This window comes from Sebastes fasciatus, chromosome 20, assembly GCF_043250625.1.
Source record: "Sebastes fasciatus isolate fSebFas1 chromosome 20, fSebFas1.pri, whole genome shotgun sequence".
Classification (NCBI taxonomy): domain Eukaryota; kingdom Metazoa; phylum Chordata; class Actinopteri; order Perciformes; family Sebastidae; genus Sebastes; species Sebastes fasciatus.
In genome coordinates, this window is record NC_133814.1 from 16466193 (window position 1) to 16746220 (window position 280028).

General features: G+C 39.9%; 10 protein-coding genes and 9 long non-coding RNA genes across 28 annotated transcripts; 2 read left to right on the plus strand and 17 right to left on the minus strand.

The window, feature by feature from the left end:
- Nucleotides 1-1776: 1776 nt before the first annotated feature.
- On the minus strand, nt 1777-5778 carry LOC141758782 (uncharacterized). Of its 2 annotated transcripts, none has more exons than XR_012591940.1 (4): nt 5725-5778; nt 2440-2514; nt 2108-2206; nt 1777-1987 (listed from the first exon to the last, which is right to left on the minus strand). It is a non-coding gene; the product is annotated as an uncharacterized LOC141758782 (long non-coding RNA). The 2 variants fall into 2 exon arrangements; XR_012591941.1 differs by lacking the exon at nt 5725-5778 and adding an exon at nt 2617-2687.
- On the minus strand, nt 4855-5546 carry LOC141758783 (uncharacterized). The gene is made up of 2 exons (XR_012591942.1): nt 5212-5546; nt 4855-5067 (listed from the first exon to the last, which is right to left on the minus strand). It is a non-coding gene; the product is annotated as an uncharacterized LOC141758783 (long non-coding RNA).
- Nucleotides 5779-7991: 2213 nt separating the features above from the next.
- LOC141758261 (uncharacterized) lies at nt 7992-9010 on the minus strand. 2 transcript variants are annotated; one of them, XR_012591846.1, is made up of 4 exons: nt 8864-9010; nt 8692-8766; nt 8350-8463; nt 7992-8206 (listed from the first exon to the last, which is right to left on the minus strand). It is a non-coding gene; the product is annotated as an uncharacterized LOC141758261 (long non-coding RNA). The 2 variants fall into 2 exon arrangements; XR_012591847.1 differs by lacking the exons at nt 8692-8766; nt 8864-9010 and adding an exon at nt 8813-8838.
- Nucleotides 9011-10417: 1407 nt separating this feature from the next.
- Nucleotides 10418-28045, minus strand: LOC141758260 (uncharacterized). Of its 3 annotated transcripts, none has more exons than XR_012591843.1 (8): nt 27985-28045; nt 22311-22385; nt 21969-22082; nt 20712-21825; nt 19507-19660; nt 16783-16857; nt 10749-10847; nt 10418-10628 (listed from the first exon to the last, which is right to left on the minus strand). It is a non-coding gene; the product is annotated as an uncharacterized LOC141758260 (long non-coding RNA). The 3 variants fall into 3 exon arrangements; XR_012591845.1 differs by lacking the exon at nt 27985-28045 and adding an exon at nt 22483-22639; XR_012591844.1 differs by lacking the exons at nt 10418-10628; nt 10749-10847; nt 16783-16857 and adding exons at nt 18757-18872; nt 18998-19096; nt 19330-19404.
- Nucleotides 13351-14100, minus strand: LOC141758263 (uncharacterized). Its single transcript, XR_012591849.1, has 3 exons — nt 13844-14100; nt 13667-13741; nt 13351-13434 (listed from the first exon to the last, which is right to left on the minus strand). It is a non-coding gene; the product is annotated as an uncharacterized LOC141758263 (long non-coding RNA).
- Nucleotides 24037-25041, minus strand: LOC141758262 (uncharacterized). The gene is made up of 4 exons (XR_012591848.1): nt 24877-25041; nt 24700-24774; nt 24368-24466; nt 24037-24247 (listed from the first exon to the last, which is right to left on the minus strand). It is a non-coding gene; the product is annotated as an uncharacterized LOC141758262 (long non-coding RNA).
- LOC141758265 (uncharacterized) lies at nt 27115-27574 on the minus strand. Its single transcript, XR_012591851.1, has 2 exons — nt 27472-27574; nt 27115-27327 (listed from the first exon to the last, which is right to left on the minus strand). It is a non-coding gene; the product is annotated as an uncharacterized LOC141758265 (long non-coding RNA).
- A 2206-nt stretch (nt 28046-30251) lies between the features above and the next one.
- LOC141758259 (uncharacterized) lies at nt 30252-31278 on the minus strand. Its single transcript, XR_012591842.1, has 4 exons — nt 31124-31278; nt 30952-31026; nt 30610-30723; nt 30252-30466 (listed from the first exon to the last, which is right to left on the minus strand). It is a non-coding gene; the product is annotated as an uncharacterized LOC141758259 (long non-coding RNA).
- Nucleotides 31279-42744: 11466 nt separating this feature from the next.
- On the minus strand, nt 42745-44478 carry LOC141758264 (uncharacterized). Its single transcript, XR_012591850.1, has 3 exons — nt 44368-44478; nt 44199-44273; nt 42745-42803 (listed from the first exon to the last, which is right to left on the minus strand). It is a non-coding gene; the product is annotated as an uncharacterized LOC141758264 (long non-coding RNA).
- Nucleotides 44479-48559: 4081 nt separating this feature from the next.
- Nucleotides 48560-96855, minus strand: LOC141758117 (voltage-gated delayed rectifier potassium channel KCNH4-like). Of its 2 annotated transcripts, none has more exons than XM_074619231.1 (16): nt 96176-96855; nt 85675-85908; nt 82049-82180; nt 81523-81656; nt 70894-71134; nt 69507-69664; nt 68981-69182; nt 66571-66765; nt 65462-65661; nt 64922-65171; nt 64629-64843; nt 57690-57728; nt 55812-56191; nt 54083-54174; nt 51719-51795; nt 48560-50770 (listed from the first exon to the last, which is right to left on the minus strand). In XM_074619231.1, exons 1-16 carry the CDS (start codon nt 96249-96251, stop codon nt 49754-49756), a joined length of 3642 nt encoding a protein of 1213 aa, XP_074475332.1. In that variant the 5' UTR covers nt 96252-96855; the 3' UTR covers nt 48560-49753. The 2 variants fall into 2 exon arrangements, with proteins under 2 accessions (XP_074475332.1, XP_074475333.1); XM_074619232.1 differs by having other exon boundaries at nt 49524-50770; nt 81538-81656; nt 96176-96389.
- A 5037-nt stretch (nt 96856-101892) lies between these two features.
- ghdc (GH3 domain containing) lies at nt 101893-110488 on the minus strand. The gene is made up of 11 exons (XM_074619233.1): nt 110287-110488; nt 108397-108702; nt 106992-107188; nt 106705-106899; nt 106473-106592; nt 105262-105559; nt 103996-104185; nt 103444-103515; nt 103218-103351; nt 103011-103099; nt 101893-102913 (listed from the first exon to the last, which is right to left on the minus strand). The coding sequence occupies exons 1-11, from the start codon at nt 110360-110362 to the stop codon at nt 102692-102694; spliced, it is 1899 nt and encodes a 632-aa protein (XP_074475334.1). The 5' UTR covers nt 110363-110488; the 3' UTR covers nt 101893-102691.
- Nucleotides 110489-111449: 961 nt separating this feature from the next.
- On the minus strand, nt 111450-116604 carry LOC141758119 (FERM domain-containing protein 6-like). Of its 3 annotated transcripts, XM_074619235.1 has the most exons (14): nt 116473-116604; nt 115611-115701; nt 115347-115426; nt 115082-115140; nt 114123-114342; nt 113888-114043; nt 113653-113718; nt 113481-113549; nt 113213-113387; nt 112814-112957; nt 112043-112162; nt 111927-111949; nt 111671-111843; nt 111450-111579 (listed from the first exon to the last, which is right to left on the minus strand). In XM_074619235.1, the coding sequence occupies exons 1-13, from the start codon at nt 116542-116544 to the stop codon at nt 111799-111801; spliced, it is 1320 nt and encodes a 439-aa protein (XP_074475336.1). In that variant the 5' UTR covers nt 116545-116604; the 3' UTR covers nt 111450-111579; nt 111671-111798. The 3 variants fall into 3 exon arrangements, with proteins under 3 accessions (XP_074475336.1, XP_074475335.1, XP_074475337.1); XM_074619234.1 differs by having other exon boundaries at nt 111671-111949; XM_074619236.1 differs by lacking the exons at nt 115611-115701; nt 116473-116604 and adding an exon at nt 114840-114946 and having other exon boundaries at nt 111671-111949; nt 115347-115428.
- A 684-nt stretch (nt 116605-117288) lies between these two features.
- Nucleotides 117289-139513, minus strand: gpam (glycerol-3-phosphate acyltransferase, mitochondrial). Its single transcript, XM_074621078.1, has 21 exons — nt 139307-139513; nt 133699-133835; nt 133448-133567; nt 132604-132677; nt 131485-131598; nt 131186-131335; nt 131003-131102; nt 130626-130762; nt 129342-129441; nt 126923-127135; nt 126653-126766; nt 125856-125941; nt 124359-124462; nt 123201-123271; nt 122449-122716; nt 122149-122306; nt 121706-121783; nt 121391-121528; nt 121068-121257; nt 120882-120940; nt 117289-120727 (listed from the first exon to the last, which is right to left on the minus strand). The coding sequence occupies exons 2-21, from the start codon at nt 133780-133782 to the stop codon at nt 120611-120613; spliced, it is 2475 nt and encodes an 824-aa protein (XP_074477179.1). The 5' UTR covers nt 133783-133835; nt 139307-139513; the 3' UTR covers nt 117289-120610.
- Nucleotides 139514-140621: 1108 nt separating this feature from the next.
- On the plus strand, nt 140622-143477 carry LOC141758275 (large ribosomal subunit protein eL19). The gene is made up of 6 exons (XM_074619498.1): nt 140622-140755; nt 142243-142340; nt 142427-142549; nt 142796-142916; nt 143030-143140; nt 143282-143477. The coding sequence occupies exons 1-6, from the start codon at nt 140751-140753 to the stop codon at nt 143406-143408; spliced, it is 585 nt and encodes a 194-aa protein (XP_074475599.1). The 5' UTR covers nt 140622-140750; the 3' UTR covers nt 143409-143477.
- A 15156-nt stretch (nt 143478-158633) lies between these two features.
- Nucleotides 158634-186513, minus strand: LOC141758594 (SH3 and cysteine-rich domain-containing protein 2-like). Of its 3 annotated transcripts, XM_074620169.1 has the most exons (13): nt 186060-186513; nt 180954-181082; nt 180087-180222; nt 172159-172513; nt 170531-170625; nt 165228-165312; nt 164915-165027; nt 164737-164806; nt 163882-163937; nt 163617-163705; nt 162836-162887; nt 160871-161008; nt 158634-160629 (listed from the first exon to the last, which is right to left on the minus strand). In XM_074620169.1, the coding sequence occupies exons 4-13, from the start codon at nt 172472-172474 to the stop codon at nt 160531-160533; spliced, it is 1113 nt and encodes a 370-aa protein (XP_074476270.1). In that variant the 5' UTR covers nt 172475-172513; nt 180087-180222; nt 180954-181082; nt 186060-186513; the 3' UTR covers nt 158634-160530. The 3 variants fall into 3 exon arrangements, with proteins under 3 accessions (XP_074476270.1, XP_074476271.1, XP_074476268.1); XM_074620170.1 differs by lacking the exon at nt 180954-181082; XM_074620167.1 differs by lacking the exons at nt 180087-180222; nt 180954-181082 and having other exon boundaries at nt 186060-186511.
- An 18689-nt stretch (nt 186514-205202) lies between these two features.
- Nucleotides 205203-216723, minus strand: med1 (mediator complex subunit 1). The gene is made up of 16 exons (XM_074621129.1): nt 216502-216723; nt 214847-214953; nt 213852-213930; nt 213550-213604; nt 213271-213403; nt 213065-213093; nt 212862-212933; nt 212643-212717; nt 211717-211880; nt 211468-211579; nt 211162-211286; nt 210939-211066; nt 210255-210456; nt 210038-210133; nt 209809-209914; nt 205203-209716 (listed from the first exon to the last, which is right to left on the minus strand). The coding sequence occupies exons 1-16, from the start codon at nt 216620-216622 to the stop codon at nt 205843-205845; spliced, it is 5478 nt and encodes a 1825-aa protein (XP_074477230.1). The 5' UTR covers nt 216623-216723; the 3' UTR covers nt 205203-205842.
- Nucleotides 216724-241877: 25154 nt separating this feature from the next.
- On the minus strand, nt 241878-244807 carry LOC141759128 (neurogenic differentiation factor 2-like). Its single transcript, XM_074621131.1, has one exon. It carries the CDS (start codon nt 244759-244761, stop codon nt 243679-243681), a length of 1083 nt encoding a protein of 360 aa, XP_074477232.1. The 5' UTR covers nt 244762-244807; the 3' UTR covers nt 241878-243678.
- A 9068-nt stretch (nt 244808-253875) lies between these two features.
- LOC141758711 (protein phosphatase 1 regulatory subunit 1B-like) lies at nt 253876-268147 on the plus strand. Its single transcript, XM_074620337.1, has 5 exons — nt 253876-254269; nt 264281-264364; nt 265538-265613; nt 267311-267445; nt 267547-268147. Exons 1-5 carry the CDS (start codon nt 254150-254152, stop codon nt 267678-267680), a joined length of 549 nt encoding a protein of 182 aa, XP_074476438.1. The 5' UTR covers nt 253876-254149; the 3' UTR covers nt 267681-268147.
- Nucleotides 268148-270579: 2432 nt separating this feature from the next.
- pnmt (phenylethanolamine N-methyltransferase) lies at nt 270580-273570 on the minus strand. The gene is made up of 3 exons (XM_074619546.1): nt 273341-273570; nt 271793-272003; nt 270580-271637 (listed from the first exon to the last, which is right to left on the minus strand). Exons 1-3 carry the CDS (start codon nt 273510-273512, stop codon nt 271199-271201), a joined length of 822 nt encoding a protein of 273 aa, XP_074475647.1. The 5' UTR covers nt 273513-273570; the 3' UTR covers nt 270580-271198.
- Nucleotides 273571-280028: the final 6458 nt, after the last annotated feature.

Consider the following 280028-nt stretch of genomic DNA (forward strand, 5'->3'; position numbering starts at 1 on the left):
GATAAAAAAGGTTAATAAGCAGTACTAAGTATATTAACTCAAGTACTGTGTGTATTTTGAGGAATTTTAATTTATTTTTCTTATATATATATATATATATATATATATATATATATATATATATATATATATATGGGTTATCTGGGTCATCTGGGTTTTTCATCTGGGTTTCACTCACAAACAGAGTGACTTATCAAGGCCAGACATGAATGCAGGAGAAAATAGAAATATTTTCAATTGTCATATTGTAAAAATCAGCCGACTCAATGCTAATGTTAGCTTTAAATAGTTTGAGTAATTAAAGTGTAAAAATATTTTTCCTGCATGAAGACAAAGCTCAAGACCGCTCAAGTTGAACGTACACCTAGAGATCATTTCCCAACAAGTGAAATTTGCACTCCACATATCATTTGGAAAGCAGCATGCAATGTTGAAATAGCACCATTATTTTATCATAAAAACAACAACACATCACACAAAAATCTGTAAAAAACTTCCAATATGAGAAAAGTTTAGCTTGAAGGTTCATTATAAACCTTTATAGTTAATAATGAAAATTGTAGTTTGACAATAATTTTTTGGCGCAAAGTATTGTTACTGGGATTTTCTCCAAGAGGTGTGGCCGAAAGCTCCTGAAAATTTCCAGTAAGTGGACCTTGTGATAGGATTGGTTTTGCCAAAACCAGAGAAGCTGTTTTGCAACAAACACAAACTTGGCTGAAAATGATCAGACAAACAAAGTTAAAGTCTAATGGAAAGTGATAAATTGAAGCAAAACAATAGAAAACAGAGGGTTGGAAATTAAGTCATTCAAATCAGGATCTTATAAAACACTAAAGTCTTCGCGTTCCTCACCTGGAAATTGGTGAATATTGATATCATGAATAGACCCTAATGTCATTTTCCAAAGCATACAGTAGATGTTGACACGTTCCAAGTAAACAGACAAAGTATCAACGCCTCAGCTGGTGTTTTCAATTAAAGAAAATCAGATGAAATGTAATTTGTTTAAACTGAAGCTTTTGTCAACATTATCCCTTTCCCCTGTATGGTATGTATAAAATTATTTGATCAATTAATCAATGTATTTATTTGCTGCTCGGACTATTTACTGCATATTTTATACAGATGCAAAGAGGATGCAATGCCAATGTTTTTGAACTGTTAATTAGAAAAGAAGAAAGGGAAACTGGGGAGGAAAAAAATCCTTAAATGGATTATGATTAACATATTATCACTACGTGATAAAGTGAAAGCTACTGAACAGTGAAATACACACACTGGGTTTCCTTTCCTAACACTTTTTGCAGCATCTCATCTCCCACAAGGTGGTGCAATGTGACAGAGAAAGAGAAAACTGAGCAGAGCCTGTGTGTGATCTGCAGTCCTGAGATTCTTCCTCAGTGATAAACTGAAAGAAGCTGAGATATGTGCCTCACAATCGTTTCAAGTGGTATTCCTGTCTGAGTCTCCCCTGTGAAACTGTCTAACGAAGGCAAATATGCCAAAAATATACATAAAAAAGGATGGTAAACATGTCATTTGTCCCACCCTAACAGGTGCAATAGAGCTAAGAGGAGAGTCAGGGAGATGTCAATCAAGTACAGTCTGTTCTGAAAAAAGCTCTAATCAGCCAAATGATTAAAAGCCATGTATGTGCAAGGCCTTTAATGGTTTTAATATGAAGTTGTATCTCAAGTCTGTAACAACACCAAACAACGATTAGACTCATGTTGCTTTGGAAAATGATGTAAACAAATTGAAAAAGGAAAACAGTTGCAACTGATTGATCTTTATTTTGACAATTCAGAAATATACAACACATGACAGAAGATTAATATTGGAAGATGTGTTGCATGATTCATTTTTCACGTTCATTTTACCACTGCGTTGCAGAGATCCTGGTTGCAGCAAGTGCCACGTGTTGCCGTTGAACGCAAGATACTGCAGGAACCAGCATCCAAGCAACCCACAATGGAGGTGACTTCTGTGGAAACATGGAAAAAGACAGGATGGATCAATAAGTAATGACTCTGAACTGATCCAGGTAATGTTTTCCTTATTGTTTTTTAGTTGAACAGTACACTGAAGGACGGCCTATACTTACTGAATCCATTTACAAAGATGAGGTGGGCACAGACTTCATTTGATCTGCGGCAGGTCTCCCTACATGAGGTGCCTTTACAGATACACCTCAAGGCTTCACCTGGAAAAGAAAAATAGATCATGTTCAACTGTTGTATACAAACTAGTGCTGCATTTTCACTGCCACAAATGATTGTTCTTAGGCTCTAAAATCAGCTTAAACCAGACACATTAAAAACATAATGTTATTTTACATGTATTAATAATCAGCTGCAGATTCTTGTGGAGGATATCATTTCATTTCTGGTGAAAAAGGGTGCAGGTGTTTATTGTGTTTCCTGAACATTAACTCACCCTGGCTGACAACCACCAACACCAGAAGAGCGAGAATCACAGTCTTCATGTTTTCACGTGTCTGCACACCGATCTCTGCATGAACAAAGCAAAAGAAAAGTGTGAGAAATCAAATGCCATATTTAGCTGGAAGCACATTCATCATGCACAAATGAGAAAAACTTAAAGATATCCCACCTGGTTAACTGTCCTACTGGAGTGTTGATACCTCAGATGCCTACTGCCAGGCTGCCAGCTTCCTTTTTATTGGGACTTGTTGCACAATCGATGTGAATCCAGTGTATCATTAACTCTGAAACTGTCATCTGGGTTTCACTCACACTCAGAGTGACTTATCAAGGCCAGACATGGATGCAGGAGAAAATACAAATATTTTCAATTGTCATATTGTAAAAATCAGTCCACTCAATGCTAATGTTAGCTTTAAATAGTCTGAGTAATTAAAGTGTAAAAATATTTTTCCTGCATGAAAACATTTGTGAGGCTCAAGTTGAACTTACACCTAGAGATCATTACCCAACAAGTGAAATTAGCCCTCCACCTATCATTTGGAAAGCAGCATGCAATGTTGAAATAGCACCATTATTTTATTATAAAAACAACACATCACACAAAAATCTGTAGAAATCTTCAAATATTAGAAGTTTAGCTTGAAGGTTCATTATAAACCTTGGAAATTGTAGTTTGACAATCATTTTTTTGGCGCAAAGTCTTATTACTGGGATCTTCTCCAAGAGGTGTGGCCGAAAGCTCCAGAACATTTCCAGTAAGTGGACCTTGTGATGGGATTGGTTTTGCCAAAATCAGAGAAGCTGTTTTGCAACAAACACAAACTTGGCTGAAAATGATCAGACAAACAAAGTTAAAGTCTAATGGAAAGTGATAAATTGAAGCAAAACAATAGAAAACAGAGGGGTGGAAATTATGTCATTCAAATAAGAATCTTATAAAACATTAAAGTCTTCGCGTTCTTCACCTGGAAACTGGTGAATATTGATATCATGAATAGACCCTAATGTCATTTTCCAAAGCATGCAGTAGATGTTGACACTTTCCAAGTAAACAGACAACGTATCAACGGCTCAGCTGGTGTTTTCAATAAAAGAAAATCAGATGAAAAGTAATTTGTGTAAACTAAAGCTTTTGGCAACATTATCCCTTTCCCCTGCATGCTCTGTATAACATCTTTTTTAACTGTTTTTATCAATAAATCAATGTATTTTTTTGCTGCTCGGACTATTTACATATGCATATTTTATTTTATTTTTGGACACTCTTAAAAATAGAAGATATTTGTGTACAAAAACAAGAGAATACAATTCTACATTTTGAATTGTAATTTAGTTGAAAAACAAAAAGCTGATTCAAAAAAGTTAATATACCTGTAACATGCGGAATTAGCCTTTAATACGAAGTTGTAAGTATCTCCAGTCTGTTTTTTTTCCCCAAAATAAAAGTTTTCTATATAATACACAATAATTGTAAGAAAATTAGTTTAAAATGACTTATTGGGGAAGTGAGAACAGGTGAGCAGGAGGTGAGGTGAGCACAGCACTAAAGAGGAACAGGTGAAACTGACCAGGTGGGTCAGACAATAAAAATGGCGGGAAAACACCCAAAGACAGGAATTAAAACCAAACATGAGGAGCGAACAATATAAATAAAATAGGCCAAACAAACACCCAAGACCATGAAAAGCGGCTGGAAAAACAACTCAATGCTAACTTTTGAATAGTCTGAGTAACTGATCTGTGAACATGTGTGTATTTATTGTAATAATAGATCACAAAAAAATTAAAAAAAGATTAGAAATGCTTAGCTTGAAGGTCCATCATATCGGCAATGGAATTTGTTTTGTTTGTCAACAAATATTTAGCACAAAGTGTACTTCCTTCCAAGGGTTGTGGCTGAAAGCTAAAAAAAAAATTTGTTTTATATAAGTTTTTCTTTCTTTAAAAAAAAAAAATAAATTAAAATCAGAGAAGCTATTTTGCAACAAAAACAAACTTGAATGAAAATGATCAGATGAAGAAAAATTATAATTGGAAATGAGAAGCTGAAGCACTGCAATAGAAAACAGAGGGGTTGAAAATCTGCTGTTTAAATCAGGATCTTATAAAACCATAAGAAAGTTTTCAGGGAGTTTTAAGAAATGTAAAATACTGATTTTGATTCAACCAGCCTGAGGAACTGAGAAAGATCTAAAGCTGAGGAATGTAGACCAAAGAAGCTCTATAGTGACCCTCTGTAAGAAACAAAACACTACATCTCCACTTCTTCTACCAACCAGAACAAAAATCTCCTTTTTCAAAGAATAAAAGTTTTCTATTTATGTAAATAACACATCAACAATAAGACCCATGTTGTTTTGGAATACCATTAGCAAAACAATTAAAAAGTGAAAAAGGCCAAAAGTTGAAACTGATTGATCTTTATTAGGACAATGCTACACCACACAACACATGACAGTCTATTATTATTACTGGGAGATGTGCTGCATGATTCATTTTGGACATTCTTTATTGTTGCACTGATCTTCATCATTGCAGCAACAGCCAGATACATTGGGCTGAGCAGTCATTTCTGCGCATGTTTCTGGAAACAGGCAACCCTGCAAGCCACCTTCAGCTGTGAAAACATGGAAAAAGACAGGATAGATTATTTGACTTTTACAAGTTTTCAATGAAAGCAACTACTCTGAACTGATCCAGGTGATGTATTTTTTCCCCCTATTATGTTTTTTAGTACACCGAGTGAACGGCCTTTACTTACGGGGTCCAGCTTGAATGATGAATCTGCCACAGAGTTGAGTTGATCCGCAAGTCTCCACAGAGTCCAAACATACCCTGTTGCCTCCACAGACACACTGCAAGGCTTCACCTGGGGAAAAAAAGAAAAATCATGTTCAACTGTTGTGTACAAACTAGTGCTGCATTTGCACTGCCACAAATTATTGTTATTTAGCTCTGAAAACAGCTCAAAACAGACACAGTGGAAACTTAATATTATTTTACAGGTATTATTAATCAGCTGCAGATTCTTGTGGAGGATGTCATTTAATTTCTGGTGAAATAGGCTGCAGGTGTTTGTTATGTTTCCTGTACATTAACTCATCCTGGCTGAAAACCACCAACACCAGAAGAGCGAGAATCACAGTCTTCATGTTTTCACGTGTCTGCACACCAACCTCTGCATGAATGAAGCAAAAGTGTGAGAAATCAAATGCCATATTTAGCTGGAAGCACCTTCATCATTGACATATGAAAAAACTTAAAGATATCCCACCTGGTTAATTGTCCTACTGGAGTGTTGATACCTCAGATGCCTGTCAGCCGGCCAGCTTCCTTTCTATTGGGACTTGTTGAGCAATTGATGACATACCAGTGTATCATTAACTCTAAAACTGTCATGTGGGTTTCACTCACAAACAGAGTGACTTATCAAGGCCAGACATGGATGCTGCAAAACCCACTATGACCCCACTGATTCACCAGGAGAAAATACAAATATTTTCAATTGTCATATTGTTAAAATCAGTCTGAGTAATTAAAGTGTAAAAGTATCTTTCCTGCATGAAGACAAAGCTCAAGTTGAACTTACACCTAGAGATAATTTCCCAACAAGTGAAATGTGTCCTCCACCTATCATTTGGAAAGCAGCATGCAATGTTGAAATTGCACCATTATTTTATCGTAAAAACAACACATCACACAAAAATCAGTACAAATCTTCAAATATGAGAAAAGTTTAGCTTGAAGGTTCATTATAAACCTTGGAAATAGTAGTTTGACAATTGTTTGTCGCAAAGTATTGTTACTGGGATTTTCTCCAAGAGGTGTGGCCGAAAGCGCCAGAACATTTCCAGTAAGTGGACCTTGTGATGGGATTGGTTTTGCCAAATTCAGAGAAGCTGTTTTGCAACAAACACAAACTTGGCTGAAAATGATCAGACAAACAAAGTTAAAGTCTAATGGAAAGTGAGAAACTGAAGCAACAGAGTTGTGGAAATTATGTCATTCAAATCAGGATCTTATAAAACATTAAAGTCTTCGCCTTCTTCACCTGGAAATTGGTGATTATTGATATCATGAATAGACCCTAATGTCATTTTCGAAAGCATACAGTAGATGTTGACACTTTCCAAGTAAACAGACAACGTATCAACGGCTGAGCTGGTGTTTTCAATTAAAGAAAATCAGATGAAAAGTCATTTGTGTAAACTGAAGCTTTTGGCAACATTATCCCTTTCCCCTGCATGCTCTGTATAACATCTTTTTTAATTGTTTTTATCAATAAATCAATGTATTTTTTTGCTGCTCGGAATATTTACATATGCATATTTTATTTTATTTGTGGACACTCTTAAAAATAGAAGATATTTGTGTACAAAAACAAGAGGATCAAATTCTACATTTTGAATTGTAATTTAGTTGAAAAACACAAAAAGGTGATTCAAAAAAGTTAATATACCTGAAACATGCGGAATTACCCTTTAATAAGAAGTTGTAAATATCCACAGTCTTTTTTTTCCATAATAAAAATTATCTATATTATACACAATAACTGTAAGAAAATGAGTCAAAAATTTGTGGTATAAATGGTGAATGACTTACTGGGGAAGTGAGAACAGATGAGCAGGAGGTGAGGTGAGCACAGCACTAAAGAGGAACAGGTGAAACTGACCAGAGCAGGTCAGACAATAAAAATGGCGGGAAAACACCCAAAGACAGGAATTAAAACCAAACATGAGTGAACAATATAAATAAAATAGGCCAAACAAACACCCAAGACTGTGAAAAGTGGCTGGAAAAACAAATCTGTATTATTGTCATAATTGTAGAATAAATAAATAACCAACTCAATGCTACCGTTTAAATAGTCTGAGTAACTAATCTGTGAACATGTGTTTATTGTAATAACAGATCACACAAAAAATGAGAAAAGATGAGAAAAGCTTAGCTTGAAGGTCCATCATACCGGCAATGGAATTTGTTTTGTTTGTCAACAAATATTTAGCACAAAGTGTACTTCCTTCCAAGGGTTGTGGCTGAAAGCTAAAAAAAAATTCCAGTAAGTCGACCTTTTGATAAGTTTTTCTTTCTTTAAAAAAAAAAAAAATTAAAATCAGAGAAGCTATTTTGCAACAAAAACAAACTTGAATGAAAATGATCAGACGAAGAAAAATTATAATTGGAAATGAGAAGCTGAAGCACAACAATAGAAAACAGAGGGGTGAAAAATCTGCTATTTAAATCAGGATCTTATGAAACATTAAGAAAGTCTTCAGGGAGTTTTAAGAAATGTAAAATACTGATTTTGATTCAGCCAGCCTGAGGAACTGAGAAAGATCTAAAGCTGAGGAATGTAGACCAAAGAAGCTCTATAGTGACCCTCTATAAGAAACAAAACACTACCTCTCCACTTCTTCTTCTACCAACCAGAACAAACGTCTTTCTATTTATGTAAATAACACATCAACAATAAGACTCATGTCATGAATACCATTAGCAAAACAATGAAAAAGTGATGTATAAAGTGAAAAAGGCCAAAAGTTGAAACTGATTGATCTTTATTAGGACAATGCTACACCACACAACACATGACAGTCGTTTATTATTATGACTGGGAGATCTGTTGCATGATTAATTTTGCACATTCATTTATCTGTTGCACATATCAGTCCTGCAGCACCTGCCAGATGCTACGTTTGAATTAGTCAGCAGTGCACAGTTATGTGCAGTCATGCAACCCTGAATGTAGCTGACATCTGTGAAAAACATGGAAAAAGACAGGATAGATTATTAGACTTTGACAAGTTTTCAATGAAAGTAACAATTCTGAACTGATCCAGGTGATTCTTTTTCCCCCCATTATGTTTTTTAGTACACCGAGTGAACAGCCTTTACTTACGGGGTCCAGCTTGAATGATGATGCTGGCACAGACGTTATTTGATCCGGCACAGGTCTCCACAGGGCCTGAACATATCTTTGAGGTGCCTCCACAGCGACACTGCAAGGCTTCACCTGAAAAAGAAAAATCATGTTCAACTGTTGTATACAAACTAGAGCTGCATTTTGACTGCCACAAATGATTGTTCTTTAGCTCTGAAAACATCTCAAAACAGACACAGTGGAAACTTAATATTAATTGACAGGTATTCATAATCAGCTGCAGATTATTGTGGAGGATGTCATTAAATTTCTGGTGAAATAGGCTGCAGGTGTTGTTGCGTTTCCTGAACATTAACTCACCCTGACTGACAACCACCAACACCAGAAGAGCGAGAAGCACAGTCTTCATGTTTTCACGTGTCTGCACAACGATCTCTGCATGAATGAGGCAAAAGTGTGAGAAATCAAATGCCATATTTACCTGGAAGCACCTTCATCATCGACATATGAAAACAACTTAAAGATATCCCACCTGGTTAATTGTCCTACTGGAGTGTTAATACCTCAGATGCCTACTGCCAGGCTGCCAGCTTCCTTTATATTGGGACTTGTTGCGCAATAGAGGAAATTCCAGTGTATCAATAACTCTGACGCTGTCGTTTGGGTTTCCCTCACAAACAGAGTGACCTATCAAGGCCAGACATGGATGCAGCAAACCCACTATGACCCCACTGATTCACCAGGAGAAAATACAAATATTTTCAATTGTCATATTGTAAAAATCAGCCTACTCAATGCTTGTTAGCTTTAAATAGTCTTAAAGTGTAAAAGTATTTTCCTGCATGAAAACATTTGTGAAGTACAAGGTGAACTTACACCTAAAGATCATTTCCCAACAAGTGAAATTACTGGGATTTTCCCAAGAGGTGTGGACAAAAGCTCCTGAACATTTCTAGTAAGTGGACCTTGTGATGGGATTGGTTTTGCCAAAATCAGAGAAACTGTTTTGCAACAAACATCAAACTTGGCTGAAAATGATCAGACAAACAAAGTTAAAGTCTAATGGAAAGTGATAAATTGAATTAAAACAATAGAAAACAGAGGGGTGGAAATGATGTCATTCAAATCAGGATCTTATAAAACATTAAAGTCTTCACATTCCTCACCTGGAAATTGGTTACTATTGATATCATGAATAGACCCTAATGTCATTTTCCAAAGCATACAGTAGATGTTGACACTTTCCAAGTAAACAGACAAAGTATCAACGGCTCAGCTGGTGTTTTTAATTAAAGAAAATCAGATGAAATGTAATTTGTGTAAACTGAAGCTTTTGTCAACATTATCCCTTTCCCCTGTATGGTATGTATAACATTATTTGATCAATTAATCAATGTATTTATTTTCTGCTCGAACTATTTACTGCATATTTTATACAGATGCAAAGAGGATGCAATGCCAATGTTTTTGAACTGTTAATTGGAAAAGAAAAAAGGGAAACTGGGGAGGAAAAAATCCTTAAATGGATTATGATTAACATATTATCACTACGTGATAAAGTGAAAGCTACTGAACAGTGAAATACACACACTGGGTTTCCTTTTCTAACACTTTTTGCAGCATCTCATCTCCCACAAGGTGGTGCAATGTGACAGAGAAAGAGAAAACTGAGCAGAGCCTGTGTGTGATCTGCAGTCCTGAGATTCTTCCTCAGTGATAAACTGAAAGACGCTGAGATATATGCCTCACAATCGTTTCAAGAGGTATCCCTGTCTGAGTCTCCCCTGTGAAACTGTCTAACGAAGGCAAATATGCCAAAAATATACATAAAAAAGGATGGTAAACATGTCATTTGTCCCGCCCTAACAGGTGCAATAGAGCTAAGAGGAGAGTCAGGGAGATGTCAATCAAGTACAGTCTGTTCTGAAAAAAGCTCTAATCAGCCAAATGATTAAAAGCCATGTATGTGCAAGGCCTTTAATGGTTTTAATATGAAGTTGTATCTCAAGTCTGTAACAACACCAAACAACGATTAGACTCATGTTGCTTTGGAAAATGATGTAAACAAATTGAAAAAGGAAAACAGTTGCAACTGATTGATCTTTATTTTGACAATTCAGAAATCTACAACACATGACAGAAGATTAATATTGGAAGATGTGTTGCATGATTCATTTTTCACGTTCATTTTACCACTGCGTTGCAGAGATCCTGGTTGCAGCAAGTGCCACGTGTTGCCGTTGAACGCAACGTACTGCAGGAACCAGCATCCAAGCAACCCACAATGGAGGTGACTTCTGTGGAAACATGGAAAAAGACAGGATGGATCAATAAGTAATGACTCTGAACTGATCCAGGTAATGTTTTCCTTATTGTTTTTTAGTTGAACAGTACACTGAAGGACGGCCTATACTTACTGAATCCATTTACAAAGATGAGGTGGGCACAGACGTCATTTGATCTGCGGCAGGTCTCCCTACATGAGGTGCCTTTACAGATACACCTCAAGGCTTCACCTGGAAAAGAAAAATAGATCATGTTCAACTGTTGTATGCAAACTAGTGCTGCATTTTCACTGCCACAAATGATCGTCCTCTAGCTCTAAAATCAGCTCAAACCAGACACACTGAACACATTATATTATTTTACAGGTATTATTAATCAGCTGCAGATTCTTGAGGAGGATATCAATTCATTTCTGGTGAAATAGGCTGCAGGTGTTTATTGTGTTTCCTGAACATTAACTCACCCTGGCTGACAACCACCAACACCAGAAGAGCGAGAATCACAGTCTTCATGTTTTCACGTGTCTGCACACCGACCTCTGCACGAATGAAGCAAAAGAACAGTGTGAGAAATCAAATGCCATATTTAGCTGAAAGCACTTTCATCATGCATATATGAGAAAAACTTAAAGATATCCCACCTGGTTAACCGTCCTATTGAAGTGTTGATACCTCAGATGCCTACTGCCAGGCTGCCAGCTTCCTTTTTATTGGGACTTGTTGCACAATCGATGTGAATCCAGTGTATCATTAACTCTAAAACTGTCATCTGGGTTTCACTGACATACAGAGTGACTTATCAAGGACAGACATGGATGCAGGAGAAAATACAAATATTTTCAATTGTCATATTGTAAAAATCAGTCCACTCAATGCTAATGTTAGCTTTAAATAGTCTGAGTAATTAAAGTGTAAAAATATTTTTCCTGCATGAAAACATTTGTGAAGCTCAAGTTGAACTTACACCTAGAGATCATTACCCAACAAGTGAAATTTGCACTCCACATATCATTTGGAAAGCAGCATGCAATGTTGAAATAGCACCATTATTTTATTATAAAAACAACACATCACACAAAAATCTGTAGAAATCTTCAAATATTAGAAGTTTAGCTTGAAGGTTCATTATAAACCTTGGAAATTGTAGTTTGACAATCATTTTTTTGGCGCAAAGTCTTATTACTGGGATCTTCTCCAAGAGGTGTGGCCGAAAGCTCCAGAACATTTCTAGTAAGTGGACCTTGTGATGGGATTGGTTTTGCCAAAATCAGAGAAGCTGTTTTGCAACAAACACAAACTTGGCTGAAAATGATCAGACAAACAAGGTTAAAGTCTAATGGAAAGTGAGAAATTGAAGCAAAACAATAGAAAACAGAGGGGATGAAATACATCATTCAAATCAGGATCTTATAAAACACTAAAGTCTTCGCGTTCTTCACCTGGAAATTGGTGACTATTGATATCATGAATAGACCCTAATGTCATTTTTCAAAGCATGCAGTAGATGTTGACACTTTCCAAGTAAACAGACAAAGTATCAACGCCTCAGCTGGTGTCAATTAAAGAAAATCAGATGAAAAGTAATTTGTGTAAACTGAAGCTTTTGGCAACATTATCCCTTTCCCCTGTATGCTATGTATAACATTATTTTATCAATAAATAAATGTCTTTATTTGCAGTTTGGACTAATTACTGCATATTTTATACAGATGCAAAGAGGATGCAATGCCAATGTTGTTGAACTGTTAATTGCAAAAGAAGAAAGGGAAACTGGGGAGGAAAAAAACCTTAAATGGATTATGATTAACACATTATCACTACATAATAAAGTGAAAGCAAATACACACACTGGGTTTTCTTTTCTAACACTTTTTGCAGCATCTCATCTCCCACAAGGTGGTGCAATGTGACCCCGAAAGAGAAAACTGAGCAGAGCCTGTGTGTGATCTGCAGTCCTGAGATTCTTCCTCAGTGATAAACTGAAAGAAGCTGAGATATGTGCCTCACAATCGTTTCAAGAGGTATTCCTGTCTAAGTCTCCCCTGCGAAACTGTTTAATGAAGGCAAATATGCCAAAAATATACATAAAAAATGATGGTAAACATGTCATTTGTCCCGCCCTAAAAGGTGCAATAGAGCTAAGAGGAGAGTCAGTGAGATGTCAATCAAGTACAGTCTTTTCTGAAAAAAGCTCTAGTCAGCCAAATGATTAAAAGCCATGTATGTGCAAGGCCTTTAATGGTTTTAATATGAAGTTGTATCTCCAGTCTGTTTTTTCCCAGAATAAAAGTTTTCTATATAACGCAATAGTTGTAAGTAACATCACACCAAACAACAATTAGACTCATGTTGCTTTGGAAAGTGATATAAACAAATTGAAAAAGGAAAACAGTTGCAACTGATCGATCTTTATTGTGACAATTCAGAAATACACAACACATGACAGTAGATTCATATTCTTACTGGAAGATGTGTTGCATGATTCATTTTTCACGTTAATTTTTTCAGATGCAGAGATCATCGTGACAGCACTCTGCAGACGGGGCCTTTGGAGCTGCATTCAGCTGCATCCATGCAACCCTTAAACTCCACAGCATCTGTGGAAACATGGAAAAAGACAGGATGGATCAATAAGTAATGACTCTGAACTGATCCAGGTAATGTTTTTCCTTATTGTTTTTTAGTTGAACAGTACACTGAAGGAACGGCCTATACTTACGGTTTGAAACGATACCTCGGTAGTGGACACAGACGTCATTTGATCCGCGGCAGGTCTCCCGACATGAGGCGCCTTTACAGTAACACACCAAGGCTTCACCTGGAAAAGAAAAATAGATCATGTTCAACTGTTGTATGCAAACTAGTGCTGCATTTTCACTGCCACAAATGATTGTCCTCTAGCTCTAAAATCAGCTTAAACCAGACACATTAAAGACATAATATTATTTTACATGTATTATTAATCAGCTGCAGATTCTTGTGGAGGATGTCATTTCATTTCTGGTGAAATAGGCTGCAGGTGTTGTTGTGTTTCCTGAACATTAACTCACCCTGACTGACAACCACCAACACCAGAAGAGCGAGAATCACAGTCTTCATGTTTTCACGTGTCTGCACACCGATCTCTGCACGAATGAAGCAAAAGAAAAGTGTGAGAAATCAAATGCCATATTTAGCTGGAAGCACTTTCATCATGCACATATGAGAAAAACTTAAAGATATCCCACCTGGTTAACCGTCCTATTGAAGTGTTGATACCTCAGATGCCTACTGCCAGGCTGCAAGCTTCCTTTATATTGGGACTTGTTGCACAATCGATGTGAATCCAGTGTATCATTAACTCTAAAACTGTCATCTGAGTTTCACTCACAAACAGAGTGACTTATCAAGGCCAGACATGGATGCAGGAGAAAATACAAATATTTTCAATTGTCATATTGTAAAAATCAGTCCACTCAATGCTAATGTTAGCTTTAAATAGTCTGAGTAATTAAAGTGTAAAAATATTTTTCCTGCATGAAAACATTTGTGAAGCTCAAGTTGAACTTACACCTAGAGATCATTACCCAACAAGTGAAATTTGCACTCCACATATCATTTGGAAAGCAGCATGCAATGTTGAAATAGCACCATTATTTTATTATAAAAACAACACATCACACAAAAATCTGTAGAAATCTTCAAATATGAGAAGTTTAGCTTGAAGGTTCATTATAAACCTTGGAAATTGTAGTTCGACAATAATTTTTTTGGCGCAAAGTCTTATTACTGGGATTTTCTCTAAGAGGTGTGGCCGAAAGCTCCAGAACATTTCCAGTAAGTGGACCTTGTGATGGGATTGGTTTTGCCAAAATCAGAGAAGCTGTTTTGCAACAAACACAAACTTGGCTGAAAATTATCAGACAAACAAGGTTAAAGTCTAATGGAAAGTGATAAATTGAAGCAAAACAATAGAAAACAGAGGGGTGGAAATTATGTCATTCAAATAAGGATCTTATTAAACATTAAAGTCTTTGCGTTCTTCACCTGGAAACTGGTGAATATTGATATCATGAATAGACCCTAATGTCATTTTCCAAAGCATGCAGTAGATGTTGACACTTTCCAAGTAAACAGACAACGTATCAACGGCATGAGCTGGTGTTTTCAATAAAAGAAAATCAGATGAAAAGTAATTTGTGTAAACTAAAGCTTTTGGCAACATTATCCCTTTCCCCTGTATGCTCTGTATAAAATCTTTTTTAATTGTTTTTATCAATAAATCAATGTATTTTTTTGCTGCTCGGAATATTTACATATGCATATATTTTATTTTTGGACACTCTTAAAAATAGAAGATATTTGTGTACAAAAACAAGAGAATACAATTCTACATTTTGAATTGTAATTTAGTTGAAAAACAAAAAGCTGATTCAAAAAAGTTAATATACCTGTAACATGTGGAATTACCCTTTAATACGAAGTTGTAAGTATCTCCAGTCTGTTTTTTTTCCCAAAATAAAAGTTTTCTATATAATACACAATAATTGTAAGAAAATTACTTTAAAATGACTTATTGGGGAAGTGAGAACAGGTGAGCAGGAGGTGAGGTGAGCACAGCACTAAAGAGGAACAGGTGAAACTGACCAGGTGGGTCAGATAATAAAAATGGTGGGAAAACACCCAAAGACAGGAATTAAAACCAAACATGAGGAGCGAACAATATAAATAAAATAGGCCAAACAAACACCCAAGACCATGAATAGCGGCTGGAAAAACAACTCAATGCTAACTTTTGAATAGTCTGAGTAACTGATCTGTGAACATGTGTGTATTTATTGTAATAATAGATCACAAAAAAAATTAAAAAAAGATTAGAAAAGCTTAGCTTGAAGGTTCATCATATCGGCAATGGAATTTGTTTTGTTTGTCAACAAATATTTAGCACAAAGTGTACTTCCTTCCAAGGGTTGTGGCTGAAAGCTAAAAAAATAAATTGTTTTATATAAGTTTTTCTTTCTTTAAAAAAAAAAAAAAAAATTAAAATCAGAGAAGCTATTTTGCAACAAAAACAAACTTGAATGAAAATGATCAGATGAAGAAAAATTATAATTGGAAATGAGAAGCTGAAGCACTGCAATAGAAAACAGAGGGGTTGAAAATCTGCTGTTTAAATCAGGATCTTATAAAACCATAAGAAAGTTTTCAGGGAGTTTTAACAAATGTTGTAAAATACTGATTTTGATTCAACCAGCCTGAGGAACTGAGAAAGATCTAAAGCTGAGGAACGTAGACCAAAGAAGCTCTATAGTGACCCTCTGTAAGAAACAAAACACTACATCTCCACTTCTTCTACCAACCAGAACAAAAGTCTCCTTTTTCAAAGAATAAAAGTTTTCTATTTATGTAAATAACACATCAACAATAAGACCCATGTTGTTTTGGAATACCATTAGCAAAACAATGAAAAAGTGAAAAAGGCCAAAAGTTGAAGCTGATTGATCTTTATTAGGACAATGCTATACCACACAACACATGACAGTCTATTATTATTACTGGGAGATGTGTTGCATGATTCATTTTGGACATTCTTTATTGTTGCACTGATCTTCATCATTGCAGCAGCAGCCAGATACATTGGGCTGAGCAGTCATTTCTGCGCATGTTTCTGGAAACAGGCAACCCTGCAAGCCACCTTCAGCTGTGAAAACATGGAAAAAGACAGGATAGATTATTTGACTTTTACAAGTTTTCAATGAAAGCAACTACTCTGAACTGATCCAGGTGATGTATTTTTTCCCCCTATTATGTTTTTTAGTACACCGAGTGAACGGCCTTTACTTACGGGGTCCAGCTTGAATGATGAATCTGCCACAGAGTTGAGTTGATCCGCAAGTCTCCACAGAGTCCAAACATACCCTGTTGCCTCCACAGACACACTGCAAGGCTTCACCTGGGGAAAAAAAGAAAAATCATGTTCAACTGTTGTGTACAAACTAGTGCTGCATTTGCACTGCCACAAATTATTGTTATTTAGCTCTGAAAACAGCTCAAAACAGACACAGTGGAAACTTAATATTATTTTACAGGTATTATTAATCAGCTGCAGATTCTTGTGGAGGATGTCATTTAATTTCTGGTGAAATAGGCTGCAGGTGTTTGTTATGTTTCCTGTTCATTAACTCACCCTGACTGAAAACCACCAACACCAGAAGAGCGAGAATCACAGTCTTCATGTTTTCACGTGTCTGCACACCGACCTCTGCATGAATGAAGCAAAAGTGTGAGAAATCAAATGCCATATTTAGCTGGAAGCACCTTCATCATTGACATATGAAAAAACTTAAAGATATCCCACCTGGTTAATTGTCCTACTGGAGTGTTGATACCTTGTGGCAGCTGCCAATTCTCTGGTGTTTGCTGTTGTTTCCCTTTTCCCTGGTGTTTTTTTGGTTGAGTTGCTGAGTGATTAGAGGGTTATTCAGTTCACCTGTTGCGCAGGGTGTGGGGACTGGCTCTTAAATGATAGTTGAGAGCAGCTTGGTGCATTCCCCTCTTGGCCAATCAGGGTGTAACGACGCCCTTTCTGTAAGGCTTAAAAGAGGAGGGAAACTGCACACCCAGTGTCATTCTGATCTCTCCTTTACTCAATGCAACATGTGTTATCAGCTTTATCAGAAACTCTGGTCTGTTTTGGGCCCTTTTGGGATTCTGTGATCTTTGTGTTTTGTTTGTTGAGAGTGTTGACTCCTAGTTGGGGAAACAAGTTAAGTGCCAACCAATTGGGTTACCTGCACTGGGACGATTAGGTGCTATTTGTGCAACGATCTGGCTTGCCTTACAATAGCCTAACGCCTGCAGGCTGTATTTTTGTATTCTATTCATTTGTTGATTTTCAATGAAACCCTTTATACCCATTTCTTTTAGTGTATTTTATTTGGGAAAACTTTAAAGGAGGGTAAAAGGAAAAACACAAACCAATATTTCAGTTTCCTTAATTGTTTGTTAATATAGAGGCATTTGTTCATTAGCGAAGAGGCATTTGTTCATTATTATTATTAAGAAGGCATTTTATTTTATATTATTATGTGGATGGGAACTGTTTTTCAGTCTTCTGACTGAACAACTAAAGTCTGGGGAACTCAGTACCGCCACAACCTCAGATGCCTGTCAGCCTGCCAGCTTCCTTTCTATTGGGACTTGTTGAGCAATTGATGACATACCAGTGTATCATTAACTCTAAAACTGTCATGTGGGTTTCACTCACAAACAGAGTGACTTATCAAGGCCAGACATGCTGCAAAACCCACTATGACCCCACTGATTCACCTGGAGAAAATACAAATATTTTCAATTGTCATATTGTTAAAATCAGTCTGAGTAATTAAAATGTAAAAGTATCTTTCATGCATGAAGACAAAGCTCAAGTTGAACTTACACCTAGAGATAATTTCCCAACAAGTGAAATGTGTCCTCCACATACCATTTAGAAAGCAGCATGCAATGTTGAAATTGCACCATTATTTTATCGTAAAAACAACACATCACACAAAAATCAGTACAAATCTTCAAATATGAGAAAAGTTTAGCTTGAAGGTTCATTATAAACCTTGGAAATAGTAGTTTGACAATTGTTTGTCGCAAAGTATTGTTACTGGGATTTTCTCCAAGAGGTGTGGCCGAAAGCGCCAGAACATTTCCAGTAAGTGGACCTTGTGATGGGATTGGTTTTGCCAAAGTCAGAGAAGCTGTTTTGCAACAAACACAAACTTGGCTGAAAATGATCACACAAACTGAAACAAACCCTGAAGCTGATACTGAAGCAAAACAATAGAAAACAGAGGGGTGGAAATACGTCATTCAAATCAGGATCTTATAAAACATTAAAGCCATGGATGTGCAAGGCCTTTAATGGTTTTAATATGAAGTTGTATCTCCAGTCTGTTTTTTCCCAGAATAAAAGTTTTCTATATAACGCAATAGTTGTAAGTAACAACACACCGAACAACCATTAGACTCATGTTGCTTTGGAAAGTGATATAAACAAATTGAAAAAGGAAAACAGTTGCAGCTGATTGATCTTTATTATGACAATTCAGAAATACACAACACATGACAGAAGATTAATATTGGAAGATGTGTTGCAAGATTAATTTTTCCCGTTCATTTATCAGTTGCAGAGATCCCAGTCGCAGCAATTGGCAGATATTACGTTGTCAAGATATTTCCACCGGTTGCAGGCATTAGCATCCATGCAACCCCGAATGTGCTCGACCTCTGTGGAAACATGGAAAAAGACAGGATAGATCAATAAGTAATGGCTCTGAACTGATCCAGGTAATGTATTTTTTTCTTATTGTTTCTTAGCTGAACAGTACACTGAAGGAACGGCCTATACTTACGGGAACCAATTTCATAGATGATGCTGTAACAGACTTCATTTGATCCACTGCAGTCTCGCTCACATCCTCGACCCTTACATCGACACCTCAAGGCTTCACCTGGAAAAGAAAAATAATCCATGTTCAATTGTTGTATACAAACTAGTGCTGCATTTTCACTGCCACAAACGATTGTCCTCTAGCTCTAAAATCAGCTTAAACCAGACACACCGAAAACATAATATTATTTTACAGGTATTATTAATCAGCTGCAGATTCTTGTGGAGGATGTCATTTCATTTCTGGTGAAATAGGCTGCAGGTGTTTATTGTGTTTCCTGAACATTAACTCACCCTGGCTGACAACCACCAACACCAGAAGAGCGAGAATCACAGTCTTCATGTTTTCACGTGTCTGCACACCAACCTCTGCATGAATGAAGCAAAAGAACAGTGTGAGAAATCAAATGCCATATTTAGCTGGAAGCACTTTCATCATTCACATATGAGAAAAAATTAAAGATATCCCACCTGGTTAACCGTCCTATTGAAGTTTTGATACCTCAGATGCCTACTGCCAGGCTGCAAGCTTCCTTTATATTGGGACTTGTTGTACAATCGATGTGAATCCAGTGCATCATTAACTCTAAAACTGTCATCTGGGTTTCACTCACACTCAGAGTGACTTATCAAGGCCAGACATGGATGCTGCAAAACCCACTATGACCCCACTGATTCACCAGGAGAAAATACAAATATTTTCAATTGTCATATTGTTAAAATCAGTCTGAGTAATTAAAGTGTAAAAGTATCTTTCATGCATGAAGACAAAGCTCAAGTTGAACTTACACCTAGAGATAATTTCCCAACAAGTGAAATGTGTCCTCCACATACCATTTAGAAAGCAGCATGCAATGTTGAAATAGCACCATTATTTTATCATAAAAACAACACATCACACAAAATCTGTAGAAATCTTCAAATATGAGAAGTTTAGCTTGAAGGTTCATTATAAACCTTGGAAATAGTAGTTTGACAATTGTTTGTCGCAAAGTATTGTTACTGGGATTTTCTCCAAGAGGTGTGGCCGAAAGCGCCAGAACATTTCCAGTAAGTGGACCTTGTGATGGGATTGGTTTTGCCAAGATCAGAGAAGCTGTTTTGCAACAAACACAAACTTGGCTGAAAATGATCAGACAAACAAAGTTAAAGTCTAATGGAAAGTGAGAAACTGAAGCAACAGAGTTGTGGAAATGATGTCATTCAAATCAGGATCTTATAAAACATTAAAGTCTTTGCGTTCTTCACCTGGAAATTGGTGATTATTGATATCATGAATAGACCCTAATGTCATTTTCCAAAGCATACAGTAGATGTTGACACTTTCCAAGTAAACAGACAACGTATCAACGGCTCATCTGGTGTTTTCAATTAAAGAAAATCAGATGGAAAAGTAATTTGTGTAAACTGAAGCTTTTGGCAACATTATCCCCTTCCCCTGCATGCTCTGTATAACATTTTCTTTTAATTGTTTTTATCAATAAATCAATGTATTTTTTTGCTGCTCAGAATATTTACATATGCATATTTTATTTTATTTGTGGACACTCTTAAAAATAGAAGATATTTGTTTACAAAAACAAGAAGATCTTTCCAGAATAAAAATGTTCTATATAATAAACAATAACTGTAAGAAAATGAGTCAAAAATAGTGGTATAAATGGTGAATGACTTACTGGGGAAGTGAGAACAGGTGAGCAGGAGGTGATGTGAGCACAGCACTAATGGGGAACAGGTGAAACTGACCCGATTGTGGGAAAACACCCAAAGACAGGAATTAAAACCAAACATGAGGAGTGAACAATACAAATAAAATAGGCCAAACAAACACCCAATACTGTGAAAAGCGGCTGGAAAAACAAATCTGTTTATTATTATTGTAGAATAAATAGATAACCAACTCAATGCTAACGTTTAAATAGTCTGAGTAACTAATCTGTGTTTATTTATTGTTATAATAGATCGCACAAAAAATGGGAAAACACGAGAAAAGCTTAGCTTGAAGGTTCATCATATCGGCAATGGAATTTGTTTTGTTTGTCAACAAATATTTAGCACAAAGTGTACTTCCTTCCAAGGGTTGTGGCTAAAAGCTAAAAAAAAATCCAGTAAGTGGACCTTTTGATAAGATTTTCTTTTTAAAAACAATCTAAATCAGAGAAGCTATTTTGCAACAAAAACAAACTTGAATGAAAATGAAAAAAGCAAAATTATAATTGGAAATGAGAAGTTGAAGCAGAACAATAGAAAACAGAGGGGTGAAAAATCTGCTATTTAAATCAGGATCTTATGAAACATTAAGAAAGTCTTCAGGGAGTTTTAAGAAATGTAAAATACTGATTTTGATTCAGCCAGCCTGAGGAACTGAGAAAGATCTAAAGTTGAGGAATGTAGACCAAAGAAGCTCTATAGTGACCCTCTGTAAGAAACAAAACACTACATCTCCACTTCTTCTACCAACCAGAACAAACGTCTTTCTATTTATGTAAATAACACATCAACAATAAGACTCATGTCATGAATACCATTAGCAAAACAATGAAAAAGTGATGTATAAAGTGAAAAAGGCCAAAAGTTGAAACTGATTGATCTTTATTAGGACAATGCTACACCACACAACACATGACAGTCGTTTATTATTATGACTGGGAGATCTGTTGCATGATTAATTTTGCACATTCATTTATCTGTTGCACATATCAGTCCTGCAGCACCTGCCAGATGCTACGTTTGAATTAGTCAGCAGTGCACAGTTATGTGCAGTCATGCAACCCTGAATGTAGCTGACATCTGTGAAAAACATGGAAAAAGACAGGATAGATTATTAGACTTTGACAAGTTTTCAATGAAAGTAACAATTCTGAACTGATCCAGGTGATTCTTTTTCCCCCCATTATGTTTTTTAGTACACCGAGTGAACAGCCTTTACTTACGGGGTCCAGCTTGAATGATGATGCTGGCACAGACGTTATTTGATCCGGCACAGGTCTCCACAGGGCCTGAACATATCTTTGAGGTGCCTCCACAGCGACACTGCAAGGCTTCACCTGAAAAAGAAAAATCATGTTCAACTGTTGTATACAAACTAGAGCTGCATTTTGACTGCCACAAATGATTGTTCTTTAGCTCTGAAAACATCTCAAAACAGACACAGTGGAAACTTAATATTAATTGACAGGTATTCATAATCAGCTGCAGATTATTGTGGAGGATGTCATTAAATTTCTGGTGAAATAGGCTGCAGGTGTTGTTGCGTTTCCTGAACATTAACTCACCCTGACTGACAACCACCAACACCAGAAGAGCGAGAAGCACAGTCTTCATGTTTTCACGTGTCTGCACAACGATCTCTGCATGAATGAGGCAAAAGTGTGAGAAATCAAATGCCATATTTACCTGGAAGCACCTTCATCATCGACATATGAAAACAACTTAAAGATATCCCACCTGGTTAATTGTCCTACTGGAGTGTTAATACCTCAGATGCCTACTGCCAGGCTGCCAGCTTCCTTTATATTGGGACTTGTTGCGCAATAGAGGAAATTCCAGTGTATCAATAACTCTGACGCTGTCGTTTGGGTTTCCCTCACAAACAGAGTGACCTATCAAGGCCAGACATGGATGCAGCAAACCCACTATGACCCCACTGATTCACCAGGAGAAAATACAAATATTTTCAATTGTCATATTGTAAAAATCAGCCTACTCAATGCTTGTTAGCTTTAAATAGTCTTAAAGTGTAAAAGTATTTTCCTGCATGAAAACATTTGTGAAGTACAAGGTGAACTTACACCTAAAGATCATTTCCCAACAAGTGAAATTACTGGGATTTTCCCAAGAGGTGTGGACAAAAGCTCCTGAACATTTCTAGTAAGTGGACCTTGTGATGGGATTGGTTTTGCCAAAATCAGAGAAACTGTTTTGCAACAAACATCAAACTTGGCTGAAAATGATCAGACAAACAAAGTTAAAGTCTAATGGAAAGTGATAAATTGAATTAAAACAATAGAAAACAGAGGGGTGGAAATTATGTCATTCAAATCAGGATCTTATAAAACATTAAAGTCTTCACATTCCTCACCTGGAAATTGGTTACTATTGATATCATGAATAGACCCTAATGTCATTTTCCAAAGCATACAGTAGATGTTGACACTTTCCAAGTAAACAGACAAAGTATCAACGGCTCAGCTGGTGTTTTTAATTAAAGAAAATCAGATGAAATGTAATTTGTGTAAACTGAAGCTTTTGTCAACATTATCCCTTTCCCCTGTATGCTATGTATAACATTATTTGATCAATTAATCAATGTATTTATTTTCTGCTCGAACTATTTACTGCATATTTTATACAGATGCAAAGAGGATGCAATGCCAATGTTTTTGAACTGTTAATTGGAAAAGAAAAAAGGGAAACTGGGGAGGAAAAAATCCTTAAATGGATTATGATTAACATATTATCACTACGTGATAAAGTGAAAGCTACTGAACAGTGAAATACACACACTGGGTTTCCTTTCCTAACACTTTTTGCAGCATCTCATCTCCCACAAGGTGGTGCAATGTGACAGAGAAAGAGAAAACTGAGCAGAGCCTGTGTGTGATCTGCAGTCCTGAGATTCTTCCTCAGTGATAAACTGAAAAAAGCTGAGATATGTGCCTCACAATCGTTTCAAGTGGTATTCCTGTCTGAGTCTCCCCTGTGAAACTGTCTAACGAAGGCAAATATGCCAAAAATATACATAAAAAAGGATGGTAAACATGTCATTTGTCCCACCCTAACAGGTGCAATAGAGCTAAGAGGAGAGTCAGGGAGATGTCAATCAAGTACAGTCTGTTCTGAAAAAAGCTCTAATCAGCCAAATGATTAAAAGCCATGTATGTGCAAGGCCTTTAATGGTTTTAATATGAAGTTGTATCTCAAGTCTGTAACAACACCAAACAACGATTAGACTCATGTTGCTTTGGAAAATGATGTAAACAAATTGAAAAAGGAAAACAGTTGCAACTGATTGATCTTTATTTTGACAATTCAGAAATATACAACACATGACAGAAGATTAATATTGGAAGATGTGTTGCATGATTCATTTTTCACGTTCATTTTACCACTGCGTTGCAGAGATCCTGGTTGCAGCAAGTGCCACGTGTTGCCGTTGAACGCAAGATACTGCAGGAACCAGCATCCAAGCAACCCACAATGGAGGTGACTTCTGTGGAAACATGGAAAAAGACAGGATGGATCAATAAGTAATGACTCTGAACTGATCCAGGTAATGTTTTCCTTATTGTTTTTTAGTTGAACAGTACACTGAAGGACGGCCTATACTTACTGAATCCATTTACAAAGATGAGGTGGGCACAGACTTCATTTGATCTGCGGCAGGTCTCCCTACATGAGGTGCCTTTACAGATACACCTCAAGGCTTCACCTGGAAAAGAAAAATAGATCATGTTCAACTGTTGTATACAAACTAGTGCTGCATTTTCACTGCCACAAATGATTGTTCTTAGGCTCTAAAATCAGCTTAAACCAGACACATTAAAAACATAATGTTATTTTACATGTATTAATAATCAGCTGCAGATTCTTGTGGAGGATATCATTTCATTTCTGGTGAAAAAGGGTGCAGGTGTTTATTGTGTTTCCTGAACATTAACTCACCCTGGCTGACAACCACCAACACCAGAAGAGCGAGAATCACAGTCTTCATGTTTTCACGTGTCTGCACACCGATCTCTGCATGAACAAAGCAAAAGAAAAGTGTGAGAAATCAAATGCCATATTTAGCTGGAAGCACATTCATCATGCACAAATGAGAAAAACTTAAAGATATCCCACCTGGTTAACTGTCCTACTGGAGTGTTGATACCTCAGATGCCTACTGCCAGGCTGCCAGCTTCCTTTTTATTGGGACTTGTTGCACAATCGATGTGAATCCAGTGTATCATTAACTCTGAAACTGTCATCTGGGTTTCACTCACACTCAGAGTGACTTATCAAGGCCAGACATGGATGCAGGAGAAAATACAAATATTTTCAATTGTCATATTGTAAAAATCAGTCCACTCAATGCTAATGTTAGCTTTAAATAGTCTGAGTAATTAAAGTGTAAAAATATTTTTCCTGCATGAAAACATTTGTGAGGCTCAAGTTGAACTTACACCTAGAGATCATTACCCAACAAGTGAAATTAGCACTCCACATATCATTTGGAAAGCAGCATGCAATGTTGAAATAGCACCATTATTTTATTATAAAAACAACACATCACACAAAAATCTGTAGAAATCTTCAAATATTAGAAGTTTAGCTTGAAGGTTCATTATAAACCTTGGAAATTGTAGTTTGACAATCATTTTTTTGGCGCAAAGTCTTATTACTGGGATCTTCTCCAAGAGGTGTGGCCGAAAGCTCCAGAACATTTCCAGTAAGTGGACCTTGTGATGGGATTGGTTTTGCCAAAATCAGAGAAGCTGTTTTGCAACAAACACAAACTTGGCTGAAAATGATCAGACAAACAAAGTTAAAGTCTAATGGAAAGTGATAAATTGAAGCAAAACAATAGAAAACAGAGGGGTGGAAATTATGTCATTCAAATAAGAATCTTATAAAACATTAAAGTCTTCGCGTTCTTCACCTGGAAACTGGTGAATATTGATATCATGAATAGACCCTAATGTCATTTTCCAAAGCATGCAGTAGATGTTGACACTTTCCAAGTAAACAGACAACGTATCAACGGCTCAGCTGGTGTTTTCAATAAAAGAAAATCAGATGAAAAGTAATTTGTGTAAACTAAAGCTTTTGGCAACATTATCCCTTTCCCCTGCATGCTCTGTATAACATCTTTTTTAACTGTTTTTATCAATAAATCAATGTATTTTTTTGCTGCTCGGACTATTTACATATGCATATTTTATTTTATTTTTGGACACTCTTAAAAATAGAAGATATTTGTGTACAAAAACAAGAGAATACAATTCTACATTTTGAATTGTAATTTAGTTGAAAAACAAAAAGCTGATTCAAAAAAGTTAATATACCTGTAACATGCGGAATTAGCCTTTAATACGAAGTTGTAAGTATCTCCAGTCTGTTTTTTTTCCCCAAAATAAAAGTTTTCTATATAATACACAATAATTGTAAGAAAATTAGTTTAAAATGACTTATTGGGGAAGTGAGAACAGGTGAGCAGGAGGTGAGGTGAGCACAGCACTAAAGAGGAACAGGTGAAACTGACCAGGTGGGTCAGACAATAAAAATGGCGGGAAAACACCCAAAGACAGGAATTAAAACCAAACATGAGGAGCGAACAATATAAATAAAATAGGCCAAACAAACACCCAAGACCATGAAAAGCGGCTGGAAAAACAACTCAATGCTAACTTTTGAATAGTCTGAGTAACTGATCTGTGAACATGTGTGTATTTATTGTAATAATAGATCACAAAAAAATTAAAAAAAGATTAGAAATGCTTAGCTTGAAGGTCCATCATATCGGCAATGGAATTTGTTTTGTTTGTCAACAAATATTTAGCACAAAGTGTACTTCCTTCCAAGGGTTGTGGCTGAAAGCTAAAAAAAAAATTTGTTTTATATAAGTTTTTCTTTCTTTAAAAAAAAAATAAAAATTAAAATCAGAGAAGCTATTTTGCAACAAAAACAAACTTGAATGAAAATGATCAGATGAAGAAAAATTATAATTGGAAATGAGAAGCTGAAGCACTGCAATAGAAAACAGAGGGGTTGAAAATCTGCTGTTTAAATCAGGATCTTATAAAACCATAAGAAAGTTTTCAGGGAGTTTTAAGAAATGTAAAATACTGATTTTGATTCAACCAGCCTGAGGAACTGAGAAAGATCTAAAGCTGAGGAATGTAGACCAAAGAAGCTCTATAGTGACCCTCTGTAAGAAACAAAACACTACATCTCCACTTCTTCTACCAACCAGAACAAAAATCTCCTTTTTCAAAGAATAAAAGTTTTCTATTTATGTAAATAACACATCAACAATAAGACCCATGTTGTTTTGGAATACCATTAGCAAAACAATTAAAAAGTGAAAAAGGCCAAAAGTTGAAACTGATTGATCTTTATTAGGACAATGCTACACCACACAACACATGACAGTCTATTATTATTACTGGGAGATGTGCTGCATGATTCATTTTGGACATTCTTTATTGTTGCACTGATCTTCATCATTGCAGCAACAGCCAGATACATTGGGCTGAGCAGTCATTTCTGCGCATGTTTCTGGAAACAGGCAACCCTGCAAGCCACCTTCAGCTGTGAAAACATGGAAAAAGACAGGATAGATTATTTGACTTTTACAAGTTTTCAATGAAAGCAACTACTCTGAACTGATCCAGGTGATGTATTTTTTCCCCCTATTATGTTTTTTAGTACACCGAGTGAACGGCCTTTACTTACGGGGTCCAGCTTGAATGATGAATCTGCCACAGAGTTGAGTTGATCCGCAAGTCTCCACAGAGTCCAAACATACCCTGTTGCCTCCACAGACACACTGCAAGGCTTCACCTGGGGAAAAAAAGAAAAATCATGTTCAACTGTTGTGTACAAACTAGTGCTGCATTTGCACTGCCACAAATTATTGTTATTTAGCTCTGAAAACAGCTCAAAACAGACACAGTGGAAACTTAATATTATTTTACAGGTATTATTAATCAGCTGCAGATTCTTGTGGAGGATGTCATTTAATTTCTGGTGAAATAGGCTGCAGGTGTTTGTTATGTTTCCTGTACATTAACTCATCCTGGCTGAAAACCACCAACACCAGAAGAGCGAGAATCACAGTCTTCATGTTTTCACGTGTCTGCACACCGACCTCTGCATGAATGAAGCAAAAGTGTGAGAAATCAAATACCATATTTAGCTGGAAGCACCTTCATCATTGACATATGAAAAAACTTAAAGATATCCCACCTGGTTAATTGTCCTACTGGAGTGTTGATACCTCAGATGCCTGTCAGCCTGCCAGCTTCCTTTCTATTGGGACTTGTTGAGCAATTGATGACATACCAGTGTATCATTAACTCTAAAACTGTCATGTGGGTTTCACTCACAAACAGAGTGACTTATCAAGGCCAGACATGGATGCTGCAAAACCCACTATGACCCCACTGATTCACCAGGAGAAAATACAAATATTTTCAATTGTCATATTGTTAAAATCAGTCTGAGTAATTAAAGTGTAAAAGTATCTTTCCTGCATGAAGACAAAGCTCAAGTTGAACTTACACCTAGAGATAATTTCCCAACAAGTGAAATGTGTCCTCCACCTATCATTTGGAAAGCAGCATGCAATGTTGAAATTGCACCATTATTTTATCGTAAAAACAACACATCACACAAAAATCAGTACAAATCTTCAAATATGAGAAAAGTTTAGCTTGAAGGTTCATTATAAACCTTGGAAATAGTAGTTTGACAATTGTTTGTCGCAAAGTATTGTTACTGGGATTTTCTCCAAGAGGTGTGGCCGAAAGCGCCAGAACATTTCCAGTAAGTGGACCTTGTGATGGGATTGGTTTTGCCAAATTCAGAGAAGCTGTTTTGCAACAAACACAAACTTGGCTGAAAATGATCAGACAAACAAAGTTAAAGTCTAATGGAAAGTGAGAAACTGAAGCAACAGAGTTGTGGAAATTATGTCATTCAAATCAGGATCTTATAAAACATTAAAGTCTTCGCCTTCTTCACCTGGAAATTGGTGATTATTGATATCATGAATAGACCCTAATGTCATTTTCGAAAGCATACAGTAGATGTTGACACTTTCCAAGTAAACAGACAACGTATCAACGGCTGAGCTGGTGTTTTCAATTAAAGAAAATCAGATGAAAAGTCATTTGTGTAAACTGAAGCTTTTGGCAACATTATCCCTTTCCCCTGCATGCTCTGTATAACATCTTTTTTAATTGTTTTTATCAATAAATCAATGTATTTTTTTGCTGCTCGGAATATTTACATATGCATATTTTATTTTATTTGTGGACACTCTTAAAAATAGAAGATATTTGTGTACAAAAACAAGAGGATCAAATTCTACATTTTGAATTGTAATTTAGTTGAAAAACACAAAAAGGTGATTCAAAAAAGTTAATATACCTGAAACATGCGGAATTACCCTTTAATAAGAAGTTGTAAATATCCACAGTCTTTTTTTTCCATAATAAAAATTATCTATATTATACACAATAACTGTAAGAAAATGAGTCAAAAATTTGTGGTATAAATGGTGAATGACTTACTGGGGAAGTGAGAACAGATGAGCAGGAGGTGAGGTGAGCACAGCACTAAAGAGGAACAGGTGAAACTGACCAGAGCAGGTCAGACAATAAAAATGGCGGGAAAACACCCAAAGACAGGAATTAAAACCAAACATGAGTGAACAATATAAATAAAATAGGCCAAACAAACACCCAAGACTGTGAAAAGTGGCTGGAAAAACAAATCTGTATTATTGTCATAATTGTAGAATAAATAAATAACCAACTCAATGCTACCGTTTAAATAGTCTGAGTAACTAATCTGTGAACATGTGTTTATTGTAATAACAGATCACACAAAAAATGAGAAAAGATGAGAAAAGCTTAGCTTGAAGGTCCATCATACCGGCAATGGAATTTGTTTTGTTTGTCAACAAATATTTAGCACAAAGTGTACTTCCTTCCAAGGGTTGTGGCTGAAAGCTAAAAAAAAATTCCAGTAAGTCGACCTTTTGATAAGTTTTTCTTTCTTTAAAAAAAAAAAAAATTAAAATCAGAGAAGCTATTTTGCAACAAAAACAAACTTGAATGAAAATGATCAGACGAAGAAAAATTATAATTGGAAATGAGAAGCTGAAGCACAACAATAGAAAACAGAGGGGTGAAAAATCTGCTATTTAAATCAGGATCTTATGAAACATTAAGAAAGTCTTCAGGGAGTTTTAAGAAATGTAAAATACTGATTTTGATTCAGCCAGCCTGAGGAACTGAGAAAGATCTAAAGCTGAGGAATGTAGACCAAAGAAGCTCTATAGTGACCCTCTATAAGAAACAAAACACTACCTCTCCACTTCTTCTTCTACCAACCAGAACAAACGTCTTTCTATTTATGTAAATAACACATCAACAATAAGACTCATGTCATGAATACCATTAGCAAAACAATGAAAAAGTGATGTATAAAGTGAAAAAGGCCAAAAGTTGAAACTGATTGATCTTTATTAGGACAATGCTACACCACACAACACATGACAGTCGTTTATTATTATGACTGGGAGATCTGTTGCATGATTAATTTTGCACATTCATTTATCTGTTGCACATATCAGTCCTGCAGCACCTGCCAGATGCTACGTTTGAATTAGTCAGCAGTGCACAGTTATGTGCAGTCATGCAACCCTGAATGTAGCTGACATCTGTGAAAAACATGGAAAAAGACAGGATAGATTATTAGACTTTGACAAGTTTTCAATGAAAGTAACAATTCTGAACTGATCCAGGAGATTTTTTCCCCCCCTATTATGTTTTTTAGTACACCGAGTGAACAGCCTTTACTTACGGGGTCCAGCTTGAATGATGATGCTGGCACAGACGTTATTTGATCCGGCACAGGTCTCCACAGGGCCTGAACATATCTTTGAGGTGCCTCCACAGCGACACTGCAAGGCTTCACCTGAAAAAGAAAAATCATGTTCAACTGTTGTATACAAACTGGAGCTGCATTTTGACTGCCACAAATGATTGTTCTTTAGCTCTGAAAACATCTCAAAACAGACACAGTGGAAACTTAATATTAATTGACAGGTATTCATAATCAGCTGCAGATTATTGTGGAGGATGTCATTAAATTTCTGGTGAAATAGGCTGCAGGTGTTGTTGCGTTTCCTGAACATTAACTCACCCTGACTGACAACCACCAACACCAGAAGAGCGAGAATCACAGTCTTCATGTTTTCACGTGTCTGCACAACGATCTCTGCATGAATGAAGCAAAAGTGTGAGAAATCAAATGCCATATTTACCTGGAAGCACCTTCATCATCGACATATGAAAACAACTTAAAGATATCCCACCTGGTTAATTGTCCTACTGGAGTGTTAATACCTCAGATGCCTACTGCCAGGCTGCAAGCTTCCTTTATATTGGGACTTGTTGCGCAATAGAGGAAATTCCAGTGTATCATTAAGTCTGACGTTGTCGTTTGGGTTTCCCTCACAAACAGAGTGACTTATCAAGGCCAGACATGGATGCAGCAAACCCACTATGACCCCACTGATTCACCAGGAGAAAATACAAATATTTTCAATTGTCATATTGTAAAAATCAGCCTACTCAATGCTTGTTAGCTTTAAATAGTCTTAAAGTGTAAAAGTATTTTCCTGCAAGAAAACATTTGTGAAGTACAAGTTGAATTTACACCTAAAGATCATTTCCCAACAAGTGAAATTACTGGGATTTTCCCAAGAGGTGTGGACAAAAGCTCCTGAACATTTCCAGTAAGTGGACATTGTGATGGGATTGGTTTTGCCAAAATCAGAGAAGCTGTTTTGCAACAAACACAAACTTGGCTGAAAATGATCAGAACTGAAAAAAAAGAGGAAGCTGATATTGAAGCAAAACAATAGAAACAGAGGGGTGGAAATTAGTATCATTCAAATCAGGATCTTATAAAACATTAAGAAAGTCTTCAGGGAGTTTCAAGAAATGTTGTAAAATACTGATTTTGATTCAGCCAGCCTGAGGAACTGAGAAAGATCTAAAGCTAAGGAACGTAGACCACAGAAGCTCTATAGTGACCCTCTGTAAGAAACAAAACACTACATCTCCACTTCTTCTTCTACCATCCAGAACAAAAGCCTTTTTTTCAAAGAATAAAAGTTTTCTATTTATGTAAATAACACACCAATAAGACTGATGTTGTTTTGGAATACCATTAGCAATACAATGAAAAAGTGATGTATAAAGTGAAAAAAGCCAAAAGTTGCAACTGATTGATCTTTATTAGGACAATGCAACACATGACAGTAGATTGTTATTATTACTGGGAGATGTGTTGCATGATTCATTTTGCACATTCATTTATCTGTTGCACATATCAGTCCTGCAGCACCTGCCAGATGCTATGTTTGAATCAGTCAGCATTGCACAGTTATGTGCAGTCATGCAACCCTGCATGTAGCTGACATCTGTGAAAACATGGAAAAAGACAGGATAGATTATTAGACTTTGACAAGTTTTCAATGAAAGTAGCGACTCTGAACTGATCCAGGTGATGTATACACGCTTAAGGAACAGCCTATACTTACAGGGTCCAATAGGATACTTCAAAACCCACTATGACCCCACTGATTCACCAGAAGAAAACAGAAATATTTTCACTTGTCATATTGTAAAAATCAGCCTACTCAATGCTAATGTTAGCTTTAAATAGTCTTAAAGTGTAAAAGTATTTTTCCTGCATGAAAACATTTGTGAGGCTCAAGTTGAACTTACACCTAGAGATCATTTCCCAACAAGTGGAATTTGCCCTCCACCTGTCATTTGGAAAGCAGCATGCAATGTTGAAATAGCACCATTATTTTACCATAAAAACAACACATCACACAAATTAGTAAAGATCTTCAAATATGAGAAGTTTAGCTTGAAGGTTCATTATAGACCTTGGAAATTGTAGTTTGACAATTTTTTGGCACAAAGTATTGTTACTGGGATTTTCCAAGAGGTGTGGCCGAAAGCTCCTGAACATTGTTGCTGTTTTGCAACAAACAAACTTGGCTGAAAATGATCAGACAAACGAAGTTAAATTCTAATGGAAAGTGAGAAATTGAAGCAAAACAGGTGTGGAAATGATGTCATTCAAATCAGGATCTTATAAAACATTAAAGTCTTCATGTAAGGGAGTTTTAAAGAGGACCTATTATGCTTTTGTGCTTTTTCCCTTTCCTTTAGTGCGTTATATAGTTTTTGTGCATGTTGAAGGTCTGCAAAGTTACAAAGCCCAAAGTCCACGCCAAAGGGAGTTACTCTCCTCCACAGAAACACTGCTCCTGAACTGCCTGAAACGCCTTGCTTGAAGTCCCGCCTTTTCTTCTGTAACGTGGTGATGTCACCAAGTAACACATTTAACAATATTAAGTCAACAATAATAAATGGTTAAAACAGCTTATCCATAAAAACTCCAAATGACCCCCTAGTAAATTAGAAACCCACCCCAACAAAAACAAAAAAAAATACTATAGGCAGGGTACCGTCTTTGGGGAGATTGTAACCCCTCTTTAAACCCACCACGTGAACACACTATGAACTCCATCACTACACTGCAACCAGCACTGCAAATAGATAATGTATGAAACTGTAAAAAGTGACCCATCACCCTTTTGGGCCTACCACACGGCATGCGAAGAGAGGGGAAATACCACGACTAACTTACTCCCCGCAGGTCTCCCACTGCCTAGAAGAACAGAAACAAAAATACAATATAATGTGAATCAGTTAGTTCTGGTTTACAAATATACTGGGAAAACAAAGTTCGGAAACTTGTGTTTGGTCGATTATTTCTCTGTTGTTACAATGCTAATTGGCATTGTATTTTACATCGTTGGAAAGCCTGTTTATATACCTTCGCAATGATGTCCAACTTGTAAGGATCATGCATTTGTGGGATGAGCAGCACAGCTGATTATGTGGGGAGCGCCCAAGAAAAAATTTGCCAAAATGCTCTGCCAATGGTAAACAGTGTATTCTCATAAGGCTACCAGGAAGCCTGCAATGACTGCCCTTCACCATCGACAACACAGACAATGGAACCTGAACATGTGGGGGAATGTCATGTTCAGTGATGAGTCCAGGTTCTGTCTGTGAAAGTTGCATGGCAGGGTCAAAGTATGGAGACGACGTGGAGAATGCTATGCTGATTGTTGCACCGATGGAGTAACAGCTTTTGGTGGGGGCAGTGTCATGGTGGGGGGCGGCATCTCCCTCACTGGTAAAACAAGGCTTGTCATCATTGAAGGCCATCTCAATGCAGTGAGATATCGGGATGAGATTCTGCAGCGAGTGGCGATCCCATATCTCCACAATCTGGGACCCAACTTCATCCTCCAAGATGACAACGCTCGCCCCCACAGAGCCAGGGTTATCACAGACTACCTCCACAATGTGGGAGTAGAGAGAATGGAACGGCCTGCCAAGAGTCCAGACCTCAACCCAATTCAACACTTGTAGGATCAGCTTGGGCGTGCTGTACGTGTTAGAGTGACCAACACAACCACTCTGGCTGACCTGCAACGAACCCTGGTTGAGGAATGGAACGCCATCCCACAGCAGCGTGTGACCAGGTTGGTGACCAGCATGAGGAGGAGGTGCCAGGCTGTTGTGGCTACGTATGGATCTTCCACTCGCTACTGAGGCTCCTGACGGTGTATTAAATGAATCAATATGTCTTGTTTGTTCCTTGTTACTGATAGAGAGTTCAATCATCCAATCCCCCAAACAACTCAAAACAAGAGTCAACACCAACAGGAGAATACACTGTTTACCATTGACGGAGCATACAACAGAGAAATAATCCACCAAACACAAGTTTCCGAACTTTGTTTTTCCAGTTTAGTTAAAAAAGTATTTCAAGTAATAACCAGCACAATGTCTCAGTTTAAGTCCATAAAACAATCAGTTGTCACAATCAGGCTTTGGTGTTACATATAGGCAAAGCAGCAGTCTAGCTTCAATCTGAAAAAAGAAAGAGGAAAAAAGGTAAAAATCAAATGTTTCTGCAAGAATACCTCAGAGGGAGTAACCCTCCTACATTACCAGCCTACTTTAAGTCACCTTACTCCTTAGTAGGGCCCTACTTCACTGCAACAGTGGTGATCACTGGCTCTGCTGTGGCTCAACCCGGGAAGAGGCAAAAGGCTGAATCTTTCCCTAAAAAGGTTAGATTGACCATATTACTCCTGAGATATGATATGAAGTTAACATACTTAAGTTTTTCTGCAAAATACCTTTTCAGTATGGGATTACAGAGCATCAATCTGGACGGCTCAGGACACAGCTGCACTACAAATCTATACACAGAGGAAGTGGTTAAACTCACTATAAAACAATAGAGCCATTTTTTCCCTCCCAAAATCTCTACTTTATCTGAACAAACAGTGTTGACCTGCCACACATCTACCAGGAGTCAGACAAAGAGACTGTAATCACCCACACCTGACCTTATGAAGGCAGGAAGCTCCACTCAACCACACCTACAAGGAGGCGTTGCTCCCTGCCTATGTGCTGGCCCTCACAATTATGACAATGCTAAATGTTACAACCCGGAGTTGGTGTAGGGGTAAAGGGAGTAACATAGAGCCGATGTTATCAGGCAATCACTTGTTTATTTGTGAGTGATTGAAATTAAAGCAAAATAAACCATACAATGGATGGAATTACTACTAAATGAAAACGAGGGTTTAGGGTGGCCGAAAAGGAGAAAACAAGGCACACACCCTAGCCCTGCACAATCCTAACACACAGACAAATTACACAACTACCTCAATGCACCATTAAGTATAAACAAACACGAGTACCTCAAACTAGTTAACATTCAATATCACAATCTAAAGTCCACTGACTCCAGTGGGACTTATACACAATTTCTGGTTAACAATGTCAACACACAATCGAGAGGCACGGGGAACAGATCGATGATAATCACTGCCCCCCTTGGTCTGGTCACAGCTGGCCTTTAATTATTTCCCCCTCGGCCCAGCCGGCTGGTGATTGGCTAATCACTTGTGTCGTGGCAGAGGCAGGACCACAAACGGCGGGAAACAAAGGGCATCCCCCTGAGAGCGTTCCGGAGGCGTGGCCCCGAAGGGAATCTCCAAGACGTGACGTCGTCTTGGAGCGACGGGACAGCTGGACGCACCAAGAGAAAAAGAACACAGGGAACAGCGCCGCACAGCAACATACCACAATACAATACTAACAATACCGAACGGTCACCTCGGCGACCGTAACACCCCCCCACATAAATACAAACCCACCGGAGTTGTCACAACCTCACATCCAACCAATACTCCTTACCCTCTGGACAAGGCGTCGGCCACAATATTTTCTGAACCCTTTTTATGTTTAATCACAAGGTTGCGTTCCTGTACCAGCAGGGCCCAGCGCATGAGCCGCTGGTTGTGGTTATACATCCGCGACAAGAACACGAGCGGATTGTGATCTGTGTAAATCACCAGGGGCAGAGTACAGGAACCGAGGTATACATCAAAGTGTTGCAACGACCACAACAACGCTAACGTCTCTTTCTCAATCGTGGAATAGTTGAACTGATGCTGGTTAAATTTTCTCGAAAAATAACTGACAGGGTGCTCTATCCCATCTGCATCCTCCTGCATTAACACAGCCCCTGCGCCCACGGCGCTTGCGTCTACCTCCAACTTAAAAGGTCGGGCAAAATCGGGGGCAGCGAGGACCGGCGCGTGACACAAAAGGGATTTTACACTTTCAAATGCACGCTGGCACTCCGGAGTCCATTTAAACTCTACCTTGGGACTCGTGAGACTAGTCAGTGGGTGGACCACGGCAGAAAAGTTCCTACAGAAGCTTCTGTAGTACCCTGCCATGCCGAGGAAACGCCGCAATGCACGTCGGGTGCTTAGAACGGGGAACTCGGCTATCGCACTAACTTTAGCCTCGATGGGCCGGACCTCACCCTGACCCACTTGACGACCCAAATACGTGACGGTGCCTTTCCCGAACTCACATTTGGCTAAGTTCAGCTTGAGAGAGGCCCGCGCAAGACGACTGAGCCCTTCAGTTAAGCTGAGCAAGTGTTCAGACCAGGAAGAAGAGTAAACTATCAGGTCATCGAGATATGCGTTGCAGTTGGCCACACCAGCCAGAACAGTGTTTACTAACCGCTGGAAAGTGGCAGGAGCGTTGCACATACCAAACGCCATGACAGTGTACTGAAGAAAGTGGTCTGGTGTTACAAAGGCGGAGATTTCTGACGCGCGCTTAGTCAGCGGCACCTGCCAGTAACCTTTAAGTAAATCCAATTTTGTGACAAATTTAGCAGTGCCTAAATTATCCACGCAATCCTCCATCCGCGGCAACGGATATGAGTCGGGTACGGTGACGGCGTTTACTTTACGAAAATCAGTAATGAACCTGGGTGAACCATCTGATTTAGCCTCCAGCAAACAGGGGGAGCTCCACGAACTAGTGCTGGGCTTGGCCAGGCCATTTTCCAACAGATATCTTACCTCTTTTTTCATCAGCTCTCTTTTAATCTGGTTAACACGATAAGAGTGCTGCTTAATTGATCGGGCATCTTTTACATCTATGTCATGTTCTAGTACCGTGGTACGAGTGGGAACATCACCAAAAAGACACGGATACTCAGCTACTAAGTTAACAATGTCCTGCTGCTGTTCTGCGTTCAGATGATTAAGCAGATGTGGTAACTCTTTCAGCATCTCTGAATTTGGTAACCGCGCACTGTGCTGTGAGGAGGGGCGTACAGCCAAGCCATCCTCGTCACCAGGACTTTTTTCGGCTACAATGAGCGCGGAGCAACCCCTTACTGGAGAGGGGTCATGTCTTGGGGAGCGAGTTTTCACGTCACGAGAGTGATACATTTTTAACATGTTCACATGGCAAACACGAGTTTTGCGCTTTCGGTCAGGAGTATTTATCACGTAGTCTGTCTCACTAAGTTTCTTTTGGATACTATACGGTCCGGAAAAACGCGCAGAGAGGGAAGAGCCCGGAATGGGTAACAGAGCCAACACTTGGTCACCCACTTCAAAGTGTCTGGCAACAGCGGATCGGTCGAACTGTTTTTTCATCTCCACCTGGGAGCTGGCGAGTGCGTCTCTCGCCAAACTACGAGCGTGATGCAAACGGTCACGGAATCTACTTACGTAGTCAAGCACATTACTCTCCTCGGACAACTCAGCCACGAGGAATCTATCTTTCAGCACCTTTAAAGGGCCGCGAACGGCGTGCCCAAAAACAAGCTCCCCTGGGCTGAATCCTAGAGATTCCTGTACGGATTCACGGGCGGCAAACAACGCAAACGGAATACCCTCATCCCAGCTTTTGTCTGACTCCAGACAGTATTTACGCAGCATGGATTTCAAGGTCTGATGCCAACGCTCCAGCGCGCCCTGTGACTCTGGGTGGTAGGCACTGGAGATCACATGTTTTACCCCTAAGGACTGAAGAATCTGTCCGAAGAGCTTGGATTTAAAATTGGTGCCTTGATCAGTCTGTACTACTTTTGGTAGACCAAAGGTAGTGAAAAACTTGGTCAGCGCTTTAACTATGGAACTGGATGTTATTTGGCGCAGCGGCACTGCTTCAGGGAACCGAGTGGAGGCGCACATAATGGTAAGTAGATACTGATTACCTGACTTCGACTTCGGTAGTGGCCCAACACAGTCTACTATGACTCTCTCAAATGGTTCACCGATAGCAGGTATCGGGCGCAGCGGTGCCGGCGGGATGGTCTGGCTCGGCTTACCTGCTAATTGACAAACATGACAAGTGCGACAATGGTTAACGACCTCAGATTTTAACCCTGGCCAGAAGAAGTGTTTCAGAATGAGGTTGTACGTCTTGTTAACTCCCAAATGCCCAGCCCACGGGCTTTCGTGTGCTAGAGTTAAAACATGCCCACGATAACTAACAGGAACAACAATTTGGTGGATGACATTCCACTCCACTCCAGCAGTTATCGTGGGAGACCATTTACGCATGAGAATGTCATCGTCCATATAATACTGGGCATCAGGGTTACTGGATGCATCACTTACCGTGGCAGACAAACATTTCCTCAGGCTTTTGTCTGCCCTTTGAGCAGCGATGAGCCGCTCCCGAGTTACAGGCAGCCGGAGCTCAGGAGATGCGGTGCTAATATTTACCTGTTCTTTTACCTCCTTAGGAGGAGAATGGGACGTCACAATGGCGTCTAGTTCGGTCTCACCTGCAAGGACTTTCAACAGCACACTGTCGGTTAGATCAACATCATTACTCCTGTCACTCTCTGCAGCACGCTTCTGTTTTTGAGCGCGCGTAATTACGCACGACGGGAACAAAGCCAGCAGCTCCGACTCATCACTGTTAGCGGCGAGTCTTGGGCTGACAGAGAGTATCGGTGCCCTGTCTAACACCTCAAGCGTAGGCGTCACCTTACCCCCGGCAATGTCATTCCCCATTAACATTACGATGCCACGGATTGGCAACGCCGGGCAGACCGCTACCGGGAAGAAACCGCTTATTAATTTGGACTGCACATGCACCCGGTGCACTGGCCGCGGAACACAACCCATTTCGATTCCACTGAGCATCGTACTGTAGCCACACGCCGATTGCTCTGAAAATGGTAACGATTTTGCAATTATAACAGACTGGGAACCCCCGGTGTCGCGCAAAATCTGTATGGGACGCTGATCACCTGGCGCGCCGGTTAGCGACACTAAGCCCTCCATAATAAACGGCCTGAAGCAGGGATCAGGACTATCATCATCACACGGGTCTGTGGGATTTCCAATACGCCCTGATTTAATTAAGCCGATGCCTTTAGGCTGGCGCACAGCCGGAGACGGCTGCTGCTCCTCCTTACGTTTCAATAACAAACAATTTGCAATGACGTGTCCGGCCTTGTGGCAGTAGTAACACTCCCTCTCCTCTCTGCGCACGAGAGGAGCTCTGCTAGGACCTCTATCAACAGAGGCAGCGGGAACGAAACGAGGCCTGTCAGAAAAAGAGGACGAAGTGAACGTAACCTTGTGTGTAAGCATATACTCATCCGCCATAACAGCTGCAGCAGACAGAGTGTTTACTTTCTGCTCATTCAAATGCACAACCATGCGCTCAGGCAAACAATTTTTAAACTCTTCCAACAACATTAATTCACGAAGGGCAGAAAAATCATTACATTCCTTAGCGGAACACCATTTGTCAAAGAGACTTCCCTTATCCCTCGCAAACTCCACATAAGTTTGGGTGGCGGACTTTTTCTGGGCTCTAAATTTTTGCCTATAAGCCTCTGGCACCAATTCATAGGCGCGCAGAATGGCGGCTTTCACAGTGTCATAATCTTTACTAGCCTCAAGAGGGAGCGCTGCTACTACCTCTTGGGCTTTACCAGATAACCTACATTGTAGTAGTAGGGACCACATCTCAACAGGCCATTTAAGAGCCAGCGCAATGCGCTCAAAGGCGCTAAAGTAACAGTCCACTTCGGTTTCTCGGAACTGTGGGACTAAAGTGATGTTTTTACTAATGTCAAAAGCTCTTGGTGAATAACTAGCGAGCATTGAGGGTGAGCCAGCTGACGCAGAAGCTGCCTCTGCCGTAAGAGTTTCCCTCTGTAAATCAATCTCCATCTGACGTAACCTTACGTCTTTATCTGCCTCTATCTCCAGTTTTTTAACTTGCAGGCGGAAGTCAAGCTCTGCCTGACGTTCCTGCGCATGAGTCTGAGCCTCGAGGTGGAGACGAGCAAGGCGTACTTTTAAACGTGCCTCGTCTCGAGATCCTGCAGAACCAGGCGATAGGGGATCGTATCGAGGGAGAGTAACCGGCGTCTTAACCCGGCCCTCCGCCTCGAAGGCAATACCCGGGGCTGGTTTCGGCTCTCGCTCAGCCACAGTACTGGGAGTTCCACCCTCAGCCAGAGCGACTTCCTCCTGCATACTGGACTCTGCAGGCGCCAACATCTCAATCACCCTCAGCTCAACAAGTTTATTCACCACTAACTGCTTTAGTTCTTTCTTAATTAGCTGCCTCGATGCCGAGAAACAGAAGTGGCTGGCTATGCTTAACAGGTCGTCCTTTCTACACAGCGCAAGTTGATCACGGGTGGGGGTTTGAAGAAAACGCTCTAAATTGAACGCCATAGCACCCCCGGTGCAAACAATCAATCAATTAATTTAAACAAGTAATTCTCGGGAATAATTAATATCCCGGGACGAGCCCCCATTTATGTTACAACCCGGAGTTGGTGTAGGGGTAAAGGGAGTAACATAGAGCCGATGTTATCAGGCAATCACTTGTTTATTTGTGAGTGATTGAAATTAAAGCAAAATAAACCATACAATGGATGGAATTACTACTAAATGAAAACGAGGGTTTAGGGTGGCCGAAAAGGAGAAAACAAGGCACACACCCTAGCCCTGCACAATCCTAACACACAGACAAATTACACAACTACCTCAATGCACCATTAAGTATAAACAAACACGAGTACCTCAAACTAGTTAACATTCAATATCACAATCTAAAGTCCACTGACTCCAGTGGGACTTATACACAATTTCTGGTTAACAATGTCAACACACAATCGAGAGGCACGGGGAACAGATCGATGATAATCACTGCCCCCCTTGGTCTGGTCACAGCTGGCCTTTAATTATTTCCCCCTCGGCCCAGCCGGCTGGTGATTGGCTAATCACTTGTGTCGTGGCAGAGGCAGGACCACAAACGGCGGGAAACAAAGGGCATCCCCCTGAGAGCGTTCCGGAGGCGTGGCCCCGAAGGGAATCTCCAAGACGTGACGTCGTCTTGGAGCGACGGGACAGCTGGACGCACCAAGAGAAAAAGAACACAGGGAACAGCGCCGCACAGCAACATACCACAATACAATACTAACAATACCGAACGGTCACCTCGGCGACCGTAACACTAAACTACACAATACATGAGCAGATGAGTGAAATGGACAGCGGGTTTGTTGTGTTTCATGTACAACAACTCACCCTAACAGAAGAGGAGCAAGAATCACAGTCTTCATATCTGTACAGCTGCTGTGGCTCAAGAGGTAGAGCGGGTCATCCACTAATCAGAAGATCGATGGTCCTCCAGTCCGGATTGGACAAGATAGTGAACCCCAAATTGCCGTTATTGTGTGACTGAATATTTAGATTAGATCCTGATGGGCAGGTGGCACCTTGCATGGCAGCCTCTGCAAGCAAGTGGCCTGGAAGCTGAACAGGGATGGAGCAGGAAACCTCAGGAGGACGACCTGGAGGCAGGGCAGATGGGTAGAACCTCTCCAGAGGACGGCCCGCAGGCCGGAGAGCCGATGGTCGAATGGCCACTTGAGGCTGGCTCCAACAGCGAGTCAATCCCCACAGACCCCCACAGACCTCCATATTAAAATGCCAAACTTTATAGCAGAAATAACCATGTTGTTTTGGAATACCATTAGAAAAAACCCAATGAAAAAGTGATGTATAAAGAGAAAAAGGCCAAAAGTTGCAAATGATTGATCTTTATTATGACAGTGCTACACTACAAAACACATGACAGTCGATTATTATTATTACTGGGAGATGTGTTGCATGATCATTTTTCATTTTGCATGTTCACTCATCTGTTGCACAGATCAGTGCTGCAGCAATAGCCATATGATACGTCCGAGTTACTCAACAGGTGGCAGTCATGTGCAGTCATGCAACCCTTCATGCTGCTGATATCTGTGACAACATGGAAAAAGACAGGATAGATTATTAGACTTCCTCAAGTTTTCAATGGAAGTGATGACTCTGAACTGATCCAGGTGATGTATTCTTTTCCTTCTTGTTCTATTTTTTTTTAGCAGAACAGTACTCTGAAGGAACAGCCTATACTTACGGGGTCCAATAGGGTCAAAAATGATGGTGCCACAGACGTGATTTGATTCTCTGCAGGTCTCCACATGGCTTGGGCATGGCTTTGAGGTGCCTCCACAGTAACACTTCAAGGCTTCACCTGGAAACAGAAAAATAAATCATGTTCAACTGTTATATACAAACTAGTGCTGCATTTTCACTGCCACAAATGATTGTCCTTTAGCTCTAAAATCAGCTCAAACCAGACACACTGGAAACATAATATTATTTTACAGGTATTATTAATCAGCTGCAGATTCTTGTGGAGGATGTCATTTAATTTTTTGGTGAAATAGGCTGCAGGTGTTTATTGTGTTTCCTGAACATTAACTCACCCTGACTGACAACCACCAACACCAGAAGAGCGAGAATCACAGTCTTCATGTTTTCACGTGTGTCTGCACACCGACCTCTGCATGAATGAAGCAGAAGAAAAGTGTTAGAAATCAAATGCCATTTTATTGGAGGACTTTATCATGAGCATGTTAAAAACCTTAAAGATATCCCACCTGGTGAAGTGTTGATACCTCAGATGCCTACTGCCAGGCTGCCAGCTTCCTTTTTATTGGGACTTGTTGCACAATCAATGTGAATCCAGTGTATCATTAACTCTAAAACTGTCATCTGGGTTTCACTCACACTCTTACTTACTTATTAAGGTCAGACGTGGGTGCTGAGAAAGCCAATATGGCACCACGGATTCACCAGGAGAAAATACTAAAAAATGTTATTGTCATATTTCTAAAAAAAAACAACAACCTCCAATCATTTGGAAAGTGATATCAACAAATTGAAAAAGGAAAACAGTTGCGGCTGATTGATCTTTATTATGACAATTCAGAAATATACAACACATGACAGTAGATCAGTATTATTAATGGAAGATGTGTTGTATGATTAATTTTTCTTTTTGTGTTGTTCATTTAGTTGTTGCAGAAATTCCGGTCGCAGCAAGTGGCACGTAGTGCGTGTGAACTCCACCAGCTGCAGTCATCAGCATCCATGCAACCCATCATGTCGCCAATCTCTGTGGAAACATGGAAAAAGACAGGATAGATCAATAAGTGATGACTCTGAACTGATCCAGGTAATGTATTTTTTTCTTATTGTTTTTTAGCTGAACAGTACACTGAAGGAACGGCCTGTACTTACGCCAATTACTTTCAAAGATGATGTTGGCACAGACTTGATTTGATCCACTGCAGATCTGCTGACATGAGTGGTAGTTACAGAAACACATCAAGGCTTCACCTGGAAAATAAAAATAAATCATGTTCAACTGTTGTATGCAAACTAGTGCTGCATTTTCACTGCCACATATGATTGTTCTTTAGCTCTAAAATCAGCTTAAACCAGACACACTGGAAACATAATATTATTTTACAGGTATTATTAATCAGCTGCAGACTCTTGTGGCTGGTTTTCAGGAAGATGTCATCTAATTTCTGGTGAAATAGGCTGCAGGTGTTGTTGTGTTTCCTGTACATTAACTCACCCTGGCTGACAACCACCAATAAAAGAAGAGCGAGAATCACAGTCTTCATGTTTTCTTGTGTCTGCACACCGACCTCTGCATGAATGAAGCAAAAGTGTGAGAAATCAAGTGCCATATTATTGGAGCACTTTCATCATGCACACTTGAAAAAAACTTAAAGATATCCCACCTGGTTACTTGTCCTACTGGAGTGTTGATACCTCAGATGCCTACTGCCAGTCTGCAAGCTTCCTTTTTATTGGGACTTGTTGCACAATCGATGTGAATCCAGTGTATCATTAACTCTAAAACTGTCATCTAGGTTTTACTCACACTCAGAGGGACTTATCAAGGTCAGACGTGGATGCTGAGAAACCCAATATGGCACCACTGATTCACCAGGAGAAAATACTAGTTTTTATTGTCATATTTGTAAAAAAAAACAACCCAAAACTCCCGCCACCCCCCACCTCCCCGAGAAGTTGTTTACCAACAAGTGAAATTTGCTGCACTTCCATTCTGTGCACAAGGTTGAAATAGCACCATGTTCTTGAGAAATGGTGACTTTTATGGGCTCTGTTTATTTTAGTTCTCATCGTTTTATTATAACAGATCACACAATAATGAGAAAAAAATCTTCAAATATAAGAAAGGTTTACCTTGAAGGTTCATTATAGACCTTGGAAATTATAGTTTGAAGACATATTTTTTTGCACCTTAACGGAAATATCCCAAGAGGTGTGGCTGAAAGCCCCAGAACATTTCCAGTAAGTGGAATTTGTGGATTTTTTTTTGGTCAAAATCAGACATTGGCTGCAAAATCCTGAATTTAAGACACGTCAGCTAAAAAGTCACGTTGCCTTCTCTTAAGCTGGGGACACACCAACCCGACATCAGAGAACTAGAGGGGACAAAGGCCACCTGTTGCGTCGCCTCACGTCACCTTTGTTTTGGCCGACATGTTGCACCCGAACACACCGCAAAGACTACAGCCAACGGCCAGTTAGCACGGACGTTCTGCGTCTGCGTGAGAGGAAATAACTCTCCACACCAGCAGGTCGCTGTAGTCTCTATTCGTTATTCAAAAAGGGAAACCGGAGTGACCGAGGACTGCGGATATACAAGCCGTTGTTATGATACGTACATGAAACAAAGCAGCGTTTACCGACCATTTTCACACCACCCTCACTCACCACTTAGCTTCATTCCAGATGGCCATGTGGTTGTGAAAATATCCTTGTATTTGTGAGATGAGATAAAGATGAAACCGCCCCCCCCTTGGTGCCCCCAAAAGAAACGCAGCAAAGGTGCCCTCTCCGATGCCCCTATGGTTGATGGAACATGATAAAGTGGCCTCTAAGGTGCCCTTAAATGGAGAAAACATGATGCAGTGCCATATAGGCTGCCCTATATGCTAGAAAACGTTTTGCGTGCTGGTACCCCTACGCATGCAGCTGGTGCCCTTTTTAGTTTTTTCGCCCCTGCCCCTCAGAAAGCCTGAGTCCGCCACTGATTGAATATATAATTAGCTCACATTTGGGGTCCGATTGAGCTCTGCAGTGATGCGAAAATGTATAAGGCCACAAAATCAGTGTGTATAAACCAAAAATGAGAGGGAAAAGAATAAGAGAATAAGGAAAGTGGAAAAAAAGCAAAACTTGAAACACATCGCTCTTTATTATGAGAATACACAGTACATGACAGCTTAATATGGATTCATCAGAGGATGTGTTGACAATCATAATGATGATAATTCATCTGTTGCACTGATCAGTCCTGCAGCAAGTGGCAGATGATACACCTGGACGATTCCGCCTCATGCAGTCATTTGATTTCATGCAGCACTTGAAGAAGCTGGGAGCTGTGAAAACATGGGAAAAGACACGATGGATAATCAGGAAAAGTATTAGTTTCTTATTGTTATTATTATTTATAGTGGTAGCCTTTCACTGATTGCTCAGGCCCAGTGAAGACTAAAGCACTGCAGCATAAACGATGACACTGGCACAAACGTTGTTTGAACCGGAGCAGGTCTCCACTTGAGCTCCTGAACATATCCGCAAGTCTCCACAGTTACACCTCAAGGCTTCACCTGGAAGAAGGAAACCTCTTGTTCAGCATCCTAATCAAACTAAAATAGTATAATACATATAAATATGTGATAAAATAGACTGCGGGTTGCAGGTTAACTCACTCTGGCTGACAACCAACAATACAAAAAGAGCAAGAATCACAGTCTTCATGTTGTCACGGTCTCTGTATAAAAAAAGGTGGAAAAGTGTGAGGATCAGACACCATATTGTTGAATTATCAGCAAATTTTATAATCCACATATTCAAAAACATGATATATCTCACCTGATGAATTGTCCTTCTGAAGTGTTGATACCTTGGCTTCCTCTTTAAACACTCTTTTTGAGTATTTTTTTTACATTACTTTGGAATATAAAGTATATTATTGAGTCTGAAATTGTCACCTGGGTTTTCCTCACAGAGTTACTTATCAAGACCATGCATTATGCCGGGAAAACCCACTGATACACCACTGACTTACAGGAAATGTACTGTATGGTACAGTAGATCATTAAACCAAGAGATATAGTCAGCACACAAACCAGACATATCAAGATGATAACAGTAATGTCCCGATATTCACTTTTTTTAATAACCTGGGATGCTACTGTAGCTTAACCCAGTCTGAGTAATGAAGCTGCTGAAACACAGTGTGTTTGGAAAGTACAGTATGATGCAATATTATGTATAAATGAATATGTTTTCCCACATTTAGGTTTGTTTTCCACCAGATTTTCTTTTAACTTGTATAATCAAGTGTTAATAATCATGAAAATGATCCATTATAAGGAGGAAAATAGGGCATTTTTTAGTTACATTAGGTGCCGGTTTTCCTTCTGATAGGAAGCTGTGTTGTTGACATAACCTGTTGAAACTGAGCCAGTGAACATGAACCCAAAAGCCTGAATCATGAATCTTAGAGTTTACCTTTGTGTGCACTGAAACCCTGAATGAAAAATAACCATTATATTAAAATATAGAATTAAAATGTTAACATAACTGAATATAGTTGTTTTTATTATCAGAAATGCTGATACGACTGCTGCAGTTCTTTAATACACGTGAAAAATACTGTACATTCACTTATATAATCAGATTGAGAGTCAAGACAGAACAGCTCAAATAAAAAAAGGGATAAGCGTTCACCAAATTCTCATTGAATTCACAGCCACTGATGAGAAAAACAACAGCTGCAAATCCTCTTCTTCTTTTATAAAGAAAGCCTTGAGGAGATTTTGTCTGTTTCTCTGTTCTTACCAGAGACTTTATTCAACTTGTGGATAATCTCTTCTGTAGAGTAAATTGATGACTGTATTGTGGTTGTACAGTAATTTAACTAAAATAATTCACAAATTTTATATTTGATGGCAGCTCTTAAATTTTCCCTTCACTACCTTCAAAGTTATATCAAACATGAGGCTCCTGCATCTCTTTAAACGGTCCACCTGAATCTCTATTTGTTGAATTTAGGATTGATTGAACTAATTATTTCACAAATAAATAATAATAAAATAGAATAAATAAGGGAAATCATTGTTTCTTTAATTGTCTAAAACACATCAAAACAAATATTTTAACTCTGTATATATATATATATATATATATATATATATACAAATAAATATATAAATATATATATATATTTAAATAAATAAATATATATACAAATATATATAAATAAATAAATAAATAAATATATAGTACCTCCCATCATCTCCCTGTCATATAACAGTAAAGAGCCTGAATTACAGCTCAATTCAAACTTCCTGAAATGCCTAGGTGAAAAAATAATATAATATGATAAGTGTGACACCACAGTAAAAGACACTTTAATACATTTCTGCATACTTTATTTTGTCAGCCGAGGAGAAATCATTCAAAAAGAACAAAGTTCCTGAATATTGTATGAGTATCACAAGTTAGTGTAAAGTTGTTTTTTTTCCCCAGGAGGCATTCATATTTTATAAATTAACTTCAGTACTAAATATTTAACGGGACCCTTTTTTTATCTAAATATGTATGTCTTTATTTATGTTTAATTTATCCACAGCTATGTCGTGTTTATAGAATTGTAGATCTTCGAGAAAGATTTTTTTTTTTAACCTTTTTTGGTAACACTTCATTTTACAGGTCCGCAAATTTCATGGTAATGAGGTGATAATTAACAAGTAACCTTTTTGAGATTTCTTAGGAATTACTGCCAAAATACCCCAATATTTACCTGAAAAATTATCGAAAATGACTTTATTATAAACATTATTTAATAATTATATTTCCCAATAGCTGGTAATTTATTAAATACATTTTCAGGAAAAAAATACAAAGTTAATTGATATGCTTTATTTCCATGTCTGCTGGTAAATAGATAATAATTAGCAAATAACTTCTTTGAAATTTCTTAAAAAACTTCCTGAATCATTACATTAGCTACCAGGTTATATTTGTGTCGACAATAAGTCACACAATGGTGAGGTTTGTGCCTGATCAGCAGTGTCTTCTATATGTTTTGGTTTTCCACCTCCAATGAAGAGCAGTGCACAGCTGCTTCTCAAGCCTAATAGCCCTTTTTTAATAATGATATGCTATTTTAACATATAATTATTAAATAATGTTTATAATAAAGTAATTTACGATACATTTTGAGGTAAATATTGGGGTAATTTGGCAGTAATTCCAAAGAAATTTCAAATAGGTTACTTGCTAATTATCATCTTGCCATTCAATTTTGCAGACCTGTAAAATGAAGCGTTACCCCTTTTTTTTGTGGAAAGAGCAATTAATCCTATTTCACAGCGCTATATTTAATGCCTTGGTGAGGAAACAAATAGGAAATGTATTCAAACCTCATGAAGGATCTTTAAGAGATCAATGGAATTACAATTGAAATCATAAATCATGGTGGATATTAGATATTCATAGCCCAAGAACTCACAAATAAAAAAATGCAGAACTGAGAAAAACATTCAATTTAAAACAATAAAACAATCTATGCTGTGTGATGCACATACTCTAGTCCCTATGTGTCGTTTCTGTTCCTCCGCATATTAAAACACCCGACCACTCTTTACCTGACAAATACAGTATCCGTGTACACAATCAACGGGTTGTCAGGTAGAATGCTTACACATTGATCTGGAAACCTTTTCCTTAGGAAAAAGAATAAATAACTTTACCATGCAAGGAGGTAACAGGTATTATCAACTGCAAATTGCTCTAATGATGTTGGAAAAAATATACAGTATATACTGGAACTTTTTTTTTTTTTTTTTTTTAAAGACACACTTCAGTAAATCCAAGATAATGCACAAATGACATGCTTTTGCATAGAAATGGTGTAAATTGTGTGGAGTTTGACAAAAATGAGAGCCCAGAAATCAAGAGGGGGGGGAAATACAGCACACAATCTCCAGCAGGGTCTCTTTAAACACTGTAAGAAGTTGCATGTCAATAACGTTGCTGCTATTTTTTTCCCAGTTGCAGTGAAGTCAGTGCCCCTGAAATGGTTTAATCAGTGAGGTCCAGACACCACGACTGCTCTGTGCTCTGAGTCTGAACGCCGATGCTGGACCTTCGCGATGACGCGCTTTCGCTGTCCCTGCTCTCCATAGAGCCCCCGTTCCCCAGCAGGCACTCCAGACTGGTGTGTTCAATGGCAGATGGATCGCCCAGCGGAAGGTGGGGCTCGAGAGCATCCGATCCTGAATCCATGGAAGATCCAAGAGGGTGGTCTGGCAACGTGGGTGGAGAGGCAGACGCGGGTCGGATTGAGGGGTCGTCGATTTGGAAGATGGAGGTGTCCTGGATCAGATTGTGGGATGTTGGGGCGGACATCAGAACGCAAATGTTCTCATGTGAGGCTTGTGATAAGCAGAGATGGGGGTAAGAACTGGGTGACGAGTCCAGCAGGCTGTGTGTGGACGAGCCTGTGGGAGCACCGGACAAAAGGCAAGAGTATTCGTCGCTATCACTGGGAGGCTGCAGGCACAACGTGGGCTGGGACTGGCTGATGGTGGTCGGGCTAGCACTGAGAGGTCTGTTGTTGGAGTTGGAGTTGTCTTCATGCCCAGCATGAGGCGCAAGGCCCAGACCTCCTGCCTGGAAGCCCGGGCTGATGCTAAGAAGAGACGGGCTGGTCCAGAGATGTGTGCTCATGCTCTCAGAGCTGTGACTCGAGCCTAACCCGGAGTTTACAGAGCGGGGCAGACAGGAGTTGGCAGGTGGACCAGAGGACCGGCGGTGGCTCTCTGTTTGGGTTTCAGCAGCTCCACTGTAGCTCCAGAGGCCAGCGGGTGGGACGCTTTGGTGGCCTTCGTGGCTCCCAGGATCGTTATGGAGGTGGTAGGTTGAAGCGAGGTTGAAGGGCGCGCCCGGGTTGGGGGCTGTGGGAGTGCTGGACACCATTTGGACGCCGTACGGGTACGAGGCTTTGTAGTGATGCACCGATAAGTGGGCCTCGAGGAGATGCATCATGTGGTGCAGGCCCGTGGTGAGCTCAGATACTTCCCGGTTTAACGTGCCCATCTGCGTAGAGAGTGCACACAGTTTAGTTGTGACGCTCACAGACTTGGAGCTCATTCTGTCCCAAGCTTGCACATTCTATTATTACACCGAGCAAACGTGGGAAACTACGCAAGTACAGCCTCAAAGTACACGCAGTTCTGTCCCCAGCACAGAGTGACGAATTAATCAGCTTCCATCTTTGAGGTTTAATATTGGACTCGTGTCCAGATATAATTTTCTGATGACCTCCCAGAAGAGAGCCAAACCATTTTTTAATCCCCTCTATGACTAAGAAACGGCTTCTTACGCAGTTAGTGTAATCCAGAGGGACACAGACTGAGGTAACTGACGCAAATAGGGAAGAAAGTAGACAGAAAACTGGGAACAAGGGAGAGAAACGAGAGGGAAAAGGGGGCCAGAGAAGGGCCACAAGTAGAGCTAGGTTGTCATCTAAGGTTTTTTTCTTTCAGATTGTCGAGTCAGCACTCCCGACTATCCTCTGCATTGCAGAAGTGCCCTGCTGACTAATTAATATCGACTTCAGACAGCACCTACCTGGGCCCATCTGGATCCGCTCGCTGCACCTGCTTTTGCTTTATTTACATTCAAATGACGAGTGCAGACTGAGACACAAGGCTGAAATGGAGTCTACTTGATCTCCTCTTTATGTTTCCCCCTGTAGATGTACAACCGTGGCTGATTACAGAACTGTATCTGTGAGAAACAAGTTTCTGTTGTCAGTGAACTCATTTCAAAAGACTGAAGTAGGAACTAATATTTCAATGTCGAAATAGCACCCAGGTTAAATTTTCTAATCAAAAATGTATTAATGCTTCCTGTGTTTCATATTCAGCGTCTCAGACGGGATGATGGTGAGGAGGATGCAGAGCGAAGCTGATTCGGATCTGCGAGGCTACGTTGTTTTTGGTCCGATCGATTTTAATTCAGGTTAAGGGGGCTGTGCCTTACCTTTTGGTTGAGTTGACTGATGCTCTGTCTGACCTCCTCTGTCTCCAGCAGCAGAGTGGCATTAGCCTGCGTGGAGTCTGGAGAAATGAGGAGGAGAAAACAATGAGTGGCTGACTTAGTAGCACACAACTCGGGCACACCACAGAGAGGATTTATCATTATTAATATGACAAAATTAGGATGGTGACTCCAGAGGATGCTAAATTACATATACAGCATGTGAAAAGTTCCATGTATCCATATATACATCCATGCTTGTATGTAAAGTTGAATATTATGCAATCTAATAAAGCAACACTGTGAATTACGGCCAAAACATAATGTTGCAGAGATATTGAATTGGAATCAGGGTTATTATAGTAAACTAAAACTGAAACTAAAACAAAAATATGCAATGAAAAGTATTTTTAATAAACTAAAACTAAATAAAAGCTATATATCCTTTAAGAAAAACTAAACTGAAACTGTATCGCCAAATTTATTAATTTCAGTTTTAGTTTTTTCTAGCTCTAATATATCGTTACCGAAAAAAGGAGACGGCATGAATTTGTGTCAACTCTCATGACGTTGAACCATAGAAATTGAACGGACTTGATGATGGTGCTACAGTATGCCGCGATTGCTTCACATTGGATACTAAAGTAGTGCAAAGATTAAACATTAAACATTATGGCCATTGCTGTTCTCCAACCATGTATTTTGTATGTATATGTAGCTACATACTTATGAGACAGTGTGCTTGGCCAACAAAACAAACTAAAACTATATAAAAACTAAAACTTTCTGGAAAACCGAAACCAAACTAAAATTAGCAAACACACTCTGAAAACTAACTAAAGCTAAACTAAAATGAAATCTAATTAAAGTTTTTCTTAAAGTTCAAAACTATTACAACCTTGATTGGAATTAGTTTATGATATTATTACTACCCTTATGACTAATATCTTAAGAAATGGTTTACACAGGCTTTGTAGAAAGTGTCTTGATTATAAGTTGTTGCTGCAGTATCTTATTAGGATCTAAAAGATGGAAGCTTGTGAAGACTTTAAACATGACCAGTTTCACAGCAGCAACTACCTGGAATCAATAAGGAATAAACAAAATCCAGGCGATCCTCCGGGAGGCGCTGTAGGACGGCCAGAACAACTAAAAACAATGTGAATTGGTCATACACATCCAAAACCAGTGTAGGCAGGTGCTGGACCAATAGAAGACAGTAATGAAAATATAAGTCTGAAGAAGAGCATCTGCTTGAAACGTCACTTGTGGATGTGCTAATAAATTGCACTTAAAGTGATAGTTCGGGTGTTTTGAAGTGGGGTTGTATGAGGTACTTATCCATAGTTGACGTATTACTTATAGTAAAAGACAGTCGGCGTGTCCCCAGCATCAAGAAACAGACAGGACTACCGACAATGAAGCAAAAGAATACAGTGCTGTGGACGGGGACGGCAGAAAAAAATATTTTAGGCACCTAAAAGAAAGGTTAACCTCAAAAATATTGATATGCGTTAAAGTGTACGCTATATTTAGAATATTTTTCGACGGCGAACTGAACTGAAAGTGAAACGTATCTATACTGTTTTTGTCATCTGAGCCTGCTGGCTTTGGAGAGAGCAATGATAAATTTCACTTTCAATTCAGTTCCTTGTCGGAAAGGGCTGTCTGAAGGCAAGATAAAGCGGTGAAAATATTCTAAATATAGCGTACACTTAAACAGATGCCTTTCTTTTAGGTGGCTAAAACACATCCACAGCACTGCATTGCTTTGTTCTGGTGTCGGTACTCTTGTCTGTTTCACCAAGCTGGGAGCCCACCAAACATCATCTACTGTAAGTAATACACCTACTATGGATAAGTACCTCATACAACCCGAACTATCCCTTTAAGGGAGCTACAATGTGCGGACCTTTATTTACATTTTCATAGAACAACTCCAAAAAAATCAGGAGGTTCTTCTGTCCTACACCACAGTTTTTAAAAAACATTTTTAGTATTTAGGAAACTGTTTTCTATATAGATTTCTACTGTGTACTGTTGTGTATCTCGGTACTTGTTCAACTAAAGTAAATTAGTTGGACTTCAACTGAACTGAACGTGGTATTCATCCCAGGATGACAGCAATCATCAGCAAAAGGCTCAGGTCAGATGAGCTGTACTGTACACTGCTTTGACCTCGGTTGTCCTTTAACATGTTCTCTGACTCTTTGGACACGTGGCTGTCATTTCACTCCTCTGCGCTCTCATATTTCCCCCCAGAAGGCGGCAGGGCAGCATTGCTATATCCACTGTTTGAACTCTTGAGTTTACCTCCAGCCATCTGGCACCCAGGTGACCCTCGCAGCTGGAGGCGGTTTGGCTTACCTTGGGCGCTGCCTCCCGTGCTGGCTTTAGGCCCGCAGTGCTCCACGTTGAAATGGAACGCGTGTCCGTTGTCTTCGATGCCGTCTACAACCCTGGCAGGGAGGAGGGGAAGCTGGAGTTAATGTAACAGTAGAGCTTTTTCAATTATCCTCGGAGCCAGCAGACTGCACAGGTATGTGCCATGAGAGCTGCCGCTGGCAGAGACCCATGTGGGTTTGAACATGAGGAGAAGAGCCCAGTCTGGAGGGGCGGACACCTGAGCTCTCTGAACCAGCACTTACCCATATCTAGGACTCACTGGATGACTTAGGGATACATTATGAATACAGATGGGTTGTGGCAGGAGGATAAGGTGCTCTGGTAATGAAATGCAGTGACATCTGTTGAAATATGCAATGCAAATACACTCCATTTACATTAAGTAGGTGATGCAGGTTTCTGTGGCATGACTTCGATCATGTCAAACGTTCTAAAGCGACCATAACTAGGGTGAATATATTGACACAACGTGGTCTACAAAATCCAGTGAGATGCTGTCAATGACAAAGGCAGGTTGGATTGTAACAAACACAGAAATAGAGGCATCAAGGGCCATGGTATAGTGGTTATAGTTAAAAGGGCACACACATTTTAGATGCTTTCAAATTAATTAGCCAGCCTCAGAGGGGGGGAACCACTGTGTTTTAGAAGAAGAAAAGACACTATCATGTTGCTAGTCATGTCGCTTTGAAAGTTGCAGACTACATGGTGATAAGCAATACAAATCAACTTGTTTTCTGTTTGTTATTGTGTCATGCGACTTGTTGTTGCAGGAAGAGACAACGGTGGAAACGTCAGTGAGAGTGGAGAGAGGAGTGCCACGGGACACCGGTGTTATCACAGTTTGTTGTGTTGGAGTACAGAAAGCATAGCTCAGTGTTATCGAAAAGATTTTCAACGTCATGGCTGAATATTTAGATGATTTCGACAATGTGGATACGACGCCAGATTTCAGAATGAGACTTCTCCGAGGGAGACACACAGTAACAAACAGACCAGATCAAGCGAAAAGTAAGAAAACTAGGGCTGTCCCCCGAATATGTTTTTTTGGGCTTCGAAGCTAATGTGAGAAATATTCGAAGCTTCAGGAGAGTGTCGCTGCCACACTACAGTACACACACGCACCTTTATACATAACAAACAGCGATATCCGTCTGAGAATAACTAATAACAATAATTCATGTTGAATCTGAATAATGAATATTGTTGTGGGATTATTCTTTATTTCGTGGACTATTTGGGGATTTATACATTATTACTACATACTTATATATAAAAAAAAAAAAAAACGAAGCATTCAAATACTGATTTGGATGTCGATTACCATGGCAACGGTCGAAGATTTGGAGCATTCAGGTCAGCCCTAAAGAAAACATTTAATTTCTCTGTAGGGTCCTTTCAATAATGTTGTCAGACACTTGTAATAACAATCTGAGCCTGTCAGTGGCAAAAACAAGCAGTATAGTGGACGTAAACTGACGGTACCAGGTTGCAACAAATGATTACATTACAGCCCGTCTAGTGGCTAGCGGCTTCAGCGTTCTGCCTCAATACTGGACCACTTTCAAAAATCCTAAATCACCTATGACCCCAAAACATGGGAATATAGGGTCCAGGTTGAAAAATACCGAAGTTACCCTTTACGGTAGCACTTAAAGCATTGCGTTACTTTGAGTTTTTGCTTGTTTACCTGGGACTAAGATCTGGGGGTCCAAAGCAGGTGACGGTTGGGATGAGCAGCTTAGACGGCTTTTTCTCGGCCCCCGACTCTCCCTGGGATGAAGTTGAGGCCGGGGTGGCTTTAGGGGAGCTGTGCTCTTTTTTCGACGGTGGCTGAGGTGATGAGCTCTGCCCGTGGACGCCGCGGCTGAGGTTTGGTGAGCGGCATCGTCGCAGGGCGTTGAACTGCCGCAACTCGTCCCCCAGGAGGTTACCCAGGGAGGTGCGGCGAACGGGGCTGCTGAAGCTGGGCAGCAGGAGGTTGCGACGGGAGCGGGTAGCTGGAGAGAGGTGGAAGGTGTCGTCGGGGTCGTCCCCCTTTGTTTCCACGATAGAGGGGAACTTGGATTCCTGCAAAACAGCAACATGCAGCATTCATAACTGTACACTTTTTAATTAATATGAAATGTTCACTACCAAGGGGTGCACTGGTCCTTAAACTGCCTGGTTTGTGTTCGAGGATATGAAAACAGATTAGGAAATACTGGAATAATAATTACAAGAATACATTTTAAAATATTGGAAGCATGTTAGAAAAATTGACCAATTTCAAATGCCACTCACAATACACAAATCATTTCAGGAGTAATCTGGCACATAATAACCCTTTTAATTTTGAAAGCTGCTGATAAAGATCATTATTGTGTTATTTAGATTTTAATAAGATACAGCTGATGATATTTTAATCACATTACTCTAATCCTGCTACAAATCTCTACCCATGGCTGCCTGTGTGCTTGTGAGTAAAAACAATTGTTTTTTACTGGGGCTGTTAACGTGATAATAACGCGTTAACTCATATTCGGTTTAATTTCTTTAACGCATTAACACAATCAATTATCCAGAGGTTGAAGCGGGCTCAGTTTTAAATCTAGAGTGAAGATACTGGTATCATATGAAACTAGAAAACCTAAGGAACCATGTCATACTAACTTGTCACAAAGGAGGCTAAATAATGATCCAAACTTATGGTGAGGAAAAACTGGCATGGCCATTTTCAAAGGGGTCCCTTGACCTCTGACCTCAAGATATGTGAATGAAAATGGGTTCTATGGGTACCCAGGAGTCTCCCCTTTACAAACATTACATTACAAACACACTTTATGATAATCACATGCAGTTCGGGGCAAGTCATAGTCAAGTCAGCACACTGACACACTGACAGCTGTTGTTGCCTGTTGGTATTTGAGTTTGCCATGTTATGATTTGAGCATATTTCTATGCTAAATGCAGTACCTGTGAGGGTTTCTGGACAATATTTGTCATTGTTTTGTGTTGTTAATTGATTTCCGATAATAAATATATACATACATTTGCATAAAGCAAGCATATTTGCCAAATCTCCCTTTAAGGTACATTTTGAACAGATACAAATTATTCACGCTTAAATATTTTAATCGATTGACAGCCCTAGTTTTTACATAAAAGGGAACTTTTAATAGCAGACACAGCAAACACTGTGAACAGTATTTTAATAGGTAAGCATACAGTCCATAGTGAGAAAAGTAGGTCATAAGGTTTCCCATTAAGAGAGCTACTGACCCAGTTAGCGGGCCAACTCCAGGGACTGAACTGCTCTCTCTGTTCCAAATGAGGTTCAACCTGTAGGGGAAGTCCTTGCACAAACGCTCCGGCAGCACTCACTAGCGAAACAGTATGTCCCAGAAAAACACGGGGTGGGGGTGGGGGCTTACCTTGAAAAACCAGACACGTCCGCTAAAATCCTGGAATTGATATGCAGGCTTTCTGAATTTATTATAACTTTCAAGTATGTGTCGGAAACCGTGTCTGGTGGAAAAGGGAATAATGACAGAAGAAGACAGAAGACGAAGACTTAATTTGAACTCACGTGGGGAAGCCTGGGTGACCTTGAAAACCTGCTGAGGCCCTGCAGTAGCGAAAAGAAAGCAACAGGGATTACAAAAGACACAGCCTCAGACAAAAAGATTTTATTTTTGAAACTTTATATCCTCTTCATTAAAGGTGCCTTGTGGAGTTTTCTTAGAAGCAAACAAAAGTTATGTTGTGTTACTCACTAACATGCATTGTGTGTTTCTAACTAACACGTTGAGTGTATTTCCTTCCTCATAAAACATGTGCAAAGATGATTTATAAAGTATCTTAAATCCAGCATTGTGTTTGTTGGCGCATTGCAGCATATCTTGCTGTGTTACCACCACCTGTTGATCAGTGGAATAGTGTGACACCACTGGCAGCTCCGCAGCGCAACCAGAGGTCAAAAACTCCCCAGGGAACCTTTAATTAAGTTCAGTGATGTCTTTGCATTTATAAAACTGTGTGAAATTCAAATTAGTTATCTACTTTTTTTATCCACGGGAACTGTGCTCCCTTTTGGAACGATCTAGATGACCTTGGCCGGCGATAAAGCCTTCGCCACACAAGCCGAATCACATAACCGACCCTTTCTCCACGCTCGATTGCAGAGGGATTCCGGCGAAAGTTTGTCTTTCTGCTGGCGTGTGGAGAAATTGCGAGCAATTAAACATAATCACCAGCTGGATGGCAAATGAGACTGTGGCGGTGCGAAGTCTTCCCTCATGTGTGAAAAATGTGCTTCTGACAACATGGCTTAATGTGACAACACGAGCCACAGTCTATCGCTCCAGCAGTATAGTGCCGTGATGCTCTTTGATGCGGGATGCCAATTCACTGAGGAAACATTAAATTGAATCCTTCATTGAAGCACAATACTGAGTTTAAAAATCATCACCACTAAAAGGCGGTTAAAGCAAACATATAACTCTAGCTGTGAAACTCTTCAGACGGCGGTGCTATGTGAGAGGCATTGGGGAAAAATACTCCTCATAACGACGACTAACCCTGGGACGACACCGAGTGATTAACTAGCCAGCCACAGATATTGGCGCCAAAAGACATTAATTGAACATCAATATCAATTTAATGGGGCACGGATGGCACAAATGTCCCACATATCAAAGTGGGTTTTGCAAGGACTTGGGGACTTTTTCCTGTCACTCACAAGTGTGCTATCTTGTGTTTGCACATGCAAAGAACAGACCTACTTATAGGAGGACATGCTCGTGCACACAAGAGTATGTCTCAGAAACATTTCAAGGATTAGACCATTTCTTTCTCCAAAAAATGTGGCGACCGTTATCCACGCCTCCATAACTAGTAGATTAGATTACTGTAATTCTTTGCTCTCTGGCATCAGCAAAAAAAAAGGTTGACCCGGACAAGGAAACATGACCACATCTCACCGATCCTGGCTTCCTTACACTGGCTACTTGTTGCTTTAAAATATTACGGATTACTTACAAAGCCCTGAGATGCCTTGCCCAAAGTTGTTTATCAGATCTATTATTGTTATATGTCCCTTCCCTGTCCTTAAATGTGTTCTGTTTTTATTGTAAAGCACTTTGTAACTGTGTTTTGAAAGGTGCTATATAAATAAAGATTAGGGCTGTCAAAGTTAACGCGATAATAAACACATTAACGCAAATTCGTTTTAACGCCACTAATTTCTTTAAGGCATTAACCCAATTTGCGACTTTTAGATTGTAGTGGGCTCAGTTTTAAAGTCAGAGTGAAGATACTGATATCACATGAAACTGCAAAACCTAAGGAATCCACTGGTACCAATCATGTCAGACTAGCTTGTCACAAAGGAGGCTAAATAATGATCCAAACTTATGGTGAGGAAAAACTGGCATGGTCATTTTCAAAGGGGTCCCTTGACTTCTGACCTCAAGATATGTAAATGAAAATGGGTTCTATGGGTACCCACGAGTCTCCCCTTTACAGACATGCCCACTTTGGGACAAGTCATAGTTAAGTCAGCACACTGACACACTGACAGCTGTTGTTGTCTGTTGGGCTTGAGTTTGCCATGTTATGATTTGAGCATATTTTTTATGCTAAATGCAGTACCTGTTAGGGTTTCTGGATGATATTTGTCATGGACAATTATGAGATTAATTGTGATAATTATTTTAATCGATCGACAGACCAAATAAAGATTATTATTATTATTATTATTATTATTATTATTATTATTATTATCATTATGTCAGGGTTTAAGTATGATGTGTCACTTGTCTTTCAAATCCAGAATACATTTCGTGGGAGTTGTTTTTGGGACAAATTTGATGTTTCCAGAGAGAGAGAGCGAGCTGCATGTGATCTATTGTACTGACGGGATGTACTTGAAATGACACTGTCACCTGGGACAGTTGTTGTGACATTTTTTTGTCATCTCCTCTCTGTACTGCTGGTCGGTATTTTTATCCCATCCAACATGTCATGAACATGTCTCCAGCTTGTCAGACTCCTTTCACTCCCACCGCTGGTTACCAGAGGCTGCCTTTATCAACTTAAACTGTTGTTGTCATGTGAGGCTCCAAAGGGGGTTGCATCCCTATAACTCCTGACCGGCCAGCATGTTCTTCACACTCCATGACTACTCACTATTTAACCCTCCCTGTGGCGACATGGCCATTATAGTCCAACAAATTTGGACTCAGTGCTGGCTCCCTGGTGGTGGACTGAACTTCCCACTCCGCCCAGGACGGCACAGTCATCCCTTATCTCTCAAAACTCACCTCCCTTAAGACAGTCTTTGACCAAGTGCATACCACATTATTCAACCTGACCTTAAACCTGCAATAACTGATTTTTTTGTCCACTTTGGGGGAAACGAAAACAAGCTGTGAACACAACTTTGACATATCATTACCTTTTAATTGCTAGTGTCTGTCTGCCCATCAGTGATGAGCAGGTAAAGCAGGTGTATAGTGTTTTTTTGTGCTATTTTCGCTGGAAACAGCTGCCTGCTGCGGCTGAAATCAACACTATGAGGGCTGCAACTCTGTCTCCTACAAAATTACTTTCCCATACAACTAAAGTGCATTCTCAATTACGTTTCGAGGGAAACGTATTTCCCCTCGGATCACGGTCACAGTTTTAAAAATGTGCTTAACGTTGTAAATTGAAAAAAAACAAAAACAAAAAGGCAACAAAAGTACTTGGTTAGGTTTAGTAAAAACTAGGGCTGTCAAAGTTAACGCGATAATAACACGTTAACGCAAATTTGTTTAAATACCACTCATTTTTTTTAACGCATTAACCCTTTTAAGGTACATTTTGAACAGATAAAAAAATGTGCCATTAATTTGCGATTAATCACGATTCAATATTTTAAATCAATTGACAGCCCTGATAAAAACATCATGGTATGGCTTAAAATAAGAACCTTTGCTACGTTATTTAAATTATGGACGTAAATCAAGATACGTCAGTGTTGACATTTGGTTTCACACGGGACACAAACAGCGGCCTCCTGGGTGAAAGTCCTGTGTTGACCCACTCATCCACCCTGACCTCCTCCTTACACAGTCTTCCACGGACGTCAAAAACAAATGTAATCTGAGAGAAAATATGTTTGTATACGTCCCTCGAAACGTAATTGACAATACAGTTTCAATGTATGGGAACGTGACTTTTAGGAGACAGAGTTGTGAGAGCGTTGAGAGTGACCCAAACAGTAAAGTTGCGGCCGGACAGCGAAACAATGAGCTGAAACTCACTATAAAGAGCGACCTATTTCACTTGTCATTTGGTACATTGTTATAATAAAATATCAATTATGGCTGGTTTGAAAATAATAGCAATTTATAGTGGGTTTTTTTGCATTATTAGAAAGTGGGTGATCAAACAATTTCAACTTATTTGACTTATACAGTTTTGAGTGGCTTCAGATAAGACACAGCTAAACGGTAAGCTTAAAAAATCAACTTGAAAGCAGCATAAAGGGTTTGTCCGACACTACAATGCAAAAAAAAATGTAAAAAGCAAAAAACTTTTTGTCTGTGTTTGCAGTTTGCTAAGTAAAAAAAAAAAAGCTGTAAAACTCTACCAAAACCTATTGAAAAGAAGTTAAGTGACAACACTGCAGTAAAAGTTGAAATTAAATTATGGAGTTGACAAAAAGAAAACTAATTTTCCATCTGGCGGTCTGGGGTTTTCCCCTTTTTGACAAGATAAAGTAGTCCCTTTGGATACCTTATACTGTAATAGGCATTCCTGCAATCTGTCTCTTTGGCAGTACTTCACTACTATTGACTGATTACTGTACAGTCAGCATGTAATTCAAAAGTATCTCTCGAGTGTAAAAGGACTTCCCATCCTACAACAACTCTCACCTCTGACCACCCACCGAGAGGATGCGGATGACACCTGTACTACTGTATATGTTTGTGTCAGGAGTTATGGCACCTGGCAGCTCGGCCAGGTAGCTGAGCACTCCTTCATCCTGTCAGGGGCGGGGGGGCGGCGGCAGTGCCCCCCGGCTTTGAGCTGGAGCATAAACTCTGAGCAGATGGTGTGAGACAGAGAGCTAGTGCTTGTGATCAGCAATGCCACAGAGAAGCCTGCTTGAATCACAATTAAAGACTGTGATAACTCTAATAATGTATGAACGTATGTGGCCTCTATACACACACAACATACAGTCTTTGTCTTGCGATGAACTTTTCTGTCATATATATTATGTAAGGGTGCCAAATTGTATCTGTATGATGTCTCTTTATGGAATTGAAACTCTTTTTGAAGCCCTCATCAACACAGTTGAAGCTAATTCACTCAGAAAAGACATCCAGTAATGAACACAGCCAGCACAGATGTCCTGTTCTTCATATTCTGAACCAAAACGAATAAAAACAAAAATTAAATGAATAAACTAATGAGCAACGAAACCTTCAAACAATGGGAAAGGCCTGTGGGAGCCAAGAGGAGTGCTTGAAGCAAGTACAAAATGCTTGAGACTGACAATACGGATGAGATTGTGAAAGTCCTCAGGGAGATTTGTCAGTCACACATCAAAGAAGTCTTGGCATTAATTTGTCTTGATCGAACGGTTTAACAAAATGCCATGCTACATAGCTATTGAACTTTGTGTCTATAATTAATGAAACTACTCAATTTCTGGGTTTCGAGATGCATCTTTACTAGGGTTGTCAATCGATTAAAATAGTTAATCACGATTAATCTTAACTTAATCGCACATCTGTCCAAAATGTACCTTAAAGGGAGATTTGTCAAATATTTAATACTCTTATCAACATGAGAGTGGGCAAATATGCTTGCTTTATGCAAATTAACGTATATATTTATTACTGGAATTCAATTAGCAACACAAAACAATGACAAATATTGTCCAGAAACCCTCACAGGTACTACATTTAGCAAAAAAAAAATACGCTCAAATCATAACATGGCAAACTGCAGCCCAACAGACAACAACAGCTGTCAGTGTGTCAGTGTGCTGACTTGACTATGACTTTTCCCAAACTGCATGTGATTATCATAAAGTGGGCATGTCTGTAAAGGGGAGACCCGTGGGTACCATAGAACCCATTTTCATTCACATATCTTGAGGTCAGAGGTCAAGGGACCCCTTGGAAAATGGCCATGCCAGTTTTTCCTCGCTAAAATTTAGTGTAGGTTATTTAACCTGCTTGGCGACAAGCTAGTATGACATGGTTGGTACCAATGGATTATTTAGGTTTTATAGTTTCATAGGATACCAGTATCTTCACTCTAGCTTTAAAACTGAGCCCGCTACAACCTCCGAAAAATCGATTGCGTTAATGCGTTAAAGAAATTAGTGGCATCAAAACAAATTTGCGCTAACGCCCTAATCTTTACACAGATTACATAACAACGCCTGAAAACATGCTACATGTGTAACAACAACTGCTTTTTCTTCCCAGATGGAGGATTGTCTTGCCTCACGTAATGCTTTCTTAAGTAACTGTGAGGGGTAACGGGCAGCACGGAGAGGAGGTCAGTGTCTGGGTGTAATGTCATCCTGCTGCGCTTTAGAGGGTGGCGACAGGGAAGCGATACGGCGGCCTGACAGTGGCACCCACGCATGGTAATTGGTGTGACAATCAAGCCACCGACGGCCCTTTGGTAGAACAAGTGTCAAGGAGAGTGACAAAGGCACCTTAGGGGGGAACAAATGTGTTGTCTGGTATGTTGTAAGCGCTATTCTATGTAATGGGGAGTCTTTTGCACCAACGTTTAACTATCATACAGGTTGAAACCCATTGTAGAAGTGGAAAAAAAATTGTTTCTTCCAGGTTTAAGCATACTGAATTAAAGGTCCCATATTATGCTCATTTTCAAATTCATACTTGTATTTTGTGTTTCTACTAAAACATGTTTACATGCTGTAATGTTAAAAAAAAAACATTATTTTCCTCACACTGTCTGCCTGAATATACCTGTATTCACCCTCCGTTTTAGGGCATTCACGCTCCGTTTTAGAGCATTTCAACGGAATTGCAATGCAATTGCGTTGCTAGGCAACAGTTTGGGTCCATGTTTACTTCCTGTCAGCTGATGTTATTTACATACACTGCAACAGGAAATAAACTGGGACACATTTAGAATGTTTACGTTTAAAACCGTGTAATGGTTTAAATATTGTATATTTGTGACATCACAAATGGACAGAAATCCTAACGGCTTGTTTCAAACGCACAATTTCTGAATACGGGCTGTGGGTATTTCTCCGTATATTGAGCGTTTTGATAGTTTAACAGTATTTATATAGCACTTAAACCTGCTTTATAATGTAAAAGGCCTGAAAATCTCACTTTTTACAATATGGGACCTTTAAAGTTTTGAGAGTTAGGATTTTGTATTTGAGTTTGTATAGACAGGCTTTCAATTGTGAGAAAAGGAGCCCTAATGACACATTTAATCAACACCAGTTTTCTGTGTTTGAGTGTGTATTTAGTACCTCGTCCTGGCTGCCCTCGCGCAGGTTGTAGGTGAGGTTGTTGTGGATGTCGGAGGCGAACACGCTGGCGTACTCGGGGTAGAGCTCCAGCACCTCTTTCAGGCCACGCACATTAATGTATTGGAGGTCACAGTAGGTCAGCGCCTTCACGTCAGCATTGGTCTTGATCACCTGGTCTGCTGCAGGCAGGTCAGACCCAATCAGGTCCCCTTTTCCTTAAAATCAAAACGAAGAAATATTCACCGTCTCACTCCACTACATTACTACATGATGCTAAAAACCACAATACAAACCTAATATCGCCAGCACCATGCTGTCTTTCAGCACCTCAAGGGACCCGGAGCAGACAAAGTAGTTGGCATGCAGTGCGTCGCCCTGACGGATGAGGTACTCCCCGGGGACGCAGAAGGAGGTTTTTATGTGGAGGGAGAGCGAGCGCAGGCAGCCGCGGCTGGCCCCCTTAAAGACCGGCAGCTGGAGGATGTCCTTATTCAGATGCATGGCGATGTCGGCACGCAGCTCATCAGGGAAGTCGTGCAGGAGCTGGGGATGTGTGACAGATGTAATGAGGTGTGACACCCATTGGTAATTAGGGAACGGACTGTGTTGCCACCAGTTGCCCTCTTTTGAATTTCAATAGGATGTCAATTTGCTGGTGTACAGGCGGTGTTGTGAAAGATCATAAACAATTACAGCTGCGAAGGGTTGTGAACGGATTGTGGAACAGATGCAGTGCTCAAATGCCATCTAAACATCACCCTGAAGTTTATTGAGGCCAGACAGCGCCTTGTACAAAAGTATTACATGACAACAACAATGAGAGGGACTCCTACCTCGTTGGCATCTATACCGTTGTTGACAGACCATGTGGTCTGGAAGTACTCCAGCATGCGCTGTTTGATCTGCTGAGGCAGACGGTGGACACGGATGAAGTCCTTCAGGTCCTTCATGCGCGTGTGGTAGAGAGAGCGCCTCGAGTACATGCGCTGGATGATGGCCGTCACATTACCGAAGACTAAGGCGTGCATCAGCGCTGTGTGAGAGACGGAAACAAACAGCATGAAACGATATTGAATATTATTTGTATTGCTAGGTGAAAATAATCTGAAATTTTATTCTGAAGACTGTTTCTTTTGGCTCATTACAATTTGACACAATGTGTTAAATATAAGTTTTAACGCCTCTAATTTCTTTAACTCAATTGGGCAGTTGGGCTTGAGTTTGCCATGTTATGATTTGAGCATATTTTTTATTCTAAATGCAGTACCTGTGAGGGTTTCTGGACAGTATTTGTCATTGTTTTGTGTTGTTAATTGATTTCCAATAATATATATATATATACATTTGCATAAAGCAATCTTATTTGCCCACTCCCATGTTGATAAGAGTATTCAATACTTGACAAATCTCCCTTTAAGGTACATTCTGAACAGATAAAAACTGTGTGATTAATTTGCAATTAATCATGGACAATCATGGTATTAATCGCAATTAAATATTTTAATCGATTGACAACCCTAGTTAAATAGCAACAACATTTAATTAACTTTTTAAGGTGACTTTTACTTTTCATTCCTTCAAAACATGTTTCCTGCTATAAAATCGAATTGTATATGGATCACTACCCAATCATCTACACTTGTTACTGTTTATTTGCTTATTGATCCACACAAGGGGAACAGTAATTTTTGTTTACATCACTGTTCTGACAAGCAGTCTGGGAAAAAGAAAATCATTATTTTCTGTATTGTTGCACCAATAATTGCCACATCAGCTGAAATAATCTGTTTATTAGAATATAAAGATGGCAACAAGCTGCGTTTTAAAGGCCAGCCAAACCATCCAACCCACTTCCTGCTGAATCTCTTGCACTGGCGTGCCAAACAGAGGCACTGTTATGCCAGGACGCCAGAGGGAGAGTGTACCCTGGTGTCAGACATACCGCCGATGAGCATGGTGCAGATGGAGAAGATCTTCTCAGCATCGGTGTTGGCACAGACATTGCCGAAGCCCACACTGGTCAGGCTGCTGAGGGTAAAGTAAAGGGCAGCGATGTAGGAGCTGCGCACTGTCGGGCCGCCCACCGTGCTGTTGATGTAAGGCGTCTCCAGACGTTTGCCCAGCTCATGAAGCCACCCTTGAATGAGGAGGTAGAGCATGAGCGAACAATGTCCAAAGGTTATGGTTATTGTTACGTCTGTGTGTCTTCTGTCAGCTCTGAGACAGATGGTAGCGGCAGGATTGTGCTGCAATACCTGGTCTAAGAGAGACAGAAGTGTATGTTTGGGTTTGTGTGTGTCAGAGAGAGATTTTCAGCAGTGTCAGGAGGTTGGCATGTCGGTGCGGGACAGGGCAGAATTAGATTGGCTCCTCCAGGGATAAATAAGGCCAAGTGTTAATTAGCAGGTATGACCTAACCTCCCTATAGACAGAATATAGTGCCACAAATGTATGCAAAATCACATATACACACACAAATAGAAACACACACACACACACACACACATACACACGTTGCAAAGCAGTCTGGGCCAGATGTTTAATTTTGCTGTAGCCTACACTATATCACAGTATGTGTGTTGCTGTTTATGGTTGTTTAAAGGGAGGCACCCCAGGTGAATAGGGTAAAAAAATTAACTAATAGATATCACCATCAAACGTCCCCAGTTGATTACTTACATTAAGGCAATTCTTTTTTGTATTACAAGTGTTCCAACATTTCATGTTTAAATATGCAAATGATGTGTTATCTTATCAAATATGTGCTAATTTGCATAACTATCCACAACAGAAATCTGAACATTTTAGCCAGGTTCAAAATTGTTGTTTCCTTTTGTTGACAATATTAGCATCAAATGTTTCTGCAGAGGGAATTTTGGATTTCTCTTCTTATCACACCATAAATCAGAAAATACTGTCAACAACCATCAAAAAAAATCATTTTTTGCCATGTTTTTAGGGATAAAATGTTGATATAGGAACAAACCCCTCTGTAAAAACCTTCAGAATATTTGGGAGAAATCTACAGACGCAAATAGACAAAGTGCAGTAAAATAAATGTTTTGGATGTTTTCTTTCCACTAGTCTGAAAGAAGACATGTTATGGAAGCAATATAGCCCAAAATCTGAAAATTGACCAGTGCATGAAAAACAATGTTTATGCCTGGGGCAAACAAAATAATACATGGCTGTTAAACTGTAGACTTAAACTTGTTTGCAGTTATTTTGGCAGTAATAAAAACCTAAACAAGGTTATGTTCTTTGATCTGAAGCAGGCAATTGTGTAAAAAAAAAGATATGAGATATTTCTCAGATAATTTACAGACTAGAGAAGCCTGTCAGTTTCTCATTATGGGTTTTCTTTGGTCTCCGTGTTGAATCACTTTCAAACGGTGAAACAAACAAGACATTACTGTGCTGCTTCCTACCAGTCGTTTTTTTTATACCAGCTTTTGATCTGGCTTCAGACGGTCCTCATTAGAGCGTCACAGTGTGGTGCTCGCCACCATCTCACCACTGAGCAGAGCTAGACGCCCCAATAGGTGAGCCAAGACTATTTATAGCTGAGTGGGGACACAACAAGCAAAATCTAGTCTGTGGTCTTATTTGTTGGATTTGTATGCCTATTTAAACAGAGAAAACAAACTGACTTACATACTGTAGCACTGAAACAAGTCTGGATAGTCAGGACTGTATTTATAGGACCAGTGTATAACATTTAGGGTGATCTATTGGCAGAAATATAATATAATATAATTAAGTACGTTTTCTTTAGTGTATAATCACCTGAAAATAAGAATTGCTGGTCCTCTCCACGGAGTCCGTCATGTTTCTACAGTAGCCCAGAACGGACGAACCAAACACTTTTAAGTTTTCCTGCTTGGGCCGAAGTCGATAACGTTACTCACTCCCGTCGCCGCTGCTCTCTCTCACGCGCTTCACCACTCATTTCCCACACATACACACTACGCACTGGCTCTGCTCCAAATGGCACTAGAGAGGGCTGTTTGCGTTTTCGCGTCCGCCACCATAGCTCTCCAACACGCTTGGCACACGGGAAAGGCTTCAGTTGGTTGCAATCTCCTCACCTCACTGCTAGATACCGCCAGATCCTACACACTGGACCTTTAAGTTATTAAATGAGCACATGGAATATGGTATATTAGATTTTTTTCCTGTAGAAGGTAGTGAGGACAATGAATAGATGTGGTAAAAATCCATTGGAACTATCATTTAATTTATCCTTTACAGAGAAAGGATATATTATTTCCCCAACCTCGCTGGATGAAACACCAAACCTGACCTTCATACTTCAACAGCTTCCTCTTCCGCGAGGCCTCAATCAGACTCACCGATGTCCCAGGTCTCATTGGTCTCTATCTCTTTGCGTCCAATCATGTACCAGATGCAGGCCATCCAGTGTGCCAGAAGGGCAAACACAGACATTAGCAAGGTTAGCACCATGGCGCTGTACTGGGAGTAGCGGTCCAGCTTCTGAAGCAGGCGAAGGAGGCGCAGCAGGCGTACCGTTTTAAGTAGGTGGACCAAGGAGGTCTGAAGAATGAAAAGGAAAGAAGAAATGAAAAACAAATTGTCTTGTTATGTCTGGAGACACACGTTGACTGTACATACACACAGTTGAATATCACAGCTTGGACAAGCAGCGACTTGTTTTGCTCAAACAAATGTGCTTATCTTGTGTAAAATGCACTATTTAGGGAGAACTCAGCCGCAGCAATAGAAGCCTTGTGAAATGCAAGGTAGGCTAAACATTTCAGGGGAAATTGGTATTTATCATAAGTAATCCATTTGCTGCTTGTGTCAGCAGTCACAGAGGGCAGCGAAAAAGAGACAGCTCGAAATATTATATGCACTCACCACTGTGATGTTGAAGGCATACAGCAGGTCAAAGGGCAGGGCAGCCACCAGGTCCACAAAGAACCAGGTGGTGGCGTAATGAATGCAAATGGAGCGCGCCTCATACACCACCTGCCCTGACTGGCTCACATAGGTGGTGCGGAAGTTCAGGATAATGTCTGAAAAATACAAAAGTTGAAGGTCATTTTTTCCTGTGACTTAAAAGACGGTATGGTCATATTCATTAAACCTGAGGTCACAAATGTGTGTGTGTTTGACTGATGCAATTAAACAGATTGTATACAGTGAGGAATGCAATCCCAGTGGTGTATATGATATATACTCTAGACAACACCATGATGTTTGTTATTCACACTTTTGAAAGTATAGAGTGCACCAATTTTAGTCATGTAAATCTAAAATGATAACAATGAAAATAGAAGAAATGGAATATGCACGCAGCTGGAATCTGTCATTGTTTTAACAAGCAGACCTCTGGGTGTGTGTGTGTGTGTGGTCTGATGTAGAAAACCTCATCTGTCATCCAAGCTGTCGATATTTGCAGAGATGTTGGCTCATCGCTCAATACAAATCTCAGTTATGGGAAACTAAAAGAAGGTTAGATGATGATAATGATTTTTGGCAAAATTAAATAAAGATTTTCAAATTTCAGAAAGCACACAGCAAGCTGCAGACCAGGGTTAACTGCATAAATCATCGAAATTAAAAAAGCTGGACACATTCCGTCCAATATACCATATTCCCATGTTTTTGGCTAGCATGCCTGATTTTTGTGTTTGATTTTTTTGCTATACGAGACTGTTTGCATTTTAAAAAAAATGCAATCTATCAATTACATGACTTCAAAAGTCAAATTACAATAAACAAACAAAGTATGGGTGGTGAAAAAGTAATTGAGCTTGCAGAAACAAGCAGAAAAAAAGTTTCTCCTGAGCATGGACTCGGACATGAACTGCAAATGAACAGTTCATCTACTCTTAAGTGGAGCACGTTGAGGTTCTGTCACCTCAATTCATCCCTTGGGTGCTTCCCTTTGGAGGTTAACCAGGCATTACCAACTGGGCGGAGTCCCTGGGAGAGACCCAGGACATCCTGAAGGGACTTCAAAACCCAGCAGGTTGCCTGGAACTGGAGGTGCTTTCAGGGGAAAAGGATGCCTCGGTGGCTCTTGTTGCCATAGGTAGCGAGCGTGGCAAGAAAATGGACAGATGAAAAATGAATGTTGGATGTCACCACATAAAAAAGATTCAGATTTTGAGAGTTCTACATGAGTTGATTTGACTAAACGTGACCTTAGAAATAAGTTCACAGTGGATTGGCTTGATGGTGGTGACTCAAGAACTTCAGGTAAAAAATCAGGAAGCGCTGTCTCCTTTTCAACACTCACCTATAATAAAGAGCATTTCCACTACGATGTCGCTGACAATGGTGGAGCGCGCAGCTGTGACGGTGTCATCGTATGGCGTGAAGCTGACGTTGTAGGGCACGGTGACAGCCACATAGAAGGTGGCCAGCAGGATGAGCCAGTCCCACAGGGCTTTGGACACGCTGTAGTGGAGCAGAATGAAGCGCGACTTCTCCACCGCTGCCACCTTGTACTCCGGTATCGAAGGCTTGTCAATAATGCCCTGCAAGAGAAGAAATGCAAAAAAATATCTTAGTAAAAAATATACAAAAACACCAAAAGCCCATCAGAGAAGCTGCATAAATGAATAACTTGATAAGCAGATGGTCATGAGGTGGAATGCTGTGAAAATAAATGGTAATGAGATGGGCATTGTCGTGCCAAGATTTAGCAGAAACAGACAATATAAATGTCAACACCCTCTCTCGTGCTCTGACCGCCGATGATTCAGTACGGTAGGCAACTCAAGTGAAACAAATATGGTAATGCCGCTGGTTATCTATTCTTGACAGCCTCCTTATAGACAGTGATAAACCTTTTAAATGGCCGTGCAGTAATAATACAAAATGACAGATATAGGAGTGCGGTCAGTGAGGGGGAAACTTATTACCAACAATGACGTCTGATAATCTCATACATGACTTGGCCTTCGCTTGACATCATCCGTCTTCAAATGCCATCAGTGCTTCAGGTCTCAGGGGGTTCGGTACTCTGGCCATCATCTGCTTTTATTTTTGAATGTCATGCTTATTCATTCCACTTTTTATGGAGAAAATCCAATCGCAGAAAGCGTGAATTGCTATCGCCGATGAGGGTGGGAAATCCATTCGGCGCTTAATGAGAGCGCAGTTCTCCAAATGGGGCACTTGGCACATAATAGCCTTAACCATGTTTAGGAGACAGGAGGAGAAGCTATTGCTTTTGTCAGAGGTGAGAGGGAAACAGAACAATGTGGCCACTTCACAAACGGGTGTGGGTAAGCAACAAGGAGGCTCTGAAGCTGACTTGCAGAGAATAGACTGACTATTTGAAAGTAAAAGAGTGGCGCAAAAATGAGTCCTAAAACATGAAAATGAGTTAGCATTTTAGCACTTAGGGTTCCCCCTTTTGGAAGTCAATGGGTTTTTTGAATAGGAAACAACATCAGTAAATACCCCACTCGTGAATTTTGAAGCCTTTATGTGTCTTAAAAAAGCGGTTAGTAACAAGTGGCTAAATGAGACTATAAAACGTCATCACACCGACACGTCCACCTTTACAGCCCTCTTGTGTATACTCTATCCCGAATACTTCGAAGTTTCAATCGTTGCCATGGTAATCAACGTCCAAATCACTATTCGAATGCTTCGTTTTTTAATTTAATTTTTTTTTTAAATATACTGTAAGCATGTAATAATAATGTATAAATCCCCAAATAGCCCATGAAATAAGCAATTATCCGACAACATTATTCATATTCAAAATTGATTATTATTAGTTATTCTCAGACGGATATCGCTGTTTGTTGGGGTTAGAGCACTGGAACGGGGGAGAAGGAGACAGACAGCAGAATATGTCAGCCTGCCGCGCCACGCCACAAAGCTTCAAATACTTTCGAATATTTCTCGCCGAAGTTTCGAAGCCCAAAAAATGGTATTCGGGACAGCCCCGGTATACTCTTGCTCATGCGACCGTTGTGTAGTTCGTTTATAGCCTAATGGTAGCGTTTTACTTCTGGCGACTGCATTTACGCTTCAAAAATCATAAAAGTGGTGTTCATTTGTGAAGATTATCTTACGGAAGTATCATAAACGTTTGTTTGCCACAGAGGGAAAATCCCATTGGCTTTTCGAGGGAACCCGTGCGATTCTAACTTCCTGGTTGGCCTACAAAAATACGTCATCCCTGCACCACTCTATTGGGAGACAATGGACAGCCTTTTAAAAATAAGAGAAATACCAGAAAACAATGACACAATCAGAATTGTTCCCAGTGAAATATCTGTCATCATATTGGAAGCAAAAATGTCCAAATTGTTCAAAAGGGTAGCAACTTTTAGAACTGTATTGATGATGGCTGCTTGACGCTGGACAAAATATAAGTGACTCAACACCCTCAGTCAGCAGTAACCGCAGTGAAAAATCTAGCAGAAAGACCATGCTGACTGACTGACTGTCATCAACAGCTGTGGCCGCTTTAAAGATAGTTCAAGCACTGTCAGCAAAAGCTGGACTGTTTTTTTTCTTTTTAATTTGCCTTATGGCACAGAGGTCAGCGCGTCCAGCTGACCTTTGGCACTCGAGGCAGTCGGCCGAGCACATCCCAGTGATTAGAAAAGAAAAGCCCAGCACCGTGGGGACACGCGGGACTGCATGTCACACAGCTACAGCTGGTCTTCGCACTTCATTAACTCACGCTGTAGCTCAGAGCTTACTGTACAAACTACATCTCCCAGTATGCTTTGGGCTTCAGCACTGATAAAAGCCTGTCCATGATGGGGAAAAGGATAACACACAGGGCTTACCATGTGACTGGAGTACTCCCTCAAGCACAGAATCTACACTATTGCAGAGGATCCTCAGCCTTTAATTTATACTCCAAAATACTACTTTAAATACAATTTTTTCCAACAATGCAGCAGGGATACAACACAATAAAAACTGTAAAATGACCACAAGCCTGCAAATAAAGAAATAGCAGTCAACAATTGACGCTTTGCTCTTTGCTCAACTTTGCAATATGATCTTGAGTTTCAACAATCCATTTTTCTCCTTCAATAAATTGTGTTACAACATGAGACTAAAGATTAACATTCGCTGTCTGAAAGTGTTTGTGCGTGAGTGTGCGGAGGGCAAAAATAAGAAGAGAAAAAAAGGATAAACTGAGGGAAAGTAAGATGTGAGAGCACAGGTCATAGACACAAACCATGAGCTCTGTATTTCACAGTCAGCCAAAGAAGTATTTGAATCATAACTTAGAAATGCCTCCAGATTCACAACCCTTTGACAAGTGCATTAAAGTGAATAGAGGCAATAGTGGGTCTCCCCTGGGAGGTGCTTAAAATCAAGTGTGAGCTTCTTGTCAGTGTGCCTGGTTACAGTAGCTGATACACACTCATGGGTTGACGGCATTAAAACTGCCCGAACAGACAAAACAACAGCTCAGTGTTTGTGTTTTGGTACGGAGCCTCCAGGCAAAGAAAAACTCTAGCTGAGCATGTTTTTGAGGAGAGAAATATAGTGTGTGGTAGACCGTTTAGAAAGTATGCGACCTCTGCGGTCTGAAAATAAGATGCACAAAGTGCTAGACATGTGCAACTTTTGAAATCAGATTTTCTAAATGATATCTCTGTACTTTAAATAAAAGATACTTTAAGCACTTGCTATCTCTGTCTACGTTTTAAGGCTGTGCTCTGATCTAAAGATCTACGCATGTCTCTCTTTTCCAGCGAAAGTATAGATCCCCATTTTCTTCCTTGCCTGGCAGGCTGATGGGCTAAATAGATATCTAGTCAGAGTAGATGTATCCGGCTGTGGTGTGGAGGAAGACACTGTTAGCTAACTGCTACTGAAGAGAGACAGACAGAAAGACAAAGTGAGAGAAAGATGGAGGGGGAGACAGACAGAGAAGAAGGAAAACAGAATGGGAATAAAATATAGTCATACAGTCAAAATATAGTCAGTGTGGGAGGATGGCAGCGGTGGAAGGAGTATTTTTGACACATTACTTAACTTGAAGCAGCAAAACCACAATGTAAAAATACTCTAATACGAGTCAAAGTCCTGCATTCAACATCTCAGAAGTGTAATCAGTAAAACATACCTAAATATCAAAAGTAAAAATACTCATTATGCAGAAAAATGTCGTTTGTCAGTGTTGTTATTACTGATACATTATTGTGTAAACAGTATGTTAATGTTGTAGCTGGTTGAAGTGGAGCTAATTTTAACTTCTTTGTTGTGTAATTTAATATTTCGATTTTATAAAGTGATCATGGATTTTATCACACACTTTAATCGGTTACTCTATCAAAAAAGTAAGCACAACTACAAGGCAAGTATACCTTCCGGTAGGTCTATAAAGGAAAAATACTTTATTATTTATACTTTTCTTAAGTATATCTCAATCAAAAGATTAAGTACAAGTAGGTCTATAAGCTGTATACTGGTCAGTATAAGCCAAGTATACTTAGAATTTTCTGTATACTTGTCAGTATGAGCCAAGTATACTTATGTTTACATCTCTGATAAATACCAAAAAAGTAAACTGAAAGTATACTCTATTACTTTAAGTTTAAAAGAAGTATACTAATACTGCAGCACACTTGAATAAACTTGAACAGCATTTCCCTCTGGGTTGTAGTTAAGTCGGCTATTAACTTGCAGAAAATGGAAGTCCTAGAGTTGAGTACAAGTGGGCTACTTTAAAATTGCACTCATGAAAAATTAAATATTGGAGGTTCAGGTTGGAGTAGACGGAGGGCTTCAGTAGGAAAGAAAGAGGAAGCAGGAGAGATTATTCAAAAGCAGAAGAAAATTGGGGACTACACAGAGTGACACATAGATAATATGTGGAGGGACAGCAGGATCCAGAGGGATGAAGCCAAAAAAGAGATGAGGTTAGAGACAGATGGAGATGGAGAGAAAATGTGTAAAAGCAGCAGAGAAAGACGAGGGCTAAAAGCTAATAACAGAGGGGAACTGAGGTCAGGGGAAAAAGATGGAGATGAGACAGAGACATACTTTATCTAACTCTCTCCATTTCCAAAAGCTTTATGAATGCTAAATTACTTTTCATGCTCAGTTTCTAGCGGTGGCGATAGCCTACACAGCCTATAGGGAACGGGGATTGTGCAGCCATTTTTGGAGAGGGTAGCGCACGAAGCTATACGGGAGATCATTATCTGTCACAGGTCTAGTCATCTGTCCTCTGTCAATCCTTCATCATCAGAAATATATAAAGTATGTGTGAAAGACAAATACCCATATAATGAGAAGCTGACAGAGGCAAAGGGACGATATAATACAAAATTGAAGTTAGCTTATGATCAGGGTCTGAATTCAAGTTTTTCCCTCATGTGTCACTGTGGCAGGTCACTGAAAACACAATTTTTTTTTGTCTGCCACCTCTGAAATCTATGTAGAACGCTTTAGAATTGTAACACGAGGACTGCGTATTGGCAAGAATCTGGCAATACGATATGTATCATGATACAGGGGTAAAGATTCAATATATTGCGATACTGTAAGCAAGGCAATATATTGTGATTTTTTAAATCTAATTTTAGGAAAATTGTGAAAGAACACACCGCCATATGCATAAAATCTGAGTAAAAAAAAAAAGTACTTTTTTTTTAATGCAATCAGAATAGTAGGACGTGCATTTGCATTTACTGAGTTAATCTTTACATATAAATTATTAATTAGAAATCAATACAAGGTTTTTTAGAATCGATTTGCAATGTATTGCAATACTCAATATTTTTCGATATTTTCTTCCACCCCTAGTAAACACTGAGTCAGTGTTAACAGACAGTAGACATATGGATCATGTAACCTTAATCCCTGACTATTTTTAATTTAGGTATTACTTTAAAAAAATAATATTTCTTAATATAACCTAGCCTATCTGCCATGGTGGCAGGTGACATGAAATGTTTACCTGCCACAGCCAATATTTACCCTGTTATTTGGCAGGTGGCAGGTGCTAATTTCATCCACTGCTTATGATATTGATCCTTAGAATTAGCAGGACTTTTAACAGCTTGCTACACATTATGGTCATTGCTGTGTTCACAGCAGTTTCACAATATATAAATCTTTGGAGGCCTATTTTTCAATTTACAAACGGATAGGTATATTACATTAAGATCTACAAGCCAAAGGCCAACTACACAGTCAACCAGACAAAGATAAGCTAGCTAATGTTATGCTAACTCAGGGGTCAGCAACCTTTATTATCAAAAGAGCCATTTTAGGCAAAAACAAACAAAAGAAAAAATCTGTCTGGAGCTGCAAAACATTTGATCATTGTGATGAAGGTAACACAGTTTTTTAGTCTAAGTATATAGTATATAAGTCTAATGCAGTGAGGGCCAAAGAGACAATGTACTACGGAGTATTAGGGCCACATTGAGGGAAAAAACATCTGAGATTTACAGAATAAAGTCATAATATTACGAGAATAAAAGTTGTAATATAACAAGAATAAAGTCATAACTTTATGAGAATAAACGTGGTAATATTACGAGAATAAAGTCATAATATTACGAGAATAAAGTCATAACTTTACAAGAAAAAAAAGTCGTAATATTACGAGAAAAAAGTCATAACTTTTCGAGAAAAAAGGCGTAATATTACGAGAATAAAGTCATAACTTAACGAGAATAAAGTCATAATATTATGAGAATAAAGTCATAACTTTATGAGAAAAAAAGTCTTAATATTACGAGAATAAAGTCAGACTTTGGGTGAGGCAGCCTGTCGCTCAAGGAGCTCTCCAGTGCTGAGATGGTGTCCTGCATGGGGTGGGAGTCATTCTTCATCATGGATGATAGCTTAGCCATCATAAAAACTGTGTTTTCTTGTATGTTTCTGCTTTATTTTCATATTTTCTTAGCATTGTGATTTTAAATTTCATCTCTATTGTTTAACATTACTGTGATGATAAATTTAACATAAAACAGAATATGTTTTTGCTGTGCCTTCCTAACATCTTCTTTCTTATAATTGCACTATCAGCAGCAGTTATTTCACTCAGAATTGATATTATGTTTTATGAGGAGGCAATTTTATGAAATGAAATGTACCATCTGAGGAGTGCATGAAGAAGCAGTGAAATTGTGTCTAATAATAATAAAAACGGATGCCTACACTTGTGGAAGATGTCTGTTTTAGGATAGGCGACTGGTGTATGTGCAGCTATTATCATGAAACAACTCACTGATATGTATGATGCAACATACTGCACAGATAGGCTATATAAATATAAAATTAAGACATGATACAGAGGGTAATACCGTGAGGAAAGGCCCATGCACACAAACAAGCAAACACTGTTTAATCTCAAGTGTGCTGCATGTCATTACTGCTTTGAATCTCATTCTCATGCAAAGTGTGGTGTATCTGTTTAACACTGGTGGCAGCTCTGCAAGATAAAAGGTTTTCTGAAGTCACTGATAGAATCACAAGACAGACCCAGTCCAATGAGCTGTCAAAGAGCCAGAAAAACAAAACAATACCTTACAGAAATAGATCTGATTTGTATTCTAACCGGTAGATGTTTTTGTTTTGCATTTCAGAAACACGCAGGTTTCCTACATTTTTTAAATATGCAACATCATCACAGGCTCTGAATGCGTGCTTGTTGTCTACGGTCGCACTGTACGCTATTATCAGTCCCTAAGGTTACAAATAAATTAGGCAAAAGTGCTGTCTCTTTCTTCTGCATGGAATAAAATCTGAATGATAAATGCTGTGCATATGATTCTGAATGTGTTGTTGTTTTACCATATGTTTGTCTCAGGCTATCATTTACTGTCTCTTGTATACTGTATGTGTGAATGCTTTCGTGGAAGTGCATATGTGTGGACTATTAGAAGAACAGGCGTGTGTATGGTGTCAGTGTACAGTGCCATCTGTATATAAGTAGGTGGGATTGGAAGCAGGGCAGCAGGAGGTTTGGCAAACAGAGGGGAGGTGTAGCACATTGAAGACGCCTGCAGCTCGCGTCTGAAAGCAGCAGCAGCAGCAGAGCTTTTGTTTCTGGAGGTGTTAACAGAATGCAGGTCAGGTTCATGTGAGGTTAATCATCACTGTCTTTTCAGAAAAACTGCAATTTGGGTGCTTTTTATTTATTCAAACTGCTTATTTTTTTGGTTAAACCTTTAATTATTGGGTCTATAAAATGTCACTAAACAGTGAAAAATGGTAATTATAGTTTCCCAGAGCCCAAGGTGACCTTTTCAAATAGCTTGTTTTGTTTGACCAACATTCAAAAACTCCAAAGGTCTTCATGTCATAATGATATAAAACTGAGATAAGCAGCAAATCCTCACATTTGAGAACAACAATGTCTGACCTTGCTTAAGAAAATATTTAAATAATTAATCACTTTTCTGTCAGTCTACTAATCGATTAATCGACTGATCGTGTCAGCATGATATATTTAGATATATACAGTATAAAGTAAATATCATGTCTTTTGGGACCCTAATAACACTTAAAGATGACCTATTATTATTACTCCGATTAGTCAGCTGACCCACTCTGTTGTGATCGGTCAACTGTGCCAAACTCTTCGGACTCCACTCCAGCTCCGCTCTAACTAGCCTTGTTTGAGGGCGTGTCAAACTAGCTGCTAGGCAGGTATTATGCAAATGTCTTACATGGTGACATCACCAGTGTACAGAAGAAAATGCGGGACTTCAAGTAAGGCGTTTCAGGCAGTTCAGGAGCAGTGTTTCTGTGGGGCAGAGTAGCTCCCTTGGGTGTGGACTTTGGGCTTTGTAACTTTGCAGACCTTTTACATGCACATAAAAAAACTATATAACACATTAAAGGAAAGGGAAAAAGCACAAAAGCATAATAGGTCCCTTTTAAATATGATTTATCTTCTAATATAAAGAAGCTTAAATTAGAAATTTAATGCTTTCTTTTCTTCATTCCAGAAAAAAAAAATGTTATTCTGGCTTTCACCTCTTTTTCTTTGTGTTATGAAGAGTTGATTGTCTATAAGATATCTGGCGTTGGCAAACATGTATGATTGGTCACTGGGAAATGATGCATGTTCGAATGAGAAGACTGAAGTGTCCAAAAGGCACATTTCATGTCCTGTTTTTGCAGGTTTTAGCAATACCTGTAGCAGGGAAGGGAAGCTGAAAATGTTGGTGTCAAGTAAAGGGCATACCATTACCATTACCATTAAAAGTTAAAGTGCTTCAGTTCCAGGCACCTAAAAGGTAAATTAATCTCTCCAAAAATACACAAAAGCCTTTTTTCCCTGTTTTCAATTTTCAAATGCTAATATTAGCCACTTGAAATCATACATGTCTAACAGGTTTTCAATTTTTTTTTTTACATTTTAATTTACCCCTGAAACGTTCTGAATTGCTTTTAGCCCCCCGGGATGAAACGGCACATTGTGAAGGACAGGTTTGAGTACAGACCCAGTTGGTGACTGAGCCTCTGCAGGGAGGGAGTGGGATTATCTCAGAATGGTGCTCCGCTAGGAAAAACTGCTCCCGTTTTGGTATCTGAGAGCAAAACAGGAGCTCGTTCTCATGAATAACATTTGCTTGGAGTGTAGTCTACGAAGGCCTTTGTTCTGTAGAATTAAGACAAGTGGCAATGAAACGGACAATAGCGGGTCTAGAGGGTCTATTTCACCACGAAAAATAGCCTCTAAAAGGTACTTGAAACACAAGCAATTGCACGGGCAAAATGGCACACTTATCTGAAAAGGGTTGAGATCTATATGGAATGAGCCTATTGTATCCTTCATCCATACATTATCCACGTGTTTGTACATACTGTATATATGATAATGTATAGAAGCTTTATGAACAGCAGCCTCATATTAACCTATTGTAAGAGCAAAGGTAATTTAAAGGGATAGTTTGGGTGTTTTGAAGTGAGGTTGTAGAGGTACTTATCCACAGACTGTGTATTTTCGCCGGTTTACTGTGTGTCAGCTATTCAGTCTATGTTTCCAACAGGGGAATTGAAGGCGTTATCTATGCTCTCGAACACCAGAGTTGCTGGTCTACCGCTGCGTTGATTGGTTAGTTTGTTTGATTTATTGTGTGACTGGTTAGTTTGGATTCACCAAATAGCTTTAGCGACATCATTGATGGATACAACAGCTTAATTTCCCCGTCGGAAAGGGCTGTCTGATGGCAAGGTAAGGTGGTGAAAATATTCAAAATATAGCACACACTTAAACTAAGTGGGCCTTTCTTTTAGGTGGCTAAAATACATTTTGCTGCCCCCGTCCACAGCAGTGCATTGCTTTGCTTCCATACGGTAACTCCTGTCTGCTTCTCCAAACTGGGGGCTTGACGACCGCCATCTACTGTAGATAAGTACCTCATACAACCCCACTTCAAAACACCCAAACTATCCCTTTAGGGAACATGCTGGTGACATAATGACCTACATCACAGAGCTCTTACTCGCGAGGTGTTGGCATGTCCAAACAAACAAAAAAGTGATGATGACGACGCATCCTGCTTCCTCTATGACCAATAACACCTCAGTGTCAGTGACAACCATCCTGTGCCTCCCAGCAACCACAGTGACCTCACTATTTGTCCATTTAAAGCCACCAAACAACAGCTTTCATGCAAGTAAATGCAACAGAAGCCAGATTAGAATCATTCAGGAGACTTAAAATAGTAAACCCATTTGATGAATTTTCCAGAGCTAAGCCACGCTCCGGGAATCTGGGTCAAGACTTCACTCACATTGTCTTCCTAAAAACTCATCTTTTTTAGATATCAACATTAATAATTCAAGTTTGAGATTGAGGGCGCTGCATGTCTGAGTAGCTTCTGTTTATTTTCTTAGAGGGTATGTCAGGATACACATGAAAATATATACTATCACAGGAAAAGTATGTGAGAAAAGTACTCACGCCACCCAGGTTCACCTTTCTCTTGCCTCCCCGCGAGAACTGGCTGGTCAACTGGTACAACATGGTGCGTCCGCGCTTCCTGGCCTCGCTGAAGTGAGAGCTGCTCTTCCTCCTGCGCCTCTTGTCCTCTGAAACTGTCAAACAATTGTGTCATTTAATGCCTGTTGTGGTATAGTTTCACAAGTAAAACACAACCACGGATATGTACTTGACTTTTATTCCATTGCATTTTAACAAAAATGATTTCCCCTGGCACACTGCTTGATATTTTCAACAGGCTGTTTCCAGGTTCCACTTGAATACACACCGCTGCCCAAATCAAACTCCCCGTTGCAAAAACATTGTCTGAGTTCAGCGAACAAATGCCAGCCCAAACAAAATCTGCAGGGCAGAGTGTGACAGTGATGAACAAGAGCGCACGGAGAAAATGAAAGCCGGGGGCCAAAGGACGACCCGCTCGTAAATCACACTCAAAGTAAGCAAATAAAAGGAAGTGTGTTTGTAAGCAGAGCTTGTAGCCGCCTACCATCCTTCCTGCTGTTGTGATGGCCCCTTCCATAGGTGTCGGTGATGTCCTTGAATGAGAAGAGGAATAGGACCATTTCGCCCTTCTCGTTCTTTATGGGCACGATGTCGAGCAGACACCAGAAGGCCACACCTGGAATCAGAAATCTTCATTTAGTGAATGAACCTCAACAGACACATACAGTGTAAATGTTATGCCTCCCCTCAATGACTGCGGTTACTGATGCCATGGCCTGTGATTCCCCGTGTCATGTCAGCTCTCGCCACGCCTGAGCCGCTGATGCTTGTCGAGTATGGCATAGCCTTTCTAAAAATATACCTCCAATTAGATATGGATCATGTTCGGGAGGATTCTGCACAAAGAGAAAGTCAGGGGGTTGGTTCTAACAAGTCGGCAGGGAAGGAGCGCCATAGATCTGTACGACCTGTATGCTCATTAGCAACTCTGCAGAAAATGTGCTCTGCCACCAAACAGATGTTTCACATCTCTTATAGTGTCCCCTAGTGTGTCTGTGTGTGTGTGTGTGTGTGTGTGTGTGTGTGTGTGTGTGTTAGGCATAGACAAGCAGAGAGGAAGAAAACAGTGTAGATGGTGGTGTTTTAGCACAAGAATGTGGGTGTAAATATACAACACGACAGAAGCTATTTGTGTTTGTTTCGTGCTTGTAAGCAGCAGGCGCCAGTGTTTGAATGTAACGGAGTACATTTACTCAAGTACTGTGCTTAAGATCAAATTTTTAGGTACTTTTAATGTACTCGAATCTTTTCTTTTCATGGAACCTTCTACTCCTACTCCAACACATCTCAGAGGGAAATATTGTGCTTCACTAGTTACTTTAAACATTCAGATTTTTGCATACAAATCTTACAAAGAGATTATAAAATATGATGTTTTGTTATAAATTAAAGTCAATTGACAGAAAATGAATTGGCAAATATTTGGATAATCTCTTTCATGGTTCCTGCTTAGCTCAATAATTTGAATTTTATTTTTAATCATTTTTAATTTTGTGCTATTAGTTGGACAAAACAAGCATTGTGAAAATGTCACTTTGGGCTCTGGGTGATTGTGACAGACATTTCTCACTATTTTCAGAATTTTTACAAACCAAACAATCAATTGAGAAATCATCAAGAAAATAACCAGCAGATTAATCCATAATGAAATCCTTAGTTGCAGTCTGATACAAAATAGTTAAAGATGAGCTCCACCTCAACCAACAACAGTAAAATGTTGGTTTTACAATAAGGCATTAGTAGTAATAATAATCAATGATATAATATGTAATCGTATTACAGCCATTTTTCTGCATTAAGTACTTTTATTTTTAATACTTAAAGGAGTTATTGATAATAGTTTTATAACGAATATTAAAATATATATATATATATCCACAGAATCTTTAGAAAGGGTGCTGAATAAAAGTATTGCTTTTCCTGAAAAAAAATTATGATTGTGAATTAATCAATTTAAAAACTTGATTTTACTAAAAAAACTAAAAACTAAACTAAAAACAAATGTTTTGTTTATCTCTGTGGAAGATATCTGACGTTTGGTTCCCACTTCTAACAAGGTTTGTGAGCCAATAGTAAAACGTGGTATCTCTGTGTCTGACGTTAGTGTGGAAAAAACAGATAAATAGCTGAGATTGACAGTTAGTGCCTGGCAACGACTTGTTGTGAAGTGAATGCAATGGAACGGGGGAGGGAGAATGTAACATCTAGTGGTTGAATGTTATCAATGTTATCAATAGCACCTTTAACTTGTAACAGAGCATTTTCACATTGTGGTATTAGTACTTTTACTTAAGCAAAGGATCTGAATACTTCCAGAGAGGACGATGTGTGTGTGTGTGTGTCTCCTGAATTCCTTTAGTGTCTGACTTTATCATGGAAATCCTGCTAATACTGTAGCAGTCATGAATATCTGCCATTTGGATTATAGCTTTAAAATTGAATTGCCTCTTTTTCATTTTCACGGTTCTTTGTTCTCTTTTTCTTTTCCATCGCTTTTGTGTCTGAAACTGAATTATTTTATTTTTTGGGCATATTACAAATTATGATGTCTTTCCCCTCATTAGTTGTACTGGCACTGCCTTACTGTTACTGACTCGTAGTGTAAAAAAAAACAAGAAGACGACAGGGAAAAGCTTTTTTTTTCCAACTACAGAGCAGATTTGGTAATCCATCAGCGTAATTAGCGGTTCACACGCTTTGAGGCTGCAGGTTTGAGAACATAATCCTGTGTGCCGATCAGAGAGGCTTAAACAGTGTTGTATGTTCCCTTTTCATGCATGACATCACATTTTGAGCCCAAGACTTTGTCAGACGGATTAGTGAGAAGTCAGAAGGAATGGATTTAAGCTACAGTCATAAACACACACATAGGCAGTATCTACAGTACTTTGTCCTGCATTTACATACACAAGTACGATGGAAATATGTATTTGAGTTCACTCCTAGCACCTTTTGCACTCATGTTGAACCGATCACTATAAGAAGAACTGACTGCAGATTTTCACTCGATCTAATGGTTTCGTATTAATAATAATGAGCAGTAACTCTGCAAAAGAGAGCATGTATTGGACTGCTGACCTGCTGTATCTAAAATTCAGGATCACTGTGGAGATTCATAATTCAACCAAAAATGTTCAGCTCTCATCTAAAAATAAATGTGCTCTACATGGTCTCGAGAACAAAAAAGATTTCACAATTTACTGAACATATGATCACAGCCTGATCAAACCAGACACCAGATTCAACTGTTGTCAGGCCATTAAATTGGCATTATCGATCGCCATAAGCACCATAAAATAGATGTGGGTCATTAGGGGCCTACTACGTTTTAAAAGTGAAAGCGAAACTTAAAAGCAACACGTTCTAACACGTAAAACAGAATGAAACGTTACATTTTAACTAGAGTTTCTGGACAATATTTGTTATTGTTTCGTGTCGTTAATTGATTTCCAATAATAAATATATACATAAATTTGCATAAAGCAGCATATTTGCCCACTCCCATGTTGATAAGAATATTAAATACTTGACAAATCTCCCTTTAAGGCACATTTTGAACAGATAAAAAATTTGTGATTAATGTCGACTGACAGCCCTAGTTTTAACAAAAACAAAAAAGCTTCTTTAGGTTTAGGAAACAAAAACGCATAGTTGGGTTTAGACAACAAAAAAAATTTGTTTTAGGCAACAAAACTACATGGTTAAGTTTAAGGAAAAACATGGTGTTTTGGCTTAAAATAACTACTTTTCAAAAGTGAAAGCAAAACTTAACACTTGTCATAATTACTACGGTTGCTAGAGGTCACTGTTGTCTTCTTTTATACCTTATTTTGGTGATCTACCATGTGAATAGATGATAAAACCTACTATAGTAGGCCCCTATTGACCCACATCTATGGTGCTTATAGTGACTGATAACGCTTATTTAATAGCTAAACAACAGTCTAACAGGATCCAGGAAATAATCTTGTAATTTCCACAGTTAATAGAAGAGTGAAGTGAGAGAACTGAACACAAGATAAGAGGAATGTTAATCCCCAGATAACCTTTTTACTTCTAAATGAAACTCATGTAGACACATTTAGGCTCTCCTCTTTGCCATGCACCCACCGTTCTTCTTGTAGAAGTGGACCTCGGACTGGTACTCCTCTCGGCCCTCCAGAGCCTTCTCCATCTGCTGGGCCACATGCTCGCTGGTGTCGGACCCGTACAGGAAGCGGCAGCTGCAGTTCTTCTGCATCACCTCGGTTCTCGTGAAGCCCGTCAGTTCGCAGAAGCCGTCCGAGCAGTAGACGATGGGGTAGCCGCGGTGGCCCTGGGCGTTACCCAACAGGAAGTTACTGTCTGTGAGGAGGACATGAAAAGGTGTTAGAAGAGGAAGTGGAGGCAGAAAAGAAACTGTATGGGATGAAGTTAAAGAGGTTTTCTTTCCAAATCTGTAACAAATAAGGAATAGTTTTAGTCTGAAGTTTGGCACAAAGTTGTTCACTGCACTAGAATCAAAGTCTGTTTAGCTCTTTGAACTTATGTCAAAGCTTTGCAGGTTTAGTTCGACACTAGTTTACAAGTTCAAAGCAAGCATGAATCAGACTTTGTTGTGGACTCAGTTTCGGGCTACATTAATTTCCCCCGAGCCGACGTCGTGTGATTTCAAGACTACTGATGTGGATGGTTGAAGGAAATGGCGTCCTGGGCTGCAAGATATAAAAACAGCTGACTGGAGTTTAAAAAGAGCACAAAGGTTAATGATTGGCTTTCTTGACTGGATTATGTGAACCCATAAATGACCAGACCGTAGCATTTTTTTTTTTTTAAATAATTGCATAATAGAGGAGATCATGAAAAGAGCCAGAGGAATAAAAATAGAAATGTGAATTTATATTAAAAAACAGAAGAGGCAGAATATTTACTGAACTTAAGCCTTCACATCACACTTTACCTTCACATAAGAAGGTGAATAAGTGACTTCAGGATGCATACAAATGAATTTATTTTTTAATTCAGCATGTATTTGGATGTTGATATTGCAGAAGAGATAACCAGATAAATATAATGTTCCGCCACTTTTCATATAAGAACATCTTTATCCTTTGTAGATCTTTGTCTGCTCAATGGGTGTACTTTATTCTATTAATTATTAATACACCTTTAGTAGTCACATGACCCCCTTTCCACTCCACCCAGCTGTCATGAAGGAAATACGAGTGTAACATTAAATTGATTGTTTGTAAAGTAAAAACATAAAGTAAATGAATTATCATTATCATTTCAAATAGATTACAGCATTAAGGTACATTATGTGCAATTAACTAAACCCAACCTTCACTTCTACAATTGTTTCCCTGAAATCTTTTTATATAACTACAAAAAGCGTATATTTCATGTGACTATACAGCTCATGAAAATGGCTTCATATCAAATCTCTATTCAGGCCGCATGACGGATCGAACTTAATTTAAAAATCCAATAAAACATCTGAATATTGTCCCCTACTCTTATGTCCCTTCACCTGTTCATTGTATGTTCTTCTCAAGGTACTCATATTAGATGAGGAAAATGCAATGTGCCTCCGTGACCTGACGGAAATCCACCAGATCCACGCATCTCAATGTCAAATTAAAGTGGTGGAATATTAAGTCTGGTGTGCAGGCTTTTACAGATCATGTGGATCATAACGCTGTGGGTATTGCACTCCACTTGTGCTGTTCATTCAGCATCAAAGCACAACTGCTTTGCCTCTTCATTGTTTCTTGCCGTGCTTTCAGCACCACGGAGAGTTCTCCAGCAGCGACTGGCCTGCACCAGGTGCTGTTTTCTCACTCTGTTCTGATCCCAGTAACTTCATTTGTTCTGCATACCTACACACGTATTAATCCTGGCGATAGGTACATAGTTTGACGTCACACGTTCCCTCGGTTGCTAGACGCATGTGACCTTATTAGCTGAAGCTTCTTGCTGCAGTGTGGCTTCTTTGTTAGACTATAGATGCCAGAGCTACCAGTGGAAGGAGCTTTGAAATACATTACAAAACAGAATACACAGCAGCATACTCAGTGGTGCTATAAAAAAAGAAACTAATAATTGGAGTACTTCCACTTAATTAATTTGGCAGTATTTGATTAATGAAACAGACAATAACAGCCAGCTAATCACTGGCAAGCAGGGTTACTTGTTATTGTGAATAAATGAGATAAAGATCATCAAACTAATGTGTAATTGAATATGTGGATATACTGTATATATATATTTTTTCAAATTCCATGCACCCTCTATTTACTGCAGGAGTTCCTCATGGAGAACAGTTACCCCTGGTTGGGAATCACTCCATAAAAGGGGGATTAAAGGTGCAGTGTGTGGGATTTGGTGGCTCACTCCTCCCTTTCCAAGACTGCGGTAACGTGAGCCGCCGAGTGCAAAACCATGGTAACGCCGAACGCCTCGCTCAGAGGCTATTCTTACCATAATGACACTACTTTAGGAGCAACGGAAGCCAAACGGTGGCTGGCGGATCCACGATTTTGCAGTCCCTGGCTCACGTTACCGCAGTTTCACAAGCGTGTCGGAGAACTACAGTGACATTCAGGTAACGTAAAAATGCAAAAGTCTCTCTCTAGAGCCAGTGTTGGTTTGTCCGTTCTGGGCTACTGTGGAAACATGGCGGTGCAGCATGGCGGACTCTGTGAAGACGACCCGATCCCTATGTAGATATGAAGGGCTCATTCTAAGCTAATGAAAACACAACGATTCTTCGTTTCAGGTGATTCTACACTAATAAAAACATAGTTTAGGAATATTATATTCCATTTGTGTCAATGTAATGACATATTTAAGGAAACATTTATGCATATTTGTTTGCTAATTATTTGCAAAAGTCTGCACTGAGGCATCACTGATGTCTTTCTACTGCCTTGCCGAAAACATCAGACTCCAGATTTTCTGAATGCCAAGCAGACAGGCAGCGCTCATACCGTCTGAATTCTCCCGATTCCACAGAGAGCGAGCCTAAGAAGGAGGAGTATTAAGCAGCTGCAACAGCGCTTTCCACAATCTAGCACTTTAATTGGCCAGACTGAGCAGAAAGCAGTCCACGGGGGATGTCTTTTCTGAGCGGTGACAACCTTTCTTGGATGTGCAGTGAGCAGCAACTAAACTGTCACTGTGGAATTATAGAAAGAGACAGGCATTAGTCGGATCCATCAACAGGCGGAGGAGGTTTTATGTTTTGTGCCTTGCTACTGTTGCTGTTCCCCAGACCTCAACATGGAGAAATATTTCTCTTCTATATGTCTGCTGCAGATCTTTGTGTTAATGGGTGTCATGAAGAGAGACTGTTTTAGCTTGTTTGCATATAAATTCACAACTCTGAAGACAAACTGTCTTTTCCTTTTCATGTCTAAAAAAAAAAAGAAATCGCCCTAGAAACAATGGCTGAACACGATGTGTTAGCCTATCCTGTTGAAAAAGAAAAAAACAACATGCCCTCTTTTTCATGTTCTATAAATTTCACACACCCCAACTTAGTGAGCCAGCAAGTGTCGGAGAGCAACCGCATTCATCTCTGGTTTATGTAATGTTTACCTAAGAATAGGTGCATCTCTACTCAGCATCCCTAAATCGGTCCTTCAAATAGGTCAAGGGCAGGTGTAGTCGTAAATCACTTTGTAAGGATGTATTGAAACCAACAATGGGGAAAAAAACAAACTTTTATGCTGCGTTTGGAGGAATTCAAACTGTGCTGCTTCACACTGTGGATTAGATTAGTCGTTGAAGTTGTCTGCATAAGTCCGACTGGTTTTTATTCAAGTTGGGAAGCTCAGAACTTTTCTTCAAATGATTTAAAATCAAATGGGGTCAGTTTTTATTTTGAGTAAAATACATTTAAAGTAAAAGTTCAACATTTATCCGGTTTCTTACCAAAAGTTAGATGAGAAGACACTCTAATGTTTGCATGGTAATAAGAAACTATAGCCAGCAGTTAGTTAGCTTAGCATAAAGACTGGAAACAGGAGGAAACAGTCAGTCTGACAACGCCGTGGTAGCGACGCCCTAAAGCATACCCTGCTTTATGGTCTATTTGACTCTAAATGGGACCATAATTTACTAAATGAACATCATGCTGTATTGAAAAAGACTTTAAACTAGCGATTGAGACCATAAACTCATGTTTACAATGTTTACTGAGGTGATAAATCAAGTGAGAAGTAGGGTCATTTTCTCATAGACTTCTATACAATCAGACTTCTTTTTGCAACCAGAGGAGTCGCCCCCTGCTGGCTGTTAGAAAGAATGCAAGTTTAAGACACTTCAGCATTGGCTTCACTTTTCAGACCCTGGATGGTGCCCACTGGATGCAAGACACATTTTCATGTGAACGGACAATAAAGTTTTATATATTTACTGTACAAACATGACAGTGGTATCAAACTTCTCATCTAACTCTTGTAAAGGATGTTCCCAAAATGTAAAGCTATTCCTTGAAGATATACATGCATGTGCTGTTTCTGAGTGGATCATTTTTATATCCTGGAACTGGAAGTCTTAACTCGGATGTGGTCTTTGAAAAAAAAAAAAAATCCACTCAAGGCTTCATCTTCTAAAAACGCATACTTATTTCCTCTTTAGTAACTTTGTAAGCAAGCAGTCCAGTGCCCACATGAACCCCACTAGATAAACAGTTTCTGCGAGTGTGTGTGTGTGCGAGATTGTGACAATGCCTCAATTCTTAGGCCGTAATCCTCTCAGGGATATTGCTTTGAGTGGCCGCTCCGCTGCGCCAGCTTCCTTAATTACACATCTGTGCTGACTTGCTACAACTGTAATCTGACATGATGACGCTACATGCTACCGCTGACAGCGAGCAGCACTGCATCGTGTCCGTGTCGCGCAAGTTCCTCATTGTACAAGAGACGGATGAAGCCCATGAGGCTTGGCCACTGCCTCACCAGCTAATTACCACCAAGCACCATGTAATTACTTATTGGGGCAGATGGGTGAGAGTGCAAGGGGAAGGTGGAATTAGAGGGGAAAAGGTTACTGGTCTGGTAGAGAAGCATGTCATCAATTACTTGATGTATATGTTGAAATTAATAAGGGCATTTTTCCACAACATCAGGACCAAATAATGCTTGTTTGACAAAAAGGATCTGTGCTATTGAGATCTGAATCCTAAAAAAACCCCAAAAGGACTGCATTTATGTGGTGCCACTGTCTTTATTCTGGTGCAAAATGCTTTACAAAGCCTCACGCCCACTCACACCTACATTCACACACCGATGGAGGCGGAGCTCCCACGTAAGGTGCAGACCTGCACATCAGGAGCAGATTTAGATTTCAGAGTCTTAAAACCAACCTGTCCAAATACCTAAACGGCAGAATAAGTCGTTTGCCAATGACTCCCAAATGTGACGGTTGGAGAGTACCAGCGATAGGCGCACATTGTGAAACGGTAGCAGTTTTAAAGGGATAGTTTAGGTGTTTTGAAGTAGGGTTGTATGAGGTACTTATCCATAGTAGGTGTGTATTACCTACATTAGCACCGGCACCGGAGCAAAGCAATACAGTGCTGCGGACGGGGACGGCAGAAAAACGGATTTTAGCCATCTCAAAGAAAGGCTCACCTAAAAAAAATCTATATTCGTATAAGTGTATGCTATATTTAGAATATTTTCTGACAGCGAACTGAACTGAAAGTGAAAGTGAAACGTATCTATACTGTTTTTGTCATCTGAGCCTGCTGGCTTTTGAAGAGAGCATAGATAAGTTTCACTTTCAGCTCAGTTCCCCGTCAGAAAGGGCGGCAAGATAATGCGGTGAAAATATTCTAAATATAGCGTACACTTAAACAGATATTGATTTTTTCAGGTGGGCCTTTCTTTAAGGTGACTAAAATACATTTTTCTGCTGCCCCGTCTATTGCACTGTATTGCTTTGCTCCGCTGTTGGTACTCCTGTCTGTTTCTCCAAACTGGGGGCACGCCGTCTGTCATCTACTGTAGGTAATTCAATTATTTTTTATATAGCGTCAACTCATAACAGAAGTTATCTCAAGACTCTTTTCATATAGAGCAGGTCTAGACCGTATTCTACCTCTAAATGACCCAACAAGAGATCCCCCATGAGCATGCATTCTTATGCGACAGTGGCAAGAAAAAACTCCCCTTTAACGGTTAGAAACCTTGGGCAGAACCAGGTAACACACCTATTATGGATAAGTACCTCATTCAACCCCACTTCAAAACGCCTGAATCATCCATTTAAACATGTGGTTTTACATTAACGGTTTAGGAAAAGATTATGGTTTGGGTTAGGAGGAGTCAGGTACCAAACAATCAACCCTGTGATTACTGAATGATCTCTACTGCATCAATTAAAGACTTTGACGATGCCAAATCAATACCTAGATCAAACTTATCACCTGTAAAACTAAATACAAAGAAGCAGAAAAAGGATGAAGCCACACAATGGCTTAAGCTATCCGCTGGCTTCTGTCTGCAGTGTTCTTCTGGCCTTTCCAGCTGCCTATTAAGACCCGCTCATCAGCTCAGGGTAACAATGAGCTCCATAAAGGTTCAATCTGACAGTCTTCCCCGTCTCCTCTTTGGTTCTTCGGTCGCCTTTTAACGGAAAAAAGTGTTTAGGGGGAAAATAAACCCGGTTCTTATCTCTGCCTGCAGCTGCCCTGTGGTTACGCTGCCCCACAGGGCGAGCGCTGCTGTCAATGTGAAAACGCCGCCGGGGAGGTCGTGTAAAGGAGCTGGGGGAGGTGGGGATGGGTGTAAAGGACAGGCGTGTACACACACACACACACACACACACACACAGCACAGTGGTGGTGCAAGCAGGAAACTGGAAGGTCGAAGTTTTCGCCTGTGTGATGACAAACATCTGGAGGTGCTGCTCTGTGACGTGACCCTACTCCCCCTACAGGGATCGATATACAATCACAAACATACGAACACATCATATAGAATCAACGTATAGTCCGAACACAGAGCCCTGAGCCCGGGCACTCGCACAGATCCTCGGGGAACAGGAACGCTGACATTGCCATGAGCTAAATACTGTGCTGTGCAGTGCCAAAGGTTACTGACATAACCTGTTCTGACATTTGGCTTATATAGTGCGGGGGAGTCTTTACGCTACAGTAATGTTCTCAGTCCAGAACCTGTTCAATTAAAATCAAATTAAAATTGCTTTCAGTTTCATAAATGTTCCTAAGGTTGAATCAATATTTGTGAGCATGAACAACTCTCACTCAGAGCCACAAACTGGAGAAATTACACTGAAACCTCCTGATGGCTTGAAAACGTGGACTACAAGCTGCACAATAGAGAACGGCTGGGAGGGCTTTTAAAACCAAAATGCTCTATTATTTGTCCCAGAGAGTAGTTATGCTCTGCATAAAGGCGCAGGGCGGTCTTGTTTTATATAGAGGAAGTAATTATATGAACATGGAGAATGTTTACATAAATAATTGTCGGACATAAATTGTAGTTATTGTAAATAGCAGACTAGGCAGCGGAGGTGTTGGAGTGACACATTAAATAAACTGCGTGGCTGCTCAGTCAGCAGTGCTGCTTTCTTTTGTTTTGCTGATCTAAAAAAAATTTTTTTTAACTGACACGACTGAAATACACAGACAGGAATCATGTTTTACATATTTTAAGATCGCATAAGGTTTGTTATTGTCTGTTAAGATACTGTATTATAAGTACATGCCCACTTTATGATAATCACATGCAGTTTGGGGCATGTCACAGTTAAGTCAGCACACTGACACACTGACAGCTGTTGTTGCCTGTTGGGCTTGAGTTTGCCATGTTATGATTTTAGCATATTTTTATGCTAAATGCAGTACCTGTGAGGGTTTCTGGACAATATTTGTCATTGTTTTGTGTTGTTAATTGATTTCCAATAATAAATATATACATACATTTGCATAAAGCAAACATATTTGCCCACTCCCACGTTGATAAGAATCTCCCTTTAAGGTACATTTTGAACAGATAAAAAATGTGCGATTAATTTGCAATTAATCACAATTAAATATTTTAATCGAATGAGAGCCCTAGTAAATAATGGTGCTTACATGAATAATCTGCTGCTATAAATTGTACTTATTGTAAATAGCAGTCTAGACTCCATATTGTACAATTACTGAAAACATGCATCATGTTTGACCTATTATAAGGCTGCAAAAGGTTTGTTTTGGGATGTAATTGTACATAGATTTTGTAATTATATTTACATAATTACATAATTTACATTACTTATGTGGTTTCGCAGTGTGTCATACTGTATGTTTGACTGGTAATACTTTGAATACACGTCTTGCACCTTGAGGAATTTCAGTTTAAAAGAAGATTTAACCTTATTTAGTGATATCCTCCAGACATGTTTTCAGACATATATTGTATTTTCCATAAAAAAAAAACTTCAATTACATTTGTGTAAGTTGTATACTGGACCATGATTGGCTTCCAAAGTAGTTGTGATGTCAAAAATTATGCTGGTACATATACGCCTGAACTTCACAGAGACACTTTCCTCCTTCAACAGGTGAAAGTGAAAACAGTCCTCTGGTGTCAAACATTATTCTGCACAGTGAAGCAAAGCAACAAGGAGCAAAGAGTTAACAAATACTGTATCATATAAAAGTTTTAGGACTGTATATAGAGCCAAATTGTTTTCAAGCCAAAGTAGAAAACCACCTTTAGCTGCAGCAGGTTGAAGGCCGTGACACTGACACAACTTCGCAGCTGCACGACCCACAATGCCACTTGTTTTAAGATGCTCCTCCTCAAAACAAGAGACCAGCTGGACTCGAAAAGTCCGTGATTGGAAAGCAACTTCAAGTGTTTTCTCTTTAGCGGACCATCTTTTTCCTCAAAGACCAAAGTGTTCAAGCATCATCCATGTCAAGTGGCGGGACCCTGTCGCCCCGGCAACTGGAAGGAAGCTATTTTGGGCTGTGGACTCCTCTAGGAGCCGCGGCTTTAGGGTAGGTTTTTGAGAATGGCTCGGACGTGGCAAAAAACTGGCATGTAGTTGCAAAGGAGGTGTGTCCTGCTGCTACCAACACGCTTTCATCTCGGCCATTATTTTGTTATTTACCCACAAGCATGCAGGGGAAACATTAAACACTCGGCTACACAATGAAGTCGCCGAGAACGTTGAAAATATGAAATCGTTTGTGGTGTAAATTTGCCGTCGTAAACGGTTGATATTGTTGGCTGAAACATGTGAGAGAGGAAGAGTCATGTGACACCTCAGCGCTCTACGTGTTTCAAGACATTACTATCAATAAAGAATAGTGAAAATGGCAGATCAGGAAGGTTTTTCTTGTGCGTTTGAGGGCATTGATGAATTATCATTATTAAGCCTGAATAGATTCTCTTGTTTGTTGATATTATATGACACTGAGCCCAGAGGGGAAGTGTTTTCTTCCCCTTCCACTGGGAGGTCAGAGATGAGGATCAACCAGAGAGCAGCCCTGTGGAGTCGTCCATGTTTAGCTCAAGGACTCTTCAGCAGATACAACATGAGGACATGACCCCTTGAACCCTGCAGGCGAAGTGTGCACTACCCACGACGTCATCTCTACATTCAATGTGTGCATATTCTCATCTCACAAACTTCTTGTATTCTAAACTTCAGCCAGAGTTCCTGATGTCAGTGTGCTTTAAGCTCTTGAGAGATCCCCTAACACCTCATTAGAAAGCCTGACTCACAAGTCAAAGCTATAATTGCATACCCTACACATCAATTACACTGTAATGTCACTGTTTATTTCCCCAAGTTGATGCGAGACCCAGCTCGGAGAATAGCTGCGAGCCAACTGTTTTGTTCGTTCAGGCAGCTACGACTGGCAGAGAGAGGGGCAGGCTGAATCGACAGGCGAACAAAACACAGACGTCCCCAAGGTATTTGTTTACAACGAGCCACAACTTCCCCTGAGGTGGCACAAGGTACAAAACAAGAGGCACGACAAGTCAAGCAGAAATGGCGGTGATGCCTAATGGTTGCGGTGGCTAGTTTGAAGCCAACTGTGTGAAACAAATGTGAAAAGACAACATGATTTCTGGAGGTCAATTTCACAGCTCGTGTCTTACTGTAAAAGTGAAAACAAACTTTTTCTCTACATCCCACAGAGACCGCCAGCAGATGTGGCTTTTAGTCAGGCACAGCTGTGCTGTTTGGTGTTCAGATGCAGAGCACCAAACTGACCTGAGAGCAGGTGTATCTCATTTATATTCCAGTTAAAGCAGGAAATTCATTCTTTTCTAGCAGTGGCTCTCTCACTGAGAAAAACTAAGCATTCAACTCTTATTTCCTGTGTTGACAGCCATCCTATAACTGCCTTAAGAGCTTTAATGATTTTGTTTTTACTTATTTTTAAAAGTATTTTTTGCCTTAATTTAATAGGATACAGGGAAGAGCTGAGAGGAAATGAGGGGACACAACAAACGTCCTTAACCGGACTCGAACCAGGGACGTTGCAGTTACATGGACAGCAACAAAAACCACCAGGCCGCCCCAATTTTTACTCATTTTGAAACAGTAAGTCTTGTGAAAAACTACAAGTACCAAACAGGTTTTCCACTGTACTTACGGGTGCCATCGAAGCGCGTAGCGATGGTGTCCAGAAAGGTGTTCTGTGGGGCCAGGAGGCCCTTCATCACTGGCATCTTGACCCAGATGTGGGACGGCCAACAGCTGGCTGGAGGTCACACCATCCCAGAGGCACAGCAGGTGGCTTCCAGGGGCTCTCAGCAGGTGACAGTCCAGCGCTGCCGGGGACACACATTTACAGTAAAAGCGGCCACCCTTCTCGGAGCGACGCCTCTCCCAAACACAATAGTGCAGTCTGGGAGGACTAAAATAGCTCCCTCCAACAATGCAGAGGTTCAGGTGTTGGTTTGTCTAGATGAGTAGAAATTAAGAGCAGCAATCACCAGCAGCTGCTCAGTCAGCAAGGAGCGATCAAGTCCAGGTGACGCTGAGATCCAAAGAGCTTCAGATCAGTCAGCCCAGCTGTTGCTTGTCTGCACCTTTCAGCCGCAGAGCTCATTCCAGCAGCAACGTGGAGCAAGTTATCCTTTAAGTCCGCTGCTTCTTCCATCTATAGGAGGACCGGGGAATCTGCGAGACAGAAATGACAGTGCATGTGCTCTTCTGCATGTGTCTACACCTTGCATCCCTCAGCTCAGCGCTCTGTCAAGATGCAGAGTAGTTGCATCTTCTCTCTCGCTCCTGCTCCCATCCACTCCTGTGATATCCTCTCCAGCCAATGAGATGCTGGCATCCTCTTTGGGGACCTGTTTTCATCTGTGGCGGGGGTATAGATAGAGAGAGAGAGAGAGAGGGAGAGGGAGGGAGGAAGAGCGGAGGTGGAGGAAGGAGGGAGGGAGGGAGGGAGGATGCTTTTGGAGCAGCTGACAGCACCATTACACCCCATAGTGCTACTATCAGCACATGGCTTTTGTGTGCACGTCTGCAAATCAAGGAAAGATGGATTACCTGCATGTCGGTCAGTGCAGGCTATTGTATTCAGTTGGACTGTGTGCCATTGTGCCGTTTTGTCATGAATGACTCGAGGGACAGTGTGAAAGTGTGTGTGTGTGTGTGTGTGTGTGTGTGTGTGTGTGTGTGTGTAAGGGGAAGAAATATTCATATTTTCCTTACACATTTACTTTGCCAAGTGAAGGAACTGCATGAAGCTCTAAAAATACCACTCCTAGAGCATTGTTGTCTCAAACTTGTCTCTTCCGGATAGAGCTGGTCACTGTTGCCCTCCCAGCCCCTACAGTATCCTCATGAGAGAATTAAGGCTCTGGGATAAAAGCCGCTAAGAGCGGATTAAAAGGATAAGCCTGGAGATGTTTTTCATGAGAACTTGGTGCTAAACACACCAAAGGAAAGTCGCGTCTTAACTCACTTTGACCCAAGCAAACACAGTTTATAGCCGACGAGGGAAATGCCTCTAGATAGCGAAGCAACAGGAACAATTGTTCATCATGTTGTGTTCATTTTTAATGAATTTTGTCAACATTAATGAGGGGAAAGATGACCCTATTAATTTAATTAATGTAACCGTCATTAAATATTAATTATTGTAAACTACATGAAGAAACCTGATAGTCCTTTTCTTTGAATCAGTAAAGTATGGTCCATACGTTAATTGACAGCAGGCCAGCACAGGTTTAGATGTAATGCATTAACAGAATTTGTCCTTTTTAAAATGTTCGCAAGCTCTTTGCAGGTTGTTTTGGCAAATAGGCAGCGTTGATTCTGTTCATTTTAAAGTGGACAATAGGAGATTTTCAGTAGGAGGAAGGTTTCTGAGTTTTACTGAATTATGAGGTGGAATCGGGTTTTTTTTTTGTCACTGTGATTTATGTGGAGCTTGAGGATGGATCCAACAATAGCGCTGAGGTTTTTATAGATCACCCAGCAGCTAGAATCTCTCCCAACAACAATATATCATTTTGCTTTTATACCTCTCAGCACCCTCAACTCCAAATTAGCATTACAGTCTAATTGTCTAATTGTTTTAGGAAGATGTAAAGTAACCTACTTGAAACATCTTGGGTATGAAACTTGGATATTTTTAATCTTCCTGTGCCTGAAAAACAATAAAAAATAAATCAAATCTTCACAATATATCTCCAAGACCATGCTTCAAGTGCAGCTTTATGCAAATTGGGAGTCAAGTAAACAGAAATGGATGAGAAGAGAAATAGAAATATACAAGTTTCTTGTGGGGGCGTCGGTAATCTGGGAAAAGTTGAGCAGATTCAGAAGCTGTGTGGGCGTTTCCTCAAGCCAGAAATGAAGTTTGTAATCTTTAGGGGGGAAAAATAAGTTTGGTTTTGATCTGTATTGACAGTCCCGGGAGCAACTGCGGATCTCTGAGATGAGAATAACCAGGTCAAGGATGAGGTGAGTGATAATGGCTGTTATTTAATACGGTGTGCATTAAGTTACTTGTTTTTTTGTCTCTGAGAGAAGGAGAAGACAATTTCCTGAGCGCATCATTGATATACTGTCAGTCAGAAAATGCTGGAGAGAAAAGGTGATTAAAAATGCACAATTAACCCATCCAGCTGGCAGCTCAGGTGAGCTTCATTTGCAGGAAACGGAGGGAAAAAAAACACAACCAGTGAAAGTAAAAGACTGGCTCTCAGACTGTAAGAAAGTACTGTCCCCCCTCTCGGATCCTATTCAAGCCCTGGCAGCCCATCACTGCTATCTATTTTTAATGGCTTCTCGTTGGCCTTTCCTCTTGTAGTTCATCCATCTCTGCTTGTCGCTAATAAAGAGGCTAATCCATTAAACATGATCACTATCTACTGTTCTAATACGACACGGTGACGCACAGGCGGCCGGGTGAAATATTATCCCAACTACATTCCCCACAGTTCTCAGCTCTGCGGGCATTTAACCAGATTTTGTTTTTGAAGGGATTTTACTCGATTTAAAATGGCTAAATACAAATTTGGATCAATCGTTTGTTATGGTTTTATTTACCATTTTAGACTTCAATGAAATTCCACAGCACTAATCCTGTTTTAAACTGTAAGATAGATAAGCTTTATAGCTGGCATCATTCACTCAACATGCAACATCTCCTCCCCCAATTAAATATATCCTCCTTCCCTCAGCAAACCCATTGAGAAATCACGCCTGTCATTCTCAAATCTCGGCTGTTTACATTGAATTAACTCGTGACTGAGCAGATGTGCTCGGAAGCTCTGTGTGTTTCTGTGTGTTTCTGTGTGTGTGTGTGTGTGTGCGTGTGTAAATCCTCAAGGCACGTGAGGATGACAGACACACACCATCTCACTAAACACCAAACAGAGAAAGACGACAATCTGTCATGAATAAACAAAAACATGGAAAAAGCATGGATAAAAAAAAAAAACTGGAATCATTCACCATGCTGTCATTATATTGTAGCCTACTCTGGAACCACACTAATCAGGCACATACAAAAACAAAAATCACATGTGTTTGACAGCTTTTGTAAAATCAAAAGTTTCACAATTTCATTATTTTAACCAAAGTGTGTTACTCTTCATCTGACGTTGAAACATTCAAAATCGACAGTAATGTCTACCTGAGCAGAGAATGAAGTCACTCTCCCTCTGTGTGTGTAATCCGAGTTTCTCTGTGTTTTGTTGACATAGCCGGGCCGGCCGCGTGGGCCTTTTCGTGCGTGTTTGTGCATGTGAGCGTGCCCCACTGGCTAGTTACAGCTGATAACGCCGTCCCGACCAATGGCATCGTTGCAGAAGCGTAGCACCCACCCTCCGGTTCCCCCCAGGTTAACACTGTTAGCTCTGTCAGCACTGTTGACTGTGCTCTTGTTTGCACTGTTTGTGCTGTTAGCTTCGTTAGCTGCAAGCCGCCAGCTCAGCTGTTGCCATGTTGAGAGCCCTGTGGAGGCACTAGATATGTTCTGAATTTCGAATTTAGCACCTTTAAAGAGGACCTATTATGCCTTTATGCTTTTTCCATTTCCTTTAGTGTGTTATATAGTATTTTTGTGCATGTAAAATATCTGCAAAGTTATAAAGCCCAAAGTCCACGACAAAGGGAGTAATTCTCCCCCACAGAAACACTGATCCTGAACTGCCTGAAACTCGTTTGAGGTCACGCCTTTTCTTTCGTAACGTGGTGATGTCACCAAGTAACACATTCAGACAGACGGTGCAAAGAGGTGCTGCAGCACAGCTGGTATGAGAAAAATAAACGATTTTATTGAACATTAAAGCATGTAAACATGTTCTAGTAGAAACCCAAAAAGCACCTGAAAATAAGCATAATAGGTCCTCATTAAATATGACGCTACAAAAAGTTAGCTTAGCTTAGCATAAAGACCGGAAACAGGGAGAAACAACTAGCCTGGCTCAATCGGAAAAAAATCTGCCTACCAGCACCTCTAAAGCTCATTAATTAACATGTTATATATGGTTAGTTTAAGCTGTAGAAAAAGTGTAAAAACGGCAATATGCCATTTTACGGGCAGTTATGTGATGAACTATTTCTTGGCCAGGGGCAGTTACATCCTGGAGTCTCCTCCACTGGTTGTTTTTACTGATTAAACATTAAAAATAACACAGAAATGACGTACTAATTAGTTAGCTTTAAAGCAGATTTTGTTAACCAGCTGCTGTCTCCACCAACCTGAGAAGATGACTTTCATATCTTTAGGTAACGTTAAACTGTTAAACTGTTTGTAAAACCTCCAGAGAGGAAAACAACAACTAAACCTCTGTTCCCTCGAGTCACCTTCTCATGAAAATTACCCATTTGCTCTTCAGTGTATTTTCATTTGACTCCTGTTTTGGCCTGATCACACTATGAAGCCAAAATAAAGCGCGAGCAGTGTCAAATCTCTGCTGAAATGGGACGTTACTATAAATATTAGCCCACTTTGTGAACGGAGAGACCTGCGGGAGAGAAGCGTGCCGTGCAACAACACACGAGAGTTAAGAGGGGCATCTCTGATGTGGGCTTGTTTACTATAATGCAGGTCAAATCCATAAAATGAAATAATGATGCAGGAGCTACACAATTTTATAAGTCTGTACTCTCTCTAATCTGCCAGTAAAAATTACCTCTCAATTACATTTACACTTCAGAAATCTGTTAAACTCTGACTCTGAATTCTGACTGATTTAGAATGAGATGAAGGCACTAACAGTCAGAGTTATGACCAAGAATCCACTGTTTTAGTTGAGACAATAAGATCTGTAGTAGACAGCATGAATAACAGCTACTGTGCAGGTCTTACATATATGACTATCCCCCCCTAGTGGTGACAATGAAGTCCTGGCACTGGTAACCGTCTGAAGAGAGGAGTAAATGCAGGCAGACACTTCAAGCCTACTCTTTGCTGACTGCCGTCATGTGGATCATTAGGTACAGTCTACACTATAATGAATCTTACCATCTTACCATTCATCTGCTCATCTGGTCTTCAAAGGCCCACTGGACTCAAAGTGAGCACAAACTGGGAGCTCACTCCAGGAAGCCACCGCTACGTTATCTGAATAATTTAAGAAAGAGAGCTTGCTGAGATTAAATAACAATTCTGGAGACAAATGTCAAAAATTATAAAATTGCAGCATCATGAAATTATGTAAAGCTACAATTTGCATACTTACATTTACATCCAGTGTGTGACTGCCGTCTTAGGAGATACTAAAAGGGAAAACACAGACAAAACATCTACTGCTTTTGCTGATTATGTTAAACTTTAATTGCACTTTTACTCGCTCACTTTGATTTTTACAGGAGATCACAATCTACACCAGAATTATGTTTCATAAATGTATTGTTCATAAATAAGAGGGTTTACTGTAGGATGATTTTCTCTGTTGCATTTGAGCCCCACTCCATGATTTAGGCATACAGGAGAGATTTATTTTTAGATATAACTCCTGCCAAATGTTGCTTTAATATTCACAGGTGACTGCACTTATAGGACGATGTGGCGTCGCCGCAACATTCAATAACACCAGATGGTATCATTTGAAAAGATAACCGCCAAGGCTGTTTCCATAAGTGAAAAATAATGCGTGTATCCGACCCGTGATTTGGATCCGCTCCAAAACGTAATGGGTTCTTCCGTGGCCCATGCTACACCCGTCCACCAAGTTTCATGAAAATCGGGCCTGTAGATTTCCCATTATCCTGCTGAGAAAACCAACAAACAAACCGAAAATATAACCTCCTTGGTGGAGGTAAAAATGTGCATCTTTACAAACAGCATCATTTAAAAGCTCTGGTACTACTGATAAGGCAACTAAATGAAACCCTGGTTAGATTAATTTATGTAGCCATTGATGAGATCCCGAAACATTTCATTAAACAAAACTACGGTAACAGTTTAACGCTTCACTTCTATATTTATAAATATATTCGAGAAGTAAATCAGTCAAATGAACGTTTTAATTGTCAAATTAAATAATGTTGTGTTTTTTGTGTTTAAGAGTTCCCAAAGGCACAATTAATCAACTCATTCATGAGCAGTTGATAAAAAAACCCATTTCATTCAGTCAGCGCTCACCACAGTCAGAGTCCACAAGCTTTGTCTCTTTCTCCACAACAACGGGAGGTTTCAGGAGACGGTTTTTCCCAAGAGGAAGTCAGTGTATTCTTTCCTGCGCAGCACTCTGTGCATTTTGAAGGTGTTGGGCGAGGTGTTCGAGAAGGCCATCATCTGTTTGCGGAGCTCCTTGAACGCACCCTCCGCCATCAGCTGCACCCTCATCGGTCCGATGCTGCCTTTGATACGGAAAGACTTGTAGACGGCCGAGTCCTGCTGGAGACAGATGTCCAACTGGAGGGAAAAGAGAGGAGGAGGCGCCGCTCAGAGGAAGAGAATAAAGATCAATTTCAGGATAAAGCAAAAAAAAACAACATGCCGTTTGTCTTACCTTGTATCGTTGTTCCTCTGTGAGGTTTCTCACACCTTTCAGCTCGATAAAGACCTGGTAATGAGGATCTGAGACGCCTGCCGAATCTCCTACAACACCACAGTAAAGTAAGATTCATTATAGTGCAAACTGAACCTGAATAACCACTCAGAAGACTCAGATCCAAAATTCTGCAGTGACTGAGGAGTATAAGGCAAGACGTCTTACCCATGATGCCGCTCTCAGCACAGCAGTAGTCGACCAGCTGGGCTCCCGGCCACTGAGCAACAGCTTTCTTCAGAGCATCGAGGAACAACGCCTCGGACACTTTCTCTCCTCTAACGCTTAACATCTGACCCCGTCTGACAGAAGATGAGAACATACTTTGCTGTGTTACATATTTTAAAAATCTACATGAGCATGACATGATATGCAATATGTGAACTAAATGTACCTGTACTGAAACTCAACAACGGGACACTGGTTATGGAATCCAACTACTTTCACAATGTCTCCAACGCGATATCTGTAACACAGCAAAAAAAACAGCGTTAATTATGCAACTGTCCAACACAACTACTGCTTGTGAAATACCTGGGATTAAACCCGGTGCGTATTGCAGTTCTGAGCATCCTTCAGTTTTAATTGCATGTCAGATTGTCTAACAGAGTCTGAGCACGAATCTTGATATCACATAGCATTATTAGACTTGAGATAACGCTCATTCCATCTTGATAGAGTGCAGTCAAGTGAAGCCACATCGAAACAATGACACAAAGCAATTACTGAATATAATTTCTCAATTTTGTAGCCTATAATTTGACAAATGGGGAGTTAATTGAACTAAAAAAAAAAAAAAACGTGTCCATATTTCAGGTATTTACCCCCTAAAAACCTAATAAACATACAATTATCTGCATTGAAACGCCAGATCCTGCAAGAGCACTCACTGTCTTAATCATTTCATTCATCATTTGATCATTTTTGGTTGTAAATGAAATCCGACCTGAAGAGTCCTGAAGCGTTTGTGACGACGAGCTCATAGTTTTGTCCCTCTTTCACCTCCTCCATCAGCAGGGTGTGAGGCGTCTCCTCCTCCAGGCTGCTCTCTGGCAGGAACTCGCAGAACATCGAACGAGGACACAGCAGGTAGCGTCTGTTCGGCTCCTGAGGCCACAGGTTCACCCCTATTAGACCTGAAGGGACCCATACATATACATACAATTAGAGCTAATACTACTAACCATAGATGCCTATGTATTTATATATATATTTCTCAGGGTATGTGCAATATTTGACTTGTTTTTCCACTGTGTCTTGGTGTACCACTGTTATGTCTTGTTGGCTATGTATTGTTCTAAGCTGATTGCAGCTGTGTGCAGCACTATTGCCCGAGCAAAATTTCCCCTTAGGTCAATAAAGTATATCTTATCTCTTATTATTCTAAAACTTCATTAAATCAGTTTTTGTAGCTCAGTAATCTCCCACATTATGATAGGGTAAATACTGTATATTGATTTAGAGATCGTCACTGCTGCCACTTTTCTTGAACAAGAGCTAAATCTTGTCTGCTTCAGTCAAATATTTTAAGGGGCATAAATTCATATTTATCCACAATACAACATAGATAATAAAGCAAGATCACACACGCACACAGATCAGCAACTTTAACTGCCTGATCATCATTGTCATCATTCCTTGATTGGTCAGAAGTGCTCATATGAAAGAGGGAACAAATCTACATACATTTACGTGAAGAAAAAAAAAGCCTATCACTATAAGGCTGCTTTCACACTTAACCTGTTTTGTTCAGTTAAAGCCAACTCAGGTCTGTTTGCCTGGTTAGTACGGTTTGTTTCAGGCTCGTGGGAAAGCTGTCAATCGAACCCTGGTGCGGACCAAACAACAAAACCGGGAACGCTTGAAAAGTACAGTTCGTTTGGGCTCGAGTGAAAGCTTCCAAGCGGACTCTGGTGCGGCTCATTTGTGATGTGAAAGCAAATACATCAATTGCAAGATTTTATGGTGGCAGATATGTGATTTTAGAATTATTTCAAAAGGTAAACTACTATAAATACACCTGATGATTGTGAAATCATCATCAAAAGAACATAAATAGACACATCAGAAGCATTAAAGTGCTGCATAAACTTCTGTCAGTCACCAGGATTTGATTTGATCCCCACGTTCTGCATAGATGAGTTTCTTATTAACAGGACTTTTGGCTACTCAACCACCAGAACTTTTGGAGCAGTTGTTCTCAGGTTCCTACCTTCAGTAGCAGCGTAGAAAGGCGAATAGAAAGGCACTCCCTGGCAGTAGTTCTCCCTCAACATTTCCCCGTAGATCTGATTGGAGCCTGAGTCCACTGCCAGCACCAGGTGGAGGTGAGGCCACAGCCGCTTGGCGATCCCACGGAAGCCGTCCTGGAAGTGGGCCAGGAGCTGAGCGGCCCTCTGTGGGTCCGGCTTCATCAGAGCCTCGAGCCTGGACCTCACTTTGGGCTCCAGAGCCAGAGCGCCGCTGACCTTCCCTTGTTCAATGTCGTCAACGAGCTCCTGCCAGCGATCCTGTGGGGAGAGGAGATGGGATAGAAATTACTTCTCTAATCCTTCCTCCATCAAACAAATTACCTGAGCTTTTCATTCAGTCAGCGGGAGCCTGACACCTGACTCAAGATTTCATCCCACTTAACTAGAAAATGTCCCAGTGGGACTCAAACCAGGCATGCATGAAGCACTCAAGGCAGGGTCTGAAATTAACTTTTTTCACTTCCTGCCACTGTGGCAGGCAAGTCTTTTTTTTTTGTCTGCCACTCAGAAAGTTTATCTGCCACTTTTGAAATCTACGTTGTTGAGCGCTTTTTATCTCTCCGCTGTGGCTCCGGTCCCAAACAAACTGAAACATGATACAGCGTGCGTATGCGTCATTATGCGTGCGTAACCGTATTTTTTAAAATGATTTCATAGATGCGACAGTCATGGAACAATATACCGGTATTAACGATAACTGTGATATTTAAAAATGAAATACAGTATTTATATCATATCATATATGATAATATTGTTAAAATAATCCAGCACCTCTTGAACCAGTATATATACAGTTATGGTTACAGACTCCACCTCCTTATACTCGTATTGTGAGTGTAATTAATTTGCCAAAAAAGAGACGAAACGCACAATAAACAAAGTTAAAGATGATTTTGACTGATAACATTATTTGTTTTTGTTTTATTTTTAAATTTTCTATAAATAATGCGGTAATATGGTGAATTCCAAAAAGCTAATATTGTGACAGCCCTACGTGGAGCTTTTCTTTTTTTTTTGGTTCCTTTTCATTTTCAGCAACATTTTTCATATTTTCCTGCTTTTTATGCCTCTAAATCCCATAAAGTAGAGAATCACATGCAAAAAAAAGGGAGTAAAACATGACATGCAACCATTATCTGTATAATAAATCATGACTTGAGCTGTGCTCTACCTGTAAAGCACTGAAAGCATAGAAGACTGTGGAAGCAAAGTTGGACTCCAGTGTTCCTACGGTGGGATCTTTGAGAGCAAACAGGAGATGCAGGTAGAGGGTGTCCTTCTCACTGGGAACCTGAAAGGGAGAACAGAGGACAGTACAATCCTTTAAAAACTGTTCAAATTTGAAAATAATTAATAGATTTCGCACAAAATAGAGGGGAAACTGATCATCTTGTAAATTGTACCTCAAAGGCGGGTGCTGGGGTGGTGTAGAGGTTGAGCATATGGCGGGAGGAGGCTGGCGTGGAGGAGTTTGGTCCGATGGGAATTCCGGCCTCAGACTGGCGAAATGTAGGCGAGTAGAAGAACTTAGTGGTGCGCTGAAGGCTGTCGGTCGCAGGAAATGCTCTTCCCATGGCATCCAAACACACGGTCACTCCCTGGTGGAAACACATGCATAAATATTGTAGTTTCCTATGCACAACAACACAGCATAGAATCCAGCTGGGGCAACACATCATCATCATCACACCTGCAGGAAGAACTCAGTGCTGGTGTCCTTGGTGCTGAGCAGCATGGCGCTGGCTCCCGACGTCCCCGAGGTCATGGCCAGGATCAGCGGCTTCTCAGCGATGATCACCTTCTCCTCTCCCGCCGCGATGCGTCTGATGAGCTCGCGGTAGTGCTCGTACGTGGTGATGGGGTGACACGCCCGGAAGCCATCGCTGTCTGGAAAATAACAGGCAGTTTTAAGGTTTCTGTTTGAGGTTTGAGTTAAAACTGTCTTTATGAAGCATTTCACTTTTATCATTCTTTAATCTTACATTTCACTGATGAAGACGATGAGATACATGTGGTTAGCAGCTCAGAAGAGCCAGTAAGAGGACCTTTGAGTTGGGATTATTTATCACACGTACTATTCCCAAGGTAAATAATGAGCCTGCCCATTTCTTAATAGGGCTGCGACACACGGGGGCTGTTTGTAACTTCTAACACGTATAAATCAATCTGGGTCGGTGTCCCATGCGTGCTCGCGTGTGACTACGCTGTTCAGACTCAGACTCCAACACAAACTACACGGAAGCACCAAAACCGCAAAGCTATATCTAGTGAAGCCCGTCTTGCACAACAGGGGTGGCCGCGGTCGGAGGACGCGGTGAAGACCGTAGCTTTGGTCTCCAGGGCCGGAGACTCTGCTCCTCTGCCTGCTTGCCTTCACTCAGCTCGCTCCACCTCACGTGCATGCAGAAGAGTTAGTTTAGCTCTGAGAATATCTAGTAAATGTACAGTGGACGTTTGTGCAGAAATAACAGAGGTTTTCTGTGTCTTGTGAAGTGACGGGGCTCCGCAGCGAGAAACGTTATCGTCTCCGACCGGTGCCGGTGTCTCCCCTGTTCCCTCCGGCCACGGTCGGGAGGCTGAAGCAGGAAAAGCCAACACTGGGATCAGCATTGATTCATGGAGAGACCTTCGTCTGGTCAGCTAACATTACTGCCAAGCAGGTGAAATATAGAGTGATATTGTGGTTTTAGATGACGTGTGTTGCCTCATTGTTTTGAGCAATGCTCGTTCATGTCTGTTTAGAGCGAGCAAGCTCGAGCCCGAAGCTGACTTTCGTTGACTTAGCGGCCACAGGTGTCGCTGTTAACAAGCAATTTCTGATTCTTACAAACAGTCCCTTTAAGCCTGCTTTATAATAAAAAAAAAAACATGAAAATCTCACTTTTTTATAATATGGGACCTTTAATCTCTTAACTCTCTCTCTCTGACATTATATATATACACACAATACATAAGGTTACATCACAGCCAGCCAGAGGACAAATCAGTGTGTCAGAGGAGGTATTACAACACGTGCTGTTTGTTGTCCTGCAAAAATAGTTTGACTTGAAAATTGCAAACACCACAAACACAAATCTGCTCATTCTTTTCCTTACCTTTAATTGAGTTGAAGTCATACTGTCTTCCATAACATGTGTGTGCGTTTTTGCGCAGGCGCTTCAGCAGAGTCTCCTCCTGGACCTGCTTCACATTGAGAGTATCTGCTTCCAGTTTCTTCCTCTGCCTCCTGCCCAGCCAGCCGACACCCTTCACGGCCACGTACTGGCCGAGCAGAGAGCTCAGCGTCCGGCTGTCACCTTTCATCTTGGAGCTGATGTCCCTCCAGAGGACAGCCATCCCGGCCAGAGAGAACACACCGGCAACACTGCCGTATACTCCCGGCAGAGAGGGCAGCGGCATGGCTGTGTGGAGACAAGGACCGGAGTTACACAAGAAGACACATGTAAGAGACAGCTGAGCCAGGTGGGGGCGCTGTTGGACAACATAACACTGTTACCTGGTCTCAGGTAGCCATACAATTTGTGGAGGTATAGTATCAAGAGAACCCAAGCTACACTATTCATTATATAAAAGTGTAAATTGTTAATTTTTTTCAAACAATTTTATTTATTTTTTTAATTTTTATTTATTTATTTGCACATATATGTATGTTACACTAATTTTCTCCAAAACAATTTAATGTATTTGCACATATATGTATGTATGCTACACTATTCATTATATAAAAGTGTATATTGTTAATTTTTTTCAAACAATTTTATTTATTTATTTTTATTTGTATTTATTTATTTGCACATATATGTATGTTACACTAACCAATTTTATTTATTTATTTTTATTTATTTATTTGGACATACAGTATATGTATGTTACACTAAACAATTTTATTTATTTATTTATTTGCACATATGTGTATGTATGCTACACTATTCATAAAAGTGTAAATTGTTAATTTTTTTCAAACAATTTTATTTATTTATTTGTATTTATTTATTTGCACATTTATGTATGTATGCTAGACTATTCATTATATAAAAGTGTAAATTGTTAATTTTTTTCAAACAATTGTATTTATTTATTTATTTTTATTTATTTGCACATATATGTATGTATGCTACACTATTCATTATATAAACGTGTTACCTGGTCTGAGGTAGCCATACAGAATAGAATAGAATAGAATAGAAAGCTTTATTGTCATTGTATTACTTCTGGTCAGTACTTTAAAACAAATACTTGACAAGACTAAACGAGGCAGATAAAACATATAACAGGTAAAACACACACACAGTTATAAAGCAAATAAAACAGGTAAAGTAGATGTAATAAATAAATATAAACAGAAGTGTCACACTAGAAGTATAACATTTAAAAAATAGAAGTAATGTAAACAGAGGTAATTGCACTTGTACACACAATCTGTGGATGTACAGTATAAAGAGGACCACAGCTAGCTACCTCTTCACCCTTGAGTGCTATTCATTATATAAAAGTGTAAATTGTACTTTTTTTTTTAATCAATTTTAGTTATTTATTTATTTATTTGCACATATATAAAACTGCACAAAATCCAGTCATCCTGTTGTTTAATGTGCATCCCAGCTAGAAGTTCAATGGTCCAGCATTAATACTTTCACACAAGGCAACAATGATCTAATTTAGGCCTAGATATTAAGCCTTTTTTTCCACATGGGATGAGTCATGGAATAATATAAGGTTAATAAACAAGAAACATTTATGAAACTTCTTAGTTTGCTGATGATTCATACACTAGTGACTTCACAGTTTTATTACAAATAAAAAACATTTTCCAATTTAATTTTTCATCAACTAAAATGCCTAAAAAATGAGTGAGAGAGACTTTAGAGCCATTTGTTTTCCATCTACAGACTGACATCATAATCCCTACCAGACCTCCTGTTACTGTGTGAAGCTGACTGTTTCATCACTTCTAGCTAACTAACGTTATAATCAACCTAACTTACCCAGATTGTGTCCAATTATGGCAGCAAGGGCGATAGCAAACGATAAAACCGCAACGTGAACCCAAGAGAGAGACATTTCCAGCAAACAATATAACCTAAATCAACTTTTTGCTTTTGCATCCGTTTCCCAGCTACTTCCGTGTTTGGGTCAGAGCCTGCCACGCTGATTGGCTGACTACAGGATGACGTATAGTCTGTCTGATTTATACACACACACGCACACACATGCACTCCAGAAAACAAACACAAAACAAAGCTTTTTATGGAGGAAAGTTGGCTCACATTGAGTTTTTTATCATTTTCAGCAAATCCCAAATACACAAAATCAAATGGAAGGATAGAAAACCCAATTTCACCCACTTTCTTAATGATATTCAACTACATTCCAAATCTTTAAAAGTCCCATATTATAAAAAGGATAAGATAAGATAAGATAAGATAAGATAAGATATTCCTTTATTAGTCCCGCAGTGAGGAAATTTGCAGTGTACAGCAGCAAAGGGGATAGTGCAAAAAAACAAGATGCATCAGCTAACACAGTAAAAAAAAAAAGAGCTAAACAAAGTGTAACAAAATATGAACCATTTAAATAAAAGGAAGTATAACAATAGGAGCAGTATATACAGTATTGACAATACACAGACTATTAACAAAATTGCACAAGTGGAAAATGATATTGCACAGTGAGAATGAAATGAAATTCCACCTGAAAATATCAGGTTATTGTCAGTTTTTGGGTGTGTAAGTGTAATATAAGTGGTCTACTGGGAGCAGTGCTGGTTGTGGAGTCTGACAGCTGCAGGGAGGAAGGACCTGCGATAGCGCTCCTTCACACACTTTGGGTGGAGCAGCCTGTCGCTGAAGGAGCTCTCCAGTGCTGAGATGGTGTTTTGCATGGGGTGGGAGTCATTCTCCATCATGGATGACAGCTTAGCCATCATCCTCCTCTCTCCCCCCACCTCCACTGTGTCGAGGGGGAATCCCAGGATAGAGCTGGCCTTCCTGATCAGTCTGTCTGGTCTCTTCCTCTCCGCCCTCTGCACTCCAAAAGACCTCAGTCTCCTGAGCAGGTAGAGTCTGCTCTGGCCTTTCCTGTTTCTATATACTGTTACTATATATTACATACTGTTACTGTACTTTAAAAAAACAAAACCCACTATTACTTTATAATCCTGTGACATTATATATTATTCTGTAATGGGCCATTCTGCAAAATAAGTACTTTTAGTTTTGGTACTTTAAGTATATTTTGATGCTGATATTTTTACAGTGTAGTATTATTAGTACTTTTTGCTGCCCTCAGTATTATGGAGCCTGTAGTATTAAACCGCTGCTACCAGGGTGTCACCAAATCAACCAGGACTGAAATCTTAAGGATTGCAACTTTAAATAAAGGATCTGAATACTTCCTCCATCACTCATTTGAAAAGCAATGTGAGCATCAGAGCAGTAACATTATTTGGGAATCTCGTCCTGAGCTTGTAACGAATCCCTCTTGCCTCTGGCTGCACATCAGTCCACAGAAACCCCTTCATCAGCTCTCCTCCTCCTCAGAACCTGCACAAAGATCAGAGAAAACACACTGGCACCTCTGATGTCGGGCTGTGGTGGAAATTTTCAATCAGAGAGATGCTGCTCACCTGTTTCATTTCCACGGCGACAGCTGATAACAAAAGAAAATGATGCACACAAAATAATAAACACATGATTGAGCTTATTTTAGATATGTCTTTGTCCTTTTTTTTTTTTGTCTAACCTGTCCAATAGGAAGAGGGTAACACCAAAGGTCCATCGACAGACAGCTCAGCCAGCCAAGACAGCTCAGCAGGGTTGTCGACAAATAACTCCTCTGGTTCGTCCACATAAAGCTCAAACTCTGCCACAGTCAACATAAACAGAGGTGCTCAATGTATTCTACTGATTTCCAGCCAAAAATACCACAAGCAGAATATATTACAGTAGTTAATACAACTTTTCAAGTCTTGATTTGCCCTATTAGCTTGTACACTTTCTTGTGGATTTTTTTACAAAACTTAAAGAGGACCTATTATGCTTTTTCCCCTTTTTCTTTAGTGTGTTATACAGTTTTTTGTGCAGGTAAAATGTCTGCAAAGTTACAAAGCCCAAAGTCCACGCCAAAGGGAGTTACTCTCCCCCACAGAAACACTGCTCCTGAACTGCCTGAAACACCTTGCTTGAAGTGCAGCCTTTTCTTCTGTGACGTGGTGATGTCACCAAGTAATACATTTGCATAATACCTGCGTGGACCATGCAGTGGGCCAGCTGACCAATCAAACAGAGCAGTTCCGACAGAGGGTGAAAAGAGGTGCTGCAGCACGGCCGGTACGAGAAAAGTAAAGCGTTTTTTGTACATTAAAGCATGTAAACATGTTCTAATAGAAACCCAAAATACAAGTACGCACCTAAAAATAAGCATAATAGCTCCTCTTTAAGGGCTATTGTTCCCTGTACTGCAAGTCTTGTATATTTATTTTCATTAACATTTATTGTGAAAATGACAGCAGACCTGTGACTTTATCTTCCTCCCCATCTTCTTTGGACCAGGCTGCAACACTGCAGTCGGACATGGAGGATGTGAGGCTGTTGGTCTGGAGTCTGTTTGCTAAGCGTGTTGTGTCACAGATGTAGGCCTCTTTGTAGAACTGACTGGCTGCAGAGAGACAGAGAAAAAGAAAAAGAGTGAGACACTGGTTTAAAAGTCCCATATTTGTTTTTCATGATACGGTTTTCAAAATGCTCTGGCTGCAGATGAGAATAATAGACTTCATGAGGTTTTACCAATGATATAGTTTGTTAAAAAGTATATTTATTGAATCATAGTGAAGAACCAGGAACCAGTGAAGACAAAGTCCAGTTGTGATGAGTTTGAACAGAAATAGCGATGACAAAGCAATGGATTTCTGACCCTGCATGTCTTCCAGCTGCTGGATGTAGCTGACTGCACCTCTAGTGCTGATGTGGAGCCGGTGACTGTCACTGAGGTGCTTCAGGATGTGTTTGGAGTGGAAGGCTGAAGGAGTGTAATACACTAGCTTAGAGAGGCACAGAGAGCCCACTGCAGCGACTTCAAACCTGCTGCCCTGGAGAGCAAGAGAGAGAGAGGTACAGTAATCCAATGCAATATGCAAGTTTATTTGAATACATGCATGCTCAGGTGTGTATGTAGGACCAACCTGGAAAGTGAGGCGGTCAATATTGGTCCAGGAGAAATCATACAATAGACACAGCTTCCCTTCCACCTCCTTAAGAAAAGTTGATTAAGAAAGAAGGTTTATTTACATCTACAAGTCAAACCCTTTGAGAATGAATGTGTATATAAAAAAATCAATTCCCAAACAGACCCACCTGATAAATATGAACTCCTTTCAATGCCACACTTAGAAGGATTGAACCTCTCAGCCCTTTTTTCTCCTGCACACGAAATAACAGACAAAGAACTTTTAAATAATAAACATGAGCTCATGTAGCAGCAGATGTTGCAGGACAGTTTCCTCAGTTAAATTATCTCATAAACAGCCATTTTTTGACTGTCTACGTCATTAGAGTTACAGTATTCTGGTGGTTTTCTGTGCAGTCCAACCTGTCTCATCCTGTAGAAGGTGACCGGTCCATCCTGCAGGTTGCCGGCCTCTTTTATAAACTGCAGGACGGCTTGGCTACGTGTCACACCTCTCAGCTCGACGTGTAACACCGGGCAGTGCCGGAGCAGGAAGTCTCGTCCACGGCGCTTTATCAGCTGAGGATATATCTCATGTTACACACATAAAAATGTCAGGTTAGGTCCAAATGGGCACACTTTTCATTTTTTTTTTTACCCAAGAGGGGAAGTAATCTTCAGGAAGAAAGTAATGTCTGTGTTTTCTCTCTTCTCCCTCCTCTTCATCATCCCCCTCTGCTCTCTGCTCCAGATCTCCGACTTCAGCTTGGAGTGCAGAAGCTGCCAACTGGAAGAACAAAGCTTCCTGATGGCGGCTCTGTGAATGCAGCACCTTCTGCCTCAGCTCAGCGTAGTAGAGCTGCTGCACTCTGCCGCTCCTTAAACAACAACGAAAAGGACATCAAATTACAGAGGTTGTCTCTGCACATGGACGGATTACTGAACGGGCCTACTGGGCACTGAATCTCTTTTTGAAGTTACTGCTAACATTTCTTGTTGGAAATTCACAAATGGACAAAAAATGTCCACAAAGAAATTCAATACTACAAAAAAGAGACACAAAACTACCACAGAGATGTAAAATGACCAAAAGGAGACACAAAAAGACCACGAAGAGACGCAAAACCTCTACAAAGAGATGCAAAACAACCAAAAAGATGCAAAACGTCTACAGATGCAAAATGACCAAAAAGACAAGCAAAACGTCTACAAAGAGATGCAAAATGACCAAAAATAGATGCAAAACGACCACAGAGAGATGCAAAACAACCAAAGAGGGATGCAAAATGACCAAAAAGAGACACAAAACGACTACAAAGAGATACAAAACAACCAAAAAGAGATGCAAAATCACTACAAATAGATGGAAAATGACCCAAAATATGTCTCCTTTGAATCTGTGGCTCTTGTTATGTATGAAGAGTGGGGTCCCTTTACATGTCTGTGCCCAGGGGCCCATTGTCTCATAATCCGTCCATGTCTCTGTGTTGTTAGCATATATTCAAGAAAACATACATGACGTTAGTCCGCACAGTGGGGAGAACATTCATGGTTTGTTTGTATATGTGCAGACATGAATATTCTTCATAAAAACATGCCGATGGGACAACAACCTACAGTATCAGCCGCCCACTCTCAACGTAATGCTGCACTCTCAGAAACAGGATGAATGGGGCCTGGAAATAAATGTAGAATAAATATTTCAACAGAGTCAAAGAGAAATATTACTCACTTTGAATTCTGCACATTATATATACTCTCTAGTTAATATTTGAAGAAACAAACAGAAATCACATTCGATTGTGAGATAATATTTCCCTGAACATTTCCTTGTATGCAGTACTAGAGCTTCTGAGAAAAGGACTGCAGAGTTTAAACTCACCATTAAAGATCCTCTGTTCCATCTTTTGCCAAAGTACTTGCTAATCTTTTTCTCCAAATCAAGAAAGAGGTATTCATTTTCTGAGGGAAACAAATGAACACTTTTAATTAACATAAAGAAAACAAGGTTGTTTGCAAACAGTTTATTTGCTCTGGGTTATTTTTAACTTCATTAATTTACCAGCAGCCTCCCTAAATGTCAGCATCCCACAATGAATTAACTCAAAACATTTTCTCTTGAACTCCCACACAGACACTAACTGACCTCTGAGAGCAGCCAGACCAAAGACTTGGAGTTCACTGACGCCGAGCTGCTTCACCACACTACTCAACACCTCGTGTCCTCTGGCTCTCACCTAAAAAACACACACACACACACACACACACACACACACACACACACACACACACACAACAAGAATGAGTGCATGAATGTGAGCTTTGGGTTCACTCTGATACAGTATTTTGGCTTTGTTATATCAGCATTTTGTTAATGATTGGGTATCAGACAGTTGTTTGGTTGTTTGGTATATATTACGACTAAAATGTTCAACAATATTCCCTTATTATGTTAATAATATACATATGCTAACATCATGTAAATCCTTTGTCATTTCTTTCTGTTCTCGCTTCTTGTACAGTTATGTTTACAGACTCTCTCTCCACCTCCCTACACTTGTATTTTGAGTGTAATTAATTTGCCAAAAAATAGACAAAATGCACTATAAACAAAATTAAAGATGAATTTGACTGATAGCATTATTATTATTATTATTATTATTATTAATTTCTAAATGATAAGATATCGCGATAATATCATTCTTTTGGCAAAGATAATCACGTGGTGAAAATCGGATTTTTATCCAGCATTTAATTATTTTGGGATTAAATTATACTATTCAGTGAATTCAGTTTCAGAAGCTTTTCCAGTTTGAAGAAGTACACTTAACATATCCAAAATATATTAAAATGATCACATTTCAGTGTAGCCCCTGTGTAACACTGGCACATCAATGACAGCTGTTAATGTCAAATTAAATCTGGGGTCTATATATTTCTCCAGTTCCAAGTGATGCATTAAAATAAAAGATTAATAAAAAAATACAAATGACATTGGAGCCACTCACCCTGACAGTACAGTCCAGGTGCTGCTTGTTTGGTAGAAGGACGCACACGTGTCGTTCCTGCGTCGTCTTCATGGTCACAAAAGCTTCATTTGGTCTCAGGCCTCCATATATCCTCCTCCTGTCCTCCCACGGGCCGACCGAAGCAAGCCAACCTTCCTCCCTAACCTGACACCTAATGACTTCTCACTCTTGTTGATATAAAACAGAGGAAAAGTCCTCACATTGCACATTACATTATCACATATTCTTAATACAGAGATGTGTTTGGAGCATCTGTTTGGGCTTTGTCCGTTACTACAACATTCTTGTATGATATTTTCACATAAAATATAATTATAAAAAAAACAGAATATGAGGAATAAGAGGCTAAAGGATGAAAACAAGAATGTGTGAAGTAAAAGCTGAGGCGTTGGATGCTGCTTCATAACTTTTGACATTAAGAGTAATAGTGGACATACAGTAAGAGTCTTGAAATGAAATACTAAGAAGTGGCTGCAAAAAAACATGATCAGAACTGTCCAAAAATGTAGGGATATGATTAATAAAAATAAATAAATAAATAAAAAGAAAAAAACAGATGTAAAGAAAAAACATACAAACTAAGAGGTAACATTTTTTTATAAAAAAATTCATGGATTAAACTATGTTAAATCAACTAGAAAAAAAATACAAATATTTTGTAATTACACATGATATGGATAATATAAAAAGTATATTAAAAAAAAAATTATACCGACATTGATACCAAATATTTACTGTCCCACCCGCCACCGAACCGAAAATAAATAAATTCATAAAAATACAGACAAGACACCATTGTTAATCTATCATTAATTTATTTAAAAACAAAATCTAATAATGCCAATTGTGCTTTGCTCTGAGAAAGCAAGAACAAAAAAAAGTGACACTTTTGTTTTTAGTAGCTGGTGATTCTTCTTATAGTAACCACAAGCTCTCTGCTCGTGTTTTTTTTTTTTTTTTTTTTTTTAAAGTTACAATCTCTACTGTGTTCTTTTGGATTCCCACACGAAATAATCTTTAACATGCACAAAAACAGAACAAAAAACACAACCAAAGAACACTACAGTGCATTAAAAAGGCACCTGCTCCCCAGATACAGGCTGTTTTTTTATCCTACAAAGTTACATAGTTGTAGAGGGATGTTGTTAATGCAGCTTCAGTAGACTCAACAATAATCCCCCACAAGCAGTTCATAAAAACTGTCTGTACCGACTCCATCGAGTACTCTACTAATATCACATTGACCTTTTTGGGGACAGATGAGATACATTCAAGAGGTAAACAAGTTTAACTTCATCTCCTAAAACAAACAGATATCTTTCTCTGCAACATAATTCACACACTAAATACAATTCGCAGGTTAAGTAGAGTTCACATTGAAATGTCGATGATTAAAGGCGACCGGAGCAAACATGCAGTACAGTACGTAGAGTGGTTTTATCTTGGCGGAGGGGGTCCCTCGGCGCGGGGACTCGTACAGATTGTGGGGCTCAGAAATGCTTTGAATGTAAAATCACTCTGATCACATTTTCAATGACATACTTTTCTGTTCTTCAACATGCTGTGGGCGTCACGCACTGATCCTCCACAAGTTTCCATTTCAGGGTTACATAGATTTGAAAAACTGCATGAAAATATGCAGGTTTATAATATTAAATAAAGTAGAGAAAAAGCATTTACGTTAACTGTAACAAGCAGTGTTGTTTACAAGTTTTTCAGTATAAATATTCATTAAAATATTTACCACCAGACACCCAATTTACTTTTATTGCCCTGACAGATAGAAGAATGTCGATTTCTAACATTCACACCGTCTTCACATTATCAATCTGAGAACATATTGTCAGCATCGCCTTTAATAATCCAGAAAAATTCATTAAACTTACGCTGCCCTTTCCAAACACAGTCCCCCTCCTCATACACCAACATTAACTTAGATGTTGTACATTTATGCTCAATGCAAAATGTCTCCAGATCTAGAATTACACATAATTAAATATTGAATCCTGTTGCGTTATATGACAGTACAAATGAAAACTGGTAAATGTTCTGCAGCTAAATGCATGTGAACTGTGTAGCAGTGAGGTTTCACTATCAGGTTTTATTTTTTTTGTTTTGTTCTGTTTTTGATTTTCATGATCAACACATTCTGTTTATCCCCAACCTGTCTGAAATCATTTTTTATTTTTTTTGACACGTGCATTTTGGAACAATAACTGAAAAGATCAGGACTTACTTTTTTTGAGTAGTTTAAACTAGGGCTGCAACTAACGACTATTTTCATTATCGATTAATGTGGTGACTATTTTCTCAATTAATCGATTAGTTGTTTGGTCTATAAAATGTCAGGAAATGGTGAAAAATGTCTTGTTTTGTCCACAACTCAAAGATATTCAGTTTACTGTCACAGAGGAGTAAAGAAACCAGAAAAAAAATTCACATTTGAGAAGCTGGAATCAGATAGGTTTGACTTTTTTTCTTAAAGAAAATACCCAAACCAATTAATCAACTATCAAAATAGTTGGTGATTAATTTAATAGTTGTCATCTAATCAAATAATAGTTGCAGCTCTACTTTAAAGTGCGTTTATGGAGCTTTTTTCAGACTGTGATTTTGTGAAAGTAAAACAGCGGTGCTGAAAATCTGAAGTGAAGTACTGAACCAAAGAAAATAAACACGAGGTAAACCGGACAGTTAATGACCATTATTTCATTTTCAGTAATCTGCATTTAAAAGTAAAAAAAAAAAGGAGAAAGACGTCCTCTCCGTTCTTCAACAGTACGACAGAAACGCCAACTATTAGAGACGTGACCTTTTGTTCAAGTGGACTACACAGTGGATATGTACCGTTTTTTTTTTTTACCACACTACGTCGTTCCTCTGTTTTTTGCGAATGCCCGACCATTTCTCTCTTAGCAGTGACGCTGAAAACGGCTTGTGTGTTTCTATGGTGATGATCCCAAATCTCTACTTTCCCTGAAGGGCATGACCAAAGAGTTTCTGAGCTCGCTGCATTTGAACTGAAGTGGATGTGATGGCTGGTATTGAGTATTTTAAGTGCTGTGCTATGCAACATTCATTTCATTCAGAGTGAAAAAGGTGTCACACAAACACGGAGATTACTTTTACGTCAAAACCCATGACGAAAAGTGTAACTGAACGCACTTAGAAATTAGCGATTTGAATGCACTTAACTGGAGATGCTCGTGTGATTTTAGGCTTCAACTGCGCCGGACTTTCAACAGGTACATTTTGCGTTTGCCGAGTAGATATTTTTGCTCAGTTTAACTGATTTGCTACGTATACTTTTGATATCTTAAACCATTAACTGTGGAGTATAACTGTCCAAAGCTGTCTATAAGGAGGATTAGATTTTGACATTTAGTTTTGCAAACGAAAATTTAGATATGTACACATCTTGCAGGGACAAATCTTTCTATTTAATGCTCCTACATTATTAGATTTAATGACACCAGAGTGCATTTTTTTAAATGCACTACAAATGAGAGACATTGTACTTGTGGCCTATGTACAGGGATTTGAAAATTAGCCTTTCATCAAACTACATTTTGACATGTTGATAGTGAAGTGCACTGGAGAATTACAGCAGATTTACAAACAAGCAGAGTTAACATAAAAATGTCTTCATTGTTGGTTATGTTCACCATTATTTTCTATGCATATTTTGCTTGTTCACTTGTATAGACGAAAGGCAGCTTGCTTTGTTCGGGTTGCTGTAAAAGTGATTCTCATTTGCTAACCTGCTTTGAGTATATTTTCTGATAGTTTAAAATTTTCGATCATATTAAAACCTCATGACTGATGGCAAAGTTCACAAAGAGAGGATGATCCCTAGAGGTACCTCTTCAAAGAGCGATACATGTGTTTTATCAGCTGCACAGTTCTAAGACAGGGAGTTCATAGACTGCAACAAAAAAAAGGGAAGACTGGCTTCAAGTCTCTTCCGGCTAACAGCTTACAGTTAGCGGCTGTTACGTGAAGGCACTTCCTGGTAAAGCTTTCCACAGAGTAGCACCTGGGATTGTTTCGAAGTAACCAGTAGAAGCCCTTTATTGGAAGGAGCCTGGGGTCCGAGCTGGGCTGAAAGGAGTGTCGGTCACAGAAGAGTGAAACCTAAGATGTACTGCAGGAGTTTGTTCCGATTGGCCTGAGGTAGAAAGGTGCTGCTCAGCTGCAGAGTCGTCACCTGGTTCTCTCTTCTCTGCTTCAGGACCTGCGGGGGATCACAACACAGGAGGCACATCTTAACTCCAGCTGGAGGAACCTGAACACCACCCAAACCCTACTTACTTAACCTGTCTTTTAGTAACGGTAAGCAACACATCATGTGTTCATAAAGTTGATTTATATAATAAACACACTCTTACCCCGAGCTCTTTGAATGTCTTCACTGTGTTCTTCACCAGGTAATGAGTTGCACTTTCACCTGGAAACAAAAAAAGATAACAAATGACTCAAAAATACTAATTAAATCTTAACAAGTTTAAACTAACTAACTAAATAAAGCAATTTTCCTAAAGTGGACAGTATGTGGGGAAATATTGCAGTACTACCATAAGCAGCCACTCCTCTCTCTGTGCGGGTGAGCAGGTATCTGAACAGCCTCTGGGTGTAGTCGGACTCCGCCATTGGCTGACTCAGGCTGTGGACAAAGATCGCGGCGCCGCTGTAGGCCTCCAACACCGGGCTGACGAGTCGCTGTAGGAAGACGAAGAACTCCTGGTGCTCTGCTGCAACGCTCACCTGAAACAGGGAGAGAAAAGTCAGTGACTGGATGTTGCCTGATCAAACATGAAAACAGTTCTAGATGTTGGTGTTAACGGTTCTGTTGGCTTTAATAAAACAATCTTTTTAGATAAGTATCACTAAAATAAACCTTTAGGTAGCGATCTCTCTGCTCCTCTCCGAAGTCACTGTCCTCGTCCTCCTCGTCGCTTCTCCATGAAAGGGGTTCGGGGAACTTTTTGGGCCAAGGTTCCTCTGTGGGGCTGGGACTCAGTTCCTCCTGGTCCTCCTGTCACACACAAAAATACACACACATTAGACCATCTAAGCCATGGAAAAGTCCCACTACATATGACACATTCAGTAAGCGATTATAGTTATAGTCATATGTCAACTTCCAGCATTAGTCACAGTGGCGACTTTTATCTTTGTCCATCAACAGTGAGGTTTGAATCTGTAAACTGACCTCTGCTACGTAGAGAACTCCATATTGAATGAGCCGGGTCACTGCATCGTGGAAAACCTGGTAAATAGTCTGACAGGGCTGTGGGACAGAGAGGAGGAGAGACACTGTGAAAATCAGTTTAAAACCTCAACAGCATTAAAAGGGGTAACAACCAAACTTTACACAACAGATCAAAAGTCACACATTATAAATGAATTATTCACACAGTGACAGGGTGTCCTATATGTGCAAATCATGATGGCTTTAGGTCTGATGAAGATCTAATGTTGATATGGGTTGGTCATATGTTATTGTCTTGTTCTAGCCCATATAATAAAGGCTTTTCATATTTCACTTCAGAATCCGCAAAGGAGAAAATAGGGACATGAAGGTGTTTTCCTCTTGCTACTTGCTGGACTCATTTCTGGTTGAGAAAGATGGTGATGACGATGTGCAGGACTTACTGGTGCCACTGTCACCTCATTGACGAGGAAGTGGGAGAGCCCGGCAGCTTTGCGGATGAGTCTCTCCTGACTCAGAGGGAGGCTACTGGGACCATCGGGCGGGTGATCGGACTCTGATTCCGCGAGCAGCTCTCGCTGCAGTGACAGGATGCTGCAGGCTGGAGACAAAAGCATAAAGACATTTAGTGGAGACTGATGGAAATGATAATGTCAGCCGCAAAGTTTATCTACAACGCACCAGTGAACAGGTCAACAATTACTGATACACCAGAGTGACAACAACTTCTTGGCTCAACATACCAATGAGTGCGTCAGAAATGAAGACATGGAAAAGGCCATTGCTGTAGAAGTTGAGCTCGAAAAGCGCTGGTACAGTTTGGCTGGGCGCGATGGTGAACTCGCCGTTGCGGTTTGCGCTGCTGGTCACGTTGACGCAGTTTCCCAGCAGGTGCAGGGCGCGCATGACCACGTCCTCGGAGTTCCCCGAAAAGCCCAGGTCGAAGTCCCTCGACAGGATCTCCTCCTTCATGTTGAAGAAGTCTTCCACCAGCTTGGACAACACCACCCCCTGGAGCAAAGTGGAGGTAAAAACACGAGCTCAGAAAATGTGAAAAAGGAAACGGGGATCATTGGTGACTCCATAAACTAAAAGCCAGGATTCAGTACAAGAAAACGCCAGACTTGGCTTAAGCTTGTTGTATGCAGCACCGGCCAATTCCTCAGGACAGAAAGACAATTTGAGTAATTGTCACCCACTTACATCAGTGTGCCTGCAGAGGGCAGCGGCTCACCACTAATGTACAGAAGAGGGGATGCAGGAAGAGCGAGATCTCTGCCAGAGAGGGACATTCATTACTATCATGCAGAGGTACGTGACATTTGGTTCACCTTGGTGTGAGGGAGGGAGCACGATGGGCAAGAGCACAATGAAGAGGAGCAAAAAAAGAGAGACCGAAGGATGGGGGATATACATCTGAGGAGCAGAGGGGTAAAGAAAAAAGGGAAGAGGGTGCGGTACAACATGGTTAAGCACCATGAAAAGCCAGACTTACCTGTCTGTGTCTGTACAGCAGCAGACAGGCTACAATGTGGGTAGACATGATCGCTGATGACTTATTAGCCGCTGTGAGGGAAGAAGAGGATATAATGAATATCAATATCGTCCATAAATTTACAAGACAAAAAAGCATGTGCTCAGACATTGGTGGGGGTTATGACAACAACTAAAAGATATGTACAAATGGGACAAGTTGATAAATGTAATGTTGTAATGTTAAATATTAAACATTTTGCACATTTTATTCACTTGGCAGACTTAAAATAAAGTTCCAAATCATATAAAAGTGTGCAATATACCAGGTTTGTCTTGGGCAATTAGGATGATATAACACGGGATTTAAAAGATCCAAAGGAGTTGATTATATTAATAATATATTAGGCAGACAGAAAATAATGTAGTGTGTGTGTGTATGTGTGTGCGCATGTCTTAGGACGAGGGTTACTAGTGGTCATTCTGAGGATAGCTCAGGTTCAGGGGTGTAAAGCATGTGTGAGCATTGGTACTGCATTCCTCCCCTCTCCTGCTTCTCCATCCTCCCCTTCCTCCTATTGGCTGAAAACAACATGCCATCCAGCTGGAGACTCTGTGATTGGCTGAGCGGAAAACACTAGCGTAGGGAGAATGCAGCTGAATGAGCTGGGGAGAACCGGTTTCTGTAGCGCTACCCCCGCGGCAAAAAAAGCCCAGAGTGATGTGAAGCGGATGGACTGATGCTGTGCTGTGTTGGATTTCAATTAATGGAGGCGGCGTGATGGATAGCGTTTCACGTGTGCCGCCTTATAGCTCCGGCTAAGCAGGTGAACTTTTAACACGGGATGAAAAGGAGACCGATGTGCAGAAGAAGGAGAAGATAAAAGAGGAAAGTCTAATAAAGCAGCAAACATGCGCTCTAGTATTTTACATATGTAAATGAGATGCGATAGTGCCATAAGAAATGTAGCTGAATGTGGCATCCTGGTTGGAATAACAGCATGGCACTGTGATGATTCATCACCTCTGTCACATGTCAGTCTTTCTATATTACAAACTACAAATATAAAGACATAAGTTGTACTGTGACTCTTGAACATGATCCCTAAATATTACAAGCACCAGGGCTATAATTAGGGTGTAGTAAACACACTGGCTGTGGGGTTGTGAAAATTCTTACTGAAGAGGACGTGCTTGGCCAGGTTGTTAATAACTTGTCGTCTCAAGATGTCATCGGGCAGCTCTCTCTCCTCTTCCTGCCCTTCAAACAGCTGAGCATCAGGTCTGGAAGAATAACAACAACATTTTCAAAGTTTGACAAGTGTCTTGTTATGTCAGCTTGATATGGTATGCATAATACACCAGTTCATTTCACAAACTCATTTCCTTTTCTCTTGTTGAACAGGTGTTTATTAGGGGGGTGGATGGGGGGAACAATATGGCATAGTATCGCGATATTTTGCGTGACAATTTTGTATCGATACATGGATGTCAAGTATCAAACTTTTATTATATAAACAATCCGACAGCGGGCCCGGTCCCTATTCTGTCTTTCAGAGGTTGTAGCGGGCTTAGTTTATAAAGCTAGAGTGAAGATACTGGTGTCATACGTAACTAGAAAGACTCGATTGGTACCAACCATGTCATGTTAGCTTGTTGGGAAGAATTCTAAGTAACGCTCCAAAGTTACGCAACATTTTGGCGAGGGAAACCTGGCATGGACATTTTCAAAGAGGTCCCTTGACCTCTGACCTCAAGATATGTGAATGAAAACTGTAAATTATTAGATAAAACAGATGTTGACAAACGGGTTGAAAAAAGGTAATAAATCACAATATATCTTATCGCAATACTCAGCATATCGCAAAATGTTTAAAATCGCAATAAGATCGCATCGTGATAATATCATATCGTATCGTGGAGCCTCTGGGGATTCCCACCCTCATTCACATGAATGAAATCGCATAAGTTTTAATATAATATTTAGATGATAGTTTGGACTCAGAAAATATGACACGACTGTAAATAGAAAAGCACCAAAAAGGCTTGAGCCTGCTCCGTATACTACTTTTTTAAAGGCTTTATGCTGCAAACAAACTGCCCCTTGTGTTTTGAATAAACACTCATCTGAACTAAGTATCTTAATTTAATCAAATCATTAAATAACCATTATCCTCCTGAACCCGTGGCTCTTTCTGCTCACTTTTACTCTCTCCTTCTATTTCCAGGCTTAAGGCATAGTTGTTACTATGCCATATATTTTTAAAACTTGACTTGATAGGCTACTATTTAGCATGCGAGTATTACTGTACATGCTGCAGGGCACTTTTTATGAAATAGTACTTGCAATTTGTGTCAGTCGGCTCTGTTGGCTTTAGTTCTGAACTTGTGACTCCAGACCAGCTGGGATGGAGCGCCGCTGTCCTTGTTGATGTACCGTATGAGTTTTATTTTGAAGGGACAGCGCTGAACTGTAGTGACTCCCTGCCAATGTTCAACTCAAGTGCTGTGCTAAGATGTAATGATAACAGACCCTGCTGTGAAATAGCAGGAGGGAGAAGTCAAGTTTGGACATGAGAGTTCATAATATTACAGGTGGGAATGTGGGACTGCTGGTTTGTGGTCAAAGGAGGATATAAGTGACTGTCAGAGTGGGGAGTGTGTGTGTTGCCCTTACTGTGCAGAAATAATAATGGGCATCAAGGTGTGCTCCAGGGACACGGCTGGTGGAATATGGCGGCTTCTCTGGGAGTCCAGGTACTCCTATGTTAGACACGAAAAGGTTCATTACAAACACAAACTCGGACAACGATTTTTTATTTCACCAAATATATTGAGAAACCCAAAGAAAGCACAATCTTTCATTGTAAGATTCCTACATTTTGAAACTTTTAGCAAAGCTAACCCTAACCCTAGAATTACCGCCTTGCGGTTTGTATGCCTCCGCCAACCAGTCAAGTTGCAGTTCACATCCATGTCTGTCCAAAATGTCCTCACACCATAATTTTATCCTAGACCTATCCTATCCTATTGTTAAATTGTCATAATTAACATATGAGTTCTTGAGTTATGGCCAAAAACATGTTTTGTGAGGTCACAGTGACCAGCAAAATCTAATCAGTTCATCCTTGAGTCCAAGTGGGGTTTTGCACCAAATTTCAAGAAATTTGCTCACGGTGTTCCCGAGATATCACAAGATTGGGACAGAAGTGAGGTCACAGTGACCTTTGGTATTTGACCTTTGAGCACCAAAAACAAATCAGTTCATCCTTGAGTCCAAGAGGATGTTTGTGCCAAATTTGTAAAAATTCCCTCTAGGCGTCCCTGAGATATCACGTTCACAAGAATGGTCCAGACGGATGGACAACTTAACTATAAAAACGATAGTTGGAATCTGTTATAGTTATAGCTTAACATGTGAACACAACAGCTTTTTGTGTGTACAAAAGCTGATGTAAACCTGCGATCAGTCACCTTTAGGGAGAAGGGCTGGTTGAAGTCAACTCGGACGCAACCGTAGTTCTTCCTCAGCATCCTGAAGACTCCGCATGCTATCCCCCACAAACTCTCATTCTTCTTAGGTTTGCCCTGGTGGGATTGAGAAGTTCAGATGGTTACAACGTAGATAATTATAACAACCTATTCTAGTTATCTGTCCCATCCACCAAAAGCCACATACTATAATACCTATTCTGTTTCTTTCAATGACTGAGGAGTAAACACAGACGTCAACCAAACACTTACCAGCTGCTCGCTATTGTAGTTGCCCTCAATAATACGATCGTAAGAGATGCCAACTGGCACCACCAGCACGTCTGCGATCGACCCGTCGCACATTGTGTCTACCACGATGGACAGCATGCCTGCACGCGCTGTGGACGGCTTACCGCTGCGGGAACGGGTACCCTCCAGGTAGACCTCCAGAAACTGCTGCTGACGCAACAACTCCTCCGTATACTGAAGGGAAGATTGATGAAACACAGAGAAAGGTGTTGGGAAGTGAGAGGATGAAGATGAACGATAAAAGGTGGAACTGGATGTCAAAAGTGAGACGGATGTGCATACGCTGTGTGTAAAGGTCATCATACTTTTGATGAAAACGCAATTTGCTGCAAAGTCTTTGACATTCTGAAAAACAACACTGACTCCATCAGAATGTAGAAGACTGAACGCTGTGCAGCCGCTGTATATGCAGCCTGAGTACAAGTTAAAAATGGATGGTGGGCTCCAACAGTTTGACCCCCAAACACACCGCAGGGAACTGGGCACGTGCCAAGACAGCCATGTTGTGTAACAGTATCCACCTGAGTACAGTATGTGTGCACAGCTGCCTCCCGCCATGTAGACACTTTTGAGAAGAGAAGCTTTGTCCCGAAATGGTTCGGCTTTCACAGGAGCGACCGAAATTAGAGCAGCACATGGCTTTCTTTTATTAACTTTTGCCTGTGAGGGAGTTCGGTTAATTACTTTTCTGTGAGCGACACAGGCACGCCAGATTAAAAGTATACCTTTTGCCAAAATTAAAGTATCACATAGTTCACTTGTATACTCTGTTTGGTGTGATATGTAGTAAAATACTGGAGGTACAAAGGGATAAAATGTAGGTCATGTTGTACAACAGTTGCTCATGTCTTAAGCTGATACCTCTTATCTCGGGGGCAAAATACACGCTTATCTTAGAGGCACAATACACAACCTTTGTTGCTTTCATTACTCTCAACTCTCTTCCACAAACTCCAAACACACACATTAATAGCAATTCTCAACTGTGATAGACTGGTACAATTAAGTAAATCCACTAAAGCAGCCTAGCTATTTTGTAGAAAGCCCATTTAGAGGCTTTGTGTTACAAGTAGCGTATGATGACAAAGCATTAATATTAGCATTAGTAGTCATTCACATTAGTTCTACTTCAGGTTTTCTCATTAGCTTGTTAAGCCACATTATCCAAATACAAGAGCCGAACAAAAGGTTCAGATTCTGGTTTTAATCAGCCTCTAATTTCTCATTCAGTCTATTCAAAACGGCTTTTGCACCAGTGACTTTCTCGAGATGCAAAATGCACACATTAGGGTGGAAATACATTCCTACCAGCGTGCGTCACAGCTGGAAAGACTTGAATAATTTACCAAAGCAATATCTTTTTTAACTTTATATCGACTTGCACTGCACCTCAAAAACAATATGTCAATAAGTTTACATTTTACAGACATTTTTAGGACATTTAAAAGTCTAATCAATACATCACTAAAGTGATTATCCTTTAACCCTTTTGACCATCTGTACTATAGTTACAAACTGATACTGATAACCATCAAGTTATACCAAGCAAACTACTACTCTTCATGTGATGCCAATATATGTCACTAATGATGCGTCCAAGTTAGAGCTGCAACGATTTATCGATTAGTTGTCAACTATTAAATTAATCGCCAACTATTTTGATAATCGATCAATCGGTTTGAGTACGTTTTTAATTAAAAAAAATGTCAAAAATCTCAGAAACAAGTTTCTTAAATGTGAATATTTTCTGGTTTCTTTACTCCTCTATGACAGTAAACTGAATATCTTTCAGTTGTGGACAAATCAAGACATTTGAGGACGTCGTCTTGGAATTTGGGAAACACTGATCGCCATTTTTCACCATTTTCTGACCAAACAACTAATCAATTAATTGAGAAAATAATCAACACATTAATCAACAATGAAAATAATCGTTAGCTGCAGCACTAGAAGATGTATAAGCCTACCTATGGTCCCAACAGAGAAAAATTGACAGCATGAGTTGGATCTAGGTCAGTGCAGTGAAGAAAAGCAGCATAACTTAACCATCTTAATTTTACAGCAGAAGTTGTAGAGAAGTCTATAGAAGTTACTTAGAAGCTACTGCAGGATAGTAGTGGCGTCTTAGTAACTTATTTAAAAGGTAAAAGGCAAAGTCTAATTGTACAATACGGTTACAAATTAAAACTAGAAAGAGAGTGAAAGAAAGAGAGCTAACATTATGTAACAACTCTTCCTGTCCATCACTCAGGAATGAAAAGAGCACACAGAGCAGACAGCCTGCAGTTACATAATGAATCCATGCCAAGAAAATTTAGGAACGGTATGTTAAACCAGCCTTTTCTACACTGTAGAAGATAAATAGACACTTGAGACTTACCGCATGTAAAAGCGATCTGTACAGAATGTCTTTCTTCCCATCCCCCGTCTCCTCCATTTTCCGTCGTATGAAGAACCCTCCAAGTTTACGGATAAGGGTGCTGAGGAAAAAAGAAAGTTTTATCAAGTGGCTTCCACGCTGAGCTTTCTAGGTTGGCAGCAGTAGCAGTGTCCTTATCATTTTCAGTCAGCTGCAAAATAGTGATAGCCCAGTAATTACTACGGGCCAATAATTTGGATTATGGCGACACTGTGATTAAAGGGTATCACTGTACAGTAATGTGATTATTGGGAGTATTCAATGTGATTTAAACAGCTGACCATACAGTAGGTGGTTCCCTACAATTTGGAATAAGCTAGTTTGCATGTAACTACTGCCTTTACTTATAGATTTCTACAATTTTTTGTGCTGAACCCGTCATTTGTGTTATCTCTATAACTAGGGGTGGGGGAAAAAAAATCAATACAGCATACTATAGCAGTATTTTGCATGGCAATATTGTATTGATACACACAAGTTAGGCATTGATCTTTCATCATATAAACTATTAACCTCTAAACAATCCAAAAGCTAGAGTGAAGATGCTGGTATCACATGAAACTAAAACACCTATGGAGTTTAGTACCAACCATGTCATGTTAACTTGTTCGGAAGAACGCAAAATAACGCTCCAAAGTTACGCTAAATTTTGGCGTGGAAAAACTGGCATGGCCATTTTCAAAAATTTAGATAAAACAGATGTTGACAAACTGCATAATTTGCAGGTGAAATAGGTAATAAATTGCAATATATCGCAATACACAATATCACAAAATGTTAAAAATCGCAGTAAGATCATATTGTGGGGCCTCTGGGGACTCCCACTCCTATCTATAACAGTAAAAAAAAAAAGAATTTCACTTCTTCATTTCCTTAATGTTTCCTCTTCTGTATCCTGTCACTAGGTGTGTTCCTGTTCTCGGTAAACATGGCTCAGGTCGGTACTTCTGGGGTCTATATCATAAGTACTACATAAGATCAATTTTAGAACCTCTAATACTGTTTGAAGCAGGTTACGATAAAACGGGTTCACCGCCTGTTGTCAGGCTTCCCCTGCTATTAATATTCCCTCAATGTAAAATCTGTGTCAATTATTTAGTCCCACTCTTTAGCTCAGTTTCTGATCTAGTTCCAAGGAAGTCCCTTTCTTCTGATATCAAACAGATCTGTGTTTTCACTTACAGAGAGCAGAAATACACCTTACTGCCGGATCAAACTTGACGTGAGGCTTCGTGAGGCTTTTACCTGAGGATGGGGATGCTCAGGTTGTTTCCAGCAGCGATGTGTGGGGCTTTGATGTTGTGACAGAACAGGATCAAGGTGATGAGCAGGTAGTCGATGTGGGATTTGTGAACGGGGAGGAAGACCATGGGCACATTTTGCTGTAAAGACAAGACATATATGATTTTTTAAATAAACACATTTCACAGTGCAGATGGAATTTAACTCCAGTTTAATGCATTGTGATGATCAATATTTGTGTAGTGCTTGTTAGACACTGTGTTTAGCGGCCACAAATATGTGTACAATATCTTTTGAAAACATCTTCTTGCATGTTTTGTGCAGATGATCATGCTGTGAGTTTAATTAATTTTCCTTGTGTGTGTGTAGTTTCTGCTGACCTCTGTAGCAGCTTTCTTAACCATTTCCAGCTGGCCCTTGTGGATCTGGATGCTCCAGAAGAAACCATTAAAGAGCCTCAGGAGGACCCACCCTGTCAGCCTGAACAAAAAGAAAAGTGTGAGAAGCAATCGATCAATGCCTGAAAAGCAAGTGGGGTGAGATTTCTGGTATACAGTACGGACCTGATGAAGGCCGGTGAAATGTTGGCCACCATCTCCTGAAGGAAGGCCCTGGCTTTCTGCTTCACTTTACTGACTGCTTTGTGATCCAGGTTGGGCTGGCTGGCCGCAGCGTCCAAATCTGTGGCTACCTTCACAATAGAACTCTCCACCCTGACATGGACCAAAGCACAGCACAAACATGAGTATACAAACATAACTGGAGTTTTATTCCAACAGCAGGGGCCACTACATACTCTCATGATGCTCAGTTGCACTGATGGCACGTTAAAACATGTGCCTCGGGTTAAGTCGAGCGTTACCTGCTGTTGTTGAGCACGTTGTCCACTACGTTCCTGCAGAACATGTCCTTGTTGACGTCTCTCTCCATGACAAACAGCACATAACTCAGCCTGCGCGCCAGCCAGCCCCGCTGTCTGCATGAGCACACATAAGACGCACGAATGTGCATCAATGTATACACAGAAACACATTCTCAAATATACTGTATGCATGGCTACACTAATGAATGCATTGACATATTTTATATGTATATCTGTGAAAACATTTGATCAAAATCTCTCTCTCATACACACACTCCCACACACACACAAAATAAAACTTATAGTTTAACTGTTCAGTTAAAAGACTGTCAGGCTGTTAAAACTTGGTCTTTGTTGGTTATGCTGATTTCCTGGTAACTTAACACATTTCAGGTAGCAGAGATCAGCTCTAGCTGACATATCCATTACACACAGCTTTCTTACACCAGTGGCTGTGTTAAGGTCAGTTTTGTTCCACTTTGTTGAGCAAAAAATACGTCATACCTACAACCACTCTATTGACTTCAGCCCATCTTTGCTCCGGGATGTCTCGGTCTACATGCTAATACAATGCAGAATAAAAACTAGATATAACCTTATTTCAGCTTGTCCTTTACTATTTAGAGCTTGATAGCAAACAGCCGTCATTAAGGTACCGCTATCTAAAGGATTGCATAGGACTTTGAAAAAGCAAAGATTCACACCAAACTCATGTTTCTACTGTTTGGAGTTGAGGAATTAAGGTGTCTTAGTGAGTTTTGCTTGTTAAAGACAGTCACTGGATGCATGTGTCCAGTGTCCACTGACAAACACTTTGAATAATTCATCTGTCTACCTTTTCCACTGTTTCACAGATCGGCCCTCTTGACTTAAAGCCATTTATCATGCACAGGTTATAAGGAGGGCCAGCGCCCGTCTGCACTGTATTGATTGTACTACACATGAGGAGTCAGAGCTCTTGCTCTTGTTGCAATGTGCTATTAAGAGGGGCATCAGATACCAAAGCAGCATGTGAACGCCAACCAGCTCGACATGTAAAGTTGAATATGTTCCTCTTGCCAGAACAAAATACTGTGGAATGAAGTGATATCATAATGGAGTAGATCTTGCTTTGATTACCTGGTGTGGGTCTCATTAATGTAGATGACGTTGCGCAGTCCCAGAGATGGGATGCTAGGGTTGAACAGTTTCTCCTGGAAAACAAAAATGATGAATATTATGAGGATGAAGACAGCATAACTTCAACTAAGAGCCTTAGAGACAGCAGTGGGTTTGTATATTTGAGGAATAAACACATAACAGGTATACTGTATTTTATCTTGTTGTCTTTGACAAGAACTTGGCTCATTATAGGACACTTTTTTGCAAGCAATGCAGACTGGAATCCAGAAGAGCAATCCTTACAGAGCTAAACCAGCTGGTGTCTCATGTTGACATAATGTGTCAGACCGGCCTAACAGTTACACAAAAGACAGTCCTGTCTGACTTTGCTTGACTGTTGTTTGCACAGTAATTTATTGCTTGTCACACGTTAATGCACTACTCGTTTACTTGTTACCTCGGCTGCAGGAAAACTAATTCCCTACGCTCAAACTAGTACAAACTAGTGCTTCACACATTGTTTTGAAAGAGTTAAAAATGTCTATGATGTGCATTGATTTGCGCCGAGTGTACGATAGGGCCCTATACAGTAGTTATGCTCTGAATTATATTTGGATATAGAGAAGATGTCATGGTTGATTCACATATGAACAATACATTTTAATGTTGAATGGACTTAGATTGATATCTTGTGTCTTAAAACAGCCACCATAAGTTGTTTTTGGCAGGTGCTGTAGCCTGCATATTGATCATTTTCTCCTTAGTTATAAACATTTACATTTCAACAAATAATACCCTGGATCCGCTTAGAGTCTTGCAAATGAACTTGTGTTAGAGTGAATTAGCTGTGGTGTAACTTTACCCAGCTCTGCGGTGTACAGGAGTGACAGCAACGGCCCACAAAGGGCCTCTTTCTGTTCAGCAGGCCCTCCTTCCACGTGCTGGCAACGCAGCGCAGGACTGAGGGGCTGGTGCTGCGGTCCTTGAAACACATCCACACATAAAAATCATTGAAGGTAAAGATACAACTGAGACAACTAATGCTGAGACAAGATTAAACTGATCCTACTGTTTCATGGAAAGATAAAATGTTGGTCTGGTTCTGTGGCTTACCGAGTCATCGTTGGGATGTTTCCAGCGGTTGCACCACTGCTCTCCATTGTTGACCTGCAGCAGCAAGCCATCAGACAGCTCCATGTTGTCTGCTGTCCTTTCCTCTCCCTCCAGATCACACACCACTAGCTGGCAAGCTGTCAAGACACACGACGGATATCACAAGGTTTCAATTTAAATCATATTAAATGCAGCCATCACTGGGGGCAATATGCAAGTTTTCATTTTCTAAGCAAGAGTATTGCCTATTAATTTACCTTACCTTAGACAACATCCTAATTCACTTTTTGTGTGGCACCACAAGTCAGTAAGATCACATAAACCACACAAGCATCTTAACAAGAAACTATGAACACACAAAAAGCAGATTATCGTATATTAAAAACTTGCAAATTCGAGCACCTAAAATCAATATATTTTGAAGATGAACTACACCTCCAGCGTTCTCAAATGTCTTGTTTTGTCCACAACCCAAAGATATTTAGTTTACTGTCATAGAGGAGTAAAGAAACCAGAAAATATTCACATTTAAGAAGCTGGAATCAGAGAATTTTGACTTTTTTCCTTTAAAAAATGGTTGGTGATTCATTTAATAGTTGACAACTAATCGATTAAATCAATTAATTGTTGCAGCTCTAGACCACACGAGGAACTACTAGAACTATTATGAGAAACTACTGACACACAAAAGGCATATTGTTATGGTAGATTAAAAACTTGAATTTAGGATCTAAATATTTATTTTGAAGATGAACTACACCTCCTGTGAGTCTTAGCCATACATGTGTGGTCAGTTTCTAGACAAGGTTAGTGTGAAAATAACATGGTGCTCAAATTTTAGTAGAATACAGAGTGGTAGATACATATTTAGCTATGAATAAAAGAAAACACTCTAGTACTGTATCATGTTACAGATTTTTAGACTAATTGGTGAAAGAAACCTTCAATGTAAACTATATTGTTTGTCAAAAATATTGAAGACTTGATTTGATATATATCGATACTGAATATTTGAAATGGTTTCATTCTCATTTTCCATAGTATCGATACACAGGTAACAGCTGCGCTTTCTGCTCTCTCTTTTCTCTGACACTCTACTTTTTATGTTTTAATAAAAATCTAAATTTGTATTCCCTCAGTGTTGTGTAAATTTTTCTGTGGTAACGAAAATTATATTGAATATCAATATTTTTCAAGGTGTTGTATCAAAGTTTGAAATTCTAGTATCGTGACAACATTAAATGAGTAACAGTAGGATAGCTACCGATTTGTATAAGATATCATTAATGTCGCTGTATCCATGTTGCTCACATTCATCATTTTGAGTGCGTGAACCAGGTGTTAGTAACCAGCCTCACTTCAACAGGACAGCCTGAGAAAGAAACAAGGTGTAGCTTAAAAAATGTGGGCCCCTCCCACATGATGCATCACCCTGCTAGGATTAGTTGGGTTCACTTAACACCTGTTTGCTCAAATTAAACCAGATTTTCTTTGTAAAGTCAAGGTTACATTGTTTCACTCATCCCCTGACACTTTGGACACAATTTATAGGCTGGTCGCCTGTGGTTCGAATAACTAACAACAATCCACAGCAGGAAGTATTGTGCATTAGCAGTACACGCCCAAATATCTGAGACTAGAGGACGTTTGGGAACAACCAGGTGACAGTGACTACTTAAAAGACAAGTCTATTATGCAAATCAAACGGCACACTCCAATAATATCTTATAAATTTGTTTAAGTCTATATTTTACTTGTTTAAGCCACACTTCTGCTAAGTGAGCTATTTTAAATACAGGTATTCCACAGAGGGTAAAGACTTCCTCATTTTAAGAGCCACTTCAGACATTAAACGACTGACTTTCCTAATATGTTAATCAGGATTATTCATCCACCTTCAGAGACAGTTTCGTTAAACTTAAAAGAAAACCTGCTTCAAATGGACAAGAGTTTAACTCAAATGAACTTTGTCAAACTAAAATGTTCCCTATTAAAGATATAATAAAACAGCACTGAATAATATCGCCACAATGCCCCTGTTTTTTTTTTTTATCTACAGTAGCTCCCGCTAAAGCTTCCTTTATCGTAAAAACAATTATCAGTTTATCACAAGTCAGACAGTTTTCCTGTGAGTACACAACACTTCATCTGATGGACTAGAGCGGAAACTCTAAATTAAAAATGTCAAAATCACACCCCATCAAGTTGTGCAGCTCTACAGTACGTCATGTTGGGAAAACCTGGAACACCACCCAGAGGACGTTTGGGATGAGTCAGCTGTTGCTGTGTACTGGACACCTACTAGTCAACTACCTTTAAATAGCTTCTGAAAGCTTAGAACAAGATTATTTACCTGGATTAGGGCTGGGCCATTTTTGTATATTTGTCAGAGGCCAATTTAACAGTTTTGGGCAATACAGGAATAGCAAGGAGTGTAATAATTGCCAAAGAAAAGTACTTATAAAGTATTTAACTCTACAGGTTTTTCAGCTACTTAAAAGTATTTAAAATCAGCAATAATACATAGGGCGAGGCTATTTCTTAAGCATTAAAAGGGGAATTAATTTGTCTAAAAGCGATTGTTATTATCTCTCTAAACATGCAGCTTTGTTTTTGAGTTTTTTCTTATACTTTATTTGTTTTAGATGTTGTATAATTGATATTTTGTGAGGATGTTATGAAGATTAAAACACTGTACAACAATACTTTTCACGACCACGTCACACATACTGGCCTCACACTGTATTGGTTACTGTCTTGTTAACCCTTTTACTACAATGGAGATGTGCAGCGTCTGGGCCCCAAATACCTACAAAGACAATGAAATACTTTTACATTGTCCCACTCTGCCTGTTGTTTCCGCAATTGTTCATTTCAACAATAAAATACAGAGTACATGTAGAGTCTAACGGCCTGGAGAAACAAGGACAACAGAAAACCGCATGGCCAGCGCCTCTGATTTGTTTGAAAATAGGTTAGTGAGTCATTTTATGAATGAATGATTTCACACCAAACATTTTAGAGTGTGTGTGTAAGTTAAGGGGCAGTGCAGCTCAATTTTTCTGTGAATATTAAGTCTTAGTGAGACGACAGACATGCAGGCCTCTTGGCTAAAGTGTTAACTAGTCCAGCAGAGGATGAATGCCCTTTAAGCTCTTGTCTTGTAGTGTTGTGGTGGTAGTAGGTGATACGCACACTGATGAGGGTTTTCAAAGAGGTCAATGACCGGGAGTACTGCACTTGATGGGGTGACTTTGTTGGAAGCAAAACAAAGAAGCCGAAGAATGAATGAGGAGCTTTGGGGATTAGGTAACAGGTGGAGGTGGCCTTAATGACACATTAGCGTTTCCGTGCAAGTGAATATATTTAAATCAGCAATAATACATAGGGCGAGGCTATTTCTTAAGCATTAAAAGGGGAATTAATTTGTCTAAAAGGGATTGTTATTATCTCTCTAAAATGCAGCTTTGTTTTTGAGTTTTTTTTCTTATACTTTATTTGTTTTATATGTTGTATATATATCATCCAAATCATATCCTATCATAAAGTGTGTCTGCATGATAAGAATTGAGATGATATATGTACTTAAAGGGAATGCACCAATAATGTCTTTGAAGCACATATCAATATTTATCCATCCATATGAGCCGATGTTGGCTTGGATCTTTACAATAAAGATAAAATAAGATATTCCTTTATTAGTACTGCAGTGGGGAAATTTGCAGTGTACAGCAGCAAAGGGGATAGTGCAAAAAACAAGATGCATCAGCTAACACAGTAAAAAAAAAAAGAGCTAAACAAAGTGTAACAAAATATGAAGCATTTAAATAGAAGGAAGTATAAAAATAGGAGCAGTATATACCGTATTGACAATAAATAAACTATTAACAAAATTAACAAAAATTAACAAAATTAAACCCACAAGGATAACAAACATGGCAATACACCACATTCTGTTAATTATCAAATTGTACTGGACAAATACCAGCCCAGAGAGACAAGCAAATCTCCACCTCACCATCACACTCTATTTATTCTATAGATGACTGTGTCAGACACTATACTGCACAGGACTACTAGGTTAATCCGCCTCACATGCTTCCAAGCTGTCTGCAATAAGCAGGTCAAACCGAAGTCTCTGTGTTAAATATGATTACTAATCTTGTTCTAATTGTTTGTCATCACTATTACATAGTCCTATTATTTCTGTATATTAATCTTGTGTTCTTTATAACATTTTGAAATTTGAACACTATTTAAGTGGAGGCTTCAAATAAGCCCAGTGGGCATTGTATGTAGGGCCCAGACGCTGCACATCTCCATTGTAATAAAAGGGTTAACAAGACAGTTACCAATACAGTGTGAGGCCAGTATGTGTGATGTGGTAATGAAAAGTATTGTTGTACAGTGTTTTAATCTTCATAACATCCTAACAAAATGTCAATTATACAACATTTCAAAACAAATAAAGTATAAGAAAAAACTCAAAAACAAAGCTACATTTTAGAGAGATAATAACAATCCCTTTTAAACAAATTAATATCCCTTTTAATGCTTAAGAAATAGCCTCGCCCTATGTATTACTGCTGATTTAAATACCTCTATTAAGTAGCTGAACCTGCCTCTTCCTGCACTGTATATTATTTATTTTTTGTTATGTTTGTGTAAAATAAATAAACATGTTCTAGTCTTATAACGGAAAATGTGATATCCATCTTATCATCCACATCAGATCCTATCATAAAGTGTGTCTGCATGATAAGAATTGAGATGATATATGTTGGTATTTTATAAGGAATGCACCAATAATGTTTTTGAAGCACATATCAATATTTATCCATCCATCCATGGATCTTTACAATAAAGAAACCCACAAGGATAACAAACTTGGCAATAACCACATTCTGTTAATTATCAAATTAGACAAATACCAGCCCAGACAGACAGCAAATCTCCCACTATCTATTTATGTTATAGATGACGGTGTCAGACACTATACTGTACAGGATACTAGGTTAATCCGCCCTCACACGCTTCCAAGCTGTCTGCAATAAGCAGGTCAAACAGGAGAAGTCTCTGTGAGGTGACAGATGGGCTGTGCAGCAGATAACTAGCAGTGCAGACAACAATGGCACACAAACCACCAGGCAAGCCAGCCAGGGGTGTCTGTCTGCTTGGGCTTCAAAGTAACACTGCAGTCTTCTTCATTAAATGGTTTCCATTTGAAGGGGGTTCGTGTTCAAATTAAACCCCGGCTCATCATATGGCATGCTGCCGAGTCTCATGTGGCAGAACCTGACGTTAAGGCTTAAAGGGGCCCCTCAGTCCTGCGACGTTAACCGGTTATTTTATGTCACTTAAAAGCAAGCCAAGGTTACATGTATAACCACAAACTGTTAAGGGTCTTATGAACTCAATGTCAATGTAAAGTTAACCACCTAACATCACGTTAAACCACTAAAAAAAACACCTTAATTTAGCATTTCACACATGTCGTCCACGACGTCGTGTAAAGCTACAGTGGCAGTTATTGTTTCCATGACAATACAGCATTAACGGTGTTAGCTTAGCGTTAGCTTGCTATAGCTAGGCTAATCTCGCCTCTTACCTTGAATGTTGTGTTACGCTGACTCATATCTCACAAATAGAAACTCGTAGACAAAAACCTAGCAGCCAAGTCGTTGCTGTTCTTGAGTGTGCTCTTGTGTCTCCTCTAGAAGAGCTCCACTTCTCCTCCTGAAGAGAGAGACTGCTGCTGCTCGGCTCAGCTCTGACAGACAGTAATGTGTCACAGGAGGCAGAGAGCTGTTATTCTGGTACAGCGGTGAACTAGCAGCAGTGGTGTTGTTCTACCTGCAGCCAGCAGAGGGCAGCACTGCGACCATATTATCACCACTATGCATACTCATTCATTTCATCAGCTGCAGACTAGGGAATGAAATTAGCACCTGATGCCACCTGCCAAATAACAGGGTAAATGTTATGGAAGTTTTTATTGGACTTTATTAATTGTAACCCACAGAAGACATTCCACAAATGTGTACCATGATCTGCAAATATTTCACTGTCCAAAAACATGTATTTTTGTATTTGTTTTGTGTAAAGTCACATCCACAAAAATACAGGGCGATTTGCAAATATGCATAACTTACTCTGTAAATACCAATCGGACACAATTCTGTAAACAAACAGGAGGAAAGTTACAAATGTCATGCTTTTTTTTTTTTTTTTTTTTACATTTATCCTTTGATATTGCAATACATTGTTATTAATTGTTTGTTTGTTTTATTGACACAACAAACATTACTACTTTATTGTTTCTTCCATTTACATGCATGTTTTTTTTAAATATCTATATATTGTAATTTGCTTAAAGAATTGTATATATATATGTGTATATATATATGTTTTTGTTTTTATTTTGTTCTTTTGTTCTTTTTATTTATTATTGAATTGACGCTTTGGCAATATTGTTCACCTGACAGTCATGCCAATAAAGCAAATTGAATTGAATTGAATTGAATTATAGATATATCTATAACTTGTGGCGTTTTTTTATTTTTATTTTTTTTAAATTGCGCTTTTATTTTGAAGGCCAGTTGTATTTCAGTTTTGTGATAATGAACTAAAATATTTCAAATTTAATTCCTCAAACAAAACAATAATCATATACAGCAAATTACATTAAACACAAAGAGCAAACCTGTTTATAAATTACAGTTCTTGAAACACACATGGATGACGTAGTGCGTCCTCCAGTGGTCGGATATATATACAACACATTTTATTGGAGCGTACCACTGTGCTGTGATGTGGGGGGGATTGATATCGATAAATGCGTTTAGTGTCACTTTGAAGTTATAGTAAAAATATAGATACACCACGGAATATTTTCCATTTTTAAATGATACTCAAATAATTACTATCACTCCTAAATCTGTAGCTTTATTTATTTTTTCTGACAAGAGTTGAGTAACCCATGACGACATTTAAAGTGGTAGCGACTGCCTCGTCCTATTTCCTTCTTCGTCTCTACCAAGCTAGCAGCAGCCATGAGGTAAGCTACACATGTAACCTTTAAATATGTGGTTTTAATCTAAGATTATTAAGATATGAATGTATTGAGTTGTTAGATTTGTTGTTTAAGACATAAAGGACGACTCTAACTCTGTTCGGCTTTGAGTAAAGTCGCTTATTTTTGTACCAGACTGCATTTAGCATGAGGCCTACCTTGGTGAGCTAGCCTATGAGCTAACCAAGGCCAAGCAGCTTTATTTGTAGAGCACATTTCAGCAACAGGGCAATTCAAAGTGCTTTACATACACATTCAAGAACATTGCGACAGAGTGCAAAAGCACATTAAGACATAATTAAAACAGTTATAAAAACATTAAAGATTGGAAAATAAAAACAAGCTAGAAATAAAAGCAGTATAACACACAATAGTAAAAGCTCTAGTGCAGTATAAGATCATTATCTGGTTTAATAAAAGGCAGCAGCAAACAGGAACGTTTTAAGCTTTGACATGTCCTAACATACTGATACACCACAGGTAACTTAGCAGGTCAATCACCTGGCAATAGTGCAATTATTTAGCTTGTTTGTCTAACAAGATTGATCAATAATGTCAGTTAAATTAACTAACATTAGCTGTAATGCTACCACTACTTTTGGATAGGTGCCCTTTTGCAATTGGCTAAATGGCTAGTATTTATTTGTCAGGCACTGCCACTTTGTTTTGTTATAGGCAAACTATAATATAGCCCCCAGGTGACTGACTCTGTGTCCCACTCTTCATAAATAAAAAATACTGCACACCTGTCAATCAGTCTGCCACATCCTATCAAACCTGATGAGCGACTCACCTGGCAAGCGAACCAATTGTTGCACCGTTTTACCAAACCAACCTCACTGAATCAGATAATGGAGGTAAATTGGATGTTAGTAGTTAAGCATAACCTGTTTAAGATCAGGTGCATACTTCTTCCTTAAACACAATGACACCAGGTGCCTATCAGTACTTGGGACAGGTGGGTCTGATTGATAATTAAATGCCAGTTGCACTTGGCAAAGAGCACCTGGCATTTTATGGTAATTCAACAAAGATTTACAGTAGTAGATCTTGAATTGGGAATTATGAGAATACTTGTGTTTTGTGTTTATTTTTTTGGGATGTGCTTTTATTTGTAATCCAGGTTTTGAAAAGTGCCAATTAAATAGAAGCTCATGCCATTAACTTTCACTTAGCAGTGACTAAGCGAATGAAATATTTATCTATTAAATGAACATACTTTGTTTTTATAAGTTAACCTAAGGTAGCCTATTCTTTCTCTTTGGATTGATCATTCATTTCAGTCAATACAAGAAATTGACCTCAATGCGGAGTTGTGCAAGTTCAAAATGTCAAAACTAATGAGATGACACACAACTACTTGCTGTAATACACCCCCTTTTTGGGGGGTTTAAATTCATAGATAATCTTAAAGGCACCATAGGTCTGTATGTGTCTGATACCGTGCAAAACTAATATGCAAACATTCTCAGGCTCCAGAAGCGCTTGGCGTCCAGCGTGCTACGCTGTGGCAAGAAGAAGGTGTGGCTGGACCCAAACGAGACCAATGAGATCGCCAACGCCAATTCTCGTGAGTTGTTTACTTTGCATCGGAGAGCATTTGTGTGGTTTGGGCCCTATAGGCCAGCATCTTTTAATATTGTATTTGTACCACAGGCCAGCAGATCCGAAAACTGGTGAAGGATGGACTGATCATCAGGAAGCCTGTGACGGTTCATTCCCGCGCCCGCTGCCGCAAGAACACATTGGCACGCCGCAAGGGGCGTCACATGGGTTATGGTGGGTAATGTCACTTTTCCTCATTTCATTAAAACACATGACTTTAATTTGCTTTCACTGACTCTACATTGAATCATGTACTAGCACATTTAGTTCAGAATATTAGTTGTCCTAATAGTCGCTCAGTTGACAAAATTTAATCACTTTTGCATGTTAGTTTATTTTTAGAAAAATACACAAATTTGGCCATTTAATTTTTTGTAATATATATCATTATAATACGTAATTATTTCCCCTCCTGCCCAGGTAAGAGAAAGGGTACCGCCAATGCTCGTATGCCGGAGAAGCTGTCATGGATGCGGCGCATGAGAATCCTGCGTCGTCTTCTTCGTCGCTACAGGGAGTCCAAGAAAATTGACAGGCACATGTAAGTGTGAATTTCAGCGCTCCATTGCTGGTGAATAAGCCAGTGTAGTTTTTAATTCCAGTTTCAGGACGAGGCGTTGAGACGCTCTGAGGTATATTTTCTGTTTCCTCCAGGTACCACAGTCTCTATCTGAGGGCCAAGGGTAATGTCTTCAAAAACAAGCGCATCCTGATGGAGCACATCCACAAGCTGAAGGCAGATAAGGCTCGCAAGAAGCTTCTAAGGTAAGTTGCTCTTTTTCATTGTGGTGTTTTGTTTTGTTTGAGATGTTATTTAATGATTTTACTGCCATAGCTTGCTCTTTCTTGAAACTCACGGTGTTACTGTCAAATTAATTTTCTCCACACCTCCCTTTACTCACCCAGTGACCAGGCTGAGGCTCGCCGCTCCAAGACAAAGGAGGCCCGCAAGCGCAGAGAAGAGCGTCTCCTGGCCAAAAAGGAAGAGATGATCAAGAGCTTTTCAAAGGAGGAAGAAACTGCAAAGAAGTGAATCTAAACTGAAAGTTTTTTCTTGTCAGATTCCCATTTTTCTTGCTAATAAATTTGGATAAAAGAGTCATTGTTTGATTATTATTATTATTGTCTGCCTGTCTTGGTGTTAAAAATATGCTTCATGTGAGGGGACATGAGGTACGGTAGCACTGCTGTGGCTGTCCGTCGTGTAGTGCAGTGATCTCACCTCAAAGCAGTCACTTTTGTAAGACAGCATTGTTATAAAACATTTTTTCAAGAATGCCAGTTCATTTCTTGAGACTTTATCATTGTCATAATTTATACCTGAACAAAACGAGGTGGGATAGGCCTTCTACTTTTTATTTCTTAAAATATTACCATATATAATGGTGGGATACTTCAGCACTTCTATTTCAGAGGAGGGTTTGTACAGTAATCATGTTCATGGGGCTAAGAAAAGACTCTAAACTGCATTCTTGTGTTAGTGTTCTCAACAGTCCAGCAGGTGGCGGCAGAGCACCAGTATCACGTACAATAATATCAGATGTCTACATTTCAGTCATCCAGATATTTAAAACACTAAAAGATATCTGCAGATTTAATAGTGGCTCAATCTATTTTGCCACTAATCCCAAAGGCGTCATAAGCTTCATGAACAGTATTCAATCACATTTTAGTTCTATATCTACACCAGCAGGCTACTGTCAGACTCAAAGATAAGCAGTTTCTGGGCAACAAAAGAGTAATAAAAGTGACTTATAGGGCTGCAACTAACTAGTATTTTCATGATTAATCTGATTATTTTTTCAATAAATTGATTAGTTTTCTCTATAAGATGTCAGAAAATGGGGAAAATTGTTGATCAGTGTTTCCCAAAGCCCAAGACAATGTCCTCAAATGTCTTATTTTGTCCACAACTCAAAGATATTCAGTTTACTGTCAAAGGAGTAAAGAAACCAGAAAATATTCACACTTAAGAAGCTGGAATCAGAATTTAGACTTTTTTTTTTTTTTTAAATATCCGAACCAATTAATTGATTACCAAAATAGTTGTCTATTAATTGAATAGTTGACAACTAATTGATTAATCGTTGCAGCTCTAGTGATTTATCTCATATAAATTATATCCTGTATTGAAAACAGTTACATTCCAATGCTATCTGATTCTGACTATTGGCTGTGGTTCAACCTCAGAAATAAACGTTGTGGGTGTTTATCTTGCTCTATATTAATCTTCTGTGTGTAATACAAGCAATTAATAACAGTTTTTTGCCACTGTGTTGAAATGCATCTTTTATAAAGCACTTTTGAAAACATCCATATAGTATGTAATGATTACTCCCTTGCTGAAGCAAGGAGTCTTGAAGTTTATAGACTATTTATACTTGTTTTATTTAGGACCTGCACTTTTAACCTATCAACCACTATTGAATTCAGCACCCACCCTGCAAAGATGGGGTCAACCTATGTTGGGGCACAATAAATGAGAGTAGAACCTACTCTGCCAATAGGGTGCATAGAAACTGCACAAATGTATGGGGTGCAATAACAGAACTATAATTGTCAGTGAAGCAAATGATGCACCTCACATCTTGCTAAATCTTTACTGTACAAACTCGGTCTATTCTGTATTTGCACAACCTCCTCTTGGATGGTTAGCTAATTGAACATAGAGTACTGCAACACTGTTTAGGCATGACGTCTTACACAACTGTTTGTCAAACAGGAGTTGTCCAGATGTTTTTCTTAAAATGCCTCCACACATTCTTGGTCTTCCTGTGCCTGTGTGTGTGTTTGGTTGCCAGTCTTAATGTGTGTGTCAGTGATGCATTTCATCCATGACTTATCGATTTATAACTAACTAACTGTGTGAGAAATCATTTGGTGTCAGTCACTTTGAAATCAGCTTGTGCTGATTGCAGTTGACATTGGTCAGAAACCTCAGAGAGGTGAAGAACATGGCAAACTTTTCAAACTGCTGATTGTTCCATGCTGACGTACCCAAACAATTATGATAAACTGCCCTAAAGTTTGATTAATAAATGATGTAGCTATTAATTAATAAATTATTTTCTCTGCTTCACTATTCCTGAAGGCAAGTTAACAAAGTCTCAAACAACAATGTATCACACCTTTGTACAAACACTGGCCATGCTCCAGCTTACAGCCACTGACAACCACATTAAAGCTCAGCTGCTGACGCTCAAGTCATCAAGTCATTTTCACTTCTTGCTCAGGCCTTGAAGGATTCCTTGTTGCGTGCTCCCTGGAGAAGGTGTGACTGAAGTGTTTGCAGATGCAGCTGTTGCTAACCAGGACAGACAGACATGCTGCTGTGTGTCTGTGGTTATAAGAGAGAGGATTCTCCTCAGGTCGATTCAAAGCAGATGATATTCAGCAATTCAGATTTTACGAGATTGGCACTGGTTAACTTGAATTTAAATGACTATCTGCTATGGATGCATATACTAATGACATACTATAGTCAGGGATCTAGAAATGCACAATTCACATGGCTTTTTAGGTTTTTGGACGAAGAACTTAAAGAGGACCTATTGTGCTTATTTTCAGGTGCATATTTGTATTTTGGGTTTTTCCTAGAACATGTTTACGTTTTTTAATGTTCAAAAAATGCTTTATTTTTCTCATACCAGCTGTGCTACAGCAACTCCCCCGCCCCACCCCCGAAAAGCCAGGTCTGCTCTGATTGGTCAGCTGGCTCCACTCTGTTGTGATTGGTCAACCGAACCAAACTCTTCGGACTCCGCTCCAGCTCCGCTCTATAGCTTCATTTGAGGGCGTGACAAACTAGCCGCTAGGCAGGTATTATGCAAATGTGTTACTTGGTGACATCACCACGTTACGGGAGAAAAGGCGGGACGTCAATCAAGGCGTTTCAGGCAGTTCAGGAGCAGTGTTTCTTCTTTGGCCTGGACTTTGTAACTTTGCAGACCTTTTACATGCACTAAAAAAACTATATAACACACTAAAGCGAAGGGGAAAAACACAAAAGCATAATAGGTCCTCTTTAAGGGTTGAACGTTAAAGACTTAATTTTCTCCCACGACCTGCCCTGGAGAGTTCACTTCCCATTCACTGGCAGATGTTTTTCCCCCGTTTTAAGTCTGAGTTGTAGCAGCTTCTGTTTGTGGATCATGATGCACCGTCATGCATAAACAATAGGACCACCAACCTTTAGAGGCTGGCAGTGAAGATCCCTCATGTTTAAAATCTGGGCTTCAAAGGCCTTGAGGAGCTGGAATGAACACAGCATAATGCATCCGCTTACCTTGACACCCTGATTTAATTTCGATACACCGTAGCTTAACATACTTTTACTAAAATGCAATTTATATGTACGACATCATTACTAAACGGATCTGCAATACTGTATAAAGACAAAACCATCCATTTAAAAATAAATGTGCGATCTCCAGAGAGGGATTGCTGAAGGAGAAAACAGGCTGTGTGCAGCGGGGCCATTTTGTTGCTCGGTTAATGTATTTCTTCATTACCAGGAGGCACTCCTATTTCCTGAAGCGTGAGCCTTAATGGGATTAGATAAGGGGAGGAATATGAGATGAAACCAAGCAGCGCTCTTTATTACAGTTGGCCTTCAACCCAGGCTAAACAAATGGAGAAGAGTTCAGGAGATCTTCGATAACTATTGAAACGAGGAGATGGAAGTAATTAAAAAGGGAGATTATTTTTAAATGTAAAAACAGTTATCTAACATCTCAAAGCTTTACCCTGCACTTGGCAGTTTGATGACCTCCTTTGGGCTCTCTCTAATGAACTGTTGGCCCTCATCAGGTATCAGTTAGACCTTTATGGATTTACACGGGTTGGTAAATGTCAAGTTTAATGTGCACGTGATAATCCTAACCTGACAGTCACCTGCCTATAAAGTGACACTATTATCCCTCATCCCTCTCTGTCAGTCTCTTATCTACCACACAATCGCCTATATTTATTTTCCCTTTCCTTGCCTCTGTTAGCTAATTGCTTTGGTTTATATATAGGGAGATATAATACCATCATAAAACATGGGAAGGATTTAGGAGGTATCTTTTCAAGGGATGATTGAAAGAGGGATTAATAGTGTTCAATGATACAGATCACAGATCTATCGGACTGACAGTGCTGTCAGATGTTTATTCCAGATAGACGCCTCAGCCCTGTCGTCTTAAAACCAGGTCTCGTGCTTTTACACTTTTGCACATGCACCAAGACACTATTCAGTACTAAAAGACATCTAAAAATCAATGAATTCACAACGTATCTTGAGTGTGCTGGCTCAAACAAGGGCATTACTAATGATCTTCCCACTGAGCAATAGATGTCTTTTCAACATGGCCTATATGCTTTAGCTCTGATATAGATCACAGGATATATTGGCTACATATAGCCCGGTTTTAGACCATATTTAAAAAACATCATTACGTATTTTAAAAATGCATAAAAACCTGTAAATATTTCAGGGGGTTCTCTGTGGGTTGTTTCAGATCAGTGTTTCAAAGTGGCAGTTTTCTGGTCACAACACATTTCGTTCCACCTCGTTGTCATTGCTTTTACGTTTCTCTTTTTTACCATTTACACTGAAAATTAAGATAATTCAGCAAATACAGAAATTCTCAAATACACAGGCTAATTGCTAAGATAAAGGTTAAAATATTCAGATTTCCTGTATGGTTACAAGAAGATCTGCAACAATAATAACTATTTTGAAAATTGATTAATCATTAAAGTAATTTTTCATGCAAAAATGGTAGAAAATGCCGTTTTCAGCCTCTCAAATATGGAGATTTCCTGCATTTCTCTGTTTTATATCATGTTAAGCTGAATATTTGGGGGTTTTTGTCTAACAAAACTAGACATTTAAAGACATCACATTGGAATTTGATAAACAGGGATGGTCATATTTCACTATTTTCTGACATTTCTTACACTAACTGATTAATCGATTAATCTAGAAAATAATAGGTAGATTAATTGATAATGAAAATAATCGTTATTTGCAGCCCTGGTTACAAGCCAAGTCAAGTAAAATTAGATCAAGAACAGATCAATAGTTAACTTAAACCACATTTGATTGACAGATGTTATTCTTCAAAGCACTCTCCTCCGCCTCCTGTCTCTGCTAAGAGGTCTCATTTAACATTTTTATTTCCCTCGTAAAGGGCTGTTAAAGTGGTACAAACACAGTTGTCAGTTCTGATTTGGAAATTTACAGCCACCAGCTTACAGTAAAGAGCGAACCAGACGAAATGAATCAATACAGCTATAGGCAGCGGCAGCTACAGCAGTAAACTAAATGCTTCATTTAATATTAAATGAGTCAGCGATGCTCATTCATCAATAACTGATTAAAATGCTAAATAAATCTGTTTTCTGCTGCACGATCAGATGATGATTCATTTTCTCACTTTTACCGAGAAGTGTGTGAAATTTAATTAGGCAGTGTTTGGTTGAAAAATGCAGGACGAATTCAGTTTGTTGACAGCAATGACCAACGCTCAACGCTCATTACATGAGCATCCCTCTTCACAGTGAAGGTAAAGGTGCATGTAAACAGTACTGTATACATTGTTGTTTTCTAGTGGGCTATACAATCAGATGCAGTTTGAAACATGAACACAACAAGGATGAAAAGAAGAACAGGCCTCTGAGGAGAGAAGTGGACGAGAGTGAGGGTTGAAGCTGAAGTTCAGGAGGAAGACAACGTCATCATCAAGGTAAGGTGGCAGCAGGGTCATGGGTAAAAGGGTTGTGTCTGGAAGGTAACCCTTAAGTTGTGAAAACAGGATGACGACGACCTATCCTAACCTTAACCATCTGAGGTCATTCAATGCCTAAAGCTGCCTTCACATGATGAGAGATTTGCTCTTTGCATCACCTTGAGGTAGGGCACAGAGCCTTGCAGAGGCAGCACGTAAAATATCTCCCCAAAAAGAGTGCAATTAACGCCATTCACTGTTTCCAGGCAACAGTTGCACCAGTTGTCTTTGGTGGCGCTTTGAAAGGTCAGCGGCAACTGAGGTCAAAGTGGAAATAATATGAACTTTGAACGCAGCACTCTGTGGCGATTTCAAGCGGTGCGCCACACCAAGGGTAGCGCCCAAAGAGTATAAAAGCACAGAGGCGAAACTCTGGTGCTGTTTTGACAAAGGCCGCCATTCTGGACCAAAAACGCCAATGAGTCTATAGCCATGAATTCATAAAGAGTAAATCGGAGGATAATTTTTTTCGAGGTAAATCAACTTCCCAGTATGAACACTTAAAAAGCCTTCATTTAAATTGTTGTGTCCTAAAAGTTGTAAAATGAACTAATAGCTGAATCCAGAGTTTTTTTCCTCAGCATAATAAACGTGCATCAGACCCACAGGACTGCACCGCCCTGCAAGCTCATAGGATATATCCGGTTCTGCCAGCTTCCTGTAAGCTGTATGCGGCTGTAATAAAGGATATATTGGCTGTAATTCATCACTTTTATGATCTTATAATACACCCATGGGCTGTAGCCTATGCTGTAAAGCCTGTACCGTGGTGGATGATGCCGCCCAACTACCTAGTCGGGCGGCACCGCTCTAGGAAAACAATGGCACAGCCAGCACAGAGCGATTTTACCGCTGATCATGTGTAGACGGCTTAACCTTAACTATTCAAGGTCAATGCCTAACTTTAACCATCGCACAAGAGATTCGCAACTTGGGGGTTACCTTCTAGACACCACCTTAAAAAAGTAATAATTAAACAAACATATAAACATAAACAAAATGTCTGCAAGTTTAAGAACTTTGTTGTCTACGGGATGTTCGGAGATCAAAAAGTAATTTAGTCTGGAGATGAACGTGTCCTCTAAACTGTAGTCACATTTTGTAATTCCACTTTATGCAGCGCCGACTGCTTCATCACTCTGTTCCATATCAATATCACAACTAAAGGAAATAGAAAATAGTTCCACATATTTCACACCATCTTCATCTCCTCTATATTCTCTTTCTCAACAGCTTGCACTTTCCTTTGTAAAAAAATACCAAGCTCTTTCCATCTTCAGTATGCTGAATGTTCTTGTCTTTTTCATCTTTTTATATTTGTCATAACAGAGTTGTTGACTTGGGCGCGTAGAGTAGAAAAAAGTAGCTTCGGCTGATAAGCAAGAAAAGCATCTTTAGCTAAACAGAACAGCCCCAGTTATCCTCTAATCCCTGCGCCTTGAAGGCAGAAACCCCCAAAGTCTGAGACACTCTTCAAATTGAATAGATTAGTTTAGCCCTTCACACCGGGACAGGACATTTAGAGGGTCCTCTGAGGGAATATGACTAAATTGAGGGTTTGACTGAACTGAGCCTATTGTATAAGGAAAACAAAAGACTGCTGGAATGTAAAGTGTGTCTGCATATATATATTTATTTATGGGCTGAGAAAAGAGCTGAGGCGGAGTAGCTGAAAAATTCATATCTTCAGATCCACAAATGCACCGTAATATGAGCCGCGGGGGGAGCGAGAGCGAAAAGGAAACCTGTTCGGTGGATTTCAAGTCTTTTTCTTAGCGACTTAATGGATTTGGAAGTTCGCTTTCAAGATTTGAGAGCATGTTGGATTGAGAAACCATTTAAGGGCAGGGAGGGCTGAGGTTGGGGAGGTGAGGCGTAAAGAGGACCTGTGGCGACACACTCTTCGATCATGTACGCCTGAGAGGAAACACACAGCTGTAGAAAGAAGACCTTCCAAGTTTCCTCTGTATAATGCCCTACAAAGCCCAAAACACAGTGACTACCTATTTAGTCAAAGAGAAGAATCTGACTCTTTCACCCTTGTTTTATCATAGGCCTATCGAGTGCTACAGGAATGAGTCCTAAAACCTGGAAATTAGTTTGCATTTTAGCACTTCTGGTTCCTTCGTCTGGAACGTCTGAATAGGTTTTTAAATTAGATGCCTGAAATAAGGTCTGTGGTTAGCACAATCTTAAGAGAATTTAACGTTTTGTTAGACGATAGGCCTATAAAATGCGTCAGTAAATATCCCACTTGTGAATTTTGAAGCTTTTATAGGCTTATGTCTTAATAAAAAGGTTGCTAACAAGTGGCTTAATGATACTACAATACGTCATCACACCAACTTTTACAACCTCGTTGTGTTTACTCACGCTCATGCAACCGTGGCGTAGTTCGTTTATAGCCTAACGTTAGCTTTTTACCTCCGGTGATTGCATTCACACTTCAAAAATGATAAAAGCTTTGTGAAGATTATTTTGCTGAACAAACGTTATGATACGTGTAAGTATCATAAACGTTTGTTTGCCTCAGAGCTTATTTTCTGCAAGGTAAGTAGGTCCTCCCTTATCCGCAGTGACGATTGAATACAACTCATGTCAATCAAATATATCTGAAATTAAACGAGTTAATTATGAGTGAGTGGGCACAAACATTTACTGAATTTTGTTTGTGTTTTTGACCATAAAATGACAACTCATTATATTTTCAAAACCCCACCAAATGCTGACAAAAGCAGCCCAAACTTCATCTACCAGCCCGACTTCATCAAAAGTAGCCCAATTTGGCGGAAACCAGCCCAATCTGGCAACACTGATCACGATGTTGGCCTAAGCTACAATATATCATCCTCAGAGGGTGGTACAGTATTGTGTGTGCCAGACTGAGTAAATGTGTAACTACAAAGCAAGTAAGTAACTGGGAAACCAGGACACTTAGTGACAAAAAGAGTGTGTTTACCCAATAATTAGGGAGATAGAAACTCTGTCTTTAGACTGTGTTACTAATGCAAAGTAGCAGCTTAGCGTGGAGATAAATCACCGGAGGTCCTGCGTTCATTAAATGCATGAACACTTAAGCAAACTGACCTTTTTAAACCTTCTTGATCTGGAAAAAAGCAAGCTGGGAAACGTACAAACACTCCTCTGCAGCCATAACGGCCACGTCCTCTTGACCTTGTCCCTTAATCGTGCTGCTGCTCGACCTTCCTTGATTTTCATTTTGCGGCCGAGTCAAGAGGCCAATAATTACATCCAAGCTACATAATGGACAAAGGTTAAAGATGAAGTGGAAAAACATAAGTGGTCAGTAGCCTATACTGATGAAAGGGTGAGTTGAGTGAAGTGCTGCAGGGTTTAATCCTGTTGCAGTGAGGAGTTGTGGAGTGGAAGCACTGAGAGCAGGTGTGGAGGTGGGCTGGATCTGCAAGACTGGAACTTAGTGTTGTGTTTTCATAAGGTGTCATGGGCTTAATTAAGAGAAACATCTGTGGCAACCCATGAAATAGCCATCTGGCATACGGGCCAACTTCCTGGGTAGACATTCACCTCAGTTTAAGGGTACAGTGTGTAGGATTTGATGGCATCTAGTTGGCCACCGAGTGCAAAACCGCTGTTAGCCTCACCATAATCACACTACTTTAGAAGCAACAGAAGTCAGACGGCGGCTGGCGGTACCACGGTTTAGCACTGTGGCTCACGTTACCGCAGTTTCACAAGTGTGTACAGAACTATAGTGGTCTTCAGGTAACGTCAAAACGTTAAAGGCTCTCTCTAGAGCCAGTGCTTGGTTTGGTTCTGGGCTACTGTAGAAACATGGCGGTGCAACATAGCGGACTCCGTGAAGAGGACCCGCTCCCTATGTAGATATAAAGGACTCAGTCTAAGCTAACGAAAACACAATTCTTAGTTTCAGGTGATTATAAAACTAATGAAAACATTATTATAAAACTAATGAAAACATTATTAATATTATATTCCATTTCTGCAAATAGATCCCCTGAAATGTTCCTTTAATAGGATATAAAGACAGTGATAGTTACTGTTGGACAGGAATGCACTGGACTTAACTGATATGAGCAGAAGGAGAAGCAGTCAGCAGGTTCTATTTATGCAGAGCGGTTTCATTTTCAAAGGCAGATCTCTTGTCAGTTCTTTGGTTGCCTCAGTCTGCCTGTGTGGTTTTAGCTCTGCAAAGAGAGAACAAACTCCTTAAAAGGTGCTCTATACGATATTTAGAGCATTAATATAGAAGCAAACAACTATTTGCTATGTAAAGATATAGAGGAGTAATGTCTACCTGAGCAGAGAATGAAGTCGCCCCCCCTCTGTGTGTGTTGTAATCTGAGCTTCTCCATGCTTTGTTGACATAGCCGGGCCGGCTGCGTGTTCCTTTTAGTGCATATGAGCGTGCCCCACTGGCTAGCTCATGGCCGCCGTTCTGCAATACGTTCATACGGCGGTTACAGCTGATAACGCCGTCCCAACCGATGGCGGAAGCCCGTTTGTTTTGTCCTCCCTGCTTCAGGTGTGGTCATGTGATCTATTTCTGGGGACTTTTAACAGTTACAGTACAACCACTATAGTCACGCTTTGACTTGAAAATATAAACTTAACAATAGCAACGTCCATTCCCATAATTTCCTAATTTTTGTGTTGAAGATGTCATGATTATATCCCTGACAGTGGTCTACTTTGAGGAGCTGCATAGGGTCAGTTCAAGGTTACGGGCCTGTTGATTGGATGCTCTAATTTGTGGGATAAACGCTGTTAGCGAGTAAAGACGTGCTTGTTGTTATCAGGAGCAATCAAATCAAAATAACATGAATCCAATCACTGGTGGAAAACAACTTCAAAAGACGACCTTGTAGGATGGCAAAGCTGCAATTCAATCAATCACATGATTTAAAGGGTCAGTTCGTATATTAGCCTGATATTTGGGACTGGATACAGGCTATAAAAATGTTCCGAATATTTCTCTAATAATCACAGTAATGCTGAATAAAGTGCAAGAGCCAACTCTGTTGGCTAAAGAGCTAAGTTGGCAGCAACACAAAAACACATTTCCATTGTCACATGACCTCATGTTATACAATTTAAGGGCAAAATATAATAAGGCTGTCAATAAGATTTTCTAATAGCACTTTATGTATTATTTTGAATGTTTTTTAAATGTTCTCCAAATAAATACATCAAAACATCCTTTCTGAAAGTGTCAAATATCTATTTCTAATCATAATATGTGTTATTTTACCGCGTTATTACCTTCATTTGAGCTGTTCTTCTAAAAGACAATGGTTTTTATGATGGAAAAGTGATATTGGAAACTGTTCAGAGGCACGATGGTTTGAAGCTAATCCATCCTCATAAATAAAACTCTGAGAATAAACTGTAAATCACCGTAGGCCTCCCCTAAAATGCTCATTGAAGCAAAGAAACATATGCGATTCCTCAAATCTACCATTCCCAGTGTAGCATGGTTCAAAGACAGCTTTCATGCATCAACTTCGGGGAGCTATTTTCTCCGTCATGCTCAACCTCTGAGATCAACTCAGAGGAAATACGCTGACTTTCCACCTTTCAGACTCTAAGCCCTGGAACTCAGTGTACCGTCTTTTACCTCTGGACTCGTGGCCACGTGGCGTTCGTCCCTGTCACCGAGAGTGTGTTTGTGCAAGCAGCATCCTGAGAAAGCGGAGGCAAGCCTCAGAGGCAGGAGATGAGACCATGCATTAAACATGCCATCTCCGTGTTCCTCCTTCATTTTTAATGGTCCAGTTGGCTGGAGGTCTGGAAGAATGTAAACACGACTGGAACCTGAGGATGGTGACGACAACATAAGATAGGGAGGAGGAAAAATAACACCAGAATTCAGGTGTGCATGGTCATCAAAGGCTGCAGCTGGAGCATGAAGTGTTGATTAAATAACTAATAATAGTTCCTCTGGTTTGGCAGTTGAATCCATTCACTTTGTTTTTTAAAGTTTAAGAGTGTTTTCTGATTAAAAATGTAAACTTAATAGCAGGGGAACAAACCAGATGGTGATTACAGCTATCTAAAGCTAAAGCTGAATAATGAGTCACAGTTCTTTCCCTTTTATTTCAGCAGTTACACAAGCCAGGCCGTTGATGTTCTGACTGGGAATGAGTGGAAATGGGTCGGTTATATACCGCAGGGCTCACGAGGGAAAGTGGAAACAGGTGAGCAGGTGGGTGGGGAAGGTCAGTTGACTGGGGGCCTTTGTCAAACCAGACCCTCCCCAAGCTTTGGGATAAAGTTCCCTCCTTTCGACGGAAACTGTCGTAACTAGGGCTGTCAAAGTTAACGCAACAATAACGCGTTAACGCAAATTTGTTTTAACGCCACTAATTTCTTTAACGCGTTATTGAAACTTGTGATTTTTAGGTTGTAGCGGGCTCAAATTTAAAGCTATAGTGGAGATACTGGCATCATATGATACTAGAAAGCCTAAGGAATACATTGGCACCAAAATGTTATACTAGCTTTTTGTGAAGGAGGTCAAATAACGCTCCAAACTTACGCAAAATTTTGGTGAGAAAAAACTGGCATGGCCATTTTCAAAGGGGTCCCTTGACCTCTGACCTCAAGATATGTGAATGAAAATGAGTTCTATGGGTATCCACGAGTCTCCCCTTTACAGACATGCCCACTTTATGATAATCACATGCAGTTTGGGGCAAGTCATAGTCAAGTCAGCACACTGACACACTGACAGCTGTTGTTGCCTGTTGGGCTGCAGTTTGCCGTGTTATGATTTGAGCATATTTTTTATGCTAAATGCAGTACCTGTGAGGGTTTCTGGACAATATTTGTCATAGTTCTGTGTTGTTAATTGATTGCCATTAATAAATATATACATATATTTGCATAAAGCAAACATATTTGCCCACTCCCATGTTGATAAGAGTATTAAATAGTTGACAAATCTCCCTTTAAGGTACATGTTGAAGAGATAAAAAATGTGCCATTAATTTGCGATTACCTATGGACAATAAAAAGTGTCACAGTTTTAAGAATCAAAAGAATATGCAATATACAGATAAATGAAATAACTAAAAAATAAAACTTACTCCTATGCTTCTGTGGTGGCATTTCTTCTCTCTTTTTGTAAAGATCTTCTCGGTTTTAACTCTGATGTTTACGAGCTGCTTGGTTTTTGCAACAGTCCCCGTAAACACTTAACAATCGAAAGAACATACCGTTTTCTAGACTAGACATCCGAAATACAATGCAACCATTAAGTTGTTAATGTCTGTTTGATAATATTAAATGTCAGGGAAAGAGAGGCAGGATGTGACTGTTTTGGTTCAGTCTCACGGCTCTCATCAGCATGTAGTTTTCGGCAACAGCTGGCAGCTATGTTCAGCAAAAAAAAGCTCTAAAAGCAGTAAGCTACCTACTCAGCACCAAATGACAGATAAAGTTAGCGACTTGCTGGTGAATAGAGTGGAGAAATTTCCTTCAGGAGTTGTTGGGGAGACCAAACCAGAGCTAAAGGAAGAGTGTATTGGGCTTACATTTGTCAGGTGGACACAAACACAACTACAAATGAATGCATATGAGCCGACTGATTCCAGGAAGCATCCACAAAGTATGATATTACATAAACTGAAGCCAGATTTTCATATTTCAAGCCTTGTATGGATTTGTGTGTAATATCCTGTCACATACACTGAATTAAACAGACAGTAAAAGGAAGGGCAGGGGTAGGAGATTATTTTTATTTGCCTGTGTTTGATGCATGGGTCTATAAGGTGTTTTTTCTCTGCGCCTGTCAAGCACCAGAAAGCTTTATTTCCCTGTGACAGTGCTTTCCTCATCCTCCTGCCCGCGCCTATATAATCAAGTGCTATTTTAAGCACGGATTTTCTCCCAGAATTTGCATTGTTGCTATATTCCTGCTCCTTGTTAATGCACTTGCGCTGCAATCGTCACCCGAGTCTGTCCAGCAGCTGCTGCTCAGTTCAAAAAGAAGTGTGAACGTTATAGGACACATGAGATGATAGAGTAACAAATCACACATTTAATGAGCCATTTTACTTCATTGTGATACGCTTCGGACCAGCCTCTTTGATACTCGGGATAGGATTTGTTGCCCCAAAACTAAACACTCGAGTGTTTTGTCGTGATGTTGATGGATGTAGCGTGAAAGAAGAGTGAAAAATGATTTGCTAAGGGAGAGACAGACACTCAGCCTCTCTGCTTTATCGCTGCCGTTTGAGCCACAGAAATTTGAGAGAAGGATTTCAAACCTCCTCTGCTCATTGTCACGAAAAAGAGAGAGAGAGAGAGAGCGGTACAGTAAGTGCAGAGCACCGTGCCATCTTGAGCACCAAAGTCAGCAATTTTATGAAATGTAAGAGCAGCTTGATGTACTGCCAGTTGCACACATTTCTGTCTCTCTCTCTGCAGAGACGAAAATCACATTTGATCCAATTTGATAACAGAACTGGGTCATGATTTGAGAAATGTTCCTCACACCACAGCAGGGACACACACACACACATGCGAGCACACATACACACACAGTCTTTGCCAGCTTAGTCTATGGCCTGCCAGCAGCTCCTCCGTTGCCAATTAATTTTATTGGGAGTTAATCATATTATTTATGGTCATTAAGAACAAGAAGTCCTCTCAGGCTCTGCACTGTCAAGTCACATGAAATAGCTCCGTGTACGTCTGTGGTCACGAATGGAGACATTTTTCTGTTTGGATTCAACGTCTTATTAATTTAGGTGTGAAATTACACACTGAATATGAGGTTAAAGTGCAGAGTTTCAGCGTTAAATTCTTGTTTTTTTAATTGGAAAAAGGGCCATTTAATGTTTTTTCTTTACAGTATTTTAGTCATGCTAGCAGCTCTATGGATGACAATGTCAGTCCACCACTTTTGCCAATACTTCTGTCTTTAAACTTTTGAATGTTTACTTGTAAGAGTATTTTTACAGTGTGATATTGCTACTTTTACTTAAAGGGCACATATCATGCTCATTTCCAGGTTTATACTTGTATTTTGGGTTTCTACTAGAATATGTTTACCTGCTTTAATGTTCAAAAAACACATTATTTTCCTCATACTGTCTGTCTGAATAGAACCTGTATTCACCCTCTGTATGAAACGCTCCGTTTTAGCACCTGTCTCTTTAAGGGGCGGTATATTGTAATGAGCCTGCATGTGACATAGGAAGGGGGCGCTAAATCACATGTTTTCTGATCCAGGCAGCCCTCAAAAAAACAGTTTGTGCGTTGGTAGGTAGTCCAGATACCCAAATGTATGTACACAAGCACTGAAAAGTCAGTTTTTCATGATACGTCCCCTTTAAGTAGAGTAAATGATCTGCATACCTCTTCCACCATTGGCTTTACATTATAGTAATTCCAGCATTTCTGAGGTAAAACGCAGTTTGACAGAGCGACACAAACTGAGGAACAAAGTATGAATTACTTCTCAAATAAAAGAGAGCACACAATTTGACAGTTCATCTGACTTTATTGAGAGATGTGAGGATCAAAGGGCAGCTAGCCATGCAAAGAACTAGCCTGGTAGTGTGCATTGAGGTGAGAGAGGGAATTCACCTGGGTAATACTGATCCTGAGCCAATCTTGGTTCTAGCCAGTGAAAGTAATGTTTAGGATTAGCGTGGTGCAGACTGATCCCAGATGGAGTCCAAATTCAAATCTTTGCAAAAGCACAGATATATATACAGAGATGTGTGTGTGGCTACGCTGGAGTACAAAACAAAGTGAGTGACTAGAACTGTTGTGCATAGTATTTGAAAAGATTTGTGCTGACAGGGCTGGATGGTAATTGAGCAAAGAGATGCATACACTGGTAAGTGGGGCACTAAATAAGGATCTCCTGTAATTTATAACTGTGAGGTTAATGCCCTTAGTTGGCTCTGGATAGCTGCAAGAGCGCTATTCAGAGCCAATATACATATACAGTATCTTTATAAGGCTATTTACAAATAATATCTTTATTTACAGTTATTGCCGCAACAAAGGCAGTTTGTCACTGCCTTAAGGTTTATAATGACTGAGCAATAAATCAAGTGGTGTGCGGTGATTTTGCCTTGTGTCACCTTAAATAACAGACACAATAACAGTCCCTCAGAGTTACTTAAAAGTAATCACGTGCGCTGGGAGATACATTAGCCATTCATCAAAAATTCAGCACATTTCTGACAAGTTTGGAACATGACGTTCTGAGAGACTTTTGAAAAGCCTTCACCAATTTTTTTTTGACAAATAACACAGAGTTTGGTTTTTTATCCATCATCCTGAATAACAGTATTTTCTTTGCTCTGCTCTTCTACGCGAGAAAAGCATCAGAAAGTCAGGACGGCGTGCCATCCCCGCGTTGTAGTACACAGCGAATATTACAGGACTTTACACACAGATAAACAACGCTGACAATACAATGACAGGAAGCAGAGTCTAGTGGTGCATTTTTACAGTTACGTGGGACAAAGTGAGCTACAAAAATCGGTGTGTGTGTATACAGAGAGAGTGTCATTGAAGGGCGTACTGAGAGAAAAAAAGCTCCCCGAGGTGCACGCAAAGCATTTGTCACATCGGAGCTGTGAAGAGCACAAATGTACAGTAATCTAATCACTGGAGAGAAGTCTGAAATACAGAAAATCCCAGTGTGTGTGTGTGTGATATGACTTTCATTTGACCAAGATGTAGCAGAGACGACTTTTTTTTTTACACACAATGTTATACCTGAATCATTTTCTAGTCTTTGCAAGGAGTGACACGTCATGAATTCATATTACAACAGCAGACAGGTGCACGTTGTGGGCTGCAGTCTGCACATAGAAAAACTGGATGGTTTATACGCTCAGTTGAATCTACTAAACCGAATCTGTTAAAGGGTGTGAAAACAAGTGTTTGCACAATAAACAGCTACAATCTTTCACAATCTCTCATGTCTTGTTTTTGCTACACAAACAGTGAAATGAAGACTCACAAGGCTTGGACACGCCTTGACGTTAAGGTAGTCCTCTCCCGTTTTTCGCAGACGGATGACCGATGGAAATGGCTGGTGAGGTAGCCAGACTATCCTCTTCAACATGATGCTACATATCTGTTGTGAGTGTGTTTAAAACCACACAAAGTAAAGTTGTGCTACAAGAAAAGTAGCTCTGAAGGAGTCCACCACCACCTCCTTTAAGTCTTAAAAGCTTCTGCAGTGAAAAGCAAAGTTGTGGTTCGTCGTCCACTCAAGCTGCTAATTCACTGGCACTTTTTAGAGGGGTGGTTGGCGGTCAGTGAGGTGTCGGGTAAACACTCCTGAGTATTCCTCCGTCATAGTGAACTTCTTTATCAAACTGAGGGTCAAGGTGAAGTGCGCTGCTGCCGTCATATTTCTAGCAGATACTTCACAGGGACCGAGCCTCTCTTCTTCCCGCTGCTCAGCCGGAGGAAACCGTCAATCTCCTCGTTCTTCCCCACGCAGATCTGCAGAGGGAGGGAGGGGGAGAGAGGAGTGCGGCGCGGGAGGAGGAGGAGCAAGTGACATTCAGTAATGTGAGGGAGTTTGTGGATTGAGGCGAAAAGTGAGCTGCTGCATTGGAAGCCGTAACACTGTCCTCTGTAATCTCAGCAGTTTTCTGCATGAATTTGCATACATTTAAAAAATGTATCCTGCGTGTGTGTGTGTATGTGTGTGTGTGAGAGGGAGGGTAAATTGTGTGTTCACCTGGGCCTCTTTCACAGTCATCTGGCCTTTGTCTCGGTTGCCGTGGAAACCATCGGTGACCTTCCACACGCGCTCGCCGGGGCGGACCCGCTGCACAAAGTTGGCCGGGAACAATCCCACCTTGTCTCTGCTTTTTCCCTGGTAAACACACCCAAACACACACGTACACAGTTATAAATAGATATTTTCTGTGTTGTTTTGGCTGAAATGGGGGAAAAAAAGGTTCTTAATAGCTTGTAGTACAAAAATGTATGATGCTACTCTCCTAATAAGACACAATTTGAAATACAAAAAAGGAACAAACGTATTTCAATCGTCTGTCTGCTTACTGTACATCTCAACACAAACAGGCTGCTTCCACTACAGTCCTCGTCTGAGCACACGCATTAGGTTATTTGTGTTTTAATTTCTGTTTACTTGGCCGGTTGCCTAAACAATCACATTTATATCACAGGAACACATTGGAATTTACATAAACCATCACAATTAGCTGAAAAAATAGAAATAAAAAAGATTGTTTTTGTTCCCTAATTATCAACGTCAGTACTAGAGCAAAAAGCCTCAGTATTAGTGGAGCCTTAATCCCCCTCTATTCTCTTCAGAGACTCTGGCACACAGGCGTTCAAAGCCCCTGGGTGCACAGTTAGCTGTTTTGCTCGTGTCCAGATGTTGGTTCCTCCACATTTAGCAGAAGCATGTTTACACTAAAGTTGCAGGAGGGGGGTGTAATGGAATGGGGTTTGCATGGGTGGAAATTACTCTCAATACTATAATAAAGTTTTTTGGGGGGGATAAATGTACTTTAAAATATGCCATTTTACATTTATTTACATGTATTTTGATTTTAATATTGTACTACATTTACATCACACCCATCACAGTTTGAGATGTTTTGTCATGTAGTCAGATGGAACTCTATCAACATCAAGGTGACTCTTTAGATAGCTCTTTGACTTAAATACATAGCTCTTTAAGGCAGTAATATCAGCTACAGAAATATACTCTGCAGCCATTTTAATATCTGTCCTTCAGCAGGTGAAGGTTAGGATCTTCAGCTGCCTCATTAAACACTGACTGCAATCTGTCTTCTTCCTCTTTTCCTCTTCATGATAACTACCTCTGCTAACACTCACACCTGCTGTCCTTCAAGCACATCGACCAGCTCTTTAGTCTCACTGTCTCTGAACCGGTGTTATTAAAACTGAAACTAAAACATAAATAAGCAAAAAATATATGAAAAATATTGCCGTAAACTGAAACTAAATAAAAACGATATCCTTTAAAAATAAAATAAAAATAAACTGAAACAATATAGACTTGTTAAAAAACAAACAAAATAAATAAATATATAATATATAACAGAAATTGAACGGACTTGACTTTCAGGAGATGGCTCTATGCCGCAATTGCTTCACAATGAATCCGTATTGTTTTTCACATGCAGTCTAGTCTTGTGGAATTAAATAACAAGAACATGATTAAAATATTGTCATGGATAAAATGCCATCTAACCAAGTTATTCAGCTCAGGTCTAATGTTAACCAACTGGGGTCGGGATGAAATTGCAGGTGACAAGTTTTCTTCTGAGTGTGGTAGTGAAAGAGTGCTCAAGTTGATTCCCAAATCAAAAGATTTAAATATTGTGGCCATTCCTACACAGTTCCATGTAGCATGTATTTTGTAGCTACATACTTCTGAGACAACATTATACCTGGTGCTAACACAAACAAACTAAAACTGCTGTAAAACTAAACTAAATATAATAAAAAAGTAACCTTTCTGGAAAAACTGAAACTAAACTAAAAGTAGCAAACACACAATAAAATTGAAAATTCAAAACTACTATAACCTTGCCCTGAGCAGCTCTGCTTTGAACTTCAACTGATTGTCTAACTGAAGTCCAAATGTGTATGTTACTGTAGTATCTAAGGTATTTGAATAGAAAGATTTTTGTTCACAGCCCACCTTCCACCAGTCCTCGTTGGAGTCATCAGTGACTTGAACTCTGTCGCCAGGCCTGGAAGAAAAAGTCAAACAAAGGGCTCGATGAGAAGATTTATCTCCATTCATCAATTATTATGGTTTATATGGTTTATTGACTTACATAACTGTTTAGCTTAGGTTGTACAGATTTAGGAATATGAAGCATTTGAAGATACGCCAAGAAATTATATCACAATAAACAAAAATACCATGTAGGCACTGGCAGACCATTTCTATTGCAGAGTTCAAAGGGTTAAGTAACATTTTGACTGTTTTTATATCAAGTTATGTTTTAAATTTAACTCTTGCATATAAGTTAGAAGATTAGGCTACATTAACTAATGTTTCATGTTTTATGTATGGTACTGTAAAAATCACAATGACATTAGTTATGCTTCAGAGGAAAATGGACTGCTCTGTGCATGTGACCAAACTCCTCGTGTGCTGTCTTCTTGCACAGACGCATCCTCCAGATTAGTGGTGGGTGTCATACCACACTCAGCAGTTTTCTGCACCTTCTAACATAGAAAAGACTCTTTTTTTTCATGTCACACACTCAACGCAGCTGTTTGTCCTTCCCGGCCTCCCAGCACGCTCCCCCCCTCCCAATCCAAACCCTGCAGCCCCCCTACGATGCTCCCGCTGAGGAGGCAGATGGTGTGTGAATGTCAGTGCATTTTGGCCAGGTACACACTTCCTTCTTCTTTCATCTGATTACTCTCATGTGAACAACCTGTACAGTGTGCAAAGAAAATGGACTGACTGTAGTTCCAAGTCGTTCTTCTCCTGAGGCATAAACTTGTAGAGAGCCACGTATGTGTGGATGGAGTGGACCTCGACTTTTTTAGGAGTCTGATGAAAGTATCAAAAGACAGAGAAAAGAGAGAAAGAAGATTGTTATCGGTATGTTTTCCCATGCGGAAGTCTAAAGCTGAGTGAGAAAGATGAAGAGTTTGAAGGGGGTTGACAGAGTGCATCTTCACCAAGAAAAAAAAGGCTGAAAGAAGAGAGGAGTGCTGACTACACACCTTCAGGCTGACCCTGTCTTCTGAATCAGCCTTCTCGCTTTCAGGAGGGGTGAGCACTGGAGAGACAGACAGAGAGGGAAAAGAAAAAGGAGAAGGAAAGACAATATGCGTGAAAGAAAGAAAGCTCAAGAGGGAAACAGTGTGGGTGAAAGAGAAAGAAAGAATAGGGAGGGATGCACAGAGAGGTCTTGTCACTTTGCGGCATAAAGACAGAAGGTAGAAGTCAAGGTCGTTTACTGTAAAGTGGCAGCAGTACAAACAGAGCTGATCCCTTCTCCTGGGACTAAAGACAGAGAGGTTAAAGTACTGTAAAGAGCACACACACCACCTCTATAGCCTGCTGTATAGCCCATTCTGACAATTAAGGCCTTTGCACATTTAAGTCTGTATTTTTTATATGAGATATTTTAACCCTTTATCTGAAAAAAAAAGAATATTTAGATGATTTCCACAATGTGGATGAGGTCTTTGACTTCGATGGCCACCTGTATTTATTTCCATAAATATATATATATATTTCCAGGGTCCTTTCCATAATGTTGTCAGACACTTATAATAACAATCTGACCCTGTCAGTGGCAAAAACAAGCACTTGACTGAACACAACGTTGCATCGATGCTGCTCACTTGCCCTCGCAGCTTGTTTCACGGCTGCTGGTTACAGCGTTCTCCCTCAATACTGGACGAAATTTAAAAAACTGTTGTCTTCATTAGTCACTTAGTCACAAAAACATGAGAAAATAGGGTTGAAAAATACCCAACTATTCCTTTAAGGCTTTTTCAGTATTCAGCTTAAAATTTGCCAAACTGCAAATTATCAGTTAGGAATTCAAATGATTGAATGATGTGATTTACTTCCTGGGATGTGCTCCTCCTCAGCTATTGGCTGGTTTTCTACTTTTTCTGGCAGTTCTTCTTCTTCCTCCTATAATAAACAAAGAGTTGCAGCCAGCAAAGTCAGCAATATTCCTGGTATGATTAATGTCAACATGAATTTATCTGAATGACTGGAGTTTTATGTGTGTTTTTATACCTCATGACAGGGTGACTCTGAAATACTGCTGAAGCTGGAGCGACTCATCTGAGCCAGCGACGTCCCATAGCGCAGTGCCTCGTACACAGGGTCAACAATGCCGTAATCAGCCTCTACACACAGACACAGAGCAACAACACAAGCAGTTTTATAGTTGACACACACACATGCCCCTACGCACACAAACACACAAACACACACACAGTGGCCTGTCAGGCATCACGGATCGAAGGCCACAGACATGGTGATTAGTCATCCTGACATTTTGGTTGTTTGGTGCTCTGAGAAATCAGCCAGCGTTCCCATCACTCACCCTGGGCAGCAGGAGCCTCTCTGACCACACCCAGCGTATCGGCGGTTATCAGAGGAGAGCTGAAGTTTCTCTTGAAAGCACCTGACTGACGAACCAGCAGAGAGACAGCGAGACAGGAGAGGGAGGACAGGGGAAGGAGAAACGTTACTCCAGACGGAAAAAAAGACAAAGGGCAGATGTAATATTTTGCTGTAAGACAATACCTGTGTGGTTTTAACTGGAAGAAGTACACAAGACGAAAGCTGAGTATCTAAAAATGTGCAAATATCAGTCTCATGGTGTTCTTTCAGTATTTCAGCTCAACTGAAATCTCCTACAAATGACTTTGATGCAGATATTTTTGCATTACAGAAACACTTTTTTGGGGGAAAAATGAGGAGGCCCTGGATTATGTTAATAATTATGTTAAAGGGTCAATATTGTTCCCCTTTATAACAGTTTGACAGAAAACATAAAGCTGACAGTAATGAGCCAAAACTGTAAGAGGCAAAATGAGTATCTTTGACATACTGTACTTTTCCATCTTGACACATGTAGGGTAGATCAGCTATTATGATCTATGACTGCATTATTGCCCAATGATGGTGGCAATAATACACCCACCATTAATTTTAACTTCTGAAGAAATGTCCCCCAACACGGCTGTATGCCTAATGGAGTATGACTAAACATTTTTCTGTCTGCCTTTAAGCTGATTCATCCATGTGGTCTGCATATTGAAGCACCACAAAGGTCTGTCTGTCAAACTGTAGATCTGTTACTGTACAACTTTGATGTCTTGATTGTGTTTCTTTATTTAGAAAGAGAGATATGTTTAGCTACAGAACATGACTCATCAGTCTATGAGATAAAATGACACAGTCCCGTTTTTTGACAGAAGCTGTGATGAATCTGCTCTCCAAATAGAAACCGTTTTTAAAGATAGTATCGGGGCTTTATCTAATCTCTGTATCTCTTTTCATCTGTTTTACAGTAAGTGATACATGCTGACAATAACATGTCAACAGAAAAATGTTTTTTAATCTTTGAGCTATTTCTGCGACCTGTGTTACATTCAGAGGCTGAACTACCTCCGTGGTGTCAAAACAAAACAGCATTTACCGGTCCATGTGTTATTTTGCTCCGGGTTAAACTTGTCACTTTTTATCCAGGAAATATTTTTATTAGTTTGAATAATAATAAAAAAAAAAAACATACAGTGTCATGACGTATCAAAACAGACCGTCAATGATTTAAGGAAAGGAAGCATGTGAGGTTTTGAACACTTTGTAAGCTTGTTGTGTCTGAAAGTCAAAGTAAAGGAATATATTTATATAAAAAGGAAACAAATCAAAATGACTGCCATGGCGATCTGACAGATCTTGTGAGTGTAGACCTTCTGAAAAGTACAGAAGTCATCCAAAAGTGAAACATTGCTTTAAGGTTCGGAGGGAGTGTGACGGCAGTTCAGGACTGACAGACAAAAATTTGCCCAGAATCTTTTTCTTTATCTCGTTTCTCACAGAACACAAACGTCACCTCTGCACCAAAAGAACTGCATGAAACGCTACGCCAAAACATAACTGAACAGTGTGATTTCATCAGAGTTGTATCTATTTCTGACTAATGATGCAATTATAATATAGATTAATATTTCAGATACTCTTACAAATTCGAAATTACCAACAAAATTATTATATCTAGCAGTCTTACTCATTTCGAAAGCACTAGGGCTGCCCCCTCTTAGTCGATTAGTCGACAAAATGGTCGTTTTGGTCTTAGTCGATTAAGATTTCTTTCGTCGATTAGTTGTTTTTGATGCTTTTTTCATGCTGAATGACTTATTTCCAAGAAACTTATGAGCACATGTCTGGTAAACACAAGATTTAAAGTGGTGCTTTTGTGAGATTTTTTGGGGAGAAATTCAGTTTAACAGATTTGTCGATTAAATAAACTAATGAAGTCAACAAAATCATGAGTGTTAGTCAACTAAGAATTTCTTTGGTCGAGGACAGCCTAGGTGCTCACGTAAATATGTCTACAGTAGGGCTGCAAAAGATCATTTTTTATCATTGATTAATCTGATAATTATTTCTTGATTTATAGATAAACCGTTTGGTCTATGAATTGTCTGAAAATAGTGAAAAATGCCTTTAAGTCCAAGATGGTGTCATTAAACTGCTTGTTTTGTCCAAACCCAAAGATATTCAATTCACAATGATATGAACTTGAGAAAAAGCAGCAATTATTATTAAATAACATCAAATAATTGCATAAAATCGACCAATTGTTGCAGCTCTAGTGTAATGACACAGCAACATATTGTTTTCATTATCCTCGTTTTCACGATTATCACAAAGAGCTTCACAGGAAACACAGAACACAAACAAAATAAAAGACCTCTCTGTAAATAAACAACTTACTGTTTAATTATGCTAATTAATGAGTGGCAATTGGCCTTATCTCCTCTGCCAGTGCTCCAATTTGAAACAAACTGCTCAGAAGTGGAAGTAGATGAATTATTTCTTCTGCATTAGAAACATCCCTTTCACGTCCAATAGTCAAACACTACGCCCACAATTACACATCAAAATATCAGGAATGGTGACGGTGGAGCATGATTTGGCGGTTTAAGAGAGCTCTTTGGTCAGCTGAGATCTACAGAACGCAAGATTAGGCTCACAAATTCGGGTGAGGATGAGTGTAAAGCTTTCCTGTAGAAGCAATTATTTTGTGCAGAGCTCAGCAGGCCCTTTTCCTTTAATCAACGAGTAATACATCTTTAAGTTTAATTAACATTGATTAGCCAAATGTTGTCGGGATTCCAAAGTAATTTTCAGCTGCTTGATTCTGGAGATATTTTAAAGCAATCGGTCATATATGGGTGCACTCAGCAAATGGGTTGAGAGCGAGCCAGAGGAGCTGTAGTCATCGATATTCCTTTTTTCATTTTTAATGCCACTACTTTACATAAACTCTAGCTTGTGCAAGCTTGAATGAACAGTGGTGACTCAGATTCTTTACTCAAGTAAAAGTAACAACACCTCACTGTGCAAATACTCTGTTACAAGTAAAAGTACACAAGTAAGGATGGTCCCGTTCATAGTGTTTTAATATTATATGTTATTTTATTGGCTTCGTATTACATATGCATTCACCTGCAAGCAGCATTTTAATCAGAATCAGAAAGGTGTTTATTGCCAGGTGTAAGGGGTATACACGAGGAATTTTCTTTGGCTAATGATGTAGCTGATCAAGGTGAAGCTCATTTTAACTATTTTATATGTTGATCATTTACTCCATCACCAAAAAATCCCCATCTAACTACGTAAGTCTTTATTTAAAAAAAATAATAATGACCTGTCTTCTAGAAATAAGTGTGAGAATCTCTCACAGACAAGACAGCTGCACCTTATTCTGGAAAATTCACAACATAAGGTGACTTCTATTTAAGCCTGTCAACGAATATTCTGAATTTGAATGTATATTTGAATAGTAAAAAAAAAAGCAGATATTTGAATATGACAATTAATATTAGATTGTGGGGGAAAAAAGCAGCACAAAAATAGATATTCAAATCGTTCGAATCTATATGTTCTTTTAGAGCGAATATTCAAACATCATTTTTGGCCAATTTTGACAGCCCTACTTCTATTCAAACAGGTTAAAGTTATCTCACCACAGGGCAAGATTGTTTCACTTGTTTTAAGACTTTTGTGACGAGTTGGCAAAATGGAGATTTTTGCAGTATGTGCACCATTAACTGTAGCTCACATATAAATGTAGGATAGTAAAAAGTGCAATATTTCCTTCTGAAATGTAGTGAAGTAGAAGTATAAAGTAACATAAAATAGATAAACTATAAATACCTGAAAAGTGTAGTACTTGAATAAGTGTACTTAGTTACCGCTTCCACCACTGTGAATAATTCATTCCATAAAGTACTTGCACTGATATACTGTATTCATGTTTAGTCACACTAAGCTGGCCTGCTCCTGCTCCTCTTTAATGGACTCTCTGCTCTCTTCTCCCTGCAGCAACTACATCGCTGCTCTGTCTGGTCTCGAGTCATCCCAAGAGTCTGACTGCATTTCTACTCAGAAAATTAAGTATTCCCCACCAATTACATGACTTACATTTATTCTAACATGATGTACTCCAACTCATTTTAACATTTCTTTAACAACAGGACATCGTTGCCCAAAACATTTTCATTAAAATGTGAATGACGAAGACTAACCCGTAAATACAAAAATCACCTGAGCAATTACAGCTTCAAATAGTAAAATTGAATTTTGCACACAAACGCTTTGGATGACAGTGAAGTCAGTGCACCCCGGACCTTAAGTGACGTAGATGTATAAGTAGGAGCCTCGAACTCCATCCAGTTTTCAGTAAAATGCCTAATCCTTGCTTTGATGAGTGTGCAGTGATCGAAAAGGACACTGCCGAAGGCTTGGCGAGAGCCTGCCGTGTCATATCCTCGAGGGATTGTGTGCGTCCTCAAACACACTGAATTTCACACTGAATTAGCCAGACCAGCTGGTACAGGGAGATATTGATTTTCCAACAGAGTTGAGAGGGGAGGAAGGAAATGTAGCACCCAGACAAGAGAGAGAGAGGAAGAGACGAGGGCGTTACGTGAGAAGAGCAGCACATGCAGGAGGAAGGACAAAAAGGCTGAGTGAAAAAATGTTGGGACCTGGCCACTGAAACTTTATCAGTGTCATACTCCCCGGCTTTTGTTCCTCTTATGGCATTTATAGTTGGGAGGTAATTTAATCCCACTGCTACCCTTTCACACACTTCCCAGTGTGTTAGTCTACCTAACAAAGCTCGGGTCAATCCATATTCCATTTATAACCTCTGTATTTTTGTCTCTGCTGGTTTGAAAAGGGCTTTATCCGCTTTTGACAAGACAGGGGCTTTGAGGCTAAGCATATTACCAGGACTAAAGGCTATGCCAACAGACAATTACAGCATCCAGATGCTGTTTAATTCTGCTGACACAATGCATTCTGGGTCAGTCTCTGGCCTGCAGAGAACTATACTGTATTTCCAGTACGTTTGACAAATAAATACCCTGCTGTCTCACTGACCAGGTAGCAAATTCAGCCACTTTTGAAATATTTCCTTTCACACCCCTGTTAAGACTAGATGACCACATACCTCTGGGTGTCATATCGCAGCCAGACAAGTGCAAGACACTTTGTGTTACTATATATTTTATGTGGGCAGTAAAAGTGTACTGTTAGCTTCATAAAGGTGCATAGTGAGTGGGCGGTAGTGAGACTTAATGATAAGTCGGTCTGAGGTGTTCTTACCTTGCCATTACAGGGCTGCTGGGAGAGCTCCGACGAACACCAGAGGTGGGCCGGCAGCTTACAGGCTTTACAACGCAGCCCCTGCTTGGAGTTCCCTGCAGAAACACCAGACAATTCACTTTAACACATCGTAGTAGACTAAAACAGCTGTCAATATTTCTGTTATCAGCAACAGGTTAGGGCCAATGCAAACGGCAATATCAGGTGCGGTGATGGTAATGGAAATGAAGATGGGAAACAATAACGTAGACTGCTTGTTGCCACACAGAGGTATCTGTTTTATCTTTTACATAATTTATTAATAAAAAAAACATCTGATTATTGTAGACATTTTTGCCAGTTTTTCATCAGTGGTACTCACAAGCCATATTCTCTATACTTTGTGTCTGTTTTCCCTTCTTTGGGCTGTAAAGTTTGCAATTGTAGGTGTTTCAAACCATTAAAAAGACCCTGCAGAGATTGAGATTTGTAACTGAATTTCGAATTTGAATTGCTCTTAATTTATTTTAGAAAAAAAAACTAAGTATATCAGATTTGTGCCTCTCATGTGGTATCCACAAGTATTAAATAAACTCTCTAAATATCAGTTGACACTCACACGCTTCTTGTTCTGCAAGATAATGTACAGTATGTTAAATGTATTTGTTCAATAATTTCCAAATTTTAATAATGAGTCTCATCTAAAGCATATGAGCCACTACAATGGAAGCACAGTAAGCCTCTGGTCTTGAATTGTGACTGATCAATGTGCTCTAAAGACTGGTCAAATGGTTTAATAGTTTTGCCAGTAATTACGCATTTAGAGGTCACAAATGTGTCCCCAGTACACAATCATCAATCCTGAATTGATCCTGATCTACAAGCCAGGAGGACTGAACCCAGCTGATGTGTACGTTATACCAGCAGGTCTTACACTTGGTTCTTGCAAATATTTGTAAGCTGTGAGTTTTTCATTTTCTGATTATAAAACTGATTAATAAACTCTTAAGTTCAGCTCTTGACCAGCCAAAGCGTAGTTGCATATAATAAATGTGAATTCTGTTATATCACTGTTTGGAGGAATTTACTGGCTCTACCCTTAACAGTAGCTGAGTGTTCTGGTAAGAAAGCTGACCTGTCCAACTGACTTGGTTTACCTGAAGTCAGCATACCAATTGTAAGAAAAGGAGATACTCCCAGGAGAGGCATGTAAACAAGATTGGACCACAGTGCCTGCTGTCAATAATTTTCATTGTGACAATTTTCTGCTGAAGAAACAGACCCTTATTATCCTGAGTAATGATCTTTAATCCTTTGAGAACCACAAACAAAAGCTGAATCATTATTTTGGGCAGAATTCCCAGTGGAAAAACTTCAGCATATAAACCCAAAATATCTGCAGATCCCTTTATAGCTGATGTTCCACCAAGCCTGACTGATATCTTTACACTTTGAGCAGCACCGTGATTCAACAAGGTACTGTAGATTAACTAAACTTTTGTTAAAAATGAATATGCTTAACTAAAACTTATAGTATTTAGCAGCTTATCTCTGCATTTTTGGAGATGTTCACCTCTCAGAATACATTTATTTTCTCCATGGAATGAAAGTAACAAATGTTCTTGAAGTAACCGGCACAGCTGACCTACCTTGGATCGGGTGTTTGCATCGCTGGCAGCTGGTAGGCCTACGGAAGACGTGCTCCTGGAAACAGTGGGTCTTGACCGGCTGGGCCTGAGACTTTGGCTGGGTCTTGGAGAGCGTGGGACTGATAGAAGGTGAGCGTGATGTCAACGAGGGGTTGGGACTGGTAGACGGGGAATGGGACGGAGAGCGCTCATAGGCCAGCGGGGACTCGGGGATGGGGGAAGGAGATGGCGGTAGAGGTGTGGTGATGACGGCCGAGAGAGCGCGGGATTCGCCGTTGCTGCGCTGGAAAAAGTTGTCCACACTTTTGCTGCGCATGACTGATTTGAAGGACAGGGAGCGCTTCAACCGCTGCAACTGAAAGACAAAGAAAAACAACAACAACAAATAAACAAAAAAGGTAACCTTGAAGAATATTTGAAATTACAACTAGTTCCAAGTGAAACGTGTTTCTGTTTCAGAGCAACGAGGACATATTAACTAAAAACAGCAAAACACACCGATTTAGGGAAGTGAGAGCAAACCTCACTGGGCACCCAAAAAGTCTTAAAAGAGCCTTTTAAACCAATTTTATCAAATCAGCTACTACAATAAACACATTTTCTACCCATGTCAGAACTGTTCGTTTATATTTCACATGCAAGATATATATGTATATGTGTTTTTGTCTGTGTTTTCACTGCTTTGAAGTGGGCTCGGCTCAGGTGGAGAAAGGTGACGTCACGTACTTTGATGCAACAATTAGAAATTAGCAACATTTGATTAAATATATATATACTTTGGTGACTACGGGATGAAAGAATCAGTCATAATCTGTGTTCACGATCATTTCTCGCATTGGAGTTAATAGACTCAGGACATGCCAATAGTCTCCTAAAGATACAGGAAACTGACTCTCGGTGCGCCGTATCCTTTCTGAACTGTCTCTGCTTATGTTTCCAGGCCACTGTCAATTAGTCTGATTAAACTACACCCACAGAGTAATCTAACTTTTAATTTGATTGTCTAGTTATAACTGTTGTAACAGAAAAATCGCTTTAAAGTCCTAAAGCGATGATTGATTACAACTTGAGCACCTAAAGAAGCGACCCTTTCTTTTATTATTGTGACATTATATACAGCAATGGGTGAAATTTAAAAGTAGGAACAAGAGAAGTGGTCTTTGAAATGACAGAAAAAAAGTGTAGAGCTTGAGGGGATGTGCATTGTTTGACAAATCAGTCTGTTAACAGTCTGTTAGCTCTAACCTCTGACTGCCCTTGCCCTGCCAGTCTGGCGTCTGATCTTCAGCTTTTCCCCCCTTTCCTCAGATCACAAATTTGCCATCCTTTGCGAATCCACACGAGTCAATACCCCTTAAAATTCACGTTTGATTAGTTTTATTGAGCGGCCTGCACCTTCGCATTTGATGCAGTCAGTGATGCACGGCAAACACTGTGTGTATCTCTCACTCTGCCGGCCTTGATTTCCCTCATGCTCGCCATCCACTGCTTTTGGCTACAAGAAAGTGGAACCGATAATGACAAACAATTACGGGGACTTAGGGAGCGATGGGATCCAATATATGACCGTAATAACCGCTGTGGACTCATACATCAAGAGAATTGCCTGGAGGATGAGGGCAAGGATGTAATAGGTCCCTGAGACTGAAGACCACCTCCTCATATTACACAGAGCTCATTAGCGGTCTGTGTTAGCGACTGGGTTGATAACCAGAGTCCTGCCTCAAACTTAAAAGTTATAGAGTTTTATTTAATTCTGGTTTTGGTTTATTTTGTGGCATTAACATGTTTTGCTTGTAGTGATGTAACAAAACGGCTGTCTCTTCTACAAAAGAGGAAAAATGAGAAGGTAGCATCCTCATCACGCCTATTGTACCTTTGAAAGCCACCGCGTCACTCCTTCGCAGAAAATCAGATCAATAGCATTGAGCAGGCTCCTCCTTTTCTTCTTTAAGCTACAGATTCACAGATGCCAATTAGTTTGAGTGATGAAAGCGTCCGCTCTGTTGACCCATTAGCAAGAGCCTCTCGTAAATGTTTTCTTCAGGGAGCTGAGTCCATGCTTTCCTTAATGGCCTTTTCTTGGCTCGACTGGTGGCCCATTCAGTAATGGATGTTCCTCTCTATTAGATTTTTAACTTGTCTGACTTTTGTTAATCTTCTCTATGTGGTGAAAGCCGGTCTTTGCCCCAGTTCCAGGGGGAATGGAGCAGTTCCTTTAGGCACAAACTGCGCAACACATGATTGCTAATCAATACCTTAATATCCCTCCTTGAGCTTTTACTAAGATTAAAGAAACAAAGATGACTCATCTGAAGAGAAAGAATAAAACTTGTTTAATGCCAGATGTATTTTTAAATAGTTTTAGAGGGTTGACTAATAAAACTTTCATGTTACAAGTTCTACTCCGTTTAACTTCCATTAAAATCTATATCGTCCAGAGAGAAAAGTAATAAATAATTGTTGAAAGAGTAAACTTTAAGTGTGAGGTTTTATACAGTTCATCAGTAGATCTATTATTCAGCAGTTCCTGTATCTACACTACTATCCCATTTATCCTATAAAAGGTTAAGCTTAAGCACCATCCAGAAAAAAGCGTTTTATGACCAAAATGTACTAACATGCAGTGTAGTTGAAATAAATTGCTGCTCTGGGCACTTTCACAGTTTGGAATTAGGCCAAGCTGAAGAACACTAAATGCCTGCAGAAGCATGTGGACGTCCTTGTTCATTTGTGTACTTTTGGTCTGGGCAAGTGTTTTTATTTACTTCCAATTAGGGGAATTATTACGCTACAGAATATAGGGGGGCCGTCGGATTGTTAAGAGGTTAATAGTTTATATAATAAAAGCTGGATAGTTGACGCCCGTGTATCAATACAATATTGCCACACAGAATATTGTGATACTGTGCTGTATCGATTTATTCCCCCATCCCTGGTTCAGGTGTCCACATACTTTATTCGCACATACTTTGTGCAATGTACAGTAGTGGTTTCACATTCAGGACCAAGGTCAGTTCCTCTTCACAAGTTCTGTCCTCCAGCTGTGCACAGAGGTTTGCATTTACTGCATTATAACCTTGCAGTATAATATACAATCACTACCAAAGGAGTTTGGTGGGCTCTTTCTGATTGGTTAAGCCAGTATGTGCAAATTTAAGGTTTTGGTCTTTATTGAGATAAGCACTAAATATATCCAGTTATTCATATCGAATTTACTATCAGTGCACAGAACAAGCACTAACACAATGAAAACACTGTTGCAACTGCCCCAGCTTCTCAAATTTGGTAGCTGCAGGGCATCACCCTGCATCCATCCATTATGGTTACTCTTATTATGTGGTGTTAGTATAGCATAAACATGAACAAAATAAAACCAGCTTCACTGTGTTTTCTTATATCCCATAACATCCTCCCCTGAAAACAGAACAGAAATCAAAAGTAGAGCGCTAATGAATGCAAATCTCTATATTTCTCCATGGCACTCTTGTGTCTCTCTGTTAGGTTTTGAAAAGTCTATTTATGGATCACAGAACTGGAGACCCATCACACTCTGAACTACTGACGGCAATTAGCTCATCACAGTGCAAGCAGTGCGGTGTACTAGAGCAGACTGGTGTTTGAGGAGGAAGATGAAGCAAAGAATGAAAGAAAAAGTATGAGGGCAGTGAAAGAAAGTGAGGAGAAAATAGGTAAAACAGAAGGAAGAAATAAGAGCCGAGTGAGAGAAGAGATGAAAATAGTAATACCACACCACCACCATCAACCCCCCCTCGTCTTTGAAAGCCCAATGCACCAGGGCCTTTCTCTATCACCCCTCTGACAGACAAATGGTACAGTGGAGACCGAGCAGACGTTTCAGCCTTGTTCTTCGGCCGTTTGAAAATGAGCACACAGCGCAGAGATGTTTGGTGAAGGTTTCTATAAATAGGCTGTTGTGAGGAATGCCTGGATAAATTAATGATTAAGAAGTGGGGGGCTGGGTGTTCACACAAGATGCCAGTGAAAGGCGAAAAGTCATCCTGCTGCCACTACGATACAGTTCCAGCTCCCATGCTTTTGTTACAACACAGCGGTGATGTAGTGAGGCGACTGAGGAAAAAATTCATAAAGAGAAAAATCTCCCACATAATAGTTCTACAAATTGACTCATCTTGAAGTTTAATACCTCAGTAGTAATGCTTTGTTTGTGGTTAAGTCTTCAAACACATACAGTCTTAACCGATTTACTGTAATCTTCAAGGAAAGAGGATTAAACTTTCTAAACCTGAACACAATGTCCTCCATCTTTGGATCAATCTGTGAACATGGTCTCCTGCTCTCTATGTGTGTAGGTGCACGGCTATGCAGCGAGCTACAAACTCTTCCCATAAAAAGGTTCAAGACGGCGGATTGCCTTCGAAGTTTTTACAGGGACCAATTGTGAAAACTGTGAAAACATACCCGACGACAAATTAGATGGCAGTGATTACAAATCAAAAAAAAAATGAAATACCATAGTTATTCCAAAAGTTTAAAAAAATTCTTAGCAGAGTAACAAGGAAACAAGATTCACAAGTATCACCAGTGTTTAGTCTATATCCAGTCTATATTGAGTTCCCAAGTACTAGGCTGCCATGGTAGTCGGTGTTACGTGCTCACGTTCATCACACAAATAAACTCTAATTTGTAAAAAATGTAAAGTGTGTTATCAATACTTAGTTGGATGACGGACACTACAATTGTAAACAAAAATGTCTACTCTGTACAGCAGCAGCAGAGTTGCAGCACAAATTAACAGGAGTCAGATTTCACATGACGAGAGCAAGGAGAGTTGACCGACAAGCGTGGGCGGAGGATTTGGTGTCAAAGCAAAAAGCAAAAGTGCCTATTTGGCAATATTTCGTATTTAAAGCGCTCTACAAATATTGAGCGTCATCGACGAATTTATTTTCTTGTAAAATGTCCAACACAAGACAGTAAGTAATCTAATAAACATACAGAGTCTGCACGAGTATAAGTGAAAGCAGTAAAATGCATAACAGTTAGCCAAACAGTAAATTAACCGACCTTCAGTTTGATCTCAACTACACACCTGTACAGTTTTGTGATGCCAAATCGGGCCTGGGGTGTATAGTAAAGCTGGGAGTACAAGGGTTCAACTGAAACCAACTGCTGGTGGCAGCATACATGGCATAGACTGTATAGTCTATGATACATGGTATCAAACCAGCCATGGTGTATTGTTGGACTGAAATTACAGTTTCGTTACAGAAATAATAATTAAAAAAATAAATAAAGACATAAAACAATAACAATCCTGTCACTACACGTCTGCCAGTATAGTTTCAGCTGCCAAACAGTTGGCACGTCTCGTCTGGTGGTCTGATGTTGTCAAGGAATCAGTCCTGGGTGCAGCAACATAAAACTCATAAAAATGCTTCAAGTCATAGAAATAGAAATAATCACTTATTACATTAGCTCTATAAGCCTGGTTTGGATAATATATGCTTGTTTTATCCTTGGTCCGACACCAGTGACATCCCTGAGCAGTGCCAAAGCTGCCTTTGTGTCCTTATTAACAGCCATTACACAGCAGTAGACTGTTGTACTGTTGAAAGCTGTAACAGCATATTAATTGATAAAAAATGACTAGCTCAAATACATTGTATGATCCAAAATTCATACACGAATTCCTACAATATTAATATTATATGTACAGTGATTTGTTTAATGCATGTTATTCAAACATGTTTCTAAATGTTTGTTAGTATTATTAGTACAATACTGAACAGTTTAGATGACAGTATTTAAATATAATGCACCAGTTTCCATCTGTTTCTGTGTGGGAAAGTGCTTTTTTAACCTTTATCTGCAGGTGGAAGACAGTTGAGCAACTTACTCCTCAACTCTTCCATTTAACATGTCCACTGCAGTGTTTATATCAGGACATCCATAGCTGTTCATGACATTAAAATGCATTACTGAACATACAGGAACCTGATTAATTTGGGCATTCTTCTTGCCGTGACCTGAGCTTTAAATTAAAGGAGACCTCATTAGGCATCGTTCCAGCTGCACCTACTGAGACCTTTTGTGCAAATGGAAAAGTTTTAACGCCTCACTGCACAAGCTGCGTTGTAGGGCTTGGAACAAATTAAAAACTTCCTAGGACAGTGCAAAACTGACCGTTTAATTACAGCACAGATATTTCCTCTATAAATCTCTATGCATTAACATGATTTTTGGGGGGAATTCACACCATGCAAAAAGCACTTACATTAGAGGTGAAGCTGTTTTTTATTTTTAGTCACTTTGTTTGAAAAACAAATATTGAAAATCCCATTCAGATGTAATGACATTGTATAGCTGTTTTAAACCACTTGGGACATTTATCTGATTAGACATATGGCTCCTTTGATTTCCACTGCATTACTTACCAAATTACTGCCATGTCAAAACTTCATTACTCAAGAGATTACAGATTGAGGCAATTACAAACTGAGAGACTGGAGGACAAGCTTAAAATAGGGCTTTAAGGATTTTCCAGATGGGAAAGGGAATCTCAAATGAACCTTAAGAACCAGAGGTGTCTCTGTGATCTATTATACTATATATAAATATCTTAGGTGAAAAGAAAAGGTGAGAATCAATTTCAATTATTCTCCTCTCATTGTCACATCTCTGTGTGTGGCTCCCAAATATCTAGCTGTTGTGTGAAAGGCTGTTTCTTGATGTGATCCGTGAGCCTCTTGCTAGCAAAGACTTCTCCAGCTCACAAGCTGCCTGCCTGAGTGTGTGCAGCGAAAGAAGCTTGCATTTCCAAATCCAGCCGTTTAAAAGGCTTAACTTCACAAGGAGCTTTTGCAGTTAGCATTAGGTGACTCTTCGATTTTCACACAATGGAGAAAGAACAACACTCCATAACCATTTGGTTACCTTTTGATTACCCACTAGGGCGACATTGTCTTACATTTGAACACAGACACAGATTAAACTGTGATCTTCTAGATTAAATACTCTAAAGTATCAGTTACTGAAAGATGTTTTAATTCTAGCCGACCTATCAGCTCAATAACTACTACCATATGACAAGTGACTGATATCCTGTTTTTCCTGTATAAATGTAGAGCTGCAACGGTTAATCGATTAGTTAACTATTAAATTCATCACCAACTGTTTTGATAATCGATTGATCTGTTTGAGTAATTTATATATAATAAAGTCAAAATTCTCTGATTCCAGCTTCTTAAATGTGAATAATTTCTTGTTTCTTTACTTCTCTATGACAGTAAACTGGATATCTTTGAGTTGTAGACAAAAAACAAGACATTTGAGGACGTCATCTTGGGCTTTGAGAAACACTGACGGATATTTTTCACCATTTTCTGATATTTTATAGACCAAACAACTAGGCTTGACGCGGTAGTCTGTGTTACCGGTGTTACACGTTGGTCGGGCATACCTATACCGATTACATTACTTGCCATCGCTTTGCTTTCTTATAGAAGTAAAAACCATTTAGTTCATTTTGGCGTATGTGGAGAGAAAGTCAAGTCCAATTTTTGAAAACTTTAATAATTAAATGTTATTTTAATGACAGTAATTTGCTAGCTGTACACTCTTGGAAAGCTGATAATAAAGTTACATGAAAGTTGCTAAGCAACACAAGCTCTTTATGAATGATCATTTGTTGATGTTTTAAGTATTCAATAAGCCTTGCAGCCAAATGTGTACTTTTTACAGTATTTTTTCAAGGTGAGTCGGCCATTCACAGCTGAAGATCAGAACTATCATTATAAAACTTTTTTTTTTTCCACTCCATTACATCAAACAGCTTTGCCTTTTAGGAGACAAAACAACCTCTGATGTCCACCGTCTCCAAAGCAGCAACCTAAGGTCACTCAGTACTAAATAAAGGACTAAACAAAGTCCATACTTATTCCCACCTGACTCCGCTCTGCACATGGGACTCTGCTGGATCAGCAGCATTGTAGAACTCAATCAAGGACAGTTATTCAATGACTTTATCATCAATCCAAACGATGCTGGGTCAACATTGGATACATGAGCACAACGGTGACACTGTAAAATACGAAAAGTTGGTTCATTATAGAGACAGTATTGATGTCCTATTCTTTGTGTTTTCTGAATATCCGTCTCTGTCTGTCTGTAACCCTTCATCTGTTTTCTGTGCAGACTATAGTTTGTTTCAGAGGTCAGCGGTACGAGTCAATCATTCTGGCAGGAGAAACACAAACATATCACGGTCTGTCAGAAGTGAGTGATGTGTCCTCCTGCTAACAGCGATATGGAAGAAACAAACACGAGGAAGCCGAGTACGCTTTGTTCAAAAATGTCATCTACACAGTATAATCATATGAATGGCACAGACGCATGCTGGTACACATTAGAAAAGCTCATTTAACAAGTGTAGTCACCTTCTGACACAGGAATTCAGAAATGAAATGGCACCACTTAAATGTCAAAACTTGTCAAAAACTAATTAAATAAAACAAGTATCATTTTCCAATTTATAGCTACATGTGTATGTTAAAGATTTGTTTCATGAACTGTAGAAATAACAAATTGGAATTTGATTGTTTTCATGTTTGCACATTTATGAAAGGTCATTTTGAGAATTAATGGAGAAGTCTTAATCAACAAAGATTGTGTGCTGTAGTTTGCTTTAACAGACTGGACTTTAATTCTCAGACAAATTAAGAGCTGTGTCTGTTCACTGTCCTCTTCTCTTCTAGTCTTAATTTGGCATTGTCTTCTCTTTTGCTGTTCCTTATCTCCTCTATCTTACTCACACTTGTACTTCACTCTTCACCTCTTTCTCTCCGTTTCTCTCATTCCTGCCTGCAGGACCTCTAGCTGGCTATCCTATTCTTAAATCACCTTTCAAGCACTCAGACAACCATCAGCAGCCAGACACTCAACTATGGAGGAAGAAGACAATGTAGGAAAGGAAGGAGGAATGGGAGACATAAAGAGAGGAAGATGAGTTGAGGTGAACTGCAGGTGGAAGAAGACAAGGTGTTGGGTTTCATTTAAATGGGCCACAGTCAATAGAACAGAGAAAGGAAATACATACTCGAAGTGGAGAGAAAGAAATTAATTAGACAAAGAGAGGAGGAAAAAATGGCTGATAAGGAAAAAGAGCAGAAGGAGGAGAGCTCTGAGAAAGTGAGTGTGAAGGGCAAAGTCGGAGAGAAACCGTTGCCATCATTTCACCTCATAAAAACGTCTTTGTGTTGGCTGAGAGTGCGATGGGCTGTGTGAAGGCCCTGCGGACCGGGGCGCAGCACCACCTTGCATTATCAGCATTTACACCCACTGTCTGTGAATATTAAGCTTTATGTAGCGGCTGATTCTGAGCACAGCTCTCACTTCCTCCACTAATAAACTACATAAAGTTTTAAAGGATTAATTCGACATTTTGGTAAATATTTGCTTTCGTGCCCGAGAGGTAGATGAGAAGCTGAATACCACTATTATGTTAGTAAGGTAACAAGCGGTTTTGGACCGGTTGTTTTGGTCTGCATCAGAGTACGATTAAAACGGGCTAAATATCATAACTCTAAGCAAGAAAACAAATAGGCGTGTTTCCCAAAATGTATAACAATACCTTTAACCATTGCTTTGTCTTTACAAACTCGTCATCTACTCTACTGTACCTACCATACCACTAAATGCAAGACACTTGAATGGCGTCCGCTCCAAATGATTACGGAGGAATAATAATAGTTTTGCAGCTATCACCTTGCCCGTAGGTGTAGGAAGTGGAATAACTATTCATTCTCTGTCACAGCATCTATTAGAAGCACTCTAGAAAGCTGGTAGGCCCACTTATCACTGTAATAAACACTGTGAGAGCCGAGGGACGGTGGGGAGAGACAGCGAGGGAATGAGAGATGAAGGAGAGAGCTGATGAAGAGATGAGAAAGACTGCAGAGAGGCGGTAAGAGGAACTGAGAAAGAGACAGACATGGAGGGAGAAGAGGGAAAGCAAAGGGTTGAAATTGTTATGAAATGAATACAGACATGAGAAGATTGAGAATGACAGAAAGAAACAAGTGAAGCTCTAGAGATACCCTCGAGCAGCAGACTACTCTAAAAGAAACCCTGCAGTTGTAACACACATTTAATCTATCCTTTCTCCTCATTCTTCTTCTTCTGCGGGATGTGGAGCGGTCGCGGCTGCCAGCAGGGGCTTGGCAAACACAGAGCTACACGGCTGACGCAGCTCGGAGGATTGCTTCCTCCCAGTTCTGTTTTGTCTGGACGACCATTTGTGTGAATTATGACCCAGCCCCTAGCAAGACACAGCAAACATCTGCTAGCTGATTGGCTCGTAAATTTCACGCAGCACCTCAACGCCCACCATCCATTGTGTTTGTCTGTAGTCAAATAGAAACAACAAGAGGCCCCGTCCTGCCAGGCTTGTTCCAGGTTCCCTGTGGTGATGATGCCCAACAAAAGCCAGCCTTAATGTGATTTGTTGTGGTGACTGCTGCTGCAATTAAGGCCGTTGTTGAAGCTCATTTTGAAAATGTAAAAAAAAAAAAAAATGTGATGCAGGAGATTTAGGTCAAGTCAGCGAGTGAGAATGTACTGTTTCGGTTTGAAGTTCAGCTCTACTTTTTGTCAAGAAAGATCAAACGGCAACAAGAAAGACATTTTAAATACTTCCCCCAGAGATTCTGGAAAACGGCTGGTTTGTGCTAATTCAATTGGAAATGTGTTTGAGAATATGCACCACTGAAGACATGATAAATGCCTTACTAATCTTGGGGAACCTTATTGAAGAGGGTCAAAATCTAGTTTTAAACCTTCTGCTTTAGTTCCATTGATGTTAGAAGCCTCTTTTGCAAGGGGGGCTGGCCAAGACAGCAGCATAAAAAAGTTAATCTATTAAGAACAGGTAACAATACTAAAACAAGGCTAAAAGTAGGCCGAGAACAGAGGCGGTTAAAATGGAGTTTCATTTACCAATAGTCCTGAATTATGCCAGAGATTTCAGATTCATCAATTTCATTTCCAAGTGGCTAGAGCAGAAAACATGCACACTTTTTGTCACACCTCTGACCATACATTAGAGACAGCAGATATATGTATTGTGATCTGAGATAATGATTGCAAGATGAACTCAGGATGCATACTCCTAAATTGAAGGGTAACTTCGATATTTTTCAACCTGGACCCTATTTTCCCATGTTTTTGTGTCTAACCGACTAATAAGGACAACAGTTTCTGAAATTGGTCCAGTATTGAGGGAGAGCGGTGTAGACAGCAGCCGCTAAATGGGCTGCAATACGATGCTATTGGGGCAAGCTGGCACCGTCATTTACGTCAACTAAAAGTGCTTGTTTTGACAATGACAGGCTCTGATTGTTATTATAAGTGTCTGACATAGAATGATGTTTTGGTAAAAGAGGTTGCACTTCAATAATGGAATTCACGGTGGAGTGCTAGGCCAAAAGTCCACTAAGCATAAAAATGTGAAAGGGTTGCTCATCCCGGATTTCAAAATCAAGGAGGACAAAATACAACTTGGACACAATAACAAACAGACTGGATCATGCAAAAGGTAAGAAAAAGGTTTTATTTCTCTATAGGGTCCTTTCCATAATGTGTTCAGACACTAATAATAACAATCTGAGCCTGTCAATGGCAACAACAAGCACTTTTAGCGGACGTAACATTACATTACATTGACGATGCTCACTTGCCCTCGCAGCTCGTTTCATGGCTGCTGGTTACATCATTCTCCCTCAACACTGGACCAGTTTCAGAAATCATTGTCCCTATTAGTCACTTTGACACAAAAACATGGGAAAATAGGGTCCAGGTTGAAAAATACCTTAATTACCCTTCAATTTAGGAGTATGCAACATATAACCATCTTGCATCCTGAGTTCATCTTGCAATCAAAACAATGTATATCTCACAGAGAATGTGAAGTTAATAGGGGACCAGCAGTCCCAAAGCATGTATGCCATCCTGGTTCCTGTGATGGGTTTTCCAAGAAAAAGGATGCAAGGCCCCCCAAAGGTGCAGGCTTTCATAAGTCTTCTGCTTGGACGCTGTACCTCCCAACAGTTACTGCATGCACACAATATTATGGATGAAGCCCAACAACAACACTGTCTCTATGCCTCATAGCTGCATCTAATTGTCTTAACCTGTGCTCATTTCATCATTGTAGTTAAAAAAAACTGTCTTGTAAATACTGTTTATACTGCTCCTATTTTTATACTTCCTTCTATTTAAATGGTTCATATTTTGTTACACTTTGTTTGGCTCTTTTTTACTGTGTTAGCTGATGCATCTTGTTTTTTGCACTATCCTCTTTGCTGCTGTACACTGCAAATTTCCCCACTGCGGGACTAATAAAGGAATATCTTATCTTAATTGTCTTAACCTGAGCTCATTTCATCATTGTAGTTCAAGAAAACTGTCTTTTCTTGAACTGGTGTCCTTAATTATGCATTCATACACATGCCACTACACACGCACACCTGCAATTATGTAATCTCTGCCCTCTGCAAACTTTGAGGTCAGGGTAGTTACAAGAATTAAAGCAGCTTAGAGTTGTTATGCAAGACCCGCAAACCACTACAGAATTAGCCTCGTAAGACAAGAAGAGGGGGTGGCAGTAGCTCCTCAGTCCATAGGGACTTGGCTTGGGAACCGGAGGGGGGTCGTCGGTTCAAGTCTCCACATGGATCAAGTACTGAGTGTGAAGGAAGGGATGCTTAGGATAGTGGGCGTTTACAAGTTGAAGATTGAATTCTACAGTTATTTAACTTTTGTGATACAGCAATGTAAACACTGTTGTTTACATCGTCGGTTCAAGTCCCCTGGATGGACCCAGTACTGAGTGTAAACTGGTCGCTGGAGAGATGCCAGTTTGCCTCTTGGGCACTGCCGAGGTGCCCTTGACCAAGGCACCAAACCAAGCCCCCACGCTCTGACATCTCTCTGATTAATGCATATATGTATATAATATATAATATATAATGTATACTGTATAAAGTTCCTGTTTGTGCATGTGTGTGTGTGTCCTGTATATAATGTATACTTTACTTTACACTATACATCCTATTTACCACTTTATAGACTGCACGTATGTACATATTACATTTATTTATTGCACATACTACATGTATTTATTGACGGACTGTACACACTATGTTCACCCATTCACTCTGTATCTTTTATATCTCTATTTATTGTTTTTATAATTTTTGTATACCTTTACCTCTCCTCTGTTATCTCTACTCTGTTTGCTGATGTTTGCTGCTGATGTTGTTGCTGCTTTGACACCTGAATTTGCCTGTGGGGATTAATAAAGTTTCATCTTATCTTATCTTAATAACAGAGTGAAAAAATTGAATTTCCCCTCAGGGATTAATAAAGTGCCTTTCTTCCTCTGCTTCTTCTTCTTCTTCTTCTAAGACACCTTTGTCAAAATGTCCACAAACACACTGTGAATTTAAAGACGTGTAGATATGTGTGCCTGTGTACAGTATATGTGTTTAAGAGTAGATATATGTCATATATGACCATCTAGCCTCATTCAATGCCAAACACACACCCATTATCCACATCACACACACACACACACATTCTTCAACCTGCTTTTATGCCCTTGTGTTGTTTTTGCTTTGTTTTGTTTTTGTTATTTGTCATTCTCTGTATAATATATTTTGATATTTTTTATATATGTCCCTGCACATGTCTTCACTTGTTTTGTAATCTCTTTATAACACAATAATAATAATAAAAAATGTCCACAAACACACTGTGAATTTAAAGACAATAGAGCACTATAACTACCTGGACAAACTTACTTTAGCTTCCACATTTATCTAGCTAGCTTAGCTACACAGGTGTGTTGTTATAACTTCTACCTTTGACTCCGGTTGGCTGGGCACGGTAGCCTGTGGTCGGTGAAGGTCCCGGTTCTGTGGTTCATTCTCCTTTTCGCTGATTTCAGTCATCTCGATTTGCGACAGCAAAAACAACGTGATAAGTCCACGGTGACAGAGGGAAAAGAGGAGGTAACTAAGCAACCATAGGTTTGAACATCGCTACAGTCCGAAGAGAGGTAGAGCTACTTCTAACAGTCGGCGTTCTAACGTTCGGTTTTTAAACGGTCGGTCTTCTAACGGTCGGTCAAGTCATCTTTCATCCGTGTAACACGGTTAATTCCGTCGAAAACGTGCTTTTTATATCTCTAAATTGTAGGCAGAAAACACCGTTAATGGTTTATTCGGTGGAGGTAAATATCCGGTTGGTTTGTCCACTACTCTCCGCTGTCTCCGGTGTCTCGAGCCTCGATCTCCTCCACCAACCGGCACAGTTTTCCTTTTTCCTCCCAGCAGCTCTCGCGCACCACCACACGCGCTCTTACAACAACTTTGATTTCGCCGTGACGAAGCGTTCGGTTCGTTCTGATTGGTCCAGACGTCTCGATAGAGGGACGAAGTGGAGCTTGGTTCTGTTTGGCTCAGAGGTGATGATGCGTAGGAAAAGTGGGCGTTTACAAGTTGAAGATTGAATTCTGCCAGTTATTTAACTTTTTGTGATACATAAACACTGTTGTTTACATCTTTACTTCCTAGTATATAATAACAGGATTCACATTCCCATTGTCCATAATCAAAAGGCTACTAATGAATGAATTGTATGAAAGCAAAAACACCCACTGAAAAAAAACTTAATAATCTAGGCCTAAATTAGATCATTGTTGCCTTGTGTGAGAGTAATAATGCTGGACCATTGAACCTCTAGCTGGGATGCACATTAAACACCCGGATCCCAGAGCCAGTTAACCATTTATTCAGAGAGGATAATGGGTTGAGGTTGAAGGATGGATAGGGATGAATATATAGATATATATAGATTTTTCTGCACAATAAACAAATTAAATCAATATATTACCATGCTTACCACAATTAGTAATAAAAAATACGAGGTATGTAGTCATCTTACGTTATTAATGCATCGGCTTCTTAAAGGTGAAAGACTTTAACATTCTCCATCCGGAACCTAATTATAACAAACAAAACCTAACTTACTCAATCTGACTTTAGCTCACAGGTAAGTGGCCTATATTACACCGCTCGAAAACAGTACCATGATCTATCAAGAATACACACATTAAATTAAGATAGAGAATATGTTAAAGTAACTCAAAATATAAACCATACGTCGTCTAAAACAAATTATCAAAATCATTGTGAACAATTTACTGGTTTGGAAGCATGGTCTCAAACAAACGGATTTGTGCAAACAATTTGCTGGTGTGGCAGCATGGTCTCAGTCTGTTCACTGCGGCACTAATAAAGGAATATCTTATCTTATCTTACATAAATCTTGTTGTTTTCTTTAGGTTTATTCATCACTGACAAGCAAGTGATATGACAAAGAACTCATGGCTCCTGCTGCCTCTCTTGCTCTAATAAAGGAAGACATACTGTGTGTTCCTATACTCATATGCCCAAAATAGATTTAGTATGTCCCAATACGTAGTATGTCAAATGCCCAAAAATACCAGGATGTCCTACTACATCTGGTCACATTTTGCAGTATGCAAGCCAGCATGTTATTCTGGCCACAATCCTCTGTACAGCGAAGCAAAAGGGTCAAAGTTCAAGGGACAATGTTATGATGAAGTAGTATGTCCCAAGTGTACGCAAACAAAAGTACGTACTTTGTAAGGGCAGCTGCAGTACGTATACTAAAAGTAAAAAGAAAATTATGGAACATAGCCATAGACTCTCACAGGTGCATGCTGGTCCTGTACCTGCTTACCTACATAAAACTGAGGTAACATTTCTACCTAATTCTTAGAAAACAAATAACTAACAAAAGAAAATACTACCTAAATCTAGTATGAATAGAACAGTAAATCAAACACTCAAATAGGAAAAAGCTCCTACTGCTCCTTTTTAGCTTCCATGCTTATGCTGAATTAATCTAAAAGTGCATACAAGCACACTGTAAAACATTACAAGCTTACAATGTTGGTGTGTAAATGGTGTGTAACACAATGATTGAGAGCAACACGCGACCAGACAGACACAACAGTCTGCAGAGAGCACCAGTAGTAGGCCAAGTACTGGTGGCTGATTCAGCACCAAGGACAGCTCCTCTCTGCCTGCTCCTCTGTGTACTCTCTGTGTGACTATTTATCAGCCTTCCCTGCATGTAAAACTGCGTGGTTTCAAACGCACCAGAGTATTTTTTAATTAATCTAGAAAATGACAAGCTCAGTTTTAGGTGTTGCATTAACCAGCCTGTGTACAGTAAAGTGAATTCCACCGCTCTGAGCTAAATATAGAAACAACTTAGAACAAAGAAATGGTACCCGACTACTGATTTGTTCTGCTTCTCGCACCAAGCACATGTGAATTTAACAGGACAATTGTGGCATGATAATAACCCATAACACAAGCTGGATAAGTAAGTGGCCATTAAAAGTCTGCCTTTGGCGCTGGCTGGATATCATTAATATTTAGATAATATTCTCAAACTAACCAGTTTGTCTTTGAGCATGGGGAAAACACTGCATCTATCTATCTATCTATCTATCTATCTATCTATCTATCTATCTATCTATCTATCTATCTATCTATCTATCTATCTATTCTCTCAGACGCAGCATAGTAGTAGTCTGTACACTATGTCCCAGTTTTTTTTTTTTTTTCTAGTGGCAGTTGTCTGAAACAATCATAGCTGGCCTTGAGCAGGTTGACAAGCCCCTGCCATTCTCCATCACTGGAACAATATTGTGTTGTGGTGCAGTGGCAAATTATGCAAATGAAAGGCCATATTATTTTATCAGAAATGCATGAAAAGGCTGATAAGGACTTCTCAAGGGCTTCTCAGTGTAATTGCGTGTGTCAGAGACGGAGCTAGTAACTGAACTGATGAGGGTGTGACCTTACTCACTGATTATCTGTGGGGGTTTTTAATGGCTCTCAATGCCCAATGGCCATTTGTGTATTATGTTTGCAAGTTTCATAACTGTCGGCCCCCTGGAAAACATCAATCTTTCACGGCAAAACACATAGAAGACAGATAAATAGAAGAAAAAACAGTCATTTACTTTTCTCTCTTGTCATGTCGGAGCTCTAGCTGGTATCCATTTTGCAGCATCATCTTTTATTAACTGCTCGGGGGAACTTTTTTTTCGCTCTAGTTACGATACACTACCATCCAAACTCTCTCTCTCTCTCTCTCTCTCTCTGTCTCTTTTACACACACACACACATACTCGAACATCCTGTACATTTGACTAACTCTATTTGAAGGGCAGTACTCCAAAGAATGATTCATTTTGAACACATTTTCAAAACAAAAATCAGGTGTCTTACTGCATTTACACATCTGTCACCTAAAGTATATGTTGCATAATTCACTGCACACCAATCTTCAATACATTTTTGTACTGTATGTGCGTAAAGTTGAGCTGTGTGGAGCAAGCGAGGGGGGATTAGGGTCCTGTCTCTGCAAGGCACATGACCTGATGTGACTCCATTTAATCTCCCCATCCATTCAAATTAGCATATCCATATTCTCTCTGCGCTTTCCCCTATATATCTCTCCTTCTCGTCTCACATTTGTTAAATCCGTCACTCTCCCCCTTTTTTGCTCGTTATCATTATTCATCCATGCCAACTTTGTTTCTCATCTATTTCCAGCATAAAAAGGAGCCATATCGCAGCAGGCGGTCTGGAGAGACAGCTGACGTCAGCTGTTTCTCAGCGCAGGGTGGCCAGAGATTTTAGTTTTTTTTGCTTTGGTTCGGCTCCGCTTGGTTCGTGGTTTATCTGGAGTATGACAGGTTCCCATGTGGGGCTGCTTGGCCACAATTCAACACAGATCGTTCTCCGCAGAGAAAGTACTGGTGACATCTTTGTGGTGTTTTGTGAAATCTATGCTGCAACTGCACATACATGGATGATGTGTGTACAGATACTGCATGTTTCACCATTAAACTATTATATGAAACAAATCAAACACATCCCTAGAGTAACTTTGGTGGGCTGTTCTCATTCTGCAGCATCCAAATGCTTTATTCTTCTTCATTATATGCACAGACACTCCGCTGAAAGGAACATCTCAGCCATAATTAGAACGTAATACTGGGAAATGACCTTGCTAATGCACACATTATCTCTCTATCATCTTAACCCCAACTTCAAAAGGAAGTGCAGGAAAGTAAATGAAGTTTGCACACATCTAACCCAGGGCTCAGGGAGCTTCCCTGCGTGGTGCCAACAGATTTTATTAGACAAAATTACACCACAGAAGTCATCTGGGTAACATTAAGTTGTAATAAATGCTGAAGGCAGCTGCTGACCTTGTCAAACTCAATATGGAATTGGTCTCGGAAGGAAAAACATAATCTTTACAGTAATAGAGAAGGCTATTTAGAGGTACATTTAAAGGTAATAACAGTGGGAATAAAGGTTATAATAGTGAATAAGTATTGGTCATTCATAATGAGCTTATTTCCTTATGCTGAGACTGAAAAAAGAAATACAGTAATGGCAGTAGCTTTGGCTCATAGAACAAGTCAAACATTTTATTAGTGGCCATCGAGGATGGATGGATAGATGGATGTTTTTTTCTATACTTGAAAAGGAAATACAAAGAAAAATGTTACAAATCAGAACTGGCAGTAAACAAATGATTGAATTAATTAATGACATAAATCATCATATTCCTCAGTTACTTAAAGAGTAACTTTTCCTTTAGTGTGTTAAATAGTTTTCTGTGCATGTTAAAGGTTTGCAAAGTTACAAAACCAAAAGTCCACGCCAAAGGGAGTTACTCTTCCCAACAGAAACACTGCTCCTGAACTGTCTGAAACGCCTGGCATGAAGTCCTTCCTTTTCTTCCGTAACGTGGTGATGTCACCAACTCACACATTTGCATAATACCTGCCTAGCAGCTAGTTTGGCATGCCCTCAAACAAAAGTAGTTAGAGCGAAGCTGGAGTCCGAACAGTTTGTTACGGTTGCATAATAGGTCCTCTTTAATGTACCCACAATCTTGGTGCGTCCTCAGTCCTTACAAAACAGAATAATCTAATATACGCAAGTGAGTCTGACAATGTTATAGAAGTGCAATGCTAAATCAATGCAGAGCTCTTTTAAAGATCAAACTAAGTGTGCGATTTAGCAACTATTCCAATAGATTTCTTTCACTCTTGGCCATGTGTGCCCGACGCTCTCAGCACCCACATTTTTCCTTCTGTCACTAAAGTCTGAAACACTCTGCACGATTCAGATTGTGATTATAATCCTGAATTGCCCACAACAACTGATTTTCAAGATCTTGGAGAGAGTAAGCTGGTCTGTGCAACACTGGGTATGTCGCTGCGGACAGTCGCCACGTTTTATCTTGTGGTGTGCAGCAGGGTTTAGTTAGGATGCAAATCTCATGCCTCCTGACTGAGCCTCAGAGCTGTCAGAGCCATCATGATATGAACTTCATGGCTGGAATCTTGACTAATCTGTACGCGATCCCGTAGTTGTAGCTGGTTTATGATGGAAATGTGAACAAAGCCAGTCATATGTTTGGAGTGCTGTCGTCATGGGCAGATTATGAGACAATGGGCCCCTGGGCAAAGACATGTAGAAAGGCCCCACCACCTCTCCTACATAGCAGCAAGACACAGACTTTATAGTTGTTTATACTCTTTTTGTTGTTGTCTTACATCTCTTTGTGGTCATTTTGCATCTCTTTGTGGCCTTTTTGTGTCTCTTTGTGGTCATTTTGCGACTCTTTGTGGTCGTTTTGTGTCTCTTTGTGGTCATTTTTGTACGTCTTTGTGGTCGTTTTGTGTTTTTTTGTGGTCATTTTGCATCTCTTTGTGGTCGTTTTGTGTGTCTTTGTGGTCGTTTTGTATCTTTTTGTGATCATTTTGCATCCCATTGTGGTAATTTTGTGTCTCTTTGTGGTAATTTTGCATCTCTTTGTGGTCGTTTTGTGTGTCTTTGTGATCGTTTTCTGTCTTTATGTGGTCATTTTGCATCCCATTATGGTAATTTTGTGAATCTTTGTCGTCATTTTGTGTGCCTTAGCAGTTGCTTTTCGTCTCCCTTTAGCGGTTTTATGTTTCTTTGTGGTTATTTTGAGTCTCTTCCTGGTTGGTACATGTCTCTTTGAGTAACATTGGTAGGTGAAGGCCCCTGGGCCTGTGCCGAGTAGGCCCATTCAGTAATCCATCCATGGCTGTCGTCCTCTGAAAGAAAAGCTGACATGCTGGCATAATGTTCCTCTTTTTGTCTTTGCACAATGTTAGTGATGGAAATAACAATGTTAGACATTGTGGCTCAGTAGGTTTCAAGGGCAACATGAATTTAAAGATTAAGGAGAATCTGAATATGCAAGGAAAAAAGGACAAAAACTACTTATACTTGCTGTCTCACGACAAAAAAAGCTCCAAGTCACTCAGCCTTGCTTGAAGCTGTGAGCCCACTAGGTGAAAAAATAGTGTGTTATTTTAAAGATCCTTTTCTATTTAAATGAGAAAGTTTAATTTAAACTCTTTGATGTAATGAACATGCACAGATCCCAGCTGTATCTGGGTCAAACGTTAATTCCTGATAGGAGACAAATCTCTTTCATGATGTAACAAGCAAACGTTTGCTCATGTGCGAAACAGCCTTGTTTTTTTATTTATCACTTTGAAGAGTTTTTTCACGGTGAGCGCGCTCCTCGTGGAATACATGACCCACTTTTTCCCTGCGTTTGTGTGGTGGATCTATGTTGCTTTTTTAAAATTTAGACATTCATGTGTCTCTATTTTTGTCATAAGAACGAGATATTTTACACTGTGTCGGGATATGATGACAATGTGCAAAACTCCCCGTTCTACAGCTGATGTATTCCACCAGGTTAGCTGTGAATTATGAAATATATAAAGGTGTGAGCTATCACAAAAGAACTGCTTGTGCAGGGTGTCAGAAAAATAAGATGTGAGGAGAGAGTTTGGTGTAAGAGAAACAAGAGTGAAGAAAGAGACCAAACAGAGAAAGGTCTTGAGGTGTGAAATCCTGATTTCATTAAAAATCTATCGTTTTGTTTTTTTTGCTAAACAACATCAGAGAAATCCACATCAGATCTTACTACAAGTAGCATGTAATATAATATTTATATACAAGAATACATTGCAAGACCACAAGGAACAACACATGTTCCTGCAGTAAAATCCTCCAAAATGCTGTGAATACACAAGAATGGAAGACTTGGTGTGAGTGTTACATTTGAACAACAGATGCTGGTATCTGACTGCGAGATAAATCAAAAGATTCAGTCGTGTGTGTGCGTTTGTTTGTGTTATGAGGCAGAAGCAAACAGCGAGAAGCAGTGGCAGGTGAAGCGGGCACAACCCAGACGTTAACCTCATTATAAGAAAATAAAATGATTATAACTTAATAACAACGAGAAATTAAATTGTCTGACCTTAACCTGATTATATCAAAATGATTCTGACCTGATTATGATAAGAAAGCATATTACGTGCTGCCTCGCACACTAAATAACATGGATCATTACACGCTCAGTGAGCAGTCAAAGATGGATATAATATGGTTAACCAAGAGAACATGTGGTATACAAGAAACACTTTCCCTTATGTGGTGAAGTATTTATAATGTACATTAAATATATATGGGACACATTAGTCGAGTTTCTATCTGGAGAGGCTTTAAATTGCTGCTTTACGTTATAGTAATGCATGTAACACTAAATAGCATCATAATGAAGCTTTTTCCCAACAAAATTTAGGTTACTGTGTCAGGGGGAAGCTGTGCCTTGGGTTTAGTCTTTCATTTACAGCAGAACACTCTGGAGATGTAGCTTAAAGAAACAGTATGTAGCATACAGGAATATAATAAGTATGTTTTCTTTAGCGTATAATCACCTGAAAATAAGAATCTTTGTGTTTTCATTATCTTAGAATGAGACGGGGAGATCCTCTTCACAGAGCCGGCCGCCGTGTTTAGCCCAGAACGGACAAACCAAACTATAGATAGGATCATACGCGTTTTCACGTCGTCCACCATAGTTCTCCTACACGCTTGGCACTCTGGAGAAGTTTCAGTTGGTTGCAATCTGCAACCTCACCGCTAGATTTCGCTAGATTCTACACACTGCACCTTTAACAAGACTACGAGTTTGCAGCCGTTCTATTGGCTCTGTGAGGCTGTACTGTACTTATGCACAATGGTGCTTTGAGCGAAATGCTAACGTCACAGTGACAAAGTTAACATGCTGATGTTAAGCAGGTTTAATGTTGTAGCTACTATGTTCACCATCTCAGTTCAGCCTGTTAGTATGCCAATATTAGCAAATAAGCACTGATATTTGCTTAGCAAGTATTTGGTTGAGAGATTTGACCCGATGGTGGTGCTGGCAATGAAAAGTCAGGAGGTTAAAGTTATTACAATTCATCCTGAGGGCCAATATGAATGTTTGTACCAATTAGTGAGACAATTCACTCAAAACAAACCCCATGAGAGTGCTAGAGGAAAAGTCAAAGGTCACCAAAGTAATTAAGATTAATCCTCTGGGAAACATGAATGTCTGAACACAATGTTGCAGATGTTGAGATATTTCAGTCTGGACCAATGTGGTGGCCCGACACGGCCACCCCATGCCGCTAGCATGGCTAAAAAACAGTCAGGTAACCTAACAAACTGCTTGCTACTTAACAAAAAGCAGACAGTACCAGTATGAATATCATGAACAGGTGGAAAGTAGTAACTACAAATTTTCACTGTACTGAGTCTGTCCATTTTGTGTTACTCATTTCAGAGGGAAATATATCTATATATATATCTATATATCTATATGTATATAGATATATAGATATAAATATATATATTTTTTTCATTGCAGATAAAGATTTTGCAGATTTTGACACAATGAGACAGAAAGCCAGATTCACGTGACAGCTATATTTAGCTCCAGAGGCAGATCTGTGCCAAGTGGCGTCTGTTCACAGACTGTCGGAGTCTGAAGATGTGTGTGGCTGCTTGTCATAGTTTTGGTAAAAGCTATGAGCCGAAACTAAGACGGCTACATGCCAATGAACACACGCGTTGCTGTTTTTCTCTCGTTGTGAGAACCTGTTTGAAATGCTGTCCTTTTGGCAGGATGTTTGGTTTGGTCATAACTGCTTCAGGGTTTAGGATCAGGGTCTCATTAGGGTCAAGGTTATGGAATTAATGCATTATACTGTGTGTGTGTGTGTGTGTGTGTGTGTGTGTGTGTGTGTGTGTGTGTGTGTGTGTGTGTGTGTCTGTGTGTGTGTGTGTGTGTGTGCCCATGATAGCAAAATGACATATATTCGTACTGAACAAGGCCATATTTAAGTGACCATTGACATTCACAATTACAAACACTCTCTGTCTGTCTCTCATTTGGGATGATACAATACAATCTAATACTTTCCATATTGCAGTGACATTAATGCAAACCACTGGAGACACATTTAAAATAGGATTTAAAAGAGTAAAACAAAATAAAAGATAAAGAAGAGAATAAAACTGATAAAACAGGAGATCACATATAACAGCACAGTTACAGTGCAGTGCAAAATATGAGTGAATAGTTTGAATTTTATTTGATAAAAAGTGGTTTCAAACGGAAAAGTCTTAAACCGGGATTTAAAATAACAACATAGTTATAGTTAATAATAGTTTTAGTATAATAGTCACAGTTAGCATTATAGTTAATGGGCTAAAATTACTTTAACACTGACATCTAACAGAGGATGTGACTCTCAGACATGATTCTGGTGCAGGAAAGATCGCAGGACATTAATGTGTCATTTAAATCAATTTACCATAATAGTACTACGTTTTAAGATATTACACATTAAGTGTTACAGCAGAGCTAAAATCCTCTTAGGAGTAATGTAATAGACTCTTAAGGAACATCATAAGAACAATAAAGTCTCTATGAACCCAAGATGGAGCAGCACACTCACAGTACATCCCTGTAAGTGTCTACAGGAGTAATACAGTGATATTTTTCCTGAGAGAGATGTTGGAAAAAAGACGGATTATCAGCAGCAGAGAGAGAGACAGAGAGATAGAGGGGTAGGCAGAGAGGATGGGCAGGTGGCCAGGATGACATTGGGGTTTGTGTTGGACATGCCAAAAGGGGTTGGCACTGCCATTTGCTGACTCACTCTCCGGCCCCACAGGGATTATGGGGACAATAGACTTTCATTTATTTTTAATGAGTGCTGCAGATAGCCTTACAGACACATCATCGTGCAGAAAACAGCTACTGACAGGAGAAACGAGTGGAGGACACAGGCCAAATGACCCACAGTCAGTTTAAACTACTGCCCACAATTACTTTTGGTTTGGTGCATGTCGGGGAGGGAAGCGTCCTATTTCTACAGCTGAGGGAATATATATATCTTGTGATATGACATGTTACTTTGGAAATGGAGAAATTGTACTTTAGGTTCTGCTCTCTGACTTGTCCCTGAAGAGGTGACAAAAATAATTTCCTTCTTAGAAATCAATGGAGAATGATGATTCCTCATGGCCTTGTGCTACAGCAACAGGCTGAATAATTATTTTATACATCAGTCTATACTATTGATAAACCAAAATCAATGTGCTGCTAAATGAGTCCAGAGGTACTGTATAATGTGATCAGTTTAATGGTTTGAATATGTTTTGTACGTCTATGAAAGTGTCATATGCATAACTGTATGTTTAAACGTATGTAGATTTCTTGAACGGAAAGATGCAAAATGATTTTAGTGTAAGCTGACAATAAAGTTGTATCGTATCGTGTCATGTCGTGTTGTGTTGTGACTTGTCGTATCATATTGTATCATATCATATCGTATCGCGTTGTATCGAATCATATCGTATCGTATCGTGCCGTATCGTGCCGTGACGTGTCGTGTCGTGTCGTGTTGTGACTTGTCGTATCATATTGTATCAAATCATATCGTATCGTGTTGTATCAAATCATATCGTATCGTATCGTGCCGTGATGTGTAGTGTCGTGTCATGTCGTGTCGTGTCGTGTCGTGCCTTGTCGTGTCGTGTTGTCGTGTCCTGTCGTATTGTATCGTATCTTATCGTATTGTGTTGTATCCTATCCTATCCTATACTATCCTATCCTATCCTATCCTATACTATCCTATCCTTTCATATTGTATTGTGTTGTATCCTATCCTTGCCTATCCTATCCTATCCTATATTATCCTATCCTATCCTATCCTATCCTATCCTATCCTATCCTATCCTATCCTATCCTTTCATATTGTATTATGTTATATCCTATCCTATCCTATCCTATCCTATCCTATCCTTTCATATTGTATTGTGTTATATCCTATCCTATCCTATCCTATCCTATATTATCCTATCCTATCCTATCCTATCCTATCCTATCCTATCCTATCCTATCCTATCCTATCCTATCCTATCCTATCCTATCCTATCCTATCCTATCCTTTCATATTGTATTGTGTTATATCCTATCCTATCCTATCCTATCCTATCCTATCCTATCCTATCCTATCCTATCCTATCCTATTGTATCGTATCGTATCATATCGCATCGCATCGTATTTATGGGATTCTCAAGTAGCTCATCCAGGTGGGATAATCACCTGACAGCTAAAAACCTGTGATGTGGGAGATGTTGTTTACTTATCAGTTTGAGCAAATTCTATTCATGATGATGAACTGATGAAGGCCATGAGAAATGGCTAAAAGCTCTGGAAAAACCCTGGACCTTGTGATTAGAAGTGTTATTTCCAAGATCTGGAATGAAGCTTCAATCTTACATTATACCAGCAACCGTTTATAATGAATATGACTTAGTTAGTTAGTTTGTGGTGTGGAACTCTCCATGGTGCTGAAAACTTACAATTGTCCTGCAAAGTAGCATTTACATTTACACTTTACAATATTTTCCATGGACAACATTTTCCATTAACAATACCATAACAGCCATGCCTCACAAGTTTGGGCCACATTTTCCATTTAAAAAAACTCTTGCAGTGGTTTTAATTCCAAAAATGTTGGAGGGGAAACTATAGTGAAATGCTTTGTGTTGACACACTGCAGCCATGAACTTAGGTGTACCTTCACTTCCTTCAGTTTTGCTGATGTTTCGCAAGCAATACACTTTTACAGCCACTCACTTCAGTTTGCCTCAGCATAACTCGAAAGCTTTGATACAGTTATGGAAACTTGCCTCAGCGCAGCATTTTAAAAAGACCTGCACGCAAAGCCACAAAATCATAAACTGTTCCCACAAAAAGAACATGAAGGAAAAAAAGGAGATTTTTTTTCCAGTTCAAAAAACATCAACAAATGAATCCACACTTTTCATGGCTCAGTTGCAGGAACTTGTGAATGAAAACGTGTTAAATTAAATTTCAGCTCATTCAACTGTGGTTGCTGTTTCTTGTCGGAACAATTATTATTCAGTGCTTGATGCTGATCTACATGAACAAGCACACAGAAATACAAATTAGTGGCACAGTGACACCATTGCTTTTCTATCATTGTTGAACCAGGAATTGGATTTAAGACTAAATGTGCTCAGACCGCAAAGATACAAATGTAGCACTGCCTTCATGCTGTAAGCTGCTGCCTTACTCCAGAGAGCGTAGCTGGAGTTTCTTGCTATAATAATATCCTTAGTTAAGGATGCAGCACTCTCAGGCTGAAAATACATCTATCTCCTCCCTCCTTCCTTTGCCTTTATTCTTACTTCCTCTTCTTTTCACCCTCTTCTGTCCCCCCTCTCCCTCCAAAGCTAACTGTGTGCAGCTATAAAGCTTAACTAACTGGCAAATGACTGCCTCCTCTTGCTTGCTTATCTACAGGATAAGCTGGGAGGTTATTTCCATCGCTATACGGCTCATCGGCAGTCACGAGCCGCAGCCCTTCCTTATGTGCTCAAGGGGAGATGGCAATTTGCTGAACTCAACTCGCTGTCTGCACCTTTTGTGTCTCACATTCCTGATCCTGAAATGTAGTAAATCTGCACACTGCAGTGATTGGAAAAGTGATGAGATTGTAACACACACACTATCTAGTGAAACAGATGAGCGCGGCTGCATCTTATTATTGCCAACTTGTGCTTTTACCGCTTCGACCCATGAAGAGAGAAAGAGAAAAGAGTTTAAAATGAACCTGTGGGGCAAAACTGGAGCTGCCAATGGAGAGAGACACAATCAAGGATATAGATGAGATAGCAGAAGAAGAAAAAGAAGAAGAGGGCACATGAGAGGACAAAGGGAGGAATTGTTAGATAAAATGGAGCAGGCTAGCAGAGAGGAATGACCAAATGAAAAGGAATTGATATTGGATCTTTGAGTACTACAAGATGGGACTAAAGAGGATCATCAGCATATTATCTCTGCTGCCTTAGAGGATTTAACAAGAGAGAGGAGTAACTGGTTTTATCTCAACCAGTGAGTTATAAGAAAGGGCAGCACAGAGGGAGTAAAAAGACTAAGAGTCTACAACCATGCTAGCAGCCCTTTACATGCTGATGCTTAGCAGGTTAAACGTTTTTTCATGTTCACTATTTTAGTTTTGCCTGTTAGCATGCCAACGTTTACTAATTAGCCACCTGATTTGACTATTATTAGGCCGTTAAATAGGTGTTATCATTTGCTATAAGCACCATAGTTGTGGGTCAGTAGGGGCCTGCTACGCTGTAAAAGTGAAAGCGAAACTTAAAAGCAACACGTTCTAACACGTTCTGGAACTGAATTAGACGTGTTTTAAACACAAACAAAACAGCTTCTTTAGGTTTAGGCAACAAAACTACAACTTCTTTAGGTTAAGACAACACAACTACAATTTCTTTAGGTTTAGGCAACAAAATTAAAACTTATTTAGGTTTAGACAATACAACTACAACTTCTGTAGGTTGAGGCAACAAACTTACAACTTATTTAGGTTTAAACAACAAAACTACAACTTCTTTAGGTTTAGGCAACAAAATTACAACGTATTTAGGTTTAGACTACTACAACTACAACTTCTTTAGGTTGAGGCAACAAAACTACAACTTGTTTAGGTTTAGGCAACAAAACCACTTAGTTAGGTTTAAGAAAAAACATTGTGTTTTGGCCTAAAATAACTACGTTTCAAAAGTGAAAGTGAAACTTAATGCTTGTGAACACAAAGACAACTATGCATTTTTGGTTTCACATGGGAAGCAAACCCCCGTCCATCACTTTATACCTTCTTTTGGTGATCTACCATGTGAATAGATGATACAATTTCTGATGGGTAAGTACTGGACAAATTGACAAACCACCGAAGTCATTTAAAATGTATCCTCTCAGGACCTCAAACATCTGGAACAAATTTCATGGCAATCCTTCCAATAGTTGTTGAGATATTTCATTCTGAAGCAAACATGTCAACCTGCTGGCGGCGCTAGAGAGGAAAGCTGTGGGATCAACAAAGTCTTTAAGATTTATCCTCTGACTACCATGAATGTCTGTACAAAGTTTCATGGCAATCCGTTAAATAAATGTTGAGATATTTCAGTCTGGACCAAAGTGGTGGACCGACCGATATAGCCATCCCTAGAAAAATATGTTAAAGCAGAATTAAACAGCAAGATAAACATTGACAGTCTAGAAATTTTGAAAAATTTCAACACTCGTTTTTGCCTAGACATGCAAGAAAATGACTATCCATGAAAATGATAGAACATAAAATAGAGGAAATTATTAAAGAATCAGTGTATACTGTATGTCAGCCAGGCATATCTGAAACTGTAACATCACAGAAACCTGCAGTTGGCCACAGGCTTGTGTTTGAGAAACGATGAAAGAGTACGCCCAGGATGAAAGGATGAGATGGGGAAAAAAGGAATAATATGGATATATTCCAAGCAGTAAGATGGAGCGTAGAGCCATGCAGAAAGTTTGAGTGGCAGGGTCGACAATAGAGAAATTAGCCGTGCTGAAGAAAAGCGCGGCTCAGCAGTTTGAAAAGGTTGACAGGGAATAGAGAGTCAAGGAGCTACAGCAGGGAGAAACGAGGAAAGGAGCTTGCAGTCTCAGGCTTTCTTTTATTTTTCCTGGCATTTGACAAATTGGTTGGAAAGGCCTGCCAGAAATGAGTACATGGACTGCAATGAAGTACTTGGTGGTATTTGAGTGTGGAAGTAAAAAAAACAAACAGCAGGAGAATGTTTAGACCTTTTCACAGCAGACATTTGACTGGTCACGTAGCAGGAAAAGCACAGGTATTACTAATAACATCAACGATGGCTCCGTTATCTGGAGCACCTATTCGTGTTGCATGCTTTTTTCCCCTCTCGGGCCTTTTCGGCTAACACCATCCTACTAACGTGACTGAATGAAGCTGACAAATCCAAACCCGCATGTGAATTATTAATTCAATTTGGAATTTAGATCTCACTGCAAGTTGCTGCGTTGCATAATTTTCATGCACTATTTTAGAATTGGTTTGTCCATTGGCAGGAAAAGCTGTGGATGTCTGATGTTTGAGGTCAGGAGAAACTGAGGATGTGGTAGTAGTAGTAGTAGATGAAATAGTCTCACTGTACAAAAACATAACGTAACAAGTTCTAACAGGGAGTTAGACATATTGGTCTAATTGAGTCCAAGCAAAAATACATATTTAATAAATATAATGAGGAATAAATAGAATAATATATAAGTAAATAAATAAATGTGGAAATATAATGAGGAATAAATAAAAGAATATATAAGTAAATAAATAAATGTGGAAATATGATGACGAATAAATAAATGAATATATAAGTAAATAAATAAATGTGGAAATATAATGAGGAATAAATAAAAGAATATATAAGTAAATAAATAAATGTGGAAATATAATGAGGAATAAATAAAAGAATATATAAGTAAATAAATAAATGTGGAAATATAATGAGGAATAAATAAAAGAATATATAAGTAAATAAATAAATGTGGAAATATGATGAAGAATAAATAAATGAATATATAAGTAAATAAATAAATGTGGAAATATAATGAGGAATAAATAAAAGAATATATAAGTAAGTAAATAAATGTGGAAATATAATGAGGAATAAATTAAAGAATATATAAGTAAATAATTTGAATAAATGTGGAAAAATAAAGAGAAAAAAGAATACATAAATGAGGGAATATAAATAATAATAATAATAAGCATTTTCATTTATTTTCACATGAATTTGTTCATATATTTCTGTCAAGAAAACACAAGAGTTAAATTCATACTAATCACAAAGAAAAAAATATATAATTAAAAAGCAAATTAATTTTTTTTAAAAAGCTGAGACATTTGAGGAGCAGACTGTGCTGCAGCTCAATATCAGGACGACGCGTGATGAATTTTTTCCAAAGACAGATTTTAACCACAATGGAAGTTACGACATTCAAACAACCTCCTGCAGTGATGCTGTACAGTATTTAGCTGAATATGACACTTTTCAACATCCATCCTTGGGGTGAGTTAGTACATATACAGTACAAGTTCAGCTGGGCCCTTCGGGGCTCTGACAGGACCGGGAAGCCAACCAACTACTAAGCAAGCTGCCGCCTATCACGGTTGACGATGCACTAGTGCCATTTGAGCTGAGTGTCATGTTTCCATAATCAAATATTATTTTTTATTATAAAGAGACTCCATTCATTTGTGTCAGCTAAGCAGTTTAGCAGTACCTCTGGGAGAAAAACAGCCCAGTCAGCAGAGCTGGAGGAAAGTGAGGCGGTGGGTCAGAGGATCAGCTGACTGGGAACCTTACAGTCTCGTTTGGTTTCGTATGGTGTCACTTGGGACATGAAGTGGGACAAAGGTTAGAATGTCTTTCTTTTCTTTTTTTTTGCCTACACAGGAATATATTCTATTGATTCAATACTATATTATATGCTGCCACTGTATCTCCACTTCTAAGCTTCTATGCTGTGAAAAGGAACAGCCATTACCATGTAAACTGGTTATAAACATGGGGGTTGAGAAATCTGAAGGGTCCCAAGATGATTAACAGAATAAGAAAGCAAAAAATATGCACCTGTGCTACATCAAATTGTGTTTGTCAGACTTTTTTCTAATATTTGCTTATTTTCTTGTGAAATACTTGATAAATTTATCTGAAAATTAGCCATAAAATGTGAGGAAAAACTCTTAGATTAACTGGTCACAACTGGTAGACGTAATGCAACCGGTGAGGAGGGGTCCTTTAAAAAAAAAAAAAAAAAAAAGACTACAAATTTCACCAAATCACCATTGAAACTGTTCTACAAAGCGGTGTGACATTAGGTTGCATGCCACGTAATACAACCACCATACATACCCTCATTGATTAGTCTCGAACAATATGTTAATGATTTTCTAGAACAGTGGTTCCCAAGGTCAAAAGATAATTAACAAGAAAGGATATTAAAAAATCTGCTACACTAAATTATGTTTATTTTTTCAGACTTTTCTCTAAAATATGTAATTTTTCTATCAAATTACTGAATGATTTTACCTCTTCGGGCCTCTAAAAATAAAGTAAAGAAAAAGATTAGTTTTTGGTTCAACTGGGAGTCATATACAACCGGTGATGAGAGGTCAGTAGAAATCACTTTTTAAAGGGTCACTGGCCAAAAAGATTGGGGACCTCTGTTCTGACATTAATCATTTTGTTGCTTTTTAAATCAAAGCACAAGTAATTTATTTCAGCCTCTGTTGGTTTTCATGTTGCTTTACGTTTTTTTTGCAATTGCCAAGACACAAAAACTGCTACTTGTGGCATAATTATTTAAACCACTAACTCATGCAGCCTATCTGAATGCTAAGCTATAAGCACATTGTCTTCTTTACAGTCAGAAATTCTAAAACACCCATAAATGCAAATAAATTCACACGGTTATCTACATTAGACACATCACTCAAAACTAAAAGCCTGTGTGTGCTGTGTGCTAAACACTGACATTGAAATACCACACTCACCTGCTCCCAGAATGCACCTGTGAAAACACCTGTGACCATTTAGATCCCTCAAGAATCAAAGCTTGAACACTATAAATAGGATGCACGTTTGCTCTTTGGTGTGCAACAACAATGGAGGCCAATTTTAGAGGAAGTAATTGTGTTTAATACTGTTATGAGTATATGCGTATTGAGAATAAACACATTTGTTTATTTCCCCATTGCATTTGTGTTCATTGTCTATATTTACAGCATGCTACAACTGAAAATGTCAAAGACTCTAGAGGATAATAGTGTTTATACTTACAGTTGGCATGTGGAAAGAGCTATTTATTTGGTTTGTGCATAAAGTTGTGACGCAAAAATATTTTTTTTTGAAGAATTCATATAGTTTTGAATGAAGTGTTTGCTTTTGCAAGAGGTTTTTGTGTGTAGAGTTTCGACAAAGAGGGCCCTAGTTTCAGAAATTGTGTTTTAGCAATTGCAAAAAACTGTCAAAACACTCATAGCCTCATTTGTAGCAGTATTTGTAACTGTGCTTTAAAGTTTAAGTGCTCTTCTTTGAGATATCTTGTTTGCTTGTTGTATCTGTAACAGAGACGTCCTCTGGATGATGCATTGAGATTGTTTAATAATTCGTCTTTTATATTTATTTGATGATGACGTTCCTTGTGATCGTCCTAAGTGATTCTGTTTTGTCCTTCTACTTGCAACGTGAAATCTTCTGCTGTAATACCTGTGAATAAAGGCGTGAAATTTTATTTAACCTCTACGCATTGCCTCTGGGAGTTTGTAACTCATTAAGTACCATGTGATGTCGCCAACCCCGATTGAGCCGCCTGATACACTGCTGCCATCTAGTGTATTTTTGTGGTCGAGCTGTTGACTCTTGCACAAAGAAAAAAAAAAAAATTTCTATCTACCCAGAAAATTATGAAAATAATTTAAAATGAATAAATGTATTTACAGATTATTTCTGTAAATTAAAATTAATATGGGCAAATATATGTGTTACTACAAGAAACGCACAGCAAGAGACATAAACGTAAAATACAGAAACGTGAGTGAACTTTTTCCAGAAGTGAAATGTTTATTTCAAGCTTCCAAAACTTCTACAGTTAAAAAAATTACCAGCATGTCTCTTTTCCTCCATTATCATTATCATCTTATTTACCTAAACTAACTTAAACATCAACATTTTAAAATATATCAAAATCTAAAAATTCCCAGTTGTATCTGAAAAACAAGGCAACTGAACACTGTACTCTTCTTGCTTTACAATACTTTGTTTTTTAACAGAAGTCATACTTATTTAGTGGCAATCTGGCATGTTTGTATGCAACAACAACTTATGAACAACGGCAAATGTATTAAATGTGAAAAGAAAAGACGTTCTGACATCACAGGAAAGACAAAAATAATGTCCAGTTCTCCGAAAATATACTGTTTGAATCCTTTTCCTTCATGAAGCTTAAGGAAGTTGGTATTTGGAGAACTGCTTTCATATAAAACTGGCATCCCAACCCCCAGATATTATACACTGATACTGAAACAGTCAAATAAGATATTAAAATACAGCTTAAACAGGACAATGATCACTCAGACAGCCACGATATTCCTGCATCCAGTTCCAATTTGTGGCTCGAGTTAAATAAATATAATTCGTATGTTAAAAGGCATGTGTTAAAAGCGTGAGAGAATCAAATTAAAGGTTGCCAGTGAGGGCTGAGTCCATGAGATCGTCATCTTCATTCCTCATATACATTGGGCTGGGCCGGGATGGACGCTCTGAACCCAGCATGGACAAAGATGAATCTGAAGCTGAGATGGGCGACCGGGACCAACTGTCTGCTTTCAATGGATGCGATGACGTCCCCATTGGCATGGATGACTTCTTCTTCTCTTTGTCCCTGTCCCGTTCCCGGTCTCTGTCCCTCTCACGTTCCCTCTCTTTCTTTTTCTTCTCCTTCTTGTGCTTCTTGTGCTTTTCCCCTGAGCTGAGAGGGATGGAACTCATGTAGTCCTGGGGGAGAAGCGGGCGAACGGTCTGGTCGTCGTCCGAGCTGGGGCTGTTCTGGTGGGACTTCTCGGCCACCGAGCTGCTGCCCGACTCGCTCTCGCTGTCGTGGTTGAGCGGGGTGTATGCTGGCGAGCGGCTGTGGCTCGGGGAGGAGCGGTCGTGCTTGGGAGTGGAGCCACTGAATAGGGGGGAAGCTTTGAGGCTAGAAATTTGGGGACGCATCGAGTCACCAGGGCCGTCCCCTGCTTTCTGTAGGGTCACTTTGGCCTTGATGCTTGGTGAGCCACCATCAGGTTTGCTGATGATAATTTTAGCCAGACCCGTCGCGCTCCCCCCTCCTGATTTGGGGTCCATCAGCTTTTTCTCCCCACTGTTCCCACCAGAAACAGACACTTTTGCTTTTGCCTCTTTATCAGACTTTTCCCGCTTATACTCCCCACTTTGGGATGACGAGCCATGCTTGGAAGGACCCATGTTTGAAGGTCCACTGCCGGGTACATTTCCAGGACCACCACCACCACCACCACCACCAGGAGCAGATCCCGAACCAGTTCCTCCTCCTGGTGGCCCTACCTCACAACCATCCTCCCCCACTCCTCCTCCACCTACACTCTTCAGTTTGTCTATGACTGCTATAAGAGAGGGTTTCTTGTTTCGACTGGGAGACTTCCCTTTGGCGTTCGGGTTGTTTGCATTGTTCTGACCAGCCCCTCCACCACTTCCACCTCCACCTCCGCTTCCTCCACCACTGCCTCCACTTCCTCCTCCTGTCCCTCCTCCCCCTCCACTTCCACCTCCACCACCCCCATACTGAGACTGGGAGCCTCCTGAGAAGGTCATGGAACCAGAGGACGAGGAGGAGCTGGAGGATGACGAGGAAGAACCAGAGGAGCTCCCACCCATTGGCTTCTGGGAGCTCATGCCTCCACCAGAAGAAGACTTGGACCCTCCGGAGCTACCACCTCCTGAGCCCATTGGCGATTTAGCCTTGGAAGAAGGAGGTGTTCCTGGAACCTGGGACTGCTGCATTTTCATCGGCGAGGATAATTTGTCACCAGAGCTACTGGAGCGGGAGTGAGAAGGGGAGATGTTGGGCTTTATGTTGGGATTCATAAGAGACCCAGGAGGCTTGCCCCCCTGAGGCTTCATTTTATTACCACTTCCAATTCCACCACCACTACCTCCAGGCCCAGACAGCCCATGTTTGGTGATTGGGGAGGATCCTGGTTTGCCAACACCCATCCCTTGGGATGAGCCTTTAGACTGGGATGACCCACCTCCACTCCCTAATCCTGCACTCCCTGGCTTGGAGCTGTTGCCTTGTGTTGTGGAGCCTTCTTTGGACTTGATCTTCCCAGAGGAAGACGAGTGAGAATGATGGCTTTTGCTGCTGCTGGTTCCCCCTGCTCCACCTGTGCTGCTTGTGGCTGAGCTGCTGGAGGTGTATCCACTATGGGATGACGTTTTCCCTCCAGTTATGGTCCCTTTTGGGAGATTAATAGTGATTTTGGGAATTGGAGGTGTGGCACCACCGGGAGGAGTTTGCGAGCGTCCTGAACTACCAGGAGACTTGGATCCTCCTCCACTTATGCTTCCCCCAGAGCCTGAGCCACCACTAGGAGGCGTGTATGGCCGCCCTCCTGAGCTGTGAGAGGGGGACTTCCCATCAGGGTCCAGCTTTTTGCGTTTGGGAGGCTTCTCTTTAGACTTTCCCTCACTGGATGGGGTCCTGCTACGTTTAACCTGTTTACCCTCTGTCGAACTGCTCCCCATGCCCATCCCAGAGCTGCTCCCTCCGCTACCCCCATTTTCATCCTTTGGTCGCATGATTCCCTGTTGCGGTTTCATTTTGGATTCTATTTTAAAGTCAGCACATGCCGCAGCAAGGCCCATTATGAGGGGGCTCTGGGACCCTCCGCCATGTGTGTCTCCCAAATCAGGAGCTTGCCCCAGAAGCGGTTTACCACCACCACTGCTGCCTCCAAAAACTATCCCCATATCAAAAGGGTCCTTCATTGATGGCTCAGGGGTGCTCTGCCCATGTGGAGTGGGATTCTGAGGTGTTCCTGATGGGGTATTCTGCTGGCTACTTCCCCCGAAACCCTTGACCAGGTCCATGTCTCCATCTGCACTTGGAGAGCTGTCATCAAAGTAGTTCTGGGAGAAGCCCTGGCCGGAGGTCAGGAGGTCAGGGTTGAAGTCAGCAGCATCTGGGAAGAAGTTGGTGGAGGAAGAATCGCTGGTGGGCGTGGCGGCAGTTGCAGCTGCCTCAGCAATCAGGTCAGCAGCATCAGTAAAAGGATTCTCATTGCTGTTGGTGTTGAAAATGTCTGCAGAGTCAAACACGGCACTGCCCTGACCGGAGCTGGAGGAGTCACGGATGGGGGTACCAAGGGGGCCTCCATCATCCCCACCACTTCCCATGGGGTGCTGCCCATGGCTCCCACTGCTGCCTTTGCCTGTCTGCTCAGGTAAATCTGACAAGATTTCTGTGATATCAGGTCCGATGCTATCAGAGCTAGAGAGGCGGACCATACGTGGCGGTACAGCACCTGGTGGTTGCTGTTGCTGAGACTGGACATGAGACTGTGAATAAGGCATGCCGGGGCCAGAGGGCGGTGTTCCACATTGGCTAGGTGCCGGCGTGATGCTGTGAGGCGTGTCTAGGCCGTCCCCAGTCAGGTTAACATCAAAGATAGAATTTTGAGATGCGTCCACATCCATAGAGAGGAGCTCACGGTGGAAGTCATCTTCATGCGAGGCTTGATGTTGCAGGTGGTGCGGCGGCATGGAAGATCCTTGTTGTGATTTCATGCCACCAGCAGCAGTTCCAGGCATCACGCCGCCCTTTTCTGGCCCCCGTGGGCGCTTCTTCTTCCCTTTTGCATTTCCTCCGGGGCAGGTTCCACTCATGCTCTCGGTCCGTGGGGAGCCAGATGAAGAATTCTGCCTCTCTAATGGACTAGAACCATACAGAGCGGCGAAATCTTGTGTGGGGTTGTCTTTCAACAAGTTCATCAACATAGGATGATTCTTGGTGTTGCTGGCTGGGGAGGATGTTGAGGGTGGAGTTTGGTGGGGTGGCGGTGCATTCTGGGAGCTGGGACTAGAGCCCACGCTTCCAGTTATCTGTAACAGACTTGTCAGAATGGGATTCTGGGTGACTTTGTTGTAGTCATCTGTATGGCCTTGACCAGCCTGTTGTTGTTGCTGCAACTGTTGCTGGCCAGCCACCCCTCCTTGGGTTAGGCACTCTCCTCCTTGGGCTTGTCTCTCTGTTCGGGAAACCCCAAACAGAGACGCAATTGGACCTCCAAAATTAGGTCCCCCAGGGGGTCCTCCTCCTGTAGGTGTGTTGTCCCCCGTGAGCCCAGGCAGTCCCATAGGGTTAGCTCCATCGCCTGCTGCCATGTTGTAGGTGGGGCTACCGGAGGGTGGCAGGTTATTCTTCACCATGATCTCCACTGTCTGTGCAATTAGTGAGAGGGCTGGAGTGTCTGCCTGGATGGTCTCTGCTTTCCTCCGAATGGCACGCATGGTTACAGGGATGGACATGCATCTACGTAAAAATAATATATAATTAAAATAAATGATTACCATAAAAAACATACTATCCATATTTATGCATTCCGGAGAAATGAAGAAACTCACCGCTGGACCACTTTGGTGATGAATTCATCGGTGCAGATCAGAGCATCTGACAGTCCTTTATATAGCTTGCAGGATACCTGTCTGGAGTCAATCACCTCCATTACCACTAGAGGAAGGAGGTCAGATAAGACACAGGACTCAGACTGTTGTATCACTATCATCCGAGGATATTGTTGGAGTAATATCAACATATGCTGGATTATTGAGACTTTGTAAAAGTGATGCTCACCACAGACTAATGACTCATTGACCGGATGCTGGAAAGAGACGCTGAAACTCGAATCAGTAAGAGGACATACTTCAAACTGCAGCAGGCCTGCACTGTCTGAAGAAACGACAGCAAACATGCAACACTCGTCAAATGTGATTTAACAAATCAGACTCAAAAAAACAGAGTACATGTTGTTGATTGAGCAAATACAGTAAATCGGGGGCCAGATAATTACCTTCTTTGATGGAAGTTCGTTTCACACAGCTGCCAATCAAGTTGTTATGAGCTGCCTGGTGTCGGATGATATCCAACAAGAGTGGCACTTGTGCTGGGTGGCGGAAGGGGATCTTGGACACTAGTGTTCCTTGAAGAGAACGACCGTCTTGCACCGGGGCATCGCCATTCAGGAAGTAACAGTGCTGCTGATCTGGCAGCGCCTGTAAAAAGCATAAAGACAGCTGTTTTCTTACACAAACGGTGATTTCTGTGGATTAACAAACTCAAATTTGGTGTATTTGGCTGTGTGTGTGTGTGTGTCTATATTTTTACCTAACCAATGTAAACCAATTTTCCTTTACAAACTACAGACCATGAATGTAGCTGTAGCAGAATATCAGTCAAACAAAAAGGCAGAATGAAGGACAGTATACAGAGACAACACACAGAGAAATGGTCATAATAATTGTAAGAATAGCTCTGTAATAATGATTTTACATTGACTCACAATAAGCCCCAAAATAAAGCAAGCTTATATTCCAATAGGTGACCATAGTTACAAGCAACCAAAAGAAACAAGCAGAGGGGTCTTACAATATTTCTGCAACCACAGAACAATCATGAAACCATAAAGCACAGGCTGGATGTAGTAAGAAATGAATAAAAAGCTAAGAGATCATATTAATGATGTGTGTCTGCTCACAGAATAGAAGTGCATGTTGTATGAGGGCGGCGGCGTGGAGCTGCCCTCCTCCAGGAGCTGGCGTTGGCTATGGACAATTAACTGGTAGAGAGGTGAGAGGCTGGGGGAGCTGTCAAATACTGGGATCGCTGCGGGAAAAAAGGGGGAGAGGTTGAAGGTTGAATTATCAAACAAAAACAAACATTGTGCTTTAAGTGTATATTTATGACTTAAAAATACGCACAAGTAGCATTTCCCAGCCTCTGAATGAAGGACAGTGAGAAAGGCATGGGGCGGTTCATCTTGAGGAAAAAACAAGCTGGCAGGTCCACACAGTTGGAGTTGGTCACAGTGGAAAAGGAAGGTGTCCTGAAATACAACAAAAACTAATTCATCAGCTGTCTTTCTCTGTTCTCTACTAGTTCTGCATTGGGTGGTGCATTTATGCATGTTTGATGTATATCTTTTCGTGCAAATAGTTCCTGCACAGATTTAGAGGTTGCTGATTGCAGTTGCAAGTTCCCTGATAAATGGAGGTACACATTCTTACCCCTTGTTATCCACTGGGTGGGATCCAGTGATGAGTGGGGCGATTGGAAGCTTGTAGACGGCGGAGGTTCCCTCGATAGTCACAGAAACGCCGACACCCAGAGAGCGTGGAACTGCAAAGATTACCAAAGGGTCGAGACAAGAAGACAAGGTCACACGAGGATAGTTACAATCCTTTAGCAAACCACAAGGCAAGTGGCTGGTGTCTCATGTACATTCATGAATTCACCCACTTCCGCTATGCACTTACCGTTGCCGTCTGGTAAGTTGAGCTGCGAGCCCGGTCCCTCCTCAAATATTTCATAAGGGGACACGTAACACTGAAGAGAAACAAGATGGCCACCACTCCTGGCTGTCAGCAGGCCCACACTGCCATGAAGAATAGTCTCCACTGCAGTAGCATTGGTTGCTAACCTAGAAAACACACAGCAATCCAAAGTTATTGCATTACAAAAAGAGATGCTCAAATTAAGCTTTTTAGTCAAAATGATTCATTTATACTACAAGTTAAAGGTGCTATTGATAACATTGATAACATTCAGCCACTAGATGTCGCATTCTCCCTCCCTCGTTCCATTGCATTCACTTCACAACAAGTCGTTGCCAGGCACTTACGGTCAATCTCAGCGATTTATCCGTTTTTTTTACGCACTAACTGACAATCCAGAGATACCGTGTGATACCAACGTCGTTTTACTGTTGGCTCACAAGTCTTAGAAGTGGGAACCAAATGTTAGATATCTTCCACAGAGATAAATAAAACATTCATTTTGGACCCGCTAAAAATTTTTTAAGGATTAATTCACAATCATAATAATTATTTTCAGGAAAAGTCATACTTTTATTCGGCACCTTTCTAAAGGCTCTGTTTGAATATTCGTCTACATAAAAATTTTATCAATAAAACCTTTAGGTAGATGTATATTTTACCAGGTGCGCTGTTTTGTTACATAGATTATATTCTGTTAATATTACACCCTCCAAAATCAGCTATTGTGCCCTTTAACATACTGAATAGGTCTCCCTCTTATGCATGACGCTTTCAACGATCACACTGCAGCTTAAACAATAAAATGATATTAAATATATACTGTGTATTAGATATGCTAAACACTAGTAGCCCGAATACATAAAGGATGATGTACAAGGTAACAAAAAGCGATTTTGTGAACTTACCTAAACATGTGCATCATCTTGGTGAGATCAAGCTCCAAAGACTGCAGTGCTATATACATCTTGGTTTTCAGCTTACTGGAACACAGATATTAAGTAAGATAAGTACATATAACTGACATGAAAACGATAAAGACATGTAGTATCTGTCTCTTATAAAACAACTGTCTTTAATCAGGGTGGCTTCAACCAGAAATCCTTACAGCCTACAAGTCTACTTACTTGTCCCCAGGGAGCTTGTATAGTTCGACCAGTCCCTTCAGGTGTTTGGAAAACTCTTCAAAGCTCTTCTCCCTGATGAAAAGCGGGAGAGGAGGGGGTTTAGACAGCTTTCAGACAAATACAAGTATTTCTCACAGGTGCCTACATCCCTCCATAAAACAGAAATAAGAAACCCTGCAGTGAAGAGTGCGGTTTCTACTCACCTCAGATGCTGAATCAGCTCCGGACAACTCTGTGAAATCAAGAAAAGAATAACATAATACACTTTTGAGGACAACGTCTTCACCACGATGTGTGAATGGAATCAATTAAAGGAATTCAATTATAATATGCAAGTATAGAATTCATGATAAACTACGACCATCTGACTCAGCTTTATGGGGCCATATGGAAGTTACAGTAAACTGACCGTAGGGTTTTCTCCCTGATGAGCCACCTTGACGTCCACCAGCTGGCCATTGGTGTCCAGCTGCACCTCCACATAAAACATGTCTGATGTGATGTAGCACTCTGTCCCTGATGGGCTCAGGTGAGAGCCAAGCCTGGTCAGAGAAGACAAAATGGTTTTAGTATTTATCCTTGCTGACTGAGTCCACAATGGGTAATTACAAGGAAAACAGTACAAATAACAACAACAATCTGTGATCAGCCTCCATGTCCTGTACTTGGCTAAAGGGAAGGAACTCACATGTTTTGCCGAGCGATGGATTCTAGACGATCTGTCATGGAGGGCAGAGATGAGACTGAAAGGGAAGGCAGAAAAGAACGGGGAAATGTTGACATCACATACAGAGATTATGTCATAAAATTGTTGCCTGATGTTCCTACGGTCTATAGACACGACATGCCTGCATTGACTAGAATGATCAAGTTAATTTCAGTCTACATACAGTTGTGTTTCTCTGTATAACGATGTAAAGTAACATATCCAAATGGAAAATGTTGCCCTGCTCTCCCTCGTGTTCCTGTACTTTGAGTTGACAGCCTCACCTTTCAGCGCTCTCTGCAGGGTCTCCAAGCAGGTGAGCAGGAGCTGGTGACCTGTGGCGTTCATCACACCGCGTTTCTCCTGAGACACAGCGTGAAGTAAAACAGAGGAATGAGATAATAGCTGAGAAAAGTGCTTTATCAACAAGATCTAATGTTCAAGTTTGCTTTTCTCTGGCTTAGTCAGCAGCACGATAAGGTCAGGGATTTAAATGTCACTGCTAAAGTTTCCCAGGCCCAGTAGGTAAGTTATTAAAGTAACAACATTTTTGTGCCATTAAGTGATTAATTGCTATAAATATACATAGAAAAGGTGGTTGGAAGTGAGTCTCTGTTGTGGGTACTGATCAGGGATTGTCAAATACACTTTTCCAAGATGCATTATGGATATTATATCTGTGTTCATGGCATTTTCGTGGCCTTTAAAAATGACTAATGCGAATGTAATTACTCATATTAAAAAAATATAGAAATTATTCACTATTTTTGGTGCAGGGAGAGTGTTCCCCAGACAAGGAATGACAAAAACGTTTTTCCAGTTTTATGACCTACATATATGTTCCCTATTAAAACTCAGATTAAATCATCCCCATTTATTTTAATGAAGGGGAGAAACTTCACTCCTTCCCGCTATGAATAGATCCTGTACCTCTCACCTAAAGGAGAGTTCAATCTGACATGAGAGATAATGACTCTCACTAATGTTTGAATGAGAATGTGTAGCAGTACACCTTGTTCATCAAGATGATGGAAGAATGCAAAAAGCAAGCTAACTTAAGCAGCTTGTTCTTGCAAACTTGTTTTTTCCTGCCCTGTCTACCGTTTGTTAAATTTTGCCTCGTCAGTTCAGGTCTGACCATAGCATCATTCCAGTCTGTTTGGTTTGTCAAAGCACAACCAGGAGGAGAGAAACCTTTATCTTCAATATTGAAACATGTCCCCTGGTTTATGCAATCAAACTGATTATTTTCTCTCAGAGAAAGATTTCTCCATCTCACCATGGCCTGACGCACAACCTTGCAGGTCTCCTGCCATGGTCGTGAAGCGTTGTGTTTGGCATGAAGCTTCTCCAGCAAAGCAGCCATCCGACCCTGCTTCTCTGCCTCTGAAAAAAAAGATGCAACATACAAGATAACAGTTAAAATCGCAAGTTATACACATTGATTGTCCTAAATTTTAAAGGTATTCACAGCCTAACCACACTGGTTCCATCTCCTCTGTCCTTTTTAGAAAACTCCTTTCACTAAATGTGGGGGATGATCTGCATGCAGAGGTTTCCCTGAATGTTCATTTCACCACCAAGTTTCAACAAATGTAAAGCAAAGTGCAACCCGAACACCACATGGTGAAAACTAATGACGATCACAAGTTTCAAACATCTTCCTAACATCTCTGCAGAATATCTAATTAGACTATAACAGCATAACTGTAACTGAGTGACAGCCATTCTTCATCTATAGCACTTTTTTAAAAATAAAAATTATTGAAACAAAAATAAACTGGCAACTAAGTGTACGCCTATACTCAGGGTCTGAAATTAAGCTTTTTCCTCTCCTGCCACAGTGGCAGGTCACTGAACATTTCTACCAGCCACTCAGTTTTTTTGTCTGCCACATCTGAAATTTACAGTAGGTAGAACACTTTAAAATGGTAAACACTGAGTCACTGGTACCAGACCATAGAATTATGGAATATATCATGTAACCTTAATCCCTAACTATATTTAATTTAGGAATTGCTTTTTAAAAATAATATTTCTTAATATAAGGAAAACCTATCTGCCATGGTGGCAGGTGACCTGAAATTGTTACCTGCCACAGCCAACATTTACCCTGTATTTGGCAGGTGGCAGATGCTAATTTCATTCCCTGCCTATACTGTGTTACATGGATAATCAACTCAGAAAGATTTGGTTTCTTGCTTGTAACTGAACTGAGAGAACGAATCCCTGTTCAGAGCATCCACATTACACATTTCTAGATAGCAAGTAATGTGAATTAAGGGTAGCAATGATCAGCAATAAAACTGGACAGTTTACTCCACTATTGTTTTGTATGAGGGCTCAACTAAAAGCAAAGGTACCAGCATTTCTCTTATTCTGAGTTCTCCATAAACAGTACTATAACACATCAATGTCTTCGTAAACAACCACAACATAAAGACGTTATCAATCACATCATCAGCAGCACTTGGGACTGTCAGTCTGGTGAAAAAGACATGATCAGGCTAATGTTTTGTTATCATCATCTGTCATAATGGGTTACTGCAGTGCTTGTTAGTTCATATTGGGCCACTTAGGTGGGATCATCATGTTTTTTTGTGCAACACAACTTGTCAATAGTTCACTTGTGTAGCTAGTCCCCAACGTTAGCTGGTGTTTCTACAAAGTTGACGTTAGCTACCTAGCTACAAGAAGCTAGCTGCTACTTTACCAAACATGACTATCCAGTGCCATCATTTGTGTTTCACTTTATTTCATTTTAAGTTACCCAATGTCAACAACATACATACAGATCTCACGGTACAGAGTGGGTGTTAGCTGTTAGCCTGCCTTGTCCAGCCAGACAGATCATTAGCTAACAAGCTAACAAGCTAGCTAGCTGCTAACAACAACAACCAGTGAGCCACGTGGTATTAAAGCACCAGTTTTTACCTGTCACCTCTTCTGATTTGACCCGATCTCCGTGAGTCTGATTGCCTCCTTGTTGAGCTGAGAGAGACAGCTCTCTAGCAGGACTGCCGCTCTGCATAGCAACACCAGGCCCCGCCGCCATTCTGTTGTTGCCCCGCGACCAGTTTCAGTTACACCGCTTCGAGTTTCCTACAGCGTCCAACATCGGACATCCAACATCCGGGCTTCCGTAGTGAACCACACTGGTACAGCAGGTGAGTGGAAAACGCTTTTCTCAATTTGTAACTACCTCACATTTTTAGTCTAGTTTAAACACGTGTTTGACTTTTTTAGCGTCAGAATAATATGTTTTCTTATTTAGCTATGTAACTACTTTAGCCTGAAGAAAAATAAGGGGTAAAGACAGATTTTTTTTGGCAATTTTTAAGATTCAAGAGTTTTATTTGCCATTTGCACCTATAAGTAAATTGTAATTCTTCAGCAGTTTACACCGAGTCAGCTTTAAACCCCGAGGTTACATTTTTGAATTACAGCAACAAAAGATAGAACAAGCACACAACAAGATTAAGAATAGAATAAGAATAAATAAGATAGAAAATAAGCATTAGCAATAAATACTCTTAAAAGTTGGTTAGCAAGTGCCAGTACTAATGTCCAATTGCTGGATGGATGAGTGACAGTGAGTGTGTTTAGCTCTTTTTTACTGTGTTAGCTGATGCTTCTTGTTTTTTGCACTATTCCCTTTGCTGCTGTACACTGCAAATTTCCCCACTGCGGGGCTAATAAAGGAATATCTTATCTTATCTTATCTTAAATTAATTAGACTGGTGGCAAAGGACGTTAAAGAGGGACACAAATACCCCACATCTCACCTCCATACCATTATTGACACACAGTACACCTGAACTGAATGGACTGTAATGCTGTGCAATATGCTGCCTTCCATTGTGTAATTGTCTGAAATTATTAATTATTTATTTTTTTATGTATTTTTGAGAGTTACAAGTTCTTTTGACATGCTCATGGAGCATATACTGTATATTTGTATTCTGGGGGTATCGTTTCTATGCAGAGGGTAATTTAGTTTATTTATTGACTACACTGAGGGTGTTTTATATTTTAATTATTTATTTATTTATTGTGTTGAGTTGAATGTGCTACTTATTTTGTATTGTATTTACCTTGTGCCTTTTCTACCTTTTTTCTTTTCTTAATAAAGTACCTACCTACCTAAACAAAGTGTAACAAAATATGAACCATTTAAATAGAAGGAAGTATAAAAATAGGAGCAGTATATACAGTATTGACAATAAACAGACTATTAACAAAATTGCACAAGTGGAAAATTATGTTGCACAGTGAGAATGAATGAATGAATGAATGAATGAATGAATGAATGAATGAATGAAATTTCCTCAATTATTTCTGATTATTAATCAATATAATTTAAGGAGAAACATGCCTTTGCCTTTATTCCTTCAAAACCCAAATCAAATCCCTTGACTTGCATGCTTAAAATAAAACACAATGATCTGATGAAGACTCCAGATGGCGTACAATCGCCACGAGTAAATGATTCATGATTTGCCAAGAGCAAAATAGCCGCCAAAAATCCAAAGGAAGGTTGAAATATTCATGTTAATTAACAGAATAATGCAGCCTAAACATGATGATTGTTTTTTTCCTACTACAATTTGTACTTTTCATACCCTCATTTATAAGGCAGTCACATGAAGCAGTAGATAATTAAGCAGTAGATGAAGGCATTTTTAAACAGCAAAGAGCAGCCATGCACAGGCAACCACACGCCATGCACATACATGCACACACCTGAGCCTATTGTACAGCTGAGCCTTGTGGCAATGAGTGCTCTCTGGGGAGGATTTTCCCACCAACCATTATGACCTGCCTAAGCAAGAGTGTGTGCATGAATACGTGTGCATTTGTGCATATGCAAAGATATATTTGCGAACACGGGTGTATAAAACCACACACACACACACACACACACATAGGAGATAGCTATAGACAGCAGTGGAGATGGAGAGGGACCAGATTGGCATCGTCTGAGACAGTAGACAGACCCACAGATAGACATGAGAAAAGAGGGGAGGTGCCGCTATGTAATTGATGTGCCCACCAGGAGCTTTAGCTGGCTGCCTGGCATGGAAGAGGAGGTGGGCACCGCTGCCAAGACAGCAGTAGGAGAAAGGGAAGGGAGGCACGGGGGCCTTGGGGAGCACAGTAGCGGGCTGAAACCATGCCCATCAATCAGAGGCTAGTTCACCTTGCCATGCCAAGCGGGACCCCCCTCTGTGCCGAGGGAAAGGGGTGGCACGGGGAGCGAGGCTGGCACACTCGCTAAACCTTCCCTAATCCTCCTGGTGGGTGTATCAGTGCCACGTCCGAATGGCAGTAGAGTGGCCAGAGCCAGATCTGGGGAGGGGGAAAGAAAAGAAAGTTCAGCTCCTATTCTGAAAGACGTGTCACTTCATGTTGTGAACATCATGATGTAGAAATGTTAAGGGCTGAACAATGCCACAGCTTCTCATAAAAAAAGGCAATTTAGGAATTTTTGACATTGACCAAAAAGGGCAACTTACCTCGATGTTCTTAGTGCTCTCTTGTCTATAGCTTTGGAAGGAGGTCAGCAAAATTAGGCCGATCTGTCGTTTAAAACTTGCGCCATATGCTGTATGAATTCTGTGATTACGCTGATTGATCCCTTGCATGATAGGGTTTTCCTATATATAGCACATCTTTAACATAATTTTATATTATGAATGTATGCCCGATAAAAATTAGTGTGGATGGCTGATACCGCAACACAAGAAGCTCAGTGGTTAGAATGAAAGACTGAGTGAATTAAAGAGGACCTATTGCGCTTATTTTCACTTGTATTTTGGGTTTCTACTAGAACATGTTTACATGCTTTAATGTTCAAAAAAGGCTTTATTTTTTCTCATACCGGCTGTGCTGCAGCACCTCTTTTCACCCTCTGTCTGAAACGCTCTGTTTGAGCTCCTGTCTCCCCTGCTGAGAAGCCCATTCTGCTCTGATTGGTCAGCTGGCCCACTCTGTTGTGATTGGTCAACCGAATCAAACTCTTCGGACTCCGCTCCAGCTCCGCTCTAACTAGCTTTGTTTGAGGGCGTGCCAATCTAGCTGTGAGGCAGGCATAATTATAATCTTTATTGTCCGCTAATGTGGAAATTTGCTTTCAACATCACAGGTTGTGAATCACAATAAATAGCACAACATGCAGTAAATCACAGTATAAACAGAACAACATGCACAGTAGATAACAATAATGGACATGGTCCCAGTGTGTTTATGAACTTAGTAAAGTTATTGCTTTTGGTATGAAAGACTTTTTGTAAATGTTCTTGGTTGCTGCTTCTTTCCGAGGGCAGTTTTATAAATTCTTTAAAAAGAGGATGAACGGGATCAGACACAATATGTCCGTCTTTTTGTTTCACCTCTGTTTTATATATACATCCCAGTTTTTTTTGCTCTGGCCATTTTTGTAATTCTGGATAGTCTAATTTGTTCTTATCCCCCAGGTGCCCATACCATGTACACATGGTATGTTGTTATGCAAATGTGTTACCTGGTGACATCACCACATTACAGAAGAAAAAGCGGGACTTCAAGCAAGGAGTTTCAGGGAGTTCAGTGTTTCTGTGGAGTGGAGTAACTCTCTTTGGCGTGGACTTTGGACTTTGTAACTTTGCAGACCTTTTACATGCTCAAAATACTATACAACACTCTAAAGGAAAGGGAAAAAGCACAAAAGCATAATAGGTCCTCTTTAAAGGTGCTATTGAAAACATTGATAACATTCAGCCACTAGATGTCATATTCTCCCCCCTATTCCAGTGTATTCACTTCACAACAAGTCGTTGTCAGGCACATACTGTCAATCTCAGCCATTTATCCATTCTTTCCACACTAACGACCCAGCGTTACCACATGATACCAGCATCGTTTTACCATTGGCTCACAAGTCTTGTTATAAGTGGGAACCAAAAGTCAGATATCTTCCACAGAGATAAACAAAACAATCAATTTGGACCCGCCAAATTTTTTCAAATGATTAATTCACAATCATTATAATTATTTTCAGGAAAAGCCATACTTTTATCCGGTACCTTTCTAAAAAAGCTCTTTAGATGTTTTTTTTTGTTTTTTTAATATTCGTCTGCGTAAAAATGTTATCAATACACCTTTTAAATTGGCAGTAGGCAGTATATTTTTGGCATCATTGGGCAAAAATTCCATAATAACCTTTCAGCATATTGTAATTCAAGTGTTCAGAGAGATAACCAGACTTCTGCTCCTCCTCATGGCTCTGTTTACAGGCATTAAAAAATCTACGGTATGTAGACCGGTAGTTTGGCGTTCCTTCAAGAGAATTCACAATGGCTACCGCTACACAAACTTTCTCATTTTACAGCTAAACAGTACACTACAGGATGATTCTGAAAACATTTGAGGCGAGAAATAGGCATTACAGTAACAGAATATTGATTCATATTTGATCAGCGCTGCCTAGTTTGACTGTTTGGTCGGAGTTCGCGAGTGATTGACAGCTGGCTCTCATAGATGGCAGCTGGACAGTAGACCTCAGATCTGCTCTGACTGCTTGTTTTCCTCCGGTCTGTGAAATCTTGCAGATGCCGTTAGGAGCACTGGAGGACACCGGAGGACACAGAGGCACATCATTTTTTCAGGTTACCTGTTTCATGTACTACTGTCACGGTATAGTGACCGTTTTATAAAAATAGCTTTTTTTAATCATATTTGCTCCAATCTCGTCTACTTCAGCTTTAATATGCACATACATACACACACACACCTAGATATTATGTGGTGGAGAATACACATACTGTGCATAGATATATGCACACAATGAACAAATGCAATCATCCTTTGTTTCTAACTTTCTTATACTGTCAAAAATCCTATGGCGTTGAAGGAGATGGCTGTGTAACATCTCTATAAACACACATATTTGATTTCCACTGCATGTTTCCAGCTTTTAACACAGGGGATGGAGATGTGTGAACAGCTTGGCAACCTTATTGAGTGCTTTGAAGTTGACTACCCTCCTTTTTTTCCCCACCATCTCTCTAGGTGAACTCACATTTTACCTGACGTGAATAAATAAAAACAGGTTATTTGATGCCTCCTCGACGATTCACGGACGAATTAACCAGACAATGCAAATAACAGATTCGCTATATATGGTTTGGTTGGTTTATTGAGCTGACTCTTGTATAGATGTGCCAAACAAAAGGAGTAGACTGAGCCCTTTTTTGCTTTCCACCTATCATACAAGTTTGAGATCAGTGAGCCCGGAGGCTGGAAACGGTCCAGAAAACAGTGGAGCATTACCAGGGACACAGTTTCTGCTTCTTTGGCGCCGAGTGCCTTGAAGTGCAAGGGCAGCTGGGAAGACTAGCTGGGAGGGTGGCAGAGCGAGGGAAGTGCAAGAGACAGAGGGAGAGGGAGAGAGAGAAAGGAGGGGTCGGCCCTATAGGACCATTTGTGATGAGGCTCATTTGCACAACGGCACTTAATTGGCTACAACAATTAATTAATGTGTTGGAAAGTTGGCACAAAAAGTTCATTTAAGAGGGTTTTAATAAGCAATTAGGGAGAAGTAACCAGTGAGGTAGAAGGAAGCAACCACAAAAAAAAAAGATGCTGAAAACTCTGAAAGTATAAACTCCAGCTTTGGGAATAATGTGCCATATCTGGAAAGCAGGATGTGGTTTGCTAATAGTTACGGCACATCCCATTGTGAGCGCTGATGACACCAAGATACATTATTTTTACCCTATACTTTTACAACGCCAACTGTTCATGGCACCCACTTTCCAAAAACAGCATTGTCTCCTCTCCCCTCCGTTTCTCCCTCCCACTGTCTGCCTCCCTCTTCTCACTCCGTGTATGAAATATCGCATGACTAATGAGTGGAGCAGGTTGAAATCCTGGGGAAGATGTCCTTGGAAGACGAATGCATTTTCAGCAGAATAATTAACTTAATTAACAAATTCACATGCATATTCATCAGCCTATTAATGTCTCCTCTGCGCGGCTTGATGAGCAGTGGGGTAATAACCATCTCATTTGCATAGCCTGTTCACACGACTCCCCGTTTAAAGACAAAATAAGAGGAAGGAGGAAGAAGGAAGAGGGAGATTGGAAAAAAAGGAGACAACAAATAGAAAACAAGGGGTGAGGCGCAGCGGGGTAACGCGCAGAGGTGAGGAAGTGACGTGGGATGGTTGGAAATAGGCTAACAGTTTATGTGACGGATGGGTGACACGAGGAGGGACGGCAAACATGAGCCCCAGCAGATTGACTCCATCTCTCTCTTTCTCATCCCTCCAGTCAACCTTGTAAGCCATCTTCCCCCTCCCGCTGTCTCCATCTCCTTGCATCCATATTCTCTTTCCTAAACGCTGAAATAAGTGGGCTTTTTTAATGACCATTTTTAGAGTTATATCCAAGTCAGAGGACAGAAATAACCCCCATCAGATGCTTGTCTTCATTCAGTGGAGATCATATCAGCGTGCCCTCTCCATGTTTCTGTCTGTCTGTCTCTTTCTCCCCGTCCTACTGTCTCTCAGGGGGAATCTTCTTGGCATTGCTCCACTCCTTTCTTCTCCACCGCCAGGCTGCTGCTGCTGCTGTTACCACTGTCTGCACACAACCTGGTGCTCCTAGCAACGCCACCTCTCTCCCATGCACTCCACATGGCGGTCCGAGTGTGTGTGTGTGTGTGTGTGTGTGTGCTAAACACACACACCTCGTGTTTACCGTGGCTTTATTGCCACTCTTATATATTTGTGTCTGTACTAAGATAAATCCTCGGTCTACACAGCGTGTAAGCCGAGTGTTTATTCTGCCACTTTGAGAGAAAACAAAAGAAAATTGTCAAATTCAATAAGCTGTCAATACTTCTGTCTGCTCCAGTTTGGAAATAGTTGAGTCTCAGTACAATGCACCTACTTTTGTTTTAAGTGAGACCATTTTATTACACTTTATTCCCTTTATTACTCCATAATCACGACAGTTTTACCTCTTTCGTCAAAAAAATACCTGTTCAGCATATTGCTTTATGAATTAAACAGGTGCATTTCAAATAGCTTTTCTACAATTTCTTTATGTTTGGCTCTTAAAATTGAGTAGAGTATTGCGATATTATGTTTACTGTATCGATTCTCAAAAACACTATTGATTTTTAATTAATAGTTGACATGCAAAGATGAACTCAATCAATACTTTATTTCATTTGCAAAGATATGCACCCTCTCAAAGTAGTACTATGATATTGGGACTGTGTTAAATGAAAATACCAATCTCACCGTTCAGATTGCATGAAAAAGCAAACTTTTTCTTACTCAGATTTTATGCATAAGGCGGTGCGTTCTTTATACTATCACAGTTTGCCTAAAATTAGATTTAAAAATTCCAATAAGTTGCCTCGCTTACAGTATCGCAGTAGATCGCAATATTTAATCGTAACCCCTGTATCATGATACGTATCGTATCGCCAGATTCTTGCCAATACACAGCCCTAATTTTCATTATCTTCCCATTTTTTCCTGTTTTACAATTTTGCTTTGTGTCCTTGGGTATCCTATCTCAAAATGTTGTCATGAAAGGATGCTTCACATACAGAAATACATACAGACACATGCAATAAACACACAGAGATAGATGTTTATGTACATTACCACAGAGGACTGACAGTCTACAGGTTTTTAATCCAAACCGCGATCAAAGACAGCTGATTTGACATATTAACACAATATAAATTAATTAGAACATCACCTGGTGTTGTGCCCTCTTGTTTTATGTAGACGACAAGAAACATACACCACAAGACATACTACAAAAACACACAATCCAGCCCTGCTGTAGACCTGGACATGATGTGTTGTTTCTCCGGTAAATTTGAAGGCTTTCAATTTTTCACTATCGGCCAAGTCATGATGATCTGATGCTTCCTCAGGGGCATCTTTTCTGTCCTCTGTCCTTAGCATTCATCTGAGGGTGCAAAAATGTGCAGGAACATAAATTGAGAAAGTGCTCTGTCGCATCTTGATCTTCTTCTGTCTGAACAGACCTCCCTGTCTGTGATGAAGCAATACAATGTTGTGTTGCATGAAGGATACAACTGTCTCTTTTTGGTTTTATTTTATTTATTAGTGACTCTCTCCACCTCTCCACTGTTTGGACTGTTCTCTCAACCATTTTGCTCTTTATAAATAAGGAGTACAATGGAAATTCTCCTATTATTTTTGACTAATTGTCATATTTGTTTATTAGGGTCACCCGTACAAAGCAACATGTTTCTAACCCTACATTTGCTTTTCAAAATACCCATCATATACGAGTAGACATTTCCTCTCTGAATGTGTGTGCTGCATGGATTTTCTTGCATTTGTAACAATGTTCTTCAGTTCCAGTGGTGAGAAACACAAGTTTAACATCTCCCTGAGCTGAGTGACTTTCTGTTCAGCAGAGTGTGATGCTGATACATTTGCTGTTATAGTATCATGTCCTGTAGACGTTGTAACATTGCTGCGGATGGGTCAAGGTATGGGCAAACCAACTTGAAAATTAGGCCCACCCAATCAGAAGTGTTTAACACATTAAGGCTCAAAACAGAATTATCTTGTGAATAATTATGAGTAAATTGTGGTGCAAGGATGTTGTACAACGGCCTACTTTTTGCAAGCATTTGATAATCTTAAAAAGTCCTGGATGAGTCTAAATAATTTTCTCTGTGCCCACCCACACTATGATTTAATGTGACTGTGTAACTGGATTGGTTCAGAGGGCACCAGCTAATGGTTTAACACTGATAACCATGTGACAACTTTGAAATTCAAAGATCTTTCTTAGGTTTTGCTTAGTTTTATTCATGCCAAAGTGAAAAAAAAATTACTCACACACTTTAGGACACTGGTTGTGTTTACATAGGGCAGAATGTGTGTCCTCCCTCCATTAGATGGTTACGATGTTATCTCTCATACTAACACACTGCCGCTGTGGCTTTGACACTTTTTGTTATCAAGGTTAAAATTTGTCGTAGATAGTATATAAGAAGTGGACGTAGTCACCGTGACATCACCCATTGGTTTGCGGACTGCTGTTTTGAAGCCTCGAGTTCCGCATTTCGGCCTTCGCCATCTTGGTTTTTTTTTGCAACCAGAATTGACACGAGAGGGTGGAGCTAAGCATAACCGAACACTGAATAAGAGATTTTTAGGCAACCAAAAAGGTTATAATTAACTTTCATGAACTGAAAACACACTGTGAAAGGATTAAAGCTCTAAGGCAAAAATGCGAACAACACCCAGACCGGACAACGCCCTGGTAGCGACCTGTCAATCCCAAGGTAGCCACGCCCTAAAGCATACCCTGCTTTATGGTCTATTTGACTCTAAATAGGACCATAATTTACAAAATGAAAATCATGCTGTATTGAAAAAGACTTGAAACTAGCAATTGAGACCATGAAAAATCTCATTGGCTTTTTGTCGAAGGAACCAGTGTGATGCTAACTTCCTGGTTAGCCTACAAAAATACATCATCCCTGGAGCACTCTATTGAAGAAGACTTCAAACTAGCGATTGAGACCATAAACTCATGTTTACAATGTTTACTGAGGTAATAAATCAAGTGAGAAGTAGGCTCATTTTCTCATAGACTTCTGTACAATCAGACTTCTTTTTGCAACCAGAGGAGTCGCCCCCTGCTGGCTATTAGAAAGAATACAAGTTTAAGGCACTTCCGCATTGGCTTCACTTTTCAGACCTGGAGGTTGCCCACTGATCGTGGCATAACAATATTTTGCCCTTTTTTTTGCACATTATTTTCTTCACCGTGACAACATCATTCTTGGGGCCATCTGTATTTCCATGAGCTTTAACGCAAGACTTCAGTTTTGTCTTCAGTCCAGGTTATGTCATTCAGAAGATTGTCTTTAGATTTTTGTAAAGTTCTTATTTTGTGATGTGCCTCTTACACTGATCTTAGTAGACCATGCTGATTTGCTAAACACAAGCTGATGCAGGCCGTTGTGTAGCAGTCGTGAGAGGAAGGGCCAGGAAAGGCGATTGAGATACAGAGCATTAGCCGGTGTCGGGAGGAAATTAAAGGCCAGATCGCTTTCTTAATCAGAGCACAAGCACTGCGTTAAGAAGGAATTAGGTCGACAGCTGCTGTGTCGCTGCTTACCTTGCCTCTCGCTCACTCCCTTCCTCTCACACACACACACACACTCTTATTGCCATTCTCCTTCCCGTTTCACTCCTTGACCCTTCACTTTTGTCTTTTTCGTTCCCCTGGGTTGTCACTTTTTGTTTCCCCGTCTACTAGCGCCGTTTCCTGGGCCTCTCCTCTTATTTCCATATCCAATCTTTTCCCCCTGAGCTGAGCTTTGGCCACTTGTCAGCAACTGAACAGAGCACATGCTCAGACGCATGAGCAAAATTAAAACTACCTAGATTCTTCAAAACATGGAGACAAAAATATGAGACTGGCGAGGAGAGAAGAGAAGAAGTGATGCATGATGGATAAAGATGGTTCTTGGTTCTGTTCCAGGAGGCTCAGTAGTACCCCTGTGGCTGATGGATGAGCTGTCATTGTTGAGCTCTTCCACGTACACCTGAGATGAATGGACAAACAGCAGTGGCCCTTTCGCTGTCTATCCATCTTCCTCCGTTTAGATACATTCTGCTGTCCACACTCGTCCCCCACCCACACACACGAGGGGCTCATCATCAGATGTGAGTTTTTGACGACTAATGCCGTTATTTTTAGACTCAAGTTGGCAGTAGCCAACATTTTGTGCCAGCATTAACTGTATTTTTGATTTGACCATTTTATGCCAAAAACCTGGCGAGGATTCAGTGTTTCCCAGGATTTGTATTGTTGCTGGAATGATTAAAAGACAACACAGGAAACCAATCAGATGTAGGTTGGCAGTGGGATAATTAGCTTCACTTAAATGTACAGTGTGTAGGATTTGACAGCATCTAGCAGTATGGTTGCAGATTGCAACCAACTGAATACCCCTCCGCTCACTCTTCCCTTTCCAAGACTGCGGTAACATGAGCCGCCGAGTGCAAAACCATGTTAACGCCATCCTTACCATAATAACACTACTTTAGGAGCAACGGAGGTCAGAAGGCGGCTGGCGGTACCACAGTTTTGCTCTCTGCGACTTACGTTACTGCAGTTTCACAAGCATATCGGAGAACTACAGTGGCCTTCAGGTAATAATAATAAAAACGTGAAAGGGACTCTCCAGAGCCAATGTTCGGTTTGTCCATTCTGGGCTACCTTTTAAACATGGTATGCATAGACTGTATATTAGAAGTGGACATAGTCATCGTGACGCCTCCTATTGGTTTGTAGACTGCTGTTTTGAAGCCTGAAGTTTGGCATTTTGACTGTCACCATCTTGGTTATTTGCAACCAGAAGTAACATGAGAGGGTGGAGCTAAGTACAATTTAACGCTGAATAACAGGTTTGTAGGCAACCAAAAAGGTTATAATTAACTTTCATGAACTGAAAACACACTGTGAAAGGGTTAAAGTTGTAAGACGAAAACACGGAGAACTCCCAGACCAGACAACGTTGTGGTAGCTTCAGCATTGGCTTCACTTCTCAGACCCGGAGGTTGCCCACTGATGGCGGAGCAACATGGTCAACTTCATGAAGAGGACCCACTCCCTATGTAGATATGAAGAGCTCATTCTAAGCTAACGAAAACACAATGATTCTTATTTTCAGGTGATTATACACCAATGAAAACATAGTTTTGAATATTATTATTCCATTTCTGCTAACAGATCCCCCGAAATCTTACACACCGGACCTTTAATAATGAAAGAGAAAAAAACATAATGAGTTCAAAAGTAGAATTGATTTGTACAAATTGTCATTATTATTAAGCTGTGAAGATAGAAGCATCTATCTATCTATCTATCTGCACTATAATGCAAGTGGATAGCAATATCTGATGAAAGGCCGATATCAGTTTAGTGCCAAATCAACATGTCAGTCTAAATTTCACGCCCCAAACATGCACATTTGAATGTTAAACGTTTCCAGTCCATATTCGCAGCTCCCACGTGTCTTTTCAAACCATGTGTCAGAAATAGGGAAGATTGTTCACTAAGGTCAGGAGTCACTCCACTTTTTAATTTGGCAAATGCGGCATATAAATTTTAATTTGTCGCTTTTAATCAGTTGAATCAACTGGAATGACCCTGAGCCTGATTGCCAGCGTCTTTCCGCGGACTTCAGTTTTTTTGGCATATTGTTCAGGCCGCGACTCGATGGAAATTACAACCAAGTGGCAGCACTCAATATTCAGGCGTGGATTTACAGTTTTTTAAGTTGGTGAATTAGCTGCTAAAAATCATGGAAAGTTTTTTTCTTCAATTTGATATTTTATGTGGCTTATGATGTAACATATCATTAGAAAAGTTTGACCTGAATTCATGCATTTAACATATTGTGTTCACCACATTCCTTTAAAAAAAAAAAAAAGCCACCACAAAAGAACCCATAAACATTTGTGTTATGAATGAGTTTGGATGTTTGGCATCTAGGAAAGAAAAAAATGGAAATACTTTATTTTGCTCCTGCTTTGAAAATTGAAAAATGCTGAAGAGTTTGTGCATGTTGGTAGGACAGTTTTCAAATACACAGGTACACAAGAATACCACAAACTGGCCTTATGAAGCTGGTTGGATACGTACAGTCCATACTAACCAACCTCTCCGTGGCACAGACACACTTTGGGGTGAAACTACTCTGTGTCCTCTCCAAGGAGGAAGGTTTAAAAAACATTTAATTAGGCTTTTGGCATGGCTTCACTTTTAGCCTGGAGGTGTTGGAGGAGGTTTTACAGACTTCATCCCCTTTTAGAGCCTCGCAGATTAAACATTCATGAGAGCAATCAGCCGACCCTATGTGTCCTCTCCTGCCATACAACTTCATCTGTAGTTTGCATGTAGCGTCACGTTCGTGTATGTTGTTGAATGGTGCACTTATGTCGTATTTACACTTTATTTTTTACTGCCAGTTTTCCTGCACTGATGCAATAGTGAACTGTTTGTGAAAGATAGTATGTTGAAGTGTTATTTAAGTACACATAATTTCATTAAAAGAAGTGTGCATGTGAGTGTTAAAATCCTCCTGTTTTGGTGGTGCCCAAAGCCGGCCTAGAGAGGTGCAGGATGGAAGGATGGCGCAGGAAGGCGGAGGAGGTTTGGAGGGGAGAAGGGTGGAATGGTGTGGGGGGTGGTGGGGGGGCAACAGATGGTACGCCACGCTGCGAGGGACGTCGGCTGCCACGGGTGGGGGGGAGGTGGAGTGGGGGCAGATAAATGGGGGGTGGGAGGGGGTACTTTTCCCCAAAGTGCCAGCAGGGATGACGAGGAGGGGGACTAGCTGCACGAGCGTGTGTTTGCGTGTTTTGTGCGAGCGAGCCTGCATGCGTCTCCATGTGTCAAGGAAGAGCCGCATTCAGACTTGAGTTTCTCATCGAAGCGAGGTGAGAAGCCTTTAGCCCCGGTGCTTCGGGCCCACTCGGCGTCCGTCTGTGGACTCCCGGCAATCTTAGAAACAGAATGATGACTCCCCACGCACCAGTACACAGCTAGTTCACATGTAGGCACAGAGACCGTATACGAGGAGGATGATGCCGAAATTACTCGTAACCCAGTTGTTGTGGTGAACTACTCCCCCTCCACTCTTGTCTCCTCTCTTCTACAACACCTATGCATGCACAGACGGCACACATGCACACACACGTGCACATAAATGCGCACACCAACCCCCAATTACAGTGGCTGCCTGTAAACATACCAGCTTCGGTGGTATATATGGTGCTGCCTATTGAACAGATGTTGTGGAATTTAAGATGCAAAAGCACCCCTCCACCACCCCCCCGCATCCAACACACACATACACACACATATATAAATATACACACACACACACCCTCTCTGTCTCCCTCCCCCCCAGCTGGCCCTGCCATGAACGTGCCATGTGGCGCTCCATTCCCCCTGGCACTTCGACTCTGGCTGTGCCAACTCTGCCGCGTCTGGCCGCCGCCAACTGGAAAGACCAAGAAAACAGCAGACTCAAAGTGGACTGTTTCTTTGTGTGTGTCTGAAAGTGTGTGTGTGTGTGTGTGTGTGTGTGTGTGTGTGTGTGTGTGTGTGTGTACCTGAAGAAGAAGCACAACACTGCAAAACTTGATCTGCCTTTGTAACTGTTATTTATGTAGAACATAAGAATCTGACATTTTATTTTCCGGCGTGAAAAAATGACTAAAATGTCCAGCGTGGTTTGGTGTAAAATGGGAATATGTGTGTGTACCTTCTGTATGTCTGCGCAGGTGTACGGTGTATGCAGCGTGCACAGCGTGTCACACTGTCAGTCCGTACATGCCGGTTGCGAATCCACTTGGGAATGGCGGTGAAATTCCTGTTACCATGGAGATGTCCAAGCTCATCTGTAGTAAAATTTCAACTTGAGAGAGATTAATTCAGGGGAAAGTGTTGATTTATTCATCCTGGTGGATGCTGATGCACTTCCTCATTCGCTCTGATGTCTGACTGTGATGGCTGCCCATTCGCTGACTGGTTTTCATTTTTCAAACCGTGTCACTGTTGAAATGTGGCTGCCGGGACCACCGCTGTGCTTCTCTATCTTCATCACAGGAGAAGTTAAAGGATGAGTCTGGTGATATTTTCTGTTTTTTTTCTTATTGTAAACAAATCCCATGTTGACCATAAGATGTTTTCTGATCTGAGGCTCCTATCGGCAGGACAGCGGTGCCATGCCATTGTTCCAATAGTCCGAAAAATGTCCCATTGGACTGAAAGCTCATGCGTCCGAATGCCCATTGCTCTGAAAATGCTCTGCTAATTATTATGCAGAATGATGTCATTGGACCTTCCCGGTTGCAATATTTGTTTTCTACTATGGCGAAGGCATGAGCCGCCCTACTCTGCCTCTGATTGGTTTACCCTGATATTCTTACCCTAACCCTAACCAATCTCACTCCTCATCCCTAAACCTAACCAATCCAACCAACGAAGGCAACGAGTACACGGTCTTTATACATCCATGGCCTTTTCCTTCCTGGAATAGTGTTGTTGTTCAGAGGGTCGCCCACCAATTGGAAGGTCAGCAGTTTGATCCCCAGCGCCTCCAGTCCACATGTCGAAGTGTCCTTGGGCAAGATAACCCAAATTGCTCCCGAAGGCTGTGCCATCGTTGTGTGAATAAGTATTTTGATTAGGTCCTGATGGGCAGTTTGGCACCTTGCACAGCAGCTTTAAGTAGTCGAAAGACCAGAAAGGCACTATATAAATGCAAGTCCATTTACCATTTACCATGTTGTGTGGCTCGTAGGGTTGTACGCTTCAAAACATCATTCATAACGTTGACATTCAAATTATTATTATTGATAACTTAGGCTGAGTGTCCATATAGACTAGGGTTTTTTTCTGAGTGCCAGCATCTTTTTTCAGAGCGCTCTGACTTTTTGGACCGGACGCTCCAAGCGCTTCTATTTGAAAATCTCTCAGCGCTTTTCTGAAAAAAATAAAAATCAGTCTTACAGACCGTGAGGAGATAGCCTATTCGCTGAATTTGACAAAAAGTGTATTGGATTAGAATTACAGACGGCACCTTTAACAGACATTTATTTAGGCCTTAATGAAACTCTTCAAGCCTAGTCCGAGACAAGCAAGGCTTACGGATAAGTCCGATGTCTTGTTGACACCTCCATCTACCCCGACCTCCTCACTATGCAGCCTTTGTCGCTCCGTAACAACGTCACCTGACTTCCTCCTGTGCTCCCGTCAAAATTGCAACAGCCGCTAGAGGAGCGCTGTCACTTGGACATAAATATTTGTTGTTTTGGGGCACTTGCTGAAACAGCTGATGCTGTCGTTCTTCTTCTGCCATAAATACACACTAGAGCACCAAATGTGTATTAATCCGCAGCTGAAAATAGTCCACTAAAAATACACAATTTATTTCAGTTTATGTAACGTTTGCTAAAACCTACATTCCCCATCTGTTTTAGGCAATTACTCTGCCTTTTTTTTTTTTTTTTTAAATGGAAGTATATATATTTGTGACTCAATTTTAAAGATTTCTGTCTTTAGGGGGAATGGATGTGACTTTTTGAGTAACTTTATCAGTTCAGCTCCTTACATATGCATGTGACACTCGTATCAATTCATCCTACATACTCTATATGACAACGTGTGATCAAGAGACGTTGACGCATCACTTGCAACTGAAGTGGCACCAGTCCTGTGCTAGTATGTTCACATACACATTGTTGCATTCATGTGTGCATATATGCATGAGCATGTGTTCTGTCTCCATGCGACCCTCAAGTCTCTCTTCAATTCAATGGATGACCCCCACCCCCTTTCTCCTTTCCCCCATGCGGTGATGGGAAGTTCATTCCTCTTCTCATAATCTCTTTTAATCTGAGAAAGCAGGAGTGGGCTGCTATGTCAATACGTCGTCTCAAAGCTGCCACCGGGACACACACTCCATTATGTTTACTTCTTCTCAGCAGCCAGAGAGGGGTCGAGGGAGACAGATCGGCAAAGACAAATAGAGGAAGAGAGTCCAAGCATAAGGGAGAGATGTAAACAGAGGAGGAGAGAGTGGAGGAAGTGGGCACTAACCCATGGGAAAGGCCGTGACATATACGTCTGACTTCTGATAAACAAATCAGTTACATAACACAGCACAACTCGAATTATCAAGCTTTGGCACGCTCATCATAATCAGGATAAAAGTGATTATTAACGGCCATCGCCTCAGAATGACCTATATCTATACACAGGATGATTATGTAACCAAACCAGAGAAAAATTGTAATTTGTTTCATGCTCAGACAAAACATACAACACTTCTCTAGTATATCTGTTTCTGAGAAGCAGGAGCAGAACATGAGATATACAAATGGTGACAAGTTGTGTGTACAGTAAAACCCCATAAAAATAGATTTCAATAATAAGATGTGCTTTTATTTCCTTAATAATATAAAAGAATTTACTCTATTGGGCTGTAACAGACATGCACCTTCAAGTATTACTAACAAGTTTAGAATAGATACCACAATATCTAAAGATTTGATGTCTTGAGATACAGTAAATTATCCCACCAGCTATCGTCTGATGATGATTTAGCTTTTTATTGGTTTAAAATGACCTTTAATACTGGCTACTTGTGAAACAATCCTGTCGTACACGTCGTCTCTCAACTCCAACTCCATGATTCAAGTTGCTAATTGAACTGAATACAATGAGCAGCGCACGGAAAAGGAGGTGTTGGCCCATGCAGATGTCCGCTGGCTACACTGGAACCCCAGAAATATAGCCCCTTGCCCCCAGAGGCTTATCCGTCGTCAGACCGATAGCCGCTTGGTTCCGAGATTGGTACTTTTGGATAACCAAAACATTTTGCAAAAGTCCATTGCTTTCATGGTTTTAACGGCTCTTTGTGGTGGATAATTTAGTGATGTGCATGATTTTATGATGTGATGCTGTTATGTCCTCTCATAACAATTAGACCAAACAGTTAGCTTTGAAATTGGCTAAATAAACTAAGTTGTAACAGGACTTTATCACAACTAAAAAAATTAAAATACCAAAACTGAACTGACAGCCAATGAGAATATAGCTGGAATATATTTTACTGTATATGTGCTGCAAAGACATGTGTAAGACAGATAAGTGTAGGCTACATGATGCAATTTCTCTCCAAATATAATTCTCATATGTGCAGTAAAATAAATGCTGGAAAAGATCTAAAACCACCAATTATTACCGTTCTGTGCCACTTTTTGATCAAACACTATACACGTGTTACATATGCAGCACAAAAAATCACACAGACGCACACTTAGAGGTCAGACCCACACAAAGTCGAAACCTGTGGGTGGCTGCTAAGTCAAGGCCAGCGACTAAAGAGATGCATGTATGTGTGTGTGTGTGTGTGTGTGTGTTGTGAGCATCTGCACGTGTGAGGGACACTGTGGTAGTCTCTCTGTGTGTGTGAGAGAGTGTTTAAATTCAGTGACAGCTGTTCATTAGTCCATTACAACCCCACACTGCTGATTCCTCAAAGCAGCAGACACAAGCAGAAAGAGACGATGGCACCGACTCTATACGGGAAGGACGAGACACATTTCATAGCTGCAGAAAAACAGTCGTCATTTTTGTTTAGTTCGTCTTTATTCTATCGATTTTCATTTTTATTCAGATATTTATGAAAAAGACAAAGTTTCATTCTATGCAATCTAGTGGCAATTAAAATACCTGGAAGCTCTTACTGACCTTCTTCTATTCTTCTACTTTCACTCACTATTAGTTCTATTCACTGATATGATATGTTGTATTTGCTGTGCTGTGTGTACATCTGGGGGCTGTCTGTTGTGTGTGAGTGGGACATTATGGAAACATATGGACAGTACCCAGCGTTGGTCTATTTCACTAAACTTTAAATTAAATCTTCACACCTGGCAGTTACCTGTCTGATTGTGCTTACAGTACAGGCCTGAGGGTTTTTTGGCAGTTGCACTTTCGTATATGAGAATGTTGTACTTTAACTAAATAGGAGTAAAAAGGTGAAACTTTCCTATTTCTCATTACAGAAAACATGAAATAAGGAAAAACACATTTATTAGAGCTAGTGTGAAGTGAGAGCAAAACCGAGCAAGAGAATATTAGAGTTGATGTGACGCAGACATTAATGAAAGAAACGCGATTTAGACAGAGACAGGCTGTCTTTATTTTTCTTTACTTTCCCCCTCCGTCTAATTCCTAAGAGAAAACTCTTCTGTGAGTCAGTCAGAGCATAAAGACACTTCTACTGTATGTTTGAGACATTTTACTCTTCATGTGAAAATAACTGTATTTAACCATGTTGACAGCTAACAGCAACCATGAGGTGTTTATATAGTCCTCTTATTTTACATCCAGTAATCATTTTACAAGTCCACGGTGAAAATTGGGGAAATTCAATTTTTTTTTGTGATCAAGATTGATTGGTTTTAATGCAATGGAAATTATTAACAAAGAAAATTACATAATTCAAAACAAAATAATTGAAAAAATATCGACTGAATGAATGAATAAATAAAATACAAATAATAAAATATCTGCTAATAATGATAATAAAAAATAATAATAAATAAATTAACTGAAAAAAAACAGATGTAGTGGAATGGATATTTAATTTGGAATAAAATGATTTTTTTGGTTTTGTGTTTAACCAAATGCTTCATGTGGCTCCGGACTAATCTTTTTAAACTCTTCTGCTATTCATAATCGTATAATTGACACTATAGCAGCCTCTTGGACATCATTCTGTTATGTGGGAGATGCAGGAGCAGCTATAAGGAAGTGCGATGCTATTTGATGGATTCAGAGAAAATGTTACTCATTCACTTTCCCAGATTTTCTCTGCTGGGAGGAGATTTAATCCCACAGTCACCTCTCGCCTCTCTAATCTGACAGCCATCACCTCTGTGCCTCACCTTTGGGAATGAACCCGTCCACACTACCATCCATATGTCCTGACAACGCCACACTTGGCCGTGAGCCTGGAAACCTACTGTACACAATAACAAATACAGTATATGGCGACTATTTCACACTGTTTCATCAGAAAAACAGCATGATGGCAGCATCACAGAGCCATCCGTGCTCACATACAGTATATCCACATTAGTTCTCAGTTCACATCAGTCCCTGTTATAACATGTTAAAAATACCTAAACAAAAAAATTAGACGAGCCCTCCAGCTGTTTTCACTAAACCTCTAACTTGACCTGCATACACATCTGGCAAGAAGTCTCTACTACACCATGTTATTAAAATAAAAAAACAGTTTTTGGACTGCAGTGTCTTCAGTCCAAACTTACTTTAAGATTAAGACACAGAGAGAGACACAATTGAACTATTCTGTGTGTCTCGGGAGAACCACATTGCATGTGTTTATGTGAAGAGAGAGTGTGTGTGTGTGTGTGTGTGTGTGTGTGTGTGTGTGTGTGCGTGTGGGTGACCAGCGACGGAGGAGCCAGGCGAGGGTGTGATGTACTTTTAAGAAGTTGAACGTGTTAGATAGAAGTGACCATGTGCCATGAGTGAGAAAAAACTGGAGTGCGGAAAGTAAGGTGAGGAAAAAAAGTGATATACTGGGATTGTAAAAGTGAAGAAATAAGTGATGGGTGTGTGTGATGAAAGGGAAGAGGGAGTTAATGTGAAGTTTTTGTGTGGGATGAAGACTGCAAAGATGGGGATAAAAGGGGGGGGGGGGGCAGCGAGACAAAAAGAAGCAAACATGCCAGAGAAGGAGAGAGGAGAAAGGAGCAGAGGAGCGAGGGCAATGAGCTGGATTGAATACCATCTGACAGGTCCAGCTGGGAGTTTGCCCACCCCGCAGCACCGCAAAACCCCTCAATATGGAGGCCAATTACTGCTGCCCGCGTGACCGTGGCATGGCAGCATCAGAGACGCAACCCTCCTCCTATCCTCGCCTCTCCTTTCCCTTTTCCTCCCCTCCTCATTTCCTCACACTAACCCCCCCGAACACCCCCCCTCCAAAAAAATAAATAAAAAACACTCCCACCATCTGTGCAGAGTGACAACAACCTCTATACCCTACCATGCACAACACAGACTGTACACTGCACACACACACACACTTGGGGCAAAAAACACACACATCAAAACGTGACAAAATCCTCACTCATGGGCTCGACAGCAAGTCTGCACGGAGTGGTTTGGTTTCAGTGTGTGTGTGTCCGAAAAAAACAAAAAAACACACAGTGAGGTCTGATACTCACACCTTTTCTCTTCCCTTGTAGCACACAAAGACGGTTAAAGCAGGGCACATGCACACACACACACGACCATTGTTTCCACAGATGCAGTGGAATTTCACCCCCTATGCCAGCTCCATCTCTCCTCACAGAGTTGGGGCGTGGCGCTCAGGATGGCAGGGTGGTGGTGGTGGTGGGTGGGTGAGCATGATGCAGTGGTGGCACCCCGATGCCCATTGCTGTGTGGAGATGACTCCCAAATTTAGTGTGCGCACCCAGAAAAGCTCGTCTATAAGGCGTGTTTTTTGGTGCTCTCTCTTCAACTGGTGTGTGTGACACATAAAACATGTTGCACACACACTCTTCATCTTTTAATATTGTTGTTTAGATGTTTCTAGTTTCTGTCACTGCCCTCTCTATATCCCCTCCATGTTATGATTATGACACTGATTAGTCCCATGAAATATTTCCTTTTCCCCAGATTAATCCCAGAATAATTAATCCCTATAATAACCTATAATCTGATAAATGGGAGTCAAACTCTCCAGATGGAGATTTAGGCTATGTGGCCTGTATGGGGCCTACTTTGTGCTGCGGATCATTTCTAAAGCAGTTAAATTACTGATTATTTAATTACAGTAATTGCATGGTATTTTATAAACATTCATTTGGACAATTACTCATGAATAGGAATCCCAATTAATTGATTTTATGGACTTTAGCTACGTCAGTTAAAGCCCAATTTGTCATAGGATTACATTATGATGATGGTGGTGTGCATCTACTAGTGTAAATCTTTTTATTGAATTTTTCAAAGTACATAGAGTCAAATCTACTATATAAAGCTGCAAGAAATATGAGAAAACATGAATTACAATGAGGAATTAATAAAATAATTAGTTTTAGCCCGACAGGTATGCAAGGGTTAACAAGGGTTAACTCACTTCAATTTAAGTCGTTTATTCCTGTAATAATAATAATAATAATGACAATAATAACAATAGTGTGAATAATATGCGTTTTTTTATTGAATTAGATTTGTGCGTAAAACTGTATTTTCCAAATGACCCACAGGTGAGTTTAAAGGGTTAAAAGTAATAAAAAAGTGTGTCTGTCTGCTGATTCCTCTTTAACACACTGGAAATATCCCTTTAGTTTCGGGTCTCGTGCTAAAGTGCGTGTGACGGGGGGGGGGGTGTCTTTTATTGCGCGTGGACAGCGAGCCTCCTTTAGCTCTGCAGAATAATGAACAGATGCTGAGTGAATTAGGAAAGAAATACTGGGTCCCTCCCACAAGGGCCACTTTGGCAGAGGCCGCCTGGCTGCCACGTGGCGCAGCTGGCACCGGAGTGGTTTGGTGGTGATGGTGGGCTTTTCTACTGGTCTCTCTCTGGCTTTATACTGGTCTCTGGCTTTATACTGGTGCTCAGACATTTAGCGACTTGGCACCGCGCGCTCCGCCATCACATCCACGTGCCAGCCGCGCGCCCCTCCTCACTAGTATAAGAGGACTAACTGAGAGGTAAAACCCAGAAAGGTGTGTCTCAGTCTCACCTAGAGACCTCCGAGGCCTGCTGGACACTAAAGTGGACTAATGGTGAGACAGAGGGATGCTGGGAAAGGAAGATTAACAGAATATATAGTGACCTAATTCTATCCTATAAAACAAAACACCAAAATGTTAATAATCAAATAACTGCACTCATACAAGTGTCTGTTTTCGTTTGTATTTATTGACTCAAATTGTTTTCGGTCAAAGTCATTTAAAAAAAAAAAAGCAAGCTAAAATGTGTCCATCTGAGAAAAGAAATGTAAACTTAATTTTCAAGACTTAAATTTGACTAAACCAAAGTGTATGATACCTGTGGCCTCCATAACCAAAATAATGTTAAAAATTGGTAAACCTAAAAGTAGTTTGTTATATAAATGAATTCGTAATTGTCTCTAAATTATTAAAATTCTTTAAATTTGACAACAGTATATTATATATATATATATATATATTAATATACTATTTTTTGTGAGGAGAAAAACCCTAATTTAATTTTCTCTTTGTATTTACACACCTATAAACTCTTATTATTTTCTTAATAAAGAGTATTTTCTTCAAACAAAAAGATCAAACTGTTGAAGGATATTCTGTTAATATTAGAGAAAAGCAAACCTTTCATATTTGAGAACAGAAATAAATGTAAGAAGACAACATATAATCTGTTAAAAAATATTAAAATCATCTTTCTGCCTGTTGTTGATCACCAGATTTGTCAGTCTTTCCAATTATCACACCGGGCTTCAAATGTGTTTATTTATTTGTCTTTTTTATCTATTATTTTGTGGTAACAATTTGGACTGTGTATATAATCTGTGGTGTGTATGAGTGTGTGAGTGTGTGTCCATCGCTGGGTTTCTTCATTTCAAACCAACGGGCCATTGATTCACCTGATTTTGCACCTGCCCAACGCTCTCAGTCAGATGGGCCTTTTAGGCAACAATGAAATCAAATTAATAATGTGGAAAAAGATGTAATAGATGCATATTTTTTCAGTGTAGCTCCTTGCCATGTAGAATCTGCTTACATGTCTTCTGTTCCTTTCTTTCTTTCTTTCTGCCTGCCGGGGTCAGAGCTGGATGGGACAAATGTCCTCCCCGCGGTGCTGATTTCCCCTGGACGTCCGCAGCAACATATGGGACCCAGGGCATCGGTCCAGAGGCAGAGCCTGCTCCCACTATTGATCTGAGAAATCACCAATGATATGACCTAGCCTACACAAACACAAAGTCTCAAATATTCAATTTAAATAGTGTTGAAAATACCCAATTGCAATTTTGAACATTTAATATTTTCAGATCTGCCAGTGAAAATATCAGTTTTTTGGAATTAGCCTTTTTTTAAATAAGAAATTTTGGTAGGATGAAAAATAAAATGTTTATCAAGCAGTCACCCTTTAAGTCATTTTTGGTAAGTGCTGATATTTTAATGAATTACTTAAATGTGTGACTTGTTAACAAGACAATTGTTTTATTTATACTCACCTGAAGTCTGACAGGTGCTGATGTGAGCAGGCCTACATCCACTTTCACTGTAACCTACTGAGCACTTGCATATAAAAATGCACTTTGTGTGTGCAGCAGTGTAGCCGAGGCCTTTTGCTCACTCTCTAACTCCTCTATTGCTGAATGTACTGAAGGCGTAGTCAAAGAACACACCAAACTAACGGTAAAAATGTCTGATTGCTTTTAATCAGGATTGTAAGTCTCTATTGGTGCCAAAGAGCTCATTGTAGTTTAAACTCATCTGGTGCCGGTCAGTTGCTGCTTTAGCATCAGTTGTTTTGTTGAGTGTGTCAGTGGCTTTGATGCATAGAAATGTTTTCTGTTAAAACAAAAAAAATATACATAAAATATCTTGGTTTCTTTGTGGCAGCTCACTCATGAACTAATCTGGAATTTCAAAATACTTTAATGGAAATAGTTTGTAGGTTGATATAATGCATGTGTAGCTATTTATTCCCATATTGTTGCTATGCAGAACCAACGGTTTTGCAGATCAGATCCATTTGATCTGAATAATATGCAGAACATCTCAGTCTCACTAACTTGATAATTTCACCCCGAGGTGTTTTCTATGAACCTTTTGCACTTTTGTGCAGGATAAAATCCTTATTAATGGTAAATCAAATTAAGGCCACTTCCAAGTTCAAAGCTGCATGAATGTCCAAGCTGGAGAAAAAAACATAATCTGCAGTCTGATTATTTTGTCTCAGGCTTTATCGTATGATATATTAGGTTTAAATACCATTATTTGTGTGCACTCTGCTAATTGTGTTTGATTCTGTATCTTCAATATCCAGTGTTTACTTGGATTATTTGAGTAGAAGCATTTTGTCAAATTGAACTTCAATAATAAGTAGTCTAATTAGCCAATACACCATCTCTGATGTTCTTTTGCCCTGTTCAGATATTTTAGATGCTACATGCCAAGGCACTTATTTGAAAAATATATAGTGTTGTGTTCAACATGAAAATAAATTGTATTTAACCAAGCCCATAAAATCTTAATTTGTAAAGTTAAAAAAAAGAGATAAATCTCACCTCAAGATTTCACCTTTATGCACAATATACAGGGTGGATTGAATAAAAATATATTTACCAGAAAACCAAGCTCAACAATATTACTTTTACCATATTCCTGTCATAAAGATATAAACTGCACAATCTCGGCAGCTAAACCCTCCAAAAAATGTTAATGTTTGATTTAAATAAACAGGAAAGGATAATAACTCAACATATTTTTGAAATGCCTGTTGAAATCTTTGCCAAAGACTCATAATATTATTCCAGACAAGTTTTTTATTATTTTTGTGGAAGTTTTTCTTAAGATTATTTAATGAAAATGCTTCAGGCCTAAACAGTAGGCTAAATATTCACCTATATAGCCTGAGAGTGAGTGTGATGTCAAGAAGAAGAGTTGTTTTCGATCATATCAGACAGTTATAAAACATTTTTTTTTATTTCTGTAGTTTGTGTCATAATATGTTTAGGCCTGTACATCTTTAAGGTCACTCATTCTGCATACAGGATATTACTGGACACATAGGATGTACAACAGTATAGGGATGATGACATCAGTTAGAATACAGAAGGGAATCAGAGGACTCCATCTCTCTCATCCTTTCGCCAAACAATATTTATAGGATTGTCATTAGAGGGTCTGATTGTTGTAGGGGCTCAGTTATTGTTTTCAACAAAAAAACCTTTGTTTTCAACATCATTTTTTTAATCACTGACATGCAGCCAAAGACTCATGATATTATTTTAGACAAGTTTTTTTTATTTGTGTGGAATTATAATTTTAAACTAAGATTATTTAATGAAAATGCTTCAGGGCCTATACAGTAGGCTAAATATCCACCTATATAGCCTGAGAGTGAATGTGATGTCGAGAAGAAGACAGTTATAAAACATTTTTTTTTATTTCTGTAGTTTGTGTCATAACATGTTTAGGCCTATACATCTTTAAGGTCACTCGTTCTGCATACAGGATATTACTGGACACATAGGATGTACAACAGTATAGGGATGATGACATCAGTTAGAATACAGGAGGGAATCAGAGGACTCCATCTCTCTCATCCTTTTTTCCAAACAATATTTATAGGATTGTCATTATGGTCCAGGGCTGGACTGGCATATCGGGCGTTTTCCTGGTGGGCCGACGTCCTTTTGGGCCAACGTATGTCTTTTTTTTTTTTTTTGGCCAATAAAACAGGTAAATCGGCCCATTTCTTTTCCTTAATTGACACTTAATTGACACCCAATCGCTCTGTGCTCTGTGCGACTCACGTTTTTCATCGCCCTCTCCTTGGTTTCCTTAGTTTTTTCCTCCTTGGTTTAAAAAAAAGGGACAGCAGGGGGCAAAAAAATGAATTATAACTGATGAATATTAGATGATGCTTTAGATATTCACATGCAAAGTTTATGCCAGAAAGCAAATTATTCAGTTGCTGAGATTTAAAGGTCAAATTAGAAGTTTTACATAGAAAAAATGCTGTTGCAGTGTACTTATTGCACTATCTATTTATATCATGTTTATTTTTGTTTATAGCTTATTTTGTATATTGTATGTTGGTAGAAATTCAATTTTTGTTTTTTCTTATTTTATTCTAACGTTTTTATCTTATTTTTTTTGTTATTATACTGTTTGACTTGCACCAACAAATCCAAAGTAAATTCCTTATGTATACCTCTTACACCTGGCAATAAACACGATTCTGATTCTGATTCTGATTATTGTGTTATTTGCATTGTTTTAAAGTCACCAGAATTCAGGAAACAAAGTCTCAGGGTCAAAAAAAAATTCTCATAACTGATGAATATTAGATGATGCTTTATTATTCACATGCAAAGTTTATGCCAGAAAGCAAATTATTCAGTCTTCTTTGCTGAGATTTAAAGGTAAAATTAGAAGTGTAACATAAAAAAAAAATGCTGTTGCAGTGTACTTATTATTGTGTTATTTTCATTGTTTTAAAGTCACCAGAATTCAGGAAACAAAGTCTCTGAAACTCAATTTTTTCAGACCCACTGCTTTGGTTTTGAAATCCTCCCTATTTTTGAGGTCTCAAGATTGTTAAGTATGCAAAACAACTAAAATTTGAGGGGATTTCCTTTAACAGAGCCTTCAACAAAACGTGGTACACACAGCAGCACAGATAACCGGTGATGGGGCCAAAATGCCATTGCTGATTTTTTGTCCAAGTCCAGCCCTGAGAGTTGTTTTTAGGGTGTTTTCTCAGTTATGGAAAAAAGCATTGAGATCCTCGTACGGTGGAGCCCTGTCGTGGTGCAAGTGCGCGTCGTGGAAAGGTGGGATGTTTTCCGAGTGCACACCTGCACCTCCACCACTGCGCGCTCCACCTGAGGGTCCAAAAGGTAAGCTGTGTCCTCCAGGTCTGGACGTGGAGAGTCCGGAGTAATGCATAGAGTAATGATAGTTCCTGTCCACCTCCGAGGACTCCTGCTGTTGTCTCCCGGACAGCCCGTTGTTCACGCACCCGGGCGGGCTGTGCGGGGCCTCGTAGTCCGGGCTGTTATAGTCAGGGCCCTCGTACCCAGACCCGTAGGAGTGGCCCCGCACGTTCAGCGCGGTGCTCCCAGGCTGGTAATGCGGGCTGGAGATGCGGGAGCACCGGTAGGAGTACGGGTGCACGGAGAAAGGAGAGCTGGGCATGTGGAAACGAGCTCCATCTGCGCACGGCTCGGTGAGGAAGTTCCTGGTGTTGAGCTGCAGACAACCTGCCACCAGGTTAGTAGTAGGCTGAGAGAGACCTTTACACAACATCTGCACGTAGGCCACCACATCTGGCCGCTTGCCGTTGCGTAAAATCTCCCCAAGGGCGAGGATGTAATTCTTGGCCAGCCTCAGAGTCTCTATCTTGGAGAGTTTCTGCGTCTTGGAGTAGCACGGCACCACTTTGCGCAGGTTGTCCAGCGCGGAGTTTAAGTCGTGCATGCGCGTTCGCTCCCGCGCGTTCGCCTTGTGGCGGCGCACCTTGGAGCGTTCCGCGCGCGCCGGAGTCATCTTGCGCTTCTTCGGTCCGCGCTTCTTGGGTTTGTCTCCGTTGTTTTCGTCGCCTTCCTCTTCCTCTACGTCGTCGTCCTCGCCGTCGTCGGCCATCTCGGACTCGGCTCTGCTGCTGCCTTCCAGCGGCTCGTCCAGGTCGTCGTCCAGGTCATCATCGTCATCCAGGTGATCCAAGGGCTCGCGCTCTCCGTCGCCCTTGCCCTTGCCGTCCTCATGCTCGTCGTCGTCTGCCCAGTCAGCCGCTAGCCTCTGGACGTCAGGCAGGACCTCGCTGAACAGACGGCTCAACATCGTGGCAACCTGCAAATAACAAGACACAGGCCACTCTTTAATCTGCTGCTGCTTTACGCACCCATAGGTGCTGCTGCTTTACATAGACACTAGCTGCTGAACCATAATCATGGCACCTGCACTTTATGATCCATTTATTTGTCTACATTTCGATTTTAATGTTTTTATGTTTGCTTTTAATGTTTGCTTTTCCTGCCAAGAGCTGCTAAACTGTTTTTCGTTGTTTTCAATGACAATGACAATAAAGTCTCTATTCTATTATTCTATTCTATTCATAGGTGCTGCTGCTTACGCACCCATAGGTGCTGCTGTAAAGCTGCCCAGTGAGCTCCCACAATGATGTAAAATTCCCTTATACCCAAAGATAGATTATCAGGTATTTATTTATCAGTAAATTTATATTTGCAGTCAATAACAAGACACAGTCCACTCTTTATCTGCTGCTGCTTTACGCACCCATAGGTGCTGCTGTCAAAGCAAGAGAAGCTCCCAAAAAGATGCAAAATTCCCTCATACCCAAAGATAGATTATGCCTATCAGGTATTTATTTATCAATCTCTGAATTAACAGGTTTTTATGGGCTACAATCCGATTTAAATTCATGCAATAGAGAGAATATTTCTGTGATTCAAAATAATTCTGTATGAATCGTCGCAGACATTTCAAAAAGGTGTGTAACGATGTTGAAATGTTCCTTTAGGGTCCAGAGACTCTGCAGGTTCATGGAGCCAATTTTGGCCACTCTTTTATCTGCTGCTGCTTTATCTGACACCCAAAAAGAAGCAAAACTAAGACAACACAAAAATCTGACAGATCCTTCCTGATAGAGACTTGAGTATATTAAAACAGCAACTTTACGCACCCATAGGTGCTGCTGTCAAAGCAAGACAAGCTCCCACAATGATGCAAAATTCCCTTATACCCAAAGATAGATTAGGCCTATCAGGTATTTATTTATCAGTAAGTTTATAACTTCAGTTTTCATGTTTATCCTGACATGAATCCAGTTCATTAATATAAGGCTGAAGTGGGAAAAAAAAAATCCAACATTTTTGATTTTTTTTTTAGTAAATAACATCCAGGGTTGCATCATTCAATTCAAATTTCAGAAACAAAAAGGGAGAACAATTTTCAGGTTTACAGGTTTTTAACATTTTCTTGGTAAAAGGAGGGAGTGAAATAATTGAGTGAAGAGATGTTTCCACTGGGAGAGAACAAATAAGAGGGTCAGCTGACATCCTGACATGAATCCAGTTCATTAATATAAGGCTGAAGTGGGAAAATGGGGCCTTACAACATGTATTAATCCATTTTAAGATATATTTTTTCAACATTTTTGTTTTGTCATAAGACAGATTCCAGAAATAGTCAATAGTCTTTTAATTTTTATATATAATGATTATTTTAATGGCACAAAGCAACAATGTGGGCCACTCCTCGGCCTCCCCAGGGACGCATTAAAGGCTCCTCAGTCCTATAAATTACACCAACCTGGAGGATTCCAGCACAGCCAGGCCACACTGCACCACAGGGGGCCAACACATTGTTATAATCTCTGAATTAACAGGGTTTTTTTTATGGGCTACAATCCGATTTAAATTAAAATGACTTAAATAATTCCTTATTGAAATGTTCCTTAAGGGTCCAGATCCTCTGCAGGTTCTTGGAGCCCATTTTGGACACTCTGGACCTGCAGGCCACCGAAAAACTGAACTCTAGTGCGTCACATGTGTGAAAGAAAGCTGCTTTAGATATTGATCTGGACTGTCTTTTAAATTCCACTGACGCTTTTATTTTCCTTAATTAAAAAAAAAGCAGCTTTCATGTTAATCAAACCTGCATTTAAAGGGTCAAAAGGCGAGGTTTTAATTTGACATTTGATCATCCTAATCCTTTTAAAAGATCACTTAATGGATATATTTCCCCTCTAAATCCACGCTGTCACATTAACCAATAATCCAGGCTAAACACACAAGTTATTTATTAAAGCAATTTAATTTATAAAATCCCCAAAATCTTCACGGATTACTATTATATTTCCAGTATTGTGAGCTCAGCTGTGCGCAGTGGAGTCCAAGGACGCCTTAGTTTTTTTCTAATCTTGTAAGCACAATGTAATTAATGCCAACCAATACCTTGTCAATTAGCCTGTGTGTCTCTATGGAGAATTCTACCCCCACAGTACACACACACACACACACACACACACACACACATGCACACACATGCACATCTTTTCTATTCTACGATTTTTCTAATAAAACATAATAAACTCTCCAGTGCTCATTTTCTAACATAATACAATGCAAATTATGAATGCAAAAAGTGCCATATATCTATACAGGGGATCAATGTGGATTTATAGATTAATTTAAATAAAAAATATATCAAATGAAACGCAGTTATAGATCGTATATCTTCCATAAGAGCCTGAAGATTATCTGATCACGAGAAAAAGATGCGAGAGAAAAAGAAATCCCTTATTTTTGATAAATGCTCTGCCACTCTAATCCCTCCCTTTACAATACAACATGCAAGTAAAGACAAAAAAGATGCATATTGATCCATATCTGATGATCTAACTCATATTGGTTAAATGAATGTGCAACCTACCTCCGTGGTTGGAGCTCAGTGGCGGAGCAGAGCTGGTTTGTTTACACCATCTCTCTCCGGGTGGGCATCACATCCACACGCCCTGCACGGATGCTCTGCTCTCTCTCACACCTCTCTCTCTCCTCTCTGTCTGATGCTGCTGCTGCTGCTGCTGCTGCTGCTGCTTACTGCTGCTGCTTACTGCTGCTATCCCCAGCCCAGACGCGTGGAGGGATCCGTGTGGCACCTCAGAGGAGAGGACTGGGTGGGTTACATACCAGCTTCTGATGCCAGGCCCATATGGCTGGCACGTCATTGGCAAGAGCCATCACATGAGAGCCGGTGATTGACATGCGGCCGCATTCACAGAGACTGGCTTTCCCCCCTGGGGGAGAGAGAGAGGGACTCGCCATCTGTCACCGAGCTGAAAGAGAAAATGGAATAAGGAGTGACAAAAAAACGCACTGGATTCAAGCAGCTTCTGTTATAGCCCTCCATCTTTTGGTTGGGGAAAAAAACGGGGTTAATCTCATATAGAAGGTTTAGGGGGAAACAATCCCCTTAGAGGAATAATTATAGCAAATCCTATTATGATAAATTTTTAGGATGATATCATTCAAATATTAGTGGATTATTACTAGGTTGGACAAGGGAGAAATGATCCACCATGTGAGGAAATGTATGGAATGTTTTAATTAGAAGACATTCTAATTGTAGAATTAAAAGACGTTCTAATTCTAGAATTGCCGTGACACAAAGGTTCTGGGATAAATAAGGGACCCGCCATAAAGATCAGAGTCAGGGTGCAATTTGCCTAAACGAGTCAATTGAACTGAGCCAAGCAGAGCGTCTTGGTGAGGGTTGCCAGGTCCTGGCTGGCTGGCACAGGTGCTGGTGGGCGGGCTGGTGCCAAAGGTGGCACAGGCACAGATTGCGCATGAGGGGCCAGAAGATGGGGCAGGGCAAAAGAGAGAGAGAGAGAGGGAGGGAGGAAATAAGAATGAGGCTTATCATAAGCCATAATGTTGGTGGAGTACAGTTGATTGGCTCCTGTGAAACAACCAAAAATGTTTGACTGATTAGATCAGTGTATTTGTGGTCATGGATGTCCAGATGAAGACTTGTTATCACCCTGAGGGACACACATGTAAAGAATGGTCATTACATGTGACTAATTCAGATTATTTAGTTAACATTTTTCAAATGTAGACATTCTGATCACATAAAGGTTCCTTTTTAGTCTTCATTGAAATGTATATCCATGTGTTCTTTTCTAAATCTAACAATTTAAAGACAATAATAACAAACAAGTTTATTTCGTAGGCCTATAACATTATGTCATTTCCTAAATTATACACACTAAATTGACTGATGAGGAGCTGAAGATGCATATCCCTAATAAAATAATGATTTGATTATGATGATATTGTTCTATAGTTTTGAGGTTTTTATGTTGTATGTTACAAACCATCATGCAATTCCTTCCACAGCTAAATCTGAATCTAATGTTATAGTGACCAAATTAATTATCAAATCAAAAGAGCTTTAACATTCAAAACGGGTCTGGTTTATTGTATTGTTTGTTTTAAAGGTGGCACAGGCACAGATTGCGCATGAGGGGCCAGAAGATGGGGCAGGGCGAGAGAGAGAGAGAGAGAGAGAGAGAGAGAAAGAGAGCGAACGAGCGAGAGAGAGAGAGAGAGAGAGAGAGAGAGAGAGAGAGAGAGAGAGAGAGAGAGAGAGAGAGACAGAGAGAGAGAGAGAGAGAGAGAGAGAGAGAGAGAGGAAATAAGAATGAGCCTTATCATAAGCCATAATGTTGCTGGAGTACAGTTGATTGGCTCCTGTGAAACAACCAGAACGTTTGACTGATTAGATCAGTGTATTTGTGGTCATGGATGTCCAGATGAAGACTTGAAGCCAACATGGAGCCCCTGTGTTATCAACCCTGAGGGACACACATGTAAAGAATGGTCATTACATGTGACGAATTCAGATTATAAATTTTAAAAAAAGAGCCAATTTTCAAATGGTGAAGGTGAGTGTGAAACTCCATTAGTGGTGGAGGTCAGGGAAGATGGATGGAACACAAAACACAGGGTTTTCACTCAGGAGAGTTTGCATCCCAAGTGAAACCTACAATGTGTAGTTGTCTTTGTGTTCGTAGTTATTTTATCCCAAAATACACATTTTGTTTTAACATTTTTTATGCCTAAACCTAAAGAAGTTGTAGTTTTGCTGCCTAAACCTAAAGAAATCTTTTTGTTTGTGTTCAAAATGTGACGTTTCCTTCAGTTTAACAACATGTTAGAACGTGTTGCTTTTAAGTTTCACTTCACTTTTACAACATAGTAGGCATAGTAGGCCCCTAATGACCCACATCTAAAGGTTCCCTTTTTAGTCGTCATTGAAATGGATTTCCAGAGATAAATCTAACAATTTAAAGACAATACTAACAAAAAAGTTTATTTCGTAGGCCTATAACATTATGTCATTACTTAAATTATCCACACTAAATTGACTGATGAGGAGCTGAAGGTGCATATCTGTTCCCTAATAAAATAATGATTTGATTATGATGATATTGTTCTAAAGTTTTGAGGTTTTTATGTTGTATGTTACAAACCATCATGCAATTCCTTCCACAGCTAAGTGTGAATCTAATACTAGCCTATATGGACTAAATTTATTTAACCAGCTATGAATGCTTATAAAAACTTATAATATTAATCATTTTAAAAAGAGCTTTAACAATTAAAACCTAGATGAGAGTCTGGTTTATTGTATTGTTTTCCTCAGATTGTCTTTGAGTGGTTTAATTTAAGAGGAAAATGTTGAGGAAACTTGAACTTTGTGTCATGACTGCTTGGTCATAATAACCTTGAAATAATGCTGTTATCTGGTCATTATCAGTTAATTGTATGGTTGAGCTAACACAGGAGCAGCAGAGGAGCAGAGAGTTTCTGTGCTTTCTCAGGCTACGTGTGGGTGACATCTACTGGTGATAACAGGTTAGTGCAGCTCTGACTGAAAGTGATGTCATTCCTTTTGGTCAATTATAAACAGTATATGGAGTGAGGAGGTCTTTATTGTATAGTAATGTGTCACAGATATTGTTTTGCTAATAATAAATTATAATATCTATTACTAGATATTAATATATCTAGTAATGAGTGTGTGAAAATGTTCATCTTCCAAAGATGCTTTCAACATAATTCCTGTATTTTTAGACGTTTTAACAATAATATTTTTATTTGAGGTGTTAGGCTAAGCTCAATTAAATGCAAATCTTTGTGATAGCATGTTTAATTTAGTACGAAATACTACCATCAATTCTAACTTTTTTTCTGGTTTAGATTACCTGAATGATTCATACTTTAACTCAATTTCAAATGTATTATTTGAAACATTTGAAAACAAAATGAAACACGTCATAATTACATATTATTATTTGCTCATCCTCTGTATATTTTGATCAAGAACTTTTTCATATAGATACCAGTCATTTCAGTGTTTTTTTGTTGTTGTTGTTGTTTTTAAATACTGTTTATTACCAGTTGTGGAAGGTAACTAAGTACATTTACTCAAGTACTGTACTAAGTACAATTTTGAGGTACTTTTAATTTACTTCAGTATTTCCATTTTATGCTACTTTATATTTATATTTTACATTATGGAGGCAAATGCTGCACTTTTTACTCCACTACATCTATTTAAATAATAATAATAAATTAATTATGGTGCAGTTTTGTGGATTAAGCTACCCAGCAGTATATACAGAAGTTATTTAGTTATACTATTTAGTTAGCTTTAGTTATTTTTAATTAGCTCCACATTTACCAGCTGCAACATTAAAGTGAAGAGCACATTAATGCATCAATAATCCAAATATGTAATTAGATATTATTCTGAAAGGGGCCATAATTATCACTTTTACTTTTGGTACTTTAAGTATATTTTAATGCTAAAACATGTGTACTTTTTCTTCAGTAAAATTTTGAATGCAGGACTTTTACTTGCAACATTGCATTTTTAAATTGTGGTATTACTACTTTTACTTAAGTAAAATATCTGAATATTTCTTCCACCTCTGTTTAACAGCAGTAAGTCATAAGGGACTGTTGTAAGGAGATTGGCGCCTCTTAGTGGTTGAATGAAAGAAGACACTGTGGCAGACAGCAACACTCACCACATTACTGATACAGTGACACTGCTGGATTACACTTTACAGTTATCATTTATGATCATAATAATACTTTAATCCTATAGATTATTGCAGAACTGCAGATCTGAACATTGTAATGCCATGTGAGTGATTGATTGGGATGTTATGTATTTAAATATATGCAAACCTCTCATTCACCCTTCATATCACACCCTGTTTCAGGTGAGACGCATAGTGTTGCAAATGCTCATAAATAGTCCACATGTTAATTTTCTCAAGGACAACACCTGAAAGTGAACTGAGCCACAGACAGGCTGTTTTTTTTTTTTATTTCCAAGGTGGAAGTTTTACTTTTCGTCTGCAGACCTCCTACAGCAGGTCTGAGTCTGCTGTCAGCAGCAACTCTCCTCTGAGCTGGCAGAGACCCAGAGCCTTTCTCAAGTTCACTTCAGTTCAGGGTGAACCTTTGGGACCCCCCTGGTCGCAGGACGGTGTGCTGCTTCTCCAATATAACTGCATGAGAGTGAGAGCCACAAGGAAAATGAACAAATAGTCTTTTCCTTGCTTGTTCCTCTTCCTTTCCTCACTTCGTCCTTATGTCACCCTCTTCCTCTCTCCCTCCTCCTCTTCTCATCTTTAAATGCACATTACATTTACAACACTATGAAGCAGTTATCTGTGTGTGCATCAGGAACCTCCATCATATTGTCTGCTGTTATATTGACATTAAATGAAAAGCAGACATCATTTGATAGTCAGAGCAACACAGTGTTGTTGCCATACTGTTTACCTGCCTACAAACAGCAAATATAATCTTTCCCTTTCTCTCTTATTGTTATTCATCATGAATTTGTACTCTCTTACCTTAACTGCCCCCTGCAACACATACACACACACACACACACACACACACACACACACACACACTACGCTTACTGACTGCCAACACTCAACACTGTGAAGAGAACCTGTTGCCATGGCAATGAATTTCCAACTGACTATCCCTTATATAGTTAGGCCTATTATGATATAGCCTTCAACAAAGTTAATTATGTACTCTAGCACGCATTAACACGGTGTCTTCTCTTTTATAACTGAATAAAGTAGGTGGTAGTTATTGTTAGTATGATGGTCACACTTATTTTAAAGGACCAGTGTGTAGGATTTAGTGGCATCTCGTGGTGAGGTTGCAGATTGCAACCAACTGAATAACCCTCGGCTGATTTGTGTCTAGAAGGTAACCCGCAAATTACAAAAACGGGCAAAAACTCTCACGAGACTTGCTGCCCAATGACCTATCCTAACCGTAACCATTCAAGGTCAATGAGTATCCTTAACTATTCAAGGTCAATGCCTAACATTAATCATCTCGTGAGAGTTTCCCAAATTCTGCGTTACCTTCTAGACCCGACCCCTCGGCTCACGCCTCCCTTTCACAAGCGTGTTGGAGAACTACGGCGGCCTTCAGGTAACGTAAAAACGCGAAAAGTTCTCTCTAGAGCCAGCTTTTAGTTTGTGCGTTCTGGGCATGAATGGATACAGTGTTCAAGGCGTGTTCCCTTTCATTCCTATGAAAGTTCCTCCGTGGCGCATGGAGCCAAAATGGCTCAACTGCAGTGATGAAATACCCGGATCTTCCGGTGATCTTCGGCATCCATTGGGCCCGTAGAGCAAACGCACTTGCGTTTTCCTTTAACTCCACCTCCTTGCCCTCTTTCTGGGTCTCATTCACATGAACGGAGGAAAGGAAATAACTCTGGATTCGACTATGAGTGTTTGCAACTTTTAGGACATAATGATTTAAATAAAAGCTGTTCAAGTGTTCATACTGGGAAGTTGATTTACCTAAAATAAATATCCGCTGATTATAGACGTCTCTTTCCCAATGTAAGTCTATGGGAAAAAGTATTTTTGGGTGCAATTGCATCACGTGACGGACACCGAAGTTGTAGAACCAGAGAGGACCCGCTCCCTACATAGATATGAAGGGCTCATTCTAAGCTCAACACAACAGTTATTAGTTTCAGGTGTTTATACATTAATGAAAACATAGTATTCCATTTCTTCTAATAGATCCCCCAAAATGTTACACACTGATCCTTTAAGTATCATTTAATCTATTTATTTTACATGGCAGACCCTTGTGGAGTTTTTAAAAAAAAAAAAATACATTCACCTTACAATAAATTGTCATTATAAATATTTTCATAATTCAAAGAGGATGTTTACATCTTGTGTGACACTGAAGGCATCTCGACAGCATTATTACTTTCAGCCCATCTCTGGGGAAACTGATTTGGATTTGATTTGGAAGTTTTCTCCGACGGCACCTGAAAGCATCACAAAGCTTCAGCAGCACGCTCTGCTGCACGCACTCCTCTTCTCTCATCACTTAACAACACACTAGACACTGTGGGCGCGAGGAGAGACATAAGCGGACAGTGTGAGACAGAGACAGAAAGAGGAAACAAGCTGTCCAACGCAACCCAAGAGTCCAAAGAGCGCAGAGGACTGCTGGTGGGACTTTTTTTTTGTTGTCATTTTAGGGATCCATCCAGTTCACACAGGCAGGTTCAATCAGAAGTGGACTTTTTGTTTGTTTGTTGGACATCTGTGGAAGAGACAGGCTGGATGATGGACCCGCTGCTGCAGCCCGCAGACACGGAGGAAGACAAGGATGCGAGGAGGAAGATCCAGTTCTCTGTGCCCTCAGCAGTGCCCACCCAGCTGGACCCACGACAGGTGGAGATGGTGAGTGTGTGTGTGTGTGTGTGTGTGTGTGTGTGTGTGTGTGTGTGTGTGGACTACCTGGATGATGATAGTGAGGTGTGTGTGGACCACATGGATGATGATAGTGAGGTATGTGTTGACTACCTTGATGATGATAGTGAGGTGTGTGTGGACTACATAGATGATGATAGTGAGGTGTCTGTAGACTACATGGATGATGATAGTGAGGTGTGTGTATGTGTGTGTGTGTGTGTGTGTGTGTGTGTGTGTGTGTGTGTGTGTGTGTGTGGACTACCTGGATGATGATAGTGAGGTGTGTGTGTGTGTGTGTGTGTATGTGTGTGTGTGTGTGTGTGTGTGTGTGTGTGTGTGTGTGTGTGTGTGGACTACCTGGATGATGATAGTGAGGTGTGTGTGTGTGTGTGTGTGTGTGTGTGTGTGTGTGTGTGTGGACCACATGGATGATGATAGTGAGGTGTGTGTGGACTACCTGGATGATGATAGTGAGGTGTGTGTGGACTACATAGATGATGATAGTGAGGTGTGTGTGTGTGTGTGTGTGTGTGTGTGTGTGTGTGTGTGTGTGTGTGTGTGGACTACCTGGATGATGATAGTGAGGTGTGTGTGTGGACTACATGGATGATGATAGTGAGGTGTGTGTGTGTGGACTACATGGATGATGATGTGTAGAAGAATGAGGTCAAACTGGGGTCACCTGTGCGTTTTGAGTCAACATGTAATGCTAGGTTCAAGTTACCTGGCAAAATTGGTAAAAGCAGTGCAAAAAAATCTGAAACTTGCTTCTATAACTTTAACCCTGACTTAAGTACACAAAAGTGAGCGCACTGTAGCATCAGGCAGACGGTTACATAACCAGTCTAGCACCACTTTGCAGAACTCTGTATTTTGATGGGTTGGGTATTACTGGTATTATTACTCTGTGGGCAGCAGCGTATGGGCAGCAGCACTGGGATTAAGCTGAGCTGTGCAGCCTCAGTTTTTTTCTGGAGCCCTTAAAAGTGATGAGGCATCTTTGCCCTTCAAAAAGGAGCGGAGGAGGAGCAGGAAGAGGAGGAAGTGAGGGATAAAGCACCCTTTGTAATATTAAAAATGAGATTATGTGCCCGGCTGAGTAATAATGCCCCTACCACATCTGTGAAACCAAACATAGAAGGTCACACTGTTAGTCATAGGTTACGAGGAGATGGTGAGTGCATTATGTAAAAGTAAACGCTGTTGCTGAACCAATATAAAGCAAACGCAGGTGTTGACTCAGACAGTAACTATGTTGGTGAAATAGTGCAGTAGGGCTGTGTATTGGCCATAATCTGGTGATACGTTATGTATCATGATACAGAGGTAGCGATTCAGTATATTGCAATATATTGTGATACTGTAAGCAAGGCGATATATTGCAATTTTTTTAATTTTAGGAAATCTGTCATAGCATAAAGACCAAACCAGAAATACACTATTTTAGAATAGGGAAAAACAAAAAATGTATTCTGCATGCAAAAAAAACTATATGTTTTTTGCCCCAAACTGCATGTGATTATCATAAAGTGGGCATTTTCATTCACATATCTTGAGGTCAGAGGTCAAGGAACACCTTTGAAAATCACCATGCTAGTTTTTCCTCGCCAAAATTTGATGTAACTTAGGAGCATTATTTAGCCTCCTTCACGATTAGCTAGTGTGACATGGTTGGTACCAATGGATTCCTCAGGTTTTCTAGTTTCACAAGAGGCCAGTAACTTCAGTCTAGCTTTAAAATCCCCGACGGCGGGCCATCAGATTTTTAAGAGGTTAATAAAAATTCGATACAGTGTTTTGGAGAATCTTTATACAGTAGTATCTCAGAGCATAATATCGCGATACTCATGTGTATCGATATTTTCTTACTCCCCTAGTGTGAACAGGAATAATGTTGGTCTGTGCAGCATCGATGTAGACCAGCATTTAGTCTGGTCATCGAGGCAACACTGAGGTATATATCACTGGAGACCAGATGCTTTTCCTCCCACGATTTTGAGATTTCACGGGGCATCATCTGCTTGGAGAGCTGGTTTCAGGCTGGAATGTAAAAATAAGCTAATAAATCAATAATATATAGATAGGCGCTAAAATATTTCTCACACATCTGCTTGTTTACAGCCCAGCTTGCAGTCTCCATGGCTTTGGACTACTTTCTTTACCCCTTCATTTCTTCTTTTTTAAGCAACCCCATGTGTCACTTTTGAACACTATTTGGGTTAAACCAACTCTTACTGATGTGTTGATTTAATCACTTTCTTATGGTGATTTGTTACTGTCCTGACACAAACTATTCATAAAGTTTCATATTACAAGTGTTGCCCGTTACTTGCATAGTCTTCAATTATTAAGAACCTGGCTGCGGTTGTCCACGTTAGGCCAGATAATCCTTTATTATATGTTGATGTAAAGTGTTAGCTATTTAACACCGCATGTGGTGGAGACATGCACCTTTTGTAGTCCGTCTTCGGAACATTGTAGTCTCACCACGGCAGACCTGCGTCAAAACATCTGCCGCCGTCGCATAATAATTATGTAGCCTAGTGTAAGTGCAGTCGGATTCTCTTAACACCACGGTTGTCTTTTCCTAAATCCTTCTGAATTCCCCTTCACATCCCTCCTTGACCTCATGATGTTTTCCATCGGGGTCAAGGAAAAGTGGTTAGGAAAAGACATTAGCCCCTTTCTACATACATTACAACCAGTGAATGCTCACTGACAGCATCATGTGAGCTGAGTCAGTTTTCTCTATAAGATGCTCTGGCAGCATGCCATCTCAGGGCCTAGTAAGATTACTGCAAATCTTCCAGCATGGATCTAATGAGAATAAAAGCAGCAGTGATCCTTGTTAAAGCATGCGAAAGGTTCTTATATCATAATACGTCTTCTTATAGCCACCCTGAGTGACCCTGACTCTCCTTGTAGGATCATCTGTTGCTGAAAATCCTAATGGAGAAAAATGAGCAGGGGGAACAACAGAGCTTCAGTCAGGCAGATGCGAGTGCTTGTCTGCCTCGCAGCATGGAAACGGCCTCTGTGCTCTACTGTATTCTATCGGTACAACTGTATTATATTAAAATATGTCTTATCTACAGACTATCAGCCTCAGGCTCGCAAAGTGCATTATTATCAGACTGTCGGAGACGTGTCTGTGTTTTTTGTTCCGGTGCTTTGCACGGAGCTGAGTGTCCCGCACCGTCTGCTCTAGTCTGCTCAGGTCAGAGGTTTTTTGTCCGATTCAGCATGTTGAATCGGCGGCGGAGCCCATTGGTGAGAGAAATCACTCTGATTGGCTGTTCAGCTCAGACGAATCAGTGCACGAGAAGAGAAACGGATGTGAGGATAGCAAGCCAACGATTAAAGTCAAGAGGAAACACACCGTAGGCTCTTCTTATGTTACGTCTTCATCTCATCTGATCATTCCAATATATACGGTTATCATCATCACACGCAGGCGCAGAACGTCCGTGCTAACTGGCTGTCGGCTGTAGTCTTTGCGGTGAGTTCGAGTGCAATGTTTTGGCCAAGACAAAGTCGACGTGAGGCGACTCAACAAATAGCTTTCATCGCCGCTAGTTCTTTGATGTCGGATTGGTGTCTCTGGGCCTTTATACCCTGTGACATCACAAGTTTGAGACTTACTTCTCTGGTTTCTGGTTTTGAGAGAGAGTAGCTCATGTTCACAAATATTGATTGAACTTTCCTCGGCCATGGAAATAACATATTGGAATTTAATCCAGCTGAGGTAATGAACAGTCATTCAGCTGCAAAATAAGTTTTATAATCTATGATTAAGAAAGCCTGCATGAGAATTATATTATTTCCCAACTCACCATTGCAGTGCAGGCTGCCACTCTGGAGAAAAACTGCCTAATGGTCATGTCATGTGGGATGAGACTCAACTTGTGACGTGTCTGAATGCTGCAAACCACAACTCTCCTTGATAACTGACCCCAGCATGTTACGGCCGCTTCTGGGATTGGGTATCTACCACCGCCCTCCTTGGATTCTGAGGATTTGGTTCATGCATTATTTACTTGACAAGAGTGTGCAAAGTTGCTGTTCTTCAAAGCTACTTTAAGTGCCAAGAAGGCCGTTTTCACATCAATAGCCTTCTCATGCAGCCCTGTGAGGTTTGGTCAAGGGTGTCTCGTCCTTTTTGTTGCCCTTGTGAAAGGCTGACGCTGCTGCACATTCCCACTGACAGTGACTGAGTTTCAATTGGAACGTTCAGCAGAAGGCTATATGGGGTAAATGTGAGGGTCAGCAACAATTACAAAACACGGCCATAAAATTAGCATTGAAATGGCGAGCAGTGGCATGGGAACAACAGACCGGTAGAGAGATAAGTAGAAAAGAGTGGGAAGGAATAAAACAAAGTGTTGCGAAGGACAAAAGGGAGGAAAAAGAGAAAGAACGATAACTTAACAGAAGGCATGTAAGAAAAGGGAAGAGAGAAAAAGCATCAGCCAAGGAGATGACTGATTAAAACCAAAGAGATTAGCTGTGGAGGCCTGAGTCAAGGACAAGGGCAGCTAATGCCAAGAACACATTTTCACTGCAGCAGCACAGCCAAGAGCTCTCAACTCAAGTAGGTCTAATTCAACAAACCCAGCATATACTCCATTCTGCTTCTGTTAAAGGGGACATATCATAAAAAAACTCACTTTTTTTCAGTGCTTGTGCACATACATTTGGGTACCTGGAGTGCCTACCAACCCACAAACTGTGAAATAAGACAACCCAGTAATTTTTTTGTGGGCTGCAGATATCAGAAAACATGTGATTCAACAAGCAAATCAGATTTGGCTCCCCTTCCCATGTCACATGCAGGCTCATTAGAATATATCGCCCACGGCTTGAGAACTACCTTTGCAAAAAGGTGCGCCATATTTTTTTCTCACAAGCCAATCAGAGCAGACTGGACTTTTCAGGAGAGGGTCTTAAAGAGACAGGCGCTAAAACGGAGCGTTTCAGACAGAGGGAAAATACAGGTATATTCAGACAGACAGTATGAGGAAAATTATGTGTTTTTTGAACATTAAAGCATGTAAACATGTTCTAGTAGAAACATAGAATACAAATATGAACCCTGAAAATGAGCATGATATGTCCCCTTTAAAACATTATTCAAGGAACCAGACCAGCTGAAAATATCTGGGTGGCAGGTTGCAGGAAAAACACATTTGCTTGCCATTAAGAGAGATACAGTAACTCCAGTTGAATGTAATGGCTTGCAGTGGGAAGTTTCCAGTTCCAAGTGCATAGGTGTAGAGTATACTGTAGGGTTGAGTACTTGAGATCGGTCTTGGTCTCGAGACTGGTCTCAAGACCACCTTTTGAAGGTGTCGTCTCGGAATCGGCCGCATTTTTACTCGGTCTTGTCTCGGTCTCAGACAAAGAAGAGTCTGGATTTTATTTCAAGACTGGTCAAGACCACAACTGTGTGGATTTATATATAAATTGCCTGTTTATTGTCTGATTTATTTGTTAACATCATATGCTATTAGAAAACAAAGGGAAATTCCTGATTGATTGATGATTGACTCGGTCCTGCCTTGGTCTTGGTCTTGACTTGGTCTCAACCCCTCAAAGTCTTGGTCTTGGTTATAATAGTTTAGGCAGTCTTGACTACAGCACTGATAGAGTATATATGTGCGGCCCTCCCTCCCATCCCTACAATCACTACTGAGACGACTGCTTCAACACAATTGTGTTTCCAGTCAAGCTGCCTGGTTGATACGGGTAAAAAATCAGATGTGATGTTCTTTAATCAACTCTCATCTATTTTTAGAAATTCCTCACGGGGAAACAAAAGGTCAAATGCCAATGGTGGGTTTCATTTATCTTTTCTTGAACATCAAATCAAGCTCTACACAGGATTATTCACAGAATAAATTGAAAGCCTTGTATGAACATAGCGAGGGATTTAGGCTTCCACTGCATGGTCTTAATTGTTAAGTGGATAGGTTATTTCTCCATGAAGGGCTCTGTGCCCACCCTGTGCTGTCATTGTGCATTGTAAACATCCAGATTAATGCATTGAGTGTTAGGTAACCATGAAGGTCACCCTACCTACCAAAAAAGAGGCGAGGGATTAATGATTTACGATGTGAGCGCTATATTGAAGTCCTCTTTCTAGCAGTTTCTGCGGCAGTGAGGTTGTAGTTGCTACATCTCTAATTTTTGCGAGATAATTAAAAAACTGTAGAAAATTAGAGAAGAAAAAAATTATAAATGCACAGTTGGCATCGTGTTTTCTCCAGCTGTCCTCATTCGCACTGGTTTTGTGTGACTGGTTGCACCAAAAGGAACAACTTGATGTGTCTAACGTCACATCAAAGTTTTATTCACCAGATATTCTCTGTTATGCAGCCTGTTACCAACATGATGATAGTGTGTAAAACCTTTGAGCACCTAACAATATAAAGCATTAGGTCTGTTTTTAAAGTTCAGTGTTTTAAGATGAATGAAAAGGCTTGTTTTTACTGAGTTTCATAGGTCTTTTAATGGGTTTTAAATGGCTCAGTTATTTGATCTTTCTGACCATTGAAATAGACATGTTAATACCAGGCGGCAGCCTCCGGGTCTGAAAAATGAAGCTAATGCGGAAGTGCCTTAAACTTGCATTCTTTCTAATAGCCAGCAGGGGGCGACTCCTCTGGTTGCAAAAAGAAGTCTGATTGTATAGAAGTCTATGAGAAAATGAGCCTACTTCTCACTTGATTTATTACCTCAGTAAACATTATAAACATGAGTTTATGGTCTCAATCGCTAGTTTCAAGTCTTCTTCAATACAGCATGATGTTCATTTAATAAATTATCGTCCCATTTAGAGTCAAATAGACCATAAAGCAGGGGATGCTTTAGGGCGTGGCTACATTGTGATTGACAGGTCGCTACCACGGCATTGTCCGGTCTGGGTGTTGTCCGTGTTTTTGTCTTAGAACTTTAACCCTTTCACAGTGTGTTTTCAGTTCATGAAAGTAAATTATAACCTCTTTGGTTGCCTAAAAATGTCTTGTTCAGCGGTCGGTTGTGCTAAGCTCCACCCTCTCTGGTCAAGCAACATGGCGACAGCCAAAATGCCGAACTCGGGGCTTCAAAACGGCAGTCCACAAACCAATGGGTGACGTCACATCCACTTTTTATAAAGAGTCTATGGTTAAAAAATGTTTTTGTACAGATTTAGCTATTTGAGTAGAGGCCAGTTGTCATTGAGAAACTCAAATACCTGAAAAAATAGCCTAAAGTACTTTGGAATTTGTAGATTTTTTTTCAATCTCTGAGTGCCGTCATCCCAAACAAAACTGAATGACTGAAACATTATTGGGCCAGTAATAATATTTGTGTCACAAATCAGGATGACTGGTTCAAAATAGCCCTGTTTCCACCGCAGGAACTTTCCACCAGAACCAGGAAACTTTTGAGGAACTCATTGCATTTCGACCACAGTGACCAGGGTCTATATTAAATTGCGGGGACATTTTACGGGGCCTTTTTACTCCCCAAAAAGGCCCTGGTTGGGGGGTAGTACTTTCTGAAAGTACAGGAACTTTAGGGGTGGAGTTTGCAGGGATGCTGATTGGTAAAACGCACACACAGCACCGCTGCTTCAACTCGTCTACTGCTTCATTCATTAACAGGAAGTACTCTAGTATCGATTAAGGACCATTTTAGGTTCAGGTTTAGCTCTGTACAAAGCAAAAAAGTCAATGATGGCTCATTTCTACAATCCAGTAGATCACATACTGCTCACATACACTGATATATTATCCCATTTCGCCAGTTCAAGCAGAAGTCTAATTGATATAGTGTGCTAAAATAACATAATTTTACTCCCAGTGAATGTGAAGTAAATTTACTACCAGCTAGCTGCATGAAATGTGAAACAAATCAGTTTCAAATCACATCAGTCATGCGGTGCAGCTTCACTGAGCCACCACAGGTATTAACAGACATGCACAACAACAATCTAATGAAAATACTGTGTTCCCTGTAGGTGCTTGACCTTCTGGCAGCCATGTTAACAAAACACTCAGAAAAGGTCACTGTGTCTGAAAAGGCTCTCACACAGGTGTTTTTGACTGCACATGCTTTTTTTCCCCGCTGAGAGATGTGTGTGTGTTTGTCAGACTGCTGCATTTACTGTTCATGTTGACACATTTTTAACCTCTAATTGGATGCCTTGTAATTCATATTTAAATGTGCTCCCCCACAACGGGCAGCGTATTCAATTCTAGTGTCTGAACGATGAATATGTATGAATCCAGCAGCAGCAGTAAGTGAGTTACTCCAGAGTGAGAGCTGCCCACACATCTCCTGCCCACATGCTCAGCTGTGATTGGTTGGCAGCCACTTGTATCTCACAACGATCTTATTACCATAACACGTTACAAAATAGAGAGAGATGATTCTTTTGTATATTTCATAACACTTAGATAATGTTAGCCAGAAGGAGGTGTTGTATTATTGTTTATTATTTTACTATGAATAATCAAAGGTGGGTGTAGCTTGGACTTAAATCATAAAAATAGGTGAAAATTCAGGAAAAAAAAACGGAAGTATTGGCAACAAAATGCACTTACAAGTAAAAGTACTTAGTATGCAGGGTGGCTCCTGTAGTGTTGGATCTACTATTATTAATAATAAGCATAATAATAATAATAAACTTTATTTATAGAGCACTTTTCATACAAGTGATGTAGCTGAAAGTGCTTTAAAACAAATTTAAATAGAAATGCAACAAGTGCAATTAGACAATAAAATTAGACAATAAAAGACAGTAGATGCTGAAATATATAAGTCAAATTAAAAAACAGAGACCATTAAGAATAATAAAAATGTGAGAATTTAATAAAAAAAAAAAGAATAAATAAGAATGACATTAATTATAACCCAAATTAAATAAATAGGTTTTCAGCTGTTGTTTAAAATTGTTTGTCATTATTATTGATGCATTATTATATAAGAAGTACTTTAATGCTGTAGTTGGTTGAGGTGGATATCATTTTAACTAGTTTATATACTTTGGTGTAGTTTAATTTGAAACAATGCATGAGTATATTTTTGTAATTAAAATCTCAATCTGAATAGTTACTAGTAACAATAGCTGTAAAATAAATGTAGTGCAGTAAAAAGTATTAATAATATTTCCCTCTGAAATGGAGCGGAGTTGTAGTACAAGTACCTCAAAATATGTTATAGGTGCAATTTAAAAAGAACAACAACATTCAGACTGAATATCTGAATTTTGAATCATTTTCATTTCATCATTTTATATTCCATATTGTGGTAAAGTTGTGTTATGTAACAGTCTTCTGATATGAGACCGAAACTGATGAGATTTCAAAAGTTGCATTTCGGTTGCATAACTGTTGGTTTGTATGACTCACTCTGCCTCACAAACATGAAGATGAGGAATCAACAGGAATGTGGAATATCTGTTGTTTGAGCCCACAGTTTTGTGACCTGAGAGGAGACATCAGGTTGTATCCAACAAATGCTGCAGTAGTATAACACATCAACAATAAGTGCAATAACAGCTGGAGATCATTTTATATTTCTATGATCCATGCGTTATGTTCATTTTACTGAAATAGTAACTTAGAGATTGCAATATTAGTTTGACAGAAAAAAAAGTTCTCCATCAGGAAGTGATGTTGATCAGCATGAAACTTCAGAATCAGTGAAGGCACACATTTGAAGCAAGAATTGAAAAACAAAATGATTACGAACAAGTGATGGGAACATGCAGTGACAATTTAAATAATCCAGGCAGCCACCATCTACGACAATATGTAATCCTCATTCAAGAACAATCTGGACAACAACCTTTTAAATGTTATGCAATGATATGCATTTTCTCATCGCATAGTTGTCAGAGAAAAAAAAAAATCCTCTGCAAGAACCACAAGGCTGAATAAAAGACTGTTGGTATCAGTCTCACCTTGAACATGGTTTGATAGACTCTCTCTCTCTTTCTCTCTCTTTGCTAAGATTCGCCGTCGGAGGCCGACACCAGCCACACTCTTCAGACTGACAGACCCGCCATCACCAGAGGAAGAAATTGGCCCTCACCAGGTAGATGAGCACGATCTGGAGTCACTCACCATTTTGCGTCAAATTTCATGTTTGAAGTTTCATGATTGTTAACCCCTCTTTTTGTTATCAAGCTCTATATACAGTTAAGTATGTACACAAAGTGATCGCAGCTCTCTCAGGTTTGTTCTGAGGGCGTTGTAGAAAGGCATTCTGGGAAAGGTTGCATATTTGCATTGGAGGCAGGAGTATATCAGGTGGGATGAGAGAGAGAGTGGGTGCTCAACAAAAGAAAATGCACCTCAGAGCCAATTCTGTATCTGTCACGTGTGTGTACGAGGACCAAAATACAGACAAACACACATACCAGGCAAGGAGGTAGGATGCAGTGAAATTATTAATGGCAATGGTGAGCACTAACAGGCTTATAAATCGGATGGCAGTCTGAATAGTCAAACAAATCCGAGAGGACACGACTGGTGAGCAGATCAGGGACAGGCAACAGAACAATATACAGGAACGAGTAACAAGAAAGCAGAAACAGGTACAGATGGCTGGATGAAAAGGTTACGAACATGACAAATTGGCAAAGGGAAATGACTGAGGAGATAATGAGAGGCAGGTATGTCGACAGGTGGGGATGATTTATGAACAGGTGAGCAGGTGGATGTGGGAGTCAGATGACAAGGATTTGTGGGAAGGTCGTGTCTAGAAGGTAATCTACAAATTGCAAAAACTTGCAGAAACTCTTGCGAGACTCGCTGCCCGCATATCCTAACCTCAGCTATTCAAGGTCAATACCTAATCTTAACCATTCGGGGGTCAATGGCAAACCTTAACCATCTCGTGACAGTTTTGCAATTTGCCTGAGGGATTCTGGTGGACAAGTGGAGAATGGCAGGTCTGGGCAGTGGGTGTAAATAATGAAATTAATGATGGCTGGATTCCATTTAGCTGCTTTGATAGCTCTTGCTCTGACAGTTAAATGCAATTGTTTTGTTTCACTTGTGTCTCTCTTTTATTAGACTTTTTCATCATGAAGGAATGTCTCATCTTTGCTACCTTTCTACTATAATACTAACAAAATAATACTATATTTTGGAATTAATCTGAGGCTACAACACTGTAGGGTCGAATGGGGTATTTTTCACTGACATGAGGCCAACACATATGCTGTACATATATATCCATTAATCCCATGCTTTGCTTCTGCAGTGGGTTCTGGGGGAAAATGGAGCCTTGAAAGCCAAACTGGTTCACACGTCAACCTACCAGCCGCCCTCGCTTAAAGGTAAATGCACTGCCTTCCATTCATTTATGTGTGTTTTGAATATCTATTTCAATTTACGTGACAAAATGACACAAAATGCAAGAATTTGGGAAACCCTATTCTGCTTGTGGTAACTGCCATGTGGTCTGTATCTGTTTGGAATATGTGCCTATCCAAAAAACACAGTGAGAGGTGTGTGTTTCTGTGTGTATCTGTGTGTGTGTGTGTGTGTGTGTGTGTGTGTGTGCGTGGGTGTGTGGATGTGTGTAATGTGAGATTAGGAGCAGAGACAGCTGTGAGTCTGTTCTGGATCATCCTGGATTATAGGATGGGCGCACAGCTGCAACATGGTCTCACACACCCACATACACAGATACAACCAGAGTCACAATAACATAAACACACACAAAAACATTACTACTTGATGTGAATATGTAGATAATATACTATGATGTATCTACATTGTTTAACTGAAAAAGTATTGGTGTCATCGTCATCATAACAACATACCTATACATTTGTACATAAACACCATCTCTGAGAATACTAGATATTGTCACCCACATGTTATCAACTTACACTTCTCACCTTGCGGCAGTGATGTAAATCCATCAGTGATGCTTTCAACAGAGTATATTGACCTGTTTGAAGTTCTACCAAGATTTGATTTGGGAGAAAATATAATTAAAAGGGTAAAACTCCTATAAAGGAAGCCAGTGGCAGAGGTAACAACTAATAGTATAGTTTTGTAACACGTATTTTACAGGTCCGCAAATTTCATGGTAATTAGGTGATAATTAGCAAGTAACCTGTTTGAAATTTCTTTGTAATTACTTCCAAATTACCCAAATATTTACCTCAATATTTATTGAAAATTACTTTATTATAAACAGTATTTATTAATTATATTCTGCTATTTCCCAATAGTTGGTCATTTATTTAATACATTTCAAGGAAAAGAATACAAAGTTAAACTAGAATGGCACTCGGAGCATCGTAAAACACTTCATTCAAACTGGACAGAAACAAAATAAAACTTACCTAAACCGTCGTCGTTACTCTTTCCAACAATCACCAAGTGTGCTTTGGTCGAACTCAACTGCAATTACACCGAGTTTAATGTGAAAAAACGCAGAATCTACAGTTGTTCGCCCCCACCCCCTGCTCATCAACACATCATCAGTTATACTGCGCATGTGTTGTACCCAGAGGTCTTAATGTTCTGGCTGATCGGAATGCTTAAAAAGATTCCTGAATCCGGATCATGATCCGGATCGCCACCAAAATCGAATGGATTGTTCATTGTGCCACACCCCATCCCTGCAAAAAATGTCATTCAAATCCATTGTGGACTTTTGGAGTAATCCTCCAAACGGACAAACCAACAAACCAACAAACCAACAAACCAACAAACCAACAAACCAACAAACCAACAAACCACCAACGCCAGTGAAAACATAACCTCCTTCCTAGGCCTCTGGCCTTGGCGGAGGTAATGATATGCTTTATTTCCATGTCTGCTGATAAAAAGATAATAATTAGAAAAAAACTCCCTGAATCATGACATTAGCTACCAGGTTACATTTGAATAGACAATAAGTCACACAGTGGTGAGATTTGTCTCATCCATTCATCTGTCCCATAATAGGGTAAACTGATCTTTATGTGTAAAGTCGGTGCAGTGCTCCTTTATTTTATGTCCAGTTTTGTATTTTCAGCCGTCCAGAGGATGGCCCTGGCCCACCTGGCCTCCCTAGACCTGTCTTCTGTGGACAAAGAGGAGCCCTCTTCTGAGGAGGAGGAGGAGGAGGAGGAGCGTGAGAGGGAGAGCCCGCAGACCACCTCAACTACAGGTGAGTCGGACAGGACGGCCATTCACTTTATGTCATTCACTTCTGTGTTATACTGCCACACATACACATAGCTTACACTTTTGAAATCCATTTCTTGTCAGATCTAAGAGAAGAAAGCAAACCTCTCAGGGAACAGTGTGCTCCGCCGGACAGTTTGACAGGAAGGGCTGCAGTCACCCGTCACCACGGAGACGAAGAAGGGGCCAAAGAAAGAGAGGAAGGAAAAGGCGAATGACAAAAGAACAGGGACAGAGTGTTTGTGTGGAACAGACTTGCATCGCACCCGTATGGGCCATGTGTGTGTGTTATTTGGGTCTGTGAGTGTGTGCATGCATGCGACGAAAGAGTTGAATGTGGAAAAGGAGAGAGGGGAAAACAGACATTGATGAAGGTCAGAATATTAATGAGCGGGTATGAGGAAAAGTTTAACCTGAGGCTTCAGTCGGCTGAGGAAGTCGGGGCTAAATTCCTGTCGGCCAAGGACACTGCACAAGAAATATGAGAACTGAGAAGAACTGTGGCGTTTTTTTAAGGTTTAACCGAAGTCTGAGACTTTTGGTAGTTTTTCTAGAAAACTATATCCATGTGTGAAGAATCGGATTTTGAATCATCTTCATTCACATCAATCATGCACAGGGCATTTCACATAGTGATACTGGTGCTAAAACACACGTCTCAAGAACAATTAGAACTAATGTATGGGTCTGGACCCACAGGTGGGTCGCAGGAGATTTTATTAGGGTCGCCGAAAATGTTTTGCAGAATTTCTTCCATAGTCATTTATATCTGCAGTTCACCTTTGAGCCACATGAGGGAGCCTGAATGTTCATATTGTTCTGATAATTGTAGCCTACTTATAACACTGAATCTAATATGAAAGCCTAGCGTACATTCTGTTTGTATTACTGATGAGTAAGGGTGTGAGAAAATATCAATACACAAGTATTGCGATAATATGTGTTGTGATACTGTATTGATTCTGCAAAACACTCTATCGATTTTTAATTAACCTCGTAAAAATCCGACGGCCTGCCGTTGGGCCCGGCCTCTGTTCGATCATTCGGAGGTTGTAGCAGGCTCATCATATTAAACTATAAAACCTAAGGAATCCATTGGTACCAACCATGTCATACTAGCTTGTCGCGAAGGAGGTTAAATAACGCTCCAAATTTACGCAAAATTTTGGCGAGGAAAAACTGGCATGGCCATTTTCAAAGGGGTCCTTTGACCTCTGACCTCAAGATATGTGAATGAAAATGGGTTCTACGGGTACCCACGAGTCTCCTTTATGATAATCACATGCAGTTTTTTGCATGCAGTATAAATGTGTTATTTTTGCCTATTCTAAAAATGGTGTATTTCTGGTGTGTTCTTTATACTATGACAGTTTTCCTAAAATTAGATTTTAAAAATCGCAATATATTGCCTCGCTTACAGTATCACAATACATAGTAATATACTGAATCGTTCCCCCTGTATCATGATACGTATCGTATCGTCATATTCTTGCCAATACACAGCCCTACTGATGAGAAGAACAAAACGTGAGCCTGTTACCTCCACCTAAATGCATTGATTTGGTCTCATTGATAAAGTATTTAACATGTGTATATGTTTTCAATAACACATGCATAAAACAAAGTTGGGATCTATTAAATGGCTGGTTTACCTATTCAAGATAATATAAAGTGACTCGGAAATGGCAGTAAAAGTGGTCAGGAAAGTTCATTTACACGCAAATTTGCTCTTCTCTCGATTTACAGATAAGACCTGTTTTAACTTGGGTTGCGATAGTTTGTCATTTCTAAAAAGTGAAAAAGAAAGAAAGGGGAAACACTGAATTAGAAAGAGCGGATGATGTACACAGCTCAAGATAAGATAAGCTAACATATACACCATTTTATGCATATTTTACAAACATGTAAGATTCTATTTTATCTGTAGTCTGATGGTCAAAGTGCACAAGGGCCCTTGTGAGGTTATTTTGTAGTCACAGTTCAACCAGAGATTGTGAATAAGGTCCTGAGGTTATTGTAGTATATGATGCACAGATATGATACATGATATACTGCAGTATGATACAGTACACAGTGATATTGCAGACACAATCCCTATTGGAATTTAACAAAGAAACTGTAGGGCTGCTTCCAAAATCACATCTGTTTCACTTTGCTCTCCTCAACCTTGTAGGCATCTGCGTGCAAGGTCAAGGAAATCAGAGGATGGATTACAGACCATGCGAGCGCAGTCACAGCCACAGCAGACCAGATTAAATCATATCCGACTAATCCAACTAATCACGATAAAGCACCACAGTTTTTTTCCGGTTTGATATCATGAGCAGGCTTTTTGTAACACGGCGATTAGCAAGCAGGATCTGTTTGGGACGGAAGAGATGATCTGAAAGAGGAACTATTTTTTCAAAAAACAATATATGTATATGATGATTGTGGAGGTTCATTATTGATCTTGTATATAAATGATGTTTTGTGTTGGTTGCTAATCAAACAATTGTAATGGGATGTTGGTGTTTTTGTGCTTTTATGTCTGTAAAGTTAATCATATTTCTTTTCTAAGAAAAGAAAGACAAAACGCTTTATTTGGCATTTCACATGGAGTCGACATGTAATTTGGACATGTGACAAAGTGGATGTGTTGTGACTTTTATTAAATCAAGAACCTGAACAAGTTTTTGCACTTTTATGATCTTTGTTCTTGTCCATTTGTGAACAGCCTTGGATGTACACGTAACATACAAATTGCAAAAACTTGCAAAAACTCTCGCAAGACTAACTGCCTGAAGACATATCCTAACCTTAACCATTCAAGGTCAATGCCTAACCTTAACCTTAATGGCCTAGTACTGACGCCCAGGGTTCAATACCTCATCATTTCCTCAGATGCATATCTAAATTTGATCATTTAAAATAACATATTTTAATAATTGAAGTTGATACCAAAGCAAAAATCGCAATGCAATGATATGCGATGATGGATGAATTTTGGAAGCATTTCTTTTTAGCTGTATTATCAAATTTACACTGCTTCCACCCATCTAGTTCAATATCAACAATAAGTTAACATCAATTAAATGCTGTCTCTCGTCTAGAGATGAGAAAACATCATGAAATATGAATTGTTTTAGCATCTTTATTCACATTATCACAAATTAACACGACAGGCAACTCATCAACCTATTAACTGAATAATCAAAAAAGAATAATATCAAAATATACTTTTGATAAACAGCTTGGTAAGTGCTACGTTTTGACATTATGTGATATGCTTGAAACAAAAATGAAAGCGTTACATTCTTGATGCTGTAGTTGCCGCATTTGAACTGCAGGAGGCAATGTGTAATTACATTTCTATCACTGAGAGCAACAAATGGGAACGTTTCCTTCTTATTCACCCTCAGAAAAGACATTTACTGGACCAATAAGATGGAATGAAGTGAAATAATTCATTTACGTTTGTGTCTTTGCATTTTTTCCCCTTGAGAATCAGTTAGGATATATGTCAAAATGATTGAGGATCATAATCAAAGCAACATCTCATCCCCCAAAAAACAAAAAAATAAACATGTGTGGGTATTATTATTTGTGTCATCAATAACCCCATTTTATTTTAATTTCGTTCCGTGCTAAATCATGCATTTACCTTGGCTTAATCTATAATATTACTGTCATCTGAATACTTCCTCACTTTCAACTTTAATACCCTTTATCTACCCTCTTTTCTCCCACTTGACTTTTACTCCTTTATTGCTTTTGCAAAAAACACCCCAGTCACGTCATCGACCCCCACCCTCATGTCCTGAGGCAGCGTGTAAACCTCCAGCCTGATCAGGGTGTAGCCGTTCTCCTTCAGGCTAGCACAGACCTGGGCCTCGTTCAGCGGGACCACGGGGATCTTCACCCCGGGCCCCCCAAAGTAGTAACTCTCCTCCAGGGCTCCGATGAGCAGGAGGTGGCCACCGGGCCGAAGGAGCCTCCCGATGTGGCCCAGAGCCCTGGTGAAGGCCGCCAGGTCGGGGCTGACGCTCTCCAGACAGAAGCAGGACACGAGACAATCGGCCCCTGCTGAGGGAAGGGCGTCGAGGGCCAGAGGCTGAGGCCGATGCACGTCAACGGGGACGATGTCCGTGATGACCTGACGTAGCTTGGCAGCTTTCTCTGTCCATGCTGAGGGCCTGGACAGACAATATCAAAGAATCACCAAACAACAGTTATTGTAAATGCACAACAAAACCTTAATCTGCACTAGATGCAATCGTCATTCTTAGTGATTGATATTTCAACATTTATCTCAAGTCTTCCAACAGAGTTTAAAGGGATCCGGTCGTACCGTCGTCCCTCCAGCTTGCAGACGTGCTGCAGGTACGGCGTCCAGTCCAGGCTACCGCCCCCCTCGTCCTGCAGCCAGCCCCTCAGCACCTTTCTGTTTACCTCCAGGAAGTCTGTGAGCAGCACCTTGTTGAAGACCTCACAGCCACTCAGCACCTGGTACAGGGTGGGACCCGAACCGATGTCCACCAGCAGCTCGCCGCTTACATCGCCTGGAACGGTAAGAGAGAGGATATGCTGATATCTCAACACTATTATCAACAAGTTAAACGGGTTTTAGAGGATGTGATTATTTGTGCTGTTGAAAAGTCAAGCAGTGAACATTTGCCAACCAACTGAGTACCCTTCCGCTCACTCCTCCCTTTCCAAGACTGCAGTAACGTGAGCCGCTGATTGCAAAACCGTGGTAACGCCGTTCGCCTCCCTCAGAGACCATCCTCACCATAATAACACTACTTTAGGAGCAACAGAAGTCAGATGGTGGCTGGTGGTACCACGGTTTTGCACTCTGCAGTTCCGGTTACCGCAGTTTCACAAGCCTGTCGGAGAACTACGGTGGCCTTAAGGTAATGCCAAAATGTGAAAGGCTCTCTCTTAAGCCAGAGTTTGGTTTGTCCGTTCTGGGCTACTGTAGAAACATGACTGAGCAACATGGTGGACTCCGTGAAGAGGACCCGCTCCCTATGTAGATTTGAAGGGCTCATTATAAGCTCACGAAAACGCAACGATTCTTAGTTTCAGGTGATTATAAAACTAATGAAAACATAGTTATGAACATAGATTCCCCTAAATCCTACACACTGTTCCTTTAAGAGTTATTGTAAGATAATAAAGGTTCCGAATTTTAATAAAATGAAAAAGATTTTAGGGAAGAGTGCTTGGAATATGAAGAAAGATAAATTGCAAAGAGGAATTTGGGCCAGAAAAGATCTAGAAAATGTGAAAACTCCAATGGGTATGTACTGTAGTATTAGTATCAGTTAAATGTAATCAAATTGTTTCCTTCCTACTTTATCACTTTAATTCTTCAACAATTTCCTTAAAGTTAAATAAAACATGGTTTCAACCTGCTTGACCACACCTAGTGTCACATATTCTGCAATAACTTGTTGCACGTTGCTGATTATACTAACTATTTGATGACACCAAATGCAAAATATATACATTCATTTGATATTTTAGTTGTCCCTTTATTTCAGTCTGATATGTTTGGTACGCTTGGAGTTCTCGATTAGAAACAACAACAACAACGAAGATCTTTGTGTTTGGACCAACCTTAAATCTGTGGGAATAAAGGAGCTATTCAGTATTTCACTTACAGATTATTATATGTATTAGATTTCAGAGAAACAGTGACAGAGAAGAAATAAAGTGTTTGTCTCCAAAAATGAGCAACATCCAGCATCTGGAACATTTGCCTTTACACCTATTTTAAAATACACCTGTAGCATAATCTTCGTAGTAGTTTTTAATCAGGCCAAATGTTTAACTCCATTTTTTAGAGTGTTTTGGAATAAAGTTTACATGACCCATCACCCCGTCTCCTTACCTTCAGTGAAAGCTCTATGCAGACATGCCAGTTTCCACGGCACAATGCTGTCCTTTCTGTCAAAATCAGCCCGTGGTGGCGTGTAGTTATACTGCAGATATGCTGCAGGATCAAATCCCTGGTAGCAGGCTGCCATGGCCGCCACTCCGTTCTCTTTTCCCTTTTCTTCCATCCTTTTCTTTGTGACTCTACCAAACACCTCTATTCAGTAGTCAGCCTTCACTGCTATCACTGCTATCCCATCAACCTCCTTATATACCTGTGTAAGTGTCTTGGTCATGTTGTGTCCGTGCTTTGGGCTACTCTGACTTTCATGGTCAGAGATAGCAATCCTGTTTTGGGGCCTGTGCTGCTGCCTGATAGCATTTGTTCTGTCCACGTTCCCTGCCCCGAGGTGCTGATACCATCAGATCAGGGGGGCTTCCTCCAACACTAGACCCACTAATGGACTCTCAGGTCTTCCACCCACCTCTCAGAGGCCCGCCATATCTCCACAATCATTCTAAAGGGCCTTTTACACGCAAAAGATAGAGCAGTTTGGACTCAGGCAACCCTGTTTGAAAGACACAAACAGATTTGTCTCCATCTCCATGTCGCCATTTGACTTTGATGATGTTTGTACGGAGTGGCGGAGAGATGGGGAATGGCGAGTGGTACAGTAGCAATTAAGGAAAAGACTCTCATGTTGACAGGCGACAGTAGATGATTACGAAATCAGAGGTTGTCGAAGGGAGTAGAAAGAAGCTGGTGTTATTTTGAGCATACATTTCAAAATATAAATGGTTTCACCAGTTGTGGAAAGTAACTAAGTACATTTACTGAGGTACTTAAGTACAATTTTGATTTACTTTATTTGAGTATTTCCATTTTCTGCTACATTATATTTCTACTCCACTACAATTCAGAGGCAAATATTGTGCTTTTTACTCCATTACATCTATTTTACAACTTTAGATACTTGGCAGATACAGATTAATAATACAAAATGTAATCAACATATAAATGTATTATAGGTTAAAACAAGAGGGACGGGGTGCGCTACCCAAAAGTATCTGAAGTAATTTAAACTAGCCCCACCTTTACCATTAAATTAACATGATGTACACATGAATGCATCAATATTATAAACCAGCAATATAATATTATTCTGAAATGGACCATTCTGCATGAGTGCTTTTACTTTTGGTACTTTAAGTAAAGTTTGACGCTAATACTGTTTTTGTTGTATTTTTACTCAAGTAAAATGTTGAATGCAGGACTTTTACCTGTAATAGAGTATTTCTACACTGTGGTATTACTACTTTAAGTAGAAGATAGGTACTTCTTCCACCTCTGGGTTTCACTAAGTCCATCAAAAAGGAGCAAGATGATAGCCAAGAGGAAGGATGAGCAAAGATACGTTTTGGTAAAAAGTTAATTTGAAAGCTTGTATGCATGTATGCATATTTTGGAGACAAATGAAAGTTTAGGTTTGCAGAATATTTAGTAATATTTATCCACAACTATTTCAGAATTTAAAAAGCCTTTTACCTATCCACACAAAGAAGATTAAAACATTAAGGCAGATGGAGAATAACTAGTCATTGATACAGACATTTTTTGGTATTGGATGGCTGATCACAATTTAAACTTTTGTCCTGCTTTTCCAACCTTGACCACCACAGAATGAGGAAGGGCTTATATCTGACTCCAATCTCACAAATACCTTGTGATGAAATAAATTTGAAAGGGCTTAGTGTTGACTTCAATCACATAACCTTGTGAAAATAATCGTTAATTTAGTGCCTCACATGATATTTTCAGTTTTGCGCAGAATGTCAACAAACTTATCTCCTCACTTCACTGTAGATGTTGAGTATTATGTTTATTTTTGTGCCATTGAATGGGACAAATCTTATTTATTGCTCCATTAAAATAACTTGGTACATTTGTTAAACCACTAGGCGCAGCAGCCAGCTGACTAAACAGCCAGCTTCATCCTCTGATTGAATTAATTTTCTGTCTATTCCCAGCATATCCCAAAGCAGCAGCTGAACCAATGTGGAACACAGCCATGTAGTAATCAAACGTATTCTCCTCAGGAGTCTCTTAACACCTCGCTCATCCCTGGCAGCTGAACCACAATACACACACACAAACACACACACACACACTGACCCTCTTCAGACATTCAAAATATTACAGTGTCCGAGGGAGACAAGGTATTTTGGGTGTGGCATTCTGCCGACTGATAGTTAAAATAAGGATATTTGGAGATTACAATTAAAGTCAGACTGAGTAAAAGGCGTCGAGGGTTTTTCTTTTCCAGGAGAATTTGAATGCATCACTTACTAAATTCCCTTTGGCATTATACTTCTGAGTCTGTAAACAGTCAGTGTTTATGGTTTTTGGACAGAAATTTGATTGTAAAAGCTGCTAAATGTTCCCATTTGCAAATACAATGAAGAAATAAAACAGCGTACATTTAAAAATATAGGCATAATTTATCCTCAAATTTATTCATTTATGTTTAGATTAACAGAAAAGCGATCAATTAAAATTCACATAAAATACATAGAAGTTCTATTTTAACCTCAGTCTTCTCCATATTTCTACACAAAATCTATCTTGACACATAATGAAAATGCAACTAACTATTAGCCTGAAAGGACCAACAACATAACCCATTATGAGCATTAATCTAAAAATCTTTTCATGCTAATGATTAAATCTCTCCATGACAGTTATTTGTTTTTCATTTCACATTAAGAAAAACCAAACAGATAGTTAATATGTCATGCTTTTAGCCAGGAAAACAAATTACATTGTGACAATAATCTAATTTTATTACAAACATACACTATCATTAATTAAGTTGAATAATATAATAATTTGCATTTGTCGAAATGTGTTTATCAAGAGCAAAAGTTTCAGCCCAGGAACCTCGGCATCTTTGCCATCTTCACCACAGTCTTCCTCTCCCTCGTCTCTAACACAATGCTTGGTCTGGTGGTCGCACAGCACTCTGGGCCTTGTAGCACCTTCGGCCCCGCGGCAGAGGGGTCGGAGACGGGCTGATGGGGTCGTCTGGTCCAGAGTGTTTTGAGATGTGGGTAATTCCTGCTGATGGCCCCCGAGAGGAATCGCTGGAGGATCATCCTGGCCTCCCAGTGTTTTCCTGAGCACTCTGCTTCCATCGCTGTTGGCCTGTAGGAGGGTCGGAAGCATCTCAAACACGCTTGCCCCTATCACTTTGCTTTATTATCAAATATCATTGAGTGAATGTGTCGCTAACCTGCAGTGATGCTGTGGACCGAAGGCGAGGCTGTGCCAGTGAGCCGTGTAGCTCTGCCCGGTCTGCCAGTCCTCCTCCAGGACGCTGCACTCCAGCTCAGCTCTACCTGAACCACTCACACTGCTCATCCCGGCTGCTGCCTCCACCAACCAAACCAAACACCAGTCCTGTCTGGATAAGAGAGGTCAGAAGATTCTCATATTAAATGACTGACAGGTTTATTCAAAAATAACTGAGAAGATATGGACTGTGGCCAAAAGGTGATGTTGTACCATTAACATATCACTGACTGTCCAGTTAATTTGGATGAAATGTGGAACGTTTTGAGACATGATCGTGCTCATGAGTAAATGAGTCCATGCCATCTTAATTTTGCCATAATTGTCCTCATTTTTAACAGTTTTCCTCCTGTGTTCATGTGTTTTGTGCTGTAAAAAAAAACTCCCTCTCTGTCTTTAAAGGAATCCAACAGATTTTATGTGATATTTGGTCCATTTGCACGATATTAAATCTAGTCTAGCGGCTAAAAATCACAATTTCAGTGATTTTTTTTAACATTATAATGTTTTTCGAATAATTTAAAGAGCAATTTGTGACATTTCACATGAAAAAAAGTATTTAAAATGACACATTCTCATTACACATTACACAGTAATCGCAAAATGAATAGTAACATTTGGAATTTTGGATAGTAAAACGGCAATGTAACTTACATTTCCTGCTGATCCTTTCTTCTAACAAACCTTCTTTATGTTTCTACTTTTCCGTTTGCTGCTGACAACCTTTCCCTTTGTAGTTCGTCTTTGTCAGAACTTTTCCACAGATAATTTTTGATCCTCAGTGGAAACGGTGCAGCTCCTCTGATCTGCTTTTCTTCAGTGGATAAACTGGTCAGCTGGACTCTGCGGGTTGAGTATTAGAGGGGTTATATAGTTGTGTATCTGTTGCTATTTTAGACTGTCTATGCTGATATTAGAGACAATCCACATGCTGCCACTTTGACCGGGGAGATAATGAGTTGAGGCACAATGAATGAAGCACACACAGTCCAACACAACTCAACCCAATTACTGTAATAATAATAATAATAATAATAATAATGATAATAATAATAAATTGGACTTATATAGCGCCTTTCAAGAAACCCAAGGACGCTTTATAAAGAGGGCACACAAAATCATACTAATAAATAAAACTGTATGTACTGTATATTAAAGTCCTCCAAAGAAACCTCAACCTCTACTTGTGGGTTTTTATCCAAAGCAAAGTCCCACTTCAACAGGTTATTACATCCACGCTCTCTGGCTCAGCCCACTGGGCCAAAGTCATAAGCAAACTATCTGAGATCATCCCATTACTGGGAACTGCTTGGAGACGTCTCTGCATAGGCGTTATCAGTTGCAATAAGCACCATAGATGTGGGTCAGAAGGGGCCTACTAAAATCAGTACTTCTACCAATTCAAAGGGATCAACATGAACAGCAATAAGTTAAAAGGTTGTGCAGACACACACACACACACACACACACACACACACACACGTTAGTGGATTAGTGGAGCCAGGAGAAAGGTAAGGGTCAGTCCCTTCCCCTGAGTCAGATGGACAGATAAACGAGCGAAGAGGAAGAGGAACACAGAAGAACAGATAAAGGGCAAGAGCGGACAACAGAGAAAAGAACAGGGCATATATAATGGAATAATACACATTTAGCCAGAGCTACAGGAGCCAATTTAGTTATCTATGGTCCTAAGGGCAGTGGGAGTCCGACGGTGTCGGTCAACTCTGCTCTGGGTTACTTTTCATTTTGTCTCAGCAGGACAGTGCAGGTACAGAAAACTTTCATCTCTACAGCGGTCCTGTGATTTCTCCACCACATGGTGCAAATGAAAGGTGCACAAGTTAGTGGAAGAACTGATACAGTTGGTTCATTTATACACCTTTGTCTTCCCATATACAGTAGCTTCAGATCGATGAACTGTGAGTAAGAAGAAATGAAGTGTGTAGACCTTGATGGAAAACATTTGATTTTAAACTGTGATGGCCCTGTATATTTATACATACTGTCACATATGGAGCTAATCGTGTCAAAGCAATGTAGAATATGTTATTGCTATAAATACTCATCGATACCTGAGCCAGGATTTTTATGCAGTGATTAAATATGAGTTGTGTGCCCATATTACAGTCAGCATGCTAAATACTATACGTCATTGCTTTTTGTATACTGCAAACATGTTTATAAATTCCACCTTACTGCAAAAACACTACCTAACTTCTTTTCAGGACCGTTATAAAAAAACAGTAGGGAAAAAGTTGCGTGATAATAATATAGAACATTATATTTTGCACATGATCTTTTAACCTCTTAAACTACACCTTTGCAAACGTATGTATGTTAAGCACACTGTTCGGGCAAACTAGATTTATTTGATTGATGGATTCAACTAGTTAACTATATTCAACTTGATATATTTAACTACATTCAACTACATAGATATAATTAGATAGATCAATAGATCAATGGAGTAGATCTAATTACAATAACTGATTTTATTAGTAACAGAATTATTTATTTTAAAGTGATTGTTGGTTAACCCTGCATCACGAGGGAAATTTTTTTATATTCTTAATTTTTACGTTTTCAATCATTTTGGTTGCGTTAATGCATATGGCATTCAATTTTGGCAAGGGTTTGAGTTTTTTCCCAAATCTTTTCCTAGAATTTAGTTTACAGAAAATAATTACATTTAAAGGTTAAAAGTTATGATCTGAAGTTTGTTAAAGGACTTAACTCAGTGAAAGTGGAAAATAATATTAATATATCATTGTATTTTATTTTTTGACGCGGATATTTTTGTCATCTAAGGACACCAGAGCAAAAAAACATTATGCATTTTTAATTTTTTTAACAAGCAACATTTTATGTTGAAATGTAAACGTCACTTTCATTCGTTTTCCGTATTTCGCCGGCCGGCCTGACGTCACATCCTGCCACTTCACAGCCAAACTACGAGGCTTTTTCTCTTTCCAAAAAGCAACATTTTTTTAAATTTTATTGTCAACGCGACCAAGAGTGATAATTAATTAATAATAATTAATTAATAATTAATTTAAAGACGCTGTGGTGACGTTAGTGAGACTTCCGGTTGAACGTCAGCTCCACAGCACCAGTGAGTTTCATCAGCAACTCTCTCAGCCAGTCAGGGGAGGAGTCCTGCACATGCAGAGTCCACCTCTGTAGACATGTTTGAGTGATAAATGAAGGAATAACTGTTTAAAGAAGATGAACAAAACTCAATAGAAGACGTTGCACAGTTCAGGTACACAGGACAAAACCACACTGGGACTACAGGAGGTTGTAAAGTAAGAACAAACTCTATCACTGCACATTAGGATACTGGGGATCACTTTTG

Coding starts and splice junctions, on each gene's coding strand:
- pnmt (XM_074619546.1), bottom strand. CDS start 273,512: ATGGAAGAAAAGGGAAAAGAGAACGGAGTGGCGGCCATGGCAGCCTGC. Junction 272,004..273,340: donor GCATAGAGCTTTCACTGAAG/GTAAGGAGACGG, acceptor TTACCGTTCCAG/GCGATGTAAGCGGCGAGCTG. Junction 271,638..271,792: donor TGCAAGCTGGAGGGACGACG/GTACGACCGGAT, acceptor TTGTCTGTCCAG/GCCCTCAGCATGGACAGAGA.
- LOC141758594 (XM_074620167.1), bottom strand. CDS start 186,149: ATGACTGAAATCAGCGAAAAGGAGAATGAACCACAGAACCGGGACCTT. Junction 170,626..172,158: donor ATGCAAACACCCGATCCAAG/GTAGGTCAGCTG, acceptor GTGTTTCTGCAG/GGAACTCCAAGCAGGGGCTG. Junction 162,888..163,616: donor AAGAACGACTTGGAACTACA/GTCAGTCCATTT, acceptor TTTTTCTTCCAG/GCCTGGCGACAGAGTTCAAG.
- ghdc (XM_074619233.1), bottom strand. CDS start 110,362: ATGTCTCTCTCTTGGGTTCACGTTGCGGTTTTATCGTTTGCTATCGCC. Junction 106,593..106,704: donor CCCCAGCACCCGCCTTTGAG/GTACAATTTACA, acceptor TCTCCCTTTCAG/GTTCCCAGTGAGAAGGACAC. Junction 103,100..103,217: donor TGCTGAGAGCGGCATCATGG/GTAAGACGTCTT, acceptor GTGGTGTTGTAG/GAGATTCGGCAGGCGTCTCA.
- LOC141758711 (XM_074620337.1), top strand. CDS start 254,150: ATGATGGACCCGCTGCTGCAGCCCGCAGACACGGAGGAAGACAAGGAT. Junction 264,365..265,537: donor AAGAAATTGGCCCTCACCAG/GTAGATGAGCAC, acceptor TTGCTTCTGCAG/TGGGTTCTGGGGGAAAATGG. Junction 265,614..267,310: donor CCAGCCGCCCTCGCTTAAAG/GTAAATGCACTG, acceptor TTGTATTTTCAG/CCGTCCAGAGGATGGCCCTG.
- LOC141758119 (XM_074619234.1), bottom strand. CDS start 116,544: ATGAAGACGACGCAGGAACGACACGTGTGCGTCCTTCTACCAAACAAG. Junction 115,427..115,610: donor TGGTCTGGCTGCTCTCAGAG/GTCAGTTAGTGT, acceptor TGTTTCCCTCAG/AAAATGAATACCTCTTTCTT. Junction 115,141..115,346: donor GGAACAGAGGATCTTTAATG/GTGAGTTTAAAC, acceptor ATTTATTTCCAG/GCCCCATTCATCCTGTTTCT.
- med1 (XM_074621129.1), bottom strand. CDS start 216,622: ATGGCGGCGGGGCCTGGTGTTGCTATGCAGAGCGGCAGTCCTGCTAGA. Junction 212,718..212,861: donor TACAAGCTCCCTGGGGACAA/GTAAGTAGACTT, acceptor TCTGTGTTCCAG/TAAGCTGAAAACCAAGATGT. Junction 209,915..210,037: donor CAATGAGTCATTAGTCTGTG/GTGAGCATCACT, acceptor TCCTTCCTCTAG/TGGTAATGGAGGTGATTGAC.
- gpam (XM_074621078.1), bottom strand. CDS start 133,782: ATGGAGCTGTCTGATGGCTTGCTGCTGCAGGTCAACAATGGAGAGCAG. Junction 131,336..131,484: donor AACGTGCTCAACAACAGCAG/GTAACGCTCGAC, acceptor GGTCCATGTCAG/GGTGGAGAGTTCTATTGTGA. Junction 127,136..129,341: donor ACAGATCGCTTTTACATGCG/GTAAGTCTCAAG, acceptor TCTTCCCTTCAG/TATACGGAGGAGTTGTTGCG.
- LOC141758275 (XM_074619498.1), top strand. Junction 142,550..142,795: donor GGGGCGTCACATGGGTTATG/GTGGGTAATGTC, acceptor CCTCCTGCCCAG/GTAAGAGAAAGGGTACCGCC. Junction 142,917..143,029: donor AAGAAAATTGACAGGCACAT/GTAAGTGTGAAT, acceptor TGTTTCCTCCAG/GTACCACAGTCTCTATCTGA.
- LOC141759128 (XM_074621131.1), bottom strand. CDS start 244,761: ATGTTGAGCCGTCTGTTCAGCGAGGTCCTGCCTGACGTCCAGAGGCTA.
- LOC141758117 (XM_074619231.1), bottom strand. CDS start 96,251: ATGCCAGTGATGAAGGGCCTCCTGGCCCCACAGAACACCTTTCTGGAC. Junction 85,909..96,175: donor TACGCGCTTCGATGGCACCC/GTAAGTACAGTG, acceptor TCCTCCTCACAG/ACAGTAACTTCCTGTTGGGT. Junction 50,771..51,718: donor TCAGTCAACTCAACCAAAAG/GTAAGGCACAGC, acceptor CTCTCTACGCAG/ATGGGCACGTTAAACCGGGA.